We start from the raw sequence: 288,358 nt of genomic DNA, 5'->3' as shown, positions 1-288,358 counted from the left end.
TCTTGGCTTTTGTTCTACTATCGCAGGGATCTGCAAACCTTTTAGTGAAAGAGTCACAAGGGCCAAGACCTACCTAACGCATCTTACCAACATTCTGTAGTTTTGAATTACACGCAAATCTTCGTTTCGGGACTAGCCGGTGAGTGAGATATCCTAGGCGCGGGGGTGGACTCCGCTCCGTTCGCAATTTCGGTTGGTACTTACGGGAAAGTGTCAACGACACTTCACTGAGGCGGAGATAGCCGTTGCGCGAGCTGTGCGTTACGTATTGTTAGACTACTTACGACCATGCTAAATGTATAGTAGTGACATTTTGTGGATAATAGAGAAGTTAAGTGCAGGACGTGGCAAAGTTATAGTAGTACAACGATCTGAAAAGCGAAATACAATTCGACTAATGTGTTTTGCGACTATATTTTCTTAGTGAAAATGCAATGTGTTTAATTATGAGTGTTTAACTTAATTAAAAGTGTCTTAAAGATAAATCCAGAGCATTTTGTTTTCTCAGAACACCTGCTATTAATAACATTAATAGGGATTATTCTGATTTAAAGTTACGTCCCTTTTGTGTGGATTTGTATAAATATGGAAAAGAAACAAAAGGTAGATAGTGAGTGTAGAACATTTAAAGAGCAATGAGAATATTAATATTTCATCATCGAGTCAAGTAATAAGGCAATGTGTATAATTTGCAATGAAACAACATCAGTCCTCAAAGAATACAATATGAAACGTTATTATTAGACTAAAAATTCTCAGAATCAATCAAAATTTACAGGAAGCCTACGGTTAGAAAAATATGCATTTGTTGTTTAAGAAAGTAAATGCTAAACAAGAAGCAGCAACTCGTGCTATTTTCCGCGTGGCTCATCCAAAGCGAAACATGGGAAACCATTTTACTGACGGCGAATTAATTAAGGATTGCCTGATTGCAGCAGCAAAAGAAATGTGTACAGAAAAAGCCAATTAACTTAAAAACATCAGTTTTTTCAGAAAACACTGTGGCTCGAAGAGTAGATGATATGAAGAAAATATATTAACTCAATTGTATGACAAAAATCGAACTTGAAGTGGTTCTTTGTGGCCCTGGATGTCAAAAAATATTTCAGATACTGCTCAGGTGTTACTTTTTATTCGAGGAATAAATAAAAATTAGGAAGAGCTTCTTCACGTTCATAGCATTTACGGTACGACCTTTGGAGAAGGTATTAAGGTTTTTTCAGGCATTAAAAATGTTATTCAGAAAAACAATCTTCAGTGAAAAAACTTGAAGTGTATCAGTACTATGTGTGGGAACAAAAAAAGTATCGCTCTTTTATCAAGAGCCGTAGAAAATGACGGTGGTTCATAACCATCAATCGTATATTGTATCATTCATCAACAGTGTTAGTGCGGAAAATACTTATATATATCAGAAGTTTTAAAGCCAGTCACGTCAGCTGTTAATTATATCAGATCACATGCGCTCAATCATCGTCAATTACGCTAGTTTATTGAAGAAATTGGAGAAAATCACTTACCATACTATACTACAGTGCGCTGGCTTAGGTGCGAAAAGTTCTAACTCGATTTTTTGAGCTTCCAGCAATAATCGAAATTTTTTTGAATGAAAGGAATCGTCCTCCGACTGAGTTACAAAATAATGAGAGGTTACAGAAGTTATCATTTTACACAGATTTAACTAAACATATGAATGACCTTAATTTACGATAACAAGGAGGAAACAAGCTTCTGCCTGATTTATATACTCATATTTTGCTTTCGACAAAAAATTATATATTTTTTTCAATCTCATTTGAACCAAAAAATGTTTCACGCATTTTAATCCATGTCAAACATTCAGTCAGCAAATTGAGACTCCATTTCCGATAGATTTTGTAATTTGGGTGCTTTAAAAATAAATTTTGAGTCTCGTTTTTAATTTGTTTATGTAATTGCAAACGATATCAAGATTTTTAAAATTCTTTTTAATGCCGATATAGAAACCCTCACCGCAGAACTTCAAATGGAAATGATTGATTTGCAGTGTAGCGATATTTTTAAAGAAAAATATTTAAATATTTTCATTACTGCTAGAATTTTATAAGTCTTCAAATCCCACAGTTTGATCTGTTGCATAATTTTTTCGTGGCTTTTTTCCGCTTTTGGCACAACTTATCTGTGACAAAACATTCTCCAAAATGAAATATACAAAAAAATATTTACAGATCTGAATTAACTGATGAGCATTTGAAGTCGCTGTTGATAATTTCCGCTACTAAACCTGATCCACAACTGCAAACAATTGTCAGTGGAATGTTATAGCTACATAAATCTCATTAATCATAATTATAATGTTTAATTTCGTTATTTGAATTACCTGTGTACGTCACTTATTGTAAGTTTTTACGATAAATCTCACATCATTAATTAATTACAGTTAAAATATTCAATTTTGTTATTTATGTCAGTTATTGTTTTTCTTAATCGGCCGTTAAATAAAGACTCTGATTATTATTTAGTTAGTTACACTGTAAATTTTACAATGTAATCAAAATAATCTATGGCGGGCCGGATACCGGGTATGTCTGCGGGCCGTAGTTTGGAGACCCCTGTTCTATCGCAACAGGTCGACTACTATACTTTGCTTTTAAAGTGATCCCACAAGAAAAAATAAGACACCGACAAATCAGGAGATCTAGGAGGCCGTGGAATATCTCAACGAAATTACACATTCAAACAATCGGTGTACAGCACCCATGGAATTCATGCTGTGGGAGATTATGATCCATCTTGTCAAAACCAAACGTTGTCAATAACTTGTAGGAATGTCATAGTTTTTCAGCATGGCGATATGTCGACCTGATGTAACTGTAGTCTGAAGCCCCTTCGTTTTAAAAAAAAAGGGTCTATTATAACATACGATGACGCATCCACCACATCACACAATAATGTTATTGTTGTATTGTTGTACAGTGGGCGCTTCTGTGGCTATATAGGATTCTCTTGGGTCCAAAAATGAAAATTTTGTTTGATAACAGATTCATAAGGTGGAAATGGGCTTCGCCGGGCGTCCACAGTTTATTAACAAAGTCATTTTCCTCGTTTATTTTTGCAACTACTCATTCACCGAATTAATAGTTTATTTTGTACTTGTTTGGTTGAAGTTCGGATGATCTGCACTTTCATAGATGGTAAAGTAAGTCCTGCAATAATATTTTGCGGACACTTGAACTGTGCGACTCTAAAGACACTACATGATAAATTGAACGGTGAGTACTTCTTATGACAAGTTGATGAGTTTCGATATTGCCTGGCGTACGAACAATCCGCTTATCTCCTGAAGATTTCTTTTTTATTGCTGAACTTGTTTCCTTAAAATGATGTACCCATATGTTAATTACATGAGCTGACGGTACACGAACGTAGCGTCCTAATTTAATCTGCCGGCGAAATTCTCGACAGTCATTATTTTTATAAAAAGATTTGATGGCAAAATTACTTGGCGCACCGCTCCAAGTATCCATGTTAACTAAATGGTAAGTTAGCATGAACTGGTTTCTATAAGTTATTCAGTGCTGATACTTGCCCAAGACTACTAATAAAAATTTTTAAATGTCCCGTTTCCCTGAATTACCTGTATATATACGCAAGGATGTTAGTCAAACTTAAGGGCGTGAATCAGGACATTAAAATCAAAACAAAAAAAACTTTATTTAGACAATCACTCTATTTGCTTTATTTCCCCTTTATCTGCCATTTTCTCTTTTTTCAACAGAAATTTATATATTAAGAAAGGAAATTGAGAAATTTTAATGATATTTGTTTCATTTTAATGAAAATTCCTAAATGAAGCCTTTTAAACTTTTTAATCAATATATCATTTTTAATTCAGTTATGTTTTTTGTGACTGATGAAACAATGTCTCATTTTAGCCAGCAAAATATATTTATACAATGAAAAACGAAATATAACCTGCGGAAAAGATGCAAACGTAAAATAAAAAATGGAAATATGAAAAATATTGGTTTTTCACCATGTATTATCAATACTATTTACTACTCTACGATTTTCGTACAGATTCCTGGTGTTGATCGAAATTCCTAAATACAGAATTCTTTCTTAAATAGGGTTAAGATATCAGTATTTTTGATTTGTAATGTTAATCCACGCACAATTACTTCCTGAAGTGTTACTGGTTAGAGTTCTGATGTACAATTAAAAGATAAAAAATATTAGTTTTAAATACTAAGAAAAAATTTGGTTATCACTTTAAAAAAATAAAGCAAAATACAGATTTTAAAATTTAACCAACCAGTTACAGATGTTTATAGTAAGGGTAAAAGTATCGATAGCACAGAAGCGCCTGACCGAACTGGTTGGTCTAATGGTGAACGCGGCTTCTCAAATCAGCTAGCTGATTTTGAAGTCTAGAGTTCCAGCGTTCAAGTCCTAGTAAAGTCAGTTATTTTTACACGGATTTGAATACTAGATCGTGGATACCGGTGTTCTTTGGTGGTTGGGTTTCAATTATCCACACATCTCAGAAATGGTCGACCTGAGACTGTACAAGACTGCACTTCATTTACATTCATACATATCATCCTCATTCATCCTCTGAAGTATTATCTGAAAGGTAATTAACGGAAATAAACAGGAAAAATAAAGAAGCATAGAAGCGCCTTTATTTGTGTATGATGTTCGTTCTTTCAACTTTCTTGGAAAATATTTTGTCGTTATGATAACGTAGTTACGAGAAAGTTTCATTCACAATCTAAAAATATATAGCTGAAATGAAATAGGTTGATCGGTTAAGACCGTTACAAACTACTCTCATATTTAAATAAAAATTATAAACAGCAGATATAAAAAATCATGATGTGACACGTTTCACTCATTCGGTTAGCCAGTATTAATAATATTAGTATCATTCGTTAACGATCGTTTTTTTAATGGAATTTATTATGTTTAAAAATTTAATTGTTTAAAAAAAAATTAGGATTTAACTTTCAATCTTCGGCCAATATACAGATGCCTTTATGATTAATGTTGATAATATAGTACCTTTATCGAATTATAATCTATATTTACTGCATTATAGAACAACTGCTGAAATATGAGATCAATGATATTCCGTAGCTAAATTATTATTTACATTCATCCATTATCGGATGAATGTAAATAATAATTTAATAATAATTAAATAATAATTTAATTTACTGGAAGTAACCTAGGTTACTTCCAGTAAATTAAATCCTTTACTGCTTTTGGATTGTTTTAAAAATATTGTTACTCTGTATGAAAACCAGAATGGGTGTGTGCGTTTAAAGCGGTATCATTTTCATACTTTTCTGAGTTCCCTCAAAACGTTTTTGCAGACTGCATTTTCTTCCATTATGTGTACTTTTTCTAAAGGCTACTCTAAACAGGATATTTTACTTCAATAAAAAATATAGGCATTTAACATTTCTGGCCTAAATTTTATGTCTGTAGTATTGAATTTCATTAAAAATAGCCTCATCAAGTTGTACTGGATACTACTATACCAATCCTAGCCGGTCAGTTAGTAAAAATTATTTCGTTCGCTTTATTTTCCTCATTAAAATGATTTTATAGAAATATGACTAAAACAGCTGTACAAGAAAAAATATATATTACTTTCGGTATCGAAGAGTTTTACGTGTATTTTTCAATACAAAGTCATCCTTTAATAACATTATCCTTAATAAAAGATCCTTTTTTTTCTGACCTCCGAGACCACCATTAGATATTGCTTCAGAGGATAAGATGGATGATTTAATAACAATTTAAGGAAACTATAGTTTAAAGTAATTATTATTTTTAACATGCTCAATTTTATTTTTACAAATAAATGTTGAAAAAGGGTAAAATAATGCGATAACGCAAGTAGTAAAAATAAAAGCAAACTTTTATTTATTAATATTATTTTTTAAATAGTCTGTAACATCGTTCAGAGTAATTTTTATCCACACATATTGTATTTAAAATAATTATTGACGAAATTTAAAAAAATAGAATAAAAACGACATGCTTTCCTTCTTCAAAAAAAAAAATAAATAAATAAAAATCCGAAAAAACGAATTCGTACTAAAAAGTAAAATATAATTTTGCTTTCAAGAAATTTAAAAAAACTATTTATGCATGACTAAAAACAAAACCATTGAGTTTTATACACGACTCTCTTTTATCACTCTAAAATTTTTCATTTTTAATGCGCTGCAAAATACATTTGCCATTAAACTCGTAAACTTACGGCAAATGGTTGTATAACATTCCCGGCTTTGCCCTTGACAGACCTTTATTCCAAATACATTATTGAATTTTTAAATATTAATGCATTTATTATTTTAACTTTTAAATATATGAAATAAATTACAAAATACAAATAGGAAACAGTTTTTAAATTGATTTTAGATAAAAAAAATTAGTAAAACATTTTAGAAATCGGATTCTACAGTGTCCCTAACGATATTTCATTAGTCTATACCGAATGTAGTGATGTTACCTCACGTTAAAGTTAATTACCAGTTGTACGAGTATACTTCCTATATAAGGAAATATTTTTAATTAAAATATCTTTAGATTAAATTTAATAAAATATAAAATCCGTTTAATGATATTAGAAGAGAACTAATAAATGTAAACCGGGTAACATCTTACAAACTCCTTGTCTGTATGGATACAGTTAGGAAATTATGTAGTCTGGCAATTTTAAGCCTGTTTTCATACATAATTTTCGCCTTCTACTTTAATAGTTTAAATCATATCTCAGCTGTTTATTAATCGTTTAAAATAAATCACGTGTCCATATTTTACAAAAAAGTAATATTTACGGTAATATATATACTTTTATTGTACTATAGTTCAATTTTTTACGGCCACTGTATAAAAAGTAAAAAATTAAAAATATCTTAAAACTACCCCACCACTTTTTTACTACTTCCTTGTACGAAGTAAGGAAGTATTGTGATTACGAAAAATTTCGGTTTTCAGATTTCAACGGAAATATCTATTTTGACCATCCCTGAATCCATTTTGACTAGTTTCGGCGTTATTTCTGTACGCCCGTTCGTATATACGTATGTATCTCTCATAACTCAAAAACGATTACCTGTAGAATGTTGAAATTTTAGATTTAGGACTGTTGTCACATCTACTTATGCAGCTCCCCTTTTGATTGCAATCGACTGCAATATTTCCAAAAAGCCCAAAATAAAAAAAAAAATGATTTTGGACAGTTTCTTAACTGCAGTAATAAGAAGTGGAAGAACATCGGTTCGAATCCTACTTCATTTCTTTTTTTTTTCATTTAACTATATTGATTTATTAATAATTATTAACCTCTGATTGTAAATTCTTTTTAACAATAAATAATAATTCAATAATAACAAATATCCGATGTTATCAATGAAATATAATATTTTATGTACTTTTCATTTTATAAAAATGTGTATACGTAATTTAGGCGTACATTGAAGTCATGTGATGTCCAGATCAGCTTTTTTCCAAAATTTAATGCCCATTCATCGAAATATGTTGAGCCATTTTCAAAGAATTTATCTTGAACTAGTCAAGAGGTATTAATCAAAATGCAGGAACAAGATATATACATTTTATAAAGATTGATACATTTTTTAAATTTCAATTGATTTTTTTTTTGCGTTTCTAGACTCAGAGGTTTATGAAACATAGACATTCACAAAAAATCTGATATAATTTTGAATCGATCTCATTCATCATAATTTATAATATATCATTTTGAATTGATATATTACCTTTCATAGCTATAGCTGCTATGCAGCAGCAATCCAGCTACAGCCGTTAAAGTAAAAATGAGCAAATTGATAGCTTTAATTAGACGTAAATTTGCATTGACGAAATAAAATAAACAAATTGGTATTACTTTTTATTCTTTTTTCTGTAGATAAAGTTTACCTATAGATAATGTTTACATTTCCATAAGAAAAAAATTTGACACAGCAGTTGTGTAACATACAGAGTTTCTTGCTAATTAATTTTATAACGTTTTCGTTTAGTTTACGATTTTATTTTTATATGCTTTATTTTATAACGTGGCTAAAGTTCAAGGACTAAATAATTTTGAAATATATTTGATATAAATGTATTTATTTTCTAAAAAGTTAAGTTATAAAATACTTTGAGGTTAGCTTCTATGCATAATTTTAACGTTGCAAATTTTAATGACTACATTATTTGTTTTTTTAAATAAAATTCAATTTATTTTTTTCTTTGAAATTATATATACTTCTGTTCGTATTTAATATTTTCCTTTATTTTTAAATCGGTTTAACTGTCTTTTCCTGAAATTCGTTGTACATATTACTTCTTTATCAGACTCACCTCGTGACTGAGGTATTTCTCATTTCCTCTTAAATGTACATTTTACACGTGTCCTTTCATCCAGCAATTTAAAATATCAAACAGTTTTATAGTTTGGTGTTGTATCAACAGTTTTAATATTTATGAATTTTACTTTAACTGGAACCGTTTTTCTTTGTAAATGTTCTGTTTCTATTTTGATCCTCTCAAACTACACACTCTTCTAGGTTAATTTCTTTTTTATAGCTTAATACCACTTTGGCTACTTTCTATTTATGATTTTGACAGCTTTTTATGAAATATTTTGGACTGAGATGTATTTGAAGTCACATTGCTTTTATAATAATTTATCTGAAGTATTAATACTGCACAAGGCTATTTTATATAATTCAGTATGCTGCAAACATTTTTTTTAGTTACGTAAACTAAAATTTTGACGTATTCCTTAAAGATTTTAATTATTTTCTTTTATCCTTGTTTTTATATATATTTCTTTCATTGTAAAGAATTTTTTTTTCAGTTATTTATTTACAACTTTTGAAATTGTCCAATATATTCTTTATGTATGAAATGATTACCCATTTATATTAGATAGAATGAACTTAAGAAAACTTTTTGAACTTGCCTTAGTCATAATGGAATTCTTAATTATCTTAGAATATTTACAGAGAGGTTACCACTCCTTACCAAAGAAAACATACCCCTATGGAAATTTTAAATTATATTCATTGAAACTACCTTTCACTTTTTATTGCCATTAATTTCAAGAAGAATTTAATTGAAAGGAATTAAAATCAAGTAAAACTAAAAACAATTTTTATTTTTTTTATTTTTTATTTATTCAGTGTCAATGTATTGTAATAATATGATTTTAAAATATTATAGAAGATAAGATTTGAAACAATTTTTTTCATAATACATACTAAAACTGAAAATGAGGACTCCTTCAATTGGCAATTTTTGATGTAATTCACATGCTCAGGATATATTTTAGAAAAGAATTTCAAAGGCAAATAAAATAACATAAAAACAACAACATTCCTGGAAAAAATTCATTAACTTTATGACTTCCTTCTCTTGGCAAAAATTCTTATCAAATTACTTAGCCTAATAAGGATGCATTTTCCGGAAAACATTTGAAGAGATAAAATTCAACTAAAATAAAATTTACCAAAATTGAAAGGAATTGTTCTTTTTAATCAATTGATGTAGTGGTTACCTACTGTTGGCATATTAGATTCTAGATCAGCTGGTTTCGGTTTGAATCCTAGCAAGTTAAAAAATAATTTAAAATAATTTAATTTATCTTTCGCCTTAAAAATACTTTTAGAAGCATGTCTGAGATTATAGTAATAAAATAAACGAACCCTTTATCTCACTAGCGAAATTATTTTGAGATTTACTTTCCTAGGTGTGAATTTTCGCAAAATTTATGAAATAGGAATTAAAGTAACTCTGAAATAACTTAAATCGGAAATGTGACGAATATTATTTTCTAGTATTTCAACCAGTGATTCCAAACTAAAATGTTATTAATTTAAAAATATTTTTAATATTATTTCGTGATAAAATGTATTATTCATTTATTAAATCATTTTGTGAAAATTGTTAACTGATACAACGACAATTTTGTTGTGTTTTAATTTCAAGTAATGTAATCTGTTTTAATGTATTATAATAATGCTGAATAAATTTTTCATTTCTTATGTAGAATTCCAAATTACGAAGTAATTGTTTGCTAAAAGTACTATTATGTTAAGTAAATTTTATCTTCTAAAGTACGAATAAGATTCTGAGATAAACATTTTTTGTTGAAATATTGATTGAAGAACTTAGAACTCGTTTCAGTACGTGACAACGCATACATTCTTCAGCTGAGTATTTTAAATCGTTGACTCAGAAAGTTTTCTATAACTGGGAAAGGTTTTCATTGAATACTATGTGCACCCAACAATTAATTTATGATTCGTTCGTATATTTTACGACTAGACGACAAAACCAATAAATTTTCGAAATATTTTGATAAAGTTGTTTTTGGATTTGGTAGTCAATTTGTAAAAATCTGTACATGGAGTAATCCTAATGTACTATTTTTTTAAGATGTATGGAAAAAGATGTATTTTTAAGATGTATATATATATATATATATATATATATATATATATATATATATTTTAATACGAATTTATTTTCCATTTAATACAAAACTGTAAGTTTTATTAAATAACTATATCAATTCTCGCTGAAATATTGTTTTTAAAAAAATTATTATTGGTTTATTTAGTTTTTCTTCTAGTTTTACTACAACTTTTGGATTACAAATACTCATGCCAAATTTTAATGAAGTTATGTTTATTTTAGATACAATGGGTATTTTTCCTTGCGATAAATATTATTCCTGTTTGGGATTCAAACCCGGAACACCTTCCTGTTGAAAATTAAAAACGGGTAAAGTTTTCCCGTTCAAATCTACATTGAAATCATGTATAATATGACCATCATGCCATTTAAAAAAATCTGATGTGGACAACACATGACTTCCTTATACGCCTATTAAATTGCATATACCATTTTATTTTTAATGTAAAGTACATAAAATTTTAATTCATTAATAACTTTTGATTTTTTTTTCTAATTTTAATTATTCAATTATTAAAAATATTGTCATAAATAATTATTATTGAATTATTATCTATTGTAAAACTTTCTTTCATAATTAGAGGTTAATAATTATTAATAAATTAATATATTTAAATAAAAAAAAAGGTTAAAAAATGGAGATGAAGTCGGATTTAAACCGATGTGCCTTCCCCTTGTAAGATATAAATAGTTTGTTAATTAAAATTTTATTTGGCCTATAACACTGGAACCAACGAAAATAAGTACCACTTATTCTATATCATTGAAAAACTCTCAATGAGGGCTTTTTTGACAATTGTTTGGTCCAGTCGATTGCAATCAAAAGAGAAGGTGCACAATTAGATGTTACAATAGTCTTAAATGCAAAATTTTAACATCCTACGGCTAATTTTTTTTGAGTTATGCGAGATACATATGCACATACGTACGAACGTATAGCCCCCCGCCAAAACTAATAAAATTGGATTCAGAGTGGTAAAACTAGATATTTCCGTTGAAATCTGAAAACCGAGATTTTTGCCGATCACAATACTTCCTTTACTTTTTACAAGGAAGCAAAAGTAAAATTGAATCAATATGGCGGATCCAAGATGGCTGACAATAATTTTAAATACAATTCACAGTAAATTCTTTGATACTGTAATCAACTACATTTATTCTGGTAACGCATTCATACACAGTTTTCTATAAATAAGCCGTTTCCAGATTTTTTGGATATGTAGACTGTCCAAAACGTCTATATATAGACTGAAATATTCGGAATCTGCAGTACTTTACAGGCGTATTCCTCTTATCAAAACAATAAAAAAAGTTGTGTAACGCTTCGTTAGCGAGTTACGGATAGTGAAAGATTTCGCCTGGGTCTCAGCTTTCCCAGTGAAATTAGGTCGTACTGAAATTTTTTTGACGTTAATTGAGAGGAAAAATTAATGATTTTGTATAGTTTTTGAACTCAAAAATCTAATAAAATATGTCGCAAAACTGTATCTCCTTTATTTTTTATGACTTTTTTTTGACTTAAAATCCAAAATTAAGGGTCCAAAAAACAACTTTTTAATGTTTAGTTTAAACATTACTTATTTAGCTATTTCATTTATTACTTATTGAACTTTCTTAAATAAGTAATAAATACAAAAATGTTTTCTACAATATTTGTAGAGGATTTAATTCTTAAAAAACTGACGAACATTGTCTATGAGCACTGAACACAACATTTTCAAATTTTATTGAAAACCATACACAACGAAACAGTAATGAAAACTGAACACTGCAAACGAAAATTTAAATTAAAAAAGCCTATTTCTGTCAAAATAATTTTAACCAAATGTTCATTTAAATATTCCACTGTATTTTTCATTTAAATTATTTTATTTTATATTTCGTAAACTTACAGTGAGTATTACATTAGCTGCTCAAAATATCCACCTCCATTGGCAATGCACATTTCAACGCGATGATTTAAGGACGCCGCTGCCTCCTCTAACATTCGTGGGCTGATTTTTATTTCTTGGGCGGCAACCATGATTTTTTGTAAAAGTTCACGTACATTGTTGAATTTTTGAGCATACACTAATGACTTCATGTGTTCCCATACAAAGAAATCTAACGGGTTCAAATCAGGAGATCTGGCTTGCCACGCTATTGGTCCTCCTCGGCCAATTTACCTATTTAGGAATGTTTAATTAAGATGCTGTGTTACAAGGCGTTTAAATGTTCTGGGGCTCTATCATGTTAAAAATACATAACTCTTAGCCCTACCAGTGGAACATCCTCTGAAAGCTTAGGAAGTTCATTTTGAAGAAAATTTAGATGGATCTCTCCACACAGTCGACGATTAAGGACCTAAATCCGAACAGAATATTTCCAGACATTCATCGAAAACCGACATGGTGACCTTTGAAAAGTTGAAAATGGCCTATGGGGAACGTTGCTTATCAAGAGCACAAGTTTTCCTCTGCCACAAATCAGTTTTGGAAGGCCGAGAACACGTTGAAGATCAACCTTGCTCAGGGAGACCTTCAACTTCAAAATCTGACGAAAACGTTGAGCGTGTGAGGGTTCTTGTGAGATCAGACCGTCGTTAAACCATATGGATGATGAGTGAACAGTTAAATTTAAACACTTTCACCGTACATCCAATTCTGACAGACGATTTGGACATGCGAAATTGGTGCCGAAAAACCTCAAACGGAACAAAATGACAATCGAAGAAACGTGTGCGTTGATCTTCTTAAGAGGATTGACAATGACCAAGAATTCTTAAGTCGTGTGATCACAGGTGATGAATCCTAGATATATGAATCCTGATATTTCAGGTGAACGATCCTAGTATCGTTCTGATGAATGATCCTGAAACAAAGCGGAAAATCGAAGAGTGGCACACTCCCGTCATCTCCTAGACCGAAAAAATGTCGAACGAGCAAATCAAATATCAAAATCATCCTGATTTGCTTTTTTGACAGTAGGGGTATCATGCATAAAGAATTTGTTCCTCCAGGAAAAACTGTCAACCAAGTGTTTTACAAAGGTGTCCTTGAAAGGCTCAGGAAAAGAGTGATTCGCGTGAGACCAGACATTGCAGACAAGTGAATGCTTCATCATGACAACTCCCTGTGTGTCACGGCCATTTTCGTCAGGGAATTTTTGACCTCAAAACGCATTCCTACGGTTCCTCAACCCCCATTCACCTGATTTGAGTCCTTGCGACTTTTTCCTTTTCCCTAAATTGAAACATGTCCTAAAAGGACGTCATTTTGTAACTCTGGAGAACATTCAAAAGACTGTGACCGACCAGTTAAAAGCCCTACCAGTTGAAGCCTTCCAGCGCTGCTACCAGGAGTGGAAACAACGACTCCGCTGGTGTGTAGCTGCCCAAGGGGACTAGTTTAAAGGGGATAGTATTGTTGTTAAAAAATAAAAACTTTAGAAGTACAAAGTCAGTCTCATTACTTTTCTCACACACCTCGTAAATTATATATATATATATATATATATATATGCCTATGAAGAAAATTTGAGACTCGAAAGTCTCCAACAATACTGGATCAATTTCATTGAAATTTAGATAAGTTGTTGTAGTAGTGTACCTGAAGTTGTGCTTGTGGAAATTTTATGAAGATCGGTAGAGCCGTTCTTCAGTTACACTCAATTTAAGGTCGATAACAGACGACATAACCTCAAATTTAAATTATGTAAACTTTATATTTCTGTATTTTTCACACGCGTTTATGCAGCAGGTTTGTTTAAACTTGAGTGAGTTTAAACTTGATTGTGTGTAGGGTCCACTCTTTATTTTGAATTATTTCATCTCATTACAGTGATAATTCAATTTTCTTATAAACAGCCTATATATTTTATCTTCTTTTATATATAAAAACTGTTAAGTTCATTTGTGTACGCTTCAAAAACTCGAAATGTTCTGCACCGATTGAGCTCAAATTCATTTTGCACCTTCAGATTAATACATTTGCAAAAATAAATAAATGAAATCCTATCATGAAATTAATAATCAAAATTCAATTAACAAGATTCTTATTTTATTTTAGTTTTTTTTATCATTTATTAAAGAAAAATTAAAACATCTTAGATACTATTCTAAAAGCTTATACGAAAAGGAAGGAAAAATAAATTCATTAATATTTTTATTTTATTTTAGTAATTACATTCAAACGTAAAATTTCAAGGCAATGTTCCAAAAAAGTTCTTATTCTGAAGCTCTTTACAGCCAAATCGATCGTTTCAGCTAATTACTGAACTATCGAATCCCAAATCTAAAAAAATATGAAATATTTACTGCAATCTGCATCGAATTTACCAACATAAAATGATAGTAAATTAAAACATTATAATTTATAAACAGATTCAGATAAACTAAATAATAGAACTGAGTAAATTTATGGAAATTTGAATAACTTAGAGAAATTTTCCATTATCAAGGGAATCGCGGAAAATTGATGACTGGGAATAGCTCCAGAGGTTTGCAAACACATAATAAATAAAATTAATGCAAGCTAATATTAAATTACATGCAATGTAGGAGTTTAATTCAAATAATAGAACAAATAGAATGTTTTTTAATCAAAATATGAAATTACATCATAAGTTATCTCTATTGGAATTTCGTAAATTAATTTTCAAACCATAAATTGATTTACCTGTTTATTTTTACCTATGTTTTAATGATAAATTTAATGATAACTTCGATTAATTTTTTAGAGTAATTAAACACTAAAGAAGTTATCTTCTTATTATTATTATAAAAATTCTACGTGGAATTTTTACAACAGTAATAGTAAATATAATAATAATAATAAGATATCGGCATCGTGTAGAGCAGAAGGAGTCGACAAAGCAGCTTCAAATAATTGGCTTGTGCAAGGAAAGTTACATTCTGAGACGGAGGAGTTTAAATGAAGCATACAGGATAAAGCAGTAGTAGCTAGAAATTATAAGAGAGTTATTCTTAGAAAAAAATCGACAAATGTAGGCTATGTATGCAACACAATGAAACGATAGACCATATAATCACTGGCTGTCCAATTCTAGCTCCGACGGAGTACACCAGGAGGCACAACAATGTGGTAAAAATTGTATACATAGAACTCTGCAATAGATACAAGATAGATTTTCAAAAAGGACTCTACTATACTTATGAGCCAGCCTCCTTTTTAGAGAACAACGCGAAAATTTTCTGGAACCAGGGAATTATAACAGCAAAACCCATCAACTGTAATAAGCCAGATATAGTAGTAGTTGATAAGATGGAAAAAGTAACTTACCCAATAGACGTAGCCGTCCCATCTAGTAACAACATCAACACTAAACTCAATGAGAAGCTGCAAAAATAAACAGATCTTGCTTTAGAAATTAAAGAAATGTGGAATCAAAAAGAAGTTTATATAATCCCAATAATTATATCTGTGGAGGGAATAATACCATCTACTTTGCCTAACAGTCTTGAAAAACTGAAGATTCAGTGGAAGACACACGCGCTAATGCAAATAATTGACACCTGCCATGTTGCCCGGAGGGCACTTAGTCAACAATAGCAAGCCTAATCTCGTTGGTGTAAATTACTCCGAGTTTGGGGAATGTCACCGGCAAACGATCTGAAAGTGTGGGATAATAATAATAATATAAGGAAACTAATTTTATTCGTACAGTTACTAAACATTTTAATTTTGCTTGGTTAACTTTAACAACCCTCGGATAAATTCAATCGCTATTAAAAAATAACCTCTTTTTTTGGTAAGTTTGCAGTTCAATAATGCTTAGTTTAATATCTAAGCTCTTTTAAAAGCATTTAAAAAACTTCACTTTACTTGATCACAACAATATTTAGTTGATAAAATTTCCAAAAACTAATTCAATACAAAAACCGTGCTAAAAGACATTTACTCACGTACGAATACGTATTACCAGAAAATTCGAGAAACTACTAAAACTTTGAAAGATTAGTGTAGCGTTTTCCAGTAAACATTTACAAGGCTTTCCCTAACAGTAACTAACTGGTTTGCATCAGCTTCGCTAGATGTTACGTCCTACGACATTGAATTGAAAGTGGAAATAATATTATGGAAATTGGGTAATTTTCACGGTGTACCTGTGAGGAAGTCGCGGCTCTCCAGAACGCTAAGACGCACACTTCAGAAACCATTTGCTTATAGTTAAACACCAATGTGTAAAAAATTATATCCACTCGAATATACGAAATTAAAATCCGTTCTTATATCTACATATGTACCGTATTATTCTGTAAAGAATAATTTAAGCATAAAAATTAATTTATTATTCAAATTTATAATACAAATTTCACGTTTATAACATTTACAAGCTTTATAATCTTCAATTAAATGATTTTTGTTAAATAAAAAGAAGATGAGGTAACCTATGTTAAAATAACGAAAAAATGTCCACCAATGTAGATATAGTGGACGAGAGGGTATGTGAATTTCAAAGAGAATAGAATAACTCCACGTTTTAATATATTAATTTACATTTACATTATTTCCACTTTTTCTTGAAACATTTTATGAAAGTTAGGAAGCTGGGAAATCGGCATATATAAAGAGGGTATTTTTTGTTGTTGCTGTTTATATATATATATATATATATAAATGATAGGTTTCTTCTTACTTAAAACTTTTAGTCATCGAATTTTGTTTAAACAAATTATTATAAATTAAACGAATAAAAGTTACTGGACATCGTTTTCATTGATGCAGTTTATTTATCTAGGGTTGTCATAATTTATTAATCTTCTTATGTCTGTGGTACACTATTTAAATCCATACCTATTAACCTTAATTAAGAATTTATTCATACCATTTGTACTGAGTAATATTTTTATTTCTTTTCTATATGTGCACATAAGAATTTATATTTTTTTACCATGATATCTATTTCATTTATTATTTATGTAAAATAATTTTTAAACATTATAATTAATGTAAATCCTAATATTTTTAATTTTCCTTCAGGGTTTTTTACTACCGCTTTAAGTGCTTTTTCAATTTCCTTTTTAGCAGCTTATCTGTAAATGTATTAGATAGAATTAAAATATATTTTTATTGATTCAATTTTTTTTTTTTTTTTTTTTTTTTTTTTTTTTTTTAATAAAGGTCTCTTTTCTCTTATAGTAGTCGTTTCCTATACAGAATATTAATGGCATTATTTTTCATATCTTCCATTTCAACCACTTATTTTTCTAGGCTATGAATATATTTAATTTAATATTCTTTATTTAAATATATATTTTGTCTTAAAGTAAAATTTATAATCTGTAACAGAATTATAGAAACCATAAGTAAATGTGATCGCATACAATCACATGAGAAGAGGCTTCCGTTGAAGTTCCCGAAAAATTACATACTAATAATCCTACACAGGACATTTAATGTAAGTAGTACATATATTAACTTAGACTAGAGAACAGTGCCACAGTAACACAAAACAAAAGCAATCGTAAGAATTCATTAACAGGATAAAAAATGAACTTAAACTATAATTAATAATAAAAGAATAATAACTAAAATTGAATGAAGTACAATAATGATATGATGCATAACAATAATTTGATACAGTTCCACCTCAGATCATATAAAGTCACCAAGATCCATCACGTGGAATCATTTTAGCCATCTAGCACCTTCACAATTGTCTAGAAGATTAATAGCTATCAATTCTCTATTAAGAAGCAGTGAACTAGAAACAATTTTTTGTCTTAACAACCATTTTATACCTCGATAACTGATATATATATTTTTATTTTTTTTACAAATAACTTGTCGATTGTCATTATTTTAATAATACTGGATGAGTAACATCTATTATTTAAAAACCAGAGTATTTTTTGAATAACATTAATTTGATAGATTATTAAATAAAAGTGGGAAACCGATTTTATCACTGTTCAAAAATTGTATACTGCAAAACGCTAATTTAATTTTCTATTGAAAAATTTATTGATGAACTGGTATAACGTGGTTAGATATCACGTTTTACTAAACCAGAAATTTTCAAGTATTTAATATATTAATCAATATTCTACATAATTTTAATATTATTGGTCGAACTGAAATCCACATTTCAAATAAACACAAAAATTATTGTTTCAATGTGTCAACCTACAATGTGGTTGTCTCAATGTGTAACCTATAATAATTTTGGTGTTTGATAATAATTTACTATATTTCTTTACTATTTTCATGTTGTAATTTTCCAGTTTAAATAAAAGTTTGTTGAATTCTTTTTTTTTTTTCTAAAACGGAAAATTAAAGACTAAAAGTTTTCGTGTTATTTTTAAATCATCTACAATTTTTAAAACGAATAATAATAATTGCTAAAATTACTATTTACCTAAAACTAAAAATAGAAAAGTGCTTAACTTAAAAAAAAAGATCTTTGTATGTTTTTCGTAATTTCATTAATCGATCACTGTTTTGGAAAATTAAATCTCCTTTTGTAAGGAAATATTTTATCATTTTTGAAGTACGAAAACAAGATATTTTTTTTAAGTATTCTACTAAGCGTTTGGTCATTTAGTAAATTACTTGCAATAAGTTGTACATTATTTTTAATAATAATTACAGCTATTTGGTCTGGGTGATTAGTGATAAAAATAGTCGTCAAAGATTACTGTTCTATGAAAGATCATCATCAAGTCTATTTTAAGACACGAGAGGTTAAATTGATTTAACGGTAGATATCGGTGATTGTTGGGATTCAGTTTATTTCACTGTCTCAGATCAACTTAATTTAATATTACCCAAAGTCAGTCCTCAACTATAGAACAGGTTAGAGTCAGTAATTTTTAATTTCAAAAGAACAACTTAAGTTCAAGCAGGAGTTGATACGCAAAAACTATATTATATAGAAGAAAAAAAAAAATTGCGATTTGTAGGCACTTTAAAGGCGTTTAAATTTGGCGTTTGGGATCGATGTAGGATGAGATCACAAAAATTGTCCTTTTTAATTCAGAATGGTGGCAATTTTTTCAAAAGTGATGTTAATATTTAATTATAACGTCGGTAAATTGTCATAGTACATAGTTTTTTTTAACAATTTAACAGTCTTTAAGGTGATAGATAATACGTCGTTTATAATATTTCAATTTAAAATACTACCAATCTTTCAAAAGAGGTGGTGGTGATATTTATAAAAAAAAGATACCTTCTTTTAAAACAGTTCGAAGATGTGTTAAAACTAATTTCTTATTAACTTAATTAATTTTCGTGCATGTAAAAAAAAGGAATACTGAAAAACTTTACAAATTTAAGTTTTTGACAGTTTTAAAAACTGAGAAGACTAAACTTTTTCTGAATACTTAGTTGTCACACCGGTTAAAATCTCATTTTATCGTGTGAAAAGTAAAAAATTAAAACTCAGCATTATCCAAAATAATACTAAGTTATCAGTACTAAAAATTTAACACTCCTCTTATTAATCACCAGTCCGCTAATTTTTGACTTTTAATCGCTAAACCATTCTTTTTTATGAATCTAGGCAGTGATGCAGCAAACGTTCCAGTTAACTGCAGTCTGACGATTTAGCTGCACTAGATATTCGAAGTCCCAAAACTCTGTTATTACTCTCATAATCCTTACAGTTATATAACCTTTTGAATTTTTTTGCAAAATTAGCTAAAACTTATTTGAAATCTTAAAACTAATAGCTTTATAAAACATTTCTTACATCAAAACTCATTTAACTATCTCAGAAAAATTAAAAACTATCATTATAATTGCCTCTATTGCATTCTAGGAGGATATTTTTATAAAAAAAATTGACTAATATTAGAAACTTATAAAATATCAGATTGCTCTTTACAATATTAACTGACTTACAGATTTCATAAGAACCTTTTGTTCGTACATAAAAGGGAATATCAAATAAATTTACTTCGAAAATGAGTTGCAAGTGACCAACGAAATATGAATTAGCGATTAGTTTGCGTATTACTTATTCAAACAATTGGCTGACAAGCGGGTATTGTATTCGAATGCGACACGATTTGTACGTTGTGTGTATGGAATACTGTAATCTGTTGGCAAAGGTATGCGTTACAGAAATAAACAAGGAATGACAACCAGTGTATTATGTACATCAGAATATACAATACTCAATGGATAAAATCATGTTATGCCATTTATAAACTGTAATAAGTTATAAATTGAATAACAAATTCTTAACAATTTTTATAAGGGCCTTGAACTTAAATCAATAGTGCTCTTGCACATAATAATATTAAGTAAATGAAAAAAATATTCCTCTTTTTAAAATTTGTAACTTAAAACTAGATGGGCTCACAAAGAAAAGTTAGAAGAAATTAGGCATAAATAAAATAGTTTTACAAAGATTGATTGAATCTAACTGACCCATTTTCATTTTTTCTTCACAATATCGCAATCTCGACATTTGTTTTATTCTGTGTGGAAATAGAAAAAAGTAAAGATGTAAACTATTTATGCTGCTTATAAACTTCTTTCTTTTAAAAATATTCATGTAAGAATTACTTTTTACCTGTTTTCAAGTTGAAAGTAGTAATTTTGAGTTTCAATGAAGATTATTAGTGTATAAAATTATTAATAATTTTAATCATCTACAATATATATATATATATATATATATACGCGCGCGCGCGCGCGCGTGTGTGTGTGCGTGTGTGTAAGCCTAGATAATTATTGGTACATACACTTATATCTTCGATGTTTATTATCGATATCAAGTAACAATTAAGGATCACTGGGAGCAAGATTGTAAATGAGAATGCTTAACCTTGATGTAGTACTAACAGAGTAGGCTAATGTTTACAATTAAAGAGCCGTTTGTATTATGTTGATAACACTAGTTCATTGTTCAACAAGGATAATAGTAAATCTACCCGTTCATGATATTCATGATTAAGTTCAATATGCATACTAAACTGACTGTCATTTGTAAAACGAAATTGAGGAAATTAGTAGTAAAAAGTATTACTAGTCCAGCCACAAAAAATACTAAGATAGTATTTGAAAAAACAAAACAAAATTAAATAAAATAATTTATAATCTATATTAAACTGTAATTTAAATGTAAAAGGATTAACAAAGAAAATTAGTTTCAACCCGTGTTATTCTACTATATGAAAATACGTAATTAACAATTAATCATGATTAAATGGAACCATCTTTGTCTTTCTGCGGATGATATCTAGTTTGACGGTCGTTTTAAAAATGGCGTATTCAGAAGTAATAATTATTAATTTATTAATATATTATTAATTTATTATTATTAATAAGTATTCATAGGTTGTACCCTCTTGGTACAACAGAGGTTGTACCAAGAGGGGTATTTGACTGTAAAAATCCTGTCAAATTCCATTCTGCGCGGATTATGAACAATGTTGGAAAGTGAAGGAGTGATACCTGACTATGAATTCGGCTTTAGAGGTGGTCATTCAACAGTTGAACAAGGCTATAGAATTACTAGTGTGATCGTCAGGTGTTTAGAAGAGAAAAGGGATTGTTCGGCAGCCTTTTCGAACGTAGAATCATTTGACAGAGTTTGATTACCTGGTTTCTTTTTTAATTAAACTCGCGCCTGCCACAACCTTATTATTTAACCCTACGCAGCTGTATAGATGGTCGCTTCTCACGAGTTAACTACAATTAAGAGATGTCTAAGTTGTTCGATAATAACTCAGGAGTTCCACAGTGTTCAGGTACTGGGACCGGTTTTACTCCTAGTCTACACTACCTACCTACCTAATCTTGACAGTGTTACAGTTTCATCATATGTAAATGACACGGTAATCTTGGCGATTGAATTCGGACGATAGCACGATTATAGTCTCGGAGAAATTACAATCCGCACTGGATAGCATCAGTGTTTCTCCATTTACGCGTTTGGCTGCGTAAATAACGTTAAATCCGTAAACGTCCAGCTACGTAACGTTCACGATGAGAAGAAAAGAACGCCCTGAAGTTCATTCAAAGGGTGTTAGAATACCTCATACCAGTAAGGTAAGATACTGGGCTTTATCTTGATCGCCGTTTAACTTAGGGATCATGTAAGGGAGAAAAGGAAGTTGATTGACCTTAAGTTTAAAAAGATGTACTGGATATTGGGTAAGAGATCACAACTTTTTTATCCAAACAGTTTCTGCTTTACAAGGCTTTCTTGAAGCCGGTATGGACATACGGGATTGAACTCTAGGACACAACCAGTAACAGGAATGTGCTCATCATTGAACGGTTCCAGAATAAAATACTACGGAACATAACCTGGAATACTGAGATCCATGATTACATAGGCGTTCCATATGTTTGAACGCCTAGTTTCGAGAGATGTGTTCAGGCTGGAAAAGTATGTTAATCATCTATCTAGCTTTGATTTTACTTGACATCAGTGAGGATTTTAAGAGGCTGAAAGACGTGGGCTTGTTCTGGTTGATGAACTGTTATGATGATCCGGTTTGTTGGAGATAACACTTCTTATAATTATTTTTGTTTTATTTTTGGTTATAAAATTTATTGATACTTACATTTATTATTTATCTATGATTATCTTAAAGTTAATATTTCATTTATTGTTCTATTTGAAGTTAATGTTCTATTTATTTTGTTCTATAATACATTTAACTATACTCAAAGGCACTATCAAATATTATGTTTTTCATATCTATTAATATTTATCCATAGTATTTTAGTATTTATCATATTTATTGTTTTCGTACTCGTTGAGTATTATCATTGGATGATCCTATTTTAAGTAATATTCTGTCATACGACTTACAGTCAAAAGCTGACTTTAAGTAAAGAAATTCAGCAAAAAAACATTCCATCTGCTATGTCAAGAAGAAAAATTGAGAAAAACAATGTAAAATGAAGAAAATACAGGTATATATATATATATATATATATATATATATATATATATATATATATAGATATCAAAAATAATTACGGAATATGATATAAATAATTACGGATTAAGATGATATAAGAAGTCAAACAGAAGAAGAGAAGAAAATAAATCTTTGAACAGAATGAGTGATTATTTTACCAAAAATTGTCAGAGGAGAAAAACAACAACTCTGAACTACCACTCCAAGAATAAGTGGAAGAATTTTTGAAGAACATCCGGTCGAATAGCACATAACATAATAAAAATGCCACCTAGATAAAAGCAGAGGATGAAAAATGGAGAAACATCGAAACAATGAATTACATACAGTAAGATCACACTCAACGATGTGAGGAAAGCAGTTACGCACATTCAGAATTGGAAGTCACCAGGATCGGATAAAGTGTATAACTTTTGGCTAATTCGATGTAGCTTACCCAATATTAGCAGAGGCATATAATATATAATAATATAATAATGATATAATTGAAGATTCAGAGAATATATCTAAATGGTTAACAGAGGGGATAACATTCCTTTTGCCTAAAAGTAATAACACGAAAGATCCATGTCAATATAGACCCATAACATGCCTTCAGACAACATATAAATTGTTGATAGCACTTATTGCCAACAAGATGTACAAGCACCTGGAATCCAACAAAGTCCTCCATTTGGTGCTGAAGGGATGTGCAAAAGCCGCGAGGGGGAGCAAACAGCAATTGCTCCCAATACACTAAAAGAAATCTGTGGATAGACTACAAAAAGGCATTCGAGAGTGTGCCGCACTCATGGCTGACGAAGATCTTAGAAACCTGTCAAGTTGATAAAAAGAAGATTAGATTCTTGAGGCTTGTATTGAGTGCTTGGAGCACGATACTAATTACAACAGTGCAAGAAGAAAAGTACAAACAAAACCCATAAATGTAAGTAGAGAAATATTTCAAGGGAACACCTTAAGCCCGCTCTGGTTCTTTAAGGCTGTCAACCTCTCAAGCATACTAAAGAAGTCAAAGTGTGGTTACAATATAAAATCGCAAGCAGGAGATTACAAACAGGCACACCTATTCTATATGGACGACTTAAAGTTTTATGAAGGTACTGAACTTCAGCTGCAGCAACTGCTCAAACTTGTCGAAATGTTCAGTGAAGACATTAAAATGGAGCTAGGAATAAGTAAATGCAAGATAAACGCCATTGGGAAGGGAAAGTTCCATCAGGCGCAGAATTACGACCTGCAGATCCTAGGTAGCATAGAAGCAATGAAAGAAGAGGACATGTTCAAGTACCTAGGGTGCAATTAAACAATAAAATTGGAGCACAAAGCCATTAAGGAAAAACTTAAGGAAACGTATGAAAACAGGTTGAAATTAATTTAAAAATCGGAACTTAATGGCGGGGGGGGAATAAAGTGAAGGCAGTGAATACATATGCAGTACCATTACTCACGTTTGCATTAGGTGTAATAAAATACAGTTAAACAGAGTTAGACGAGTTGAACAGACTCACTAGAAAAATATTCTACCGAGAAAAGGCCCACCACATCGTCAAAAGAAAAATTCACGCTCCCGAGAAAGGAAGGTGGAAGAGGGTACTCGATATTAAAAATTTATGCTACGGCCAGAACGAAAACTTAAGGGATTACTTCCATAACAAGCAACACCTCTTCTATCAAGCCATCGTAGCGGCAGAGCAAAACTATACGCCATTAAACCTAGCCAACAGGACTAACAACATAGAAGACAAGACAGAGAGCAATGTAGATAAAATTCTAGATTGGGGAAAGAAAGAGCTGCATGGGAGATATAGGCACCGTCTAGACCAGGAAAGAGTCGACAAAGCAGCTTCAAATAATTGACTTGTGCAAGGAAAGTTACATTCCGAGACCGAGGGGTTTATATGTAGCAAACAGGATCAAGTAGTAGCAACAAGAAATTTTAAGAAATTTATTCTTAAAGAAAATATCAACAACAAATGTAGGCTATGTATGCAACACAATGAAACAGTAGACCATATAATCACTGGCTGTCCGATTCTAGCTCCGACGGAGTACACCACGAGGCACAACAACGTGGCAAAAATTGCAGAACTCTAGAACTACTCTAACTCTAGAACTAATTTTTGTAGTTCTAGAAAAATTGTAGAATACATAAAACTCTGCAATAATTCAAGTTAGAGTTTCAAAATAAGCCCTACTCTACTTATTTAGCTATAAAATACAGAGATATTTCAGCTTCAGTGATAAAGATTTAGTATTTATTTTTAAGTTTAAACTTGAATGAGATATATTACTTAGTCGAACTTATTCCAGTTCTTTAATATTCATTTAAAGTACAGGACGGGTAAATTTATTCTTTTATTAAACTAATTGATGAAAATATGTCAAAATATTTCATATGTCAAATTGTCATATTGTTGGCATTGCTAAGTTTAGTTAATTGTTTTTATTACTATAACTATTTATATATTATTATTTATTTACTATTTTAAAGTAATTTTGTGATGAAATTTACAACGTTATAAAAATGTGTTTTAGTTAATAGCTGATATGACACTTAAGCGCCATTATTTTGATTGTTATAATCGAGAACTTATTTTACAGTTTTAAATTTAACTAAAATTTAAAACAGTTTTTAAAAATAAAAACTAAGTTTTTATTTTATAAGATCAGTTCAATGTATAATTTTTATAAAAGCATTAGATAAAACAAATTTCTAATTATTTTTATGAAAATTCCCTGCAGTTTGCATATATATATTGGTTTTCATTTGTAATCTCCCCGCTTCGGGACCCGGATCCGCAATTACGCATAAACTCAGCTCCGAGAGTGGTGCCTTCACCTCAAACTACCTAGGTAGGGCGCTAGGTGGGGCCTAGCGCCCTACCTAGTGACTCGGTTTTTTGTTACATGCCATGCCTCTATTGAGGGAACCCCCAAGGGATTATCCCGCCGGGACTCCGGTCTTGCAATCCCCCCTAATGGTGTCTGCAAGGGAACCCCACCCAATCATTGGTGGTGGGACGCCGGAGCGCCGGAGAGTGGGGCTCTTCCGTACAGACACCACAGCTTCGCTGTACAAACTCCAACAGATTCATGACCGGGCAAATTCGCCTTACATCCACAGCCTCCATGCGCATGTCCATGCCGTTTGCATGTAAGACTCCGAGGCTCCTGCATACAGTCCTTTCGTAAGTGGCCACACTCGCCACAGGTAAAGCAGTGGCCGCTGCGATCTGGTCCAAGACACAATTTGCCCCTGTGGTCTGGCTTCCAGCACCGAAAACATGTCATCAAAGGTGCGCTTCACCACTCGGAAGGACCCACACCCAATTCGAATTCGCTCTTCGGACAGAAGATTGTCCGCCAAGATGGGCGGTACTGCCACAGTGACCACTTCTGTCCCCCCAAATGGAGCACTATCCGCATTTAGAGGGAAGTGAGACAGACTGCCCTGTAATCTGACGAACTTCCTTTAGGAACTCGTTCTTCGTAGTGAGAACGTGCACGTCCTTAACAGCAAAGGGGATTCTCAGGCCGTCTCTTCCCTTTAGAGCCGTAGTGGCGTCCTGTACCTTTCCGGCGATGTCCTTGCTCAGTTGTTCAGCCGCATCACTATTCTCGCACCCGGAGATGTAGGTCCTCGCCTTGCCCCTTTCGTGCGGAGAGGACCTCGATCTCACCCGGCGATACTGCCCCCTTGACAGATTGAAGGAGGTCAGCATAGGTCTTATCTACTGCCCTAACCACCACCGTTGTTGTCTGCGGACCTATGGGTAGTCTCTTGCTTTTTAACGACGATGCCGATTTTATGTACAAAATATTTCTTCCGTGATTGAAGGCTCTTTTCCATGCCACCTGTACGCGTCCCTCCTTCTGGCACCTCTTCTCCTACACATGAGATTATAAGAGATGCAGACTTCTCTAGATCAGAGACTGTCTCCGGCAAGTATAAGGAACTCCTGGAACTTGCTTTTGACTTTTTCTTCCTGTCACCTGCTGGTGGGGAGCCATGGAGCCTTCGCTTTCCTGAAGGTTTCGAAAGACGGTTCCCGCTGTACATGACGTCGCGTCCGACCAGACCGGAAAGTTCTTAACATCCCTGCTTGTCGATGCAATCAGACCGACAACCCCCTGCTGCCTCCCTGAAATGTCATCTTCTCACCCGTCTTCCTCCATTTGCGCAACAACCGACCCGCGCGAAGTTCTTCCATCACCGCTTCCGCTAAGCTATATCTGCCACTACTGTCCGATCGGATGTCTTCCATCTGAACTCTACAAGACTCCTTCCTAATGGATTTTCGCCCCACCACTGGAAAGAAAACCTCTTCGTCTGGTGGAGTAGACACTCCCTTTGACTGATGTGGGTCAGCCATAAGACTAATAAAAATATTGAAATAAAATTAATTAATCCAAAAGAAACTAAGTGAACAAAAAAAAACTAATTTAAATAAATCGAAATAAATCAAAAGTGAACTTCAACTTAGGAACTCCTTGAACTCGAATGTAAATAGTCTATAACAGCTGTGTAACTAGGTAAACAGGGCTTAGTTACCCTAGGTGCCCAAAACCGAAAAATAATATAAAATAATTATTTTACAGAAAATAAAACAATGAAACAAATAAACAAACAGGAAACAAAACACGAACTCAAAACAAAAAGAAACAACTAAATAGTAGTAAAAAAAACCACGGTAAAACAGCGGAAGTACGGAGTATAGAAAAACACAACCGCATCAATCTAGGGCTCAACCTAACCTCTCTGAATATATATATAAGATAAATAGAATAACTACACTTCCGCCAGTATATTACTAACATGTAGTAAAATGCTTATAATAGTATGTGTAATGTGTATAGTATTAAAATTTGTATAATTAACATTGTACGAAACACATGTAAGAATTTCAATTCTCAATATGAGCTATAATCTGTTACATAATATTGATAAATAACTTTTTTCAGTATATTTTTAGACCTTGAAAAGTAAACACTGAAAATATATTGTTCTATTAAATTACAAACATAATAAAATCATTTAAACTTCCTTTTTTGAAAAATCTTGTTTTTTGCTATGTGAAGTAGTGATTGTATCAATTATAAAAGAATTAGTAGCTTTTATATTTCTCTAAGGATGGTTTCTTGAATTTATTAGTTTCTAATTATTTCAGAATCATAAAATATTACAGTCCATAAAAATAATAATTTTCTTTTATAATTAGTGCATTATTACTTTGTTTTTTATTACGGTAATATACACATACTTTCGTTAAAAAAAACTTATGGTTTAAATTAATGACTGCAGATATTTAAAATCGATTAGTATATTAAATGAAAAAAATAATGTGAACAGTTTTTAAAGTAATAAGGTGTTTTATTATCTAGATGTATTTTTCAAATTATAATTACAGAAATTAATGCATAAAAAATATCTTTTAAGTAATTTTTTAGTAGAGATCTTTAAGAAAAAACTTAAAAGTAGAAGAATAAATAAATCAAAAGTGAACTTCTACTGCCCTAACCACCACCGTTGTTGTCTGCAGACCTATGGGTAGTCTCTTGCTTTTTAACGACGATGCACTTAGTAGTCTACTTTAAATTAATAGACAGAAATATGTTGAGAGACCTGCATGTAAGTGCTTTCATAGACACTTTTAACTGTCAACAAAGCTCTTTTGTTTTTTAGAGAGAGAGTCTTCTTACTGATACATTTGACTAAATGAACACGAAATTCTAACTTCTATATAACTTGACTATTCTTTTACAGTTCTTCTGAACTATTTATATTTAATATCTCTTTATTTTAATTCTTTTATTCTATTTCAGAAAAACGTCCAATTATCAGTAGTTAATAGATTTTTCTGTTGACCTATTTTTAGTACTGCTAGTAACTTCATTTTTAAACCAAAATTATTAAGTATATATATATTTATTTAAAACGATTTCAACGTAAGGTTAGCATTTTACGACTTTAATTTTACGGTAATACAAATTAAATACCTAATAAATATCATTCAGCAAATCGTAATGAAAAATTATTGTAATATTTTCATTTTTTACCCGACTAACCCAGGAAGGGTGTCTTTGGGTAATATATTTGTGCCAGTATAACGTTAAAAGGGCTACACATATTTTCATTTAATAATTTTGAAAATAATCCTTAATTTCACAATTGACTCTGAGTGTATCTCGATTAGGAGAAAACAAGGTTATGGAATTTATTTCACGAGGCGTAAAACCAAAATGGGGAACTCTACAGATGCAGTATTTACATATTATTGTGTAGTACTTTTGTGTTATATATTACAGGGTTTCAGAAGACTTTTATGCGTGAAGATGGAAATAAATTAAAACATCATATATGTAATCAAGAGCAGTATTAAATAGGTAATTAAAAAAACAAACGTCTGTGTTTTATGAGCTGTACTTCATTATGAATGGCAGTGAGTATACTATTTAAGAATTTTTTTTAAACGTATTATTTCTACTTACAAAGTTATAATTGAAATTTCTACGAAATAGTATTCCATCAAGACAAATTGAATGGTTTACTACCACGTCATATTTCAAAATGAAAATTATTTACTCCTTCGTCGGATATTATCGATATAATATGGATTTATTCGTAAATTTTTAATCTTTCTATTTGTTTTTGTTTTATATATAGTGAGGCATATTTTTACAAATATTATATCGGTGAACAGTAAAGCGGTCCGTTTGTGGTACATCGATAATTTCAGACTTACAGATTATTGTTTGTATTCTGAATCAAAAGACTTCATTTGCTTTAAAGTATGCTTTTTGTTATAAATAACGATCGATGATGTTCTTCATGCGCAGTTGATTAAAAAAAAAGAAAAATTTAGTATAGTGTAAAAATACACTCTCATTTTCACGTTGTTTTCACTAATCTCTCTTCCATTTGCATTTTTATATTTTTCTTTTAAACTTTCTTTACTTAATAAGTATTGATTATATTCAATTAAATAAATGCACTCGCAAATAAAAATAAACGTAATTTTTTTATTACAAAGAGTTATATATTATTAGTAATCCACATATACATACACAGTGTAAGCATTATTCAGTCAGTTAAAAAATGCTATATTATTAAATAAAATTTTTTATTTATTTGTAATCTCTTACGTAACCTTTTCTCCGGGTATTGACTAATGATGATTGTCTACTAATCAAAGTGGCTAGATAATTTCAGATTTTAAAATTTTAAAAGGTTTGTCAGCACAATCTGGTTCTTTTAATTTCTTTCACTAATTGTTTATCACAGTTAGTTTTCAAAAATGTTTTGCGGTATTTTTACATTTAATGCTTTGCACGTTTTTATTTCAAGTATCAACACACCTGCACGTGTTTTATTTATTAATATAACAATTTGTATTTGTTTACTTTTCTTTATGTACTGGCAGAATGTCTATTAATGGTACGCTTGAATAGAGGAAGCTGGTGGGGATAGTCAAGGACCAACAGGGACTGTATAGAGATATAGACTACATAGCAAGTAAATAATTAATTTCTTTCTGCTTTAAATAAATCATACTTTACTAGTAACTAATATAAGTATCTCACGAAAAAAATTAATACTCTATATGATGAAATTTAAATTGAAAAAAAAATCATATTTTAGAATCAAATTATTTCTGTACATACAAATACAAAGCTTGATTTTCGTTACAGGATATTGGTTCAGTAAAAATTTTTAATAAAAAATCTATTTCTTTTTAAATGCTTTTTAAGGTTGAAAACTTTTAATTTTTTTGGTGATAGATTCATAAATCTCTGTTAATGCGACGTTAAAGAGAACTTAAGAAATATGATTTAGTCCAAACCGGGGAAAAATAAAGTAACTTTCGGAATTATAAGTTTCTTGCTGTGTTAACTGAGAAACAGAGACAAAAGAAATAATAAAGTTGAACCTCATATTTGAGAAAACATTAGAACTATTAAGGTTTTCTTGTTTTGATATAGCCGAAAAAAATCTGACTTATGATAAATACTTTTTTTTAACGATAACTTTCAAACGGTCGAATTTATTTAATTTTTTTTTCTACGGAGGCTACGATAAATCAACATTTGAACATTCACTTATTTACTTTCCTCTTAATGTTTTTCCTTTTTTATCAGTCCACTTCTTCATTTTTGAAGAGAACTGTTGCTTGTGTTCTGTTCCATTTTCAGTACCAATCTTTTTCTACCTCTGAAAAACCTTCAAACGTTTTAACTACATCTTTAAATTTGTTTCTATTGTCAAAAATTTTATTTGTGGATTTTAATTCTTTAAATCCTCTCTTACCTCTTTAAACCAGTTGGAACTCGCTTTTATATTATTAATTTTATCAAATATTTGTCTTGTTAACTTATCTTTGTCAATTCGAAAATTATGTCCATAAAATAGTACTCTTCTTTTCCTAATTACATTTAATATATTTTCATTTAATTTTTTTATTACATTTTATATTTCTTGCTAGAGATTTCTTTCTTGGATCTTATATTGAAATTGTAATTTTTTGGACCGAGTATTTTTTTTGTAATTTGTCTTTCTACTATTTTAAGTTTATCTTTTGAAGTTTTTCTATTGTAACTGAGGGTTTCTGCTGCTTACAGCGCTTAAGGAAGAATTACAGTGAAGTAGTGCTGGAGTTTAACTTTCCAAAATAATTATTTTTAATATAAATATTTTTATTTAAGTGGTTTTTCATATTCATTTTTTTCAATTTTAGTTTAATGGTGTTTTCTTCGCAAAGATTTTCATAAATCCATTCATCAAGATATTTTAAAGGTTTAACTCTGGAGGTTTTATCATAACAAATTTTTTAATTTCTTTAGGGACTTTTAAATGTTTTTCATAACTTTTTTAATGAAAGGAGATTTTCAATTAAGTTTTAGCAAATTGAGTCTGTAATTTTTCTTCTCGTAGTTGTTCCACAGCTTCTTCAACAAATTTTGCAAGTACAGCAATATCATCTGAAAATTTCCAAATAATCTACGGTAACATTTTTGTTCTAGGTTCCAAGTTAAATCCCATTGGTCTTTACCTCTTTTTCCCACTTCCTTATCATTTTCTCTAATGTACAATTAAATAATGATGGTGATAACCCATCTCCCTATCTCACACCTGTTTTGATCTCAAAAGGTTTAGAGATTTCACTCTCGATTTAAAACTTCAGATTTAGTATCGGTAAGTGTATTTATAATAATGTTTCTATCTTTGTTTTTTTATACAAAATTCTTTTTTGTATATTTATTAAAGACGTCTTCTTTTCTATTGAATCATAAGTCTATTTGCAGTCTACAGAAAATAATCACAGAATTTTTATATCTCAGTTTTAAAACTTAGTTGCTTGATAAGCAACTAAGTTCTTGAGGCTGAAGATTTGTTCTGCCATTAACTTCACCTTTTAAAACCTCCTTGGTATTAATCGAATTTTCTACCTAACGATATCAACCTCCCGAGAACGATTGTGAGCAGGATTTTATAGATGACTTCATTTTACTTTATTAAAATATCACAATTTATTCTTTAACTTCGGAAAAATATTTTCTGCAAGAGAATAATACTAATAAAAAAGGTTTTTACAGCAGAACTGAAAAATTGTTGTTCAACGTCCTCAGTCTTAATACTTTTAAATATTTCCTTTCGCGTATGTGCTATTGAAAAAAAATTCTTGGATAAAATGAAATATAATTAAATTAAAAAAATAAAAATAAAAGCTCTGGGCTTTTTTAACCAGCTTCAGCAAAAGGAGGTAGTTCTAAACTGGACCCATTTTTATTTATCATTAATTTTTTTTTTTAATGTATTCAAGTCGTACTTTTCAGCAAATGAAGTAATTTATATGGTCTTTACATTTTGTGTCTCTGTGCTGGTTGCTTTTAAGATTATATTAGTTGAAAATTTATTAAATTAAAAGTTATACTGCCTTTTTAAGCCTTCGAAGATACTTTTAATTTTTTTATCATCAAGGTTAGGTAATTTAGAACTATAGTGATGTATGTATCTTGTTTCATTCTGATGTTCCACATATTTCCAAGCGAAAATTTAAGAAAATTAGTTTGAAAACGGGGTAAACAATAATACATATTCCTGCAATCAGAAAACCGTACCTTTTGTTTAGTAGAAATTTCTTTACACTATTTTTTGCATTTCTATTCTTATGTTTTTATAAGATTCAATCACCACTTAGAAAGGAATGCAAATGTCCCTTATAAGTGATACAAACTATCTCATAGGGAAGGGATTTTTTCATACGGGTACAGTTTTACTTTCCTTACATCATAAGTCTAGAATTATGCTGCAAGAAGGAAAATATTGTAAATCAGTCAAAAAATGTAGTATGAGTTTTCTCAACATTTTATTAAGTTATTAATTTCCCCACGTTTAAATATCCCAAAAAACAGAAAAAGTGGCAGATTAATGTTTGTACTTGTGTTGGCGTGTTTGAAGCTTAATAACTTTTGACTTCATAAACCGATTTTGATGATATTTTGTACAAGATAGATGTTTATGGAGAAATTTTTTGGTAAAATTTTGGGGTCAGTATCTCCAGAAGGTGGAGAAAGTAGTTTTATAGGGTCAATTTTCTCTAACTTTCACAAAAATAGCCCCACTTTATATTAACCTCACTATTTATGTACAATTTTAATTTAGATTTTTAAAAAATGGTGCCCAAAATTTCCTCTTCCCCAAAAATCGAATAAAGTTATCTTTTTATTTATTGCATATTTTTAACCGATTATTTTTGTTTTCTTTGATATAGTAGTGGTACAACTGACCCAAAACAAAAATACTTTGGGGTAGTATTGTGGGAGGGGAGCTGATCAAAATTTAAAAATATAATTTTTTTTAAATTTTAAAACTTTTTCGGTTTTTTAAACTTTTAATACTATTAAAAGTTAGTTTGTGTTTCTAAAAGTTTATTTCATAACATATATCGGTTAGTTTAGTAAATATATAACATACATCGGTTAGTAAATTATCTTTATTTAATACTTCGTACACTGCGGTTTCTTATATTGATGTGAAATCTCTATTATTTGCAGGGTTCTACATTTTATTTACATACTAATGGATATGCTTTACAGCTGCAATGTATATCTTAATTATCCGTGAATAGCCGTGTTTTACATAAAACTTACTGACATCTATCAATGATGACGGACGATAATTAATAATATTAATAAAGAATTGTATTTAAAATACACACATTTAAGTTTATACAAATAAATAATTTAATGTTTTAATTTATTGCAAATTAGAATTTTTACTTTTTCTTAATCAATAGTTTTGGCTGTTTCATTTTTATATTTACATTTTTTTTTTAATTGAAGCAGTTATTGAAATTAAATATTTTATTGCTTATTTACATACATTTAAAAAAAAAATTATAATACTTTTTAATAATTGGTGACATATATATACACAACGTAATGGACGTACTGTTGGAGAAAATAACATAGTGTACAGAAAATATTATTTCTTTAAATTGAAGCCCACTGTTATCTTAAACACAACACACATCAATAAGAAGGGAAATCGAGTTAACTACTTTCCAGATATTTATATCTTTTTACTTTTTTTATTACTAATAGCTAAAGCTATAAGGATTTCTTACTCCATTCAGTGTAATGGAACTGTCAGGTGGTAGGTAAATAACAATGACAACAATGACTTGCTTTGTACAACATTAATTATACAAAAATCATAAAATTTTTATTGTAGTATTTCTTTGTGTCATTTTCTTTGAATTCATCTTAATCGTAAGGCTTTTAGAAGAGTTTCTATATTATTGCAATGAAGTAGTACTGTGAGAATTATTTTCAACACTTAAGAAAAAATTGTTAGTATATCTTTTAGGTATAGTTTAAAAATGGATTGTAGATATAAAAACAGAATAAAGCTGACTAATTCTGACTAAATCCAGAAAAATCCAGATAAATAAGACACTACTTTTATCCTGATCCGCCTGAGGTAACCTCGACATTACTTTAAAGGTATTAGTTTCTTATGTATGAAGTGACCTAATCATTAGACCGTATGATTATATAAATACAATGTCTCTCGTATTTATCAGCTGATGTGAAATCAAAATAACATGTATTATACATCAATCAAAAATAGTTACCGGTTAAAACACGAAGTAGCGAGGTTCTATTATTTTTCCTTTGTTTATAACACTTTTCTGTGTTAATTAACCGCTACTGGGATACTTATTACATCATTTCACCTTGGTGAAAGATAATTTCTGTCACAATCCTCGTTTTTAAACATTTTATAATTACATAATATTTGTCTTACAGATATACTATTTTTTTATAAATAATGAAGTTATGTTTTCTACAAAACTATTATTATCTAAGTTTGATTTTTAATGTTTTTCTTTACATCTACAACTTGTGGTTTAACTTAAATTGACTTTTTCATTTAGAATAAAATATTATTAATATTTATTTGACTAACTTATTTATCTATTTGACTATAAAAATAAATTTAAATTAAAAAAGAAAACAACATTTAACGATTAAAAAGTAGAAAAATGGACGCATTTCAAAAATATGAAATCACAGACACCTAAATTTATTCTGAAAAAAAGTTTAAAATCACATGTAATTGAATAATAAAATTAAAATTCCATCTTAAATTTATTGATAAAGAATAAAGAAGAATGGTTGATTTTTAAAATGTCTGAAATATATCTTATTTAAAGTAATTATCTTTTTTCAATGTTTCACTATAAATGCTTTAACATAAGTTAGGTATTTGTCCACTTCACAGTTACATGAATCATCATTTCTTAACAGTTAACAAAATAAGATTAAAGTGCACGCTTCTCTACAGCCAATAAAATAGTTATTTATAAAAAAAAATATTCCCCTTTAAAAAACAGTTCCACCGTGTTTTTACTGCAGTAATATTTAAGTATGTTATTCAGTGCAGCAAAAAAACAACATCAGTGATGATTTGGTAAAAATAGGTGTTTTTAAGAGTATTTTTACTGATAATCCCAGAGATAAATTTAATTTTACTCCAACACGTTTCATTTTTTTTTACAAACCCAACTTAAAATGTTTGTTAAGCATAATACTGGCCTAAATTTCAAACATTAAGATTATGAGTGTCGATTTCATAGAGGACCTTTGTGTTGTGCTGGCCTTAGTTACCTTATTAATTTTCAAAATTAACAGTATACGTAGAAAAGAGATTTCTGAAAGTAGCATGATTTACTCGTATACGTAGCAACGTGGTCCTCAATATGCGAAATAGCATATCTTTTACGGGGTAAATGTGATTAACAGAATTTAAAAGATTCATTCATTGATGAAACTCGTTGTTATCGTTTTTCAGTATAATCAAATACGACAATGTTGCAATTTCCACAGCTAAATATTTCATATTTGACGAATTGAATCTTATTATGTACCAATAATGAATGACAACCAATTATCACAAAATAAATTTGCGAATCGTACTATTTTCAAGAGATCCTCTTGAAAATACAGATCCTCTAAAAACAGAAATTGTAGAGAAATTTTGTGCACATCAAACTTATGTATTACAAATCTTCTAACAATAGCAGTGATCCAAAGATATATTAAAAATAGGAAATTAAAACGAAAATATAAGATAAATATTATATAGCATTTTTCCTCTCTCTTATGATGATTTAACTTTTTAAACTTCTTCTCAGACGGGTTAAAATTTATTTTCCTTCATTTACGCCCTTAAGCAAGCCGTTCTCTTTAGCATAAAACAATAGTTAGCCTTCATTTTAACATTCCACCTCTCTTGGTACCTCTTTCATGTCTTTGATATCCTGATGGAAACGTTCTCCTTGTTCTTCCCTGACGTCTCCAAGATTCTCAGAAAAAAAATCCATGTGTAAGTGTAGAAAATAAAGCTTCACACTCATGTACCTTAATTTAAGGTACATGATGAAATTAATATCAAGTTCATTAAATTCTGAAAATTATTTTAACCGTGGCTTTGTAGTTCAGATCTTTCTTGTTACCCAAAAAAATGGACACAACTTCTTTAAACCCAAACATTTTTTTCTTATGGATTCATTTTAGTTTCAAACGCAATATAGCCGTACTGTTGACCGAGCAGCATACATCGCAACAAATTGTGCAAGAAGTTTTTTGGGATAGTTTTAACATTTTCATAAAGCTCCTTAAGATGCACCGAATGAACAACGGAAATTGACCCAAAATCATTGCCATTGTATAATAGTACACCTTTTAAACTTCGTTTCGCCGAGTCTATAAACAGTCTCCACTGACTCGGGTCATGATTGACATTAAAAAAATTCATAAATCCATCAATTTTTTAGCAGAAAACCATGAACATTCTTCTTTAAAGATTTTTAATAAAACCTTTCCTGTGCTTCTATACCAAGAGAACGTTACTACGGGAAGTAAAAAATCTTTTTCTTTCGTTCATGATACTAACAATTCAGCGGCATCTTTTGTCAGATTCAAGTCAGGAGTTAAATCATTAAGTTCATCTTGGCTGAACAGTTTAGGTGCTTTACCTTCTTCAAGCTTGTATTCATCCTCATTAGTTTCATTTTCTGAACTGCACTCAATAACCTCTGACAAGCCTTCAAGAGTTGTAGGTGAAATTGGTGTATGACGAGATTCATTATGTGCCACCGGTCTTATGGCAGAAAAAAATATTTGGATATACTCACTTTTTCTTATTTTAATCGTTATGACCTTCAAATGCTAATCGTACAAAAATAACGATCGTGCACGTGATTCTGTTGCTCCCTCCAAATCAATGGAATTGCTAAAGGCATTGATTTTTTCTTAGTACCTTTCTTAGCCTCAGTCCCTCTACACACGTACGGTATAATTTATGCCGCGCCCAGCTTTAATCTTGATCTCCAAGCCTTATACTAAAGTGTGCATAATACACATTTTCACAAAGCTAGTGACTGGACAATTATTTTCCAGTTTACTTGAAGTAACAAGCAAAAGCATACGTTCAAAACGTCCACAGATCATTATGGTTCTGTATGCACTATCCATTTAACCATCAAAAATATGTTTCTTTTATACCTTTATCCACATTTTGTAATATATAATAATGTATATTGGATTTTTAAGCTAAAGGCAGAATTTTCTATGAAGACTGTAACTTCACCTTTTAATTGGAATTTCTAGGACTATATCTAGGAAAAATATTTATTTACTTTACTGTATAACTAATACTATATACTCTGTTTTATAAATTCAATACCACTATATTTTCCATTATTTTGTCAATACACAATTTGTCAATGATCCCTTTTCTACATTCTTCTGTAATGTTGCATCCCAAAATTAACAACATGTAAACAGTGGTTTTATGTGAAATTTATGGCTGTGGCTTCTTTGTCAACCACAGCCATAAATTTCAGGGTGGCAGGGCAATAACCCGATTTAGTGCGAAATAAGTTACCATTTATTTACATCAATAAAATTGTAATGTTTCTCTCTAACATTATTGCAAAGAAAAGAAACCGGGTTTCACGGCATTTACAACTAAAAAGGTCGAGCTGAGTAATAAAATTGATCAGTTGTACTTTATTGTATTAAAAAGTATTTTATACTCGTATTTCAACACGAGAGTTTGGTTCACTAACATCATAAGTTGATTATTTTTTAAAAATTGCACTCAGACATCACACAAATATAAATCTCACTAAAAAAATTAACGTCCGGGTAGTTTTTATAATATTCTCTGATCTATGCCTTGCTTTAGTAATAAATATAAATATACTATCGTGCATTAATCTAAAGAGATTTTTAGGAAATGCACATTTTCCTTGTGGTATGTTCTCAAATCAGTATATTTCATAGAATAAAGATAATTCTTAACACTACCTTTACTTTCATTTTTCATTGTCCATTCAATCAGTAGCGAGAATTGTGTAAAATCCCATTTTCTTATAAAAACTGAATAGTTTCATCTGTGTTGAGAATAAGTGCAGTTAATCTAGTAAATTAATAATTTTAAATAACATGACCGGAATACAAATTACGATTCCAAATAGATTATAGTCGCAAGTTTGACTGTAAACTTTACTACATACGATTTTATTATAAAAATTGAAGATTTTATTTTAATTTTCAGTATTTCATTTTAAATGAAATGCTGGAGTAAAAATTACTTAGACGAGGGCGAGTATAGAAGATAATATAGCTCGAGCTGGTGATTGCGTGATTGAGCAGGCAAGTTCCCTATATAAATAATTAACTGTAAAAATATTCCCTTAAAATTATACGACTCTCAAACTTGTGAATTTTTTTTTAAGTGAACCTTGAAGAAGAACAGTAAAATTATCACTGAATTAACATGATTTTCTTAAAAAATAATAAATTAATAATCTCGATTAAATTAATACAACTATATGTATAATGAATTCGAAAGCCTTGCTTTCTTGAAACATATGCCTCATCTCAATATAATTCAAATAAAGTATGTGGAATTTGTTGAGTGCTTATCCAATGCGACATCCGGTAAGATATACAATGAAATAACAGTTTAGTAATAACAATTTTAGTTTTTTCAGCATATTTTTTAAAAAAAACGGGTAAAGCAAAGGTAATTTTCAAAATTTAGATTTGTTTTAATCGCTTAAATCTTTCTAAAATCAATATGTTAGTAAATATGATCTGAGGAGCTAATTTCTGTTTGTTGATACTCATGACGAGAAGTGTTTTTATTAGTAAATACAGATTTTAGATGAACATTTTACTTGTTCATCTAAAATTACTCCTGCAACCTAAACATTTTTAGGTTGCAGGAGTAATTTTACAATTAACCTTCACTTTTACAATCAACTTTTTGAAATTAATAACTTTGTTTCAAAGTTTTATTCATTAAAATAATAACAGTAATTTAAAATTCACTTAAATATATATTTTTAATACTTACGATTAATATTTCATTTGGTATGTAACGTTTACTTTTCCTCATAATTTATGTGTTTGAATACATAAATCATATTACGGCAAGACAAAAAATAATAACTTTTTCTATTACTATTATAATTATTTTTAATAATTTAACTGCTTCGTATGCTTTTTTAATGTTTGTTAGTTTTAATTTATATGTTTTAAATGAGTAAATTGAAGAGATAAGAAAGTATATTTAAAGATGAAATATTACATTAAAAAAATTATTACTACAGAAAAATTTCCATTTTATACTTTTATCATCATTACTGTTTAGAAAATTATCATCAACTGTAATATCATTTAGCGGTAAAATTAACATTGATTGTTGTAATCATATTAACATAAACAAAAAATTGACTTTGTGATGTTGAATCGAGTTAATTAACTTACCAATCTGACTTATTAAATAAAATACCATCGATTATGATAGATTTTGGATTTACTTGTTTGTTATTTGAAAAATATCTGTAGAAGCATTTACGTTTATACGTTTTTACGAGTATTAATTTAGAAACAAATAAATGGTAACAAAGGATTACCAAAATAATTTGTGGATAGGTAAATGACTTAAGAAAAATTATCCAACTCGTCTATCCAGTCTCCTGTACTAGATATTATGGGTAACAAACTTACTTTCAAGGTTACATTAAAATTCTATAAAGTTGAAATACCATCAGTCGTTTGATACTCATATGAATATAATAACAAAAAGTTGTCCTGGCAAAATGTCATAGACAAGTTAAATTATTAATTCTAAAATAAAAGTATTCTTGTAGTCTAATGAAAGTAGGCAACTGAAGCTGAGATTTTATAATCCAAGAGCTAATGTAATACGGATGAAACCAAAATCTGTTCTGATTTATTACTTTATTTAAGATTTCTTTTAAATAGTAAAAAAAATTTCGATTAAATTAAAAAACAACTGGAAAAATATGATCTTCGCGATGGTTTGTTTTATTGATATACAAAGTATACACAGAGGGGTACGGTATACACAGTTTTTGAACCCAATAATAAACTGTAAAATACGTAACATACTTAAAATAATTTGACAAAATTATGTTAAAAAATGGAGTTTTTCTTTACCCGTATCAAATTTTAATTTTAATCAATTATTATTCGAATGTGTGACCTTAAAAATATATCTCCGTCTCGAGTTATCATAACAAATAAATTATCCGAGTAGTAAGCAGTTTTGTAGAAGTTCTATGAGTTATTTTTTAATTTTTCATACAATTTCTGAAAATTTATATAATGAGTTAAGTAATCAAGTACACACTGCTTAAAATGTAGTCGATTATTACATTATCAATAATTAAAGGCTACCTTTCGGAACAACGTGTATTTTTCTTATCTATATACCTGAAATACTTGTTGTATTGCAAAGAGTATGTTTCGTTCGTTTTTAAATGATATTAAAAAATTGAACAGCACAACAAAACTTAATTAATTGGATGAAAATTAAAATAAAGTACAAAACAAAATTTTCGATAGTAGAAGATTTAGCCAGTTCCACAAACAATCTTACTGTATTAATATCATATGAACTGTTTCCAAGGATGCCAAATGTTACTGACTGATGACAGTTAAAAATGTAAGTTCTTTCACTCTGTCTTCATATTTTCTTTTGTCTTTTTCAGATATTTTATAAATATTGTATTCTAGGTGAAGACGATAAAAAATACTTAATGGAAAACCATAGTAAATTTAGTGTTTAGCAGTGTATTGATAAAAACACAAAGCTTTACGTTAGGAGAACGGTCTTGAAGACAAAATTTATCGTTAAAGAAGGAATAAATCTTAAGGAGGGAATAATGTAAATCGTAGCGATTGAGACTGGAAATATTGGGTGACGACATATTGTATCAGAAATGGTGGTAAGACCACTCGAAGTCTCTATCACGAAGATAACTTCGTGATAGAGACTTCCCGTTCATCATATTGTCATCAACCTCTTGTTAAAGAAAAATAACAGCAATCATATCAAAATAGAAAATTTTATGAATAATTGTTAAACGTCATTCGTTCTTCCTAATAGAAAGGAACCTTACTGCAAGATTTTATCAAGTCGGTAAACGTGTTTGGCCGCCAACTGTTACAAACGAACGAAATTTCAAATTAAAACTACAAAATATTATTTTGAAATTACAAACGAAGACGGATGAAATCCCAAAATATCATGTTAAAATCGATTCACTCAATAAAATATATTACGAGAGATATCTCTAAAATAAAGACCCGTTGTGAAATTTTGCTCCTTAAGGTTGGCAAACCTGTGTCGTTCATGGCCAGGCTAGTAATGTACATACTGCATTGTTGTCTGTAAGTTGTCGCGTTGTAGTATCTTTGATTAAGTGTGAGTTATTACGTTATAAAATGAATAGTAAAATAGATGTTGCCACCGACTGTGAAATACTGTAGTCATAAGTTTTTTAAATCATCAAAACGTTAAGCCAGCTGAAATTCATCAAGAATTGGTTGCTGTGTACGGTGATAATGTAATGAATGAAAGAAACGTCCGAAAGTGATGTGAAAACTTTAGAAATAACGGAATTAATGTGCACGATTAATAGCGTTCGGGAGGCCCTCGATAATCACCGAGGAGTTGTTGAAACGTCGACGATGAAATCAGAATTGTCGCTCAACGATTTCCGACCTGGCCCTTTCCTGATGTTTCAACAGCTGTTATCGGTCGCATTATTCATTACCATTTCGGCTTCAGAAATGTTTCTGCACGTTGGGTGCCGCACGTCTTAACGGAACGTCACAAAAAAAAAACCGAATGGGATCTGCTTTGGAATTTTTGATGCGCTACACAGAAAAAGGTGATGAGTTCCTTAATTCAATTGCTACCGGCGCTGAAACATGGATTTCGTATTTCAAACCAGGGAGAAATGGCAGTCAATTGAATGGGTCATCCTCTATCACCAACCAGACCAAAGGTCAAACCAGAGCCATTTGAACGCAAACTGATGACCACAGTCTTTTGGGATCGGCTTGGCATACTGCTGATTGATTTCATGCCACGTGGAACGACTATATTAAAGAAGCCTACTGCGAAACTTTATGTAAGTTACGGCGCGCTATTCAAAATCGACGACGTGGGCGGCTGACCGACGGCGTCGCCTGCTACACGATAATGCATGTCCACATGTTGCGGGTCCGACACGTTATTTACTGAGAACATTTGGATGGAAAATTTACGATCACCCACCATTTGGTCCGGACTAAGGTCCTTCTGATTACCATTTGTTTGAGAAACTGAAAGAAGTTTTTAGTGATAAGCAATTCACCGGTGACGATAAACTTAAAAATGCTGTTAATTAGTGACTAAATGAACTGACGGCAGAAGAATCCGAAGAGAGTATATTGAAGTTGGTGTATCGCTACGATAAATGCTTTAATTTATGTGACGATTATATATATAGAGAAGTAATATAAGGTAGGTAGTTTAAGTTAAAGAAAAAATATTTATAAAGTTTTCAGAACAGATTTTTTAAAATGAAACGGTCTTTAGTTTAAAGATAACTTTTTGTATAATACTAAGAACTAACATAGTTATTTAAGTGAGTTATGCTGTATTATTATTATTATTATTATTAGAAGTAACAAAAGTTAGGTTTTTTATAATTAATAACGAATTAGTTAAGAATTCGCAACCAATTCATTATTATACAAATTATAATTGATAAACTATTCGTTTATATCTTTTATTATTAAATACTGTTTTATTTAAGTTGGATGATTTATTAAAATAAATTTGTGTAGATAATAGAGCTTTTATTTGCAAGAAGTAATGATAAGAAATAATTAGTTTTTCCATTACGTTTATAGCTATTAAGAATCATTTTTAGATTTTTTTTAAAAAGGCTGATAAGTAAGGAAAAAGAACACAAATTGCTGTTATGATATTGTTCCGTTCCACATCGAGCCGTCCGGTGCTGCGATCTGGTGGGTGCTAGCGCTCACCGGAGAGTTTCGCTCGTACTAGCATTCGGCGCTCGAATCTGATCCAAGGCAGTCTCGTCATATTCTTAGTACGGATGGACTCCATTCTTTGTTCGGATGAACGTTAGCTTTAAAGTTGTATTTAATTTTATATTTATTATTTTTTACGTCAAGTTATACGTTATGTTACAATTCATTTCATTAACTGTCAAGACGACAATTCATTAAACCATTATTCAAGAAGCAACAAAGCGTTGTCTTCATTCATCACCTATGAACATACAGTCCTACCTCTCCCTAAAATCTACCAGACATCATTAACACTGCTAATTTTAATAGTGAAATAGTATCGTTTAAATGAAGTAAAATATTTGAAAAAGCTAGAATTTGAAGATATAATTTGATAAAAAATGATGATTTAATTCTTGTTCTGACCTATTGATAATTTTAAATATAAATTTAAAAGTAAACCTTTTTCTTTAATAAAGTTTTTAATTTATTTTTAGCGGCCACTTTCTTTAAAGATCAGTAAGAAGATAAAGATAGTCTGATAAAGATCAGTTGGAAACCTTGACGGCAAGATAAGAACAAATAATATCAAGAAAAGGGAACAAGAACTTATAATCAACTGTAATAAAAGTGGGTAAAATTCAGGGACTAACTAATTTTATGAAAGAAAGCATTGAAAGAATAAGTTATAGAGTCAGGAGTTAAGAGATAGGAGACAAGATAATTTGGGAATATATAATATCCAATGAAAAAAAGAGAAAATATAGTAGAACCAACAAATGAATTATGGACATTAGGAACAGCTTTCTTGGTACATAAATTATCAGCGAATAGTAGTGGATATTAGATCTAAAAGAGTGAGAACATCACTACAAAAGTTTACAAAACAAAAATAAAAAATTTATGGAAGTAGATCGATTGTCTGGCTAAATGAGGATATTGCAATTCTGTCATAAGCCAACAGATAAAAAAATACTGGTAGAAATAGTACAGGAAATAGATGATAAAATAGGATTACAAATTTCTTCTGAAAGAACAGAAGTTTAATTAAAGATAGAAAAGATAACATTAGCGATAAGATAACTTGGCACTAACCATCAGTGCCAGGATAAGACTTTATCAAATTATGGTTAAAACAGAAGCATTATGTGCAACAGAATGTAAATCACAAAGAAAAACGTTTGCAATGGATATGATGGAAAAGAAAGGAAAATTTTGAGGAAGATTCTAGGGCTAATTTGAGTAAATCGAGAATATAAATTAAGAAGCAATAAAGAGCTACATATGAAAATTGAAAGAACCTCACATTTCTACGAAAGATTCACGCTTCTCACACTTCTATGAATAGAAGGCAAATTTCTACGGTCACATTAAAAGAATGAATAAGAATAGATTAGCGGAGAACTAGAGAATTATTTGGAAAACGGAAAACGACAACAAGCTGGTCTAAAGAAGTTAAGGAACATGGAAAAGGTAAACATTAGAATTTAAGATATAGAAAATAGAAGTGATTATAGAGGTATAATAAAAGGAAAAGGACCCTCGATTGAAGAGGGTTAAATCTAAATTTAAAATGGAGTGAAGGAAGAAAGAAAAAAACATGTAATTAGAATGAGAAAATATTGGGAAAAAAGGGAAACCAAACATCATAACATAAAATTATAATTGCAAATATATGCGTGGTCCTACGAAACTAGAACTAATTCAAGAAAAGAAAATTACATTTTCTTATGAACTCCGGATAATTAAAATTATTTGACTAAATCTTGAAATAAAGTCATCAATAAATATCGCTGATAAACGTACAAAGAAAAACAGTATTAATAATTTCATCGCCAGGATGTATCTTCTGCTCTGTAAAATTACACTGATACAACAAAGCTGACTGAAGGTTTACCGATACGACCTGAAGTAAGATGAGGTTAAAGAAAATATTCATATTTTAACATATGTAAAAAAGAAAATTTGCAAAAAAAGAGTCGTTGTCTTACTAAACTAGGGAAACGCATATGCCAATAAAGGGATGAAATACTAACTACTTGCCTGGTTTATTAAATGAAAAAAAATTCTGCCCGTTGCTTGCTTTTTAAAGGAATTCTTAATAAAATAAAGATTATGGAACTGAGTAATTTTTTGTGCATTACGGTTTTCTACATTTCTCTTTTTTCAAAATTATAGTAACTTAAATTCAAGCTGCTTTTTTATTAGTGATACTAAAAATTTAGGTATGATTAAAATATATAAACGCAGATATAAACTAGGCCAGCGTTTATCACCCTGGGAGGTACGGTAACAAGAAAGTGGGGCTGCAAAATTAGGCTAAAATTTTACATGTTAATAATAATGAAATCATTTTATGATAAAAAACATCATTTATTATAAACATTTTACTTACATTTATAAGTACACATGCAAACAAAATAAATTAATGAGTTAGTGTCATTTGCTTTTCATTTAAAAGTTTCTCCACTTATGTTAGAAACACACAGAAGCAAATTGTTTTGTATAAAAGACAGATTCCTGTATTTTGTTTTTAGCGCAGTCATAGCCAAATAAAAAAACATTTTCAACCTCTTTTCACAGAGGTAAGAAGTGACGAAAGGGAATAATATTTTCTATCCTGTCACTAAGTTTCCACATTCACTTCGTCGAGCAAGCCAAAATGTATCTAAACCTTCAGATGTGAATTGTAGTTGTAACGTTTTATCGGTAGACATTTCGATGAGCTAGTCGTGAATCTCAACTGGTAACTTAGTCGCTTCAACAACGTTTTCACTAAATGGATTTTCACTAAATGATTCGAGAAAATATTATTATTATATTAATCATATTATTATTATTTTTATTTTCCGGGTTATACTCCGCCAACTGAATTATTTTTATATTCGAACATGATGCTCTCACAGCGAATCTTATGCAAGCAGACCAAATTACAAGGCGCACGTACACATCAAGTTGGAACCTGTAAATTGCTTTCTTGTTTCTACACTTTATACGTGCATGTTTACGCCCCTCACTTTCAACCCAGCAAAATACGTAGTTTTAACTAGCTTTCGTTGGGTTGAAGTTAGGAGGTCGCGAAATATTCATTATACATATATATATTTTTTTTTTCTTTCGAGGTCTTGGAGTTAAACAGGTTGAGAATCAGTGATCTAGGCCAACATTTGTGCAAATAAAATTCAAAGAGAATAAATGGAGATAGTTGTAAGATAAGACGGAAAAAAACGAGTAACAGGATTCATAATTATAAATACATATTTTTAAACATAATTTTCTTTATTTAATTATGCCTTTTCAGCTAGTCTCTCTCTCTTTTTTTCTCTCCTATAACTTCCGGTAAGCATGACGACACTCTACGTGGGACAATATATATTGTATAAGTAAAGTTTTTACTCGGTGAAAAAATATATCCACGTAATTGCAATATTTTAATAATCATTAAACACTCGTACTGTATCATTAACACGTTACATGTTAATATCAAAAATATCCACTAATATCCTCGTATTTGGCTTCCATTTCATCAGATCGTAGTAGCAGTAACAGAATTTCCTATTTCATAACGTTACCCTCTACTGAAGTGCTAATCTATATACCCTCTATATTAATTAACAAGCCTAACAGATCAAAGCGACTGTGAAAATACTGTGTGAACACACTGTTGATATTTTAATACGTCCTTGCATAGCACTGGACTTGAGGCTTTCATATAATTCATGACGGGTAGATGGCTGATCCCTGTCTGCATCCCTCCAGTACTTATCAAGATAATTTTCTGTAAAGCAATGGGCTCTTTAACAAACTTTTTAGATATTCATTTAGTATCTGTACAAAAACCTGAAGAAAAATTTAACCTATCGATATAGGCTTATAATTAGCAGCACCATTTAGGTGTCTTTTATAGTTCGGGAAACGCTACTCTTATCAAATAATAAGAAAAATCAAACTTTCAAACTTAAAGTTTTAGTATAAGCAAAAGATAAATGTGACCAAAAGACAGTTAAATCTTACTTGTTTTACTTACAGTACATTGGTCTACTTTCTTCAGATTGGTTTTTCTCAAATTAATATTGGGTATATTGAATTCAGCAAGCATAACTACACGGTGTTTGACAATATTCACTTCCGCTTCCAGTTTATCATGATAAATTTCAGCTAAAAGGGAGGAATCAGGGTTGAAATAGTGATCTCCAATTAAGGGTTTAGACAGCGTTTTAGCTTACTATGGCCTTAACTACATGTACTCTTGAGTTAGTTTGGGATCAAGCCTTCTAAAACTCCACAAGATGAGACCTCTGAAAGAATAGCACCAATTTACACGTACTCTGGCTGATTTGATGACCTTTGTCTCTGTCTTTTTTGCGTGTAGTACAGTAATCTACAAGTATAATCTAAGTACTTGTAGACATACAAGTACGTAGTGTACTTGTACAAAGAATTCAAACAATTACTGCAACGAATTAATCTGAATAAAGACGATCTGAAAATGGAAAAGATCGACTAGAGAGCAGTTATTGAGATTACCAACAATATACTTCAAACTTAGAATCAGATACGATACGAGCAAAAATAATTGGGTATAATCAAACAAAGTAAATTATACCACTTATTTTAAAGGAAGCAAATGGTGTTTGTCAGAATATGATCTATACTCTATAAAACATAAGTAATATCGACAGCAATATTAATATGCAATTACAAAAACTTTGTTATGTTATAATTATAATACCTACATTTTTATTGTATTTTTACTGTTGTAATGGTATTTATATTTTCATCAAAATTATGTTACCTCATATTCTAATCCGTAATACTCGTACGTGTTTCACTTAAAAAAAATCAATTTTTCAGGATATTTTCCTGTTAACGTTTTTTATAGCGTAAAAAATTCATCGTAACTGACTAGAATACATTAATTGACTGCTTCATTGTTGCATAGTTGTAATTATCCTTGAAAACATTTTTATCCTAGAAAAAAAAATCACCTGTACTATTTTTTTTTGCATCATACTGAAACTTCTATTCCACTTATTTCTCTTCAACCAAAAAGAAGTTTACCAAGTATCTGTTTTCTCTCCACGTTGTTTAGCATTTACAGTTCTAACATCTTCCATTTCGAGTCACTTTATTAGCATATGTATAGATAGAACGATTTTTACTATCGTACATTGAGAATCATGTTCACGCTTCGAAGACATCTAACAACACTTATCGGTATGAGAACTGTGATTTGAAAAGTGACATATCAAATTCGCTACGGAAAAAAATTTCTGAAATTATATTTACATTACATCGTCCAACCTGTATTTTTGAACTTATTTTAATCAGTTTCTTAAACTGATCCTCTACATTGAACGACACATGAAAAGGAACAAACGCCTAGTTCTTATGCAGTAGATCTTTTCTAATAGACTAAAATAAAAATTGTAAATTCTTCTCTGTAAGCACTAAAATTGGCGCTGGCTCCAAAGTTCTGACATTACGGAAGTATCATAACGTACGTCTAAGTATCAAGTAAGTTATATAGCACAATAAAACTTTTAGTTCAACTAATCACTGTTGTCGCACTCTAGGATATGATGTCTTTCACCGAGTTAGTCCGTGGAAGCTACACTAAAGAGAAAGCAGATGATTTTCTTATGGAGAAAGGAATACTACATAACGATTGATTTAAGTACCAACGGGCACGAAATGTTTACCAAGCATTTCGGGCACCGAAAATCTTTTTCAGAAAGGCAGACAGGAGGACATGTAAGAGAGAATATAATTGCGAAATAGACTTTTAAAAAGGGACATGGCTGGAGAGCAGTCGACTTCTGCTCGATAAATCTCTTTTTTATATACTCTTGGTCGAAAGAGTAGACATTGACGAAATTTGGCTCTGACAAATTAAATGTGAGTTTGGACAGAAAAAGTTCAATATATTTATAAAATATTGAATTCTTTCAGTCTTTGTCAAAAAACCTTTGAACAAAACTTCCTATTATTTGTAGTACAAATTCTGATAAACTGCGTATTCAAGAGAACTCTACAAAACGACTTGCATATTCTGTGCATTAAAAATATTCTATCTAAAATTTACTGACAAACACGAAGTACATATAAGCATAAACATTAACGTAAAACCTTTTTTTATTCGGATCCTGAACTTAGTAAGAATTCTTAGACGATGGCTGAAAGGTTACTGGTGCAATAACACGAGCTAGTAACTACTATTTAAATAACGTGTATGCATATTTTAGTATGTGATGTATAAAAATGAATGTTAATAAAATGATTAGAGGCGATCTGATACGACAAATCTTTTATTCCCGAACGCCACAATTCCCAAAAACAACTATTAATAATTATAAATCTATAATAATCTTACATTTCAGAGGAATTACTCATACTATTGAAAAATAATGATGAATGTGATATTAACTGGTTAACGAACAAAAACTGCAAGCCATTAATAATTGTATAAAATGTAACAAGTCACCGAATCCTGAAAATTATCCCGTGAACCTATCAAAAGAATTTCTTGCAGGTATGTTTGAAATTACTGCAGATATTTATCGTAGAAAAGATATATCTGTCAGATATATCATTTCTAAGATACCTGTTAAATATATCTAATGATATATTCATTAAATATCTATCAGAAAAAAATAATATGATATGTACGATGGAAAATATCATTCATTATTAAATTTATATATTTAACAAAGGCTGGCAATAATTCTTTAAAAAAACGAGATAAATATCTAAGTCGCATGTACAGAGAAACATTATGTATAATTCTGAAAACGTATAATACAGTATAATTGTATAACAATTACACTTCATTATCAATTCGGTTGTAACATGTTGGTGTGTACAGTGGCGTGGCATGCGGCAACGGTGGCACGTGCTCTCCTAATGTTGTACTATTCACAACAAAGATATTCCATTCTATCTGAGAAACAGTTATTGCAGAATTTGTTTGTTATTTATTTTTTATTTTAATGAAAATTTTATATAGATTTTATTCATTTTATATGACATATATTTAAGTTGTTTATTGATCAAAGAATTAGGTAAAATTTATAATTTTAAAATTTAATTATACTTCATAAAATTTATGTACTATCGTATTTCTAAGAGTTCTTTTCTTTTCTTTTTTTTTATTATTACGGGCCACAGTTTTAATAATAAGTTTATCGAAAGGTTGGAGTAAATTAACGTGAAGTAATTTATTTCGACTTAAAATCTCCCTCTCTTAGGCGGACTCTTTTTGTCCCTTTAAAAAGATTCTTTACAATAGCAACTGCTGTAAGAAAAATTAAGTTTTTTTAGTTTATGGAAATATAAGAGTAGCAATTTGATTTACGCAGTGATGTAGTGTCCGTTTCGTTTAAATTAAACGGTTTTTTCCTGTTATGTGCCCTACACTCAATTTTTTGCATTATTTATGAATTATTTTTTCCACATATTCGCTGAGTTTGGAAATTACGCATCCGAACAGAAGACTAGGGCTTTTCCACTCCGACAATGCGAGTTTACAGTAAAGTAGGGCAACGTTTAGCTCATATAGTCGTGTCACCCATAACAATGCTTTTCGACAACGGTTTTACAGAGTAATGTTACACGGCAACTAACGAAACATTACTTTAACTTCACATAAAAATGTACAATAGTAGAATATTAACAAAATTCAAACATTCACTTACCATTCTTAATTGGTCATCCAAACGCCAACTTGCCGTACGCAGAAAAGTATCCTATAAAATAATTTTAAAAACTATGCTATACACAAGTCACACATTTAATGTATTCTACTCACCTACCTGAAACTAACCTAAAGAACACTTCGAATAACGGAAGATTATTATGCAGACAGTCAACTACTACATAATGCAAAATTTGCGGAAATACATCGTTTTGCCGCAATAAGATAGAATAAATCTATAATGCAGTAAATTTTTATGGTGCAGCCATAAAAACTTCCTCATATAGGAGTCTAATAGTTGTCTGCTTGTACCGTACTCTTTACGGTTTCTCTTTTTGGTCGAAGCCTACACAAATTCAATATTTACGTAAATAATTTTTCCAGTCGTAATACTGTACAGACTTACACTTAATTTATCAACGCAAAATTTTGTCAAAGTATACTCCTTTGACCAAGAGTATGTAAAATAGAGGGGATGTCGACTGCTCTCCAGCCATGTCACCTTTTGCAAGCCTATTTCGCAATTATATTATCTCTTACGGCATCTCCTCATGTCTGCCTTTCTGACAAAGATAACTGCATTTCGTACCCATTGGCATTTAAACCAAACGTTATGCAGTATTCATTTCTCCTTACTGACTGTTTCACGAACTACGAAAGACATCATACCGCTCAAATTGCTTGTGTAGGTAGTTGAAATACTACTGAACGAGATATTAACATCGCGTACAAATAGACAATACCAGATTGCCGTCTTATCTGTAAGCCGTACAGGCCAACTGAGGCAATAGTTTTGCAAAATTATTTATCTACGATATAATTTAATCATTTAATTTGATAAGTTAAACTACATTACATCATAATTCTACACAAATCCGCATAACAGAAAAGATCCAGTTAACAACGAAATTAAAATAATCATCTAACACTGATTTCTAACTCACGCATTCTCATTCAAATTTTTTCGTGTGCTTGCACTTAAAATGTTCATCGAGCTCACTTTTTTCAAGCATATTTTTTGTACTTTCGAAATATTGAAAGACATATTTCGTTTCACGACGTATTTTTTTACGTCAGTCTAAATTTGTTCGACTGGATTTTAATTAGCATGGTATTTTTGTAATCTTAATAAATTCTCCTACTTTCTAATCAACATTCACTAAAAAGCATATACTTTGGTTTATTTTGTTTTATTAACATACAGCTGAGGCTTTAGTAATTTAGCTTATTTAAATTTTACGTAACCAACTTAACATTTTCCTTCGTTCTGTTTGAATCGGAATTTTTCCAGATTGGATTCTGTAATACAATGCTTTACCGATAATAATTTCAGGATTGCAATCAAGGCTGGAACCAGTTTTTCATTTATCCACTTCAAATAATTGCTACTGTTCATTTAATCATAATATTCCCTTCCCTGTAATCTGATCGTCCTTCTATATCATTAGCTTGATTGAGACGAATCCCTTCTCTTCGCCAGCATGAATTAGGTTTCTTTTCCTCTCTGCATTCTTAATATCTTTTGTAACATTTGATCAAGTTCTTCCCATCAATGTAATGACTGCACGTACGATCCATCTGTAAATAGATTAGATCAATTTTGTGTTTTGTTTACTCCTGAACATTATTTTTTCAAGATGGTTCTAACCATTTTCTAAGTCATCTAAGCCTGTTTCCAGCAGTACTCTTCTTGACATTCCCTTCGGCCTCGATAAGGGAACAGTAATCTGGACTTTGGAGTTCGCTATTAACACACTGCACTTAGTTTTATTCTTCATATTTTCTGCATTGACACTCCTGTCCTTTCTTGTGGCTTAGTTTTTTTTACAGTAGGATTGAACCTTTTCTTCCATAAACTTATAACTATGCTTGCTTACTATTTCTCTACTCTTGACTATACAAAACTAAACTTACAAGTTTCGATTTAAAAGTTAGATTTCCATTGGGAAGAAATATTACAACTTTTGACAAAATATCACTTTTTACCTCCCACAAAAACCGAACACAAAAAACCCCATTAAATTCACTCTACCGTTGAAGATAACCAAAAATTGTAGATAATTTAGTGTGTTACTACAACAAGAATGGATTTGTCTAATTTAGTAATCATTTCACTTAAACGGAAAAACTTAACCGGCCTGTCAAAATAAAACTAAGATAGAAATGATTTTAAATAATTCTAAATATTCGGGTTGTTTTTCAAAGATAGTAGTAGTGTTATGATAGATGATAAGTAGTATCAATAGACGTATATTGGTGGTTTTCTACATTTTTTTGATTCGTTGTTTAAAGAAGCGTATTATGAGAACAGGGTTTTTAAAAATCTTATTTGGTATTAAATGAAAAGCGGTTTTAAGATTAGATTTACTGTTATTTATTGAGGAACATATGAAGTAAAGACCTTAGTCAATGCAATACTTTATTGTCAGTACTGAGAAGGCAGTTCAGATAAAATGTAGATTGTTCAGGTCAGCAGCACAGACGCAAGATAAGATGTTGGATAATTATATAAATTGTATTGTTGTATACTTTACCATTCACGCCTTATCTTTGTAGGCTTACAACGTTCTTTATTACCAGTAATGTTTTGCACTATAAGAAATTTTATTTATAAATTGTAAATTCACTTTTAATTAAACGATTTTGGATTATTTTATTTTACTAAATTTCATCTTTGTTTCAATATAATCGTAACGTAATTGTGTAATGACCTAAGAATACAACGTATCTTAATATTATAATGAATAAAAACGAATTATTACAGTCATTAAATAAATAAATTAAAATGTGATAGTATAGTCTATTTGAAAAAACAATCATAAAAGAAATAAGAAAGGTAAATATTGTGGCTTTATGAGCACAGCAAAGCAGTAAAATTGAAAGGTTGGAAATGGAAAGCAATGAAATCAGCAGTCACAGATCAGAAGAACAAAAGCGAGCTCAACGAAAATATAACAAGTCTGATCTTCTACGGGTTAAAAGAAGAATGGTGAGAGAATCTTCTACTAAACTAAAGGATAAGTTATTGAGATAAGTTGTTTGGGTTTAATAAGGGGATTAAAGTAGAAGAAAAGGAAACGGAATTGAAGTATATAAGAAGATTAAGACCAGAGCAGGCTATAAGGGCAATCATCCGGCATCTGTGGCATTTGTATCTTTCATGAAAAAATGGCAGTTTTCAACTACTCAAAAAATCTGATGAAACTGAAATATTTATTACGCATGATTATAACAATAAAGAAGAAGGAAGCGCAAGGAGGTAATGGAACATTAGAAATCGATTGAAGAAGACTGGGTAAGACTTTCGACTAAGGGGACAGGATTTCAAATTAACGGGAAATACATAGATTTCAGAAAACCAATACGTGTAGTTTTAAGGACACGGAAAAGGCTGTAAATGTAGCCAGCGTCGAAAAGAGAAGAAAATCAGGAATCAGAATAATCAGGTAAATACAACAAGCATCACGGGATTTTTCCGTTAGCGAATTGATTCGTCAACTTCAAATGCATTCAATAAAAAATAATTGATCCGCATTAGTCATAAATATTTGTATATTTGTGTGGGTATAATGTATACATTTTATGATAATGATTTTATATGTTTTCTCCATACCTATGATACTATTTTTCTGTTTTAAACAATCATGGAGATGTTAATAATTTTAGTATTTACGAAATTTTAGCATATAGGAAAAATATTGTTCTTTTAATTATTAATAGTTAATAAGTTATTAAAAATTACTTAAGAACAATTTTTTAAACAATAAGTTGCTATCTTTCATTTATAAATTTATTTTATTCTAACATCGTTATGTGTACGCTAATATATAGTAGATATTAATTATTATTTTAGAATATTGAATCCGGTTTGTAATAAACAACTATAAAGAAAAACCAGTCGGACAACTTTTGTAATGAGTTTTATCTGTAGAATTTAGTTCTTATTTATTTTTTTTACTAATGTATAATTTACGTTCAATAAAGATTCTATACTATAATAAGCTCTGATTACTTATCTGTTATTACTCTTTATTCCGCCTAATTACAAGGACTTAATACAAGTGATTAACCACAACTCAGCGTTAAAAATATTTTCCAAACAAGTATTAAATAACTTTACAAAATAATTATTTTTTATATAAGTATATATTAGTCCGCTTTTGGTTTCGGCATCATGAATACCCTTTCTTTTCTATCCTACTTTAGTCTCCAAAATAACACAACGAAGATGCGCGTCTCTACAATGATGCAAGTGGATAGCTTATTCGATAAAAGGTAGGATTACGTGAACTAAGGCGTAACCCTTTAGGGTTCACAATCTTAATAGTATAATTTTGGGTACGGAAAATTTATATCATGTAAATGACTTTTTACTAATAACTACCTCAAAGACAAAACCGGGCAGTCGGATTCCGGGCTTCCCGGGTGTTATGTGAAATTGATGAGTCAGAGTATCACAACAAAACCTCTAGTTTCAAAAACAGAAGAAAATATTTTTTCGGTAATTTCAATATAAACTCTTTAATCCAAGTTCGAAAATTAAAACTACTGAATTAAAAAATGTAAAATTTTGCTGTTAGCGCTACTAGAAACCAAATTTTCGGACGAAGAAGCGTTTGAATTAAATGCATAGTGAATGAATGAAAGAAATCTGAAGGAGAAAGAGGGAAATCATAACAAAAATTAGAATGACATGGGCATGGTCCTCCGCAGGCCTGTTCGAAAAACCCAATAATTATCGTAAACAGATAAATAGTTTTTTTATTAATATTTTTTTGAAATTTTTTGGGGCATCGACTACTTTATTCGTTAGCCCCTTTCCACTTCAAAAAAAGAGTAACTCTCTTTACCTCTTTATATGAACACTAGCGACATAGTCAGGGACTAGTCTTGTCAAAAAGTGCATCTAAAAACAGACTTGTCAATGGTTATTGAAACTCCAAAATAGCACGTTGCTATTTTAAAAACATTTTAACCATTTCTTACGAAATGTTGTCATAAACTGTTTAAAAAAAACACTTCTCTGTCATAAAAAACTTATAAGGCACATTGAAAACACTTTTAAAAACAAGATGACAAGGGTGTAAAAGATCCTTCCGATTTAATAGTATTACTCAAATCACGTTTAATTAAAGATGTTCAAAAATATATAATAATACATTAAAATTACAAACGCGTATCTAAATCACATACGAGTATCGTGCAAACATTGAAAAATGCACTTATCATTGAAAAAAATTCTTCGTAAAAACACAATAAGTGTCTTCTTGTTTTATCCCCTATGTTTCCTCTTGGGCCATCCTTTTTTGGTTTTCTTCCCCATCTTCCTAAAAGCTTCGATGTCGACATCTAAGGTATCTGAGGCCTTGGAGATGGAATCTTCAGATCCTCCGCCGTAGGTTGCAGAGGAACTACTGCTGCCAGCATCGGATGACGCTGGCTCCGTTGGTGTGGTCAGAAGTACATCACAGTCCAGTCTGGATGCACTCCTAGCGATGAATGAGGGCTTGCAATAAAACATCCCTATAACACTGAAATCGCATACGATGAGCTCAGCGTACAACATTATGACTTCACAGACACCTTTATAAATTATCTGCATTGTACGGAAATTCAACCCCCAAATAGGGTGGACTACCCTACAAACACCAACAAAAGCATCTATTGCCTTCCTTGCGACAAACTGTAGGTGCTTCTTGAATTGAAGTTTCTCATCAAGGATTACACCCTGATATTTCTGAGTGGTGACATACATACCTTATTACGACTCGTGGATGACGAGTGGCGGCTAGGAGACCTTTCAGAATAATCATAGTGTCTTTTCTGTGCTAAAGACCATCATATGTTAAGACTCCACTACCTTAGTACCTTGCATGCCTGTGTTGCTCGGCATTTTATCTCATTCCTCGAATTTCCTTCGACCAGCAGCAACCCTTCATCGGCGTAAGCGACAATAGGCTGCCACTGGGCAATCTCAACCGCATCAGAGAGTCGGATTGTCGAATTCGACAATCCAGATGAGGGGAACCTAAAACACTGCCCTGTGGACATGCTTTTGACATGTCTTTCTTACTTCCGAACCGCCGTCGCGAAAAACGACGGTTCGGTTGCTGAAGTAGCTCGAGAGAGTTTCTATCTCATTTTGCGTGCAACTACGTCTCTGCAATTGAAACAACGCGGAGGGCTACCACAGATTATTCAAGGCCCCGGATATATCCAAGAAGACACCAATAACATATTTGCAAACACTAGCCGATGCTATGTCTAGTACCTTGAGAGTTGCGTCCGCTATGCCCTTGTCCGGGCGAATACCATACTGACCGTCCATTAACAAATGATCGGAGGTTAACCTACTATTTATTCGGAGGTACAAGACCTTCTCGAAGACCTTACCTTCTCAGGCAAGAGTGTCAGATGAGGTAAGATGAGCTTACGGTGGGATCCTTGTCACCAACTTTGAAAAGTAACTTCAATACACCACGTTTCTAAAAAACTGGAAAATGTCCAGCGAAGAGCATTCTATTGAAAACGTTAGCAAGGAAACTGATGATTATGGACAATGTGCGAACAAAGAGCTCCATCATGATACAATCATATCTGGGGGCTTTATTCCTAGCTAGACTGCAGATTACCTGACGGACCTCCGCCTCGGTGATCTCAGAAGACTGAATCTCAGAACCAAAACTTGCGATTTCCCTTCAGTTTCGGCGATGATACGAGGTTTCACCAACCTCAGTATAATCTGTAAGTAGATCGTTTATCAGAAGACTAAGAACATGATCCTTATGTATTACAACGCCGTCCTGTGTCGGGAGAGCCTACAGAAGAACGTCTTTTTATTCTTATTCCCGAGAACTCTATAAACCACACCCCATGAATCCTTACTTCCCTGCTCTTTCACAAAAGAGCGCCAGGAATCTCGCTTAGAAGAGTTAATTTTATGAAAGTACTCGGTCCTTGTTCGGCGATAGTCCGCAAGCAAAGCTACATGCCGTTCAGGGTCGCCTTCACGTTGCGCGGCTCTCCTGAGCCGGCCCACAGTCTTCTTCATCGCAGTGAAGTCCCGAGTCCACGAACCAACTAGTCTCTCTCGACCTGTACATCGGGGAGTGAATTGATCAGCTGCTTCAATAACCACCGATGAAAGACCCTCTGCCAGGTCCTATAACGGGAGCTCATCCCAGCGTCCAGTAAACACCCGAAGCGTGACCGCAAGAAGATTAGAAAATTTAGGCTTGTCCGTTTTTCTGTGCAGGAAGCGTCCTTATTTAACAGGAACATTCTCCCTATAGACATCGGGCAGCCCCCTCACTTAGTTAAAAACTATTAGCCGATAATTGCTCGCGTAATCATCAAATTCAGACAAGTTCTGAATTCTACCAGAGATATTCTTGCCAATGGTAACATCAATGTTGGTACCATGGAAGGCTCTCCGTCTATTCACCGTCCCAGCGTAAGTAGCCAACTCGCCCGCTATATTGAAAACTTCGAAATTTACTGCGCAATGAAACCTTCGACCAATTTACCGCCTTCATCCGTGATTCCACTGCGCCAAAGAGCCATTTTGGCGTTCGCATCAACACCTTTCAGAATCGGACAACCTCGTACCAACCTAAGCATCCTATCCCATTTTTCAAAATGCTGTTCAGTGGGATCCATGTACTGGAAGTACAAACTAACAATTATTAGGTCGAAACCATTCACGTCAAGTTTGACAACGACATGATGCGTGTTAGAGGCCTGTTGTACGAAAACGTCATCGACAGACTTCCTGCACAGAATTGCGACTTTCCTGTCAAGTCCAACGAAAACTTTTTTCCATCCTTGGAAACCTGGTAGATCACCCTTGACCATGTATGGGTGCTGTAGAAGTACGACATCGATACTCCGCTGTTCGACAACCTCACCTAACTCTACTTGGACACATAGGCACCCTGGGCTTTTAATTGACCGAATATAACCATCCAGAAAGTTGAAATACATCTCAACTGCTCTTAGATAGCAACCACACTCCCTATTCTTGACGGATTGCCTATGATTCTTGCACAACTTTTACATTTGACACAAGACGGAGTCTCTTTCTTCTGCGGACAGTCGTCATGCTTGTGGTTTTCCTCACCACAGTGCGTGCATACCGACGCATGTATGCAGAATTTGGCCCTATGACCGAACCTGCAGCACTTAAAACATCGTTTCACGTCAAAGTATTCCTTGATGCGGAAGGATGTGAAATCGACATAAATGGGCACGTAGCAGCAAGGGTTCCGATACCCTTACCCATGAGACAATCCCTGCCAAGGGCCAAAGTGACTGACTCACACTGGGCGTCGCAAGACTTCAGCACAGCAAGCTCACAGCAGCTCATCCTCAATCCATCTCCACTACTTGAAAACGAGATGGGCACTCCCCGTCCACACACCGCTCAGCATCGGCAAAAACAGATCAAGGTCGAGTGCCTCCCGCCCCCGCTGAAAACAGCGAAACCGAGAAGCATAACCACAACCAGCTCGGAAAGCTTAGCATCATCAGTCCAGTACTCTGCAGGGAACTCCTGAGCAAAACCATTGCCCCATTGGCCGATTAAGCAAAAATACCAAAGTGCCATGTCGCTGCTCGCCCGGAACATGTGCGTAGATGTTATTATACGGACGTAGGGTTGGATTTGTCTGGGGCATTATTATTATTATTTTTATTTTTTATTTTTTTATTTCGTTATACGGGCATCGACTTCTACAGTCATTAACCCTAGTCACATTCTTTAAGAGAGGTTTATATCACCATCAGATTCGACATATGTAAGGGTGTAAAGGGCCCTTACATTTTATTTAAAGGTATCAAGATACACAAAACATTTAAACATAAACACTGAAAATACTTACGAGATGTAAAGGGTCCCGTTATTAAAATTAAAAAAATACATGAATAAATAGAACACAGAAATATATATATGGAAAAGAAAGGCTTCTCAATACCAACGTTTCCTTTGTTCCCTTGTTTTATTTAAGCACCCCTGGGGCAACCGGAACCACCTTTAAGCAGCACATCAGTCGCCCTAGGATACCGTGGCAGTTGACTTCCCCCTATAAATAGTTTCGTAAGACATAACTCATCGGGGTTCCCCCCGCGTCATAAGAGAAATTTGATCACCTGTTTAGGACGCCTAAGAACCACTCGGCGAGGAGGTTGCCTTTCCCGGTCCTGACCTACTCGGCTTCAGGCATGCCTTACGCATATCCTTGGCCCCATACGCTCAGTCCACCCTTGAGGATCCCTCATGCCATCATCGGAACGCCCCGACTCCCCCACTCTTGCACGTAACGAGCCCGAGCGTCCTAGGCAAGAAGGCTACCTCCCATCCCTGTACGTGCCACGCTTCAAAACGCCTATTATATGCATAGAATTTAGCTACTCCCTCAGAGATTTCTTAACACAGCCTGAATTTACTTCTTTTTTTTTTTTTTTTTTTTTATATTCCACCTACTCCTCTGGAACGGATCTACAATCAAGTTTGACTCGCGCCAGAGGAGTGTTCTTTACTCTAGCTCGCCTCCCCGCCCGCCGGCTGTATGTCCGGCACGCGGCAGGTCAGTTCACCGGTTAGCTCTTTTATTTCGTAGGTGGAAATTCCACCTACGACAAGCCGTCATCAGCGAGCGGTTTCTTCTTGACGAGCTTCCTCATCTTTCTTCTTTATAACTGCGGTTATAAACGACGAGATCACATTAAAGTTATCCTCGTTAAGTAGCATTTTATCCACCACATTCTCCGTAGATAATGGCCCTATACGTCTTACACAGGATTGCCTGCTTTCAGTCCAACGGTTACATTCAAATACTACATGTTCAGGGGAATCATAAGCCCCACAGTAAGGACAGTTGTTGTTATCTACCCTTAGTCTCGCACATAAATAGGACCTGAACGACCCATGCCCTGTAAAAAATTGCGTTATCCAGTAATTTATGTCCCCGAACTTCCTTTCTATCCATGGTCGGATCAAAGGTATCAAACGATGTGTCCATCGTCCCGTGTTGGCTACATCCCAACGATGTTGCCAATTACGCAGCATCTCTTCATATGCTTCTTTAGAAGGTTGTCCACATGCTATACTCACTCGCATCTCCGCCAGTTGTTTAAGCGGAGGAACTCCTGCAATTACGAGTACTGCCTCGGTGGAGACTGAAGAATATGCGCATATCACTCTTAAGCCCATGCGCCGTTGAATTCCTTCAAGGGCTCTTCTGTTCTTGTCGGCACGCAGAGCTCTTTCCCAGACTTGTATACCGTAAAGTAAGATGGAATTAACTACGTGAGCGTAAATCTTACGCTTCGCAGTTCTGGATCCTGTCATATTACCGAGTAATCTGCTAAGATTTTTGACCGTGCATTCAGCTCGTTTACGTATTTCATTCACGTGTGCCGTAAAACTCCTCCTCTTGTCAAGCCAGATCCCTAAATATTTGGCTGAAGTCTGTTGCTGGACAAGATTACCCCCTACTCGAATTAGGATGTCAGATATTCTCCTACAACCTGTCATGACTACGTATTTTGTTTTACCATGCGAACGTTTTAAGCCTTTAGTAGACATCCAGACTTCTGCCATTCGTATCGCTGCGTTTGCCTTCTCCGATACCTCTACTTCAGTTTTTCCAGTAACAACCAAGGCCAGGTCGTCAGCAAAAGCCACTGGGAAAACACCCAGAGGATAACACAGCCCGAGAATTCCGTCATAGACCAGATTCCAAAGGAGTGGCCCCAAGACAGAGCCTTGAGGCACTCCACACGTCACTTTGAAGCGGAAGCAGGATCTACCCTGGTGACAAACAACAAACCTATCCTGCAGGTAATTCTGGATAATTCTTCTTAGGTATCCAGGAATATCCTTATCTCTCAACGCTTGTAGGATCGCATCCCATTTCAGCGAATTAAAAGCATTGCTCACATCAAGCAATATCACAATTGGTATCTTCCTGGTGCGCCAAGTACCCGATGCCGCTTCGTCCACCAGACGCATAACTGTCTTAACAGCACCCACCGTAGAACGCCCCTTACGGAAACCAAATTGTGCGTTAGAAAGGCCACCATGTTCTTCAATCGCATTTTTCAGCCGCAATTCCAACAATCTCTCTAGGAGTTTGCAGATGTTATTAATCATGCATATAGGTCTATATGCTACTTGTAAGTCATCGGTCCCCGGTTTCTTGATAAGGGCCAACCTGGACTCTTTCCATTGCATTGGAATACAACCATCTCTCAGGATCTTATTCATGATATTAAGAAGCTCTGCAGGCATCCTCTCTGCTAATATTCTGATTATCTCGGCTGGAATGCCATCTGGCCCGAGTCCCTTATGTAGCTTCAGTCTTTTCACCGCCATTAATAGCTCACTAGCGTCAAGAAGTTCAAAGCTATTATCCACAATCTCTTCCCGAACAGGATCCGCTTGCTGAGGAAATAATTCCTTAACAACACGACAGATCTTATCGTCTGTTAAGGCAGGTAATCTCTTCCCTAACTTGTTGGTAACAATTTTAAAACCCCTGCCCCATGGATCAGCATCTATATCTTGACATAGTCGCTTCCAGCAACTGTCTTTAGCCCTTTTAATTGATGCATTATATGCATTCCTTGCTTCCACGTATACCTCACGCGCAGCATCCCTTAATCTAGCATTCTGCCTACCCGATCTTTGGTAGGCTCTTCTTGCTTTCCATGATGCCTTCCGTAGTTGTTCCAAATCAGGCGACCACCAGTAAGCATGTTGCTGCCTCCGGGGATAAACTAAGACCCCCGCTTTTCCGCATTCCTCTTGAATTTGTTCCACAAAGTCTTCGGGGGACATATCGCCAGCAAGTCTTAGGATTATTCTGTCCCTAAACCGTAAGCATCCTTTTTTGGAGACGATCAGCCTTCCCGACATTACACGAATTTCCCTGGATCGGGACTCAAATGCTATAAATAGATGGTCCGATAAACTCTCTTTATTAATAATCCTCCAATCAAAGAAGTCGTTAATATCAGTACTCCTTGTAAAGGTTAAATCTATTGCCGAACACGACATTCGTCTACGGAACGTCATATCTTCACCGTTTATACAAGTCAGCCCTAGTGTATTAACATACTCACTCAGGTGACGCCCTCTTAGACTGTTTACAGTTCCCGCAAATTCGGGACTTTTGGCGTTAAAGTCTCCAGCGATTAAGACTTTACGACCTATATGCCTCATAACCTCTCCTGCAAGATTTTCTAGGAATACTACAAAATTATCTATTCCCGCATTTGGAGAATTGTAGCAAGAAAATACTACGATTTCACCGAGGTCGGCCCATATAAAACCGTCACTGCTGCCACTGCTAATTATAGGGATCCCAGACACCGGAAAACCAATAGCTGCTGTCGTTGTCGCCTCCACTAGCCATCCTGTTCCAGAAGTGAGATCATAAGGAGGTTCCGACACAAAAATGATGTCTGAGCGCTCCGTCAAAGCGGTGTCCCACGATAAAGCCAATGACTGTCGGCTCCTATTGCAATTGATTTGTAGAAATCTTATTTTGCAACAGAACACCGACCGGTCCTGTGGCCCTCCTTACCACATAGCATGCACGTTGTCAGGTCTTTACATTGTGCTCTGTGATGACCCGCTTTTCCACACCCGTAGCACAGTTGCGAACGGTCCACACCCTTGCAGGTCGCAGAGACGTGGCCGAAAGACCAACATCTAAAACATCTTTCTTCCGGTTCTCTTATGTACGCTCCACAATGAACCCAGCCGATGCGAACCCGTCTTTCCGTTAATTTTTTTGCGGCCCGGAAGTTCGTGATTAGTTTTTAGTCGGGTGTTTTTAGTTCGTTTGAGTAGTTAGTCGGGTGACGTTTTTAGTTTCACCGTAAGCTTGTCTTATTGACGATAATTTAAAGTCTTCGTCCTCACCGAGTACTCGCGATAACGCAGTGGTTATTTCTTCTTCTGTTGTATCCATGGCTATGCCCTTAACATGTACCACCGTCCGCCTGCTTTCACGTGACCTGAGATCAATTTTAAGATCAGCCGCCTTGGTTTTCAATAACGTTTTCAGTTCGGCAGCTTTCTTTGAACCTTGGACCCGAATATATAAATCATCATTTACACCTTTCTTTAGTGACAAAATATCACCCACTTCTTCTTGTGACACCGAAGACTTGACAGTCCGTAATAAATCCGCGTAGGATCTTCCCTGCGCTTTAACAATAACAGTACCGCTATCAGTTACCGCGGGTGTAGTTCTTAAGACCTGTTTTACTTCTTAACGTCCTTCTCCTGGTCGGACATAAATCTTAATGTTTTCCTCCTGTTGACGAAGCAAGTACAATATAATCTTGCGTAAGCTTGTCCCGAATTTGCCTCCAGGAAGAACGAAAGTCGGTACTGCAGAACTACTTACAACTCTTTTCAAGGCAGCTAATATCGTCTTGAGTAATGGCTCCTCATGCTCCGATGAGTCATAAAATATTGTATATCGCGTAAATTGAATCGTAGAAGCATCACTACACATTATAGTAGAGATATCTTGCTTTATTTCACCTGGTTTCGCTTGGTACCTCCTAGATTCTTGAACGCTTTTATTTTCCACAATGTCATGAAAATGACACGTGTCACCCTGCTGTGGATATTCCTCTAGTTGTACAAGACGCTGCAATAAATCAATAGGCCATTTCCTATGTAGGAGGCGTATCAGATCATCGTCCGATGTTATATCCGCCATAATGTCCACTACTTGACTTTGGTGTGGCAATTCAGTCTGAGTCGGAATCTCATTACATTGCTTCGGATGTGAGAGCTCATAAAGAGCCCTCACCGAGGTTCCTAAGTCTTTAGCTAAGTCAAGAATCTTAAAAGCGCATTCTTTAATTTCTTTCTTAGTATTAGTGCTTCCATGCACTAATTTCACTAAATTTCCAACTTCTTTCATCAACTGATCAAAGTCTGTGCCCTCGATAGAATCACTATTTGTGCTAGCTTCAATCTCCTCTAGTTTACGTTTTTGAGGCTTATCGCCAGGGGCCTCCCTTCTCTTGTCTCTTTGTGGAAGTGGGACTGTCCGTACACTAGGTGTAGTCTGCGGAGACACGCTCTCCAATTGGCTCACAGACTGTTCCTGCTGCGATACTTCCATTCTAACAGGGGAACGAGCCAGTGTTTTTTTAGGTTTAAAACATTTGTCAGCCATCTCACAATTCAGCAAGAGCAGATAAAATTATAAAATGTTAAAAAATCTAACTCTCAACTCAATCCCAATTAACCTGATACCCCACTCACTATAATCGGAGGGGGTCCAATACGGGGGTCAGGGGGTCACTTACTAGAAGCAATTTCAATAAAACTAGGTCTATATATAACAAGATTAAACTTGACTTCTATTCCAGTAACTTATAAATTAAATATTTATATACTAACACACTGCATGTTAATAACACACACACAAATGCAGTTAAATGTAAATAGTTTACTCACTACTATACACAAGTATACTTACTTGTGTATAGTCTTACACGCACAGTCTTAATATAATAAAAAAGCTTAATATTGTATTTAGAGGTCTCTTATCAAGAGATAACGCAAAAAAAAAGAAATAAATTTAACTCTGTTCAAGCCACAGTAGCTTATCACTGTAAGCTATTGTTATTAATAATATAAAGTAATTATAGATAAGATTACTTGTCTATTGTCTTAACTTATTTTCACTAGCCTCAACAGCCAATTTAACATTGGCTCTTATGGAGAAAAACGTTACGACAGTAATTAAAAACGTAATTACAGCACAGTCCGGTCACCAAAATTCACAAAATCTTACACAATTGTCCGTTATCCTTACCTCGAAATGATTCACTACTTGTCCAATAAAAAAGCCGCAAAAAACCAAACCAAAAACGCATAAAACGCAGAGCAAGAAATACACGTCCACTCAGGCTGAGTATCCATACTCGACAGCCTGAATTTACTTACAGACATTTTAGTAGTCCACTGGCGTGTAGATAAGCAACTATTTTTTCTTCATTTCCGTTTTCCAAATCAGCAGAAATATTATTTCTTAGTCAGAACCTCTTTCTGAGGTCCTCATATATGGTACACGTTTCCATTAGATGCTTCACTGTAAGTGGTTTATTACAAACACCGTATGTTGGTCTTTCTTCGCCGGTTACCAAATATGAATTTGTTATTTGCGTGTGACCGATTCTAAGTCTGGTTTACAGCTACTTGTTCTCGGCGAATCAGCTTCACGTCGCTCTTCCATTTATATGGAGAAGTTTTAACTGCGTTTAGTTTGGTGTTCAATCTTCTCCAATTATTACTCCACCTATTTCTTATTGTATTAGTTAGACAATTTTTAACATCTGTTACTCGTACAGGAATCCTATCTAAATTATCACAGACTTGCCTTTCTAATAGCTTCGTCTGCGTTTTCATTTCCTGCAATAATAGCATGCCCTGGAGTCCATACAAATATACATCGCTGTCCTTGTCCATTTAAAAAGTACGAGATGAACAAGATTTGGCGATAAGGACGCTTTAATAATCTTGTTTCGAATTGTATTAAGTGCACTTAACGAATTGTTATCATTATTATAATTATTAATGTTTCATATAATAATATAAATATGATTGTATATTATTGATAAACTCTTTACTTAGTCTAACCAAATTAGTTGTTTCTGCTCGAATGCGTAGTGTACAATGTAAACTGTACCATCTACAGTTTTGTCTTCCAAATTATGTTTTAAAAATTGTATATTAATCAATATTTGAGTTAATTTGGGTATGGTATTATTGCTTAGAGACATGCTGAGGATGTGTTATTTCAATGTAATCCTTTTTATTTTAAAACAAGTAATTAAACTATTTAAAAGCCTATAACAATAGACAAGTACCCTAGATTTTCATTGAATTAATAGACGTCTATCGCCCAGAGGTCTACTGTATCAAAATACTATTATGGATAACTCTTTCTCATCAAACTTTAAAAAAATAAAATATAGAAGTATGAGACTCTTAACACACCTTAATTTACACACGTCCTCATAATAAGTATGGCTGTCGTTCATTTCATACACGTATGTTGTCCCAAAGATTTTCTCAGAATTATCATCGGGCACATTAAATCTCATTTGTATGAAAACGTTATAGGATGACATTCTTAATTTTTGTTTAACTATTGAATTAATTTAAGGTAACATGAAGCAGCGAACTGGAAGTCATAATATTAATGTTTATGAGGATAAGGAGATTTTCTTTTATGTTAATTAATCATACATATGAGTTTTGTTTTGTTTTATTTTTTAATGGAATTCTTCTGTTTTTTTATATTAATTCAGTATATATTATTATACGGAAATCCCTGACAAACTGCTGGGTCAGTTCAGGGGATCCTGTAAGAAGATTTTATTTCATTAATAACTTCTGAAATTTTTTCATTTTTTTTTTTTGAATTATTATAAATCGTAAATTTTTTTTACAATCACAGGTTAACAATTTATAAATCAATATATTTAAATAAAAAAATAAAATAAGAAAAGAGATTCCAACCGATGTGCCTTCGCCTTCAAAGATCCAAATATTTCATTAATTAAACTTTTTTTTGGCTATAACTCAGAAATCAATGAAAATAAGTACCACTTATGATAGATATATCGTTGAAAAGCTTTCAAAGAGGACTGCGGTTAAGAAAAAGTTCAAATTCCAGCTTTATTTGGATTTTGGTACTTTTTGGACACTTCTGGTTCAGTCGATTGCAATCAAAAGGGGAGGTGCATCACTAGATGTTACAGCAGTCCTAAATCCAAAATTTCAACATCCTACATCTAATCGTTTCTGACTTATGCAAGATACATACGTACGTACGTACAGACGTCACGCCAAAACTAGTCAAAATGGATTCAGTGGTGGTCAAAATGGATATTTCCGTTGAAATCTGAAAAACGAAATTTTTCGCGATTACAATAAAATATACATATATATATATATTATTATTATTATGTATGAAATGCCAAATATTACATAAGCCTGTAAGTTAAGTAATATCTTAAATATTAAATTTAATAAATGAATTATTACTCTGTATATGAAATGACTCATTTTGTTTGTGTTTATAAGCTGTGCTTTAGTTAGCTTATTTACAGTACGTTTTGGATTATTCAGTGTTATTTAAATGACATTGTTTGACTCACTCTACCAAAGATCTCTTTTTCTAATGCAATTGCCAAGTTAAGCGCCGATTACCGTATAATTATGATGTTTATTACGCAATGATTCATAGAATTAATAATACTTAATCATCTGTTTAAAAATTACAATTATGCATTGAAAATTTATTTATAACATAAATAAATTGAAAAATAATGTTTAGCAATTAATTATGAAAGTGTTTACATTGTGTAATGGTAACCCTTAAACAATTTTTCATCAATTATTGAAAAATTTAATTTAGCAAATGCTTGAAACGGTCTATTTTTCTATATCAGATTACCAAGCACCCCAAACAACCAGTGGCAGAGCTGAAATATTTCAAATGAAAAGGATGGAATGGCACCATTTCAAAGGCTAATGAAAAAAAAATTGACGTAAAAAAAATCGAACTTCAACCCTATCCAAAACGGCGATTTTCATAGCTGCTTTCAAAAGTGGCCCTATGGTGCATCCAAAGTAGAGGTCTCTGTATGGTAGTTTCATTCAGATTATATTTTATAACACAAACTCACAGAAAATGGTAATATACTAGTATATCTGTGGAAGATATTTTCTCGTCGGAATTTGAATAAATTAAATATTTTTTTTTTAATTTCAGCAATTGTAGATATTTTAAACGGTCACCATTCTAGAAGATATGTTTTAGTATTTAGAAAGTATTTGTTTCAAATTTTTAAAATCACAGTAAAGCGAAAATTTATTTTATATAACATATTAGGTTTTACAATTTTGTTTTAATAATTTATTTTGTTGCAACTGTAGTACAATATTCATTAAACTATTAATATTTAATGTATTTTTTCTAGATATCTATCGGTTAATCACTATTAACAACAGCCTATTTCCTCTCTCCTGTAATTTGAATATCTTTACATTATGTTGCTAACTTTGTAGGATTAATGACTGACAATCATGAAACTTGGACTATATTATTTCATTGGTGTGCGATCAAAAAATCTTATTAATCGTGGATATCAGGCAGAAAAATAATTCGTACTATTAGAGCACTCAACGTAAAAATAGTCATATTAGACGCAGCGCCATAGCACAGAGTGAGATTAGATTTGGCAACACCGCATATAAATGACTTCATAGCGGCTGGAAAGTACGTTCCGCCTCCAGAGCTGATAAGCCGTAGAATGTTTACCGGTTTTCATATCACATCTATAGTTCTTTGTTAACAATTATAGAGATAAATGAAATGAAAGTTAAAAAAATTACTTTCTGTTAAAATGATCTGTAATTATTATTTCATGGACTGTTATTTCTGATTGTAATACTTCCTTCCCTCCTTTATTGGCTCTTCCTGATAACTAAAAAAATAACTAATTTTCTACAGGATTGGTTAGATACATCTCAACCCTGAATTTTTCTTGTATTCCTTTAAATAAAAGTGACGTAATAATAGGTGTAAATAATGCGTACTTTATTATTAGAGTAATTGTAAATCATGTAATACCTTAATTTTATTAAATACTAATTATTACAAAATTGATAAATACTAATCTTTGATCATGTAACAAACAAACAAAACTTTAAAATTAAAAAAATAAAGTAAAATATCTTTCTGAATTAAACATTCCTTACTAGGAGTAGAAAACATTTCAAAATGAAAGGAGGTAGCGATGAAATAGGCCTACTAATTAGCCAGAACTTCTTAAGTTCCTACAAACGATACGCAAGGGAAAACATGTGGTTCACGTCAACTCGCTTAAACCAAAATAATGTTACTCTGTGGATACTAATATAACTGACTTTATAGTAAAGTCTCTTTGAATAGTTTACAACTAGTATAATTTATACCTAGATTTATTACAATACTGATTTTCCATTTGATTCGTTACTATTTTGAAATCTATTTTCGGATTTTTAATCCATTGTATTCTATATTTTTACATCAGCCTTTGTATATTTATTTATAAATTGTAGTTAACTTTTACCTGTTAGTGAATATTTAAATGTACCATTCCGTTAAAAGCAGTTTAGTTAAGAGTGAGAAAATAAGATAATATTCTTCAAAAAGAAATTCCTTTTAATAATAAAACATTTTTAAAAAGAAAAAAATTTTCTGTATATGGATTATTTTTATACGCATACATGTATTTATTTATTTCTGAAGGATTTTCTTATTTTAAATTTCGGTTTGGATAAAATAACCTTTCTTATATCTGTTACACAGCAGAAAATTAGAATAATATTATCATGGAGATTACTTAAAACGCTCTATATATTCTACAATTATTTCTAAAATATAGGCCTAAATTTTTTTGATTAGAATTTCTGTAAAAAAATTCACTTACGAGAAAAATTGTTTACCTACCTTTACTCAAGAAATTTGTTTATTTATCTATTTTCAAAAAAAATTATATGATTAAATCCAGTTATTGCCATTAAAACAATAGGCTTGTTGTTGTCATTTATAATAATTTTAATATAAATGAACTTTCTAGTGGATGAAATACCTGGACTGAGCGGGATTCAAACCCAAAAACCCTCGGAGAAAAGGCAGAGATATTATCAATCCGCCACGAATGTCGGGAGAGTGGAAATTGTAAATATGGTACTTATATTTAACTACAATTTAAAACGTAATTTCTTTACTTATTTGTGATGGAAATTAATCTTTCTTTTTTTTTCAAGAAAAGATACTTATATTTAAAATATACCATTACGCCGAACTCCGTAGCCGAGTTTCTACCTTTTATCTGGTAGGTTCTGAAATGAATTCCACTCTGGCCTGGTATTTTACACACGCTACAAAAATTCATCTCTCATTAGTGGTTAGCCTGTAGTTAACTGAAGAAAGGAAATACATAAATAAATTTACCTAATAATAAACACAAATGCTAATTGTTTATCCAGTGTATTATATCCTGATATTTGTATCAAAATATAATACAGATATGATGTATTATATAATATTGATGAGATATATCAGGATTTACATAATTTATCTTGAATAAACATGATCATAAAATTTACTGTTTTTTTAACTCATCTGTTCCCAGTAGAAACAAATTGCAAATTTTTACAGAATTTTGCACGATCTATTTTTTAATGGTATTAGTAATTAAATGCTTATCAGATCATTAGCCAAAATTATATTGTCTGAAATGTGAACGGTTGAAAAAATGTAAAAGAAAATGATCTTCCCAAAACTGTAATGTCACATTTGTAACGTGTTTAAACATATTTCAACTCGCTAATCGTATTAACCCACTTCAGATACAATTTTGAGTAAGAAATGCAAGTAATAATTTAAAATTTCTCTCGAACTAAAGAATCAAGCAATTTCTTCTGAAAGTTTTACTAGGTTTCAAGTACAGGCCAGGAAGGAATATTTATTAAATGCTAAAGAGCACAGTTAGGAAACTTCTTTCGTAAAGGAAGAGTGTAAGTAAAATTTGGACCTTACACTTGGCAACTAAACATGTTGTCACCCGTGACTAGTTGACACAGTTAATGAGACTGTTCGCACTGCAGTTTATAAGAAATAGTTAAAAAGTATTAGTTGATTGTGTTTACAATGTAATAATTTTAAACAAAAAAATATTCTCGATTGTACTTTTTGTTTTGTTTACATATTTCATATTCGGTTAATTAAAAAAAAGAACAGAACAATACAATTAAATATCTAACTATTTCATGGATGAATAGATTTCATCACCTTGAACGTATACCAATTAAAATGCCTTAAATATTTTAGTTGAAAATACAGCCTACCTAATTTGTTGAAGGCTAAATGTAACCTACATTAGAAATTCTTTCAATGTCATTTTAAATATATTTCATATATTTATCTTATCTTCTTATACATTTATATATTTCGTTTTTATAAAACTTGAGACGAATTTTTCAGGTTATAAAATAAATTATAGTATTTTACCTAAAATAAAATAAGATACTTTATTTTTTATACAAATACTTTATTATAATTCCGAAATCCTTACATCCTCTCTCGTTTTTCTAACTTCAAATCCCCAACTATTCTTCTTATTTTTCTCCTTGTTTTTGGCCATTATCAGTCCCTTATTGTCGTTAGTTTGCAAATTATTTACACTACATTATCAGCCAAAGTCGTGCCAGGTTGGACACAACCCCTACACACACACACATACAAGACTTCAACAAATATATTCGGACATAATTTGCTATTTGGAAATAAAAACGAAACTTTTTCTGCAGTTCAACATTTTCATCATTCAGAACATGAAATAACTTTATTGTTAAAAGATGTCCACTGGATTTTGGAAACCATCATATTTTCAAAATTATTTATAATATTTTTTTCTTGCATTATGAAAATCGGAATTAATACTAAGACAATCTCGGACAGTTCATCTACATTAAAAATTTTAAAAAAATTAACATAAAAATACACTGTTCCAGAGCCTATGGATATTTTAATCCTAATTTTTTTTACATTTTGTATATCACCTATTTGTAATATTCTACTTCTGTATATGCATATTTTTTCTTTTCTATTAAAGGTAATGGATAAAATTTGCGTATTTTTTTTTGGATCGGCGCTTAGAGTATCTTGATACAAATAATCAGTCAGAATATAAGCAATATGGCACTGGAACCTATAATTTACATTCGCTATGGTGATTTTAAAGGTCATTTCTCTTATCGTGTTTCTTTTTTCGTTTTACATTAAGAGCCAAATTACCTACATCGTACTATTTATTTGGAGTTCCAAATTAAATATAATTTTTAATACACATACTCAGTAAGATTATATGCGTAAAATATATTATAGGGCTTTTAGCAGCTTGAACTCGCCTGGAGAGAAAAGGGTTGGGATGGTACGCTACGCATCAGTAAATAATAGAGTAAATATGCGATTCTTGAGTGGTCGAAGAGCGGTCATAATAGGCTGTATTTAAGTTGATGTAGATTGCCAGTTGTGCTGTACTACTATACTTGAATAGGATAAACGTTTTACTGTATTATATGAAATTTGTAATTTATATATAATTTTTTCTATATATATATATACACACTCACATTTTATTTTTTTAGAGGTGATGTAGGTCCGGCTCATTGGTGCTTTTTAACTTTGACCTGACGGTGTGTCGGTGCGACTTTGGAAGTTTGTGCCGATTCCACTTGTCTGTTTATTCTTCAACTTGGTTCTGAGTTTTGGTGGCTTTCTGCGGTATTTTTTGCGGAGCCACACAGCCTTCATTCCTAAGAAAAATGTTCCAGGGTCGCCAGCTGATTTCCGGCTAATTTTTATTATCTATGTTGTGCGGTAGTTACATAAAATCTTGACTACTATGTTATTTGTGTTCCAGATCTTTGATGAACACCAGCGTTATTTTCAGGACGGATGAATGAAAAATATATTTAACTATTTTATCCTCGGTCACCCGTGAGATCTGCACTAAGATAGATCCATGAATATCGCTGCTTTGGGTGTTGCCAAAGCTTTTAATTCTGTCTCATCAGGCAATTCCTCAGGTCTATGTAGTCTTGGTCTCCCGAAGGACTTCATCAGTTACATCTTCAAGTCTATGCCAATTCCCAAATTCAGTTTCAGCTCAATGGCATTCAATCTGCACTTTCTCTTACCGAGGTGTGCGGCAGGGTCATCCCCTGTCATCCCTGCACTTTACATTAGTCGTGGATATTGTCCTTAAATCGTTTTCGTAAGAAGTAGACTTTCACCTATGCGGGCATTACATTAATGTTTTAGCATTTTGGACACCATCCTGTTGTTTTCCACCACCGACAAATGCATGCAGTTGGCGCTCAACGCTGTTGAGGCTGCTAATATGAGGTATGACAACTTTCAATGCAGCTAAGTGCAGTCTGCTGTCCACCAGTGCTACTGCGAAGCACCGTAAGACCAAGGTTGTCATTGACTCTCATTTCAGTTTGTCTTGTGGTTACATTGGACAACTGAAATCCTCAGCTCAATTCAAGTACTTAGGGGTACAGTATTCCGACCTTCTGTCTTTGAGTATTCCGACCTTCTGTCTTTGTTCGAACGTCTGACGTTCTTTGGCAGATGTTGGAGAATATCCTCAGGACCACAATTAAGTCTCTGTAGTGTCTCTTGGTACTGTTTTCTTATATTCTGCCTAGGCTGTTCCATTCTCTCATCTTAGACAGGGTTGCTAGTGGCCAGCTTCGTTCTATAAACCGTCAAGTCTGTAATTCAGTCAGGTCTTGGCTTTTGCTTTCGAAGGATACGGCAACTGAATTTTTTCTTGCATCGACTTGAAATAGTGGCCTTGGACTACCTTGTCTGCAGGTCTCGCTTCCCCTCTAGATGCGCAACCGCCATCTGCGGCTTAGCTTCTCTTTGTCGGCGGCGGCTGATTCCCGGTGAGTGTTTCTAACCTTCGCTGGTTGGAGGGTATACTCTCGTGCAAGGGTCACCTGTTGACCTCAGGGGTACTGTTACGCTCGTTCTGGACGGCTAAACTTCACGTCAGTTTACAGCCGTGAGTTGAGGAAAGCAGTTCAGGTATCTTTCAGCACTACCTGGCTGTGACCTTTGCCTTCGGCGACCCAGGTCGAGACTATTCGATTTACTCGTACTTGGATTAAACGCCCTTCCGATCTGTATCAGAACATCTCGGGGAGTCCGACAATCTTTACTTAACATCCAGTGCAGGGCTGGTTGCCATGTTACCGAGATTGGGGCGCAAGAAATTTAGCTCTGTTTCTGGAATCATGAAGGATTCATCAAGTGCCATGATGCTATTGATTGCGTCATATGCAACGTACCATAATCTAAAGGGTTTAAGGCTGAGAGAGGACGAGATTATGGAATAAACAATGGGCAAGAACTGGACCTCTTTGCTAGTCGGGGGTAACGGCTTACATCATCAATACCAATATAGTTTTTGGTCACCTAGATAACTGTCATCAGGTGAAGATCGCCTGAGAATAGCTCAGACATAAGCTCCTGGATCGGGTTCGTGGTCGATTTGGTATTGCTGAAGTGCCCGGATCTTCGGAATTTTGGCTTTTCCTTCACTTGGATCAATTACTACTCAAGTGCAGCAGGACACGTAAACTAAAAACAAGAAGCTTAAAACAGAAATACATTAAAATCTTACATCGAAAGTAATGCTCAAATATCACAGCGACTGCTAACTGATCGTTAAAAAGCAAGAATAATATTCATCTGAGAAAACATGGCCCACACCAGTAAGATAAAGTAATAACGAAGAACACTCAGTAACGAGATCAAAAACATAAAAAAAAAAAATGAAAATATAATTTAAACGTATAATTCCAGGTACATCCAGACCCTGTAGGGGAAGACGCTGTGGCGATTCCGGTCGCCACACCACCCCCTCCGTTGAGAGCTCTGAGGGGCCGGTAAGGCCGGTAAGGATCGTGAGACCTCACGATCTCCAGAGTGAGGACCTCTAACTGATAACACCTCACAGTCACCAGCCAGGCCTCAGTCGGGATGTCACCGATGCAAATGTCTCGGCAGACATTTACATCAGTAAAAATGATTATCTCAGCCAACGCCTTTGCTTTAGGCTTTTTTCGGACATTCTCACGTTTCTTTTCCTACAATATCACCCTCTAAACTAGCTAACCTAGTCCCCACCCGGGATCCTATTCCGTTTAAATACCTTCAGCCGATCTACGTAATGCAAGGAAACGGAGGAAATCAACTATCGACCACTCTCCACGGAACTTCCACTTAACTCGGAGATCCAGAAAGGAGTTCACTCTCTCTCAAGTTCTCTAACTATTGTGGTACACTCAGCCTCGTACCGGGAATAGACGTGGACATGGTCCATCGTGTCATCAACCCCGCAATCCGGGCATAGGCCTGAATCTGCTAAACGAAACCTAGCCTGTCTCTCACGAAAAGAACAATGCCCGGAAAGAAATTTCGTAATATATCGATTGAGGGAAATCCACCTAAACATGTACAGATCAAAGACAATTGAAAATATACCATCCGTGCAACGGCGCAGGGAAGTCATCTCACCTGGCCGGCCAAGATGTAAAACCCTGGGCTTTAATTTCCCGCCTACGTTCTGAAGTAAGAAGACCATCCTGTTTGAAAATATAAAGTTCCTAGATCAAATTTTCAACGATTTACGGCGGAGGATCTGAAAACTCCATCCCCGAGACCTTTCCTGAGACGTGTGGCTAGTTGAAACCCAACCACCAAAGAACACCGGTATCCACGATCTAGTATTCAAATCCGTATAAAAGTACGGTAAGTGAATCTTAGAACTCTCCACTTCGAAATCAGTTGATTTGCGATGACGAGTTTAACCATTAGACTAACGCGGTGGTTTGGCCTCATATACCTAGGATGTGGCCTTTAGGAACATGGAAAAAGGAAGCAAAAATATAAAAGCATATTCAGAATAACATTAAAATATGGTGTTATGGAAAGACGTAATTCTTGAATGGTATAGTAATAATTATAACACACGAAAAAATTTCATCCAAATTAACTGAAATTACACTTCTAGTTACCATGACAGTTTTTAAATTATCAAAGTCTGACTTTACGTTTAGTTTACATCTGAAGTTTTTTCTCGTTCTCCTCTATAGATTTTTTGCTTAAGTTACGTTTCAAGAATTTCACATTAGCTGCATTCAGACAGGTCAGATTCTGAAGATGTAACGCTCAAAAATGGATCTGTAAGAGTCAGTTTTATTGAAAAAGGCCAACAAATGTTGGCAATAATTGTCTTATTTTAGATTTTTACCCGATTAGAATCAATTTAAATATGTAAAGGATTTTTAAATGATGATATTATGAGCCAAACTTTTTTATTAAAATATTAGTTTTCATTTTTTAAAAAAGAAAAAATATAGCCAGGATATAAATCTTTATCTATTTATTTTGTTACGAAAGAGCGGGCAGCACCAAACAGCTATGGCCATTGAGCGTATAAAAATATGCCATGCCTGACCGCGATTCAAACCTGGGATCCCAGGACGAAACGCTGAGACGCTACCTACTCAGCTACGAAGCTCTCTTGTTTTTATTATTTTTAATTCATTAATTTTTTCTTGGATTAGGATATTGAATTACTTAATACATTTTAATAAGCGTTATTTTTTTTAAATAATTCCAATTTTTTAAGCATATTGTTATAGAATCATTTAAAATTATGTAACTACGTGACCTTTTGAAATTTAATCATTTATGTAAGTATTCCATTCACAAAATAAATATATTTAATATTTAATTAAAAAAACTTTCAAGTCTACAAAAATAAAGTAAAAGAAATTTAATATCAAATTGATTATTATTACTCTTAAATGCGTACGAACTGTAAAACCAGAACTTTCTGAATTACACAATAATGTTGATTTTTATCCTATTACTATTTAGGCCAATTTCTTTTTAGCAAACTATAGTTTATGAGAGGCAGTATATGAAAAAAAAATTAAATCACAAAGAGGATAATTAATATTTATAAATATAGCTTCGATATCAGTCAGGCGAAATAAATTCATTATCTAAATTTCGTAAATTCGGTTCAGACGTCCGCGTGTGATATAAAGTTTACTAAGAAAAAACAAAATAATCGGATACTTGGACCAATAACCATTTCTGTTAATGGTAATGTTAGTTGTTCTGTTAATGTTGGTTGTTTTATGTTAATTGCAAATAATTAACATAAAAAAACACATATATATTAACAGTGTACGTAAGAAAAAAAATATGGGCTTTCATGAACTGCGCATTCATTTAATTCCTATTATAGGAATGTATACGTAACGTATTCTAACTTTTGACTTTATTACAATATTTTAACTCCTGATGATGGTATGAAAAAACCGAAAGATCTCGAGGATTTAACACTTATTTGCTGGTAAGGTGGATACATCACTTACTAATTATTGTTAATTATCTTATTAGCGGAACCATGTTCGAGACATTTATATATATCTTTACTTCAGTTGGAGGGCTCCAAAATGTGTTTTGAGAATGCTTTTCCTAGTTTAATTTTTCATACATGTAAAAAATTTAAAGGAACTTCAACATTTTTTACATTTCGCTTTTGTGAGAAACATTTTTCGAAGCAAGATTTTGTGTACTTTTAATTACTACAAATAAATATTCAAATTTTCAACAGTTTTAACACGAAAACCAAAATTATTACGAGGCTATATTCTCGTAAATCGATTTTACAATATTAAAACAAGAAATTCTCATTCAAAATTGAGCTACTTAAAATTATACTCAAAGTTCTGTCAGCTTAAGAAGATGTAAATAAATAATTGTTATCAATAACTGTCAAATTATTTTCAGGCTAATTGAAAATAGTTTAGACGTGGGTAGGCACATCTATTTTCTAATTAGGGAATAAAAAAATTTACCTCTCAAAAGCAAGCTTATTCTAAAATAGCCCAATATAGACGTAATTATTAAAGAAAAAATGTAATAAAATTGAAAATATATTTTTTTTTATATTTATGACAATTGTACTGTAAGATATAACCAAGGAGCAAATGAAAAAATAAAAGTGCTCATTATTTTACTTTCAATTAAATTAATTTTTTTTCGTAATGTAATATTTGACATCTTACAAAACTGTAATATCTCCATATAAATTTTTGTGTTGTTTATGCTCTTAAAAAAATTTATGCTTGTACATAAACTATTAAGTTTGAAATCTTTTTCTTTAATTTTAATAAAAATATATTATTTTTTTTATTTAACAATTTTGCTTCATTTTTATAAACAAAATTATTTTTAACTTGAAGCTACATCCTTCCTCGTTACTTAATTTTATTTGTTACAACTCTTTATTACATGTGATATTTTTTCATATAAAATCTATTTTTTGTTTTTCATTTAGATGTGCGGGCATCGACTGCCATGATCAATTAGCCCAAATGAAAATTTGTAACATATGATAAATTCCATGCCTGGCCGGGATTCGAACCCAAGATTTCCAGCTAAAAGGCGTAGACGCTACACTCGCCCCACGGAGGCCGGTATAAAATTCCTTTACGTCAGTTTTGTTACTAGTTCTATGTGTAGGAAAAAAGTATAGTTTTGTTGTAAAAAAATTTTGCTTTATTCTTGTTATCTTGCTATGACTTTCGCATTTACATTAATATTAAGTGTTGTTACGTATAAGAATATTCTGTTAATAAAATTAGAATACTGCATTCTTACTGTTGTTTGCATAAAATATTAAAGATACATCACAACAAAGGATTTTAAACCTTTCTCGATAAGGGTGTATTCAAAATGTCAAAGATAGTATTCTTGATTGTAACATGAATCAGAGTAAAGTTAACCTTAGTGTAAATCGTCTTTTACGTAACGTATTTAAATTCAGTGGTAGTGTATGACAATACCTAGAATACAAAGGCGATTTTGTAGCGTAATTTACCTAATTCCATTCCATTAAATAGGTTAGTTGCTCTAGCTGGATTTGGGAAAAGTTGTAGTTTTTTGGATTTCCATAATTTCAGAACGGTAACTTCAGAATACCGAAAATTACAAGAAAATTTACCAAATTACTCTTTCGCAAATAATCTTTCGTTTAAACACAGATAATTAATAGAGTGATTGAATGATTTTTACTGGCATATAAGTTAAAAACGACGGTAATGCTTATGTAATGAATTTCAAAAGACTAAGCAAAACTAATTTTTTAGAGGCAGATGGAAGTTCAGTGTTCCACAGAAAACCAGTAGGTATCCGATTCCTTACATCTATGCTGTTATGGTCTTGTAATGGTTCATAGAACGCAGAACAATTTTTTTCATCATGTTATAGAATGGAGAAAGTGCAAAATTGTCACCAGTAAGAGACCAGTTCTATTACGCCGTAATGGAAGTAAAGTAGCAAGAAGAGATGTTATATACAGAACCACTTCATAAAAGGATTAAAGTGAGAGGGAAGAAAGCTGAAGTGTAGAAGGAACGCGTGGAAAGATTTCCACATTTTTCAAAACTTAGACAAGCAAAAGCTAATTTATTTAGTTTTTAATTTGTTTTGTAATGAATCAGACAAACAGGAAACGTCAGTACAATGCAGATTGTTATATCCGCCTACTAAGTTGTGTCTGCTTTACGATTATACTGCTATACTGCGTTCCAGCACATCAAAGCGATGACGCTCGTTTCTAACTGCCTAAAACACTTTTAAATGTTATAGGGCAATCTATCCTACAAAATTATCTTTTAAAATTATATGTCCACTTACATCATTCTCTGTCAGTGTGTCTCAGCATCAATTTACTGAGGCGTGACTTACTGATCCTCTCGCTAGTACTACGTCTATTTACATTTTCCGCGTAGTCTACTTGTACGTAGTAATTATTCACCATGTAAAAATCACAAAATTAAAACATGTCTTTAAATCTACGTTGAAATTCACTGAAATAGAAAGTACAAGAAAAACGTTCAAGCTTTTCTTGTAGCCATATTATGAAATAATATTTATAATTTTGCTGATAGATATTACTGTTTATTCCTTCATTCATTTTTTACAGCTTGTACCGTATTATGTATAGTTAGCCTTGACCTTTTGTTACTATTTTAGGTGTGTTACTTAAGTATGTAAATAGGTTACGAGTTACAAATATTTTTCTATAAATACAAGTTTATTGATTACCTATAATTAATTTTAGGACACTATTTTTGTTCTACTACGCATCAATGTGGTCTATTAAATATTCATAAGTAGACTACCTTGACCTTAGTCTGCATTCGGTCATTTTTAATGAGTGGAAGACAATTTTTTATCGACTATGATAATGTTTTATTTTGTGTAAACCATCGTTATTTTGAGACTTATTAAAGAAATTATAAAATCAACCTGCATTCAATTAATCCAAGAAATGAAATATATACCCTACTTCAATAATTAAAATGAAAACTGAGCTAATTTATGGCGTAAGATAATAACTGTTTTATTAATACAAATAACTAATCGAGAGGAATCACCCTATCAGCTAGTTATTGATCCTTAGTTACTCATCAGAAGTAGCTTTTAATAACTGACGAGCAGTTCATTACTGATTTCACAGATTCCATATTTAAATCCTGTAAGAGATGATAATGAAATTATAATTTGATAAAAATCCTAATGTTGCGCAATGTATATTGAAATAAGTATATATATATAATCTTTTGTACATGAAAATGATAAATAGGGCGTTCCCGTGCGCGCATCACGTAGAGACTACTGAAATATTTTATTTAATCACTAGGCTGATTTATATCTTAGAGGATTGGTAGTTGTCTCAATTAAGAATTATTACAATATTCATAATGGGAGTTAAGATATTAAAGATATTCATTAAAGAGAACAAATTAATCCTTTTATTTCATTGTATTTCTGTTAACAGTAACAGAAAAAGATCTCTGCGTTCAAATCTATATACTAATCATCTATAAAATAGTTATTATTATCTTTGTAGTTGTAATTGTAATTAGCGTAAATTAGCACATTTAGCGAACTTTTATGAGTTTTGATTGTTTATTTTGGCTGTCGATATTGGATCGTCAAAAGTTAAAAAATGTGCCTTCAAGAGAACTAACTTTTCTTTTTATTCAAATTATGCTAAAAGAATAGAGGATCTCAGTCCTCTGAAACGGTTGAAATGCGTGGTTTTCTGTCAGCTGTTGATCGAAAGCTCTATTCACAGACTCAAGCTGTAGGTTGGTCTACAACAGAAGCTTCTACGTCAAGATCAACATTATTTTAATGTAAAAATATCTTACGGAGTTTTCAGAGGCTAAACAGAAAAAAGAGAATACTAGTATGTCAGTGAATTTGCTCATCTTCAAACTTAATGAACAATATATTCATAAATATATTTAGGTTTTGAACACTTAAACAAATTTTATATACTAAAGCATTTAAATTGTGTGAGCTATATCTAATTTCATAAAAATAACATCCTTTAGATGATCATTTTGGTGGATGGATTGTTATTCTGGTTCATTGTTCATCCATCACTCTTAGCAGCATATTCACAGGTATTCAATTAATCTCTAACTGGACATTACCCCCAATAGAAAGATGTGTCATAAGATCAGATAAGTTGGCCAGCCACATCATATTTCCATATCAATAAAATATATGATTAGGAAAAAGGATACTCCAAGACTATCCTGGACATTCATATATGATTTCGGATGTTGCTTGTAACTCCATCTTGCTACAAAAGTTATATTGGGTAACATACAAGTTCAGAAACTTAAGTGGTGTCGAGTGAACATAATATGCATTAGTATCAGTGACAACACTCACTGGGTTGGTCTAGTGGTGAACGCGTCTTCTCAAATCAGCTGATTTCGAAGTTGGGAATTCCAGCGTTCAAGTCCTAGTAGAGTCAGTTATTTACACGGATTTGAATACTAGGTGGTGAATACCGGTGTTCTTTGGTAGTTGGGTTTCAATTAACCACACATCTCGGGAATGGTCGAACTGAGACTGTACAAGACTACACTAAATTTACGCTCATACATATCATTCTCATTCATCCTCTAAGTATTATCTGAAAGGTAATTACCGGAGGCTAAACAGAAAAAAGAAAGAAAGAAAGTATCAGTGACAACTCTCTCTTTTAACAATATAAGGCCCAATAATTCCTCAGGAGAAATCGTGGAATAAATTAGGAATTATGAAGTGTTCTCACATGTAATACCACTGTTTTGTCTGGAATTCTGTTAACTACTGTTTTGTTCATTAACAAAACCTAAAATTAAAATCAACTTTATCACTCATAAGTTATTTATTAATTCTTAATTTTTAGTAATCGACTTAAATTTAGTCTAAAATAATCAACTGTAAATTATTTTCATAGCCTTATCGATGTAATAGACGAGCAGTGTACATTTTCTGAGGATGAATCTTTATGTATAATGCATCAAGACAGTCAAAGTAACGAAGATTGGCATAGACGTCTTTTAATATGCTCTCTCATTGTCACTACATTCTTTCGTAAATGAACTGTTTTGCAGCCTTTGTTTTGTAATGTGTAATTTTTTTTAATGTAGCAGCTTACAACGTCCAACAACCCTTTCATGCAATTTCTACTTTTAATACATTTGCATGAAATAAGTTCTTGATGAATATTACAATCCCACTCTATCAGAATGGTGATACTAATTGTATTTAAAATTAAATACGAATATAGTAATACGTATTTACAATTAAATGCGTTGTTTTACAATAATTATATTGTACATTATTTCAAACAAGTTGGATAAAATAAGTACAAGATAAACTATTTTTTTTAAATATGGAAAATCTTTGAAGGATTTATGACTATTATGGAATAAAACGTGGACATAAGCAAAATTTTTTTGTTGTATAAAAACATCTTAGTTACTAATTTAGGATGGTATAACTTATTATTATTTTTATAAATTTAGATAATTATAGTTTTCTTATTTTAACTGTTTTCCAACTCAGATAAGTTATCGTTGTTTAGCTTCAGAAGACCTATGTAAACATTAATTTTTATGATTGTATGAACAAAGTTTCTATAAACAATTTGATCATCCTGGAAGTTATTATCTCGTTTGTAAATTGATTGAAAACTTAAAATTACTAAATGAATTTTTACGAAATTATTGCGGATTATTCTTTATACCCAATTAGGAAAAATATTCTTTTGCTGAAAAAATTAGAGGCGAATATAATTCCTCTTAAAAATACTCAGTGTTGGTCGATTTCATATTGAAATTACTTTATCTATTATAGTCTTATTTTCTTTTCACTTAACCAAAAAATTAAATGTTTTGGAATTCATAATTGTTTGTATACATATAGCAATCCCTGAAGTGAGTGGAGAAACATTGGACAAAAAATCCTCTCTATCTTTTCCAGTATAAATTTACATCACAAGATTTGATTAAGATATTTTAATAAAATTTGGTTTAAATATCTAAACTGATATTCTAAGTGAAAAAAAAATAATAATAACAAAACTTAAAAATTTTTTAACGAAATATTTATGTATTTATTTTTCAACAAGTATCCCTGATTTTATAAAAATATCTCAAATCGTTTTCAGTAAAGGAATGTGCGTTGTAAAAATATAAAATGGTCGGCAAATGGAAAACTAAATGCTTCCGGATATAGTTATAAAAAATGATTTTTATTTTGTTGTGAGGAATTTACTCCCGAAGTTTTTCTATGTATTTCAGGACACCTGTGTACTTGACAAAAATATCTTTAAATATAATTGTTACGTAAAGAACGGTTTGAAATGAATACTGAAAATATATATGAATTCTACTTTAGTTTATTTATTATTAAGAAATAATAATAAATGATATAATTCACTTCATCGTATTTCTTAATTAACGAATTTTATAATAAAAAATATTAAATGTAAACCAATGAAAAGTATGATTTTTCGTTTCTTTATTCTTTTCATAGCAGGAAAAGTAAAAATGTTCAGTTTCAAGAAAGGTCATTGATACCGGTATTTTACTATGAATATTATTGAAAAATGAACGGTCGATTTCCTTATCTTTCATAAACCACATTTCTATAAAAAGTAAATTTTTATATTTTATTATTCGTCCCTTTTGTTTCGTTAAACTACATGAAATAATTCACTTTAATATATTTAACGTTTTCGATCTTTTATTTATAACTTTCACAATTCATCATCATTCAAGTAAAGTAAATTACATTTTTTTTGTTTCATGAAAAATCATATGACAAATTTATTAGAAAAATATTCAGTGCTTCGTTCAGATTTTCTTATCACTTTGACTATTTTTGCAACTTATCAAGAATTATACTTGACATACTGTTTCAAAGTACAATAATTAAAATCAGCAATAAAAAACCAATCCCCTTTTATGTATGACAAAGAAATATAAGTTTCTAATAAAACCCGTCTCTTATATAAATATTTAAAAAAATATTGTTAATTAAAATTTATTATTACAATCTAGATTTCTCTAAAAATATTATATTTTTTATTTAAAATTTAAGTATTTAGGATATTTTAGGTATTTTACAAAATAGCTTTTTCTTTTAACTAGAGATTCAATATTAAATATATTACACACTTGCAGTTTAATATCTTTATATTAACAAATACAATATTATTACATACAGATTGTAATATTGGTATTCTATTCAATTGTACGTATATAAAAGAATCGACCATTGAAAAATACCTTGATTTTAGTAAACAATACACCAATTCCTTTCCTTGAAATGTTAATACTGATACCTTTTGTTCTATTGTAAACCTACATACTTAATCTATAGCGACAATTATTCTACACAATTACATTGAGATCGCATTGTAAAAGAATGAAATAATGAACTACTAACCCTGATTTCCTCTTTGATGGTTTGTTACGATTTTTCTTTTTTTCTCAGACAATGATACTCGATTTTAAAAATAAAAGATCGATACTAACAAACAACCAAATTTTTATTTACTTTGGAACATTTATTGAGTAAAATATTTATTTCCACTCGGTTGTAATTTTAAGAATAGAAAAATTCTGCAACCTTCAATATACTTTCCGTTATTCTCGATTTTTTTCTTGGAATGGATTCAAACTTTTAGTGAATGTAACGCGAATTTATTATTATAATTTTCTCTGAAGTATAACTGGTTAAAATTCAAGATAGACAAGTCACTATGTTTTAATCATATGAATTCAGATCTCTTGAATGAAAAAGAGTAGCCCTTTATGTGATGGAGAAAAATATAAAACTTTTTTTTTAGTAATAAAAATTAAAAGAGTTAGTGCTACAAAACAAAAAAGCTGACAAAACAATTTTAGGACTTTCCCGTCACGCAGCTAAAAACTGTTTTTTTTTTGTTGCATGGCTTATACACACATTCATATACAACTTAATTAAAAATATTTATCGTCTTAATTAAATGTAATATTTTTTCGTTTGTATAATTCAATGATTCTAACTAAAGCGCGCGCCCATACCGAATTTAATTCGCGCAGGTATGGCGGTACTACCGGCGACGGTCAGCAATAACTAAACTAATGTAATTTCACTACTTACATTTAAAAAACTTTGCTTGTACGGTCGGTAGACTGGTCTATTTGCAAGGCTTAGCGCAACAGATACCAAGACAACCGGATGATCGACTTTGAGACCCAGCCAGACGGAGTAACATTTTAAATATTTTATTCATTTATTTAATTCTACCGCTCATCTGTGACGTCACAACATGGAGTAGTTTAGAGCATATTTTGGGGTGGGGGTGCGATTTTGTAAATATTGTTATTTTTTAATGGCTAAGGCTACAAATGTGCCTAAGAAAGATATGACCTTAATTTGGCGAAATCTCGAGATACTGAGGGTGATCTTGCTCTACAGCCTCCCCCTTGACCTTTTAAGTTAAAAATTTAATGGCATAATTGCCCCATATACCGAAGTGATCTCATCAAGTTTGGTCGAAATCGGTATAGTAGTTCTGGAGATGTAAGGTGATTCAGAGTGCGGCAATGAACACACAAATGAACATTAACATCCGGAAAATTTAAATCCGGTTGGTTTCCTCAGGTGTCAAAACGTCAAGATCCGGCGAAAACAACGTATGCCCAAATTAAACCGATTACAATACTTTCCCTTCTAGAACAATAGCTGTGTGTGCTATAGCGCTATTTAGACGGGAAAGTAAATATATATAGCCTATAAACATTTTTAGAGATGGGGAAAAAATTTTAAGAAAAATGTTTCTAAAAATATTCATATATGTAGGTTAAGCTTAACAAATTTTCTTAAGTAAAGTTTTCTCTAAATCCAACAGCCAGTTCAACAAAGGCTAAAATAAGGAAAAGAAATTTTTCTGAAACATTTTCTCCATTTTAGGTCCGGGGTCTATAATAAAAAAAAAAAACTGTAGACATTTCTTGACACCTCTATATATAAATTATTATAAACCTTCAAACTTTTTTTTTTTGGAAAATATTTAAACCGAAGGGAGATAAAACAAAAGAATAGAAAACGTAAATTTCAATTTTAAGAGGGAGGTGATTTTTTAAATTATTTATATATATACAAGATAAGCAGCAAATTCACTTTAATAAAACTTTCTCCAAATGCTTCTGAAAAGAATCAAAATTGATCTTTTTGCAATATCCTCCCTCCATCACATTTACGAATTTTGAAAAAAATTATATCAAAAATATTTGTGTTAAATTAGAAAAAAACATTGGTGTGGTTGATACTGAAATTTACATAAATTTACATATATTTGTTTGGTCTATATGAACTAGTTTGACTAAAACGTAAAGATTTTCAAAAAAAACCTAATGCTTCATTTTTTATATGATCACCATATTTTATAATGTAGATATTCTAGCTATATTCACGAGGAAAGTCACTGAACGGATTTGCAAAATAAATAACAATGAATCATTAGGTATAACTTGAAGATGAATTTTCAGAAATAAACAGTTTTAATGTAGATTAAAACTTGTCCTACTTTTCTTGAATTAACAGAAAAATTACACACATTTTTAAATGTTTACCTCTTAAAATACTTTTTTTATTCAATATTAACTTTTTAAATGTAAAATTTGAATCGTTATTTTATTCTTCATTTCTTTCAAAGATAGGATTTCCTCTTTTTGAAAGTAGACTATAAATTCTTTAAATATTATCTTGTTCTTTTAGATTTTTTTGGTTATTTATGGTAAATTTTTTTTTCCTTTTTCATTCATCCTACTATACATATATATATATTATAAAAAAAAAATATATATATATATATATATATATTTTTTTTTTATTATTTCTTGTTTATGTATTGAATTAAAATAGATATATTTCTCCTTTCTATTGGATCTCACGACAAAAAAAGATTAAATAAAGTAATGAATAGAAATATGCAGCTGTAATAAATTACTAGTAAAACCGGAATCAGCACTGCACTAATTTTCTAAAACTGCGTAAATAGTTAAAAGATATAAGGTACAGATTGAATTTTTCCAAGAATAATTTCTGAAATATAGAAAAATAAATATTTTAATTTTACAAATATAATAACAAAAACTAACCTTCTGGAAGTTATTTCAACACATAATATAACCCGAAATAACCCGTGTTGAAATAACATGTTACCCGAAAAATGAAAATTTGAGTCTAGCCCCGCAAAACTTATGAGGTAACACAACCTTCAATACTGGAGGTAGTTCTGAGGTATGAGAAGGCTGGAAAGTAATTAAATAGATAAAATTGAAAAGCTTTTTGATAAAATAAAAGATTATATTTGAAATCAGCATCGTACTCGATGGTAATCCCAGTTCCTCAAATAAGTTTACACCAGAGAAATCAACCGTACCTTTGGGATTTACTTGACCATGCTTAACGTACCACCTTCCCACAAGACAGATAATATCCTAACAACTTGCTATGTTAAGCTCCTATTTTTCAAGTTTCTAGTAAAAATAACGTAACCTCATTTCCAAAATGGATTTCCCCTGTAAATTAGATTTAACATCGTGTTTCATTTTCCCAGGAGTTTGTATGATATAGTTAGTATTAAATCCGTTGCAGATTGAATAAAATTAAAACTATTCACTCCCCAAAAATTTAAATAAGTCTTAAATGTTTTTACTGTAAATAAGATATTCACATCAGCGAATCAATTCCATATTTCTCTATAAAATGCTAACCGTTAAATGTAAGTGGATTTAAAATTCATCACTTTTACTTGAATAACAGTCTCTTTAAAAATTTGTTTGACCTAATTCAATAATATTTGTAGAAAACATATTTTATACAATTTTCAGTAAAAAACCATTGAACTTTGTACAGTGATAATTATAATTTTAAGATCTAGTCTTTTTACATTAAACATGTTTGGTGTAGAATGTTTCACTTTGATAAAAATTTGGCATATTAAATTATGAAAACTTCCCCCGCGGAAATGAATAAACAAAATAATGTTTTCTTTACATACAAAAATTCTTTTTAATAATATCTGTTATAATAACTAGTGAATTTTTTTTAACCTTTTATTCAGTAATGTTGAATTCTACATGGTAAGAAAAAAAAATTATGTTTGTGTATTCCCTGCTGAGTTAAAGTATAACGCTTAGTTTCGCATATAAATGGATGAATTATTTTCTATTACTTTTTTCCAATCTTTCTTGCAGTTATGAAACAGATGTAAAATAAATAAAGTTGTAAGATGCACAAGTAGAGTTGATTTTTTGAGAGAAATGATGTTCACTATACAGCCAATCCCTACGGTGAACAGTATATATGTGTCACTTCTAGGTCTGAATATTAACCGCATGCCGGTGGGCTTGGTACACTGATGTGCATTCTTATGTAAGTGAAGAAGACAAAAAGAAACCACTTCTCACTTTTCAAGAAAAGTGAGAAGTCATTATATTCTCACAAAAAAAAAAACTATTATTTTCGGAAGTGACTTACAACTCAGTTTCTCTTCAAATTATAGTTATGACACTTAACATTTTTAAATTTTTATGTAATAAAATTTAGCATTATTGTTTGTATAGATAACATTTAGTATTAAAAATTACCGAATTTTTCTTTCTTGTTGGTTGAAGAATTTATTTTATGTAGCGAAAGCTATTTTTACAAAATACGATTTCCCTTATAGTAATTAAAAAAATTCCCTCTTTTATCTGTGAGTGAGCATACCTTTTATGAAATAGTCTATATTACTTACATTTTATCCTCAACTAAATTTTAATAATTTTAACGCTTGAATGCAGTTTCAAATATCATACTATAACTAAGTCTACAAATTAAATCCCGTGTACTACAAACGATTCAAGATCGCTTCCGAATAAATTATCAAAATTCTGACAATTTTGTTACAAAAAAACTGTAATTGAATTCCCCATGATTTGATGTAACAGAGTATTCAGTAAAATCTTATTACAATAAAATGGAGAAAAATTAAGTAATAAAAAAATTAAATTAAATAATAAAGTTTGAATCCGTCATCCATCAATATCTTTCATCTGATTTTATTAAACGGATGTAGTAAACAGGATGGCTTAAACATCAATGAAACATCTTTCATCTGGCTCTAATTAACGGCAGATTTTAAATGTGATTCATTTTTTAGCTTTTCCCCGAGGATTTCTGTTAATTTGAGCGGAAAAAATCTAAAAATTGATCCACGATTCTTTCCCAAATCCTTTATATTTAAACATGGTATTCATAAATTACGGTATCCCTTAAATGACTTTTTAGCCATTAAACAAAAAAATCTAATTTAGCAAATCTTCTACCTCAAAACCATTAACTTTTTCGGTGTAAGACCATCAAACCCCAGGCATCCGGGAGAACAACTAAAAAATTTTAAATAGAAAGTTTAGGATCGGGAGACACAATAGTGGTTCATTTATCATCATGCTACCACAGCTGCTATCTGAAAAGATACGATTGTATTCGTAATAAACCATTTTAAAGGGCATTGAAAAACACATATTTAGACTTAAAAAACTTCAGGCTACGATAACTCTAAATGACGCCCATTTAATATTTTTCAGATCAGATTCAAAAGTTGTCCGCAATAAACTCCAAGTAGTGGTCTTATGCTGAAAAAAATACATCGTTTCGAGGTAGGAATATTTGAAAAATTTAATTTTTCTATATTTTACGATCGAAAGGTTATTTATGAGTTACCTAACTTTATGAACACCCGGTATTTCGGTGCTGAATTAGCTGAAATGAGCAACCAATCCGATACAAGAACTTCTCCCACAGATGCTATCATGTTTGAGAAAAAAAATCAGAGTGAAGTGGTTTCCTATTCTATTCTTCATTAAACGGAATACACTGTCACCCATCAGCTTACAACACATAACGGTATTCAAACGTTATTCAGTCCTACAATTGAAACGGTTACCACAGAATTTATCTGTAATTATTTAAAATATTTGGTTCATCAAAATTTGTTGTTATTATCTGTTCAGTCGTTTCCAACCCTCGGCGATTTTATGGACAAGTTTTCTCAATTCATTTCTGTCAGTAACTTCTTCTTTCAGTTGTTTCATGGCCATGCCTGTGACCATGCTTTGATGGTATGAAGCCAAGAAGCCAACGGGTCCATTGGCGACCAGGTCTCCTTTTGCCGCAGACCGTACCAAGCATCATTGATTTTTCTAATAAATTTGACCGCATAACATGCCCAAAGCATGAGAGCTTAAGGCAAAGTATTTGTCCTTCAAGGGATCTGGCTGGTTTGACCCGTTCTAAAACTGCTTTCTTGGAAATTGGCTGCCTTGGTATTCGCAGCACCATAGTTCGATAGCATCAACTCTTCTTCTATCTTTCCTCTTCAGGGTCCAACTTTCACATCCTGAGATTGTTATGGGGAAGATGATGACATGGACTAGCCGGCACTTAGTGCCAAGATTAATGTCTTTATGTTTTCAGATTCGGTTCATGTTTAACACTGCCTTCCAGCCCAATTTTATTTGCCATCTGATTTCTGGACTGCACCCATCATTTCGAGTGATCATGGATCCAAGAAAGATTAAATCATTAATACATTCGATGTCTTCATTATTTACTTCTTAGTTAATTTACTTCAAGATAATTTAATTCTTAGTTAAAAAGCACATATTCATAATTGCAATGATTACGAAAATACAAAGAATAATAGATTCGATAATTCATCCAAGTAATGTCCATCATCTCTGGTGCTGGCCGCTCATGGCCCGCAACACGTTCTTACGATCTTTCAATCGTTTACAGGAATCGTTTAAGTATGCAAATATTTATTAAACATAAAAATATTCACGATAAATTTAATCCTCTTCAAATTGCTGAAATTTTTTAGAAACTGAACTTTCCTTTGCTTGGGTTTACTGTTTTGTTGAGTATCAAATAATGAGTTTTTTAAATATTTTTCCTACTGCTTAGGACTGCACGATGGTGAACGTGTAAAATATTAATGTATAGAAAATTGTACAAGATAACAATATGAATTTATTTCCGATATCTTTCAAATATCATTACAATTAACAAAATAAATGCTTTATTTTATGTAGTAGTACGAAGTCAATTTAAAATTATAGTCCGTATAATATTAAACTAACCTTTTTTTTTATCTAATTATTATGGTTTGAATTTCATTCGTAATTAAAGGATATCTAATCAAATAATTAATCAATTAAACTTTTTTAACAAATTTTAGCTTCAATAAATATTTTTACCCTGCTTCTAAGCCATTATGTTTTTAATTGATAATATTTCCTTGTATAGTAATATCACATTTTCATGTTTTAATATGAATATGAAAATGAGAAGAATTTATCTCATTTTTATATCACAGATTTTCATAGCTATGGAATCTAATCCATTATTCATTAATCATCTATTAATTAAATCATTTATCTTATTTATCATTGTTTAAGTAAAATGAGTTGTTTTTTAGTCATTCAAACTAATTAATATTTCATGGTCATAAAAATTCATTTGGGAATGATATATATTTTTAACCAGTTTCTATTATCTATTCTATTATATAATAAATTAATGCTGCATCATATTATGACTGTTTATGTTTAAATAAAATGATAAGCGCAGTAAACTAAAAATAATAAACAGTAATAGTAAAATAATTATTTTTCAATTACGGTATTGAACTGGTCGTTTGAAGAAAGTGTTTCTTTTCACTTAATCAAGTTATCGCTAATAATATTTGATACCAAAGTTTCAATACAATACAGCGTTACATAACGTATTATCCTAGAATTTTCCATCAAATGTTTATTTATTTTTATTAGATCCATGTTTTTTCTTTAAAATATAAAATAATTAAATATTATAGCATATTTTACTGAATAATTTCATTGTCACATCCTTGAAAAATCAATGATTCTTTTAAATTTAATAGCTATGGAATAAAAAACTTTTATGGTTGAGAACAGTTTCATAAAAAATATATATATGTATACAAATTAAAAATAATAGTATCATAAATGTTTTGCACTTGAAAGAGATCATGATTATTGTTGGTATACTTCTATAAATTGGACTATAAACCACAACTAACCACAGTTAAAGTAATTTAACTGCACTTAAAAAAAAAATGTTAAAAAATATGTTAAAACAAAACAATTTCTTTAAACACAGATTACAGTCTTTAAGTATAATTTAAATTTCTTACAACTTTTGATTATTTATGAATTTTTTATAAATAAATATTTATTATTATGTTTTTTTATTTATTTATAAATATTCATGAATATACATCATAAAAATTTTTGACCGCTGCAGTTGATTTTCAAATAACTTTCCATTTATTCAGAAATAGACATAGTCGACCGATTAAAAAATCGACGTAGGTGTAATTAATTTGAATTTTATTAAAATTTTACACACACACACACACACATATATATATGTATGAATAGGATTATTCACATTGTCTTATAAAAAAATCGATATGATAAAATATATGGTTTATAAATATAAAAGAATAATAAAATGATTAAAAAACTTAAATTTTATTCTGTATTTTCAACTTTAATAGTTTTTTTTAAACCTTGCCTCCTGAAACCAGACTCCCAATTAAGCACGACCACGGTTTCGGGAGGTGCCTTCGCCTCTAGTCGCCAGATGAGGGAAACGTCAGGCCCGGCTATGCCGTTCCCAGCCTCCATCACCCAGCAACCGGGACTCGGTCCTTTGTACTTCGCCTCTAACGGGGACCCCGAAGGAACGGCCCCGCCGGGGCTCAGTCTTTTATCTCAGGGGCTCGAGAATTCCCGCACTTCATTACCACCGCCAACCCGTGCAAGCAGGGCAAACGGCAGTTCCGTACGGAGTGTCCTCACCCCATTGCTTCCCGATATTTCATTTGCAGTACTCCCGACACAAAACCCGTCACAGTTTTGAAGTCCACCAAACTGCGTAACATCGTTCCAATGCTGGTCCCCACCTCAAAATTCCCATTTACGGCAGCACAGTTGTGGCGTTCCTCATCCCACCGCGGGATGAGAGGAACGCCCGGATTCTTAATAACCTCATACCGGTTATTAATAGCCCGGATGGCATAATTTTGTTTGTTTACGAGTCTGTTTACTCCACTTTTATTTTTCATAGAGGAAGAAGGAGAAATTTTTTAAATTTATTTTATGAACACTAATTATTAATGATGTTTTTTTTAATTATTAATATATATTTATTAATATTAGCAAGTTGTTTTTCTTCATATTATGTATTATAAGAAAAAGTAAAACTGTGTTTACAGTCATTTTTTAAATCAAAACGAAATTATACCATTACCTATGTCGGTAGAATTTCATATTAATAGTAAAGAATTTCTTTCGTACAGAAGACACCAGTTATATCAAAAAGCACCCATAAATAAACTAAATCATAAAACTTTTTTTGATAAATATATTATTACTGTTATTATTATCTTCTTTTTTCTCTTTCTCTGTATCTTTTTATAGGATTTAAAAGTTGTTTCTACTTTTATCATACCATTTTCTTAATAAAAAATAAATTTTTAATCAGACTTGGCCTTGATCATTAGTGACTCGAGAACCTTGGATAGTCGTACAACAACCTACCTCTGTGCATTATTTATGATGTAAATTAACATAAATGTTAAACAGAAACTGGTTATCGCTTTGCTACCTTCATACTAGTCATAGAATTGTTCTATCTAATTTACGTAACGCTTTTGAATCGGTATTTACAATTTTCTAACGATTGTCATTTGATTCTGTTTTTTCCCTATGAAATACTTTTTAATGTTTCGCAGAAAAAAAATTTATTCAGTACATATATTTGCAGTTGTTATCTCTTTCGATAATGGGAATGCTTACTACACGTGCTTAAAGAAAATTGATAGAATATTTCGTCATAGAAATGAATATAACAAAAAGAAAATAAAATGTTCGATCCAGTTACGATCAATCTATTTGTTAACAGCAAATTTATTTAATTGAATAAATGAAATAAGTATATATAAATAAATATATGTATATATATATATCTCTGAAAGTAAAAATGTATTGTTATTAACTTTTATTTTGGGAGGGGGGGAAGTTCTACCCAAATTTTTTTAGTTCTCTATTTTTCATCACAAGTAATTCATTATCAGTATAATCCTACAGGAGTCATTCTTTTAAGACGGTTCTTTATTTTTTCTTTTTATTTATCCATTTACTTAATAATTTTTATAATTTATTCTCTGTAAAGAACTGACTGTCCCAAACTCTTTTAAATGTTAAAGCGAAAATATGAAAGAAATTAGTCCAATATCTAGATATTGGACTAATTTCTTTCATATTTTTAAATCTAATGAAATCAGGCTAGCCTGATTTCATTAGTTTATATAACGGTAATTTAATATGATTATTGCATAAAATGCCTATCGATAAAGTGACATAAATTTTAAAAAAGTTCAACTTCCATGTTTTTCCTTTCGATACCTGATTTTCCTTCCCACCCCAAAAAATATATGGGTCAATAGCTAACGGTGCCGTTACGATGTTCCTTGTTGGTAGTGATACAGCGTTTCATCTAACCATTTCATTCTTCTCTTCTGAACTGAGATAAACGAAACTGAAAATTCAATTATGTCATTATTTAGTTTGTTTCTTTATTTCATTCACTTTTCTCTTGAACTTCTAAATTCTAACATTATTAGAGAGTTAAGAATATCACTACTTAAAAAAAAAATAAAAAAATTGTTGCAAAAAAAATTTCGCTTTATATTTTTACTCTATTTTATCAATAAAGTGATGGAAACAATCGTAAGCATTTTCAAGAACAAATAATTATGATGTTTCCCCTCGTTTTACATTGCGAAATAAATATGAAAAAATAAGCAAATCCTTAATGGAGGAAAAATTTAAAGGAAAGAAAAAGAGAGAGAGAATAATAAAATAGTTATTTTCTGTACAAAACCTTTTTTTGGGGGGAGACAACTGAAAACGAGGTATTGAAAAGAACCGAATTCATTATAGTGACGGTCATTCATATTAGTAAATAATAATAATAATATGAAGTACAGTATTAAATAACCTATACAGCTTATCACGCTATCCCAAACTCTCTGTCTAGTACTTTCTTTTTAGCTTTATTTAAGCTTTATTAAGTTATTTAATTTCCGTTATTTAAGCTTTGTACTTATAACTAGGTGGATTCTTAAGTATCAAAATGAACTAATTTTATATTTATTGGCCCGAAGAGTATTCTAATACGAATTAAATTAATATATGTGTTATTCTGTTACGCAGATATTTGAAATTATCATATTTATTTTAAATTAGGATTATCATCTAATGAAGTATCACACGTAAAAAAAAAATACGTTCGAACAACACTATTGTATTTTATCTTGCTTCATAAATTCCTTTAAGTCTCACTTCGACAGAGAGTTTTAATGGAAATTTATTTTTATTTTAAAATTTATTTCCATTTAATTATTACATATGCTAATCACATTCAAAGAATTTTTCTATTTTTGTAATAAAAAGTTTATAACTAAGACTTAAAAATTAAACAATGAAATATATGGAACAATTGTATGAGTAAATACAAATTATTTTAAAAGTATACAATACGAACGTCTATCTTTAGGCTTCCAAACTATAGTAAATATTGATGTTTAAAGGTTAAAACAAAGCCTACTATATTTTTATCATTAAAAATAAATTTAGCTTCTAAATTCCAATACAATGTTTTTTTTTCTTTTTAATCACGAACTTGTTAACTTTTGTAGTCTTACAAAATCAACAAAATATTAAGCGTTATTATTATGACAATATTCTATAGAAGAAAACACATACACACACACACACAACACATACATACATACATTCATACATACACACATACACATACATATATATATATATACACACAAACACGAATACAGATAAAAAATAGGATTGACCTATTTTTCATATTAGACCTAAGTTATATTTTTTCAAAATTATAGAATGAATAGAAGTTATTTTCAGTGGTGGAGTTGAAAAACATTTAATAAAAGAGTTTTTTTCTTAATGGAAGAGTAAAATTAGCTTGAGAAAAAAAAATTGTGTTTGACAGAAATCCAAGTACCGTACTGAATAATAAAACAGCCATTACTGACGTCGAATGTGTAGCCAATTGAGTGACTGTTCTCCGCATATTAGGTGAACAGTGAAATTGCTTTTAATAATTTTTACTGTAGAATTATAGATTCATTGGTTTTTGTTATTTTCTTTAGTTTTTAATATCGAAGAGATTATGAATATGTCCGCTTGTAGCGCTGGAGTAGCGAGTCTTTTAACCCATTTTGGGGTCGACTTGTAAAAGGGTGGGGAGATTCTACAGCCTTGACGTTGGAGGGGGGTGCGGCTGTCAAGCTGGTTGTCAGTGTGGTGCGTTTGGTGTGTTAATGTCAAAGTTGTGTGGTTTGTGTTGATAATTTCGCACTGTTTATTATGGCTGCAAGAGCTGAAAGTCAAGAGGAAAAGAGTGCAGACGATGAAGAAAAACATTCGAGGCGAAATTCACACTCTGAAGCAGAGAATTTACTTTCTGGTGAATCTAGCGCTGTTGTTGTTACTGATAAGCTGAGCAGGCATAATACTCCTAGTATGTATTTTGTTTATTGATTTACCACTTTAAAAATTATTTGTAGATATCATTATTTATTCATAATGAACGCTTTATATTCAGTGTTATAGAAGTAATGTACTTTAATAAAAAAATTGTTTTCAACCCCATCCCAGTTAATGACGTGAGTCTGGAGCATTGATCTTCCCCGGACTTAACACCCAGCTGTGCATGAGAGGTTATGTTGCACGTCTGTGATTAGATGCATGCTTGTTTACATATTATCAGTTTTTTTATACTGTATTTTACTATATTAATATCAATTATCTCCTAATATTTACTTACAGATCAATTTTTTATTTCCAATATTAATTTTCGTCAAAAAATACGATTATTAATTTTTTAGTTACAGTTTTTGTTCGTTTTTTTTTTTTTTATTAACACCGATGGTAAAGTGCTTAATCTTTAATAACCACTTCCCTGTAAACTACCGGTTTTTTGTTTATAAAATGAGGCATTTAGTTTTGTTATCTGAAGATTAAGCATTTTATTTTTAATCTGAAAAAAATTATACTCCTATTTGAATATTACAAAATCGCTATAATCTTAAAATTACTTTACTAATGTGTTCATAATTATTTTCGAAACGTTATTATTATAATTTAAAAGTAGTATTTTTAATGGGCCTCCACAGATAACTCAGTCATAAACGAGTAGAGTTGCATAACATATATCTGAAGCTGTAAGTAAACGGAAATATATTTCCGCTTAATAATTATATTTTAACCTAATGATTATTAGCAAATATTTGTTTCCAATATTCTCTTTCTTTAAATAAAGAATATTTAATGAAAATTGTTTTTAAATACGTTCTGCAAAATTACTGTGAAGTTTTATTTATTTACAATTTTTTTTCAGTACCAATTAATGTAATTGCAATTAAATTTAAATTTGCAAAATAGTATGAATTAATAAAAAAAAAAAAAACATATTTATAATAGATTTAATTTGTTTCCAAAAAAAATTCTTACGTGTTTTTATAATGTGATCACCGTAAAAATAATTCAAATTTGTGTATGAATTGAATTTACAATTTAATGTGTATGAAATATTCCGCCCTTCCCTCCCTCCCTACACGCGCGCGCGCAGAGAGAGAGAGAGAGTGAGAGAGAACATTTCTATTACTTCGTAGACTGTATTTTTTATTCAATATTGGTAATAGATTAGTTTCGGGTTCTGATTACTTTGACGACTTTATGTAATCTTTTTTAAAATGTAATATGTTACAAGTGATCTGTTGTAATGGTTAATAGTAAAAAGATTTGTTATAAGATCCTGCATTGAATCACCAGGGTTAATTAAAAAATTTTATTAAAAAAATAAAAAAGTATATAAATAATGAAAACATTAATAGCCTACCGGATTTTTGATTCCGTATATATGCACCCAGATTAATTATCTCGCGAGTACTAACCGATTTATAAAATTTCTAAATCTCTGAAAGGAAAATGAAAAAAATTAGTAAACAATTTTAATACTGATAGTTGGATGCTGATTATGCGTTAATTTTATAATGCACTTCTTGTTTATTAAAATAAATATTTTTCTTTGAACAAGCAAAGAGCGCTCTATCTGAGACAAATCGATTATCTAAGATTTAAAAAAAAAAATTGTGTGTTCCTCTTGAATTAACTTATAAACGCAAATTAAATGAAAAAAAAATCTGATGTGAAACCACATAACTTCCTTGTACCCCTATTAAATTACATATATAGATTTTTAAAAATACATAAAATTTTATTTCATTAATAACTTCTGATTTTTTTATATATTTTTTTTATTGTAATTATTGAATTATTATTTATTGTAAAACTTTTTTTACAATTAGAGTAATATTACAATAATTATTAATAAATCAATATATTTAAACTAAAAAAGCAAGTTAAAAAAAGGAAATGAAGTCTGATTCGAACTGATGTGCCCTCCCCTTGTAAGATCCAAATATTTCATTAATTAAAATTGTATTTGGCAATAACTCTGGAACCAGTGAAAATAAGTACCACTTATGATATATCGTTGAAAAGCTCTCAATGAGAGATCATTACTGGAGTTAAGAGAAAATCAAAAATCCAAATTTGTTTTGATTTTGGGCTTTATTGGGCACTTTTGGTCCAATCGATTGCAATCAGAAGGGGAGGTGCACAACTAGATGTTACAACAGTCCTAAAACCAAAATTTTAACATTCTACGGCTAATCGTTTTTGTATGTACGTACATACGTACGTACATACAGACGTTACACCGAAACCAGTCAAAATGGATTCAGGGATGGTCAAATTATTCCTTGAACTTCGTACAAGTTAATAAAAATTGTGAATTTTGTTTTGAAATTAAACAGAAATACGTTTATTGTAGAAGAAAATCTTGTCAATCTCAGAGAAGCTATATTAATGTGAATAGGCAGCGTAATTGGTTCTGCGATCCACCTGATTACAGTCAAGCACCTCCTCGTCAAGCACCCACCTTGTGCTTGACGACCATAGAATGGTAACATTAATGAACGTTAGTTGTAACATTATTGAACCAAAAAGCTATCGTCGTCTTGACTTTTAACTATAATGTTCCGGGTTCGAGTTCTAGAGTTATTTTACCGCTACAAATATTTAGTGCCATTTTCATACACAGGCTTTAAGGTTATTTTTAAACATTTTTTTTTTTTTTAATTATTTAAATAAAAGAAGTTTAGCTACTGTATTAAATAACGGCATTAATGGTGTCACTAAATTTATTTTATTCCATTTATTCTCATGATTTCTATTTCTTTCATTTAAAAATAAGTTTCTCTACTTATTTACAGAGAGCCAAGAAGCTATTGAGTCAAGAAATTACCTTTCTTTGAAAGAATAAATTTCTTCACAAAGATTTATATAATATTTTTGTCATATGTGTGTACTGTACCTAAAAATTTAATAAAATTATATGATTTTATCAAATATTTATAAGAAAAAAGAATTAGCATATCATGAAAAAATTTTAAAGACCTAAGCAGCCACATTACATAATCATGCTTCCTCCTCTTCATTAATAACACTATTTCCAATTTCTCTTTCGTTTATCATTTTCATTTAAAACAAAAATGGGTTGAAAAAAAGGAAAACATAACTACAATTTATAAAAATGGTCATTTGCATTTTCATTGTTCGAAAATTATGCTAAAAGAACCCAGATTTGATTTTCTTACTTTGTTTATATTTACTACAAATTATTTTATAAGTTTCTAGTATTTCTTATGGTTATAATGAATATAAAGTAATGAGGTACATAAGTCGCTAGTATGTTTTCAGTGAAATTTGAGATGTTCATTGTACATCCATTACTTTGGTGAACAGAATGAAAGTGTTACATTTGTGGCTAAATATCAGTCGTTTTTGTAGCCTTGCACACCAGTAAGCATCAGTATATTTGGTTCACTAAAAAGGTAGCAGAGAACCACTTTTCTCCTCACTTTTTTTAGTAAAGTTGCTACGGAATCTTTATTATTCTGAAGATGACTGTGTCACTTTCATAATGAGTGATAATTTATAACATAAATCATAACTTTTTGTAATCAATTTATAAATCAATGAAAAATTTAATTAATCAATTTAATTTTTAACAAAATTATTTTATTAAAATAGTGAAATTTAGATTATAAATTTATTTATTCATTTTAATTACTGGTATTTTATTTTATTATACATATTTAAATTTAATTAAAATATTTAATTAATAATCAATGAAAAATTTTATTAACATTTTGTATTTAATATAAACTTTACAGTAACTATAATTTTTTAAAAATTCAACATCTAAGATTCCAGTAAATAAAATGAAATGTAATATTATTAATGTTAATGTCATTAATATTTATATTAAAACTAATTATAGTACTAAAACCTCCTTTGTAAGCTAATTTTGTATGAAACCAAATTTTATTTTTTTCTATAATAGAATATTATAAAAACAGTACAAATTTGACTATAAAAAAGTTTATTTTTTATAGAAAAGAGATTACTTATGTATTTGTGGTTATTATATATTTAAATATAAAGAAAAAAGATTTTTTTCTTTGACAAAAGGTATTTTCAGATTTGTGAAATAATTACTTTCATACTGGCGTATCTCATATATTATTTTATTCATTGAGGTATAGTAATAGAAAGAAGGTCATAAAACATCATATAATTTCATGTATCTTGTATTTGTACAAAAAAAAAATTCCTTTATTACATACTGAAAAAATACACAAGAACACAGATGAGCTGCGCTTGTGGATAATGGATATATTTATCATTTTTATTATCATTTCTCCTTCTTTATTACTGATAATTAATAATTCATTAATCAGTAATTTCATTAATTAATTAAAATATAATTTGATAGTACTTCTTTTAACAAAATTAGATTATTATATATATATATATATATATATATATATTGTTAAACGGAAGGAGGGAATCAGAAAAATAATAAGGAACAAAGAAGTTAGGAAAAAAGAAAGAGTACCACAAGCTTGATTTTCAGCATTATGAAAGGTATAAAAACAGAGAATGGCCCAAAATAGAATAACTTGAAGGTCTGCTACAGATGACCTTCAGAGAATTACTATTAATTGATTCAATATTTGGATAGATAAGACATAGATTATACATACATTTGGATGTAGTGTATGTGGTTGCACATATTCAAATTTGTTCACGTATATATCTGCATGCATACAACGAGTGTATTTATTTGTCATTTATATTTTGTTGTTAAAATGGTGAATGATTCGCATCATTATCAGTTTCAATAAATCTTTCATTTATTGCAATAACAACTGTTTTAAGATGCTACAGTGCCCTGCAACAAATCATATAATAGTAGTTATGATATCAGTAAGAATTAACTTCAACTTCATTGTATGTTTATTTTATCAGTACGCTGTAATTGTGATAGGTTAATAGTGTTCTCAAGTGGAAGCCTGGGGCAGGACAAGAATTAATTATAAACTGAAACTGGATGAAATAAATAACTTTTTTTATATGTATTTATAAAAAGTTTTTATTCTGGATTTTAGATCAGTTAATGAAATTATATTTTCAACATAAGTATAATGTGTATCCTGTAATAAATAATTAGCCATAAACAACAGAATTATTATTAACATTAATAATAAATGATTAACTTGGCAGCATTATCTTAAATCTAATTAATTTTGATGCTGTTCTTAACCTCTAACAGATTTATTATCAGTTTTATCGCTGTGAGCATCTACCCAATTATCTTCTCTTCTTTCCTTTATATTCTATCTTAACTCACTTAGTTTTTTAAATTTCTTCATTAGTCTTTTATATTTACAAATAATCCTTTTTTTAAATTATTTGACATTAAATCTGACTTTTTTTATAGTTTATGAGGGATAATAAACTGAAAAGTTCATAAAATATTTTTTTCTTTATTTATAAAATAGGAAACAAATTTTTCTTTTATGTAATAAAATTTATGACCAAAATCATAATTGTGACCTGTATTCTGTCTGCTGTATGGCTAAAATGATTTTCATATTCAAGCAACTCTCTCTTCTTCATTAAAAACATTTACATTCACCCTTAGTTATGATTTTAACCAGCAACTAATACACTTCCATATATTTTTCCACATCTCCTTTACATCAAATAAAACATCTCAATAATTTCTTTTTAACTTTTTAAGTCTGAGTTCTATCATTATGTGTTATCATTAAGTTTTTTATTTTAATTTTTTTGGCATTAATTTTAAGATCATTAGCCAACACCGAGTCATTTCCAGTACAGTTGGTGACAATCTAAGCACCTACAAAATAAGAAGCAGTGAATATATATATGATATCATATTATTTAACTACCTTTTCACTAAACATAGATTTCGTAGATCACGATTTTACTTGCTCTTATTTTTAAAATGATAATGTTGATGTCTATAGTTGTCACAAAATGATCAAATAGTAAAAGTTGCAGTTTATTATCTTTAACCCGATTAGTATTCATTATTTAATTTGCTTAACTTCTTTTCATTGAATTTTACTCATTGTGTTTACCCTTCTTGTTTTATTTTGATTCCTCAAAAAGAAAAGAAAATATTTATAATTCTACCTTATACATAATAACAAGTGAGATAAAGGTTTGTTTGAATTCAATGTATTCTACATGTTTGTGCTAATTGAACTTTTCCTCAAACGTGGATGCAACAATATTAACATTATGTTTTATGTCGGTCTGTATTTTATCCTTTTATTTGAAATATAACTTCTTTTTATTTCAGTTATTATAATTTTAGTCTAAGGAAGATTATATAATAAAATTGAATAAAAATATTTCTTAATTTTCCTATGATTATTTTTTTCAATTTTATGACATTTGAAGTGTCATATTAATCACGTTCTTTTAAAGAGTAAGATATATTCTTCTATGTCCTTTTACAACCAAGTACAAATATGTTATTTAATTGGTGCTTATACTCAGAATAAACTATGTCTACATCTGGCTGAGCATCAAGGAATTTTCTAGTCATCACAATATGGTGGTATCAACATCTCTCATCATTTCTACCACTACAGTAGTTTATCAGTTTCCATTGCAAGTGCTACATCTTCATCTCTAAAATATACCAAATTTTTAATTTAGACATAATTGTTGAAGTCATTATTTAACATCCATTCCAAATTGATAGGAAACTTTTTCTGACTCATTTCTCAAAACACATACTTAATGAGAATGATCCTGTAAAATCTTAGACAATTCAGTATTATTATATTCCTAGGAAAGAAAAATAATATTTTAATCTTTTATTCATAAAATAAATTTATTATATTACTCAGTTTTCTCGTAAGCAGATATTTCTACTATTGTTTGTGTTGTTTTGGTTTATGACATAAACCTTATTTTATTAAACAAGTTTTCACATGAACCAAAATTATTAAATAGGTTTCATTAGATTCAATTTCTCTAAAAACTATATGACTGAATCTACAAACTGGACAAAATTTGGAGTATCATAATAAAAAAAGCAAAATCTAATTAATTTAAAATTCATCTGTTTAAAATAATTTATTTTTTAAAAAAATGCATCCATTTTCTTTTGTTCACTAACAGGAAATTTATTCATATTATGTTCTTAAGACGTAAGTATTGTTAATAAAAAATTGAGAAGTATTATTGAGGAATTACTACGACTACACGGTTGTAGCTGTTCTAAATTTCAATATACTTTTTTTAGATATGGTATATCTACAATAATGTTTGGTGTTTAGTAATTTTTTGTAACAAAACCAATAAATTGTATTGCATTTAAAAAATGCTTATCCAGTCATTTTTTTGTGATACTATACCATAAACCTATTAAATTTTTAAACATATCTATATATATTTACACATTAAATTTTAGAGGTTTAACTTCAAATTTTGTTCAGTCTCGGCATTATTTTACAAAAAAATGTAAGTTTACTTTTTTATATGTATTGTTCAGTTGATTTTTAAATGTAATTTAAAAAACATTTATGTAAATTTAAAAAAAAAAAAATAGATTAGTCTTTTTAAATAAAATAAGATGTGATTTTTTTTAAACTTTTTGTTACTATTATTATTTCTTTAAAATGCTTTGCTGATGTGTTATGTACTGGTTGTCTGTGATGTAAATTAGTAGATAAGTACTACAATTATCAGTATTTTATTGTTCAAGGACTCTATAATCTCCATTAAATCTCATTATTCATTATTAAACATGCAAATACTGAAATTTTCTTTTTATAAAATGAGTAAAATCATTCGTATCAGTGCAACTACTTTTTTAACTGCAGTTTTAAAAATATGAGTTACAGCTTTTATCTTTTCCTGATATCAACTCAATTACAATAAAAGTACACTGAGTAATCAACCAGTTATAGATTGAAGAAATAAATTTTTATGAAACATTATCATAAGAATTGCTTTATTGTCATTTATTTTCCTCAACTTGTGGTTAGAAGTAAAATCACAATCATGTATTGAATTTATATTTATTTATTTGTTACAGTGTTTTTTAATTTTTATTTATTATTTTTACTGTAAATTATCCTAAAAATTTAACGGATCAAATTTAATATAGTTCATTACATTTCAAAACAAGCTATTCAAGAAACTTATTAAAAACAATAAATTTTATTAGAAAAGAAGATTACAAATAAATAATTTTATTTTCAATTCTATTTATATTTATTTATAAGGATATTTTACAAAAAAAGAAACACACACACACACACACACATGAAAAGAGTTAAAAAAGTTTGGATTCCATTTTCTACTATCAGTTATCAAAAGTTTCTGTCTGTTATATAGTCTTTAAAAGTTTATTTTATTATTGCTTTAACTAAATCATAAAATGGTTTTTCTTAGATCAGATGCATAAAATAAGAAAAAACTACTACTAACTCATTTATTGATATTTACATTCTCAGTTTTTTTAAGTGTGAGTTTTATAATCAACCATCAAGAAGTTAACTCATCAGTATACATATTTATCAATATACACTTATAATTGTGTGTATTTTTTTGTATGTATGTATGAATGTAAGTGTTTCTTGTTTTATGCTTGTTGTTAGTGAATATTATTAGTTACATATTATCATTTACTATGAGAGGATAATGTTTGCTGTGCTATTAGAATTCAAATCAATATGTTTTTTGTTCTAACTCATTGTAGTATTTTACTTTACCAGATATGTTAGTAACCAATATTAATTTCAATTTTTCTTTTTTTAGCACTATTTAGTGTTTTTAATAAATCCCTTTGAATTCTGTCAGTTAAGAATTTTCATGAATCTATGTAATTTACTAATATGTTAATAACTCAAGATAAATAGTTTTTTAAAAATACAGAGTATCTTTTTCATATAATAAAGTTAATATTCACTTTTAATTCTGTTTATAGAAGGATAATTATGTTAAAGCTATGCTTTATCTGTGGTTAATTTTAATTAAAAAGTTAAAACAAAAATATGTGTAGAATAAATAATGTGACAATATAATGGAAAAAATAACACCAAGAAAATAATCTTATTTACTTTTTTTTACTCATTTAATGTTTATTGATTCAATCTCTGGAATGATTCATTGTTTAATTTTAAATTCTACCCAGTAGATGATACGGATATTGGTTACAATCTGTTATGAATTGTAATTTGAAGTTCAAGAAACTAAAAAAGATCTGATAACAAAGTGAATGGATACAGGTGGGCTAAAAGAGACTGATGAATTGTTAAGAATCAGAAAACCATAGAATAAAATTTAGAATTAATTGAAACAGCAATTGCTGAAGAAAGTCAGTTTATAAATTACAGATATGCGTAAATAAAGTGTGAGGAAACTTTAAGTAAATGTTTAAAGAACACTTATAAGAAGGGATGTATTAAACTGATGGATGGGCATAGGAAGAATAAAACTGCAAAATGATCAGTGGCTATATCAACTTTAAAGAATTAGTAGTAAATACAAAACAGCAATGAAAATTGGTTGATTCAGAGATTTAATGAGGTTAAAAAGAAAATAATTAGAAGAAAGGAAGGTTTTGAAAGTAAGAAGATTTTAAGAACTGAAGCCAAGGTGGATTTGTATCAATAGAAGTATTGAAATAAAAAATGGAAGAAAAAATAATTTGATATGGACACTACATGACTTCCTTGTACACCTACTAAATTACATATACACTTTTTTTTTTAGTAAAAATTACATAAAATTTTATTTCATTAATAACTTTGATATTTTTTCATATATATATTTTTATTGTTCTAATTAAATTATTATGTATTGTAATTTTTTTTTACCGAGGTTAATAATCATTAATAAATCAATATATTAAATTTAAAAAAAAGTTAAAAAAAAAACAGAGATGAAGTAGGATTGAACCAATGTGCCTTCCCCTTGTAAGATCCAAATATTTCATTAATTAAACTTTTATTTGGCTATAACTCTGGAACCCATTTTATTTGAGACTCTGGAAAATAAGTACAACTTATGATATATTGTTGAAAAGCTCTCTATAAGGACTTATTACTGCAGTTAAAAAGTCAAAAATCCAATTATTTGGAATTTTTTTGGTGGAAAATAGTAGGGAATGACTGCATTCTTCTCTCATGACTCACTGCTACAATTTCTCTGTCCTATTGCAGCTACACAGCTTACAGCTGTATATGAGCTACATCTTGTGTATTACAGCTTATCTTTGTCCTCTTAATAACTTAATTATTTGAGAAATTGTAATAGCTTCTGATCTAAATTTTAAACCAATTTCTTAAAGCTTTATTTTATTAAACTTTATCAAATACTCTCTCATGATCTAAAAATATTATAATATAATATAATGAAGTTATGCTTTTCTTTAACCTACCTATATTTTTTTTTTATAATTAATCTGATTCCTGAATTATACTCCTTTGAACCAATGAAATTCTGAAACCAAGTTGGTATTGTATTGCTTTTGCATAGAAAGGTTTTGCAACAAATGTGAGCGATTCAAGCAGTTTATCTGCTTCTTCTTTCTTTGATATGGTGAAAATAATACTTTTTTAAATTTGAAAATCTGAGAGTATTGCTCTATCCTTAAAAAATTTGACTTATTAATTTTCACAGCGTATTCAAATCTAATTTTCAGATACAGTATAGTTTTTTGGAAACAGTTTTTTGATACAGATCAAGCATTAAAAGAATTGGAAGAAGAGTTTATGGTCATGAAACAAAGTAAAAAAAAAAATTTATGATGTTTCTTTGCTGGCAACTTAAAAATGAGATTGGAAAGAAATTTATTAAATGTCATTACTTTATAAAAAATTCAATTTGATATACTGTATAAAACAATAAATGAAGTGTTATAGAAAAGACAATTATAATGAGTTAAATATTAAGACAGAATAATATAAGATGTATAGGCTGATTTAAAATTTAAACTTTTGTTAGGGTACATTAAACCAAATTGTGAAAAAAATTATTTTTAAAAACTCATTCAAAATGTTTCCAGTTGTCTCTCCAATCATCATCGGTGACTAGTGATGTTTTCAGACTAACATCAGCAGATGTCATTGATGGTTTTTTTTAAATTATGCATACAAGTATTAAGATTATGGTAAAAAAATGTGTGATCTGAGTGATGTTTGTTATTTTATCATAATGTTATTGTGTTTTTTTATGTTTATAATTATATTTCATAATATTCAAGTGTGTGAAGGTATGATAATGTTTTGTGTTTGTGTCAAATATCAAGGTTGTCTCAGCATCGGTGGTTAGAAAATATCTGTCTTGATATGAAAGATTTTCAAATGTTCATTGTATATTTGTTTGAAGCTATACCATATTGTATCATTATAGTACATTGTGCATTCAGAGTAGTTCACCAATTATTCTCCAGTGACATTGTGTTTGGTGATTGTGTACTGTATGAATTGATTTGTTTCATTTGTTGTTCTGAAGAATATATTACATCCAGATTTTTAAAATAACTATGTGAAGAATTTTGATATTTCTTGATACAAAATTACAAAGGAAAATCAATTTAAAAATTAGTTAGGCACTTTAAACAAGACCACAGTGACATTGTTTGTTCCATTTAATAGACTACTACAGCAGCTGTTCCTTAATAAATCAATAACATTATTTCATGTGTACTTTTAGTAGATTTATTTGTCCTATTGTCCAGAAGTAAAGTTGCACAAAAAGTATTCCCAGTGGTACTGCTACTCCTACATAAATCAATCAGTTGATGCAGGAGTTTTTAAAAAATGTGAACTTATAATTAAGTGAATTAGTTTTAAGGTAATTTGAAAATATCAGATCTAAATATTCTCATAATATCAGATCAATTATTATCAGTTGATTTTCTCAGAGCTGTCTTAGGAAATATTTTTGAAGTACTACTGCAGTCTAATCTTTACATGAAGGAAAAATCCATTCTCAGCTATGTTATAGAATCAATAAATTATTAAATACTCTGAATTTTATTTTGATCAGTGTTTTATTTCCCATTAAAATAAATGATTACTGTTTTATTTTTTACAAAAGACCTGTTGAATGATTGTACTCGTTTCTACATTGTTTTGTGGGAACAATAGTATGACAGTTCTAGCTGAATTAAACTTTTACTTTATTAACGTTTGTGTATTTACTTATATAAATAAAAATTAAACATATTTACAACAAAAATTTATATATCACTTCAAAATCTAATCAATTATAGTAGATTTATTTATTTTCAAGTAGCTTTACAAATAATGCCACAGTATTATATATTGAGCAAGTTTTGTAATTTAAAAATTTATACATTTTCAATTTATTAATAATATATTTTCTGTTACAAAGAATTTGTGGAATAAACTAATTTTGTAATTTGTTAAGTATGTTCTACAACCCCTTAATAACACTGAAACTATTAAATTTGATATCTAAGCTAAGGCCATATAAGATACAGAGTTTTGGAAGAGTTTACCATGTTGCTCTGTGGATTGAATCTCTAATATGTTTCCATAGATGAATTAATTTTCAAAAGATAAAAATTCGGTTATAAAAAACTGCACATGACAATAAAATACATGTGCAATAAAGATTGGTACACAGGAAATATAAATTATTTTCTAGAATGAATTCCTTAATAAAATTATTGTATAACATTTTTTTTAAAATTATTTTAAAAAGATTTTTAATTCAGCAGAATGTCACTTAAAAGACTTTAACTTCTGAGGCCACTTTGATCTCAATAAATTAAAAAAATGTAAAATCAGTAAAGAAAATTTAAAATCCTTGTTCCTAAATCATCAGTTGGATTAGAATAAAATTTACCTTCTCTTTTAAACAAGTAAATTAGAAAATTTCATCCATCATTATAGTATCAGATGTCATCCCATGTGTATTTACGCATGGGATTTGCTAGGGTGCACTACCTGTCTGATAGACAGATAGGTGGGGTCAGTGTGCCTGATGCCATTGTGAAACAAACTACCTAGCAAGTGACTAGGCAGCTTACCAACCTCTGCTTGACAATAAACCCAGTTGTATTGAAGCTTTATCTAAATAAAACCAATCGACTATGACATCTGTCGCTACCTTTTTCTTATCATATACATTTCTGATTGCTGTTCCATGTGATGTTTCACTTATGATATGAATTCAGAAAATTTCTCACGGAACCAGTTAAAATAGAATAATTAATATCTGAAGTTATATATTTTAAAACTTATAAACAATACATTTTAGTTTATATATTAAAATATTACAAGTGCATAGAAGATTTTATTTTCTTTACTAATTTAGTTCAAAAAAAATATTTTAACTATATTTATTCAAATACAGATTTTTTTTTTGTAGAATCATTGTGCCAAAGATTACCATCAGTAGATCTGGATATTATGAATTAAAATTTAGCACGTTACATCAATCCTTTGATGTAATGTGCTAAATACAATATTGTGCTATTGTTACAATATTGTATCAATATTGTGTTAATTCTCTGGGCTTTTTGGCAAGTATGGTAGATAAAATGTGACATAAAAATTATTTTGCAAACCTCTAGCATTCAGATAAATAGTATTTCAACCTCATATTATCTTGACTGTTATTTATATAAAAGTGTTTTTCTACCAACCTTTCCTAAATAAACAGAACCATGACTATTTAATTAAAAAGTAGGAAGAACAGATGGTTATAATTGAAATGATATGAGAAAAATGGCTGACCCAATAAAGTAAAGGAAAAAAAGGCCAGAACTGAAAATGGTGGTTTTTTTGTCATCACTTTCACGTCATAAAAACTGTATCTTATAAATTATTCAGTGTTTATTTATGGTTTTATTAAAATACAGAAACAATTAAACTTATCAGAATACTACTTTCACATTAAAGACTTTTCCTTAATCAAATTAATCTATCTATACACGCTTATATGTATATTAAGTAGGTATGTAAATATAAACTTATGAATTTTTTTTTTTTTTTTTTTTGGTTGATGTATCAATTCATCACATAAGCACGAAGCTTATGGATGGGAATTTGAAAATGAAAATTTTATAACATATGAAAACTGCCAATCCTGAATGGGATTCGAACCCAAGACCTTCAGATAAAAATCTGATGCTTTACCATGCTGCCACAGAGATCGGCATATATTTGAAAACAGTATGAAGCAATTATTGTTTTTTTTTCTTTTTTTTTGTTTGGTTTATATTTTAAAAGATGTACATGAGCATTATCATTGTATAAATTTTAATACTCAATACAAACTTAAATTTTAATACTAAATACAACAGATACTCATGTTTGTATATACAAATTAAGTTTAAGTTATATTGATAATGATTGTTTTATCTGACTTCAGTTTTTGAAGTTTTAATGTTTTTAACTTGATATATCTATTAGCAACTCATCTGATACTTTGATAATACCAAATATTGCCAGTACACAAAGTAAAATTAACAATCAGTATTGCAAAAATTAAAACTTTTACGTGGTATAATAATATTCTGCTATTATGAAACAGAATAAATTCTGCAGTTTAAAAAATTTGTTTTTTTAATAAATAGACCCTCAAATGGATTAAGTGTGAATAAAACTAACAGTTGAGAGACATCTTCTGAAACTTTGTTTAATGTTGATTGTAATTTTCAACTTTTTTACATTAATAGCCTACAGTAATAATAAAACAATACATCATCTGATCATTGCCAATCTATATAACTTGATTTGATTGTGTAGTGAAACATGATAAGAGAAAGTACTCGGATAAGGAGTTTTTTTTTATAATGAATACTATTTATTTCTTCACAAGTAATTAAAACTGAAGATTGAAAATGATCTAAGAAACAACAAATGTCTCAAATACTCGAGTTCTGTTCAGTTAATATATTTAGAAATTTATTTGTTACTATTATTAGTGATAATTTATTATATGGAGGGAATAATAAAAGTTAGATTTTTTAAAAATAATATACACACATGTTAGTTATTTAAACATAGTATTTAGTTTTATTGAATTACCAATAATAATACTACTCACATATATATTTATTTATTCCAATAACTAATAATGATATATACTGCAGTATTATGTGGTGAATATATATGGCAGTGTTTCAAAAATATCGTATTGATGTATATTACATACAATTGAATCGTTTATTTCAGAAACCTGCAATGTTCCATGTGAATATCAATGTACGCAATGGATTTTTGAAATAAACAATTCAGTTAGGTATGCATACGTATATGTTTTACCAGTGTCATTTTATATATATATATATATTTATTAAATTTGTCTTAGTTTACTGGTATCTGCATGATATGTCTGTGTAGTTAACTAGCAGAATATTTAATTTGTTATGACAGTAGTGTAATTTTGTTATGTAGAGAAATACACAATTACCATGAATGTAAGCATGTAAAAAGATAAGTAGTATTAACATATATGTCTAACTACTTGTAAAAAAAATTATAAAATGAAGACATAGTATTATTGTCATTTTTTTTTTTTTATTATTTGAGTAGCAAAGAATTGTATAGTACTTAGACTCATCAGATACATAATTACCTCAAATACCTCTCTAATCTCTAAGTCCAAGAGCCTACTCTCAGTTGAATGAGATCTTTTAGTGCTTAGTGCTTTCCTTTTTTTTATCTTACTCTCATCTGGTAATAATAATAACAATAATAATAAAGTCATCTAGTAATCTTAATGTCATTTGCATTATTGAAAATGTATAGAATTAAATGTAAAAAAATAATCTATAGAAAGACTTCTTCTCTTAGAATTTTTTTTGTGATCTACAGGCCAAAACTTTTTCACAGATAATACAATTCTTGCATAATTAATTACTTCAATATTTCTCATCAGTCAGCTACTTTTAAACACACAGCAATAATACACAATCTGCAAACTCTGAAAGGTACACCTTTCTTTAAAGAAAGAAGTTAACTAATTATTCTTATAGTTTCTATATACAAAATAAATGATATCTTCATTATATTTTTCATAAACAATATTGGTTAAACAAAATGCTATGATTTAGTTTGAATGGCAGTTTAGTTTTAGAGAGCTTTAGCTAAAAAAATCATACTTTAAAGTTGGTAATTTAACATAAATGTAAACCGTTGTTTGCCATTTGTTTGCATAGATTAGATTTATATGATTATGAATAGTCTAAATATGATTATGTATTTTTCATGCTGTAATAGATACATGTTATTATAAATGCAATATAAAATGCTGATTTTTAAATTTTCATAGATAATATAAGTTCTAATCTTCTGTGCATGTTTTTCATATTAGTTAGTGTAGTTTTGCACATGAAAAAACTATGGATATATTATCTATTAGCTAGAAGAATATAAAAAAATGTATTGGGCTTATTATTTTAAGTTTAATTTTAGTTTAAAGAGTTTTTCACTCTATCATAAACATAACTGGCTTTTTGTAGTAGCACTACTGCTACAGTCATTAACCTTTAAAAAATGTCAACAGCCTGATATGAACCTAACATTTTTAACTTCTGAGATCTATGAATGAATCTTGGACAGATTTTCTGGATATTACTCCTTGAGACATTCCAAGCATTGTGGTACCATGTGGTTGTAACAGATGCAGGTCTTTTATTGAGGACTTATTATGCAGTTAAGAAAAAGTCCAAAATCCAAAGAACATTTGGATTTTGGACTTGACTGAAACTAGTCAAAATGAATTCAGGGATGGTCAAAATGGATATTTCCATTGAAATCTGAAAACCAAGATTTTTCACGATCACAATACTTCCTTTACTTCATACAAGCAAGTAAAAAGATGATTATTCCCTACCTACAAATGGTATCTTGTTAAAGTTATGTAAAGATTTGTCTACTCTGTGTCAAGTTATGTCTATTTTACTGCAGCTAAAATATCTTTCTAAGTTAGAGTTGTTAAAATAATGATAAATGTTTATCATAGAAAATAATTTATATGGTAAGGATGCAAAGACAATTATTAAAATTCATTAAATTCATCAAGTATGATTTCATTAGATTGATTAATTATTTTATTTTATTTTGTTTATTCTTAACGAAAATATTGTTTACCATTCTATTTATATTTTAGAATTTTTTATATGGTTAGAACATTGCTTTTAATGACCTTTAATTGTTTTTAAAAGGCTAAACTTTTTCCACTTATATATATGTTTTCAAAATTAGTTCAATTATCAGTTTTGAATATTTTTTATTAACAATAATAATATAAAAATTATATTACAACTTTTAATTTGTATACTTTGAATAAAATAATTATTTCTTTCCAAGTAAGACTTGAATTTTTTATGATAATTTAAGCCATTTCTATTAATGAGAAAATAACTATCCTAATTATTTTATTAACCATTTATATTCCAATTAGTTTGCACCAGTTTTGCGGTTTTTTTTTTGTATTTCACTAAGTTTTATTAATAATAAGTTTTATTTTTAAAAATAGGTGGTGTTTAAATATTTTTAAATGTAGGTTTGTTATTTGACATGATTAAAATTAACTGAAAAACTAATAATTTAACTATAATTATCACTAATTACACAATGTTAAAATATAACACCATTAAAATAACAATAACATTAAAAATATGTAGAATTGTGGAAGCATGATAAAATAAATGTTTTTTGCCAATTGTATTGCTTGCAGAAAGACCCCAAAGTACTATCTAAGTATCATCTATTTTAATAGTAATAGATCATGTGAAAAATAGCATCTGTTGAAACTATATCAACAGGTCCAGCCAGAATCCCCATTCCAATAAATCTTAACACTGAATAACAATCACGAACAAGACAGTTTTTTTATTTAATCTTTTGATAAAATGAACGTTTTAGTTAATTATTTTACTTTCACATTTTCTTTATTTGTTTATTAAATAGAAATTAATGAAAATATTACTGATCCTTTAAATTAATAAATTTAATGACATATACGAGAATATTAAATAAATGTGTAACTTTTTCTTGATAATTAATGTTATCTTAATCAGTATTGCATGTCCAACCCTCTAAATACAAGTAAAAAAAAAATTAATTCTGTAGTACCAAATTTAATGTTTTTTGTATCATTTGGAAATTAATTATTCATATCAGGAAAGTATTTTAATAAAAATAATTGAAGCCTAATTTAAATAAAAAGTAATATAGTTGAAAAGAAAATTAATTTTCAAGGAATATTTTTTCTTTGATGTTCTACAAATAAAATAAAATAGATTGCTTGAAACGTAAGTGCCTTAAAATTAAATATGCTTTACTCTTCTTGATAAAAGTTTTAAAAGGAAAGTTGTAGATCATGTTTAGGAAGTAAATTCATTAAAAAATTTTCATCAAAGTTTAAAGGTATGGCTAAAAAATTGAACAAATTAATTAGTGAAATAATTACTATAAAATTAAAACTAATTTTTTTTTATAACTCATTAATATTGTTTCGTGTAGATTCTCATTTATTCTAGTAATTTAAATGCAGTCAGTGATTATCAGTTACCTGAAATGATTATTATGCGATTTTGTTGATTGTATATACATACAAAAAATTTAAATTACTTATTTCAATTTCTGTTCTTATAAAAATAAGAAATGAATGAGTTAATTGATTAAATTTACTAATTCAAATTATTTTGTAAAAAAATAATTAATAGTAATGTTATAAAAATTATAATAATTATTAGTAATATCTAATAAAGTAGATAATTTTAATAATTTCAACTAATAAATGAAATTTATGACAAAGGAGTTATATAAAAGAATATTATGAATTATTTGTACATTATTTATCAATAATGTTCTATTTGCTTTACTGAAAAAAAAAATTTATTTTTAAAAGAATTTATTAATTTTTTGAATTAAAACGCAAAAATTGGTTATTTAATACATATTTCTTTTAATATTATTTATTTTGTATTATCTTCATTATAAATATTTATATTATGGATTTTTTTAAAGCGCATGATATACCATATTTATTTGTTTCATATTATTATTATTAATATTTGTAGTGACTTCTTTTTTTAACATGTACTATTAACATTTACACGATGAATTATAATTATTAATTTGTAAATATGTAAACATATTTTTAATTTTTTTTTTTCTTTGATCTTGAAGATGGAAGCCCATTGCTGTCGGCTCTTAAACTTATTAAACAAGGTTAGTTAATATGTTGAACATGCAAAAGCTGAGCCATATTTTTTAATTTTTATGGATGAAAAATATTATTGTGCTGCCATATTTGTGTGAAATCAATTAAAAATATGTTAAGATATGTAAAAATATATTCTTTTCACACATATTAATATTCTGGTAGTTAAATGAAGTTAACATGTTATAAAAATAATAATAAGAAAAAAATTATCAAGTCAGTTATTTAACAATTATAAATTCATATAAAAATGTTCGTAAAAGATCTTTTCAGAGCTTTATTGAAGTTCCTACGTCAGTATTACAGAATTTAAAAGTGGTTTATGTGGGTGGGTTCTGCAAAATTTGTACGTTGTGGTCCAGAGGTAAACCTTTGTATGTATCAAATTTCTATCAGGTCGATTTACAAAGGTTGATTTTGTTCATGTACAGTGCTTGTATGCACCTTTGCAAGAAGCAACCCTGGAAAAAATAAATTAAACTGCATTGCATGAAATAAATACTGGATTGGGCCAACACATAAATCTTTTTGTAAAATATTACATGAACTCAACTCATTTGAACAACATGAAATTTTCAACCATAATACTATTGAAGATTTATGTTAATAAAACAAGTTGATTGTTTATTTAATATGCTTACAACCACATTCTAAATGAGTTTCCTTAAATCTTAAACAAGTATTGCTAACAACAAACTTCCCTGCATTAAAATCTCTGAAGGAATGAATCATTGTTCTAAAAAGATCTTCTTGGGGAATAATTTTGTGAATTTAGAAAGTAGTTTGTTCCTATTCCTTTTTTTATATAAAATATTTAAAAAGAATAATTTTTCCATTCCTATGTATGAGTTATAAAAAGTCATCTAATTTATTTGAATATCTTATTTCTTTCTGCTAATAGCCAGTGCAGCAGTTTTTTTTCTGTATAATTATTCTGGGATGAGTGATGAAAATATATATCAGCCCATACTAAAAATCAAATTTAGAACAATTTAATGTTAAATCAGAATACTGGCCTTTAGGTCAAACAAGTAAGCAGATTTAACAGTTTCTAGAAGTTTCAACAAAACAAGTTACCTATTACTTTTCATTATATCTAAACATTATAACACTTTTTATAAGCACATGTTTTTATAAAAAATACTTTTCATAGAAAAATTATCACCATACTGTGATACATTAAAAAAAAGAGATAAAACAGATGTGTTATCCTATCATTTAATATCATGTAACATAAAGCAGTATAATATATTTTTCATTAATAAAAATATAATTTAACATGATGCTGGGATGCGCTTTGAATAGATAGTTTTTTAGTTGCTAATTTGCATTAAGTTCTTTACTTAAAAATAGCAAGCTGTTACAGTTTTTATGATTTCATTATCATTAAACTAAAATAACTAAATTTCTGACATTTGTGTGTGTGCGTGTGCCATGCTTAATTATAAGAACTGCTTCTTCTGTTAGTGTACAAACATAGAATAATTGTTTACTCAGAATTTTAGTTTCTGAAATCAATATATATGAGTAGGTTTGTTTTGAAATGAAGAAGTTTTTATTTCTGTTTGCAAAACTAGAATAATTTTTTCATTCAGCTACAATATTCGCCTTCTTTTTTTAAAATTTGCAAGTAGATTCGCTCTAACTATTAAATTGTTTTACATATGTATACTTTATTAATGATTTTTTTAAGATTTGGGTTCATTTGAATAAAGAAAGCAATAGGATGCACCTTCATTCTTCACACTCTTCATTTTCCTAGTAACATGGCATAAGATACCGATTACTCATCCTACAGTAGTCGTAGCCGGAGAGAATAGCTATATATACCATTTTCAGGGGTTATTGTTGACATATGTCAAGTTCACTGATGATAGCCACTTTACAAAAAGAACAAAGTAACATTCTATCACTTGCAGTAAGCTACATTATCATAAGTGTAAAAACATATTTTTATTACAAATTGAATTGTGACAGTAAAGAATTTGCTTGAAAATTGAAAGATTCAATCTTAACATCTTAAAAATCACATGATATTTGAAGTAATCATTTTTTATGAGTGAACATAATTTCTTTCATCTGTTACCTTCAAGATAGCAGGTTAGTGAAAGTCTAATCTGTAATTGGAAAAAAAATAACTGAGGATGTCATTTAAGAATGCCAATTATTTTTGTCTCATGAAAGAACACTTCATAATATCTCAAAAAAGACAACTATGTCAAAAGAACTTTCATTCAAGATTTTTAATGGCAGAAGAAATACAAAGTTTGTGTCAATTAAAAAAAAAAAAAACATATTTTTATAACATAAAATATAGAACATTACTTTAGTAAATATTATGTTCTCTAGCTGGTGTACTTAATTTTAACAAATTTAAACATTGTTTTTTGACATTTTAATTGCCGTATTTGTGTAGCTATGAATCTTTACAGATATCGAAAATATTTTTATAGAAACTTTAAATGAGAAAATATTAAAATAAATTTTCAAGAACTTCTGTTTTATTGTCTGAACTCTTAATTGAGAAAATAGAAAATAATAATCACATACACAAACACATTGGACTCTTTTATATTTCCTATGCAATATAAACAAAAGTGATTGATTATAATCAATCACTTTTGTAGTTTATGTAGTTTAAAAAACTTTATGTAGTTTTAAATATTCATTCTTAAAGAATAATTTTGATAAAATTTCCTACAAATTCAGAAACTCATTTTGAGGAGAGATCAGATTGAGAAACAGAAGCTTCTGATAGTACTTGTTGAATAATATCAAATAAAGGGATTGAAGTTCCTTTTTGGGGGGAATTCCCTCCATATTGACAGAAATAAGATTGTTTGACAGTTACTCACACAGAATATATTTATAAAAGAACTATGAATACACCAATGTCTATGATTTTTGTAAAGAATTATAAATTTATGATATAAATTAGAACCCCAAAAATTGGAAAAAACATTCTGAACAATCTACTGGGTAGCTGAAAACTAACTTGCACCCTGAATGCAGTTTACGGTATTCTTCATTGTACCTCGAGGCTATTTCAATGAAAGTATATTTCACTCTTTTATTTTTTTAAATTTTTAATTAATGTAATGAAATTTGTGGTCACTATTTTGGTTTAAATAATCAGAATTTAATTTTTTTGTTATCGTTTTTCTCACAAATACCTTTAAAACAAGATATCACATTTAACATTTTTGAGCCGCTCCTGCCTTTGCCTAAACATAAGGCCGAATAATATAAATTGGAGCTTATTGATTTAGCCTCTCTTAGCAGAGAAGACTTCCAAAGAGAGAATTGGGTTACAAAATGTAATAAAAAAATTAAAGGGGAGCATACATCCATAATTCTATCTATCTGAAATAAACACTTTCTTGGCCACCATTTTGGATTGGGCTATCAGAATTTAATTTTAATTGTATCATTTTTCTCGTCTCACTGCGCTTTTAAAATGATGTATCAAATGATTGTTAGTCTCATTCAATGTTTTTGAGTTGTACCCTATCCCTCACCACCCAAAAATAAAAAAAAAGTGGAATATATGTTCATTGAAGTATCCCCTTGGTACAAGGAAGAATGTCGCAAACTGCATCTAGTTATCTCAATTATAAAAAAAAGTTAGAGCGAGGTGTAAGTTACTTTTCAGACATCTGGTATATTTTGAAATGTTAGAATTGGGCTCTGATACCCTTCTATGAAAATCTTTTTTATGACATGTTTGCTCAGTAAGCAAAAATAATTTTAAATATTCTTTGTTAAAATTATTTTTATTATTTCAACAAGAACTTTGCCATCCTTTGGTGAAACTGTATTTTTAATATTTTCATAATTATAATTTCTGAATTTAATCAAAAACTTTCATGGAACAACATAATTTAAAAATAAAAATGGTGTTATTAAGTACCTGAGCATTAAAATTAATAGAATGTTTGATTGTTTGAATGAAGCAAATAATTGTTACGGAAATGAATTACTTCAGTTAAATAGTTGTTTACAGTTTCATAAATATTTTGAATGAAATATTTATTGTTTTAAATATATATATATATATATATATATACATAAAATTCTTTTCATGCTGTTTTATATATATATATTTTTATGAATTGGAAAAACTGGTACCTCCACAAATTAAAATTTTTATATAACATTCCCAAAATACTAAGGATTTTTATAAAAAGAATGTTACATTCTATGAATGCCGTATGAATACTATTTACTTATACATTATATAAATGAAGAAAATAGCGATAATTAATTAATTTTTAAAAAATAATTTGTTAGAACTAATATTTGTATAAATTTATACAAATACCTATATTAGTGTGTAAATTGATACTTCATGTAGTATTTCATTCCTGCATGATATACTACAGTTTATGCAATAATGCAGACACATAGGAGTTATATATGGTTGTTGAAAATACAATTATGGTTGGTTGGTTGTATAAAAAAAATGGTAAAAAACTGTGAGTGGTTGTTGTAATAAAATATATGATATTAATAATGAAAATAATTATATATGTTCTATTAAAGATAAATAAACAATTTTTTTTTTAAATAAAATGAAATGAATGCAAATATGAAGATGATTGTAGCATGGTTATGGGCTCTATGTATATAATCATTTTTTACCGGCGTAAAGGGAACAGTATGTTAATCACAGAGAGAGAATGAACTTAAATTATAATGAACATAGCTTGATTTTTTGAATAAACTCTTGATATATTAAACATATGATTCTTAGGAAAAAGTATGAGGATGATACTTAATAAAATATTAAAAGGACCCATGGTAAAAACCCTTCAGGATTTGTCATGAAAGTGGCTGGGTATTTGGATGAGTACACATAACAGATCTGTAGAATACTTATATAAAGATTATTAAAATCGACATGCAGGGATTATTTGGAATTGATAACAGTTTCTAATTTGTAATTAATAAAATATTTAACTGTATGAAAATCTAAAAACATTTTAAAAGAGTATACTTTCTTAATATCATCAGTGAAGAAATACTGGTACAAGGACAACAATATTCATTATTACCTACCTTTATAAAAAAATCTAAAGGAAGTTTCTATGAAATTTCCTATGGGTTTCAGGAATGTTTTTAAAAACTTACTGAATAATGGTAAAGTGTGCAACATCACAAGGAAACAACTTTGAAGAAAATACAGAATAATATGGGACTTTCCAATGTACACAGCTGTTATAAAATAAATTTATTTTGGAAACACTTTTGAAACCACTTTGTATATGTTTATTTATGTTACAAGGTATAATTTTGTTTCAGTAGCATTATTAGTAAAATATAGATTATATTGAATTAACATCATTGTATATCAGTTACTGTAGTGAAGTCAGTAAAGTTGTATATAAACATATAAAATCTATGTCATGGGATTATTTATTAAATAAACAGCTACTGATAAGCCTGTATAATTTGTTTTTTAGTTTGTTAAAAACTGACATTTTTATCTTAATGGAATTTATGTATCAGTTTATTATTAATTTTTTTTTTTTATTTAATGTTTCTGTTAGTTGGGAGAAATTTATTAATAATGATATTAATATAGTAGTTTTGTTGACTTCTATAAACGTGAAATTATTTATCATTCATTCCTTTTAAGAAAGTAATATTTTTTAACGATCGTAACACAATTGTTACAATATTTTGTTAGAAGGCTGAATAATGAGCTAGAATATCTGGATATTTTTAATGTTATCTAAAAATGTTTATTCAATCATGAATTTCTGGAAAAAAGTTTAGGAAGGCTTCCTATTTTAGGAAAGTTTCTATTTTGACAAAATCTCGTTTAAGTATAAATTTTAGTTTAATTCTCTATTATATAATTCTTTCTTTTTTTTTTCGTAGGGGGAGAAAAAATCTCTGCCAGCTGCCGCCAGGCCTGCGCTCTGACGGCAGTGTGGGGCTCCCACTTGCTAAAACACCTCCCCCTCTAGTCATGTAGGAGCCAGAACCAATCCCTGTGGCATGTACTCATCTTCGGCATGATCATCTGGTCTCTCTTCTATCCAATTCGAGACGACCCTGTGGCATCCCCTGGGGGCGATTGACAAACAGCACTCCAGGGAGCCCCTGCCTCCACCCCCAGAGACTGGCCCCACGGTGATTCATCTTCAGACTCCATGTCTCTGATATTGAACCTAGATATTAAAACATGTTTAACCCGCGCATTACCAAGCAGGGTATTCTAACTATCCCAGGTTGATTTTTTCCCTATTATAATTTTATCTGAAGATATACATAATTGTGGCTCATGACTTTGTCCTAAAATGATTGAAATTGAATTGATGCTTGTGACTGACCCATTTTTTATTTTATTTTTATAGGTTATTATTGACGGAATACATTAGTGGGGTTGTGAGAGTACCCTGCTTGGTATGAAATGTCTTATCTTCTTATTTGTCAAAAATGAAGGTTTTACAAAATATTTCTCTCATTCATCTTAAGTTCATTCTTCAATGTTTGACTTCACAAATGACTTGACTGTAGTTTCCTACGTTCCTATGTTTCCTATGTAGGTGAAGAAAGTGAATACAAACCTGAAATAATACTCCATTACAAAAAACTAAAAGTGATAATGGAGACAAAATGACAATATATTACAGCTGTGTTAGAGGAACCAGGCGGTGGCCACTAAGACTTTTCATTGAGATGGTAGATATTGCAGCACTGAATGCATATATTCTGTACACACAAAGGTTTCCTGAGTGGCAGGAGAATAATCAGAGCCGATGGAAACTCTTCATGACTGAGCTGGCATTTGGACTCAGCAAAGGCAACATGGAGGAATGAGCTAGCAATATCAACGGTCTTTATAAGGATGAACAAGATGCACTGAAAGCATGTGGTATTGAAATTCTGACAGTAATGATCCAATCAATCCCAGAGTTCCAAGTTACCAGCACCGCAGCATTGACAAGATTTCAAGAGGAACAAGATTCTCTTGTATAAAAGTGCAAGAAACCTGTTTGTAATACAAACAGAGAAGAAACTGTTATTGTAAAGTGCATCTTGTGCAAAAAAGTACCTAAATGTACAGTTCAAAACTGTTATTTGTTATGTTGAGGCCAAGTTTACTGCAATGACAGTCAAAATGTATACATTTTAATTTTAAAGGTGTCCAATATAAACCAAGACACTATCACTCGTGCCTCTGTGGCACGAGTGGTAGCATCTCAACCTTTCAATCAGAACTCCCAGGTTTGAATCCCAGTCAGGCAAATCATTCATCTCATCCTCTAAAGCAATACCTAATGGTGGTCTGAGGTTAAAAAAAAAAGTGTCCAATATTGAATTTCTCTTCTGAATGATATAAAGCTTTTGTACTTTGTACCTATATTCAGTTTAAATACTTTTTTTACTAATTTGAAAATTGTATTTCAATACTAAATAAAGCTCTTCATTGAAAATAACAGAATCTAAAAACAAATATTACAGTACATCATAAAATTGTATTGGGGTAGTCAAAATACCTCGCTTGGTAAAATAAAGGTGTTGAAAAGCTTGGCAATGGGAGGGTAAAGAAGTTTTAAACATCCTCATTATTAAAAATTAACAACTATTCTAATTTCCCTTAATTTTAATGTTGGTAGTTTTTGATACCTGTCATACTTCTTGCTTTAAAAAAAAAAAAAGTTATTAGTCTTTACAAATAATTTAAAGGAATTTTTTGTTTTAATCATTATCATTAGTTAGAGCTGGATTATTAGCGAGGTTAATGATATTTAGCTCATGTCATTCTGAGTATTTTCACGTAAACTTTCAACGAAATTGGTTAGAAAAATTGAAGTAAAATAAACTTGTTCCTGCATTCCACTGAGCTTTATGTGTATCAGTCACTTTTCATGAATTCTTTTTGATTTCCATTCTATCTCTTCAGGTGTTTTTCATATGATCTGCGTTCTTTTTTAGACCTATCCATATTTTAAATAAAATTAAAACAAGATAATAAATTTGGTGGCAGGCTTCATAATGGTGAAAAGTATTTGAATTTTTTAAAATCTTTTTGAAGTCAGTTTTATTATTACTATGTTTAAATTTTTTTTATCAAATACTTATTAATTAATTGTAAGTAGAAGAAAAAACTAAACAAGTAAACAATGTACTTGTTATACTTTTAAGGCACGTTTAATACCAATTTATTTTAAGTTATAACCAGCTAATTGCATTCTGATGTTTGTTTAAGAAATATAAAAAATGATAAAAAATCTGTGATAAATCATATTTTCAAAAATTTCTGTTGTAAACTGAATGACTACTACAATAGGTGTTTTAATCATTCGCTGCTGAAATGCCGTTATCTTGCTTCACGTGAGTATATTTTTAAAACTGCCGCGCGCTGATAACAGGCGGTACAGATTTCAAGCTTGAAATTTTTTAATTTCTTCATAGATAGCGTTCGTGTAAATTTGTCATGAAAGCTTTGTCGTTCTCTACCCAGAACGAGGTGTGCACAGATTCATTTTTTTATCGCGCATGGATTCAGATTATAGATTCATTTCATAATCTTAAATAGGATAACCTACAGTTAAAATGATTTTATATGAGTAAAAAATTGACAAATGATCTTCAAACATGACAATGGAGAAAAGTCCATGCCCAATTAATAATTTTTTAACAGATTATTTGAGAAAAGAAAGTGGAAAATTGTAGTTGAAAATAATCGTACTACAGAGAAATTATTAACAAGCTTGTAGCAGATACACAGTATTTTGTGATTCATGATTGTAAATAATAATAATTGAGTTTTGTAGAGAAATAATCTAAATTGCATTTACTATGACGTAAAGTTTGTTTTAAGCAAGCAATTACTGTTGATATGAGAATTAAAAAATTGTCCTCCTCTTTCATGTTGTAACATAATATTTCAGTTTACATTTTCAATATGGCTCCGCCAGGTGCTGGATTTTGAACTGAAATCATCTCAAACTAGGACATCTTTTGACCTCCACCTCCCGATGTCTCTGACCAAGTCGTCCGTCATTCTTTCGAAGTGTTTAGGGGACAGGTAAACAGTACACACCACCAGCCTCGCTAGCTCGACCCACACATAGCACAATCCTTAGCCCGTGCCTTGCACCGCCAAAGTCGCAGAGACCACTAGTACTGCCATATCTGCATTTGCCGCCACAGTCCATTTGGTGGTATCCTCGACTGTCCTCCAGTCAGACTCGCTGACCACAATAATGTCGGTGTCCTACCGAATAGCCACCTCCCAGCATGTATCCATGATCCTGCTGCCCCGATTAGTGTTAAATTATAGAACACGCATCAGCGAGCTGAATTTTCGTCATGGCAGCCATCACCACCACCTCCGACATATGACGTCATCCTGACCGCAACGTTTCCATCACGTTGTCGAAATTCACTTCTCTTATTTGCTACTATACTTCTCTTTATTTTCTTCCAGTGCAACGGCGAAGGCCGTTGCACCGGAAGTACCGCTTAGTACGGGCTGAGCTCCCACACTTCGCTGCGACATGCCCACTCGCTCCACATCTCATCTTCCCTTCGGATTACACGGCAGTTGATCCAGCTCACCGGGATCCTCTTCGCCCCCGTAAACTTTCAGCCACAAAACCAGGAACAAAGACTGTAGCATTCGGGGAACCACCATATGCCGGCCGCAGGAAAGTAACTGTCATCTCATCGGTGTTCCAGCCTGCAAAGCCACCACCAACTGGACTACTTTGCCAGCAGTGGCATCATGCTCCAGATCCTTCACATGATAGTACATCGGGCGTGACTTCCGACCAATTTCTCTCACTGCAATGCCCTTAACCTTCTGGCTGATGATTTGCTTCAGTGATTCGGCTTGCTTCGTCCGCATACAAATTTGAACATCATCATCTGACCCCCTCCTAACTGAGAATACCTCAGCCACTCCCTTGTCTACACCTTCCCTGACGGATTTATAGGTCGGCAAAAGTACGTCCTTCAGCATTGAATTATCACATCTTGACCCACTTTTTCAGGAAAGAGGTCATCCACCACAGTGCCATCTTAAAAACATCCTCAGCCCAATGAGTAGTGAGTATAGAGATCTATTCATCAGTGACCCCCTCATCCAACTTCTTTTTCAGCTCCTCTGCCCATCTACGAGTCTGAGTAGCTACATCAACATCTATCGTAGGTCCAGTGTACACCTAGGTTGTACAGTGTGTGTGGTCATACACTGAAAACCGTGTTAAGCACCATGCTCAACGGGTCTACTTTATAGTTGACCATCTCAGTGACAAGTTCGGCCATATCCTGTTCCAGCTGTTGTAAATCCCGCTTGGTATTTTTATCTACGGAATTGCTAAACCTATCGCTCATGCCTTCCAGCGCTTCTAAAAGAGCCATCAATCCATTCCTCTATCACTTCTCTTCATCACTCGGATTTCCTCATCTCTCTCGCATTTACCAATAGACTCAACGGGTGCCACCTCAGTCACCATCTCATACCTAGTTCCAGCTAAAGGCAACTCCTCCATGTAGGCTAGCAAGCACTGGCTGTCCACCCTACTCTTCTTCTCACCCATCTTAGACAAGAGGGAAGACCACAGCCTCCGCTTGGTCATCGACCCGGCCGACGGTCGGTCCCTCACCCGGAACATCTTGACTTGTCAAGGGGGGCAACACCAGAACCAAACCAGGTCCCACTTCTTAGAAAAAATCACTCCCAATAACAGCAAAATCACCATAGTCATCACTACTGGATATCGAGGAGGTAGCCGACCTACACTGACACCGCATCGAGTTCACTGCGTACTTGTCCTCCTTTCTCTTATTCCGTACGCAAAATGTCTCTGACAATTGACTTGACTCTGCATCCGGAAGCACTGATGTTCTCACACCGTCTGCGGATTGTGCTCCACGGGGTCAATGGACCGCCCGTCCTTTTCTACTGTATTTCTGTCGTATGATGGATCACAATCAAGATAATTAAAAACTCGAATTTGTTCCAAGATCTGCCCTTCCAAGATTATTTTCGAGCATACTGGTCATTTACCTTTAAAAGCTACATCTTTGATTTCGTTGGTGATATTTTCACACCCAATTGCTTATTTCTTTGATTTAGTATATAAATTGCAAGTTGTAACTTAGTCTCACTATCAAAAATAATTACAGTGTCGTCTTTATAACAAAGAATACAAGGTGGTATACAATAAAGAATTTAAGTAAATACCATCACAAAGCCTAATGCCTGTGGCAACTTGATGTTTCCACCTCTTTAAGATTTTATTCACATAAATACTAAAAAGTGTCAGAGACATTGAACAACCTTATAGCACTCCCTTATTGATCTTTAATTTTCCCCTTATTTTATTTCCACTGTAAGAAATCACTGTGGTTGTGTCAGCATACATTCTAGCAATAGCTGCTACAAGATATGTCGCATATCCATTTCTAAGTTTTATATCCCATACCATAGGCCTCTGAACATTATCAAAAGCTTTTTCCCAGTCTACAAGTTTCATAGTTATATTCGTGATTTTTTTTCTACAATTTGAGATAAAACAAAAACTGCATCTATACATGACTGACCTCGGCAAAAACCCATTTGCTTTTCTCCAATCAAATAATTTGTTATTGCTAGCAAGCGTTGATTCAAAATAAAGGGATAACATTTATAAGCAGCATTAAGAAGACTGATCCCTCGGTATAATTTCCTGGCTGTGATTTTATTCCTTTTTTATTTATAGATATTACTTTTGAAGAAGCCCAGGCCTGTGGTATTCAGTGTTTTTTTTTTTCAATACATGGTGTAAAGGTGTAATAACCTCAAATGAAAGAACAAGCCACCATATTTTATAATCTTAGCATTCTCACAATCTAAACATGTTGCTTATTTTTTAGACTCTTAATGGCTTTCTGAAGCTCATCCGTGGCAATATCATCAACATGGCAGTCGGAGCAGTCAACAAATTCAAATCAGGGGAAGCTTTGTCATACTATAGACCCATATAATGCTTTATCCACTCCTCCTTTGACACACAATCTATTCCGCACATGTTCTCTTTATGTTTGTCCCATTGACCTTAAAAATCTATAAGCTAGCTCCTGTCTGCCATACACATCATCCTCAACATTAACAATTAATCTTTCCCAAGAGCTTTGATGAGCCTGCCTACCAACGAGTTTAACATAATTCCTTACTCATTTATAGTTATTCCTATTCTGTTGCGCAGGATAAGTCAACCATTTAATGTAAGCCTTTTGCTTCCTAGAAATAGCATCTTGAATTTCATCATTCCACCCTTGTAAAAGTTTTTCTTTTTGTTTCATTGCTTATAACTTCCAAGAACTTCGTAGGCAGCTTGTTTAAAACACTTCCCTATATTTTCCCATTCTCTATCTATATCTTCTTCAGTAGGAACACTTTCAATGTGGATTTAATTTATCTTGAAACAAATGTTCCACACCTCCATTATGCAATAAAAATACTTTGAAAGTTTTTTGACGACTACTCTTTTTTTATGCGACAGAACCCGATGGATGATACTATCGAGCACACAAATCAATCTTCCCTAATACTGAAAAATGATCTGAATTTAAGTAGAAGCTTGGGAAAAACCCTACATCACAAAAATGTTTCATCAATCTCTGATTGGCAATGATATAATCTATGATCGATCTATTTCCTCTAGCTGACCATATAAACTTATGGACATCTCGCTTTCTCAAGAAGGAATTGATGACTTTGAGTTAAAAACCTCTTTTCAGACAAAACCTCTTAGTTTGTTTCCATTCCGATTAATTGCAGTCTCTCCAAACATTCCAGGTATGGAGCAGTTACCAATTCTGCCATTCAAATCTCCCATCGCAAAAGATCATCATTCACATTAATACCATCAATTACACAACTGCAACTGCACATAAAAATCATCCTTTCTTCTTGTTTCCTATTATCTGTACTGTCTTCTGGAGCATACACACCAAGAATCGAGAAGTAACCTCTATAATGTTTTACTCTCACTGCGATAATTCTATCACTCACAAATTTATAATCTTTAATTCTTGAAGCCCAGTTTCTATCAACATATATGACTACCCCATTGCTAGCTCTCTGGTCCTCCCGAACCCCACTATACAGCATAATGTAGTTACCCACATATTTAGTACCTGATAGCTTCTTTTTAGTCTCTGTAACTGCCACAATTTTTATCTTGGCATCATGAAAGAACTTTCCTATTTCCATCTCTTTATATGACAAATCTCTAACATTCCAATTTGCCACCTTTACTGTGCCCATAATCCATTTAAACTTTTTTAATTTTGACTTTTCCAGTTTACTTTGCCGATTATTCCAATCCTGATCTGAAGCTAATGGATGCTTGCCAGTACTGTAAAGATTCCTCTAGCCGCATTACAGGTGCTGCGTCTGCTGTAGAGGCATTTGTGCTGCTGCTGGATTTGGTCTCTCCAGATCTCCAAAATCTCAGCTTTGATGACTGACTTTTACTATAATGCTGATATGTATGTATGTTTGGTGCCATAATCATTATGGCTGAAGGTGACCTGACACAGTTATAAGTCACTTCTGAAATTTATCTATCGCTTTTGATAATTACAAGCAACCCATTCTAGACTTATTTGGAAAAGTGAGGAATGGTGTTTTGTTGCCTTCTTCATTAACCTAAATGTAAAATAAGTGCCACCACACAAATTATATTGAGTACTAAAAGTTACACTCAGTTCATTAGAGGCTACGCAGTAAACATCATTACTTTCAGAGAAAGTATCTCAGGCTTTTTCCTTTATTGAAAGTGCATTACATGTGACACAGTCATAACATTTATGTCATTAATAATCCATGTATTTTAAATCCTTGTGTACAAGTCAAACTTTGTTTGAAGGTATTGTAGAAAATTAAAGAGAGATTTGTCACATCATATTTGAGTTTGCATTACTGAGACAATTATACTTAAAATCATACTTGTCACTTACTTTAAAAATGTGACAGTTGCAACAAAAATTCCAATTCAATTCAAAAAACACTGTTTACATTCTTGAGAACAGCAGTAAACACGTCTATATTTTATACCAACAGTACTATTCAATTTGAATTTTATTTAATCATTTTGTTTTTTTTTCTTTAATCATACATCTAATATTTTTAATAATGAATTTTAAAACGTATTGGCATATAATACTATACTTTTATTAAATTTGCCAATTTGGTAAAATATACATAAGCTTGTGAAGTAGTGAACTGTGTGGTAATAAGTGTATTATTAATGAAAATCTTGTTCATAATCTGGTGAAAAGTAGAGATATATGAAAATGCCACATTCAAAATGCAAAATCTAATCAAACTAAGCCTCTTGGTTGGAATCAGAGAACTACTACATAGCTGAATGGAAATGCATTAAAATCGACTGGGTAACTACTTACTAGTTATAACATAATAATAGCGTGCTATTAGTCTGTACGCACCGAAACACACTAGAGATAATCCCCAACATTCAGCAAAATTATAGTGGACATTAATGAACTAATTATTATAATTTAAAAAAAAATATTTTAAGTAAAACTGCTAAACAAAATATATACTGTATATAAATATGTCAATTTTTGTTGGTGGTATTTTTTAAAATGTTATTTACAAAGTACATTACAATGTGTATTTTAAAAATTAACCGGGAAAAATCAATACATTTTAATTTTGGCCTGGCAAACAAATTTTTTTTAAGCTAAAGGAAAAACATTGGTTCCAACATCCCTTCTTATATGTTAACGATTACAATTTGTTTCGTATATATAAAAAAGACAAACTGAATGTTACTAATTCTTTATCTAGGTCATGCATCATCAGTTAATTGTTAATGAATGTCTCTCTGAGGTCTTCAGTAATACAAGTATTTCTACAGAGTAGGTGTTAATGTAATAATGTTCTAGATGACCATACAGAATTGAAAATGTATTATTTGAAAATTTCTGTTGGTTTTTAGAAAATTCATTTAATATAATCATTGTCCATAAGAACATAAAATATTTATTAAATAATTTTGATAAAAATAAAAATTGACTGAAAAAATTCACTGTCTAACGTGATGCATTATAAACTGTGTTAAAAATAAATATAAATAATACTAAATTACAATTTTTAAGCCACAAAAAATTAATAAACAAAATTTATCTAAATTATATAACATTCTTGTGTGAAGTATAACACACAGAATATTACACTTCATAATGTTGAATTATATTAAGAAATGGTCCTTTCTTATATATTTGTGGAATATCATCATCCTTGACATTTTATACATACAAATAAATGTGACAGAGTACAAATTGTGATTTTGGTTTATTATCTTCTCCTAAATCCAAAAAAATCCATTCTTTTCTTTTCCTAGCACATTCTCAAATCTTTTCTTTTTTTTTCTTAAACAGCCAAATTTATTCTTATTAACAATATCTTTTCTCCCTAATAGTCGCCTTATATCAGGACTTTAATAACACTACATTTTGGCTTCATTCCATGAAACAGCTTCTGCTACATGCAATTATTTTTTTCTGTATAACTACTCTTCTCTTTCAATTAGTCTTTTTTTTCATAAAATGCAAAGTATTTGACAGTGATTCTGGATTTTGTACTGATTTTATACCTTATAATAAGTTGATACAATTTTCTACTTTCATCTTTTTTACTTTTATACTTTCTTTATACATTCACTTTGGTTTATTCAAATTTTAACTGGCGTCATTCTCTTTTTATTTTGTACATCTTGTTCTGTTTTTTTATTATCATAAAATCTAACTAACTACATTTCATTACAACTAAACAATATTCAGATCTAATTTCTACTCTGATTTTATATTTTTCTTTTATGATTTTTACGAGAGTGTTTAGTTTGTATTTCAAATAAAACTTAAAAATTAATTTTTCTTTCATTTTTTTGAAAGGATATAATTCCTGACTATTTTCTCTTCCTTAGCTTAACCCAAATGTAACTAAACACTTCAATTATTATAGATTTTCATTACCATATTACTTGACTAAATTATCTAATTCTTACTTCTCTCTTTATCTAATAATATTCTGAACAAGTTTGATTTAAACTTGCTGTATTGTTTTTGGTTTGGGTTTTGAATTTGTAATAAATAAATTTATTTTCTCACAATAGCAGAGCAAACTGTCTCCTAACTTTAAATTTAATTTGGTGTTACTATTCTTGTGGTATTTACAGTAACTAATTCTGTGTTCTATAATCTGTGATCTATAATCGCTTGAAGGAAAATTATGCTTTTCTATATATTTTAAAATATTCAGCCTCTTACCCTTATTTTAACTTCTGACCCTCTATAGTAAGATGAGAGAATGTTATCATTCTTATGATCTCCTAGTCAGTACTTTAAGATTAAAGTACTTAAGAAGAATGAAAAATAAATTTCTGTTATAAAAAGAATCAGGATTGATACAAAAGAAAATGTAAATGATAATTAGAATGAGAAATATGCATATCTATATATTTTAATCACTTTATCTTGACTAACTCATTTATTTTTAACTTAATTGTAATTTTTTTATCAATCTTCAAAAAGTAAATAAATACATGCTTAGCTTAAATTTTATCTTCTAAAATAAAAATTTCACTAAGAGAGTCTCTGTAAAGTTGACAGTAAAGATATTGCTATCTTTAATTGGCCAAAATGTATTGTATCATTTAAAAATTTTTTAAACTAGTTCACCCTAAATTATGTTTATACTACAAAGAAAACACTACTTATTGAAGATTTTCAAATTTCATATGATGTCATTGTCTTCAGAGTATCATGACTATGTATGTGATAATACAAAAGAGTCAAGAATTATAATATGTAATTTATTTCATTAATTAAATAACTGAATTTTGATGTAGATGTTTAATTGCTTTATTATCTATTTTATCATGTACTTATATCACAGTAAAAACATATAATGTTTAATAAGTTAATAATTAATAAGTAGAAAGCAAATTGTAGCATATATATATATATATATTGTATGACCTTTCTCTTATCCAAAAAAACCAATTTTTACTTTATTCTGAATGTTCCTCTTCTGGTCTCATTTAAATTTTTTCCAAATAATTTTTAGTGGACTTTTGTTAAAAGTCTGAAGATAAAAATGATATTCAACTTTTTTCATTATTTCTAAAATAATAAAGAGAAAAAGTTAATAATGTTTTTTGATGGATTTTTGTACTGTAATGTTACAAAGTTTGATATTTAAAGTATTTCTTGAATAAATCTAGAAAATTAATTGGTTAAAGGATAAAGATAGCATATATTTTTTCATTCCAGGGAGCCTTTTCTTACACTCAGTAGCAGTTGTATCCTCTCTGTTTTTAATATGGTTAATTTGGTTGATCTTACAATCTTTAGGCTTGTCTTGAGAAATAAGGTGCACAAATTTCTAATTTTTTAAAAAAATACCAAAATCTAACTTAATTCAAACCTGGGTCTTTCCAAATGAAAGCATGAAATGCTTCCATTCTGCTATGGTAGAAGCAGAGGTACTACATAATATACACACTTATCAATGACAGAATTTCATTTAGATTATGTCAGCTGGTTTACATCAATTCTTCGCCCTCCTTTGCTTAAAGGAGTGTTGTTTATTTTATCAAGAAACAGGATCTTGAATCTTTTTCCTTATGAATCGCTTGTTTGCATATAGGTAATGTTTTTTGTGGACTTAACCATATTTTACATAAAAATAAAAAACTGACTAGAAAAATACACTAAAATGTGAAAAATAGTTCTTTTTAAAAAATTCTTTGTTTTGATTTTTTGAAATTGGAACAAATTAATGGTTAGTAAGTTGTTGGTAGTGTTTTTAGTGTTGTGATTTTTAGTTTGTAGCAAATTTTGATCTTTTGTTGAAGTTTTATTTTTTTGTTATTTTACTGAAAAAGAAAAGATCCTACAGTAAACATTGGGAAATGTTTAAAGATCTGTGTATTTGAGAACAAAAATATTAATTATAGAATTATTTGTATTTAAGAGTGTATTTAGAATTATTTGTATTTAAGTGTATATTAAAATGAAGTATAAGTATGTAGTTCTTAGTTGAAGTAATTACCTTGGATAGTTTTCAGCTTTAGTTGCCAGAGCCAGTGTATTTCTAAACTTGGCATTATGTCAGGATTGAATGAGAATATATTCTAACAGAATAATTTATTTTATTGTATTAGTTATTCACAAAATGACCTTAAACTGATGCCTAATTACAATTATCATTAATTTATTTATGACAGTATTTATGATAATCTGAAGGTTCAGAATTAATAGACTTTTCAAAACAATTTATTTTTTATCTAGTTAGAAGCATTGCCAATTTTATAATTGCATAAATATTGTAATGGAGTTTAAGAGTATTGTTTTTACTTATTGAGTGCGTAAGAGAAGTGTTTGAGTACAAACAAATTAAATTGTTTAAACTTATCTAAAGAAACTTCCAGTAGTTTCAATTAATAAACTCAAGACTGTTAAGATTAATGAAAACTGGATTAACCATTCATTACAGAAGTTTAAGATGGACAAGATAAATAAACCTTCTGATTTAAAGAAAGAGACTAATTTTTTTTTTAATAAAACAATTCGGCAATTTTTCTCTTTCTTTTTAATACAACTAGTAGTTGTCTTCAGCACTAAATTCAGCTGCAAACTCAGAAGCAACTTCATTTTTGTTGAGTTTTCAAAAACTGAATAAGTAACAAAGTGGCAGTATGTCATCAATTTTTTTTTGAATACCATTTCACAACATAACTAAAAGTTAATAAAACAGAAATGATTTAGTGAGCACAAATGTTGTGGGAATAACCAAACATCCATAGAACACCATTGGGTGAAAAAGGGATAAAGAATGAGAGAAAAGGTTGGATAGGTAAATGGGAGTTATCTTTTCATAAGGACTGTAAAATAAAACAATTTCTTGTCCATAGACTCTCAGGCAGGATAAAAATAGAACAGTGGTATTATATGAATATCAAACAAAACCACATATGTGGCAATGAAATAATGATATTGTTTTTGAAGAGAAAAAGATATAAATAGACTCTTGCAAAAAGGCTAGGGTTCTTTTAGAAAAATCCTTGGTCATTACCTTAATTATTTGGTGTATGCAAGCAGCAAAGTGAAATTCAAAGTGTTCAGCATGAAAAATCTTGAAAATGTACATCCAACATATGTCCTTAGCCTTTTTATCATCATCAGCTGTTTGAATAGTTGTATTTTTGCTCACTGATTAATTTATCTTAATTTTCATTTTAATATTATGACCTCAATATTTCCTTGAATTATAGCAATTAAGGACAAGGTGGATGAAATACTAAATGAAAAATGTACACCTTTACTAAGAATTGAAGGTAGTAAGGGTTACAATATTTTTGTGATAAATTTTCCGCTTCAGTTTATATTGATGAGAACTGTATTTTACACAACTATCAAAATAACTGTTTTTTTGTTCTTTATTTTTATTTTTTGGCATTTAGAATTCCATCAAATGATATATCTTGGCATAATTTCGTTAATGTATATAATTATTTTTTTTAAATGCTTGTCTTTTAAGCAGATGTTATTATTTTATGCTGAAAATACTTTATTTTTATCTGAAGCAATATAAGAAGATAATTACACTACCAAACCACTATTATTTATTTATTGGTTAACAGATACAAATAAATCAACAGTAATTAACAGTTAAAGTGTGCAATATATATTGCATGTATACAGCGTGATTCAGAAGGAAAGGGGAATAATTTGGGTACTAATTCTAGAGCTTGAAGTAAGGAAAAACGTTCACTGGAACATATGTCCGAAAACATTTTGTTCAAGTCGTTCGGTAGAATGACGCCGGCGAGAGTCCACACCGAAACTTATTTACCTGACCAACTCGCAAATCGACATTTCAAAATCTTTAAAATTGTTTAAAACATAAAAAAGAAAATAATTTTGATAAAATAAGCTACATATCATCGCAGAAGTAGATGCTCTTAATGAATATAGGTTTTTTCGATAAATTTGTGATAATCTTCGGAATTTCACGGTTTTTAATTTGAAAACGAGAAATTTTTGTTGTAACCCTGATTTTTTTCTCCTCACCCGTTTACAAATCGCGCCGCTAGATAGTAGTAATGATAGTACTAGGTAGCGTACAAAAAGTTGATAATGTATACTTGAAATAATAAAATTTAAAAGAAAATGTACAACAGCTTGTTTTAGTAGTAAATACTCTTAAGTAAATCAAAGTACTGAAGATGAAACAATTTTTTTTTATTTCCATCACTTCATTAAAAAAAAATAAAGGTTTAATTTTCAAGAGATTATAATAGTTTATTAATAGTTTATTAAAAATGAATAAATAAATTGGTAACATTTTTCTTCTACAATTAGAATTATTCTGTGGCGCTGGGATCGTGATATTACGAAAAATTATACATATAATGAATATATATTTATATATATAAAATAATGTAAAAGTAAAAATGTTATATATATAACATTACATATACATATACAATGTATACGTATAATGTATACGTATATATATATATATATCTATACAAACATTTACATTATTTATTCATCGCTTTATATTTATTTAGAATTAATATTCAATGTTTTTACCGTTTTAAAAACTGTATTTTTTGATAATTTGTTTCAACAATATTAATACATTTTTTTAATAACGGTGAACCGTTTTCACATTATTATTGTAATTGCTCAAATAAAAACTCAAATACAAATAGATGACTAGATATCGACTAGAAAAACTGACTGATATGAACTAAATCAGTATTCATTTCATTTTTACTGTAGTGAAAAAAAAGATTTTCATTCATGAAGATCGAGTGCTTTATTTGATGAGAATTTTGAAGTTGTTTTTCATAAAAATAAGAAGAATTTTATTATTAATAGATGACTAGTTATTGGCTAGACTTGATATATCGTCCAAAATTTCACAGAATTTAACGATTGAACAGAAAACAAAAAAACAGATGATATCAAAACTCCCAAAACAATAAATTTGTTAAGGTTTCGGCAAGAGTTTGCCGTCAGTTGAAAACATCAGAAATCGAAAATCAAAATTCAACAATTTATTTATTTATAGTTCTTCAAAAAGACATTGTCCGAATCAAAAAAAGTACAGATATGTATGAAAAGCGAAATAATAATTGTTATATATTTTTCCTACTTCATTTTCTCAAACACAAAAATATATACCGTTAAATATTTTCCTGTTCTACTAATATTGTAACTAAATAAAATAACTTTTTTAAGAACTTTAAAAATTTGTAAAAACATATTTTACTTTTGTAAGCGAAATTTACGTTTTGTTTTGCTATTTTGAAATTATACATTTTTTTCTAGAATTGAAATAATTTTTGAAACAAGCAAAAATTACGAACCATTAATATTTTTGCAGCTAATTAATTAATTATTTTCAATGATTAAATCATTTGATACTGGTCATGAATTTAGAACTAGAGAAATATCACTCATATGATTTGCATTGTGAATTATCGTCTTTCAAAAGCAACTCAAGAAGTAGAACACTCAGTTATGGATCATGAGTTATTAGGATTTATGAAGTTGTTTAAAGTATGAAATCGAAGAGTTTTGCATTTTCAATCAACATATTTGAGAAAATTTGACTAATTTTTTATTTAATGGTTTGTGTTATTAAATATATATAAAAGTATATAAAAAAATTGTTTATCTCCAATTATTTCTCAATGATTTCGTATTTGTTTTATATTAAAAAAGTTATTTCATTTAGTTATAATATTAGTAGAGCAGAAAGGAAATATTTAACGGTTTTGTTTGAGAAAGTGAAGTAGGAAAAATATATAACAATTATTATCTCGCCTTTCATACATATCTGTACTTTTTTGACTCGGACAATGTATTTTGAAGAACTATAAATATATAAATTGTTGAATTTTGATTTTCGGTTTTTGATGTTTACAACTGTTGGCAAACTCTTGCCGAAACCTTAACAATTTTATTATTTTGGAAGTTTTGATAGTGTTACGGCAAGCGAAAAATTTCCCCCTGGTTTCAGTTTCCCTGGTGATATGAGCTTACACTGAAATTTTTAAAGCTACATAAGGGGTAGTTTCTTAAGTTTTTTTGACCTAAAAAGTCAAATAAAACAGGTCCCAGATCTGTATCGCCTCTAGTTTTCATGATAACTAACGTAAAACAGAAAAATTCGTTAACGAAAAACACGTTTTTTAAGTTTGAAGTACAATAATTTTGTGAATGACTAATAAATGCGTAAATTGTATTATCAAAACCTGTACAGAATTTTTTTTTAATGCTTTTATTTACAGTCGCATCAACAATTATAGTGATTAGCGACTCAAGTAACACTATCATGTAGTATTATATACAACAAAAAAATAAACAAAAAAGAAAGAGGGACAGTAAGGAATAAACATAGACTGGTAACAACAATAAATACAAAATAAAATACATTGATCATACAAAAATCACTAAATCGTATTCTTCATTCCACTGTAGGAGAGGAACCGCAACAGACGTTTTACACCATCGTTCTGGTTTAATAGAAATTTCATATCCGAACCCAGGTCTAAGTTTTGTCGGGCGGTTCCAAAGATTGGATAATCAAAGAGCAGATGGTACGCGGACCATCTGGCTTTGCAAGCCTCACAGATCTTCTGTGTAGAGCCAAGTAGATGAGCGTGGGTAAGCCTGGTGTATCCAATCCATAGCCGAGTTAAGATGACTTGGTCTCTTCTGTTATTCGGGGAAAGAGGTTTCTCGAGCACATTCTCCCGGATGTTATGTAATGCCGGGGGAGAACTCAGCAGCCAGAAGCTGTTCCACTTAGCCCGCAATTTTACACGGACTGATCTCCTGAAGTCTCTGTAGAGAATTTAAATCTCAAAAAAAAAATTTAATGTACAGTGAAAAAAGTAGAAAGATATTACGAATTTTTAAAAATTAAAAAGAGTTGTTTTTAGTTATATAATTTTATACCTTTGAAAATTAAAATACTTTTAATTTTATTTTTAAAAAACACTAACTATGGTTTATACCGTATTAATTTACAACAGATGTTAGTAAATTCCACCATTTAGATTAATACACTTTTCAACTTGTTTCCTTACATTTTCTATCGCCAACCTGACATCTTTGCGTTTTTCTTGTTGAAGGCAGCAGCATTGAGAATGCAAGCAATCAATTCATCACGTGTATATTTTTTGCCTGTACTTACTTCGGATTTCATCCATCTCTCATAAATACTAATCTAATAGAGTAAGTTCCAGATAGAAATTTTATCTAGGAAGCAAATTTACTGGCTCTCTGTGTCCAATCCATTTACCAATAAATTTTTAATCTGTCTTACGTCTTACGTTGGTCCTCCATAAAATTGATAATACATTTCAATTCGTTTCACCAGTGAGAAATTTTCAAGCACTGTAAGAAATTCATTGTTTAAAAATTTCAGATAATTTCTTCGTGTGACATGTTTTTCTTGTATCAAGGGCTTATTAACTGGTTGTCGATCGTACCATACCAAACTTTCACCGAAAATTGTTATTGGAAATTTGATTCAACTACAGCATGTGGGTTTCCTTCAGACTACCGATGTGAACTCTGCATGTTATTTATACTATTACGGGTACAAGTAGATTCGGCCGAAAATAGTATGAACGGAATTAAGTGGTAATTATTTTTAACTAATTTACAAAACTACACTCGTCTGGCATAGTCACCAAGCTGGAGGTGTTGAACTTTCTGAACGTGATAAGAGCGCAGTCGGTGAGCATATAATATTTTCCATACTTTGTGAAATGTTGAATCTTGTGAAAATTCTTCGCGTGCTCGTTGTAGGACTAAGCTGTACCACCTGAAGAATGTTTTCTCTTTAATCACCATGTGCTGGTTGACCTTCAGATGAAACATTAGCACTGGGAAGTGTACCATTCTCACGAAGATTATTAAAAGTTTTACATAATACTACAGAAACAACTGTTTTTATCTCGTTAATTATTTGATTGATGAATTACAGAAGCTTGCAAAAACGTTTGTATGTGTATATGGAATATGGAATTTTGTAGCGTCGATCTAAATGGTGAAATTTTTCGAACATTTTTTATAAATTAATACGGTATAAACCACAATGAGTATTCTTTTAAAAATAAATTAAAAGAATTTTATTTTTCAAAGTTGTAGATTTATGTTATTCAATTTATTTGTTTTTACAACTTCGTAGTATTTTTCTGTTAAGTTTCGTTTTTAATACGAGGGCGGTCCAGAAAGTAACTTACGTTTGTGCCTAGCGTGGGGATGGGTGGGAATAGAGCCGCCATCTTGGCGTCAAAACGTTTCTACACTCTGTACGCGTAAAGCTGTCGTAGCGTGTGCAATGTGATTTTTCTACGTTAATCGCTGTGAATTATTGAAATGTGGGTTACAATAAAAAAATCCCGCCAGTTGTGAGGTGCGTTCAGTGATTAGGATTTTACTGGTAAAAAACCTCAAACCACTTGAAATTCATCGGCAACTTTGTGAGGTGTACGGAAATGGAATAGTGAGTGATGGTGGAGTGAAGCAGTGGTGCATTCAGTTTAAAAATAGCCGTCCCAATGTTCATGATGAGGACTCCAGTGGTCGGCCTAGCCTTGTGGCTGATGAACTGACGATGAAAATCAACGATAAAATTCGTGAAAATCGCCTCATTACGATTACGGAACTCTCGCTTCATTTCCCCCAAATTTCACGAACTTTACTGCATGAAATTGTATTGGGGAAGCTTGGTTACCACAAGTTTTGTGCAAGATTGCTGCCAAAAATCTAAGGCGACAGATTTCTACAGAGAAGGAATTGAAAAACGTGTGCATCGTTATGATAAGTGACTCAATTTAAATGGCGCCTATGTAGAAAAATAGTTTAAGATTGTCCCTTTCAACGTAAGTTACTTTCTGGATAGCCCTCGTAGTAAAAGTGTTTTTATTTTTATTGTACATTACATAAATTCTGTGCAAGTTTTGATAATAAAATGTGTGCATGTAATAGGTAGTTAACAAAGTTATTGTACTTCAAACCTAACAAAATGTTTTTCGTCACCGAATTTTTCTGTTTTACGGTAGTTATCATAAAATTACAGGTGATACAGTTCTGGGACCAGTTTTATTCGATTTTCCATGTCAAAAAACATCTGAAGTAATACCTTACGGTGGTTCCGGAGGCTAAACAGAAAAAAGAGAGGTCGAAAAACATTAGAAACCATACCTTATACAACGCCTTAAAAATTTATGTATATCTTCATATCACCGGTGGACTGAAATCCAGACGGAATTTTTTGCTAGCCGTAACTCGATAACAAAGTGTTTTCGGACGTATATTCTATGATGGTTTCCTTATTTCCTTTGTTATAAGGTTCTGACCTGAAAAATCGAATATGTATTCGAACATATTTATTATTACTTTTAAACTTATACTTATTGAAGCTTTTATTTAGACTCTTTAATCAGTTCCCAAATTATTTCCCCTCTCTCCGTATCTATAGTAAAAAAAGAAGCATTATAGCAGCAAATAAAAAGCCCTTAAATGAACAAAATAATAAAAAACTTATATTTTATTATTACCTACAGAAAATATCAGAAATAATTAGCAGTTTCTCCATCAGCTGAACAAGGACTTTCACAAGTGGTATCATAAATGTTGGTTTACATTTAGAACGTTGATCAAAGTTTAGTAGTTTCATGTTGTTTCACTGAATAAACAATATATTCGTCTTACAACAAAATGCAACCAATGAAATATCATTTAAATTTAAATAATCTACTAACTTATTATCTCATTTTGATATAAACATCACACAGTTTTATAATAATATTATATTCTAAATAAAGTTGATAATTATATAAAGTAGGCCACATTGTTGAAAAATAGTTTATAAGTTATAAAAAAGACTTTTACCTCATGAATACCTAGTGGAGTGAAAGTGTTTTATATATTTCTTCTATCTTCTTAGTTACCCCTTTATAAAAAAAAAACTAAGATTAATTTTTAAATTTATTAATTCTTTAAAACAATATTGTTCATAAACACCACACCTTCCACAGATAATAGAGTTTATTTTATGAGCTTGTCATTTATCACAGCTAGGTGACTGCAATGTTAATATAATTTTTACTCAGTTTATCAACACCATAAATTCATTTACCACATTAAGATGTAGTTTGCAAACCATAATAATAATTTTTGTAGATTTTTTTATTTCTTTTAAGAAGAGTAATTTTATCTATACATGCTACATTTACAAATTTATAGCTGTTCTAAAAATTTAATACATTTTAAAAAGTACTAGTAGTTTATTATAGCACACATTGTTTGCTATGAACTTGGAATTTCTTAATCTTTTTTCAAAGTACTTCCTTTTAAAGTTACGTATGAATTGTAGTTTAATCATGTTTTGTTTAAATATTCATATGTAAATGGTAATAAATGTAGGTTAAAAGTTAGTAAAATATTAATTTATTGCTAAAGTTTGATCATAAGAATTTTATCTCCATTATTAACTACTTATTGAGAGTTAAATAAATAATATACTTACGAATTTTCTTTTAAGTCTTCATAATAATTTTTTTTTAAATATGTTGATTTTTTCATTATTGCAACCCATTATTAAAATAAATTGTTATGGAAGGGGGCAAGCAGTAGAAGTAAATAGATGAAAAAACAGACATAAATTTTTTCCCAGACTATTCTAACAAGGATGTTTTTTAATGCATGGGAGAATAATATGTTCTCTGTGCACATCATGCACATTACTTTGCAATTGTCTAAATGCAGGATTTACAGCCAGCTGGTCATTGTGATGTAACTTTCCTTTTCTTTACGTATTTTATATAATATGTAATATTAAAATTGACCAATTCCTGGTAATTTTTACAGTAAAAAAACATTAATATAATAATAAATATGAATAGGAACTGAAATTCTTAGTGTAATTATTGCAATCTAAGTGTAAAATTTTCATCGCAATTAAAAATAGAATCTGTTAAGGGTTTGAATCAGGCATGGCATCTTTTCATACACTACCAATTTCCACTGGGTACCATATCTGTTGATACCAACTCTTTAAAAAAAAATTGTTTCTATTTAAAAAAAAAAAAATAGACGTAAATTTACCTGAAATCCACTTATCTTCATACTGGTAAAATAAATGAAGTTTATTTACTGTGGAAACTGAAGATGACACTCCGTTACAATTACATTTTTCTTTGATATGAAAAATACATTTTTCTTTGTTATTTTTGGTCATCTGAATTAGCAATGGGAATAATTAAAAAATAAATAAACTTTTTCAATGATAAATTTAACCAAATTCTATAATATAACATCTTTGATTAATTTCTTCAGAATGTTTTCAGTCATCTTTGTAACCATCTTTAGTAAGTGGTGCTTCTGTTCTCAGAATGGCAACATTATTCTCTCTCTTTTTTTTTTTAAGAAAGTGCTGTTATTTAAAACTTAGTCAGAAATCGTGCTGGGTTAGAATCATGTATTTTCATTGAGTACATTGTTCTTTGAATATTTATTATATTTCATGATAAGTATTATAGCCCTTTTTTGTGTATCAGTAGAATTTTAAGGTTGTTGTCAGTGTGTAATTTTTTTTGAGGAGATGGTTGATGTTTACTCTAAGTTTCTGTGTGTTGGCTCTTAAGTTGTTGCTAAGCTGTTAGAAGTGTTCATTGACTTTGTTTAAAGTCATGTCCAGTTTGGCCAATGTACAATATTATACAATTGGAACAGTTTAATTTATATATTCTAAAAGCATTATGTTTGTTAGATGAATTGTATTCTACCTATAATTTGAACACTGTGTAGTGAAAAACAGTTTAAAATGTTCTATTTCCCTACATACTAGTGTTGAAACGCAGCATGTAACTATCCTACAATCCATTTACATATTCATCACAAGGGTACATGACATGTAATTTGTAGTTAATAGCTAACATTTTCACTCTGGATATTACTAATGACACAATTATACTTATCAGTGGTATTGAAAAATATTTTTATTTACTGGCTCAAAGATTATAATAGAAAAAATAGATCTGTAAATAACAATGACAAGACTCTTTTAAAAAGAGTAATTCTTTTTGACTGATATATGTTTTTGAATTATATAGATAAAAGTTGTTTAAGTATAATAGTATCACTATAAATCCTGCTTGTCATGATACTTGGTATCACTAACACAATACTGATGTCAACCTTATTTAGGGTCACTGACTACTCCAATCAACTCCAAACAGAGACAGTCCCTCTGTGGATTAATCTACCTAAAAATTAAGAGACAATTCCCTATTCCTTTTTCCTTTAATCCTAATTCCTAATTTCCTTTAATCCTAATTTCTTGCTCAAATTTCATGGGAGTTTAGTCAGCTGTCCTGTTGCCATCTAGAGTGCCATGTAGCACCTTTTGGCATTTCTTCATTAGAATATAGTATAAAAGTAGCGCTATGTAATTATAAACTGTCCAAGGATTCTTTTTCCTATTAGATGCCACAGAAAGCCAAAGTAGTTGGTGAAATGTCTATTGGGTAAAGTCAGGACTTCTATTCCAATTCGCTATCAGTCAGTCAGTTAGCTACTATCAATGTTATTAAACTTACTACCAATTGCAGTAACAGAACAAAATTCACTTTACTATTATTCAGAAGAGAACACAAAAGCACATATCAGCCCTTTGATCATGTTTAGGATTGATTATTACAGCTAATTTAGTCATGTTAATGCAGTAAAAATATTCTTGTAAAAAAAAAATAATTTTTTGAACTAAAATATCCATTTTCTCAATTCACAATCACATCGCCTGAGAAAATAATAATAAATTAAGTTAAAATAAATATATGTAAATTTTAATTTAATAGTAATCAATTAACTCAGCAGAATTAACTCAACCCTTTCAATTTTTAGGCAGTTTGAGCATTTGTTATGCAGTAATATCAGTTCCAATTTTTATAAAATTTTACAATAACATTCCTTGATATTAGATTGAACAGTATAAATATATATATATTTTTTTTTTCATAATTCTTCATTTCAAAATGTAGGCTAGTACAACAGTCAGGTAGAGTTAGCCCTCACACACATTGCCCAGCAAGTAACTTGATATATTAATAATCAAGATACTAGATAACCCTAGTTAGAATCAAACTAGGAGTAAAATTCAAAATCGTTATTTTTGGCCTCAAACCAATTATAGTCCAGATTAATAACCCTTCCCCTTCATGAGTTATGTTACATGTGTTAAAAATACATTGTTATGTTTTATGATTAGAAAAATATTTCTTAATTGAGCATTCTACATTTGGCTGGTTTGGCATTTTTCACCCCCTATAAAATTTCCATATTACATTGGTGAACCCAAGCTTTCCATTTACATAGTTAATTAACCTTCTGTTAAGAGAAATTGCTTAGGACTATTATATGATTTCATAAGCTACATTTCTGGTTCCCCATTTTCTAGTTTTCTTTTCAGCCTACCAAAAATTCTTTAAAATTTCTGGCTTGCATGTCTGCTAATGGTGTAAAGAATTTTTTTAATTTTTCTTACTTAGTCTGTTATAGAAATTATTTTATATTTATTAAGATTTGAATTTTCTTTTTGGAGTATTCTTGACCAATCAGTCATTTTATTCATCTTTGTCAGATTAATAATTTATAATTTTTACATAAATCTGTGATTTTACTTATGTTTTTGTATTTTAAATTGTTTCTCTCATTTTTTTTATTTTCAAATGTTTTTATATTGTATTGCAAATAATCATATAGCAAATGTATCAAATGATACATTTTATCAAATGATCATATTGTGTTGTGAATGACAGGACTGAAGATTAAGGAAGTAGGCAAATTTTTCTTACTGAGGATCATGTAAAAAGTGCATGAAAATTCAGTCAACAAAATAAGGTGGTGTGTAAAATATATGTAAAGTACATCCTAGTTGGGTTTGTTGAATTTAGCATTTGCACTTCCAAATTACTACTTAGACCACAAATTACTTACTTTGGACAACATTAATACTTAGTAATGTTGTTCAGAAGACAGAAATTTTTAATTTCTAAGACAATTTCATGAAGAGTTACATTTACAGAGCTGAAAATAGTTGTATCATGGACAACTTAAGATAAACAATACGTAATGTAGTACTTCTTCAAATAAACCTTCTGAAGAAGGACTGCAAGAAAATTATAGAAGGGAAAAAGTACAAAATACTGAGATTTGTTAGATCACAGTAGTAGAAGAAGCAGTTACAAAACTAGTTCAATAAAACAGGTGGAAACAGAATAGACAGTAGCTGTCTATTTGAGGATTATAAATGAAAAGAGATGACAAAAATAGCAATAGAATATACGGCTGAAGGAAGAAGAAAGAGAAAAAAGCCTAAGTTGAGTTATTATTGAGTTGAGTATCAGATTAACAATGGAAAATTTTCGGTTACAAAAGATGCACTCAACAGAAACATGAAGAATAGTAATAAATTAGAATTGATTATTAGAAATTCTTTATGACTCTTAGTTTTATGTTTTGTAGTAATCCTTATTTCAGTAATATTTGCTTCATTGTTTACATTTTTCTTGTGTTAATTGAAGGAAAGTCACAATATTGAGGAAAGTTTTCAATAAAAGAAATTAGAAGTAACTTTTACAACTAATTTATTAGCGTTAATGTATTATTACTCACTGTAAATAATTTATTACCAATAAATATTATTGATGTGAAATTATATTCATTATTTAGAAGAATCAGTGGAAGATATAAAGAAGAGAAACTAGAAAAGAGTGTAGATTATAGACGGTTTAAAAGTAAATGGAATCAATTCTGAACTCCTGGATTTAGCTGGAAATACAGGAGAATGGACATGGATGATGTGCAAGAGACCTTCCTTAGGGCAGATAACCAAATATTAATAAAATATGCTACCCAATTAAACAGCAGAAATTAAGCTAAATATTTTATAGTATATTAATAAATTTAACAGCAGGTGTCATGGAACTTCTTAAGGTTTTTCATAGAGAAATCTTAACCTACTCCTGAGAGTAGGTTAAGATTAACAGTCGCACCTGAGTGTGACTGTTATCTGGAGAGAAAGGAATCTGTTGCTCCCTTTCCTTTATTTTGAATTCCTTTTTTGCAATATGTTATGTGGGTTTTAGTTGAATGCTCAGATAAATACATAATAAGAATTTAGAATGGATTTTAATAAGAATTTTTGTCCCAAAAAATAATACTTTTCTTTGAATAATTAGATGAGAGCAAGTTTGCCTGTAAGCCTGTCCAGGGAGTATGATTTCTATGTAGTCTAGCCTGCCCAACCTAAGGTTGAATTACTTGTTGTGATCAGGTCCCTAACCACACGTTACATTAACATACACTCATACACACTTTAGAGGAAATTGTGTTGGCAAGTAAAATTTTAATAGTGTCTTAAATAAAAATAAAAATAAATAAAGGATAATGCTGCTACAAAACATTGTAAAAATGTGCAATTATTAAAAAAATTCAAAGTTTTTTAAACATGTTAAATCTTTTAGATTTTTTTAAGAATTTTGTTATATTGGGAACATAGACATTAATCAGATTGCTGATAACTGATAATGAAATATTAGGATCACAAATTTACGTGAACATCTGTGTTTTCAATGTAGTAGACAACAAAGTACTCTATTTATTTATCAAGAAAAATCATTTCATTCTTTCAAGGAAAGCATATGAGAATTAGAGCATAATTTTATTTTTTCTCTCACTCACCTTCAGACTGATATTATACTCCTATATCTGTTAAATGAACTTAACTATTAAAATTGTTTAATTATAAAAATTAATGACCAGTTACCAATGACCTAAAAATTAAATTTATATCAATTGGGTTTTCTTAAACAAACCTTCTAAACAATAACATTCTAAAATAAGAAAAAATAAACTTTTCTTTATAGAATTAGATTCTTATTAAAAATTTATTTTGTTCTGATGTAATGAATTCTTATTGAGACTGATCAACATCAGAACAAAATAAAGCTCTATGTTTAAAAAAATATATGGGTTTAATAAAAATATTTGGCTTTACAAAACCTCAGTCCTCCTTGCTTATGAAAATGCAAGACAACCTTTCTAGGCTTCCATTTATTTTTATTAATTTTATAGATAAGAATCTTTTCTTGAATTTGAAAAATAATTACAAACCTTCAATGTTTATCAAAAATATCTTAGTTTTCAAGTTTTGCTACATTTTGGATTTGTGTATTCATGATAGTGAAATAATAGACCAATAGAGTATAATGACCAATAGAAATAAACTAAAGAATACTATTCATTTCACTGTTTATTTCCACATATAAATAATTCTGTTGTGGGGGAGTGGGTAGAAACTATTAAGATGAAAATACAAATTTATAAATTTATATACCTTCATACACCAATTTAGGTGTTGAGGGTTGACTAATGAATATAAAATTCATGAATCACATAATTTCACTAGAGCAGTTCACTTTACTATGAACTATTGGTAAGATAAGAAGGGATAACATAAGAAATGTAGGTATCTGTAACAATTTAAGATTGCTACCTTTAGCAGTAATTGTTGACGAGAGGAGGTTCTGAAGGACAGCTGAAATTAATGAGTGAAGCAAGATGACCAAAATAAATTCTGGAAGCTGGGTTGAGCACACACTATTTATAGAGTTAAAAAGATTTTAACTCATATTGTTTGCATATGATTCACTGATTTGCTGTCATTGCTTAGCAGCCATGAAAGTAAAATTTTTGATTAGTGCTTCTTCCCTTTACATTTTCATTCAAAATGACTGAATGGGTTGAGTGGAGAATCTGCATTAAATTCTGTCAGTAACTTGATGATGTGCAAAGCGAGACAATAAGGAAGATTCACACAGCTTTTGGTGATCACACTATGGTGTTATGCAAAATAAAAAATGGTATAGACATTTCCAAGATTATCAAATGTCTGTTAAAAACTGTAGTCCTCTGGCAGACCTTCTACTAGCAAAAAACCTGATAAACACATTCAGCTAGGTCAACAAGCCATAGTACCTGATAAGAAGACAATTCAGTTATGGTTGTCCAATTTTAGAGCTACCGGTTCAGCTTTAAAGAAGAATCCACCAGGTAGTCCATGAAGCATTCGAATACCCAAAAATATTGAAACAGTGAGACAAGTAGTTACACAATCTCCATGTCACTCAGCTCTTAAATACATTGTTACATTACAAATCTCTGATCGAGAAGAAGAATTTTACTCACTGACTTACAGTTTCATCCTTACAAAATAATGGTCGTGCAACAACTAACTGAATGTGACTTAATTAGCTGTATTGCTTCTTGCTATGCTATTCTGGAAAATGTTCCAGTGAACTCGATTGTGCTGTCAAGTGATGAAGCCCATTTTAATTTATCAAATTGTATTAGCAAACGGAACTTTCGTTACTGGGCAGAAAATAATCCCCTACAACTTCATGAGCATCCTCTGTACTCTAAGCATGTAATAGTTTGGTGTACAGTTGCTGAATTTGGAATAATTGGGCCATATTTTGTTTGAGGAAGAAAGTCACTATTACAGTAACTTCCGAATGTTATGTAACTTCTTGCTATCAAGACTTAATGAACTTAGAAATCAAACCAAAGAATTATGGTTTCAACAAGAGGGGGCCACTGCTCACAGAGCAAGACAATCAATGAATTTCCTCAGAGAACTGTTTCGCGAACGTATTATTTCACAACGAGAAGCCATCCCTTGGCCTGCATGGTCACTCGATCTTGTCGCACATGATTTTTTCTCTGCGGACATCTAGGCTGAAATCTTTGAACAAAAGCCAAGAACCCTAGATCATTTAAAAGCTGCTATCCACCAACAAATCACTGCAAAACCATTGAAAATAACAAGAAAATTAATGTGGAATTTCAAGGAGTGGTTAAAGACCTGTATAGATAATGAAGGTCAGCATATGAATGACATAATTTTTTTTTTTTAATAAAGGTATGCGAAGATAAATTACAAATATTATTCTTTCAGAATACACTTAACTTTAATTTGTAATGTCTATTTTATTCACATTTCAATTTGAGGAGTTATTTCTGCCGGATTCTGTACAATTTAAATAGTGAACTTTGATACAATTCGTTGTTATGTCAGTGATCTCAGTTATAAAAAGGTGGGAATAATTCACAGTTGCTACAACAACAAAATATCATATCTAATATTTCTTTGTGAAAAGATTTCCATCTGCTTCATTATTTGCACTGTTGCATATACTGAGACAACATAAGATAAAGCCTGTCTTTAGAACTTTGTATTAGTACAGATTCTTACAAATTTTAAATTCAAATATAGATTGTTTTAAAGCTTGTCAATATATAAATTTAATATTGTCTAAAAAACTATTAATTTATTGGTGATAATGAAACAAAATTATATGATTATATTTATTTATTTTTTTCATTCTTTACATTCTTCTGGAAGAAAGCGTGTAACAGTCACCAGAACATTAACATCTACTTCCACTATTGAACAATGAAAGTCAAATTCTAAGTTTTGGATATATTTTTAACGTATCTAAATTTTTTAAATAAGTATTGAAATTCATTTAAGTAATCTGGGACTTCTGATCAAGCTTCAACTAGATGACTAAAATAAATAAATTTAAAAGTTTTTGTAATTCACAGTTTTAATTGTTAATTTTAGCAATATTGTTATGTACTGTTTACTATCTATATTTATGCACTATTTATATTTTTATGCACTTATTTTTATTTTAGATGTACTGTTTTATATACAATAAAAAAACATAGATTCATTTAATATTAATTTTTGATTTTTGCTTCTTGCAAATTAGGGATAAACAAAATTTATCCAGTGTCAAAATAAGTGAGATTATGTTCGTAAACAGTTTTTCATGTTTACGCAACTTTTACCAATATTGATTTCAAGGGGCTTCTTGCCACTAATTCTGCTTCAAACATCCTTGAGATCATTACCATTCATGAGTGTAAATTAAAACGCATAATAAATCATATCATAATTCTTTTTTAGTAATTATATTATCTGCATCATATCTACTTTATTAAATTAAATTGCATTGTCATATTATAATCTTATATTGTCATATAAGATTATATGTTTATATAATCTTAAGTCCTACCTTATTCTCATTAATACAGTTCAGCAAGTGATATTCTTTCACTATTCATCCCTAATCAACTTTGTTAGTCATTACTCTTCTCTATCGTAAAGCACAGCATGATCCTGAATGTTACAAAAGTAATGCTGAACACCTCAGTTTCCTTTGTTGCTCTACAAAAATTTTATTTATTTTTAATTAAACTACAAATAAAAAAAGAACAAAAAGAACTGTAATTTGACGTTAGCTTATTATTGTTGTATAAAGAAATAAATAACAAAAAGTTTAATAGCGTAAAAAATTTGTGCTACAATATTTGATAGGACAGAATAAAAAACTTTGGTTAAATCTTATAAGAACAGCGCTACAAAATACACAGTAAAAAATAACTGATTATAGTCCACTTTAATAAACAAAAATAATAAATATATGAAGTATAGTATGAAAAATATGTAAAAATACTAGATAAAAATATCAGTGTAAAACGAAAATAAGACGTTAAAAGTGGAATTTACCTGGAAACTTAAAAAGTATTTCTAAATGTTAAATGATGCAGAAAATTTGTTTTATTTTTTATAAAAATTAATTATTAATTCACCAGTAATGTAATATAATAAATTTTCTTGATTTTATTTTACACAGATTAATAGTGAGAACACCTTTAAAGATGATCGATCATTTTTTAGAAATTATAACTGAATCATAATAAGATCAGTTTCTAGTAAACTAAAATATTATATTGTTAAACGCAATATTAGTTGTGTTATCTGATTTGAGAAGGGGATAGTTATTTTAATTAGTTAAGTTTTTAGTAAAGGTAACAAAGAAACAAATAAAAGTGCATTAGTAAATAAAAATTACAATTTTTTTTTGTTTTTCGCATATATGGGTACCAAACAGTTAACTTACTATTCACTTTTGCATTTTTAAAACTCATTCATTATCTTTCTAAAGGAACTTAAAGAAGTTTATATTATTATATAAAGAGGAAGAGGGTTTTTCTTTGTTCAGTATAAACAAAACCTACTCGATCAATCGCAACCAAATTTTTACCAATGTTTCTTGTCATAACTGAAAGGCTTTTTAGATTTATTTCATCTCAAAAAATCTCAAAAAAAAAAATATATATGTAGTAGTGAAGTTTTGCCAGTTGAAGCACAAACTTTAATGATTGAATTAATGAACTGTGAACTGTAGGTCTCTGTCACTGTGTAACCTGAGTTTGAATGATTTGAATCAATTGAATAAATATTATTACAAAAATAATAGAGAAAAAAAATTTAATAAAATAATATTAAATAAATTTAAAAAAATTCTGTTTAATAGTATTGGGCTTCGTGTGGGGACTGTGTTATGAGACTAGAGCAGTGAGGGGTATGCGAGCACCTTGTGGAAGGCTAGACCCATCATCACCATCAACTGGTAACAAACAGGGTGCCCCTGAGGTGCTGTTTTGGAAGCTGCAATGGGGAGCTCTTATATCTCTGCAAACAATCATTCTATTTTCAAAATTCAAACGGGGTGTATGAAGGCTAACTTTTGCTTGCATCAGGTACACTCTTGATCTAACAGATCATGGTTATTCAGATATGTTGTTATATCTTCGTAACTAACTTTCAAAAATCAAAGGGGTATTTGTATGTGTATATATAAAGTTTGTTTGTTCTCACATCATGCAAGAACCGACTGCTGACTGATTGCTTTCAAATCTGCAGGATACATTTCTGTTATCCTAGGGAAGGTTTTAAGCCATAGACCAAAACCCTAGATCTCTTGAAGGTTAAGAAATTAAAAATATTTATTATTTCTTCATCCCCAAGGAAGATGAACTTATGAAAAAAAGATATTCATTAAAGAAAAAAAGATTAATTTTTTACTTTATTATCATATTTCTGCCACCATGACAAAGAAATAAGTTATGAATTTTTCGTCGTTAAATGTGTTTATACTTCAGTTACCGTAGTTACTATTATTCTGTATTTTATAATATAGTTTCTTCTTCAGTTTTCTATAAAGACTGAATACTTTAATTGATATTTATCAGCATTATTCTCTCAACCATGAGGATAAAACAGGGCGGTGGTCCAGAGGGCGGAGCCCTCTAGGTAGACGGGAATGGTGACTGAAGTGAGCTCTGCAGGTGTCCAGGTACCCCTGGCAACACGGGAATAGCGAGCTCTGCGGCCCTGGGATGGGCTTAGTGGCGTCCCTGAGTTGGCTTCGGAATTCGCCTGGATCCCGAGCGTCCAACTTCTGGCTTGACCGGCCGGTTAGTAATAATTTATTTCAGATGGGTATATACGTCAAAGAAAACTTCACAATTGCATTGATCCGATCTTTTAAAATCAGTACTATTTCAGAATTTTGAGTTTAATCTGCAGAGGTCATTTATCTCAAAAAAATCTAAAAGTTTTTAAAGAAAATTAAACAAAATTAGTAAATTACCTTATTCATAGAAATCGGTAATTAAGAAATTACATAAATTCTAATGCTAATAACAATTTTCGGCAAAATCTAGAAAAAAATGCTTGATTCTCTCTTACATCGATTTCTCATAGGTTAGGAATTAGTACAGATATTTGTAATATTTATTCCCCTTAAAAGCTCGTTCTTCCAATGTTTTACTAACATCAGTTGAATAACAAATCAGAAAGTTTACAGCCATGCAAAATTTTATTTCATATTTGAAATATTTATACGTTTTAGGTGGCACTAATACACTAGTATAAGTGTAGTTTGAAAAATGTTGATTTACATCTTTGTTTAGTGTGTGAGTGAGCGCGCGCACGCACGCGTGAATTGTTTAAACTCAGTAGGTCAGTGCAAGGTCTTTATAGCTTAAAGTAGACAGGAAAATTGCACTTTCAAACCCAGAGTTCTCTGTTTTGTCCGAGTCGTCTTGTTTCAGTCTTATTTTGCGGATGGTGGCCTGAAACGTTCTCGAGCAGAGAACGTTTCTGTGGTTGATTCTCATCAATGTAGTGACTCTGCCTTGTGAAGTAAATCGACTAAAATCTGGTGATTTCTCTGGGCTAGGGTTTAATTGCGCCCGCAACTACTGGTGAGCCCAAACCACGTACATGATAGGAGGGATGGTTTTCGTGTATGTCCGATGAACTTGCTGAATACATAATGGATTTTGGATTTTGTGCCGAAGGATGAACAGTACTAAATCTGATTCTGGAGCCTATATGGTTCTGGTTCTCGGCATGGGAAGAGTAGAAGATTAGCCCATAGCCTAAAGGTTGATGGCGCTGTACTTTCAGTTCTGGCAAGCTAGATATATTAAAACCAAATTTATAACTAGACTATGTTATATATGTTACAACCCACTATTGAACAACATATTTTTACTTAATTACTAAAATATTCTATTTATATTGAAAAACGTTTTGAAATTCAAAACTAAATTTCTTTTGAAAAAATAGATATATATGAAAGTACTAAAATTTTAGAACTTAATTTTCAGAGGTTTTCGGGCCTTTAAGACCTTTATAAATAAATTTAAAAAAAATAATAAAAAAATTGGAATTTTACTAATATTTGTCTCTTTTTTAAGATATGATTTTTTTTAAATTATTTGTTAGGTCTTAACAAAGATATATTCTCTTTTTTTACACATTGCCCGTAATGTATTACATAATGATTTTATATATAAGCTTATTCACTTACGACGATTGATTCTAATTCTCTCGTTAAAACACTTCTTATGAAATAAACGCAATACATATTATTTCATCTTTGGGGAATAAAATTAGGTTTTTTTTTACCACCCCGAGTTCTTGTACTGCTCGAATTTTAGATCTCGTAGACAAGAAGCAGAATAACTTTGCAATAGCAATAATTCCTGTGACCGGAAGAAATTATATGCGTACGTACTAGTGTGTTAGTTTCTATTTTGTTTTATATCTAAGGAAATGTTTTACTTACAAGTATGAAATTATATGATGTATTAGGTAGATTTCATAATAAAGCTACAAATTGTAATGGTACCATGATTCGACTTGCGGAAAATGTCGACATATCTTCGCGTTTCACATACCCGAGACTCCAAAACCACCGTCAGTTCAAAAGTTTATGTATATATATACACACACATATATTACACTTTCTTGTGGACACGATAACTGCCGAATTTTGCAACAACCTCTTTGAAATTGATACATAAAATATGACGACCCAAAATCTCGGTCGAGTTCGTTAATGGGCAAAGTCGGACCACGGGGGTAGAAATGAGTGTGATTTTTCAAAAAATAAACAAAATATAGCTATAATTTTCTTATTAAGTAAAATGTCGAATTCGTTTAAATTTTCTACTATTTTTTTGGATAAGGGCCTAAAACTTTTCTAAAAGATTTTTTTTTATATCACCAGTTATTGACCAAAGGGGTGGGAAAAATGGGATTTTGAAGACAAAAAATATCATACCTCTCTTAATAGGCACATCATCGAATCGGTTTAAAGCGGTTGTTAGTCCTCTAAACATTAGCTAAAACTTTTGTTTGAACAAAATTTTTATGTGACCAACCCTTACCGCAAGGGAAGACCAAAATATTGCTGGAATTGAAAGAAAATGGGTCTTGTCGTATGCTAAACATGTGAAACTTTTTTCACGTTCAACCATTATCGAATTGAGTAAATTTGAAGTTTTTCTTATCTTTAAGGTGGAAATCTTTTTTATCCCCTACTTAGCACCGGTGAAATCTACCTCCGCCTTCCGGCTTGCCAAAAGGGATTTTTTTTTAATATATCATGGGATTACTAAATATATTTCAAATTGTGGAAAATTGAATACTGTGATGATATATTGAAGGAATACTTTTTTTTAAAGTCCGTTCGACTTAAGAAAATGTTACTGATTGTGTATTTTATCTTGTGAACTAAATACTTTGGATTAGATTTGAAAAAAATCAAAATAGCATCTCAATCAGAAAAATTTAAGTTCTATACCTTCTCCAAACTTTTGAATATTTCCACCTTTCGATTTGAAACTGTTATTTTTTCCCCTAAATGAAACTTATTAGAATGGTATGGATGGTTTTTAAACTGTATATCAGAGGAAAAAAGAATTTTATCGTGGATGAAGTACAACGGTTTAGAGGTTTGCTGGCTTTTGTTTAATGCAGCATTAAGTTTTAAGTCAATACCGCTGAACACATTTCTGATATTAAAAATCATTAATTTCATTTTTGTTATTAAAAATATCTCAAATTTGATACCGGATATTTCCTTTTCAACAGTTTTTTCACACAGCTCTTTTTTGGTTATTTTTTTTCCTATTTAGCCTCCGGAACCACTGTAAGGTAATATAACTTCAGAGGATGATATGTTTGTATGAATGTAAATGAAGTGTAGCCTTGTACATTCTCATATCAACCATTCCTGAGATGTGTGGTTATCTGAACCCTACCATCAAAGAACACCGGTATCCACGATCTAGTAGTATTAAATCTAGTAGTAACTGCCTTTTCTAGGATTTGAAGCTTAGAACTCTCAACTTCGAAATCAGCTAATTTACGATGACGAGTTCATCATTAGACCAACCCGGTGGATTTTTTTTTACACAGCTACATTTTTTTTACTGTCCTATCTATAGCTAAAATAAAAATAAAAATAAAAATTGTATTAAAATCTTTTAAGAAAGAAAATAAATTTAACAAATAAAACGTATTTTTTCAGTTCTTTAAATTTCAACTTTTTCAAGTTATCACCAAATTGAGGGTTAGTAAGTTGGTAGTATTTGATGCTGACTTGAAAAAGTCAAAATTTTAAGAAAAATTTAAAAATTATTTTTTTGTATTTAAGATGGTTTTTTAGTTGCTTTTTAATAATTTTTTAAAGTTTATTCTCAAAATATTCACCAATTAAGTCTTTTCAACAATTTTTTAGATATTCTAGGAAAATAATACTTCGAAAAAAAGATTAAAAAAGAAATAATACTTTCGATTCTCCAAACATAATATTTATTATGGTTAATAACACACAGAAGATTTTCAAAGTTTAAAGCTGCTACTATCCGACATAAACAATAACGAAAATTTTATTTCTATTTTAGAGGTTGGTCATTCAAAAAGTTTTAATGATAACAAAGATAAAGATAATATAGAAAAAATAGCAACTTTTCATAAGGAACGACTGATCAAAAAATGTTTATCTAATTGTTGTATTAGAAAGATCATGGAAAACGGTGAAAGACTTCTTATTTTTGAATAGTTTTCTTATAAACAGCGACACGTGCAGACATTTTACTTGAGTAAAAAAATTAAATGACGTATTTTTTATCGAGGAAAAACGTAATAACCTTTTTGTATAATTAATACGATGTAATATTACATTTCTAGCATATTATCAATTGTTAATAAATAACTGTTAACCACATCAGCGAAAATGCACAGTTTGTATGCAAAAAAAGGAAGGTCACTGTGATTTGTTTACTTTTTTAAACTTCGGTAATTCATAAACGGTACACCAGTATAAACTGGTATAATCTAGTTTTACTTGTATTTTGTGATACAAAAATTAAGCTTTGTTTTTTCCTAAATATTTAGTGTGTGACTATATCATTTTCTAATAATAAGTCTACCATATATTATAAAATTCTCATCCCATGACCATTGTATTCATTTCCAAGGAAGTAGGATATATTATGTTAACATTAAATACTTAATACTTAATGTAAAACAAATAATTCCCGCACGTTATGTTAGACCTTGAGCAGAAACGTTTCCTCTGTAGCATTACATGAATTATCAATATTATGATATTATTTTAATATTTTATAATAAAATGCATGAAGTGCATGAATAAACATACAATAAATTAATATTATTACAACAGCTATGCTTAAAAAAATTAAATTGTGTAAATACCAACCAACGAATAATAGTGAAGAAAATAAATCATGAAACGAAGGAATTTCTTGATGTAGTTTGTATATATAGAAAACGAAGTTTTTTATTTTGTCGGTTAGTCGCATCTAAATTAAAAAGAAGAAATCTAGTTTTTATATAATTCTATTCTACCTTAAAAAATTCCTTTGAACATACGGGCCTACGCGCACGCACCACCAGAAATACCAGTTCAAGTAACCAGTTGCATTTATCGGCCACTATAGTTACACTATATATATATATCACTATATATAGTGATCAGTCGCTATAGTGCGCCACTTTGTGATGCATCTAAATCAGGATTAAGCTACACATGATGTAATTTATTAACTTATATTTTACGACGTATTGTAAATTTGTCACTAGTCATGAGTTTCAATTGTTTATTATTTATTTATTTTTTGTTAAGTTTAACAAAATTATATTATATGCAATTATATGTTTTTCCGTATTGCTATTATAATTTAAAATAAATAAATCATAACATTTCTTTGAAGGATTTCATCTTTGATATTTATTAGATCACGAATTTTTGAAAATTAAAAAAGATCTAAATTAGAAAAGAATTAAAATAGATCATGTTATTATAGGTAAATTATAAATGTAAAAACAAATTATAAGATAAAATTAGACGTTTGAAAGTCAATATTAATTATTTAAATACAAACGTATGAAATAATTGTTAAGTTAAATACATTAAATATAAAACGTTACTACAAAATAATTTACAGTTCAGAAGTCGCTGTTGAAAATTATTTGGAGTACATACAAACGTGTTTATGTATACACTGAACGGGAATCAGATAAATTATATATATATATATAAATAAATGTATATATTTTAATTGGTATTATTTAAAAATTCATAAATAGAATAATATTGTTTTCGTCAAAATATTTTAAATAAATTGGTGATAGATTTTCTTAAAATTGTTCCGTAATTTATTAAAACTCAGCTATATATACACTATTGCTTCAAAACTGGATGTGATATGGGGTCCTCAGCTAAACTTCTCAAAAGTCACACACTAGTATAATAAAAACTTTTTTACCAAGCACATACGATTAGCAACATGAATGACATTAACACTATTAGAACAATAGAAAGCAAAGTAAGATATAATAAATAGAAGTAAAAAAAAAAATTATGAACCGTCAAAAAAAAAAGAAAATTATATGTAACAAATTTGAAATAAAAAGTTGAATATATAATATACAATTCTAACATCCGAGTTTACCACAAATTACGAGTTTACTTGACACATTAAGACACTACAGGGAAACTTAGATCTAGAACGTGCAGTCAGTTCAACATTCTGAGTCATCCCCGTTGTCTAGTAGGTTTACTGCCAAGTGATCTGTGTGGTAGTTGAGCCAAAGTTCGTACTTTGACTGAAACGTTGTATCTCCTCCCGCATGGACCGTAATCTTAAATAATTCTACATCTCATTGTCCTCGTAAACTAAGGTGCAGCTGTTATGTATCTTGCTAGCTTATTATGACACTGCTGTAAGATTTCAACATTTATTCTGCTCGCGGTACCCCATAGTTCGATTCCAAAAGTCCAGATAGGTTTTAGAATTGTTGGGTGTATCAGCAGCTTATTAGACAAAGACAATCGAGAACGTCTCCCAAAGAACCTGAACATTTCCTTGAACTTATCTAAAGTTGTCTTTTCTTCTCTCTTATGTAATAAACTTTCCACGTTAGTCGATCTACATAGATCACATTCTCAGTTTGCAGAATTACAACGCGATCAAGGTGGTCTCGTGGCAGTCTCCCCTCCTCATCGTGAATGTCACACGTTTCTATTTTGCTTGGTTAACGCGTACTCACTATGTACTCAACCATTTGTTGATTAAATCTAACTCAATTTGTAGGATATTTGATGCTATAGTTGGGCTGACATCAATAGCGATAACAACTGTGTCATCCGCAAAAGAAGAGAACCTCTTCTACAGTCCGAGGGTTTGCAGTAAATATGGAGTATAATACAGGTCCCAAGACAGAGCTCTGAGGAACGCACGCCTTGATTTTTGAAGAATGTGGAAAACTCCTAGTTATATGTGAAAAAAGTCCTTTTAAGGAGTAGTTTTAAGTAGCCCCATACAAAAATTGAAAAGGTTGAGGAAGCTCATCTTTAATTTGTACAAAAGGCCAAGGCGATAGACCTTGCCAAAGGCCAGTTGGATGTCTAAGAAGGCTGCCGAACAGTATTTTTTCTCTTCAAAACTTCTGCTATCAAGTTTACGTGTCTGTGTGCTTCCTCAATAGTGGAATGCTCAGATCGGAAACCGAACTGATGGTCAGGAATTGCACGGCCATGATCCAACACAGCTTACATCCTCAGAAGGAACAACCTTTCAAACACCTTCGGTAGAATAGGTAACAAACTTATTGGCCTGCATAAAGCCACATCATGTACCGGTTTGCTTGGTTTCGGGATTATGACTATTTTCGAAGACATCCACTCCGTTGGGAAGTATATTGTCCGGAGAATGCCATTAAATAGGTGTGTTACATACACGATGGCTTTGGAAGGTAGCATAAAGAGAAATTTGCTTGTGATTAAATCAAATCCAGGGCTCTTCTATAAGCGTTTTCCCTTCTTGATAAAATGAATAATTTCAGCTAGAGAAAGGAATAAGAAAAACTCATTGGGATCAAGCTATTTAGGAAACCAAGGATTTCTTCCTCACGAGGACCTCGTCTTTCAAGCGGTTGAAAAACATCGCTCAAGTAAGTGGCAAATATTTCAGTTTTCTCCTTAGCCCATGACCCATCAGACGTTTTCAAAGGAGGGTGAGGACCAAGGTCGGCGGAAGCTCCTCGTGTTCCTCCATAAGGAGTAATTGTCTCTACATAAAGGTGATAGGCTTTCAAGGTAACACTTCAATGTCTCATTCTTATAGCTTTGCAATAGCTGTATCAAATTACGAGCAGTCCTGCAGAGTTGTCCTATCCTCGAATTTCTTATAACGTTGTCAACTTCTCCTGAGCCTACTTGTCGTAGTATTAAGGTCTAACATCTCTCTCAAGTGGCCTGTATTCGTGTGACCCTCAATTTAACCTCCGGTGTCCATCGCCAAGCAGCCTCCTGTAGGATTGAGGTGAAGTTTTGCGTCGCGTTATCGATATCATCAGAGGATCTAAACGGAACAGGCACTACCAACTCTTCTCAATTCAGCTACGGTACGAATCCTAGTCTATTCTGTTGTTGTGTAGTACTTGTGACACCGTCTTCTTAATTACTAACATGCAGACAGACATTTTTCGTATGGCTGTATTGGTGATGACAGCGCATTCGCTGCACCAGTCCTGGAGACCGTCTGGACTCCTCAGTGACAACCCCACAATCGACAACATATTTTTAACCCATACACCTCCTTATTGTTATCTTGGCTCAAGATTTACAAAGAAAGTTGATTATGGTTCTTTTGTAATTCACTGTCTCTTATTGACTATGCTACAGACTACATGACAGTGACTCTCAAGTTCTTCTCTGATAATCTCAATTGGAAAAGAGAAATATAGATTCCTTACTACGATACGAAAGGCTCTTCATCCTTCCTGTATGAACGTATGCCCGATCAATTAGTGTTCTTCACGTCAAGTCAGTTTGTATCCTGCCTATTGCCGGCTGGAACAATGCGTAGTTGTTTAGGGCTGAATATTCTTCTAATATTGTTGTCGCATTTATCGACTACTGTTTCGATCAATTCATAACATCACTGATGCCATATAGTACTATAGGTGGTGGGTTAATTGCGTCCTTTCGATCGGTTTCCACGTTGGTTTCCTCTATCGGGAGATCTTGAAAACGATTCGATAAGGGTAATGCATCAGTTGATACATGGGACTGAGATGTATTACGTCCATGCAAATCCGGCACAGTCTGCCATGGTACAGGTGTTACATGCCGGTCTGTATTGTAAATTTCGGTTTTGTTTTCATCAGATACATCAAATACAATATCACCCCTGATAAGTCTGCGTCAAGCTGTTTTCGTGGATCTCTACTAGAAGCGGAAAAGAATCCACTCTTTCTAGACGACGTTTCATCGGAACTACCGGTTACCGACTCATTCTCATCGATGGGCACAGCCGAAGGCTGATTCATACTTGAAGCCCTTACCGGAGGTATTAGGTTAACCCAAAGATAGATTTATCAGTGAAAAAAATAAAATGTCTACTAAATAATAAAAAGTAAATATATAAAATAATACCCTTATAAATACTGTAATCCAACAAATCACATCTTCTAGAATAATATACTGAAACGAAAATGCAAAAAGACTTTAATGGCAAAATGTAAATAAACAATATAAGTATATATTTATATTTTTTCCTGATGTGTACGTTGCAATCTGTTCAATTAGTGAACAATAAGCACCCCCCCCTCTCTCCACGGCCCAATGAGATGAGAATTATTTGTAAATGAGCAAGTAAATATGATTATTTGTAAATATGACATGTAAATGAGCTGTAGTCTTTTACAATCTCAAGCCGACCGTTCCTGAAACGTGGTTAATTGAACCCCAACCACCAAAGTACACCGGTATCTACTGTCTAGTACTCAAATTCGTATAAAACCAACAAACGTTTACTAGGATTTAAACCTCAGATCCTTAGACTACGAAAATTAGCTGTTAAATAACTGATTTGCGATGAAGAATTAACCACTAGACTAGCCCGTTGGACTAGTGACAATGTATATTTGTCAGAGAAAATTGTATTTGGCCACAAAATTTACGGTTTATTTCATCTAAAAAACATAGAAACAGTCGTTAGTAGTTTCTTTTAGTTCTTTTACTTTCCTTGGTTATTTTGCGAATATTCCTTGTAATTACTTTATAGTTTATTTTAGGTTTACTAGATCAAAGTAGGAAAATTATCGTGTAAATAGAAAAAACCGTCTAAATTTATAAATATTAATCCCGTAATTACTTTCATCATAATTAGTTTTTATAATAAATTGTCTGTAATAAATTATAAGCTCATATATAGTTTATAATCTTCGTTAATTTTCGTTACTTCTTTTTAAACTTTCGTAATTTGCCACTAATTTCAGTTGCAATATACTTTTTTACTGATTGTTGTAACTGAAATGAAAAAGGAGATATCGGTGACGAGTACTCTTGCTATAAAATATAAAAACATTGTAAGCCACAGCTGAACCATTAAACTATCTTCTGATTTATCAAATAAAAGGTAAATAAAAAAAATGAATTTATTTTCAACACCAGCTAGGAAAATATTGTTTTCTGTATTTTTATAGAAAATGATTCAAAAATAAATAGTATGAAACTAAAATTAAGAATATTATTTTATAATTAATAAATAAAGTAAAAAAGTAATTATTTAAAACTAAAAAATATTGTAAATCTTTCTTAGATTCGTAAAGCTAAAATAAACCATGAAAATTTCACAAGAAGAAAACAGAATATAATTTTAATTTTCATAAAAAAATCTATTTTAATGTAGCTTACATGTAATAGATTAATTAATAAGGAAAAACCTGTTCCTCCTTATAAAGATGTCTAAGCAAAAATATTCAACCATTTTGCTGTCCTGATGGTACTCTTTTACTTATCTATTTGCTGGTTTTATTATAAATTGAAGAAAAGATTTAAAACAGTCCTAGAATGATTTTATAAACTAACAAAATATTATGAAAAAAATCGTACATATTCAACTACGTACTGAGGTTCATAAAATCTGATTAATAATAGCTTTGAATATTTTGGCAACTTGAACAAAAGGTTGCTTTAAATAGGAAAAAAATACCGTTACTGCTGTGCTAAATGTTTAAATCTTTTTCGCTCTGATAGCTTCTCATTTAACTAAAAATAAAAAGAATTGAAAAGAACTGGACAGGATGAAAAAGTAAAATTTAGATAAATCTTATTTTTAATTGTGGGGCATTTACCCCTTTCTTTTTCCTGTTTAGCCTCCGGTAATTACCTTTCAAATAATACTTCAAAGGATGAATGATGATGATATGTATGGGTGTAAATGAAGTGTAGTCTTGTACAGTCTCAGATCGACCATTCCTGAGATGTGTGGTTAATTGAAACCCAACCACCAAAGAACACCGGTATCCACGATCTAGTATTCAAATCCGTGTAAAAATAACTGACTTTACTAGGACTTGAACGCCGGAACTCTCAGACTTTCAAACCAGCTGATTTAGGAAGACGCGTTCACCATTAGACCAACCCGATGGGTTAACGGGGCATTTACCCCTAACCATCTTATAAAAGTACTTGTTTTGAGTATACCTACGATCAAAATTTAATGATAATTATAAAACTGAATTTGTTAGTTTAGTTTTTAGTTTGGGATATTTTTCAAACATTTTTCATCATATTTCCAGTGATACGGTAAGGAGTAAAAAATGTTCATTTAGCCCAGACCTTTTTTATAGAAATACCACTTCTCAGTATTTCTTAAATTATTGATTCAAATTTGTTAGAATTGTTATTAGATTCAATCCCTGTCGTACACAAACTACTACATGAAATAACGTGACCGTAGATTTAACCATTCTTAAGCTAAAGCATAATGCCGACGTCTGTGGCACGAGTGATAGCCTCTCGGCCTTTCATCTGGAGGTCCCGGGTTTGAATCCCGGTCAGGCATGGCATTTTCGCACGTTACAAAATTTTCATTTCATCTCATCCTCTGAAGAAATATCTAAAAAAAAAGAGTCACAATGCATGGTTTTAGTATTTTTTATCTCAAATGTCTAGAAAAAATAAAAATTTTATTACCGCTAACAGTACATTATATCTATAATAAAAATTATCTTTTCTCTCAATAATATTTTTCTTCGTCTTCTCCGTAAATATTTGTTGACCTTTGGCTTTTTAAGATTAAATTCTTGACAACACCCTAAATCGATCGAGAAAAAAGTCATTAATACAAAATGGATTATCCGTAGTCTGATGAAAAATTCGCGTTCCACATCTATTTCCGTAAACCTCCTTTTTACAAACTCATCAATATTTATTTAAAAATTAATTATATTTAAAAATTTATTTCTCTTCTCTAATATAAAAGAAGATACTTAAAACTTCAATAATTTTTTTCTCTTATGAGTAATTAATTACTCTTGCATTAATTAATTGCATAAATAATTTTATTACCATTACAGTTAGCTGTGGACTTTGTGGACTTTATATATTCATGCTTATCTAATTTTAAGCACTACATCTAAACATTTAAATTGATCGACCATAATCGTTGCTGATTTAGTTGAAGATTACACCACAGATAATGTAGTAACTATATAGTTGACAATTGATTAACAACGTAATTAATTCTTTGTATATTGTTCTACGAATTTATGTCATCATTAACTTCTTGATAACAATAAATTAAATTTATGTCTGCATAAATAATATTAATGTTTTAAATAGAAATTACTTAGATTCAAGTATAATACCTTTAGTAGAATTTTTAATTCTCATAATTTAATATCACTATGCATTATTAGATTCTATTTTCTACGTATTTTTAAAAATAATTTTGTTAAGCACACCTTAACACCCTACTTTTTTTCTGTAAGAGGTAATTATGTGTTAATAAGCATCCCAGACTATCATAAAACATTATGTGATTATTCGAATGGCTGTTTTAAAACGTTGCAACTACGTAGAAACCAATCCAGAAGAACTCTCCTTCATGTTCCATTCTGGACTCTTTGTTTTTGAACTTGGAGTTTTACTATTTTTTGGACGCCTTCTTCATTTAGTGCATGTTAAGTTATTCATACCCAAAAATATATTTACAGACCGTAGACTGTACTGGCTGTCTTAGAGGGCTGGATAGATTAACAAAATTTAAATATGACAGTGCAAAAAAACAAAATAAATTCTCAGAAGGTATATAACAAATCATTGTTAGTGAAATTGTCACTTTAAATTTAAAAAGTAAAAATAAGTTAAATCAGAATTCGTAAGTACTTCGGCTTACTGCTTGGTGAAAATTTAGAGTTACACTTGACAGTTTGCGGGAAATGCAGCCATTTTAACTTATAAATTGTTTTGAGTGGCGTCGTAGTTTGAGCGACTCTCTATAGGCAGTCAAGATATTTATAAATAAATATTTTAAAGTACGGTCTCCTAAGCGGTTGCTGTATGGGCTTACAAACTGGTTAAAAACAGAGTACTTGTCTATTTTTTTCGGAATGTCCAGAACAGAACTTTCTGATTGCCTGCACTGACTGGTCTATTACACTATGATTGTACATATCCATGTACAGTAGGTAGTTAAACATATCTGATTTTGACAAAATTATAAAAAGGGTAGACAGTAAATACAATATACAAATAAACTTGCACAAGAGCCGGTAGTAAACCGTTACCTAAATCAATTTCATAACTATGCATTATCAGCTTTGACGAAAAGGATGCAAGCCCTCACACTGAAATCAGGGAAGAACGAGTCGGACGCCTAGATCAAGGAAAGATACATATATGAATTCGTAAGTGATTTAAAGGAATACTAGTGTGCTTCTACTCTCCGAATAAGAGTTGTATCAAGTCCTGTCCAGTTATAGTGATTTTGTCTGTTATTTTGTGAAGTTTAGCCTATCAGCAGATAAATATTCTTCCTATAGAAGAGTAATATCGTTGAATCTGAAAATAATTCAGTTGAAATAAATAATTAAATAGAGATCGAATATAAATTTTTTTTTGAAAACAAGTATTTTATTTTTTTGTTATTTTTACACTTTTCTTCAGAAGTGCATTCCGTTGACAATTTTTCTAAAGTTTATCTTGAGCGTTTAACTTTCAAAAGTATCAAAAAAAAAATGGTGAGTGTCTAAATTTCACACAAACGTTTAAAGTATTTTGCGTGTCTGTTTATTTGCTTAAATATTCAGCCCGTTGAATCTAAAAAATTTATTCGGAAACAATATATTGTAGAATGGAAGATCCCTACAACTACAATACTGAATCTTAAAATAATCTTGAAATTTGTTAATTCGCTATTAATATAATGCAACTCTGAAAAAAAAAATGCGATTAGTGATGAGATAAGAATGAAATTAGATTTAAATTCAATGACTTTAAATGGACAAATTGATTTTATCTTAAAACGACTAATTTGTGTTTGCAAATTGATAGTTTCGAGCTATTAGTTTTTTTTTTTATAAAAGTATAACAAATGTATATATGTATTATTTATGTTTATTTTTACATTATTATGTTTTTTATATGTAATTTGTGTCACACTTTCGGTAGATTGGACATCGTGTGCAGAGATCCGAGTAATGTTGAACAGTTAATCAGTATTTTACATAAGGTTATAACGATCAATTTCGTAATTATTATGTTGTTTCGAAATGAATAAACTGTTATTGATTGATAAACTGCTTAGTTATTGGAGTAAACGAAGTAGTGAACTTCTGGACTGATGTTGATCTTAATAAGACCGCAAGATTTAACTTTTATTTCTGTATGATTTTTTTATTGAAATAACAAGCGTAATCCTATAAGCTAAATACTGATAAGGGATTAAATGAATAATCGAAGAATAAATTCTTCACCCTTATAAGTCGCGTGTTTGATCCAGTGTTTTGTTATTAATGGCCTTCTGTTTAAGTAATCGCCCTTATATTATGTACTGTTTTTCATTATTTAACGTAAGATTTAATAATTTCAGCTTACTTTATCAATTATTGTAGTCGCTTCACTTTAAGAAATCTTCCGAAAACCAGTTGTTTTATTTTCAGTAGTCAGCAGCCATAAAAATATTACTTATAGCATAACATGCTGGTAGTTTTGACCAAGCGAAGTTACGATTTGTTCTAACACTATCTTTGCAAATATGTATGCAGATAGCCAAATAGTTTTATTATTTTTATGAAAGTTTTCAGTAAGGTTTCTGACTATTAGGTGGAACTATGCATGTGTAACAATTTTTTTCATATAGATTTTCATATTAAAAATTGTGGTTGCTATGATTTTTTAGAAAGGGAATTGGTGGAGAGAAGCAATGGAGGGGAAGTTTCCGTCTCCAGTTCACGCTCCTAAAGATGTCCTTGAACATCACGTGGGTATTCTTTATTATTGATACGACCAGTAATGGGTTGTATCAGTAATACATAGAAAAAGGCTTAGAAGTATGTTAAGAGAACAGTTTTTTGTTAAAAGATATTTTTGTACAAATTATTGATTTATTTACACCCAAAAGACTGAATTACAATTTTTTCAAAATAAATTTAAAATTACAATTGTAATTATCATCTTTTACGATTTTAATTTTCAGTGATACTAATTCAGTATATCAATTGCATGCGCGTACAAAACTGTTATTTCCAACTCTAAATTTTTTATTATGTAAACTTGGTGTAATAGAGTTTAAATTCTAGTACAAAAGATTTATAAATTGATTCTTAAAATAGTAATTAAATTCTTCCAGATTTATTATTCATTTTTACATAAATTTTTATCATAAAAGTTTAATACATATAATATAGACGATTGAAATATAGAGTAAAATAAACTTTTTTTTTGTTTTACGTCGGAAGTCGGAAAATTTGCCTCAACCAAATGCCCAGTAGCGCTTACATACTAGTAGGTGGTAGGGTTCACCGCCTACTGCAGTGGGACCCATTAAAAAACCACTCCCTCACGCAACGTGACGCTGGAATTGCCACCGATGGTATAACGTCAGCACCACGCGCGTCACGGACACATCTCACATTCATACAAATATTTATACCTCTCATTCACACTCTATTTACAAAGATATATATATATATATATATACACACATAACTCCTGACAGTGATGCCGACCCCAGACGGCAAGGCCACGTCCCCCGGGAACCATCGATGACGACAATGCAAGGGCACCCTCGCTATTCACTCCCGAGAGCTGGCGCTTCATCACCGCCCTCACCCGACATCTTCACTGTCCTCCACGTGTTCTTAAATAAACTGTGTTCTTAAAATAAACTGGCAAATCATTTACGTAAATGACACTACAGCTGAAAGTAAGCTTTCAATTTGGGCTATTCAGTGACTCTCACCTTTTATAACTCTACAACCCGAAAAAGTAAAAAAAAGTTATATAATAAATATTCGCAATTCCCCAACCCTAACCCAATGAAACCTAATTAAGACTATTTAGCTCGGTTGATAGCAACAAGTATGAACATCTATATATATAGTGCACAACATGATCAATTCTCTCGTTCCAACTTTATCTATACGTGCTCCTTGTAATTTGGTCTGCTTGCGAACTAATCGCTGTGAGAGCATTTGTTCGAACATGTATATGATAAGTTTGAACTCGTCGTTCTCTCAGCAATATCAAAGAGGCGTAAGGGATTGTAGAATGTCAGTTTAGTTCCGAATGCAAAGCGTGCGTCTGGTGCCTAGTTTCATTTCAAATAATAATAAATGAAGTTTCGGTTTTTTTTAATTGTTTTTTTTTTTTTTTTTTTTTTTTTTTAATTAGATTCTTATGAAAAATGGATAAATTTGTGAAGAAACGAAGTGAGCAATCTACATCCAGTGAATTGATTGGTAAAATATGACAAAATTGTACAATGCAGTTATTTAAATTATGGTTTTATCTCATTGGATGGAAAGCCACCGTGTGTTGTTTGCTTTCAAGTCCTCTCCGTTGAAAGTAACCATCAAAATTAATTCGACACTTGGAAACTAAACATCCGGATCGTAAACGCAAACCCTTGGAATTTTTCGAAATAAAATTACATATTTTGATAAATCAACAAGCTTGTATTTGTAAATCAACCCATATTGATAAAAAGTACAATTGAAGCATTTTATTTCATAGCATTAAGAGTAGCTAAAATGTCCCAACACCATATAGTGGTAGAAAACCTCATACTGCCTGTTGCAGTTGATATGGTCAGTGTTTTAACAGGCGTGGAATAAAGAAAAAAATCCGCTTTCTAACGAACGACACAGTATCAAGGCGAATCGATGACATGGCTGCCGATATTCGCGATCAGAAAATTCAGCAAGTGAGTTCAAGTAAATTTTTTGTATTCAATTTGACGGATCAACAGTGGCAAATATCTCTCAGTTCTTATGTTCTATGAGCTATAAATGCCATAGTAACAGATTAATCAAAGAAATTATATCGTTTTGCAAATCAATACTGGACAAACAACAGGAAAGTGTCTTTTTGATGTTTTTTTATGAAGCTACTGAAAATCAAAATATAGATTGAACAAAATGTATTGCATTATGTAGTGATGATGAAAATGCGATAACAGGAAAGAACAGTGGAATTCTGAAAAAAATTAAAAGATCGTCTTCTACCAAGGGTGGAATGAACGCACTTCTTCCTTCACAGACATACTATTGCCACATAGAATATACCGGAAAATTTCAAAACTTTCTTTGTAAAACTGTAAAAATGGTTAATTTTATTAAAAGTCGACCGATACAGATTGGACTATGTGCCAGACTATGAAATGAAATGGGGGCGAAAAGAAAACAAATCTCTTCTTTTCCATACAGCAGTCAGATGGTTATCGCTGGGGAAAGTGTTAACCAGGTTATTGGAATTGTGAGATGTATTAATAGTACATTTTTCTAGGATAAACAAAGGCCAATCTTAATTTTGGCCAATGAGTTTATGTTGCTGTTGGCTTACTTAGCTGATGTATTTTTGCATTTACACGACTTAAATGTGAATTAAGTCTCCTAGTGTTAGGAGAAGACCAATTTGGTTTCAGGAAAAGTATAGGGACAAGGGAAGCAATTTTAGGCCTCAGATTAATAGTAGAAGGAAGATTAAAGAAAAACAAACCAACATACTTGGCGTTTATAGACCTAGAAAAGGCTTTCGATAACGTAGACTGGAATAAAATGTTCAGCATTTTAAAAAAATTAGGGTTCAAATACAGAGATAGAAGAACAGTTGCTAACATGTACAGGAACCAAACAGCAACAATAACAATTGAAGAACATAAGAAAGAAGCCCTAATAAGAAAGGGAGTCCGACAAGGATGTTCCCTATCGCCGTTACTTTTTAATCTTTACATGGAACTAGCAGTTAATGATGTTAAAGAACAATTTAGATTCGGAGTAACAGTACAAGGTGAAAAGATAAAGATGCTACGATTTGCTGATGATATAGTAATTCTAGCCGAGAGTAAAAAGGATTTAGAAGAAACAATGAACGGCATAGATGAAGTCCTACGCAAAAACTATCGCATGAAAATAAACAAGAACAAAACAAAAGTAATGAAATGTAGTAGAAATAACAAAGATGGACCACTGAATGTGAAAATACGAGGAGAAAAGATTTTGGAGGTAGAAGAATTTTGTTATTTGGGAAGTAAAATTACTAAAGATGGACGAAGCAGGAGCGATATAAAGTGCCGAATAGCACAAGCTAAACGAGCCTTCAGTAAGAAATATAATTTGTTTACATCAAAAATTAATTTAAATGTCAGGAAAAGATTTTTGAAAGTGTATGTTTGGAGTGTCGCTTTATATGGAAGTGAAACTTGGACAATCGGAGTATCTGAGAAGAAAAGATTAGAAGCTTTTGAAATGTGGTGCTATAGGAGAATGTTAAAAATCAGATGGGTGGATAAAGTGACAAATGAAGAGGTATTGCGGCAAATAGATGAAGAAAGTAGCATTTGGAAAAATATAGTTAAAAGAAGAAACAGACTTATAGGCCACATACTAAGGCATCCTGGAATAGTCGCTTTAATATTGGAAGGACAGGTAGAAGGGAAAAATTGTGTAGGCAGGCCACGTTTGGAGTATGTAAAACAAATTGTTGGGGATGTAGGATGTAGAGGGTATACTGAAATGAAACGACTAGCACTAGATAGGGAATCTTGGAGAGCTGCATCAAACCAGTCAAATGACTGAAGACAAAAAAAAAAAAAAAAAAAATGTGAATTTTCAAGGACGTAATAAAAAACTTTTATTAATGACAGACAAAGTTCATGCTATCATTTATAAGCTTGATATCTGGATTATATGTCTTCAAAACCAAAATTCTGATATGTTTCCACTCACTTCCGATTATACTGAGAAAAATTTGGATGAAGAAGACACTTATTCACAGCAGTTTAAATGGCTGAAAATGCATTTGCGTGAGCTAAAAATTCAGTTGACGGAGTATTTCTCGAAAGATAAAAATGATTTCTCGAAGCGATGGGTACTGAATCCGTTTAGTGAAAACGTTGCTGCAGCTGCTAATTTATCAGTTGAAATTCACGACCAGCTTATCGAAATGTCTAACGATAAAATGTTACAACTGTAATTCACATTTGCTTAGATAAGTTTCAGTTTGCTCATCGAAATTTAGTCACTGAAGCATTAAAAATATTAATCCCTTTCGCCAGGTGTTACCTCTGTGAAAAGGTTTTTTCGTCTACGGTTGAGCTTAAAACTAAACATAGGAATCTCTTTTATTACTTGAAAACAATTTGTTTTTGTGTGTTTCTAACATAGATCTATCCATGTATGGAGAAACTTTAAAATGAAAAACAAACGCAGCCATATCATTAATATATTTTCTTTATATGTATACTTTTAAATGTAAGTAAAATGTATATAATAAATGATTTCATTATTGTTTACATGTAAAGTTATAGGTTAATTTTATGACTCCCCCTCTTTCATACCACCGTCACCGCCAGTTTGAGAAACGCTGGCCTATTATATTTATTTTATTGTCCGTACAAAATTTAAAATTACTTAATCTGAAACAGTTCGATAACTAGTAATCCGAATAATTTTTATCGAATAACTTTTATCAATGAGTTTTTCAGCTTTGCTATGTTTTTCTGAATTCATTTCGATTTTAGAAACATTTTTTCTTCTGATCGTTTAAAATCTGTAAAAATTCTAAATAAAAAAACTTCTGGTTTTTTCTTCTGTAGTTTTCAAACTTTTAAACCGCTAAAATGTTTAATTTATGTCTTTTTTAAGATGTAAATATTTATAGATATATTGTTTTGGAGTTTTTACTTGTCTAGTTATATTTAATAAGTTTTCGTTAAAAATTTCTGAAATTTTTTCTCAAAGAATCTTTCAAATCTTTTTTTTTTTTTTTTAATAAGTTATTTAACTTTATAAATTGTTTTTAATCTTCTGTTGATTTACTAAAAATTAAATAGCAATCAATAATTCAGAAATAAGATTTTTAATTACTTTATTAGTAGATTGTTTTCAAATGTAAATCGATTATTAAAGAATTTACTAGTCGCATTGTTTAGGACTGTTTCCTGTAATAATAACTTGCGTTCGTCACAACCGGTTGTCGACGGAATATTTAATTATTTACAGTAAAAAAATTATTTAACTTATTGCGTGTGTAATCACGTTAACATTATTGTTGTTTTTGTTGCGGGGGTCAGTTAAAATTTAGATAATGAATTGTTTGTGGAAAAAGGAATTGTCTGTGGACAATCGAGCGGTATGTACTAGTTATTTTAATTTTACTGTGTGGAGAGTGAAATAAAATTGATAATGAATTGTTTTAAAAATGAACATACCTCTAGCCAGTAGAGCCGTGAGGGTTAATCTTAGTACATACCAACGCACTGGTGTACGAGTCAGTCGTCTGTTGACGGTATTAGTGTTTGTGTCGTCCCGTCTATCGCTTACCTCGTTTCGTAGACGAGTTGAATTATTTAGAATGAAATTTTTTCCGGTGTCTTACATTCTTTTAAGACGACTGTGATATACTTACAATAATACTCGATAACTCGACTATTTTATAAGTTACTCGACTTAATACTATTATTTATGTACGTACCATTATTATATTTTATTGTTTATCTTGGCATAGAACAAACTTAATTTAGTGCTTATCCCTACTAGTTAAAAGGACAGGAATTTTTTACATTGTGTTTAAAAAGGGTAATTTAATCCGCTGTTTAATAAATTTAACTTATTTTCATTATGTCTGAAAATAATGGATTTCGTCTAGAGGCCAACGATATCGTTATTGAAGGTATGTTCTTCCTCGAACAAAATTTTAAAACAAAATTTTAAAACAAAATTTGTTTTAAATTAAAATTTATTGAATGTTTAGTTTAAAAAAACAAACTGTATTAGGTTTAAAGTTATTATTTTTAATTACTTATTTAATTAACATGAAAAAATTAACTTATCAATAATTATTTACCTTTTTGTTTGCTATTCCGATGTTATTCTTAATTTCCATATGCATAAGAAAGTTCCTGAGGATATTAACCGGATATTTTATTAGTACATTACTAATATTAAGTCATATTAAAAGTAGGCCATTGTCATTTTCATTGGATCCAAAGATACACGTATACCCTTAATAATTTCCCTCGTATGAATAATTTTTTAAAATTTCAGTGGAATTGTAAAAGCTCATCATGACTTGCTGTTCATATCGTATAAAAATTTCTTGTTTTGCACTGTTTATTCCAATCGTTCTTATATTAGAGTTGCTTTCTGTCAAAGTAACGATGTTTATTTTCATTCCATTTGGACAACAGAGTATAGGTGTTAATGTTGACATTCAACAGTATTCGATTCAAGAAAGAAAAAATTTCAGTCCTCAGTTAAGCCTGACATGGAATGATTGTTATTTTTGAGAACGGTTGATTTTTCCTTTTTTTTGTTTTAGTGTGATTTGCGTCTTATGTCGGATTGAGTACAAAGACAAGATTATGGCACTCATAAATAGAACAAACATTTAATTTCTATTAATATCTTGTATTATTTAAAAAATGATTCTGGTTAGGATTAAAAAAAAAATCATACAACTGCATCAACAATAAAAAAATAACTAATTAAAATTGTTTATGACTTAATGTGTTCCCAATATGTTAAAATGAATTTTCCTTACAAAGTAGTAAGTTTATAATGAAATGCGAAAATTAAGCTGACGCATAGATAATCGGCCGACAAGAATATATATATATATATATATATATAAAAACGTATTTTATACGTTATATATAACAATGTATTTGTATAACGAGTACAAAAATTATAAAACAGGTATAACAATTACTAAAGTTGTATCACATTAAAATTATGTAAAATTAAGTCCAGTTACTGTAATATAATTTGGTTATCGATCTGGTATAGTTTTATACCGAAATATTACGGAGATAATTTTGTTTACCTTATATCGTAGGTGTAAGTATACCAGAAATATAAGCATGTAATTATATCTTTAATTGTATTTGAGTCCGAGTTGTGTAACATAACATTAAGAATAGCTTTTATAATAATTGATCTATAGAATTCTACACTTTTGCAGTAATGGACCAAGTCGTATTGAAGTAATACTAAGAAAAACCTACTTAAAGAATTTATTGTCAAAATATATATTTTTACTTTCCTGATATCATAGCTGTAGAACTATGATGCAAGTAGGAAAGTATGGTAATCAGTTAGAATATGGAGTATGAGATTTTTTTTGCATTTCTCGACGTTTCATAACCAGGAAACCCAAAAAAGAAAAAACGGAAGGTAATGTTTGTACGTACGTACATGCGTTGGTGTGTTTGAACCTTAATTATTTTTGACTGAATAAACCTATTTTGATGAGATTCTGTACAGATTCGTGTATATTGCGCAATTAATTGGTAAAATTTTGAGGTCAATATTTTCAGGTGTTGGTAGGAGAGTCACTTTTCTTAAAATTTTGCAAACATAAACTCGATTTATAATAAAGCCAATACAATCGTGCATACTTAAATTATTTGTTTTTAATTTGTTCCAAAATTCCCGCTTCCTAAAAAATCAAAAAAGTCTATCTTTTTCTTTATTGCATATTTTTTTAATGTCCTAGGCATAGAGGAAGTTCAAGTTACCCAAAAAAAACAACAATAATTTCCAGGCAATATTGAGGATGGGGAAGCCCATCAAAGTTTATAAATAACGATTTTTTAAATTTTTTAAAACTTTCTTGGTTTATATTTAAGCTTTTAATATAAATTAAAAATTAAATAAACTTTTAATAATAATATTAAAATAAAATCTCATAATTGGCGTCACCACCAAAAGAAAAACGTAGATAACCTTTTATTGGTTGTACATTTTTTAGTAGAATTTTGTTTAGTTTCTTCAATTTATCATAGTAAACGTAGAAAAATCAAAATATTTTCTTGGAGATTGATTTTTGAGATGAGGAAGCAGAAAAAACTTAAAAATGCCTATTTATTTAATTTATTTTTTATTTATTTAATCATATAATGATTATTTTACAGTAAAATTTCATCACAAATTACCCCCACCCAAAAAAAAGAAATCTTAAGTAACCTTTTTCATGCGTAATTAATTTTTCACTGTCACTCTCTGTAAAAAATAATGTTGCGTGGGTTGTATGTTTCTTTGTTTGATGTACGTGCTCACATATTTACTTCCTTGTACGAAGTAAATGAAGTATTGTGATCGCGAAAAATTTCGGTATTCAGATTTCAACGGAACTATCCATTTTCACCATCCCTAAATCCATTTTTACCAGTTTCGGCGTGACGTCTGTGCGTATGTATATTGCTTAACTCAAAAACGATTAGCCGTAGGATGTTGAAATGTTGGATTTAGGACTGTTGCAACATCTAGTTGTGCACCTCCTTTTTTGATTGCAATCGACTGGCCCAGAAGTGTCCAAAAATCCAAAACATTTGGATTTTGGACTTTTTCTTAACTGTAGTAATGAGCTCTCATTGAGAGCTTTTCAACGATATATAAGTGGTATTTATTTTCATTGATTCCAAAGTTATAGCCAAATAAAATTTTAATTAATGAAATATTTGGATCACACAAGATGAAGGCTAATCGGTTCAAATCCGACTTCATCTCCTTTTTTTAATTAAAATATATTGATTTATTAATAATTATTAACCTTTTATTGTAAAAAAAATTACAATAAATAATAATTCAATAGTAACAATAAAAAAAATTATGAAAAAATATCAGAAGTTATTAATGAAATAAAGTTTTATGTACTTTTCATTTAAAAAAAAAAAATGTGCATATATAATTTAATAGGAACTCATGTGATGTCCTCATATTATTATTTTAGCTGCTATGGCACAGCGGACCCGTGATGCGCTGAACAGCTGGACAACCGCGAGCAGCACACGAATGATTCATTCGTTCGAACAATTTATACTTCTTAATACGAATGATTTATCTAAAATAATATTTATTTTTTGGGGATAAAAAATGAAACATTGGGATTAGAGTTGTGTTAAAAACAGGTAAAATATTCAGGATTTTGAAGCTTTCTTTGTAAAAGTTTTTGTTGTTAGTACGCTAAATTCGTGAAAGTTATTTAGTTAAAATTGGCAAAAACCTTTATCAAGATCATGTGTAATGAAAAAAATAACTACAATTTTCGGGGCGGGCCATAGGACCGCCTTTTTTTCTGGTTTAAGAATATATAACCAATACCAGGAAAGTATTACAACTTCGTTGTCAGATTTTTTTAATATTTATATAATTTCAGTATTGCTCAAGATTTCATTCACTTTTTTTCTGTTCATAAATATCACCAGTGAAAATTACACAAAATACCTAAAATATTTCAATTATTGAAATAAAAATGTTGTTTAAGTTTAGAATTTTATTACGTTTTTGCTTTTCAAAACAGAAAACAACGTTTATTTTAAAATGTTTTTTTTTTTAAAAAGAAATATTAGAATAATTATACGGTAACATTATTTCGGTAAAGAAACTATTATTTACTAGGTTAACTAGTTTTGGAAGCCATGATAGAAACTGCTCCTGATACGCTGCGAATTACGGATTATTTCATTAATCCAAGATAATGGACATATATATATATATATATATATATATATATATAAGTATTCAATTTTGTATTTTTTTAACGCTATAGAAATGTTATTTTAACTGTATAATAATGTTAAATTTAGCAACATCTTATTTTCATTCCATAATTTATAATTTAATAATTTAATTAATATTAAATAATTTAAATATTTAAATATTAAATATTTAAATTTAAATAATTTAAATATTAAATAATTTAATATTAATTAATAATTAATTTAATAATTTAATTAATTAATTTATAATTTAATAGTTACTCTATCACGATATTTGGCATGCCGATAATAATTAAAATGCCCAATTAAAGTGAGAAAGTACTGGTAAAATTATTGAAATTTCAACGTCAAAAATTAAACAAAATAACGTAAAAAATGGAAATAAAAAAAATAATTGTAATTTTTAATTTTCGTAATTCTAATCTTTTTCGTTTGTTGACGATTAAATGCATTAACTAGATCAGCTGAGTTATAATTACTTTCCTGTTGATTTCTCTTTTTTCTGTAAATGCTCTTGACGGTAATATCTTTTAGGTTAAAAGTTATCAATGGCTTAACTATTTATTGATTAATTATGTTCATTTTCTAAGGTTTTAGATTTCTAAGGTCATTGTCTAAGGTCTTTTCTATATGATAATTATGGTATCATTAAACGTTTCCAAGATCACAATGCCTTAGAATTGAATATAAACTCTTTTATAATATAGCAGTCTGTCTTATCCACTCGTAATTATAACACAATGTCGTTAATTAAACCACAATGACCAAAATATTAGTAGTGGTTGGGAATTCGTTTCCAATTATAAAATAAAAAAGCGCTGTAGCTATGCTGTGGTGCTGCTGAAGGACTGGCGTTCAGATACGGTTACTGGACAACAGACTTTAAAGGAGGAGGTTCTCAATTAGATCTCCTCAATTAAGATGGACCCGTATGTATTTTTTATGTATGTTTAAGCCTTGCTAGTCACCAATAGACCGATTTCGATGACTCTTATTTGCGTGTAGCGGAAAGTTGCTTTGATGATTCTACTTAAAGTTTTTTTTCACCCTAAAATATTTTTTCGTTTTCAAATTTATTTTAGCACGTAGCAGCTATTAAATACGTATACTGCAAATTCACTAAACACTGGCTTTGTTAAGTGATGACGGAATGCTTGTTTCTTTAGTATCTTTATAACATATAAGTCTCTTTGATATTTATTTTACTTATATAAAAATCAATGCTTATATAAACAAAAGCTTATTCTCGCAAAGAAAAAAAAAGAAGAAAACAATACTATTGAATTCACATAACAGAACGCTTATTGAAGAAATAATGTAACGTACTCGTATTGTATTAAATTTAATTTAAAATAAAACTTTAAATTTAGAGTTTATTTTTTTTCAATAGTTTACCTTTCTTTACGTGGGTGAGCTATTTTATGTAGTTTCTGTTTTTTCTCTATATTTATAAGAAAAAACACAATCATCTCATGCGATCATCTATCTTTATTTTTATTAAACTTTAGTTACGTTATACGGCGTTGCCAAGGTTATAAATTACAAAGTTTTCATATAAAATAAAATAAATATTAATTATTTCCACAATAATTGTGAAAGACCTTCGCGATTAATATACTTATTAAAACTCTTCGATAATATATTGTGTTTATTATGTATTATTTTTACTACTTATTGTGTAAATAAGTTGATATTCTTTTACAATACTTTAAGTTAGAAACAATTCTAAAATTTATTTTGCCAAAGAAAATGTAGAAAACCAATTTAAAAAAGGATATCGTTTGGTTCCGAAAACTAAATAACATTATTTAGTATTCGTGTTTTTATTATGAGTATTTTTTGCCAGCCTCTTTGGCGCGAGAGGTAGCGTCTCGGCTTTTCATCCGAAGGTCCCGGGTTCGAATCTCGGTCAGGCATGGCATTTTTCACACGCTACAAAAATTATCCTTTATCTCATACTCTGAAGCCAATACCTAACGGTTGTCCCGGAGGTTAAAAAAAAACAAATCATTATTAATTCTTTTGTTTTACATACATACATATATACCGAGTGATCATTTAAAAAGTTATCATATTTATAATTCAACAGCTATCAGTTCCGTCGCATTTTTGTTTTCAGGCATGTACACCAATCTCCAGGGAACTTTTTGAAATTATTTCAAAGGGGTGGAATCCACCCTCTCCGCTATACCTACCATAACTCAAAAATCTTAAATAGCAATGGTAAAATTTAATTACATTCATTGACAACCCGAAAAAATAATGAATTTTTGTGAAAATAAAATTAAAATCCGCCAACCTTTCGTTCGGTAGATGCGAAAAACCATTTAGGGTAGTACTTTTTTTTAATTTCAGTCGAACAAAAATAACTATAAAATTAGGTAATATTACTTCTTAAACCATTTGAAACAATCATAATCTGTGGACTAAAACTGTGAAAATTATTTTTTTAAATTACCAACACAAAATTTCGCCGTTAAATATTTTCTAAATTTTCAAGGTTTGAAAATTTATTTTTTCAAATAACACGATGTAGTTTGTGATACATAATTGAAAGGTCCTTTGAATTACCAGTAATTTGGTACAAATAAAATAAAAATTTATTCATTTGTATTGAAGTTATGATTAAAAATGTGTTTTTTAGGTTATGTTGGGATACAGTATTACTGCCCAAAGCATTAGGTCTGAAATCGTCCGTTCTTGTTAAAAATGTGAATTTTACGTTTCTCCAGCATTGAGAAAAAGTACCAGTAAACACAGCATTATAACATCAGTTAAACATACGAAAAATCAATAATAAGGTACCTACTTCTTTGCTGGCAACATGTTGAAAAATTGATTACCTTGTTATAACAGGTTATATAATTTTCCGCCAATTATTGAGATCTTAGTTTGTATGGTAAATTTTTGCCAGTTATTTTCTTTCATATTGTATTTAATTAGCGGCAAGAAGCATTTATTATATTTATTTATCATCATGTTTAATTTAAATTGTGTTCTGCAGTTAAAATTGGCATTTGGTTTATGTTGTTGTTCTACCATTTGGCCTTTCATTTTTTGTATTTAGTAAATTTGTCTCGCTAAAAAAAAATTCTTCGTGTTCTAAAAAAAATTCAAATTTTTCTGACTTCTTTTATTCGACTTATCTTACCCCGTTTTATTTAGGATTAAATTTTCTACAAGTATTTTAAAGGTTTTACGTGTTTATTACCAATTTAACAAAGTTGTTCTACAGGGTTTTTTACTCCAATTTATTGGTTTTTCATCTCAACTGTCTCAAAAACTACTGCAGATACGGTTCTGAAACCTATTTTACTCGGTTTTTCAGGTCAAAAAGCATAAGAAAGCACTAACTCTACTCCTTAATTAACGTCCTAGAAATTTCAGTACTACCTCATTTCACCGGGGTAGATAAAATCTGAGTGAAATCTTCCACTAACTTAACTTGTAAACGTAGCATTATAGGACATATGTTGAAATGAACTTTTTCCATTATTTTTTCGAGTACAGTAGGTTTTGAAAGTCCTGGGAGAACTTCGTGAGACACTCTGTATTGTATCGAGAGTGTTTATAAAAACTGTTTCAAGAATTCAGAAGATGATTCCCCACTTCCAAATAAAGAAAAAGCCTTTTATATATGTCCGGAAACGCTTAGTTTACCAGCTATCCGCCATTTTGTATTTTAATAATTTTATTAATGTTATCAAATAAATAGATTATAATAATTTCATAGCATTGAAAATATTACAATAAAATAAAATGTAATTGAAACTCTTATGAAAATATTATAGTAATAAATAATATTGACATTGAAAAATAATTTCCTTTAAAACAGATGTAAGTTTTTCCTTAAAAAATCATTGTAAGTGTAAATAAAACTACGGTTTATCTTTTGCTAATAAGTGTATATAATGATCTGTGCTGAACGAATTATTTTTTACCATTATCTTATTCACCATGACAAGTAATGTGAATCATATTTATACTAAATTAGAAATGACTGATATGCATTTAATGTACGGCCTCGCACTTGCAACACCCTTGAGGCGAAACGGCTGTATCAGGAACATTTTCCCAATCTACTTACTTTTTCACACAATGTTTTCATCCATTCTTTGACGGCTCAGACACACAGGAAGCTTAAAACCGGAAAATCGTGGTAAATCAGGAGGACCGCGTTCAATATGTACACCCGAATTCGAGGGGGTGTGTTAAATATCTAACGATCGCGAAACGAGTACTAGAGAGCTGGCCTAGGAGTTTAATGTTAGTAATTCAATAGTTTGGAAGATTTGCTTGAGCAAAAATTCCATACCTATCACTATTTTACTTCGAAATTATACTCAACGTGTTTGTCTATGCCAGTGGCTAACCCAAAAATGTACTAATCCGAATTTTTTTAATGACATCCTCTTTACCGATGAAGCCAAATTTATATGATCTTCTTAACACCCAAAACTCGCACATGTGAACAACTGAAAACCCTCATGCCATTTCAGAGAACCGCCAGTAATAACAGTTTTCTGTAAACGTATGGATTGGTGTTCTGGGTAACCACTTATTTATCTGTTTTTTTTACTAAAACGCTCAGTGGTGAAAGATATTTACATTTCTTGACCTGTGATCTTCCACTTTTACTCGAAAATTTGTTACTAAACACAAGCAACAAATTGTGATTCATGCTGGATGGGGCTCCAGTTTATTACAGATTACAAGTTTGAAATCACCTAAACGAGGTATATCCAAACAAATGGATTGATGGAGGAGGCCCGTAGTATGGCCTGCATGGTCTCTCGAACTCAATCCTCTTAACTTTACCTTATGGAACCATTTAAAGACACTTCTATACGACATCCCCATTGATATCATAAAAGAATTGCGCACAAGAATTGCAAATGGGATTGAGAGGATTTATCAGACAGCTGGCATCTTTGAGAGAGTCCTGCAGCCAATAAAAAATCGCCTGCATGCATGTGTTTTGACTGAGAGCCGCCATATTGAACAACTAGTGTAGTTTCTTTTATTAAGCTTTTATTATTTAAAATGATAATTTATTGTTGTTAAATCAATTTTGATTGTAAAAAAGAACAGTTTGTTTAATAACTAGTGTCTGTTAACGAAAAACGTATAATACAAATTATTTTTAACATTAATATTATTTATTATTATATTATTTTCATGATTTCAGTAATATTTTATTTTATTGTAATGTAAATATTATTAAATTATTATAATTTATTACATGAAGACATTAGTCATAACAACGATTAGTATTAAATTAGTCTTTACAAATAAAATTTATATGTTTCTAAATAAAATGTTTTTATTATGTTTACAAATTGTATAATCTTATAATCTGTATAGCTTATGTAATCTGTGCGTTTTAGACATATTTTCGAGTCCCTATTGAAATGGAAAACATTAATGAAAATAATATTTTTAATGGCCGGTTTTTGGCTATTGATAATTACTACTCGAACCTAGACGAATTTTCGCAAGATTACTCCTGTTTATCGAAACTGAGTATACTTCATTTAAATATTAGGACTATTCGCGGTCATTGGGATGAATTCTTGATTCACCTAGGTAATACTAACGTAGATTTGATAGTTCTCACAGAAATAAACATTACGGATAATGAAATAAGTTTAATTAATTTTTATCAGATTAATGGCTATGACTCCTATCACTGTGTCCGGAATATTAGGTCTGGTGGTGGTATTTTAATTCTTTGTCGTAGCACAATCAGTGCTGAAAGAATAATGTTGGATTTGACTGTCTCAAGTTGTGAACTATTATGCATTCAGGTTTCAGTGAAATTGGGCGTTAAGACCGATGATTTTACGATAATATGCTATGATTTAAATGATATAATGATAATATTTAAATGATAATATGCTTAGATTTAAATGTTCATGAATTTTTACATGATCTTGAAAATATTCTTCATAATTGTAATAATAATAATGCGGTCTTAATCGGAGATATGAACATTGATCTTACTAAGGAAAATACTGTAGTTAGTTACTATCAAACCTTATTACATACAACGGGATTCATGTGTTGCATATCTGATATAAAGAGGGAGGAAATAAGAGATGGGGTAATTGTTAGATCTTGTATAGATCACATTTTTATTAGAGGCTTTCCTGATTACGTTTTTTCTGGAGTAATTGAAACTAAAATTTCTGATCACTATGTGGTAATAGCAGATCTGTTGTACAAGAATTCATCCCAACGATCGATGGATGACAGTCTTGGTTCATTTTACTTAGATAATGCCTTAATTAGATATAAGTTAGATAGCATAAATTATGACACCTTAGGTAATAAGATGGATAATAATCCATCTGCATATGAGAAATTCGTTGAAATAATTAATTCTGTGTATAACAGTTCTTTAGTTCGCAGAAATACTGATAGGGTTAAAATTCAAAATAGAAAAAAACCATGGATGACAGATGACATTCTAAATAAAATAAAGTATAGAGACAAACTGTTCAAAAAATGGAAAAAAGCACCAGCTAACCTGGAAATTCGAAAAGATTACATATTATATAGAAATAAAATTAATATTGAAACACGAAAAGCGAAGGAGAAGTATTTTAATGATAAATTTAAAAATTTTCAAAAGAATGATATTAAAGGTAACTGGAAACTACTTAACTCTTTGATGGGGTTACCCTCTAAGCGTAACTTAGACGATACTATAATTAAATATGTAAGCGGTACATCTAATAACGCGGGTAAGGTCGCTGCAGACATTATCGGTAAACACTTTGTAACTTCAGTAGATGATATTAAACATAATTGTATACATACGTTCTTGAAATTCACGGGTGGCAATTGCATGCAGCTTGTGTCTTTTCATTTGCCTTTAAGTTCTCCTAAACAAATAGAAAATATAATTTCATCTATGAATGATAAAAAATCGCCAGGTGTAGATGGCATACGGATCAAAGATTTGAAATATGTCGTTAATAAAGTCAGCCCTTTAATTTCAATTATAGTAAACAATATAATTAAATCAAGGAGGGTTCCTGATGTACTGAAGATGTCTATTGTTAGACCTATCTATAAAGCTGGTTCTTTTAAAGATTTAAATAATTATCGGCCAATTTCTATACTGTCATGTATCGAAAAAGTTTTTGAACGGTATGTCTCTATGCATGTTACTAAATACCTTGATGATAACAAATTAATCAGTGAAACTCAATATGGTTTCAGAAAGGGGATTGGGACTAATGATGCTATAATTGATTTATCTGATTTTGTCAATATTAACTTAAATAAATGTAACCATGTAATCTTACTTTTTTTAGATTTTCGTAAAGCTTTTGATACGTTAGACCATCATAAACTTCTAGATGCCCTAAATAAGCTAGGGTTTAATGGCCCTTTTAATAATATGCTACAAAACTATTTAAGTAACAGAAAACTTATTGTTAAAATTAAAGATAAATATAGTGATAGATACGAAACGGATAGTGGCATGCCTCAAGGGTCTATCTTGGGCCCAACACTTTTTAATCTGTACGTTAATGATATGTCTAGCGCGATCTCTAATTCATGTCTGTTGCAATACGCTGATGATAGTGTTTTAGCATTTGGACATAAGTGATTGGAAGAAGCAGAGTTTTTAATGCAAGAAGATTTTAATAATCTATTAAAGTGGCTTCATGACAAAGGCCTAATTATTAACGCTAAAACAACTGCTGTTTTACATGTAAGATCTCCTTATCTTCAATCCCAAAGACCAATAAAAATTATTTGTCATACATGTGACTGTATAAAAAATTACCACATAAATTGTAATTGTGAACATCTCCAGAATGCTGACAAATACAAATATTTGGGTATACATTTTGACTCTTTTTTTAGATGGGATCACCATATAAAACACATATGTAAAAATTTAAGAGTGGTTGCTATGAAATTCCACCACATCTCACCCCTATTACCAATTCACTGTAAACGCTTACTCTATTCATCCTTGTTTGAATCTGTTATTCGATACGGCTTGACAGCATGGGGATCAGCCGCAGATTATCTCATAAATAAAATTAATTTAATACAAAATAGGGTCCTCAAAGATATTGCTCTTTATGATTCTGATAACAATTATGACACTAATTTAAATAATCTTACAAGGTTTATGTCAGTTAGAGGTCTATTTAAATTCTTAATTAATTTTAAGAACTTTTACAACAGTGAATACAGGGTAAATGTAGAAAGTGGATACAATTTGAGAGCAATGAGCTTTATCACAGATAGATATAATAATACTTACGGTAAGCGATTAAAGAAGTACGTTGTTCCTGCATTACTTAATTCTTTACCGAATCACCTCAATAATGTAAAAATGAAAAAAAATGATTTAAAAAAACTTCTCATTGAGTGGGCATTAATTATAACGTAATAGGTACTAACAGGATTCATGTTGGATTTATACTGGCAGTCCAGACAATTATAACATGATTATAGTTATTATTTTAATGTTGATAATTATTGTAAATCAATAAATAATGTATTATTGAATGGTTAAAGCTTAGTTATTTATTTTCTTTATGTAATTGTTGCAACAAGATATTAATTGTGTAATTCGTTGTTGTAATTAAGTATAGTTTTGTTTCTTGAATATAATTTTAGTTATTAATAAAGTTATTCCAGTTGAGATTGTGTCCAATTATTTCATTTTCTTCAGGAGGAAATGAAAACTGGGTTTTTAATCTAATGACCCACTTCAAGAAACTTTGCCAAACTTTGTTAGTTAAGAATGGATCTGAATAAATAAGGTGTCATTTTCTTTGTTATACAACGCTTAATTTTTTTTTATAACATATTTAAATAAAACAGTGGTTGCATAGATATTAACAATTAAATAGTTCATATGGCCACCACTTTGAAATGGATTGAAAGATCAAGTTCATATTTTTAAACAAATAAACCTCTAGTATTCATCACTATACCAAATTTCAGCTCGATATGAATAACCATTTTTGAGAAATAAAGTTTTATATTAAAAATACAAAATGTCCGATATCCAGTAAACTGAGCATTTCTGACTTATGTTGTAGTTTTTTTCTTTATTTCGATATGGAGGACCATCTTCTGAATTTTTGAAACTTTTTTCATAAACATCCTATATATACGTATATGCCCACTGGGCTGGTCTATTGATTAACTCGTCCTCACAAATCAGTTGTTTAAGAGCTGATTTTTGAAGTTTAATGTTCAAATCCTGGTAAAAATTAGTTGCTTTTATATGTATTTGAATATACTAGACAGTGGATACCAATATATATTGGTGGTTGGGGTTCAATTAACCATACGTCTCAGGAATGTAGAAAAGCCATGTGGTTTTCAGACAGCATATTAATATTTTAGAGTACCTTCAATTCTTTATTCTTTTTATTCAATTTTTCCGAATTTAAATTTTAAAGTCCGGTGGATTTAATGATACTTTTTTGAATGGATGCTCTTTCTGATGGTAATCTACGAGATGGATTTGTGTGTGGAAATTTGTAACATACAAAAAATGAATTTTTGATTGAGATTGGAAACCGGGATGAACAATGGTAACACTTCTGTTCCTCAAGAAGATTGGATTTATAAAATGCTCTCTTTTATTAATTTATGTTACTTCAATTTTCTGCTTTACTAAATGTTTTTCCTCTTTCCATATATTATTTACCTATATTTAATCTCCGTCTTTCAACAAATGGATCTCTACTGATGATTTTTTTTTTAATTTCATTCAGAAAGTTCCCCTGTGTTCTTGTACATAGAATATCTACTACATACAGTACAATACATAGAATATGGGTATGAGAATTTTATTTTTTTTTAGAAGTCCATAAATATTTTGGGAAACCTTTTTCAATAAACTATTTTTTTTAATTTCTCTTTGAGGGAAAATTTAAACAAAAAAATGTTATTCAGGACTAATTTTTTTTCTCATAACTTTACAAGGAAGTTGTGTTCAAAAGTTACATTTTTTACTTACATCCTGCAACACTTGAACAGCATCTCTTTTCAAGACATGGGTATCAAGGAATTTTTCTTAATGACATGAGTAATGCGTATTACATAATGGTTTGAATGAACTAAAATGGTATATATATATATATATATATATATTATATTATATATATATATATAAGTTTATCTACATTTTTTTTATCTATTTGAAACAATAAAAAAAAAATTATTTATAATAGAATTAAATTGACTTCGAAATCATAAAAGAAAATTAAAAATTTAATACTTTTTCAGTTCTTTAAGTTTTGACATGATCTAGGCACCAAATCATCTTCAAAAAATTAATTAATTACTGATTTGCTCTTGACTTTAAAAAGTTGAAATTTATAACTCTGATAGAGCACTGCATCATTAATATTATTCTTATTATTTTAAGTAGTAATAATTTTTTATAAAGTCTATTTTATTTTATTTTAAGTAAGAGTAGGTCTTCAAAACGCTTTTGGTATGAAAACAAGCCCTTCACAGGAAAGGCAAAAGCGGAAAACATATCTTAATAAAAAAAAAGAAGAAAATGAATGCTGATAAATTATATAGAGTTTACTACGTAGTGTGAGCTAAAGCTTGTGTAGTTTATAATATGTAGCCAGCCTCTGTGGCGTGAGTGGTAGCATCTTGGCCTTTCATCCAGAGGTCCCGGATTCAAATCCTGGTCAGGAATGGCATTTTCACATGCTGCATTGTCATTCATCTCATCCTCTGAAGCAATACCTAACAGTGGTTTCGGAAGTTAAAGAAAAAAAAGTTTATAATATGTGGGGTTAAATTGGCATATTTTATTACAAAGATAAGCGTATTAAAGTTTAGTTTAGCTATATTCAAGAATAAATGGAGAAATATTCAAGTGATTTTAATAGCTCTTTAATCTGGCATCATTTTTAATTGGTACAAAATATTTATTTAGATTACCATGTATGTAATTGTCATAAAATGTTATTTTACCGTAGTTATTTTCTTATGAAGAATTATACTAATGTAAAATGATTGTTTAGTGATATAATAAATCTAATTGTAATGAAAGACTTACTTGATCATCAAAACTTGAAAACATTAGAAAATGTGAAATTCAGAATATTAATAAACTGATGTTACTGTAATAATAAACTGATGTTACTAAAAAGAATGTGAACTACTTTAACAATTTTTACTAGTTCGTAATGTTTACCCGATTATGTTTGCTGGTGAAAAATCATCTGATGAAGGATTGATTCTCAGCAGAAATACAATATCTTCAAGTAGTAGTCTTACTTTGATGAAATAGCTGTATGTATATAATTATTATGAGCACATTTTAAATAATTTGGGTGATTTGTAGTCATCACTTTCAAAGACTATTGTAAAAAAAAAAATGATCTGAACTACCAGTAAGTTTAATAGAATTAAAAAATCCAAATACAAGAGTACTTAAAAATGAAGCATTTTAACATTATAGAAATTCAATTTCCTGAATATGTTTTTTTTTTACATTATAATCATTGTTTGATAGTTTTTTGCCTTAGAGGCTGAATCACTAAGACCATCAGCCAAAAAATAGCAGCAATCTATTAACTTAATGAAAGATTACAAACTAAAATTAAAAAAAAAGTTAAAATATTCTTATACCCTTCAATCTAATATCCATGAATCACAAAATTATCAGAAGAATTTTTCTGCAGTATATATTCAGATAATATACATTTTTATTGTAGTCTGCCTGAGTATTGTATTACTGAAACTGAGATAGTTTTTGTGTCAAGATAAGTGTATTAGTATGCGATAATTATATTAGTATGCGCTTGTGGTTCTTTTTATACTATTATTAGTGACTAATTTTTTTTTAGACCACTAATTTTATTATCAAGTGTAATTGTGTTTATAAAAATGTAAACCCTACTTTTCGTGGTCATTTCTTCCTAAATTTGATCAATGTTGTAACTATATTTTATTCAGTTATTTGTAATTATCTAAGTTTCATTTTTTTTTTTTAAATTATGCAATACAATAAATTTCTTGTTAAGGCTTCAATAAGAATTCTACCGTGGGATCTATCCGTTGAAAAGACTTAAGAACAGAACACAAGAATAGCAGGAGATTTATGCATCTCCCTACTAATCACAGAGAAAAAAGTCCCTTGCTGCTTTGTCGTTCTTTTTTTTATTGGGTGGGTAATTATTTATTTGGTGGTTATATTATAATTTGCTTTATTTATGGACAGAATTGTGCATTGCATTCTGATCCTTTAGACCAGACTGAAAGATTTATGAGGCTGACCTTTGGGAGACCACATATGTGCTTCGTTCTCCTGGCATGAATCCCCTTCAGCTCATCCAGTGAAGTTCGTTTCATGCTAAAGCCTTCTGGCCTAGCAGGAATGTGCCTTTTGGGACCACTACTTATTGGAGGATGCAATGTACTCCCCTCACTGGAGGGAGTCAGATGTGTGGTAGTGACAATTCTAAGAGTTAGGAAAGGAGAAAGGTTGGTTGGTGAAACTAAGTTGGGAAGTTTTCTTCACTTGGACTGTCTTCATCATCACACCTCGGCTGGATTCAGGCTGAGCCAGAAAAAGACTTGTAGCAGAAGTCATTTAGTCACACAAAAAGTAATATAGTTTTTTTTTTCATTTTTAACTGTTATCTGAAGGAGATAACTTACTGTGATCTATAATGAAGTTTTGTATACACAATGAATAACTAATAAATAGTAATGAATAATTTATTTACCAAATTAGTAAAACATCCACTAAACTTAATGATTTAACAATCATTGATTATTTGATAATATTGATTTCACACTCTTGGAGTACATCTTAAACCAATTACAAAAAAAATTTTATAAATTATATAACAAAATAACTGGAGTTTATTTACAGTATGATTCACAGTTTTTTCTGTTTGAAAACTGTACTGCTGTAAGAAGCTCCTATACTTCTTGGTAGTTTATAAAATTTTAATTATAATTGGTTGATAATGTACTGCAACAATGCCCAAGTGCTACGAACATTATAAGATGGATTGATTTTACTGATTTGGCGAATCCAAAAATAAATTGTTTATTAATTATATTTAAGTTGTTGATAATATGGTAATAACAATAAAGTTTGTTTAACTTTGACTGATCTGTTTGGTCAAAAACACTAATTTTTTTGTCTAGAAAAATAAAAATGTTACAATGTTAATCATAAACTAAATTTTACTCATTTTACTTATAATAATTACACAAACTAGCAATATGATCTTAAAAATAATGAATATTCTCCATATCCTACACAGCCTCACACAAAATTAAGTTTACTTAGCAGGAATTTTTAACTCAATGATTTTTAACATTTAAGGTAACTAATGTTATTTTGTACATATCCAATATCAATAAATGTAATATATTATTGGTACAGAGTAATTACAGTATATGCTGTGCATTTGCTTGTGTTCCTTATATAAGGATGGAATATGAATAGACTGAGCTTTTAGTTGATGTTACGTACTGTTGATTTCCATATTCAAATTTAACCAGAAGAATTTACACAGGTATAGCCCATCATCCCTGTGCCTTTTCTTATATCTTAGAAAAATGATGTAATCATATTAAAAATCATATTGATTAATATTTTAGTATTAAAAATATCTTTTAAATAGCATTCCTAAAATTATTTTATAAAGCCATTTTTTTATTTATTATTTATTTTAATTTTATTTTTTATTTATTACCATTATATTTATTTTATTATTTAACATTTTATTTATTATTTTACATTGGCCAGTAAGTTGACGGTTCCCATAGTTCCTCAAATCAAGCGATTAAAACTTATTTTAAAACTAACTTCTATCATTATTCTTTCATTTCTGGAACTGTATTAAGCATGCTTTAGCCTTGGCAATTCAACTTTACTTTGTATTTTTATAGTTTTTAGGATTCAGTCTTTGACATTTGTAGCAGAACTGTATGGCTCTAAGTGATCTTGAGTAAATCTTGCTAAGTACTTCATAAATTATTACTGCGGTTTTAAATAAATAAGATTAATTATTTAAAAAAATAATAGTATCATCTAGAAAAAAGCAAAATAATTTTCTTTAAATATACTTTGTTGAAATTTAAAAATGATTTCACAAGCAGGGGCAGCAGGCTCAAAGTAAAATTCAGCCTTTGTATTTGGGAACTTAGTCATCTAATGGGTCCATCTTCTTTGAGTTATGATGTTAATACTCACTTTTGTTTTTACTTATAAGTTTTAAAATTAGATGATTCACATAAATGGAGGAAAGTAAAATACTATACAGAAAACTTAAGGTTTTTTTTTACTTAAAATAATGGTTTTTATATTTTACTTAAAATGTCCGTGCTGAATGTTGGTCATTACATAAGAATTTTTTGTTGTGTGTTTCAAAGAAGCTATTCATAAAAAATATTGTTATTTTAATTACCCACTTACAAACCATTAATAAATCTATGCAAAGATCATATGTTTCTCTTACATAAGCTTTATTTGAAATGTAGATGACTTAGGCTCTGTGAATTATTCAAAAACTGTAATACATTTCTTCAGATTTGAAGCATTTCCTTCTTTGAAATATCAGGCAATAAATTTTTTTTTTTTTAATGAATTATTAATTAAATTTATAATTACATTATGAACTTTTCAGCACTTTTATTTAAGAATATTTACTATTTTTTCAAGTATATTTATTTTCAATTTAATTTATTTTTTTAGTCATTCTTATTTTCTGGCATTTTTTTAAAGAAATGCCAATTTTCATTTGCTTTTTTACTCTTCAGTGCCCTAAAATCAGAACATGATGTTTAAGTCTGTGTTCCTTTTAATGGACCAGTTAATCACAGGTATTATTGGTAATGATGCTTTAATAGTTATAATGACATTATAGTGATTGACTAAAACTATTTTTCATTAGCCGGAAATCCTATTTAATTTTAAAGATATCATTGACAAATGTTTTTAATTATTTAAATATTAACTTTGACCTTATTTTTTTATAAATTTTGATAAAGAAAATTGTTTTTTAAAAGTTGACTAGAATAACAAAGAATGAACTTTAAAAATATTTAGGGAAAAAAGGTTTTCAGGGAATTCTATCAAGCCCATTTTTAAAGTAAGATATCACATGAATTTGGCCATCAGTTTTTGTTGTGTTTATCAATCCGTAATTACCAACAAGTTCATAGAGTTTAATTTCAAAAAGTACATTATTGCTTCCATACCCATGATAAAACTGAAATCGTTACAAAATAGGATAATTATGTGATTTTAAATCTATAATTAGAAATTGGAAAAGCGCTCCATATAAAAAATATTTTTTTTTTGTCAGAAAGTGGTAAAGTGTAATTATTTTTCAATATTTGCTTGTTACTTGATTAATTCATCTTTTATTACTCACTGGGGCTTGTCCCAGGAATATTCATTACAATGTAATACTGAGTGCCAACTTACCTGCAAGTCACAAATACTTATGGGGTGTAATTATATCCTGTATTTTTATCTTTAAATAACATATAATCAAACTAACTTATAGATAAAATCAATGTGTATATTTAGCTTGATTCAAGGAGATACATAATTTTATTTAGTCTTTTTTGACTGGTTGGTCCAACAAATTTTATTTAAATCTGATTGAGGGGAATTTTTATTCCATGCTTTGATCATTTATTTTGTCCAGGTAGTGCAACTATGTAGGATTTATATGCTGGTGTAAGGATAATATTCACATTTACTAAATCAAACTAATTTCTGTTAATAGTTTGTTCATTTAACCTAACTATTGGCTGTGGGATCTGTCAGGACACACATGACAGAAAAGTTTTCCCTACAGCCACTGATCACTAAAAGTCTAATATCTATAATTAAAATAGATTTAGATATTTTTTCTTAAATAATTATAAATTCATTGTTGTTTTTTTATTTTATTATTTATATTTACAATGTAATTTTCCCTACCCTACTAAACGGCATTTGTATGTGTGTCTGGTGGTCAGGTGTATACCTGTTTTATTATTTTATGTTGATATACCATATATATATATATATATAGGTTTTGGGAAAATTTAGTACTTTTTAACCGGATCCGAATTTACGGACGAAAATCGCAAATATCTCGAAAACGGGCAATCCTAGAGCTCTGAAATTTTTTTTCGACTATACCCCGTTCTCTCATAGTGGTACTCATTAGATAATAATATTTTCCAGTGCCCCCGGGGCGTCGTTCGGAAATTGGGGAGGGGGTGCGATTGATACCACCATAGTATCTCGGCAACCGCTCGTCCGATTTTCACGATTCAAACGGCGTATGTATCAGTAGGTCAAGCGTTAACTGTTTAACACATCGGATACACTATTTATCGACCGGATTTTGGTTATTCGGAAATTAAATCGTATAGCCCTATGTTTTGATAGCACTCACTCCCTGTAAAACGTACCGATCCGATCTTTCGCTAAATACGCTCAAACCTGTGCGCTCGCGCAGCTGTAAAGTATAAACTTATGAAGACTAAAAAATATAAAATAAAAGATATATAAAAAACTTTTTGAAAACCAATCTTATGTTAAATGCACTAAATAGTAGAAAATAAAAAAAAACGTAAAAAAAATTTAAAACACCACTCTTAAATTAAACGCACTGAAATGTAAAAAATAATTTTACAACGACATCTCAAAATGGATTTGACAACAAGCTTTGATGTGATATGAAGATATTGTGAAAGTTATAGATTCAAATAAAAATTTGATGTTTTTGCCAATTTTTTCTTATGCGTGATGAATGGCCTAAAAAATTGGGTGCAAAAAACATATATATATATACACGCCTGTATACAAAATTTTGTGGAATGAAAATCTCCAAAATTACTTAATCAATTAGATATGCTGTACTAGTTATCTGAAGTTGTGCGTATAAAAATTGGGTACTTACATATTAACGCCACCGCAGCTACAGCTTTATTTAAAAGCCAAGTAGTCAATCGGATTTCGGTGGAAAATGGGCCGATATAGAGTTTAACATAGATTCAAAACAGTCTCTTTATTAATTTTAATAAATGGTTATTTATATTTATTTATTTTATAAATATAATTTAACCATACTTCACCTACGCTCGCTAACCTTGACTAATTAACAGGAGTGTTTTGATTATTTAAATAATTGCAATAATTACTGAATTTATTAATTTATTAATAAATACTCAAAAAATTACGGTGTTAGTTAGTCAAGGTTAGCGAGCGTAGGTTAAGTTTGGTTAAATTATATTTATAAAATAAATAAATATAAATAACCATTTATTATAATTAATAAAGAGACTGTTCATTTTCCACCGAAATCCGATTGACTACTTTGTTTTTAAATAAAGCTGTAGCTGCGGTGGCGTTAATACGTAAGTACCAAAAATTGTATGGAGATTGGTTGTCACTCTTCAGTCACCCTCAATAAAGTGGACAATAGAGAACCTCAGTTTGAGGTTTGTGTATTTTCAAATGCGCGATGTAGTGAGTTATGCAACAAGTCACAGTGGTGAGAATTTCAACTTGATGCTTCTGTATAGGGTCAACTCGTTATTTTCCATTATTTCATCAAATTATGATAATAATAATTTAATTCTTTTTATAAACAGAAAATATATTTTAATAATAAATTAAAAAAATTAAATGTCTTTTAGTTCTCATTTAATTTATGTTTTGTATATTTCTTACACAAAATAGTGATACAAAAATATTATTAAAGATATAATTAAAATATTATAATAGTAAGAAAAATCGTTGCCCAGAACTACGCAGAATTTTTTTTTATTAAGAAATTAATATTTTGCATGTAAAAATATTTCAAGCCTTACCAAGATTTGAACCCAAAATCATCAGAATGAAAGAAAAATTATTTTTTACATGAGATTACTTTAAGTTTTGTAATTTAATATTAGAAACTTAATACCTTTAAGAAATAGCTCTTATTTTTACCATCTGTAAATGTATTGTCTGTTTCCTTGTTTGTTTTTTTTCCCGTATTTTATTCATGATATGGGTGACTGATAATTTTAAAATGTCAATCAAAATAACATTAAGTACATAAGAAAGGATTTAAGTTTTGGAACTATGTTAAAGGAATTTGTAAATGTGATTGTTTTTCTAATGCAGAAATCTGAAGTTAAAATCTCAGGTATTCAATTCATGTTTACTTCATCTCATTTGCAACATTTACCTTTTAGCTTATCTGCAAGATAGTAAGACATCAGCCCCTTATCATGTAATGTTTATAATGTAAAAATAAATTGTAATATATTAACTTGTAGCACTTTACATGTAAATCGATGAGTTGCACATGTGCACCCAAATGTGTCAGAATATATTACAATGTTGCAATATGTATTTTTAAATTAATCTAATTTATTAATTCAACCTCAAGCAAATGACTAGATAAATATTTTGAAAGGAAGATAATGTATTATGTGTACAAATATTCATTCACATATGTAAAAATATTTTGTGAAGGTGAAAAATATTTAGTTTACATGTACATCCTTCACAATTCATCATGCATGATGTCCTGAGGGGGGGGGGGTTGAAGGATGGTTAAATGTTTACAAAGGATAAGCTATAAAAACTATATACTTTTTTTCATGGAAGTAATTTAAAACATGAATTCCGTTAATATATGATAGTTAGTGAGCAGTTGTCAGGAAATAACATTAATTCACTCATGTAATTGCTGTTGTGAGTACAATTATTTTAACTGTACGTTTGTAATTCATATTGTGTTGCATTTTTTTATTTTAGCATATATATTGTGTTTTTTTGGTACCTTCAGATAACAGATGAGTAAACATCAAAAAAATATTTTTTAAAGATTTGAAATTATTTTTCAGTTATGTCCAAAATTTTTATCAACCAGTGTTGTAAGAAGTAATTTTTTAAACAAAGTTAACAATTATAAAAACTCCCTCAACTCGTAAATTATAGTTTCATTAACAAAAAAGGTTATCTAGGTGGAGCTGTTATAATATTGTTACAAAGAGATATAAATAGATGTAACATACATGAAATTAAAACCTACGGTGTTTTAGGTTATTTTATTAGGTACTTATTCAAACAGTAATAAATATGATTGACATTATAAAAAACTACACTTTTTACGTTTTTTTTTTAATGTTTGGAGTTTTGGAGATTATAACTTCTACAAAACAAGTTTGTAAAATTTATAATTAATGTACGAGTATATTAAAATGTGAAAAATTATTTTTAATCTCATTAAATTTCATAGCCTTATGGCAGTATTAGGTCTCTTAATAAAATGATATCTAGTTATTATACAGAAGTTATTTTTTAACAATAGTAAGCAGTTTTACCATAAAGATTAAAAAAATATTACCGTTTATAAAACTGCAGGAGTAGTTGACAAGAAACAGTGAAATTGGTAATTTAAATTTATTTTAAAACCTTCAGATAACAACTTGTACATTTTTATCAGCACAAGATATAATCATTTCTATGATGAAAGTATTGTGTGAAACTGTTTTTTACATGCAAAAATCACATTTCTTGATGTGGCCAAGGCCATAAATAAAAACAAAATTTTTTTTTAATCTATAGTAAATTATATCAATTAAATTTATGTGAGCTCCAGTGTATTATGATCAAGTTTTTCTTGTATATCAATAATACATAGCCACTGTAAAACAATAATTTTACATATAATTTTTTAAGGCTTGCTTTTTTATGGCCAAAGTAATTACTGAAGTGACTTGAAATTTGATGAGGGTAGCCTTCATATTTTAGAAGACACAAGTGACTTGAAAGAATGTTTTCCCAAGTTTTTCTATAAATTTAAACAATGTGACTTTAACTTGTGAAGGTTTTTCATTAATTACACTGTTCCTGTTTGTAAAAAAAATTAAAAACATATTTATTAAATGTTTAGAATAAATTTATATGAAACATTGTTTGCATTTTATTAAGTACCTTTATCATCGTTTCATGGTTAATTAAGCTAATACTTTTTAATTGTTGTACAAGCTTGATAATAATGTATAGTTTTCGGTAAAGTTATGTAAATTAAAATTGGTATTTTTATGTTTTAAAATATATTTATATCTTTAAAAAAAGATATCACTAAATTTGTTTCTGGGAAAGAGAGCACTGGTTCTCTTACGATCAAGTTATTTCATAGATTATCTCTTGGAGAACCATATTAAAAAACAAAATGATTTGAAATAAGGTTAAAATGCCAATACTCAGTCACGTTTAAACTGGGTTTTGTAGTTTATAAAACTTTAATTATGCTGATAGTATCGTTCATTAGTTGTTAACTATGTAGTGTTGGCCTTTATTGACTAACAACATGATTACCTTATCAAAAGGTGCTTTTAAAAAATACAAATACAAAACCAAAAAATTATTTAAAAATATTAAGTGATAAAAAAAGTCGGTACTCATATGAAAAGGAGCTGGTTAAATCTGTTGCTGATAATGAGAAAAACAAAGCAATTTAAGTAAATAATTTATTGTTCTATTATTATTAAAAATAATTCATCATATTCAAGAAGAAAGAAGTAATATTAAAAATGTATTAATTAAAATAACATTTACAATTATCACATGATTTCTTCTACAGTTAAAAAAACTTGATGAACATTTTCTGAATTAATTTATATTTACTTCTGAATCAATATATTTTATTATTAGTTTTTGTAAACATTTTTTTAGAAAAGTATCCAGAGTAACAAAATATTATAAAAATTAACTCAGAGAGGATCACAACCCACCCCTCCTGAAAAAAATAACTCCAATGGTTTCACTACCCTTAGAACGTCTTCATGAATAGTGTGTTAAAAACAAAAAAATGGAAAATTATTTTAACATTATTTATGTGGCATTTAATCACTATTTTTTCAATTACTGAAAATATCTAATGTAGATCACCAAAGTTAAACAATATTTTTCTTGGATAATGTTCATTATATTTATGAAAATAAAACATACATAAATTTTTGTTTTCTTTTATGCACGATTTGCTTAGTGTTAACTTTTAGAAATGGGTTATACAATAACATGATTTTTACTTAATGTACAATAAATTTTACATAATCTTGTATTTAAATATTTTTTTATGTTTCATTTATCTTTAATTAATTTCTAAGACATAATTTGTAATTGTCATAATTAGATAATTAAAATAACTTTATGTTTTTTTTTTAAATCTATCCTACATTTAAATATTCATTTAATTAGAACCTATCTTCTTTTTAATTATTGTGAGGTAAATGAAACTGATGTCCTACTTAACAATAAAAGTACATGTCAAGGTTTCAATTATAAAGTAGTATTATCAGCAGTTCAATTGAATTACTCAACTGATCTCATTTCCTGATAATCTTAACAAGGAGGCAGATAGTTAATCTAAATAATGACTTGTAGCATGATTAATTTTTCCTCTATTCTAATTTAGAGACTATTCTTTACCAAATGTGTATTTGGCTAGCAGCACATATTTTTCAACATAAAATAATTAGCATTTTTGTTTTTTTTTCAACTAATTTTGTATTTTGGAAGTTCAGAAGTTTAGAATACTAAAAATTCTGAATTTACTTTAGGATGAATACAGGATTTTCATGAAGGAAAATGCAGATATCAGATTCCCTTTGCTTGCTCTGCAGCACTCATAAAAATACTTGAAATATTTTTAATTACTGATAAAATTTAATTTTTAAGACTTCCAATTACCCACTATTATTGTAATCCAAAATAATATAAAAAATTTTTAACTACTGTAGTATGCTGCGTAGATTGCGGTTTTCTAATGATATGGTAATATAAAATCAATTATAGACCAATGAATTAAAATCAGTAGTTATTAATATTGTTACATTATACAAACAAATGAACATGAGGCACATTCTCAATATTTGTTATTGGTACGCACATTAAGTAACAATAAACTGATCATGGCCAACTTTTGAAACAGAATGTTAAGAATTACTGTCTATCAATCAGAAGTTTCTGAGTTTGAATACTGATCGGATATGGCATTACTCATATGATACAAAATTTATATCATATCTTTCATAAGTATCTGTAATTCAGGATTACGTGTAGTAGTTGGGTGATGAAATCAAATGTGTTTATAAGCAAATTGTAATCTGATTACATTTCTTTGCCTTAATACTTTAAAAAATTTTTTATGGCTTTCCTAGGCCATGAGACCTCAAGACTATTTTGAGAATTCTCAAGAAACTTTAAAGACAAAAAAATTATTTGAACCATATTTCTGTAATGCATTAATTTTATTGTATTGAGTTGTAATCTGTATAATAAATAATATTACTTGAATGTAATAACTAAATATATTTTTAAATTCATCAGAGATTCAAACATTTTCAAAAGAAAAACAATATTGATTCCATATTAATTCCTCTAATCAAAAGCATAGATTATAAATAAACCATGTTTATTGTATTCTGCATATTTATTACATTCTGTAATATAAATAACTTATTTTTAACAATTAAAGGAAGAAGAGATAATTTATTATTACAGGCTAAAATATTAACTCAATAATATATTATTGATGTTGCATGCAATGTAGTATATTGGACATCCTGTCTGTTTGTCTGTCTGTCTGACTATATTGCTCCTGTAATGTATACTAATATACCTCTTTACTTTGTTCTGTCACATGTCATTCCAAGTTATTTTATCATTCATGTCAGTATTAGTTTGTATACTTAACTATGTACTCAAAAAACTATGTAATGCCGTATAATATGAATCTAAGTATTTCAGACTGTTCAGATATATTTTCAGGTTTGGTTTAATTAAGCAAATAAATGTTATCTGTCATGTTTTTAACTATGTTTAACTATAGTAATTATATAATATTTTCATTTATTTTGTCACAAAAAATTTAATGGCATTTAATCAATATCAGAACATGATTGATTAATGGTATTGGTTTTATACTTGTATTTAACATTCAGTAGAAAGTACAAATTTAATCATTTTTAAACATTTACTTAGCAATTTTGAGAATCATGTTCTGTTTTAGAACATTTAAGGTATAGAAGAGGTAAATATCAATAAAATTTGTTACCCTGACAAGCCAGTTTGTTTGTACTGCAAACAAACATTTTCTATATTTATGAAAAATATTGATCCATCAAACATAAATTGTATTTATAAGTGCTGGCTCATTGTCTTAATGAATTACAATTATAATTTTTATTTTTGATAGATCCAGTTAAAGATTTTTAATTTTCACGTTTACTCATCATATAAGTAGATCATTCTTAATCTGTATTTAAATAAATAAATATAATTGAATTATTTTATTATTGTATTTTAAAAACTGTAAAGTTAAAATTTAATTTCTGCAACTTTCCATTTTGGTAATGATTAATTCACCCTTTTTCTGTTAGGAGTGCAGATATTTTTAAAATCCCTGCTTCTTTTTATTAATCTCATGCCACAGTACAAGTTAAATTCACTTCAAAACTCAAGTTTTCAACTTCTTGCTTAACTGTAATCAGTTTGTATATTTTTGCTACTAAATTAAAAATATTTTTAGCAGTGTGCTGTCTTTGTTGTTGAATGATAAACAATAAAGTTTTAATATAATGTAATTAAAATGATAAAGGTATATTTTATTCACATTTTTTTATTTGCATAATAGAGTGTGATCAGAAAAGTAGTGGTTTTATCATAAAAGTGCATAAGAAAATATGTAACAATAGATATTAACTCTGTAGTGTTCACAGTCATATTTGGATTACAAACTTGTTCTTGTGAACAGATACATTTCACTTTGGTATTGATCATTTTCAATAATCTACAATATTTGCTTTAAAAAAGCTGTGTTAATTTGCAAAAGAAGAGTAGGTACTGGTTTGTTCTTAATGTTGTTGGAGGAAGAGGAGTTTTGTGATTGTGTTGTGGAGACAAAAGGGTGTAAGGGTTTGTACACTAGCTTGGTAAGTAGTGGTTGTTAAGAATATTGTTAAACTGTAGATGAAGATGTTTATATTTATGTGCTATAAACAAGTTCTTAAGATTTATGTTTGCCTGTGTATGTGTGATTTGTTTTTTATTAACTGTCTTACATAATTGAACAATTTATTATGCTCAACACAAGAGTTTAATGTTTTAATAAAAATTAACTATAAAATTTCAATTTTATTATTAAGTGTCAGGTTATTCATTTTTTTCTGTTAGGATATGTGATAAATAAATAACAGCAGCAACTAGTAACATATATTTTACATTAGTAACATTAAAAACACAAGATCAATCAATAAATAAAATAAAAATTTAAAACCTTAAATTTAAGTTGACCTAAGCAACATATCTTTTCAAAAGCCGTGTTTAACACAGAATAGTAATGTTCTCTTTGCATATAGTATAAGAACAGTAATAATTTCTAAACTGAAAACTACTTGTTGATTTTTACTTCCTTGTACAAAGAAAAGGAAGTACTGTGATTTTGAAAAATTTCAGTTTCCAGATTTCAACAGAAATATACATTTTGACTACTCTCGACGTAACATCTGTACGCACAAGTGTATCTCGCATAACTCAAAAATGATAAGCCACAGAATGTTGAAATTTTTGAATTAGGACTGCTGTAATGTCTAGTTGTGCAACTCCCTTTTTGATTGCAAAAATCAAAAAGTGTTTGCTTCAACTGAAGCAAAGTGTCCAAAAAAAAACCAAAATCAAAAAAAAATTAGGATTTTGGACTTTTTCTTAACTGCAGCGATAAGCCCTCATGGAGAGATTTTAAATGATATATCATAAGTAGTAATTATTTTTATTGGTTCCAGGGTTGTAGCCAAATAAAATTCTAATAATTGAAATATTTGGATCTTAGGGGAAGGCACATCACCTTGAATCAGTCATCTCCTTTTTTTAACTTTTTTTTCAATTTAAATTTATTGATTTCTTAATAATTATTAACTTCTCATTATAAAGAAATTTTTGCAAATTATAATAATTCAATAACAAATAAAAATTAAAAAATATCAGAAGTTTTTAATTAAATAAAATTTTATCTACTTTTCATTAAAAAAAATGTGCAAATGTAATTTAATAGGTATACAAGGAAGTCACGAATTTTTTTTTTAATGGTATGTTTTATATATATATATATATATATATATATATAAGTTGAATTAAAAATTCTCTGTTGAGGTATGTTGTGTATGCGCGCATGCGTATCACATGCATTTTTGAATATTTCTTGATATTTTTGAATTTTTTTTGAATATTTCTTTCACTTCATGAGTTAGACCTTACTAATTTTGGGTTGAGAAAAACGAATATGACAAAGGAAAAATTTGTATTAGCTCTAGTTTCTGTGATATACAATAAGGTGGAAGTACTTTATTTTAACGGATTAAGAGAAAACTACACATTTTAATTGCATATACCAACAAGTCCATTTGACTTTTTTTTAACGACAGTTAGATTCTAAGAGTTCTTAATTAATAGAACACCTGGCAGTTGGTTGGGTCTGAAGAGAATCATGTGGTGGCTTATTAGATTGATGTCTCCTTCATTGTTGTTTTTTTCATTAGATCGTTGTGTTTTGGCTTTTCTCTTGTAAGTGAGATCCGGAGAATCCCTACACACAGACCAGCAGTAATCTGTAAGCATTGCTTCATTCCAGCATCCCTGATATCTTTGTTTCATTACAGAAATGGATGGAATCCATATATTTCAGATGGAATTTTTCTCCGTGTTCATCACTGACATTTCTACAACTAGGAGTGAAAAGTACAGGTGTGAGTGGAGAAAATGGATTTTAAGGGACATGTTGCATCCATCTGAGTTGGTATTTTTGCAGAAGTTCTGTCATTGATTGACTGTAGTTTTCATCTTTTTTGTTGCCTAAAAATCCATGAAAGACTCCCTTTAAGGCTTCCCAAGCTTCCTTTTCTTTTCCCTCCAAAATTCGGTCAAATGCAGGATCCTTTACAAGTTGTCAAATTTGTGGCTCAATAGAAATACCTTAACTATTGCATCACTTAATGAAGGAAATTTGTCTCTTACTTAAAGGCATGTCCTTCTTGGTTCATACTTTTGACAAAATGTGTTATCAAACCCAACTTTATATGAAGGGGGTGGAAGAACATCTTTTGGTTCCACGAGAGGCTCGGCAATGAAATTTTTCTTGCTGGAGTTAAGATTTCTTGCATGCCAGTCTGCTTGAATATAATGTGATTTCCTATCACATTACGTATATGTGGGACTGTAGGGCTGTTCCACATACATAAAAAGCAGCAGTATTTAGTTTACCCTAGTTGCATTCTTAAGAGTACAACAATGACCATTAGATCGCCACAGATTTTCCACTTGCATTCAGCGTATTTGAGTTTAGAAGGATTGCCAAGTTTGCATAAGCCTTCTTCATGTGAACTGCATGACCAACAGGAATAGAAGGAAGACGGTTGCCATTGTGAAGTAATACAGAATTCAAATTAAGCTTGGAGGAGTCTATGAATAGCCTCCAATCAGTTGGATCATGATTAAAATTCAAACATTTCATCAATCCATTAGCATTGCAGCAAACAACAAGATTTTTTCTTCTCAAAAAAAGAAAGCAGATTCCTGTGATGATTTCTCTACTGTGAAACCCTGACATCACATTGGAAAAATTCCATTCCTGTAGTCTTGACCCTAGAAGTTCTGCCTTCTCCTTCAACAAATCAAGGTCTCGAATGAAATCACTTTCACTTGACTCAGTCTGTGTAGTTTATCATCTTTTTCATCAAAATCAGACTCATGAGATGTGGAAGGCTTGATGGGTTCTTCTTCCACACTGTCTTCATTTTCTACTTCAAGCTCATAATTTTGGGGTGGAGATGGAACTGGTAAACTCTCTGAATGTGAAATAGGTCGAATAGCAGATGGAAGATTAGGGTATTAAACTGTTCCTCTTTTCTTCATTGACAATCCTGCCTTTATAGGTGCAGTCAAACAGAAATAGCAGTTATCTGTATAGTTTGTAGGCTCCCGCCAAACCATAGGTACAGCAAAAGTCATAGATCATTTTTTTTTTCAGCCATCCTCGTAGTATAACTGAACAAGAATTGCAACATATATGTGGAACCCATGACTTATCCTGGTCCCCTACCTTCATACCAAAATAATGCTGATAAGCAGTCTTCACAAGAAGCATCAGATTGCGTTTCTGTGACGAAAATATTATTTCACCACAAATGTAACAAAAATTATTCACTGAATTTACACATTTTCTTGGCATTTTGATGTAACAAATTTTTCACTTCAAAAGCACTCAAAAACCAGAAATTTTGCACTAATTACAACACAAACAATATTAAACTCACAGTCACAGCAACAGTAATAATGTTTATAACCTAAAAACAGCTGGAGAACATTGAGTTTTGTCATTTAACAGGTGTGACAACTCCAAAAACAAAATTACCCCCAAACTAAAAATGTAGATCAGGTAAAAAATGATATGCCACTGTATCTCCAAAGCAAGAGCTAATTGATCATTTTTATGGCGATTTTTGAATTCAGCAGATGGAAATAAGAATTAATAAGATTAATAAGAATAAGCTATTTTTGAGCCCCAAACATTTTCATTGTTGGGTAGTGTAATTGTCTCAACACCGCACCAGTTTCCCGAAACTGCATTACTTTGTTACCTTCTGTAACTAAAAAATAGTTATTACTCATTCCTTTACACATTAAAAGTACATTACTTTCAAGTGGCTTATTTTCTGAAACTTTTTATTTATTGTTTTAATAGTATTAATCAAGAGAATAAATAAATTTACAGAAGAAAATAATTTTTATTTGTCTTATAATTGTCTTCTTTTTATCTAATCTACACTATTCTGCACTATTGTATTTTTAATTATATTTAATCTTGATCGTGTAGTATCTGTACAATATTGGTCATAGTTTATGTGAGTTAAGATCAATCTAGTAGTTTTAATATCTTTTAGTATCGTTCTGCATGTGTACAGAATAATGTAATGTATCTTGATATTCAAGTAACACACATAAACTTGTTTTAAGAAATGATAAATTTTACTGGTATGATCAAATTGTTTTTTTACAACAAAATCTAACTGTACTGTTTTGCTCTGAAGCATGTTAATAAAACAATTATCATTAGTAAATATTAATTACGCTAACATACATTCCTGTCTGTAGTATAATATCATCTCTTGAGGCTCCTTCAGAGAATTAGAAATAGTTTTCAGGATAAAAAAATGAGATGTCTGAACATTATTTAGCCAGTGTACACACACATCAATACACCCAATACAGTGTGCATCAATACACTCTTTAAACATTACAATGTTATATGTTGGTGTAATTGTGGTAGTTTAGTTAAAAATAACTATTTTTGGTAAAGAAATTATAAAAATTATTATTTATTTTTTAATAAAGTAATTTTATAAAAATAACATTTATTTTTAGCATGTACATATTGTAAGTACTTTTTTATAAATCACAAAATTTGTCCTAATTCAGCTTAAATTTAAACAACACAGTTATTTTGTTTATTTTAGTAATTAGCATTTATTAAATTTTGGACATGCTATTCACATATTTCACTGAGGAGAATGAAATAAATAAAATTATGAAAAAAAGTAATAGACATTCCCAAAAATTGAATCCAAGAGAGTTAATCTAGAGGTCAACATGCTAACAATCATCAACTAATGATCAGCCAGATAATTTTGAAAGTAGTAGTATTAATCTATCAGTAGCCTAACACTATTATGTTCAGTGATTTCCTGATGATTTTATAAAATATTAGAAAAAGGGATTTAATTTTCAGAAATTAATTTTATTTTATTTTCAGTTAATGATAACGATTTCAAGATGCCATGATCATGATGGCCTGGAATTTGCAACCATGATAAATGATTATCAATCATATTTATCTATTAATAAATATATACATATATATATCAAACACATGACTTCATGTTGAATTATTTGTTAAATAAAATTGCTGCAGTGGAAATATTTTGAGTTCTGGTTTTTGAGGACCTATGAAAAAAAAATGTTCTATTCAGGTTCAACTTCTGGATTAACTGTGTTACGATTAGTTTTGTGTTCTATTATATATATATATATATATATATCTATTCTCCCTAATACTTTTATTTCCTTAAGAAGAATATTTTCTTGTACTACTGCCTATTATTTATTTGTTTTTTTTTAACTGTGCAGTCATGTTGAATAATTGTCAAAAATAATGATATCAGAAAATTGAATTTGTTTCATAAATCACCCATGGTGTGTTAATTAATTAATTAATCTGTTATTTAATCTTACATTCAAATTAATAAATAGGATGATAAAATTTATATAAATGTAAAATAAAGATAATGAAATTTTAATGATAGATCTACTGTAAAAAAAAACATTATTTAAGATATTTTTTCTTTTTTTAAAGAATGATTTATTTATCACAAAAAATGCACATGGAATTAATTTTTTGTGGACTGTCATTGTTGGGATATTGGAACAAGGAAAATTTAAGACTGTATTCTATTACATATTACAAAGAAAAAATAATAATGTAATCATCTTGAATTCAATCATTTTAAGTCGTGTTATCCCCCAAACCATACTGATGTATTGTCTGCTATCTCATCATTCTTTTCTTGTTGGAAAAGTCCCCTCTTTCTTGTGGTATGGTAGCCTCTTTTGATCCATCCATTTCATATGGCCTAACTATATCAGTTTCTTAGTAATAATACCCTCTGTTAATAATTCCTTTACACCCAAAATCTCTCTAATCCCCTGACTCCAAACTCAACATTATCTGACAACATTTTTGTCAATACATCATCTCCACCACTGATAACCTCTGTTGTAATGTATTTAAAGAACAGACCTCCAGTCCATGTGTGAACCCATTCTCAATTAATATTTTAAGTATGCCGTGTTTTGTATCCCTGGATATTTGGTCATTCCATAACACTGAATGCAACTTTTTTATTATAACTTTGCCATTCTTCACTTTATTCTTAATATTGATCTCATCCCTACCATCAGATGTTAATGTCACTCTCAAATTCATAAATTCAGTCAAATATTTTATATTCCCAATTGATGTTTTCAAATCTTATTCTTTTCCCCTGACTACCATATACTGACTGCATCTTCACATTCGTTTCTAAACCCCATTTCTCATATACCGCAGACAAACTCTCAATCATGTAATTTATCCTATGCATCCTCAGCCATGAAAACCTGGTGATTAGCAAATAGCAAGTTGTGAATATATTTACCATTCACTAGTACTCCCATGCATTTACATTTACCTGTCCATTTAAAGGTAGCTTTCAGCTGATACGTTTTGAATAATGTTGGTGATATGCAATAATCCTGCCTTAAGCTCTTAGTGACATTGAAACTTTCGTACAGTCTTTTTCCAACCTTAACCCTGGTAGAGGTTCTTTTTTTTCTGTTTAGCCTCTGGAACCACTGTCAGGAATACTTCAGAGAATGAATGAGGATGATATGTATGAATGCAAATAAAGTGTAGTCTTGTGCAGTATCAGGTCGACCATTTCTGAGATGTGTGATTAATTGAAATCCAACCACCACCAAAGAACACTGGTATCCTTGGTCTAGTATTCAAATCCGTATAAAAGTAACTGCCTTTACTGGGATTTGAAACTTAGAACTCTCGACTTTGAAAATCAGCTGATTTGCAAAGATGTGTTCACCACTAGACCAACCCGGTAGGTTGAAAGGGTAGAGGTTCCTAGCACCATTTATATACACATCTTTCACTTCATAATCCTCTACTGCTGCCCAAAGATATATCAACATATGCCTTGCTAAGATCAAAGAACACAACGTGAAGCTCTCTACTGTAGGCTAATGTCTTTTCATTAAGCTGTTTTACACAAAAAACATAATCGATATAGGAGTGACCTGACCAAAACCCACTCTGTTATTCTAAATCCAGCATTTGGTCCTCAATGTTCTATTTCAATACAGTATCCATCTTAGCTTGTCACATTGATCTTGCAGCACTTGTACCCACTGAGCTTGTAACATTTTTAGTTTCTGCAATCCATTTTAACCCTTTTTTAAAATTTAAGTTATGTCTCCCATTTTCCATTCTCATGGAATGTCATCCCCTTTAAGACACTAAGTAAATAAGCTTACCAGGACTTCTTAACTTCTTAAATGCATTGGTGCATTCTTAACAAGTTCAATGGGAATACCTCCTGGACCAGGTTATCTGTTGTTTTCATACTTTTCAAGGCATTTTTAACATCCTCCACTAAAATTCTAATATTGCTTGTATCCACCACTCTTTATAAGTAATTTATTTCTTTAAATTTATCTCTCTTCTACCAATAAACCCTTGTTATATTCCTCCCTAATTCATTTAATTCAGTCTGATTAAGATAGATTAATTATTAGTGACAGAGTAAATAATTCAGACAGTAAAGATTTTCAAACATAAAAGAATCACAGTGTTATATATACCAGTAAATGGTAGAGAAAAATACTGCTGGTACTGGAATTGATATGAACACGTCACTAGAGTGTGACATATTTTATTACACTGAATTGTTGCAATGTTATCAATTTAGTTACACCAATATGTTATTTTGTGAGCATGTGCGTGCGCGCGCGCGCGTGTGTATGTTACAAATCTGATAATTTTGTTACAATCAAAATTTGAGTAATGTGGAATATCAGTTGCTTGATTTTAATTAATTTCTTAATATTCTTAATCATAAATGAAAAATCATCTATTTTTTCCTTCCGGCATGGCTTTGGTTTTTCAAATTATATGTTTGCATAACTTCTATCTCCTGGCAATTCAAGATGTACTGTCTAACACTGAAAAATGACATAATGGGAAACAGAAGACTATGGTAAAGATAATTTTAAGTAAATATTCTAATAATTTTCCATAATTTAAATATAAAAAAATAATTATATTATGAAATAATCGCAGTCTTGGTTTATTATTCAATATTTCATGAAAAAATTGTAAGATTTATGATTTATTTAAATTATTCCAACTGATTACCTATGTAATTAATATTACTAATAATTTTGAAAAAAAATGATTTTATTTGTTACAGAAGATGAAAAGAATGGAAAGAATCTTCACACCAACAAAAGTAATGAGATGGCCACAATTGAAATTGCTGATAAAGAACATGATTCTCAACAAGAGTAAGAAATAATTGTATAAGATTATTTATAAATAACCTCCAGACAAGTAATAAAATTAAAAAAAATTACTACATGCAAAAGTTAACGTATATTTATATTACTTCTCAATATAGTTTCTGGCCAAATTCAAATTCTTGTTATTCCATGACAGTACCTTGACTATTCCCTCTTCATAGAACAGTACCACCACAGTATCCATCCATTCGTTGACACCATCCATGAGTTGATCATTGATTTTAAAGTGTCGAGTAGCCAGCCAACTAATTCTTCAGTTTTGCAAACAGATGAAAATCAGATATTGCCAAATCAGGGCTGAACGGGGAAATAAAAATCAGCAACTTGTTTAGTAGACCCTTAGTGCTAGCTTGGTGTGAGGATGTGCAAAATTTATTTCCCTTCTTTAGAATCCCTCGTCATTTATTCTTTATAAGCTGAAGAAAAGGCATTGATACTCCGATTCTTTCATTTTATGGGTATCTGTAAGTTGTTTTGGTACCTATTGTAAACAGTACTTATGAAAACCTAATCTGTCTGTAAGAATGAACATTGAAATGTGAACAAATTTTCACTAATTTCAGTAATTGTGAAATGCCATATTTAACATGAATGACATGTCCAATTTTTTCAAGTTCATCATTTACAATGTAATGTCACCTTCTTCCTTCCTCATTGAGCAAATTATTTCACCTCCTCTGAATTTCCTCTACCATTCTCTCACAGAATCATCACTCATTTCATTGTTACCGTAAACTAGGCACAGCTGGCAGTGAACTCGGCTGCAGATGTTCCTTCTACTTGTAGAAATCGAATGATGCTACATACCTTGCAACTGGCAGAAGTTGTGTCTTCTTTCATCACAAGCTAATCAAATGGTACAGAACAAAATGGCAATTGGATGTATTTGTGTTACAATAAAAGCTTAGCTGATTTCTGCTATCTAAGGGATACATTGTTAAGGAAACTTCTTTGTTTGTAACACCCGAACAGAGGTTAATTTATAAATAGCTTACATAGTTTATTGAAAAATATAGTCCATTAACTGCAAGTTTTAATTGTATGTTATTCATGTGAAATTTAATAAGAAATCTTTGAATTCATTACAATTATTTATTTTTTCTTTAACTAATTACAAATATCATCTTGGGGCACTATTCCACACTTTTACAAAATTAAAGTGTGAGAAAATTTACATTATTCAAATACATTATATTAGATTTTTTATTCAAATATATATTTTTTTAATTTAACATGTATTTAAACATCATGGCAATAGTACCTTTATTTCTAATACATTGGTTTAGTTTATTAATAAATGTTTTTCTTTAGCTTTTCAATTCTTTTAAATTATTAATTAAATTTTTAAAGTTGGTGTATTGTTAGTACTATATGCTTTACATGTCATAAGCTTTGGTGTAATGTTTTTGTTAAGTTTACTAAACAACATTTTTCTGCAATTGATCTGATATATTTTAGAGCTGTAACTACTTATTTTCATTTGAATTATCAGTTGTCAGATCTGTGAACCACATTTACAAAAATTGTGTTGACTGTAAAGATAGTATAATGTAGTTTGATATTACATCTTATAAATGTCAATAACTTTAATATAACTATTTTACCACAATATCTTCCATTAGTTTTATTCATTATCAGTGCTGAAATTTAATCATTATTTGATCATTTTTTTATAGGTGTGTAGCCTTCAGATTAGGTATGGCCCAGTGAAAGAATTTTACATCTTATACATAAGGAAAATGCTTTTTATGTGCTTAAAATATAAGAATCTATATATTCAAATAACTCGTATTTTGTGTATAATACAAGTGATGTCATTATGAGACAAAAATCATACAAATAATAATTTCTTCATTGTCCAAATCAGTTTTAATTTATCATCTTCACTTTTATATCATTTGAGAGATATTTTATCTGAGTAATAAAATTTTTTAGTATTTATATTTTTGAATATTTTCAGTGTTTATTACTTAATATTTATAGAACAGCAAGAAAAAATGTGATACTTTAAAATACTGAAAATCTAGTAACTGAATTTCAAAAAAATAAAATTTTTTTCCAAAGACCTTTTTTACTTAGTCAAGGGCTCTTCAATGAATTTGACTTTGTATGTATGTGTTCTCTTTTCTGTGAGATAATTAGCAAAATTTAATTGTTTTTGTACGTAGTTTCTGTTTTTGTTCCTTAAAACTGTGGGTAAACATACATGAAAGAATGTGCATATTTTCAGCTTATTGTGTTGCTTTCAAAACTATAAACAAGATATGTAAGACCATACAGAAAATAAACAAAGCACATGCAGTGATTCTATTTATGGATTAACTGGACATACATTTACTCACAGGCATAAGAAAACATATAGTACTACATATGATTACAGAATTACATTGTCATAGAAGTACTCCTATGTAAAGTATTTGTACAATGATATTTACAATAAAATGCAAATCTTACAAATTTGCATTTTATGGATGAATATGAATTTTAAATCTTAATAAATATGACCAAAAATAAAATATTTAACAAATACAATGTAGATCAAAATGAGTTATTCTACTGCATAGTTAAAGGATTTCTTAACCATTTTAAAATGGGTATCATTGGCAAATGTGCTACTAAATTCATCTCAGAGGAAGAAACTGAAGCTCCAAAAGCTGAATTATGTGGATACCATTTCTCAGATATCTCTATCATCAGTTGTGGGGAGAAAGGTTTGGACCATGTTTGGATTGGGACAATCTCTGTTGCCGATTGGACTGAAATGTAACGACATCCTCATCACCGCACCAATTGAAAACATTTGGAAACTCATTTAAATCAGTTTCCCTTACACCATCATACTGTCCTGAATTTATTAGGTTTAAGTTGCAGGTAGAAAATATCCCATTTGTTAAAAGAGACTCACGAAATGAAGTTAACATTCCCTTTTCTTTTGATGAGCCAAGGTATGCCTTGAATAATTCCTGTGACACTTCCCCTGATAATGATAATATCAAGCTCAGTATGTTATCTCATCTCCCAGATATTGCATTATGTCATCTTTTGTCTATATATAATAAAATATTCTCTGATCAAGTTTTTTCCAGTTTCTTGGTTGGAATCACTGGTAATTCCCATACTGAAACCTAGTAAAAATTAACTATGCCCTTCAAATTATCATCCTATTTCCTTGATCAGTATCTTCTGCAAGAAGATGGAATGAATAGTAAACTGTCGTCTAGTGTGGTACCTTGCGAGAAATGCCCTAATTGCACCCGAACAGTGCGGTTTTCACCAAGGTAGATCATCTACCATGTAGTAGTCTTAGAATTTGTCATTTAAAACCCCTTCCTATATCAACCCCTCGTGCTGTATTTTCTGATTTGTATAAGGTGTACAATACAGCTTGGAGGAGAGGAATCTTAAACACACTACATGAATGGGGTACACAAGGGAATCTTCTTGCATTTATTAGTAGTTTTGTAAACAGTTGGTTCTTTCGAGTTTGAGTCGGTATCCAAAAGTTTTACACTAGAAAACAGAATACCACAGGGAAGTGTCCTAAGTGTTACCTTGTTTGCCATTGCCATAAATTCTATGACAAACTGTGTGCAGAAATCTGTTATGTGTTCATTATATGTAGACGATTTTTCAATTTAAGTTCATTGTAGAACTTTAGCTACCACCAAGAGGCTGCTCCAAAACACAATAACCTGTTTAGAGTTGTGTAAAAAAGACTGAATTTATATTTTCTGCGGAGAAAACAAAATGAATTTGTTTTTCATGCTTGAGGGAACATGTTCACCCTCAACTGTATTACATGGTGAACCAGTTAAACAATGCTTGCAGGTTAAATTTTTAGGATTGTGGTTTGACCAACAACTAACGTGAAGTACACATTTAAAAGAACTGAGGATAAAATGTCTAAAGATGTTAGACATGCTGAGAAATCTTTTAATACGCATTGAGGAGCTGATCGATATGCATGTTGTACTTCTACCGAGCTCTGGTTCATTTCCGCTTAGATCATGGCTGCGTGGCTTATTCGTTCTCATGGGCCACCACTCTAAAGAGCCTCGATGTTGTCCATCAATCCTTATCTATCTATCCTTCTTGCTACAGATGCGTTTCATTCAAGCCCAATGAAAATTCTACAAATGGACAGTGATGAGCCATCTCTTTGGAATAGACAAAACCAAATGATCTACTTCTATGTGGCTTGCATTAAAGTGTAACCAAATCATCCTAGCTTTGATGCAGTGTTCCCTAACCCACTGCTTAATTTGTATCAGGAACAGCCGATCTACTGCTCTGCTAGGCATAGAGCTCAGCACCTTTTCTTAGATTTAAATATTCAATTATCTCCAGTTCTTATTGTTACTCAATGTTATTTTTCCTCCTTAACAACCTTCTCCCGTAAATTATTGTTTCAGTCTTTGTAGATATCGTAAAAACTGCACAATTCCGGTTATCTTGCAAGAAATATTTTATAATGTTATAAGTAGCATGAATCCTGAAGCTATAGTTTATATGGATGGCTCTAAACACAATAATTCTGTTGGTTCTGCTTTTCCAGTTGGCAATAGAACACTCATGATTGGCCTGCCCAGCAATGTTGTGCTTTTGTCACAGAGTTGTGTGCTATTAATGAGGCCTTAAATATAATTAGGCTAACATATCAACACGTACTTGTCTGTTCAGATTCCATGTGTGCTTAGTAGACGATTTGTGACATGTAGTCCAGATACCCTTTTCTTTCTTTTTCTTGTTTTAGCCTCTGGTAACTACCGTTCAGATAATACTTCAGAGGATGTGTGGTTAAGTGAAACCCAACCACCAAAGAACAATGGTATCCACGATCTATTATTCAAATCTATGTAAAAATAACTGTCTCTACTAAGACTTAAATGCTGGAACTCTCGACTTCCAAATCAGCTGATTTGGGTGGACACATTCACCACTAGACCAACCCGGTAGGTTAATCCAGATACCCTGTTATCTGTGAATGTCACTATCATTTCTGAAATGACACAGGGTACACAAGTGTGAGACTCTGCTGAATCCCCAGCCATTCTGGAATTTCAAGCAATGTGTGAGCTGTTCTTGCGACAAAAGAGGTTTGTTTGCAGCCATCTTTCACTAATCGCATTGTTTCTAATGATCTTGTCTGTTTTCTCCCTAGTCTATTATTTCCCTAGTAATCGCAGAGCCTGGACAAATATGGCTTGCTGCTGTGTCTTTTGTTTGTTGGGTGGGTCATTATTTATTTAGTGGTGATTACAAAATTTTTATGTTTTATTTATGGATGGATTTGATATTTGCGTTCCAGTTCTTCAGACCAATGCGAAATAATTGACTGGGACTGATTGTGGGAGACTAGGCACATGTGAACTTCATACTCCTGGCGTGATTCCCCTTCAGTCCATCACCTGAAGTTCTTTCAGTGCTAGCGCCTCTCGGCCTAACAGAAATACACCTTCTGGGAGCCCTAGCATTTGAAGGAAGCAATGCGCTTTTCTGGAGGAAGTCATATTTTTTGGCTGGGGCCATAATTGTAAGAATTTGGTAAAGAGGATGGTGGGTGATAGGTGAGGTGAAGTTGAAGTTTTTAGACTTCCTTCAATCAGGCTGTCTTTGCTGCTGCGTCTCTGCTGGGTTCCATCGTGCCAGAATCCTCTTCGTGTAGGCGGGTGGATTTTCAATCTTCTTTCTTCTGTAGCTGCCTTTCAGTAAACCAGCTGTAAACAATTTACAAACCGTAAATCTTGAATAGTCTCATAGCCTGGAAAAAACAGCACAGGGGAAAGGGCAGGCCCCTTCTCTATTCTGTTGGGCGGCTGCTGGGCTTTTCTTCCACAATCTTTGCTGTTCACCAGCTGTCTTCTTCTCTTGGATTAAGAAATTGGATGATTAGGTCTCTTACAATTTTGTATGAAAAAATTTCACATCTATGAGTGTTGGGAGGGAAAATTGATTGAATCATTTTATTTGATCAAGTGAAGATTTCTTTTGATAAAAATTTAATTTTAAAATCATTCAGGGTTTGGGGGGACCATGTGGCCGCTTCGTTTAGTTAGGAGCACTGTTTCATCTTGGAGCTCCTCATGCGGGAATAACCACTGAGAGGAGGTTATTGTTTGCCGTCTGCAAATAGGACACACTAAACTTACTCATGGATACCTGATGAATCAAACCGATGCACCCACCTGTTTCCGCTGTGACTGCGAACTAATGGTACACCATATCTTTGTGGATCATGTCTGTTATGTGGCATTGCATAGGAGGTTTAAACTAGGTGCTAACATACGAAATATCTTAGGCAACACATCAATGTTATCAAATGTCTTATCTTAATTAATGCAATGCAACTAGAATCAAATTTCTGATTACTCATATAATGTTTTTCATCTACTTGTGCTATTTGGTGTATGTGAGAAGGTAATTTTGTTGTTTCAAGTTAGATTTTTAATATTGTATTTCATACTATGTTTTTATTAGGCCTTTAGCATTCAACATAGATATTTTACATCTATGCTGTGTTTTTATATTTTAATTAATTTTTAATTGTGAGTTTTTAATATTTAATTGTTTACTTAATTAATAATGTGTTCTGGAGCTGATAACGACACTTCATTGTCTGCCCATAAAAAGAATCCAAAAGATATTTTTTTTTATTCTTAATGTGTACATTGCAATCTTTCAACTAGTGAACAATAAATAATCCCCCCATAGCCCAATGAGATGATGATATGTGAATGAGATATAGTCTTGTACAGAATAAGGCTGACCATTCCTGAGATATGTGGTTAATTGAACCTTAATTACCAAAGTAAACCAGTATCCACTGTAATATTCAAATTCATATAAAAGTAATTAACCCTTCCTATGATTTGAACCTACAACCTTCAACTTCAAAAATAATGTTTTAACAACAGGTGATTTTGTGATGACAAGTTTACCACTAGATGAGCCAAGTGAGCTAAGAAATATTTGAAAGAAAAAATTAGTGTAAAAGTTACGCCTTTAAAAAAATATTTCATTTGAGTAAAATCTTATTTCATAATACAACTGTCATGATAAAATGTCTAGGAAAAAACAAATTAAGTCTGGGGACATTAATATTTGGAACAAATTATGCAATCTCAAGAAGTTATACTTTTACAATTATGATATTCCTAACCAGAAACAAAACACAAGAATTTCTAAATCGAATGAATTTGTTTAGATTTGTTACTTTATGTTTCTGTGAATGTTGTATTCTTTTTTAGTTAAATGTTTAAAATATATTCACTAAAAGTTAAGATGATGGTAACAGTAATTTTTTATTTTCTAAAGTAAAGAACATAGAACACAGCGATAGATGCAAAGTAGAAGTAGTGGTCAATGTTATACTCAGAAGACCTCATTTAGATGAAGCTTTCTTATGTACATTATGAAAGAGAATCATTATTTCATTAAATTGTTGTGCTATTGAGTGCATATACACTGAAATAAACAACACCCTTGGATTTTGCAAGCACTTTTGCAAGTATGGAAATAAATGGACACAATTCTTATCTACTGCACTTTTAATCATACTTATCTATCATTCAAAAAAATTGCCAGCAATAACATCAGCTGGAACTCAGTGTAAAACAGCAAGGCTAGTATCACTGAGGTTGGTTATGAAAGTAATTAAAAATATTATGACTTAATTATAAAAAAAAAAAACAAAAAAAAAACATTAAGTTTAAATTTGATATTAAGTTTAAGTTTGCTATTAAAAATGAATACTTTTATTAAATCTTTAATCTCTAATAGCCATGAATAACAAAAACCACTGATAATTTGTCATTGCAGAAAGTATATAAATGAAGAATAGTGTTCTTTTCTAGAATTCATAAGCTTGCTTTGCATATCCACTCTGTATGAGAAAATAGATGTGTAAAAAAGGAAATTAGGTACTGTTTAATGAAAGTAATAAATTAGTTTTAAAATTTTCTAATATACAAAATAATATTATAATAAATATACAAAAAAAATATTATTTATTAATATACAAAATAATATTAACAAAAGCGTAGAATAATACTACTCATTCATTGATTTGAGTGATAAATGAGGTAAAAATTTCTAGAAAAATATAAAATATGAAAGTTTTAATAACTAACTACTCTGAACTTTTTAAAAGAACTGTTTTTAGAACTTTCAAATTTTTGTAAGACAATACATCAAGAATATAACAATTCTAACTTAAAAATATGATTCACTTCTTCAATAAGAGAGATCTTAGATTGCTTTTAGAGATCTTTTTAGAGATTCTTTTTGAGGGTACTGTTAATGGCATTTCTTTAGGTTTTTTTCAGGCAGGAAATTAGGCCTGTCTACCTGATGGCTACTTCGACCATTAGGTTCATTGTGCTTTGTGCTAAGAAAGAAAATCCCTGGATATGTGCCCAGGAATTCCCCTCTCAGATAATAGGAAGGATGACTGGTTCTGTCATCAAGGTTCTAGTGTCCTTAGCATTGTGTAAAAGATCACAAAGATCTCCATGTGGAAACATGTGTACTAATAGGGCCAGACCTATACCCAAAGAACCAATAATGGGGAAGAAGTGATCAAGAATAAGGAAAGGTGTGAGTGATGAAAAAAACAACTACTAATCAGTTCTTGATCTATTCATCAAGGATCATAGTTAACTGTCTTAGCCAGGACTCAATAGTAGATTGTTAGAATACCATGTAGGGGGATAAAAGTCTACTTTTGAAAGTGGTCAAATAATTTATAAGTTGCATATATGTATTTTATATAAATTTTTCAACACCAATTTGACTAACAATTTTACTTGCTATGAAATTCATACCTTGATCAGCTGATTAGTAAAATTAAAAATCTAGCTTGGTATTAATGGACGTCAACTTCATTAATAGATAACACTCATGGTACTGAACTACAAGTAAATTGTGTAATATGTCTTGTGACAAAAATATATTGCAAACTTGTTTTACCAATTGTCCCACAAAAATTGCTACGATGTTGTTTTCAGTATCGTAAACAAAAATACACAAGATTATGCCACTTAGTAAGAAAAATATTTTAATGTACAGGAGTACATAAATTAAATTACAGAGACCGCAACAAATATCTTGTTTAGCAGATCAAATGGCTAGTCAACATAGGATTAAAGAACGCAGCAAGAATGCACTCAGATCAGGATTTGCTGATAATTTTATAAAAAAGGACACACATTCAAGCATATAGTATCAATTATAACCTACCAATTTTACATATAATACACAAAAAAGACCTAATTTTCTTCTTTTAACTTCATAAAAAATGGGAGTCCTCAATTGCATAAGTTAAAATTCTTTTTATTTCTGAGTATTACTCATTACCAAATGCCTTCTGGAGGTATTTTAATAAGAGTTACCTTCATATTAGGTTTCTTCCTGATAAAATAAATGGAAACTATCAAATGTTTCTTGAAAAAAAAAATATGTGGTTTACATAAAAAGTTTGACAATATTTTTTATTAGTTCATCTTCATTACTACATTTTAACTAAAAATAAAATTAAAAATAATATAAATTTAAAAATATAATAAATTAATATTTTTAAATAGGGAGAAAATTATACTTTTTAATCTTACATAGATATTTGAATATTTGAAGTTGGGCACCAAATTAAGGATCAGTAAATTATTTATTTTTTGTTTTAGATCTGATGCTTATTTCAAAAAGTCAAAATTAAAAAAAGTATTTTGTTTTTATTCCTAAAAGGGAAACATCTAAAATAAAAATAATAAAATGTATTATTATTTTTAAATAAATGGTTTATTTATTTAAAAATAATAAACCATTAATTATTTTTAAGTTTATATGTATATTTCCATTATGAATACAAACATTGTTTGACCTTTTTTGATGTGATTTTATATGTATTTGATAAAAAAGAAATTTAGAAATATAGCAAAGTTTCAAAGCTAAGTAATGTAATAAATACTAGTGATTTTACAAGTTGTTTTTCTGTCACTATCGTATGTTGCCAAAGATTTTAAAATATTTGTGGTGTTAAAGATTGTTTACTTCTCAAGTAACTGATCATTTACTTACTCATTATTTAGTCATTTACTTACTCTATATTTAGTATTGTTTTATAATTAATTTTTAAAAATTTTTTGTAGTCATAATCAATAATTCTATGAAATTAATATAATGTACCTGTAGCAAATGTAAAAGTTGAAATGAAGACACATTTCCTTATGCTATTTTGTAAAAATTAGTACGCAAGGGTCGTTCAATAAAATTTGAGAGTAATAGCAACAGCGGAAAGATATTTAATAGAATAAACTGAAATTATCTGGTGGTCAAGTTGGCCAACCTGGCACAAATATCAATTTTCCTAAAGAATTTTCATTATTATAACCTCTTTTGTTTATTTCATCATGTTGGCTTTGTTTGAAACCAGTACCAGTAAAAGAACTGCATGCTCCGATCAGATTTTTATTTTTTTAAGGTATAAAACTGGCTGAAATCACTCTTGGATGTCGATACAGTATGATAAAAAGTGTATTAATTGCCCAAATCTTTACAGGTGGGTTGAATACATTAAATTGGACAGAACAAGTGTCACTGATTTTCATTGTAGCAGAAGGCTGGTGGAAGTTTTGACTGATTCTTTGCGTAGTTGCATTAATGATCTTATTCACAAGGACAGATGCATAAAAATTTGGGAAAAACCTGAAATATCTAGTGTGAATATCGATACATACCATTCCATTATTCATGATATGTTGAATTACCACAAAGCGAATTAAGGTGACAGTTGACACAAAATCACAAAAACACCCGAATTCAACTTTTATGGAACTAAAACTACGGTTTTAAGCGGAAGGTAATGTTTTTGAGATTGTGTAATATGTTGTGATAAAACTTCGAAATGTCAATGAAACCTTTGGAATGGAATCGAAATATAAGAGCATCATCTGAGTTCACCTGCAAGGAAAAATTCAAAACTTATTCTTCAGCTGATAAAATTATGCTTACAGTGTTTTGGGATTATAAAACCTCAATTTATTGCTATTATTTGGAAGAACAACATGCAATCAGTAGGTAGTACTATTCTGACTTGCTAGAAAATAAAGTTAAACCTGTAATAAGAAGGAAACATCCTGATTGTCTTTCAAAAGAAGAGATTCTTTTGCATAATAACTCCCTCCATACCACTCAAAATACAAGGTAAGCTATTCAAAAGTTTGGTTGGGAAGTGCTGCCACATCACCTTAAAATCTCAATCTCATACCATCAAATTTTTGTTTGTTTAATCTATTTATGGAGTTTTCACTTACATACACAGTTCAGTAACAATGAGCAGATCAACAAATCAAGAATAGCCCAAACATCAATTGGAACAATTTTACTTCTGAAATAAGAAAGCTCATAGAAAAATGGGACAAGCGCTTAAATGTAGCCAGAGATAATGTTGAAAAATATCTTTCGATATATTGTCATTGTATAAATAATAGTATTTCTACAGACATTTGTCTCTTTAATTACATTGATGTACAAAATAAAACTTTTTTAATGATTTTCAAATTGTAATAACATTCTCTTCATTATGTTTTGTGTAGATTACAGATCTTTAAATAGGGTCTTTTTATCATTCTCACTTTAATAGAAATGGCACATTAAAGGTATATAAAAATTAATATAACTAATTTTATGAGATGTCACATACGTACCAGTACATTAAAACTTCTTAGCTACCTCCTTTCTTTAGGTTAGGTGGGAAGAAATCCAGATGTATGCAGGAAATAGACTTTTAGTGACATTTTATATTCCATGGTTCAGTATAAATTTATCTTTATCCTGGTAATTTTGTGATTTATGGACCAGAAAAGTTTGTCAAGTGTCTTCAAATCATGTCCCAGCAGTGAGTTTTCATTGATCGACACAGATTTCATCTCTGACCAGTTCCTTTATTTGTGGGCCATCAAAAATCTCTTCTGTAATTTTTTCTTCATTTACTTTTCATTACCTTATGTACAAGAATGTTTGACTGTCCTTCCTCTTAGCTTTTACATATGTTTTTATTAATTTCAATTTGATATGAAGTGGCAGTAAAAATATTTTTTCTGGTTTCATTAGAGATCATGAATAATGATTTTTTTTTTTAACAAGAGTTAAGTTCTCATGTTTCTTCCATGTTTTACTACCTAATGCTAATCCCTAGCTCAGCAGTCCCATTCACAAATAAAGCAGAAGTATTTTGTGTACCCTAACTGCAACCTAACAAAAGAGCTATTAGAGTCAAATCTCCACAAACATTCTGAGTATGCTTTTCATAATTTACTTTTTCAATAGCAGTTTTCATAAAATCATATTTTTCTTTTATATTAATTCCATAATAGATTGTTACAGAAGAATATTGATAATTACTGTGAATGAAAATTATTTAAGCCATATGTGGAGGAACCAGTGAAAAGGTGCACACCTCAGGTTTATGGACTTACCCTAATTCTTACATAAGCTTATCAGTATTAGTACAGTAAACTAAGTAGTTTTTCTTCAACAAGTATTAAGAAAAATTTTTCTGTTCACTTCGATAGCCCAGAATTTTTTATTTTTTAAAGTAAATTCCAATCTTGAACCTAAAGGTTCAGCTTTTTAAGTTTAAATCACTTACAAAGTCATTTAGATATAAGATGTGGCTCACTGGACTGTAATTCAAAAAGTCTGAATCATGATTGTCTTCTTCCATAATGTCCGCTCTTCATCACTGCTTTCATGAAACAACTTTTCAGGAACCTTGGGAACTGGAATGAATTCACTGTGAGGTACAGGTCTGAGTGCAGATGGCAATGAAGGATAGAATACAGTGTGTAACCTCTTAGAAATTCTAGACAATGTATTTAAACAGAAATAACAATCAGTTAAGTGATCTTTTGGTTCACACCTAACTATAGGGACACCAAAATGCTTTTTTAACTAAAAATGTAGTTTTTTCTTATGTGATTTTGTACTGAACACACCACACATTTAAAAAAACTGTCCAAATCATTTACACACTTACAAGATTTCACTATTCACTCACTTACTACAACACATCACATTGATTAAGGACATTATACTATTAAAAGCAGTAAACTGACAAAGCCAACAAGCTGTGTTGTTCTCAATTGTACCGACATGATGCATCTTATTCATGCACGGTTAAATAGGGAGGTAGGTATGATGTTATGATGTATAATATTTGTGTTATGACTTAAGTTATTGTTTCACAGTTAACAAGTGAGTTAGATATATACTGAGCACTTAAATATAAAGTAATCATATACAGTAGAAAATGTATGTGAATAATTGTGCATAATATATCAACAATTTTCAAAATTTAAATTTTGGAATTTTTAAAAAAGATAGAATGATGGAAAAATTCTGACCAGATTGTATTCAGCATTCGGGCATTCAGCATTAATTCTGTTGTACAACAAATTGGTTTCATGTATCACATAAAAGAATCAAAAATTATGTATATCAGTGTTATTGAATGACTCTCATAGATGTTAAAAATTATTTTTAGAAGGTGACCTCAAAATTTACCTCTAGTTTTAACAATGGGAAATAAAAATCGGTTTTTTAAAATACATATAAAAATAATAATTGGGAATAATCAGTTTATTTTAATTACTGAACAGAAATTAATTCAGCTATTGGTTTATAATAAAGCATAAGGAAAAAGGCTGCTTGACATAAATTAAATTAATTTAATAACATGGATATATTACAGGTTTAAGAAAATATTACTTACATAAACAATTATTAAAATATACACCTAGGAACTATTTATATATATATATGCTGGATATAGTTTACATATGACACATTAGTACTTGTTTATTTGTAACAAAAATTAATTTAAAGAACATTATTTGATGTTTATGAAGCACTTATAGTCAGATCTGGATAAGAAAATCCCAACATTAGAAACTATATAGTTTTCTTATTTTCTTTCATAAAAAAATAATATGCCCTAAGGATTTAATAAATGCATCATTAAAACTTAATTAAATCAAATCTAATATGTAGTTTTTAACATCGTTTTCATAGTTAGATCTTTTAATTGTTTTTTTTCTTAATCTCGATTATAAGGTAGAACATTTTTTTTTAACTGAGTTCCTTTTTAAATAGAAACCCTTGAACACTCTCTCAGCCACCTTAATCCTAGAATGAATTTATCTGGAAAATTAAAAAAATTACTTTGTTACTAATAATCTCTTAATTGTTTTATTAGGCTGTTTCTAAAAGACAATGAGAAATCATTTAACTCTTCAACTTCCTAGGTAAACCTGGCTACTTGTAAGAATGACTGTCCCCTTCAGAAGTGACTCATGTTAGGTTGCCTTTAACTATTATGGTTACAGTGGTTAACTTACATAATGTATAATAACTGATTGAAAACTTAGATCAAAATTTATTTATGATTCTAATTGATAATTGTGATCCTTAATATAATATTACTACACTAATTACACAAGATGTTAATATATTTGTAAAATTTAATAATAGTATGTTTTATCTTTCAATTCAAGAAAAGGAGAAAAATAATGAGTATACCTTGTTGATTTTGTAACTCTTATTTTTTAGGCTTAATTTCACTAACATTCTTACTAATTTAATTTTAGATTTTGTAGTAATAAATGTAATTAAATTATTCATTATGAATTGTTTCAGGGATACCTGGTCGGTTAAAATTGTTGGCAGACAATGTGGTTGCAACAATAGCATTATCATCGAATGGATAGGATTTTTGATATTAATATCATTATCATGGGCACTTCTATACACATTGTTTCACAATGAAATTACACCTCAGGGTGACCTGTTTAAAATTATTGCTCTCATCTTGCTTGCATATCTAGCTGGTCATCTTGTTGGTCTTATGCATTTGCCACCGTTACTTGGAATGCTAGTTACTGGTATTGCATTACGAACAATTGGTTTCTACCATGTTTCTGGCGTATATGAACATATAGTCGTCCATCTCAGGTAATCAGATAAAATTATTTTTCTTTACAATATACTTTGGATTGTTATCAAATGCTATTCCATTTCTTTTTATCCTCAATGATTCATAAGAGGTTTGTTTAAATCGATTATAGTCATTTAGTACTTATAATACTTATTCAGGGTTTTTTTAAGCAAGTTTTCTAATATATTTTATTATCAAATTTAGTAACTGTGAATACCATAAGATATGACCTTGTAACTATTTCTGTAAGATTTTCCTGACTACTTTTCTTTAGAAATTGTATTAACCTGCCTAAAATTCATTAATAATAACCTATTTCACATCTTTAACTTTCTGATTTTCTTATAGCCCATGGGTGTTACTGAAGAACACTACAATTAAATGTCTGTTTATATAATTTTGTAGTGTTTCATTTAATCCCCCCAGAAGATTTTCTCAATGCACACAATACAAAAAATTATCTAAACAAATGTTACTAGGACTGGAGAGGTACACCTTTCAGTGACCTTATATTTGACCTTTACCTTTACCAGTATTTCAAGGTTAATACCTTTTTTCAAATGGGATGACTTAGTTTTCACCCCCACAATGAAAGAAGCAGAAAATTTGACACCGGAATATGTGGTCACACGTACAACCCATTGGTCAAAAATAGGTCAATCCATTTAAAAAAAAATGTGTTAACCTTGAAATAATGTTCAAAGTCAAATCCAAGGTCACCATGAGATGTCCCCCCTCCAATCTGGGTAACTTTTGTTTAAGTTATTTTTTATATTCTGTGTAGTTTACGAGAAAATTACCTGGGGGAATTAAAATTAAACACTATATTTTTTCATTTTTTTCACACATACTAGTGGAGAAATGAAGCCTACAGTTATAATAATTTATATTTTTATTTAAGTCAATGAAAAATAAATATTTTCTAGGGATCTCTAGCTTAAATGATAAAAAAACTATAGTTCAGTACTTTAAAAAAAATTTCTAAAACTAATTTAAAGAAATAATGTGATGACCATGTTTGATTAATATATTCAATAAGGATTCTTATACTCGTCTAAGGATTTATGTATAATTATCATTTTACAGGTTTCAGCGGTTGGTACAAAATTCAGTAAAAAAAAGAACTTAGTTGTTTAATATAATAACATGTAATCTAATAATTATTTATGTACTCATATTAACAGAAATACCATATTGCTCAACAAACCGCAAGTAAATTGTTATTTTCCATCCAGTTTTAAATTAAAATAAATATATTTATATATATTACATTTTACCATTTTTTCTTATATTTTTTTGGATGTGTATCAGTTAAATGATCACCATAGCTTACACAATTAGTATGAAGTTTTCTGATTAAAAGTACCTTTTTTTATTTACTTAACTGTTTTAAAATATTATATCTGAGTAATAAAACATCTCACATGTAAATAAATTACACATTTGTCTGATATGACAGAGAAAAGAGTGAATTAAAATTTAACTGATAATACACTTTCATTGAATATCAGTTAAATTATAATCAAGACTGAAGGTGACTTAAATATCATAGGTATCTCTTAAAGAGAATAATTTTGTATTTAGTTGTGCATTGATTTCAACTAGATGCTCAGGAACCCTTTAGGCTCCTCACATCTGGCAATTTTGATTTTACATGTTACTCTTTGTGTACATCAATATCACGCTCTTTGGATTCACAAAAATATGAAAAAATAGTTTGAAAAATCAACATTTCATTAAGCATAATATTTAACATTTATAGAGGTGATATAGAAATATACATATTTTAGTTGTATAAAATGATTTCTTATTTTTACAATAGTTACAAATATTTCTTTTTTACAACTCAAAGGAAGTACATGTTTGGCTGGTGAAGCCACTTGGAAACACTGTGTTTTTCTTTTTTTTATATAAATCTAATTAATTCTACTTTATGTATTTTCATATTATCAGTAAAATGGAGATTATTATTATTTTTTCATCTCGAGGTCCTGGGTTCGAATTCCGATCAGGCGTGGCATTTTCACACATTATAAAAATTTTCATTCAACTCAACCTCTGAAGTAATACCTAACAGTGGTCCTGGAGGTTAAAAAAAATTGTAATTAGTTTTACAGCTGTGTTAATTGTTCTCAGTACTCTACAGAAAAGATTAATTTCTTCTATATTTTCAAAAAATTAATTTAATCAAGATACTTTTTTAAAAGAACCCTTAGAGCCTCAAGGTAACGATATATCGTACATAAGTGCATGTGCCAAAAGTCTCACCTCTACGATATATCGATATGTAGTTTAATGTTCATATATTTCTTTATGTTACCGCTAGATCGCTCATATAGTTTCTTTTTTCTTAAAGCTTACAATTCTTAGATATCGATAGTGTAGGTTGTTTTCATTTTACGATACGTATATTAGAGAATAATCGATTTCAAAATTCCGATAATCTCTGATGTAAACAGAAGTGTTTTCCGTGCATTCATGGTTATGTTTTGGTTACTCCGTGCGTTTATAAGGGATTTTTTATAGATATTATAATATTATTCTATGAAATTAGAGTTTTAATTATAGTGTTAGTTGTAGTTTTAGTTACCGCGATCCGTAAAATATTCAGATTTATTCGTTAGTTCGGTGTTTTTTTTCTGCAATATCCGGGCCTAGTAGACGTCTTACCGATGCAGAAATTAATAACTTTTTTGTTGATGATACTGATAGCGATTTCGAATTATCTAGTGACAGTGGGGCTGAAGAAGATGATGAATTAATCACAAGTGATAATGATTGGGATTCAGAAGAAGATGAGGCCTACAGAAACATCATTGAACCGGAAGATAATGTCCCTCTTCCACATCAATTTTTGGAACTCCCCGGCCCAAAACATATGCCTAATTCAGGTTCCACACCTATAATTTATTTTTATTTATTATTTAAACTTAATTTATTTGAACTGATGGTGAAAGAAACTAATAGATCAGCCAATCAATATTTAAATGCAAATAGAGATAGGCTGTCTGAACCATACCGAAAATGGAAAAATATTACCATTTCTGAAATGAAAGGTTTTATAGCTTGCATACTGAATATGGGGATAATTAGAAAACCTACTCTTAAGAGTTACTGGAGTACAGTATCATCACAGGCAACCCCTTGGTTTAGTAAAATGTTTTCAGCGCACCATTTTAGAATTATTTTGAAATTTTTTCATTTAGTTGACAGTGCAAGTTGTCCCCTGCCTGGCCATGCTGATTATGACCCCTGCATGAGGTATCAACCAAATACAGTTTTTCGGCATCATTATACTCCTCATGAACAAATCAGTATACATGAGAGCTTAGTTGGTACTAAGAGTCACACTTTATTGTTACAATTCTTGCCAAATAAACATCACCACCGTTGGGGGATAAAATTTTGGATGCTATGCGACTCTGTTACTAATTACTGTTTAGCTTTCTTTACCTACAAAGTCAAGAAGATAAGCAAGAAATTGCTACATTAGGTTTAGGTTATTGTGTAGTTAAAAAATTATTAGTTATGTGTAACTATCTGAATAAAGGTTACCACCTGATAACTTTTTTTGTGGATAACTTTTTATGTCAGTACCATTACTAAAATATTTGTTTATTGCTGGTTCATATATCACAGGTACCATCCATAAAAATAGAAAATTTTTACCTCAGCAATTTAAAAAAATGTTTTCTGTTGGTGAAAAGCTGTATTTTCATTCTGGTCCGGTACTTGCTTGTGCATATAGGGAAAAGAAATCTCAAAAAGCTCCTGTTTTACTTCTTTCAAGTAAATGTATGGCAAGAAATGTTGAAGTAAATGTCCCTCTCAGGCAAGAAATTGGATCAAAGCCGGCTATAATACATGAGTATAATAAGTGCATGGGAGGGATAGATACGTCAGACATGATGTTGTATTCATACTTGGATGAAAGGAAAACCATGCGTTATTGGAAGAAGGTGACCTTTAATGTAATGGGGAGAATGCTTTTGAATTCATATATTTTGTATCACCAGCATAACAAGGGATAAAAAATTAAATCAAGACTTCAGTTCAACATAGAAGTTATTGAAGCACTAGCAGACGACTGGTTAAAAACAAAAGCCATTCTCAAAGATCCACAAGGGCCACCTGGGTTGAGAAAATTACCTGATAAAAAGGAAGCAAGGTGCTGCGTTTGTACACAAGAAAAAAGACATAGACGATCAAGAACAGTTTGTATCTGCTGTAGTAAAGGCTTACACGGAGAATGGCTTTCAAAGCATAAATGTTAAAAAAAATGTGGTAACACAAAAATTTCAATAACTCTGTAAATAATATGACTTTTTAAGTGAATTTTTTTTTATTTTGTTCACAAATAATTTTAGTTTTTAGAAACAGTGATAGATTAGATATAAATAGCAAGGATTTTTTTTTCAAATAAAGAACAAACAGTATTTTTTTTTTTTAAATGAAAAAAGTTGAATTTTATTTTTTTTTAAATTAATCAAAGGTGTAACACCATTTTGGATCACAGTACCACAATCTACATAGTTTACTGAGTAAGTACAATTTTTTCATAATTTTATTGTGTATATTGTTGATTCTGTGGCATTTCTACCAAACGTCTCCTTTTTTTTGAAAAACGTGCTTGAGGCTTTTAACTAATACTTACAAAATAGGCTTGAGGTCGAAAGGGTTAAAATTTAATTTAAATTTAAATCATAAATTTAATAAAAAATGTTATATTAATTAATAGAGGAGATTAAGAAAACATTTTTTTAAGTTTTTTTTTTAATTTATGACTATGTAACAAACTACCCTGATCTGACAAAAGAAAATACCTATGTTTCTACTGTAAAATAAATCTGATGTGGACACCACATTACTTCCTTGTATGCCTATTACATTACATATAAACATTTTTAAAAGTACATAAAATGTTATTTCACTAATAACTTCTAATTTTTTAATTTTTTTTTAATTGTTATTACTGAATTATTATTTATTGTAACATTTTTTACAATCAGAGGTTAATAATAAAGCAATATATTTAAATAAAAAAAAAAAGGTTAAAATATGAAAAACGAAAAAAAGGAAGAAAATGCTGCAAACAAAGAAAGAATAAAAAGATCAAGAGAGGATTATGTATATAAAGAGAGAAAATTTGAAAACTAAAGAACGTGTATACAAATTAACACCAGATGAATTTTTACATCAAACAAAGAGCGATTAAATGATTGGCAACAAAAAACAAATAAATGATGATCAACTCCAACTTACGGAGAATATTGTCCAACAATACCAGAGGAGTAATGAACTAAAAGATAAGAATTTTTGGCAATTCATCAAATACTGGGCATGTATGCCTTAGTGCAGTGGTTTCCAAACTTTTCCGAGTTGCGGCGCCTTTTTTCAATTAAAGGTTTTCCATGGCATTCCTAAGTAAAAAAGTATGACTACTCGTAAGTAAGAGATAAAAATTAATAAAACTCATGTATCTTTATTATTTTTCTACTTTATTAACATTAAATTAATAATTATAAATGTCTTGGTTCAATTAATTATGAAACTTTTACAATATTTCGTGGCGCCCCCTGTAAAGAGACTGTGGCTCCCTGGGGCACCGCAGTGTACAGTTTGGGAAGCACTCCTTAGTGTATATGTTGTTCTTATGAGGGTCTATTTTTCAGTCACTCTGTAGTTAACTTTAATGTAGGAAAAAAAAATTAAAAAGAAATTCAGTATAATTAAATAAAATTAAACAGAAATTAAACTAGAAAATTCAAAAAAGTACTATTCTAAATTATAACTTTCAATAAATATTAAATAATCAGATGTTTCACCAAATCTATTGCATATAAACATATGTAATAATGCCTATTAAATGACATATACACAATTTTAAAAGTACAAAAAATTTTATTTCACTAATAACTTCTGATTTTATATACACACACACACAGACACACACACACACGAGTATATGTATTTATATATATTATATTTATCGTATATTTATTTACTTTCTTGTTATTATTGAATTATTGTAATTTTTTTTTACAATCAGAGGTTAATAATTATTATTAAATCAATATATTTAAATTAAAAAAAGGAGATGAAGTCTGATTTGAACTGATGTGACGTCCCTTGTAAGATCCAATTATTTCATTAATTAAAATTTTATTTGGCTATAACTCTGGAACCACAGAAAGTAAGTACCACTGTTGAAATGCTCTCAGTGAGGGATTATTACTACAGTTAAGAAAAATTCCAAAATCCAAACCTTTTTGGATTTTGAAAATAATAAGCCCTCATTCAAAAAGGTTTGGATTTTATGCTTTTTTTGGATATTTTTGTTTCAGTCGATTGCAATCAAAAGGGGAGGTGCACAACTAAATGTTACAGCAATCCTAAATCCAGAATTTCAACTTATTATGGCTAATTGTTTTTGAGTTATGTGAGATACATACGTACATCCATACATAGGTTACAGACATCATGCTGAAACTAGTCTAAATGGATTCAGAGATGGTCAAAATGGATATTTTCGTTGAAATCTGAAAACCGAAATTTTTTATGATCACTATATTTTCTTTACTACATACAAGGAAGTAAAAATCATTTCATATAACTAAGATATGTGTATTTCTTCTGCATCCCTTCTATTAATGGAAATAAAATGTTATTCATGATGAAACATATTGATTTCTCATAGTACTTTTTCATATTTTCATGAATCCAAAGGGCTATTTTTGTTACCCAAAACCAATCACAACTCCAAAACAAGAGTTATCAGTCAGTTTCATTTAGAAAAAAGAAATAAATGAAAAAACCAATCCAATAAAAACAGAACACATTCGTTCATGTTAGGGAATAACTAACAAAACAAAATTAATTAACAAATGAAGAAGACAAAGAATTAAAAACCAAAACAATGAACAAAAAAAATAAAACCTAATTGCCTCAAAGTAGAAAAACCAATAATTTTCTTTAAATTATGTTCTCCACAAGCAGCAAACCTGGACAAAGTTGTAATAATTAAAGAAACAACTATTAAATAATAAGATATTAATGAAGATAATAATAATCTAATTACCTGAATTATCTAAAATAACCTTCTGATCTAAATTAGTTGAATTACCTAAATTATCTTTTTAAAATGTGTTTAACCTTTTTGTTGAATACATTTATTTTATTCATCGTTTAAAACAGCTATACATTTTAAAGTAGTCAAAGTCACCAGAAGTCAGATAAGGCCCAAAGGGCCTTATTTCATGTGGTAATCCTTTAATATCCTTTTTAATACATTTTTAATATTTAAAAATTATTTGAATTCTTTGAAAAGTTACATTAGAGTAAATGTTCTTTCGCTCTTTATTTCTGGAATGTTAAATTTTGATTTTGGTCAGAACTACTCAAAACTGGAATCTATAATTAAGTTATTTGAAGTTTAAATTCATTGTGTATAAATAAATTTTCTTGATTTTTAAATCTATTTTACACTAATAATATTTTATTTTTGTATTGTCAAGTAGTATTTATTTTTCTATAATCATTTTAAATAAATTAATAAATAGTGTGTTTTGTATTTATATAATTTTTTTTTTTTTTTTTAATTTTGTTATATAATTTATTGTGGTTCCAGAGAATTTGCACTTAGTGTCATTCTAATCAAAGCTGGACTGGGATTAGATGCTGGTGCTTTACTGAAATTAAGCTTCGTTGTAATTAGGCTTTCACTACTGCCATGCATAACAGAAGCTGTAGCTGCTGCTGTCATCTCGCATTACATAATAGGTTATCCATGGTTGTGGGGTCTACTTTTAGGGTCAGTTTACATTATACCTATTATTAACGTACTGTACTTCTCTAGTTATATCATAGATTTTAGAAAAATGAATAATTCTATTTCGTTTCATAATATATATATATATATATATATATATATATATATATATATATACATAGAAGAAAATGTACATTATATTTTATGTAAAATATATAAATGTTATTGAACTTCAGTCTAGATAAAATGATTCATTTGTTATTCATTAGCAAGTAAACATTGAGTAAAACTGCTAAAGCCGTCTACAGTAGTAAACAAAAGGAATATTTTTATGAATATTAAAAACTACCAAACTACCATCTATGGTATGTAACCTAAAAGATTGTAGGTGAGTTGATATAAAACACAAATCACTTGTCAAAAAAAGTTATTATCTTTTTGAAGAATAACAATATACTAAGCCAGGCTTATTAGGGAAATTGAATGGTGGATTTCTGTTGCATCTTCTTCAAGTCAAACATACTGTTGTCTATTGACATAAGCCTTCCAAAATGCAGATGTTATTCTGCCCTTATAAACGCACTCTCCCATTAGTTTTTCTCAGAGACTGACTAAAGTGATTATTAATACCCAGATAAAAATGTGTAAAGTTAAATAATGTATATTTTATAATAAAACATTTGTTGAATACAAACAGCATGTTAAGATTGAAAAAATATATTAATACATACTTATGTTTATATATGTTCTAGGTGAATAGAAAAATCAGGCTTATCACAATGCACCCATCTAACTGGAAAATGAAATGTAATATATTTGCATTATTGCTTATAATTATAAATTTAAATATAATTAACCAAACTTAACGTACACTTGCTAATCTTGATTAGCAAGTGAAGTTAATGAGGGAAGCAATCATAGGTTAAGTTTGGTTAGATTATATTTATAATTTCCAATTAGCGGGCGCATTGTAATAAGCCTGATTTTTTAATTCACCTCTAACATATATTTTTAAAAGATTATTAATCCAAGTCTTTTCTTTGAATTTATTTATTATTTTTAGATAAATACATTTTAGTGACCCTTATCTTATTAAAAAAAAACAGTCACTACATTTAATAAATTATCCATAATTAGAATACAGATCTATTCGTAATTGGTAATTTTTGTAAGATTAACATCATTGTGTAACTAATAAGCTCTCAGACTTCTTCTCATTCTGAATCTATCTCATTTTTATGATATATTTTTTCTAAAATTTAGAGCTCGAGTTTAACAAGACTTTAAAGATGTTTGTGAATAAAATATTAAGAGCGTTTGTTACCAAACTTCATATAAACATTCTTGTTATTATTATTTTAATAATTAATAGAATTATTAATTATATGTTATTAGAAATAGTCAATATATTTAGTGTTAACAATGAGAACACTTGAAAATGTTCATATTTTCATTAATATAATTTATATCAATTCTTCAAGAAACAATGTTTTTTTTGTTTTTTTTAAAAATATTTATGTCAGTATTAGCTTAGTGCCAAAATGAAGCAAGACATTTGTGGCGGTTAATAATATGTACTTTGTAATAAATATCTGATTTAATTTGAAGATTAAAAATTTAAATAAAAACGTTAATCTATTCACATCATAATATTATTATTATATGTGATTTATAATTATATCCACTAAGTTAAGAGTTATAGTTTAAATAATTATTTCTTCCTTACCACAAAGATCTGTTAGTTAGCATAATAGCAGCATTCTGTCTGCATCATTTAATTAACTGTTTTAACAAAATATTTACAATTGTTCATCATGAAGTACTTAATCCATACTGCTGATTAAAAGTGATGAAATTTATTCATACATATTAACAACACAGTTTATATGCAAACTAATGAACATGATTAATTTTAAATTAAAAGAACCTTAAATTAGTAGATGTCTATATTCAGAGTAAGATAAAAATTTATATCTTGATACAGCTTTAGCATGCTCCAAATTGTCTTATGTAAATGTTAGAATAAAGTTCAACATTGGTATTAGCAAGACAACAACACATCACCTGTAATGTCTCACTATGTTAATGTCTCACCAGCAGAAATCTGGTAATTTTTTTTACAAGAATTTCCTAATGTTTGCTGAAATGTATCCTAAACGAAAATAAGCTATTTTATATGAACAGAAAAAATAATATTGATCTAAGATAAAAGAAGATACAGAAATTAAAGATAGACATCATCACTACATGGAGCTAGACCATTTGCCTGACATTTCTATTATAACTTTAAGTATTGTTGATATGGTATTCATTTAAATATTTTCTTAAACATTGTAATTAATCTTTCATTTGATTACTTAACTGAATTAAAAAATATATACTCGTATATTTACACTGTGCAGATTTATGTTGAGTGCTGTGTCACCAGCTGTAGTAGTTCCAGTTCTTCTGAACCTCAAAGAGCGTGGGTATGGCGAAGCAAAAGGAATCTCAACACTTGTCATTGCTGCCTCCAGTATTGATGACATTGCTGCTATTTCAATATTTGGTGTTTGTTTAGGCATGCTATTTTCAGAAGGTATGTTATTTGTTTCCATTATTCAGTGTGCATTCAGAGATAATTAATGTTGACGTAGTCATAGTTGACATAACACAGACAACTTTGAAAGAAATCAAGACTATAATTGTTTCTTTCTTTAAATCATAATTCAATATGAATAATTTCAATAATTTGCTTACAAATTATGAGGGCATTATTATTCCAAAATTATATATAAGCATTAAATTTATAGGTAGGCTAGCTACTTATTCAATGATATAAGGCTTTAATTGTACCATTAATTTAGGAGAAAGGTGGTGTATTATTTAGTGTTTATTTTACGGTACTGTTTTTTAATTGCTATTTATTCACTTTATTTTAGTTTGAAATATTGATATAGGATTGGATTTTAATTCAGTTGTGCTGCTTTGTTAATATATTCTGTGATTTTAGCATTGTCTTAAATACAATTATTGTGGATTTTACTTCATTTCAGGTTTGAGTTAAGTCTAATCACACAAGTGAATTTTTAATTTGTATTCTGTAAAATAGTATGTATGTTTCTCTGTTGAGTTAGCATTTGCCTCTATCATACATATCATACATGATTGTGATTATCAGAAAAACGTTTTCAAAAATTTCAGAAAAATGTATGGTGTTATTGAAGTGATTAGTGATTCACCACTAATCCAACCACTGAATAGTGATAATTTTCCATTCAACACAAGGTTGTTGGTTTGAATCTCACTCAGATTTAGCATTTTCATGAATTTATTTTATTATATTATTTACTTGTATGTGGTATATTTTAATTGTAAACTGAATGATTATAACTGAACAAGTTATAGGTAAATTATTTTTTTTGTTCAGTGACGGTACTTGACAAGATCTTTTTATTGAAAAAATGTATAAATAGTCAAAATTATATAATCTTTTTTATAAATAATTAAATATCATTCTCATATATATGTATATATATATTTATTTATACTTTTCATTAAATGCTGCTATTACTTAGTTCATTTAATTATTAATTTGAAGATTACTTGATATACGAAAATTAACATCTACTGCAAATAAATAATTTCTTTTTTAATTATTAAAATGATGACATTTAATTACTATTAAGCATGTGTTTAAGCCTATGAACCTTTAAAATGTATTTAAAACTTGTTTCACATTTTAATTTTCTACATAAAACTAAATTATTAAAGGGTGTATCCATTTTTATAATAATTATTATTGTAAAATTTAATCTGTTCATATTTCTCTATTAATTATTTTTTTGGTAATACTAAAACAAAAATAAATTCTAATATGGATTCATTTTTGATCCTTTATCAACTCTTTTCTACAATTTCATATCTATCTCTATAGAAAAATTATATTTTTTATCAGTGCAGTGTGTAATTATTAGAACTTTACATATATTGGTTTTAAAAAGCATTTTTATGTTGTTTGTACCTTATACATAATGGAAATTTTCTTTTGTGCACCCCCACACACATGTAAAATCCACAGTCTAGACTCTGTATTTAATACATCCACTATTATTATTAACTATTTTGATTAGTTTTGTCATAACATTTTCATTATTATTGCATGCAACGTGTGTATCTTCAAAATATTGACTATCTTATGTGTTTTCAAAAAACCAAGATTTTGAAATTTAAAGTTCACCAGATTTTCCCGTTATTTTGATTCTTTTAAATTTATTTAAATTGTAATTACTAAAGTTGTTCTGAAAATTCTCCAATTTTTTTAATATACTTTTAAACATTTTTGTCTTATGTATGTTTTTATCTTTGAAAGAGTTATTTTTAATTTAATTTTCTATAACGATATCTTGAAAAATATCTGAGAGTCATTTTTATGGCTGTTATGATTTATTGTTTCACTGGAATAACTTTGTTCACAGTTATTTCTTTCATATAAATTTTGAATTCTGATTTATTATCTTTCTTTCTGTATGGTCATTTTTCTGTAATGGGCAAAATAAAATACTGACTTTTAACTTTTTAATATAGAAGTAATTGGAGAGATCCAATCTTATATTAGTTTTTCAATGAATTAAGTTTTTTTTTAATAATTTCCTATTTTACCTTTCAGTTTACTTAAGTACTATATATGTATTTATTCTAATAAATTATGCTTAACTTCCATAATTTTGAAGTTTTTTTAAATATGTGCAGTATTGCACATTGTATATGTATATGTAAATCATAAATTACTTTTATTTGTTTGTAGGTGATATTATTCACCAGCTGGCTCATGGACCAATAGAAATGGTAATTGGGTTTAGCAGTGGAATTGCATGGGGACTTTTAATAGCATATTTTCCTCATAGGGATGATGTAAGTTCTACATGAAATACTTATTCGTTTTATAATATGCTTTTAAAAAGCTGAGTTTCAATGAATAGATTTTTTTTGTAAACTATTGTATGAATCAAATTTTTAATTTTAAATAAAATTTATATCTGATGAGATTTTAAGAGTGAAATTAATAAAAGCAAGTATATCTCAAATAATATGTTCTGAAGTATAAAAATGTCATACTACCATTAAAAAAAAATATATATTTATTTAATTGATTGAGTTCAACAGGCAAATTATATACTACATGTGTACTGTCTTTGCCTCATAATTTACATCAGGTTACCCTTTCATACTCAAAGATTAAAGTAGTTTTATTAGATATAAAAGTGGATAGTTATTTTAGATTATATCAAATTTATGTATTATATATATATGTAAAATGTACAGAGTGTCCGAGATAAAGATATGCAAAAGTCTAAATATAAGCCATTGCTTATATTTAGAAAATCAGATGTCATAATCTCTTAAAGGTAGGCTCAATCGACAGGAAATATCCCTAAGAATTTGTTCTGTATACTCCCAAGGTCAGCAGAGTATGCATCTGTAGGCAAGCTGACTCACAGTGCTATTATTCTAGCCAGTAATAGTCAAGATGTGGACTACACAATAGAAGATTCAGTACGTGCTTTAGTTAGCAGAGTTTAAATCAGTTACATGTGTTCAACAGTTTGTATGAACTGAATCGAATATCGATTCTCCTACATTCAAGTCTATTCATCAGTGGGGTACTACTTTAAGAGAGACTGGAAGCTTGGTTTCACAAACTGGAAATTATCCAAAAATTTCAGTTAGTAACAAGACAATGGATTGTGTATGCGAAGCATTCACTGCCAGTCCTGGTAAATCAATTAGGTGTGCTAGTTACAAACTTCAGATTTCTTGTTCCACTGTTAATGACATTGTTAATAAGCACTATGTTTGCAATCATACAAGTTACAACTCCTTCATCACACTAAACCAAAAGACCACTGCCTACAATATCTATTTGGTGTAGAAGTAACACATCATGTTAAAAACAATCCTAATTATCTTGACACATTGTTATTTAGTGATGAAGCAACCTTTCACATGTGCAGGAAAGTTAACAGAAACAATTGTCAAATTTGGATTACTGAAAACCCCCATAGAATAAGTGAAAATGAAAGGGTCACCCAAAAAGTGATGTCTGGTTAGGGGACTGCATAAAAATGGTGTCATCGGTCCGTTCTTTTTTTCATGGAGCCCAGAGTGACAGGATTCGTGTACCTCAACATGCTTGAAAACTTTGTTCCACAGATTCCTACTGACTTCAATTTCCAATAAAGTGGTGTTCCACCACACTTTCATAGAAACTTTATCATATTCTTGAACAACACTTCCCGCGGATGTTTGATCAGATGAGAATATCCAACTGCATGGCACCTAGATCTCCAGATATTTGGACTGGAGATTTATTATAAGCACAACTGAGGGTAAATAGTCAATAGTCTCAGGAATAGAAGAGGAATTCATTTCCAATGACAATGAGAATGGATAAACATGGGGAATTAACCCTGAGAACAAATCCTATAGACTTGACTACAGTGAGATGGCAACCCCACTATCAAGAAAACTCAGCACACCGCTCCTAACTCAGTCTGGGGAAATCTTATTACTAGCAAACATTTATTGGCCTCAGAACAGGTCAGGACTAATTAGATTAAAAATTGGAATGTTAAATTTAAGAATAAATGGATATCATAAAGAATACAAATTGCTACTTGGAACATGAGGGGTATGGTGTATAAGGAGTTAGAATTGGTTATGATGTTGCAGGAAAACAATATAAAAAAAGATAAAACAGAAACAAAAAAGAAGTTGAAAGGGAGCTGCTACAGAGGCAATTATGTGATTTGCAATCTAGTTGTGTACTGGGGTTAACCAGACCTAACGAGCTAGTAATACTTTAATCTTTAAAAGTGTTACTTTTTTAATCAATATATGTTGGGAAGCAAAAATTTGAGATTACAAGTTGGTGAATGATAGGATCCTTCTGTCAGATCAATGAACTAATGATTGATGAGTTACAGGAGGTAATTAAAAACATTAAGAATCACTAATCGCCAGGTCCAGATGGAGTTAATGCAGAATTGATAAAAATGGAGGATTACTGTTGCATATGAGGTTGTTGCATTTGTATAATGTTTGTTGAAAAAGTCACAAAATTCCCAGGGCTTGGGGAAAGTCCAGAGTAATTTTGTTATTTAAAAAAGGGATCACGTGCTGATCCTTTTTTAAATAAATTAGTGTTGGGTAATGAATATCCCAAATATCTTGAATTTATGTTGCTGGTTTATATTCCGAAATGACTATTATGACTGATGCGGGAGATGAGAAGGTAATTAGGAGCTGAGAATAAACAAGGGTCTTCAACAAGGTTGCCCAATGTTACCAACATTATTTAATATATATATATATATCTGGATGAGCTAATGTCTATTTGGGAAGGTAGAGTTGACTCCAGTATGCATCTTGGACAAGGAGTTTCTCTTAACTTTTTGCATTTGCTGATGATACAGTGATTGTGAGGAAAGTGATGATAAGCTGCATGTGGCAGTTCAACTGCTGTATCTCCTCAGTAAAGAATTAAACATGAAAATTTTTACAGCAGAAATCTAAAGTTATGACTTCTTACAGAAAATGGCCTTACATTCCAAGATAATCATCAATGGAGAAATTCTGGAACAGGTGGAAAACTTCAAATTGCTGGGATGTATCCTTCAATCATAAACAAGATATAAGTGGAAAATTGGTTAAATTTAGTGTGGTGTGTGGATTGATACTTGTACTCTGAAAGGTCATACCAGGAAGGATACGCAAATTAAATTCTATAAAAAATGGCTATTCCTTTATTTACATATCATAGTGAAGTGTGGACCAATAGAAAAAAAAAATGGATGATTCCTGTATACAAGCGGCAAAGATGAGGTTCCTGCAGGTGTGAAGGATTGTATAAGAAAGGACTGTATTAGGAATGAAGTCATTCGCGAAGAGAATAAGATACATATAATCAACAAAACAATCAGATCATATCAAGAAAGATGGATGAGTCACCTGTTTGAATGTCTCAACTTGTCACTACATGCGTGGTCTATAAACTGGATGGAATAAGAGATATAGGTAGACCAAGAAGTTGATGAATGCCAAAACAGGCTAATCAAGGCTAAACTGTGAAGGATCAGGATGAAGAGGAGGAGGAGGAGGAGAAGGAGAAAAAGAAAAAGAAGATTACTGAAAGTTGTATATACCAAAGAAAAGTTCAAGATTTGAACAATTTAAAACAGAGAATTGTTTAAGCTGTTGAATAATAATGCTGCAGATGCTCCTCCTAAACACCTAGCAAAAGTTAGATTTTCGTCTAGATGTCTGCCAAGCTACAAAAAGCATACACATTGAACTTGACTCACCTTCATTAAAACTTTGTGAGTTGTGTTTATTAAAAAAAAAAAATTAAATTTTATTAACTTGTTCTCTTTATGTAACTTGTTACTTTTTCTGTTTTGTTGTTTTTCATACCTACTGTTATAAGAGAGATTTAGAATGAGATGCTAAGGCTCAATATCCATGTTAGACCACACTTCAGTTAGTATCATCTTAAAGTTGTTGTGAGCAAACACAAAAATGGTAAAAGGTACTTTACTAAAAACTACTTTAGTAACAAAGATAGAATGGAAATGTCTGTTATACGAATAAATTAAGTGATGATAATATGTTTAACATTTGTTCATAAAATTAATCAATTCAGTATCGTATGGTTGGTGTATATTAATATAATTTAAAAAAGAAGAATTTTTCTTGTAGTTTCATACTAATCTCATGGTATTTTATTTTTTTATAGGACCATGTTACACTAAAACGTAGTGTGCTGGTTGGAGGAGGAGGATTAACAGCTGTATTAGGTAGTCAACTAGTTGGTTATTCTGGTGCTGGTCCCCTTACATGCATCACAGCATCATTCACTGCCAGCCTTTGCTGGAAATTACAAGGATGGTCCAGCAATCATGTCAGTTGAATATTTTTATTTAATAATTAAATATTAGCATTAAAATCATAAATTATTTTAGCATTATTTTTTTTTATAATTACTTGAAACATATTTTTAGCTGTTTTACTTTAAATCATCCAACTTTTCTTCATTCTTCTGTAAAAATTAAAGTAAAAATTCAAATGATATATCTGCTACTATGAAGAATCACTATGATACATAGTACACATAGCTGAAATCCATTTTTATGGGGTATAAAATTTAAATTATACTGATAAACAACATTTTTGTTTCTTATCATGTGATTCTTGAAACCCAGGATAATGCTGTTTATTAATGCTGAAAACGAATTTAAATCAGAATTTTTCATCACCTTTGTTTTTGAAAAATTCTAAAATATAAATTTTGAAAATTGTTGATATACAATGCATGATTACATATTTTTCATTTTATATGATTATATTTATGTGCTCAGTATATATATATTTACCTCTACTAATCAGTGGTTAACTGTGAAACAATAACTTAAATCATAACACAAACAACACATATCATGACATCATATCTCTTTATTTAACTCTACATGAACAAGATTCATCATGTCAGTATAATTCAAAACAACACAAGTTTAATGGTATTAAATACCAAATTCTTGTGTAAGAAATGTGTGGAAATTTTGGCTTTGTTAACCTACTGCTATTAATAATATAATCTCTACAGTCATCTGGTAACTGAATTAAGTGAATGAACAATGAAGTCTCATAAGTATGTAAATGATGACAGTTTTTGTTATGTGTGTAATGTGTTCACTATAAAATCACATTTGAGATCAAAACAGAACTGTGCCAAGACGATGGACTCTCACTGCTTCTATTCAAATGCACTTTGGAAATTGGTAATGAGGGAACGGCTCAAAAAATACCCCCAAAAAATAAAAATAGGCCAAAAAAAAAAATACTGCCTTGGTTTCACAAACAACTTGGCACTGCTAGCAAATGATATCGATGAAGTTAAAACACAGATATTAGAACTTCAAAACATTGCGAATAAAATTGGCCTCAAAATATCATTTGAAAAGACAGAATTATGCCACAAAAACCAACATAGTTAAATTGTAAAAATAAATTATATAAATTGTAAATAAAATTGTAATAAAGTCAAAATAGAAACCCAATTTAAATACCTCAGAGAAATAATAACAAACAACCTAAACAAAAAAACCTCCTTTAATCCAAACAAGTAGAAACAAACTAGCTAAAGCATAAAAATTAGCCTGGTACACTTACAGTAAAAAATGTTTATCCATAAACACAAAAATAAGATTGTATAACACAGTTATAAAACCAGAAGCCACATATGCAGCAGAACACTCTTCCACCTGAATAAACAATCAAAGACTGATAGGACTCCAGAAAATTGAAAGAAGAATTGGAAGAACCTGTGTTAATAAAAATTACCAGAAAGATGAACTGTAAATCTTGCCCAACAAAGCCACGTATGAAGAGTTAGAACCCATTATTGATTCCATCCATAAAAGAAAACTAGAAATTTTTGGACACATTATAAGGATGCAAGATCCAAGTCTTCTGAAACAGTTGATACAGTACAATCTCAACTCAAAAAACACTAAGACAGGATACAGATGGATTAGAGAAGTAAGCGAGGATCTGAAGGAAATTAGCCTTACGCTAGAAAACATCACAGATTTATTCATGGCTAAAATAAGTAAATTCTCAATTACAACATTACTAATCTAATCATTTTAAATAGTTCCACAAGCTTATTTATTTAAAAAATCTAACTGCATTAAAATGTTTAATTTTACATGTTATTTTCAAATAATTAATTATGTAAACTCCTACTGTTTAATTGATTAATTTTCAATGTCATGCCACTGACTTAATACTTGTTTATTACAACATAGTAGTAGTTAATACAATGATTTGTGCAATGGCTCTGACATAACAAATCAATCAGTATTTTCTAATGAGATATATAGTATATTATATATATATGTATATATATATATATAAAATAGATAAATCAAATATTTTGTATTTCAGAATCCAGTAGCTGATGTATTTTCTTATGTCTGGTTAATACTTCAACCAATGTTATTTGGGCTTATTGGAGCTGAAATAGATCTGACCCAATTACGTATGGATACTGTAGGTTATGGATTAGCAGTAATCTTTGGTGCTCTTGTTGTAAGTGAAATATTTATATTTTTTATTTACTTAAAAAAGACTATTCTTTTATTTAATTTTTTAGTAAAATTTAATGGTTTAATAATGGTAACCTCTGGCTATGAATCTTACTAGTGCTGCTTGTTTGTTGGTGTTTAGTGAACATAGAACGATTCTTTAGTTAAAATTCTAATGCTATCTGATGCTACCACTCTAATGCTGGCTGATGTGTTCATATATTGAATGTAGATTTTAACATTAAACTTTATGTGATATTACTGATAACAAACATGAAATAATATTGGTGAACTGAGAGAGAACAAAAATTTGAAGGAGAATAATTAAAATCTTCTGTGTTACCAGTTCTAGCATCTCTTGTTGTTCTCATGAACTTATCTTTAATATCAGTCAGTCAATCTTTGTGTACAAAACCTACCTCTCCATGAAGTCTTCTAACTCGAATTCTTTATGCCAGACAAATAGCTTTTGTTTTATTGAATTTTTTCATTTATTTTATTGTTAATGAACTCTAAAAACACTAAAATAATACTATTTTATTCTTAATAACAGAAAATATATTTTATGTAATTACTACCAAATTTTACTTAGTATTTTAAAATTATCTTTGTGTACAAAAACCTACCTCTCCATGAAGTCTTCTAACTCGAATTCTTTATGCCAGACAAATAGCTTTTGTTTTATTGAATTTTTTCATTTATTTTATTGTTAATGAACTCTAAAAACACTAAAATAATACTTTTTTATTCTTAATAACAGAAAATATATTTTATGTAATTACTACCAAATTTTACTTAGTATTTAAAAATTATCTTTGTGTACAAAAACCTACCTCTCCATGAAGTCTTCTAACTCGAATTCTTTATGCCAGACAAATAGCTTTTGTTTTATTGAATTTTTTCATTTATTTTATTGTTAATGAACTCTAAAAACACTAAAATAATACTTTTTTATTCTTAATAACAGAAAATATATTTTATGTAATTACTACCAAATTTTACTTAGTATTTAAAAATTAATGCAACTCATTTTATGCAGTATAATGTAGATTTCATGGAAATAAAACTTTTAGAGAACCTGGACAAAGTCCCTTGTGCTGGATGATTCTAATCGGGCGTGTTTTTTAAAAGGTTTATTTTAAATGACGGGTCTAATTTTTCAAGTTTTGTTTTATTTAATATTTAGTATTTTTAAGGACGGATTTAATTGCATTCCAATCCGTTGTTAAACCAGCGTTATCGAACCCATTTATGGGCCGACCGCAGAAGGCTAGGCTTATGCAACCTGTCCTCCCGACGTAATTCCCCTTCAGACCGTCCACTGAAGTCCTTTCGGTGCTAACGCTTCATAGGCTAGCAGGAATACGCCACAACGGGGCACTAACTATATGGAGGGAGCAATTGCTCCCCTTTTCCGGAGGGGTCGCAATTGCTGATTTGTGTTAATTTTTTTTTGTAAGTTTTAAAAGGAAGGGTTGTGTAGAAGCTCTTCATCCACTTCTGTTATGGCTGCCTTTCAGGACGCATCTCTGCTGGGCTCTGTTCCGGACTCCAGTCCGTGATATTGGGACGAGTAGAGGTTCTTCCTTCTTCTTCGGGTGACCTCTTCATTCTTCTTTGGCCTGCACTTTCCAAGAATTGGCAGTAATCGAAGTTACATACCGTTAACCTTAGTATTCCCGTGGCCCCGAAGGGCTGAACGGGGGAAAGTGCAGGTTTCTTCTTTCTTCCATGCTGGGCAGGTGACTGCTGGGCTCGTTCCCTCATTCTTCTTTCTTGAAAGGAAAGGGAATAGGGAACTTACAAATTGGTGGTACCTATTCGTGATCGCGGTTTTGGGGCGGCGATTGCCTTTTCAGAAGTAAACAGTAATTCTTTACTCTACATAATATTAATCTCCAGACACACGTGTGTCCGGGAAGGGGTTGGGGGGACCGCGTGAGGCCGCAGTGAAGAAACCATTTGTTTATTGTGTTGGCTGTGGGTATCTGCAACAAAAGAAACAGAACACAAAAAAAAAAAAAAAACATTTGAATATTTTTATTTTAGGATGACACGATGAAAGGAAGGAAGGCCGTTTCCCAAGACGGCACGACGAGTCGTTCCACACCCACGTCTCTCCCGTTTTTGAAACAAGAGAAACAAAACACGCAGAAAAAAAACCGCGTTTTTGTTGTAACCACGACTTACCGCGTTTTGTTGTCCTGAGACCGTATGGCTCGCAGACTTGACTTTCACTCGTAAACCATTCACTCGCGACCCCGGAAACGTTTCTGACGCGTTTTTCCGTTTGTGGCTCATGCGATATGGAGGCCCCTAAGCCTGGTTTGTCGATTCTCGGCTCCCGCACTGCACCATCATGGTGGTTCGTCCAGTACGGCGTGAGGCCGCTTCCTTACAACTGTCGGGGTTGGGTCCCCTCGGCAGATGTCCCGAAGATGACTGTGTTCGGACACAGCCGCTCTCCCGAACAATCTGCGCGCCTGCGCCACCCCCACCTCGGACACGGATTGCAATCTCGCATCGGATCGGAGAGTGGCGTTCCTGACGAACCACGGAGCTCCAAATATCGTCCGCAATGTTTTGGCCTCGATCTTATTTTGAAGCGAGGAGCTCAACACTGCCCCCCATGCCGGGTAAGCATATGTCAGAATCGGCAGTACGTACAGCCGAAAATGAGTAACTTAGTTGCCAGTGGGTACGGGCTGGCACTGCTCAGTACTGGGTATAGTGAGGCTCTGGCGGCCTTAGCCCTCCGGGTCGCATAATTTACATGTTCGCCGAAGGTAAGCCGCCTGTCCAAGACTACCCCCAGGTACTTAACCGTTTTCTCAAAAGGGATTTTCTCCCCTGAGAGATTTCCAGCTGTCTGGCCGGTTTGCGTGTCTTGTATGTGAACATCACGGCCACCGATTTTTCACCGTTGACCCTTATTCTCCACATATCGAGCCACGGTTCCACTAAGTCCAGTTGCCTTTGGAGCCTCCGGACCGCGTAATCCACATTTGCGGATTCGTAGAAATATGCCGTGTTGTCCGCATAAAGGGCCGTTTTAACCCCTTCCGACAACGGCATATCGTTCACGTACAAAGTGTACAGGAACGGAGAAAGCACTGCTCCTTGGAGAACCCCAGCGGCTATTTCTCTGGTAGAGCAAATCGTTTCCCCTACGCGCACGACAAAACGTCGGTCTAGCAAATATGACCGCATCAGTCTGACATAGCGGTGCGGAATCGCCGAGTGCGCTAATTTATAAAGCAGCCCGCTATGCCAAACTTTGTCAAAGGCCTTGGCCACATCACAAAACGGCTGCAGTCACCGCTTTTCTGTTCAGGCCTCCGACAAGGTCATCTATTATTTTTACCAGTTGGAGGGTCGTTGAGTGACCCTCCCTGAACCCAAATTGCTCCGGCCGCACTTCTCCCTTCGAGTATCGCCTCAGTTTTTCGAGGAAGATTCTCTCGAACAACTTAGACAAAACCGGTAACAGGGAAATTGGCCTACAATTCCGTGGGAAAAGTAAACTTTTCCTCGGTTTGGGTAAACATACGACTTTGGCCGTTTTCCAACAATTCGGGAAATATCTAACGTACAAAATGGACGTGAATATCACCGAGAAATATCCAACGTACAAAATGGACGTGAATATCACCGAAATTGTTGTAATCACGGAGGCCGGTATGCACGGGCGCTGATCCCGTCGACACCCGGGGCCTTGTGGCCTTAATGGCTGCGGAAACTTCCGCTTCAGTGACTTGGTCAATCTCTAGAGGGGCGTCCTCCACCTGTGAGAAATAATCTACAAGAAAGGACTCCACCTCGGTTGTGTGCTCGTCGTTCGGGGCGGGAGGGGGGTTTGGAGTAAATTGCTCCTCCAAGGCGTCGGCGAAAACCTCGGCCCTCTCCGCCTCCGAATATGCAAAAAAACCTCGCTGCCCCAGAACCGGATTTCGAGGCTTCTTCCCTTCTCGCAGTCTCCTGTTCAACCTGAACACCGAGGAGATGTCGTCAGAACATCGAGGCGAGGTATTCGTTCCACGAATCCTCTCGGTGGCTTGTCAGCAGTTGTTTCACCCTGTCCGTTTGATTATAAAAAGCCCGTTTATCAGCGGGGGACAGGGTGATTCGATACCTCCTCCTCAGTCGTCGTTTCTCCGCTATGGCGTCGGAGATGTGAGGAGGGAGGTCGTTTCGAACAACTGCTCGAGTTTTGGCCGATGAACTGCCTGCCAGGGCCTCGGTCATTGACGACGAGACTCGCCCGACAGTGTCGTCGATTTCCTCCGGGGTGTTCAGGAGCTCAGGATTTACCGGCCTGTACTCCCGTTGGAGGGTCTCGTAGAACCTTTTCCAGTTGACTGACCTTCGGGGTATAGGTGGGGGATCTCGGCCGCCCCCTGCCTGTACTAGTTCCAACAAGACAGGGGAATGGTCCGAGCTGAGGTCTTCTATCGTTTTAATAATGAACGGGAAGGTAACCCCCTTCATGACTGCGGTATCCAGCACGTCAGGCCTAAATCTGCCTGAATGATGAACGTGCGTGAGCACCTCAGGGCCTACGACGACCAAGCGGCGGGCTCTCGCCCTTTCGTACAGCAATCTGCCATTCGGGTTTGTCAGATTGCTGTTCCATGACACGTGTTTGGCATTGAGGTCGCCCATGAGTATCATGGGCCCATCCCAATTTTCCAGCACGGCATCCAGATCTGCGCCGGTTACCGCATCGTTCGGCTTGTTATAAGCCGAAACCAGCCGATACACCGTGCCTAGATGCTCCACATGCACACACGTTTGTTCCATCACGTTTGTATGAAGAACAACGCGCGTATGCATGTGGCGTCTATGGACTAAAATCGCGGTTCCACCGGCGGTGGGGTATCCGGGTCGTACTGGCCTATCCGTCCTATATGTGAAATAGTTCCGAAGGGTCAGTTGCTTGTTTGGGTTCAAGCGCATCTCAGACAACAGTATCACGTCTACCAGTAGATCCTCGGCCAGACGGCATAGTTCCTCCGTCCGGCCTACTACTGAGTTGGCGTTCCTCTGCAAGAGTCTGAGGGTGGGCCTAACCATACCTAGACAGTATAGCCATGAGGCACTCTATTAAGGACTGAATACAGTCCTTCAGAGATTTTGCCTGGAGCAGGCGTGGCAAAACCATCATAATATCTGGCAGGACATCCCTCACTGTCATTTGTGACAGGAAGTCCATGCCGGTACTCTCCATCGGGGTGGCTGGTTTCGGTTTGCCGCTGGAGGCTCCTTACGGTGCGGCCGCCCTTTTGGTGGGGCGCGGGGCCTCAGGGGCCGCGGTGTTCTTAACAGCCTGCTTGGCCTTCCCAGCCGGAACAGGCTTTGCCTTCCCCGCAGCCTTTTGTTTTACCACCTTTTTGGTGGTAGCCGCCGGTTTTGGCTTGGCGGGTGTTGGGGAGGGTACCTCCTCTTTTTTCACTACCGCCTTAGCCACAGGTGCCGGCACCTCCGGTTTGGGGACTGCTTTTCCCCCACCGGCAACGCGGGCCCAGCTGCGGCCGTCAACAGTCGCGGGCTTTTTAATTCCCTTGACTTTGTTCATCTGCTCCTTATAATAGGGGCCGCCCCTGTAATTAGCCGGATGCGGCCCCTTACAATTTACACATGGGGCTGGTTCCTCACGTGTTTTGACGCATGTGGCAGTGTCGTGGTTTCCACCACACTTCACACATTGCTGGGCCCTCTGGCAGTAATTAGAAGAGTGCTCAAATTTCTGGCATCTGTGGCACTGGGCCGGCCCCCCTCGTGACACAAAGGCAGTCACTGCGATCTTGCAGTAAAAAATACTGCTAAGGTCATAAATAGTACGGGCCATAGGGGTCCTCTTAAGGGCCACTAGGCAGGTCGGGGTTTCCCGACCGTCCCTGGTGAGGAGCTTCTTCGTCGAAGTCACCTCAAATCCAAGGGAGGTCAGTTCCTCCCTTACTTCCTCTGGGGTAGCCCCATAGGGGATCCCCCGTATAACTACTTTCAGCTCCCTGTCCTTCGGGAGCTGAAAAGAGTGAAAAGCGACTCCCTTTGAGTGCAGAAAACTCTGCACCGCCCGGTAGTCGGCCTCGCTGCCCAGCTGCAGCCTTATTGATAGCCCGGTGCTTTTAGCAACCAGGCGCCCCCAATCCTCGATTTTATGTCGCGCGCTAATGCTGGCCACTCCTTCGGGCAGTCCAGCATTATCGGCGGGATTTTCTCCCGCCTGACGGTAGCAGGCTGTGATGGGCCACCATCATCAGCCTCCGGAGTGGCGGCTGCTGCAGCCCGCTACGGGCTCCGTCTCCATAGGAGGCACGGAGTCCCGACGTTTCTGGCGCTTCCTAGCGCCAGCCCCGCTTTCCTCTCCACTGTCGGACAATTCCGGAGTGAACAGGGTGGAGGCGGTCTTATTTTTCCTTCCATGAAGGAAAAATAAAACAGAGATTAAAAATTAAAATTAAAACTTAAATTAGCACTGCTTATAAACTACACTTCCTGTAACAAAATACACAGAAAATAAAATTGGAAAGTTAATCTTTCCTTTTATACAGAATAATTTAAAATTAAATTATTCTATATAACTTCACAATAGACCTATACAAAATTTGTATAGGCTATTAAAAATGTATTATTAACGACTTAGCAAAGTTCAATTTACATAATACAAGAATTAGTAAAAATCAAAATCTATTGTAATCTTATCTGTATGAAAACAATGGCCTGCTATACAGGCAGGTGCGGCCCGGCGGGTGTCCTAACAGCACTCCTCTACATGGTCAGCCAGGTAGCCATTTGATCCAGTTATAAAGTACTGCAGAAACTGGTCCTAGTAGCACTGCACAGAGACACACTATAAATCACAACCTTCCACTACAAAAGCCAAGGATGGAATCTCCGTGGTGATCAGTTGTATACTTGCTATATTTATATATCGGTATACCATGTATATATCGATATATTTTTTTTTTTGTCTTCAGTCATTTGACTGGTTTGATGCAGCTCTCCAAGATTCCCTACCTAGTGCTAGTCGTTTCATTTCAGTATACCCTCTACATCCTACATCCCTAACAATTTGTTTTACATATTCCAAACATGGCCTGCCTACACAATTTTTCCCTTCTACCTGTCCTTCCAATATTAAAGCGACTATTCCAGGATGCCTTAAGGCCTATAAGTCTGTCTCTTCTTTTAACTATATTTTTCCAAATGCTTCTTACTTCATCTATTTGCCGCAATACCTCTTCATTTGTCACTTTATCCACTCATCTGATTTTTAACATTCTCCTATAGCACCACATTTCAAAAGCTTCTAATCTTTTCTTCTCAGATACTCCGATCGTCCAAGTTTCACTTCCATATAAAGCGACACTCCAAACATACACTTTCAAAAATCTTTTCCTGACATTTAAATTAATTTTTGATGTAAACAAATCATATTTCTTACTGAAGGCTCGTTTAGCTTGTGCTATTCGACATTTTATATCGCTCCTGCTTCGTCCATCTTTAGTAATTTTACTTCCCAAATAACAAAATTCTTCTACCTCCATAATCTTTTCTCCTCCTATTTTCACATTCAGTGGTCCATCTTTGTTATTTCTACTACATTTCATTACTTTTGTTTTGTTCTTGTTTATTTTCATGCGATAGTTCTTGCGTAGGACTTCATCTATGCCGTTCATTGTTTCTTCTAAATCCTTTTTACTCTCGGCTAGAATTACTATATCATCAGCAAATCGTAGCATCTTTATCTTTTCACCTTGTACTGTTACTCCGAATCTAAATTGTTCTTTCACATCATTAACTGCTAGTTCCATGTAAAGATTAAAAAGTAACGGAGATAGCGAACATCCTTGTCGGACTCCCTTTCTTATTAGGGCTTCTTTTTTATGTTCTTCAATTGTTATTGTTGCTGTTTGGTTCCTGTACATGTTAGCAATTGTTCTTCTATCTCTGTATTTGAACCCTAATTTTTTTAAAACGCTGAACATTATATTCCAATCTACGTTATCGAAAGCCTTTTCTAGGTCTATAAACGCCAAGTATGTTGGTTTGTTTTTCTTTAATCTTCCTTCTACTATTAATCTGAGGCCTAAAATTGCTTCCCTTGTCCCTATACTTTTCCTGAAACCAAATTGGTCTTCTCCTAACACTTCTTCCACTCTCCTCTCAATTCTTCTGTATAAAATTCTAGTTAAGGTTTTTGATGCATGACTAGTTAAACTAATTGTTCTGTATTCTTCACATTTATCTGCCCCTGCTTTCTTTGGTATCATAACTATAACACTTTTTTTGAAGTCTGATGGAAATTCCCCATTTTCATAAATATTACACACCAGTTTGTATAATCTATCAATCGCTTCCTCACCTGCACTGCGCAGTAATTCTACAGGTATTCCGTCTATTCCAGGAGCCTTTCTGCCATTTAAATCTTTTAATGCTCTCTTAAATTCAGATCTCAGTATTGTTTCTCCCATTTCATCCTCCTCAACTTCCTCTTCTTCCTCTATAACACCATTTTCTAATTCATTTCCTCCGTATAACTCTTCAATATATTCCACCCATCTATCGACTTTACCTTTCGTATTATATATTGGTGTACCATCTTTGTTTAACACATTACTAGATTTTAATTTATGTACCCCAAAATTTTCCTTAACTTTCCTGTATGCTCTGTCTATTTTACCAATGTTCATTTCTCTTTCCACTTCTGAACACTTTTTTTTAATCCACTTTTCTTTCGCCAGTTTGCACTTCCTATTTATAGCATTTCTTAATTGCCGATAGTTCCTTTTACTTTCTTCATCATTAGCATTCTTATATTTTCTACGTTCATCCATCAGCTGCAATATATCGTCTGAAACCCAAGGTTTTCTACCAGTTCTCTTTATTCCGCCTAAGTTTGCTTCTGCTGATTTAAGAATTTCCTTTTTAACATTCTCCCATTCTTCTTCTACATTTTCTACCTTATCTTTTTTTCTCAGACCTCTTGCGATGTCCTCCTCAAAAATCTTCTTTACCCCCTCTTCCTCAAGCTTCTCTAAATTCCACCGATTCATCTGACAACTTTTCTTCAGGTTTTTAAACCCCAATCTACATTTCATTATCACCAAATTATGGTCGCTATCAATGTCTGCTCCAGGGTAAGTTTTGCAGTCAACGAGTTGATTTCTAAATCTTTGCTTAACCATGATATAATCTATCTGATACCTTGCAGTATCGCCTGGCTTTTTCCAAGTGTATATTCTTCTATTATGATTTTTAAATTGGGTGTTGGCAATTACTAAATTATACTTCGTGCAAAACTCTATAAGTCGGTCCCCTCTTTCATTCCTTTTGCCCAGCCCGTATTCACCCACTATATTTCCTTCCTTGCCTTTTCCAATGCTTGCATTCCAATCTCCAACTATTATTAAATTTTCATCTCCTTTTACGTGTTTAATTGCTTCATCAATCTCTTCGTATACACACTCTACCTCATCATCATCATGGGCGCTTGTAGGCATATAGACGTTAACAATCGTTGTCGGTTTAGGTTTTGATTTTATCCTTATTAAAATGATTCTATCGCTATGCATTTTGAAATACTCTACTCTCTTCCCTATCTTCTTGTTCATTATGAAGCCTACTCCCGCCTGCCCATTATTAGAAGCTGAGTTAATTATTCTAAAATCACCTGACCAAAAGTTTGCCTTCCTCTTCCCACCGAACCTCACTAATTCCTACTACATCTACATTTATCCTATCCATTTCTTTTTTTAAATTTTCTTACCTACCAACCTTTTTTAAGCTTCTAACATTCCACGCTCCGACTCGTAGAATGTTATTTTTTAATTTTTTGATGACCCCTTCCTTAGTAGTCCCCACCCGGAGATCCGAACGGGGGACTAGTTTACCTCCGGAATATTTTACCAAGGAAGGCGCCTCCATCATTGCTATATGAAAATGCAGAGAGCCACATTTTCTTGGAAAAAAAGGAGCTGTAGTTTTCCATTGCTTTCAGCTGCGCAGTACTCAGAGGACTGAGTGATGTTGATATGGCCGTTTAAGTCATTGTGACTCACGCCCCTAACAACTACTGAAAGAGCTGCTGCCCTCTTTCAGGAATCATTCCTTAGTCTGGCTCTCAACAGATACCTCTCCGATATGGTTGCACCTTCGGTCCAGCTACTCTGTATCCCTGAGCACTCAAGCCCCCTCACCAACGGCAAGGTCTCATGATTCATAGAGGAGGATATATATGCGAAATATATATTGAAGGTTTGGGAAAATTTAGTACTTCTTAACCTCCGAATTAACGGACGAAAATCGGAAATATTTCGAAAACGACCAATTTTGGCGCTCTGAAAATTTTTTCGATCCTCTTGAAAATACCCTGTCCGCTCCTACTGGTACTCATTAAATGATAATATTTTCCAGTGCCCCCGGGGCGTCGTTCGGAAATTGGGGAGGGGGTGCGATGGATGCCGCCATAATATCTCGGCAACCGCTCGTCCGATTTTCGTGATTCAAACGGCGTATTTATCAGCAGGTTGAGCGTTAACTGTTTAACGCCTCAGGTACACTCTTGATTGACCGGATCTTGGTTATCAGGAAATTAAATCGTTTAGCCTTATGTTTTGATTGAACTCACCCACCGTAAACGTACCGATCCGATCTTTCACTAAATACGCTCAAACCTGTGCGTTAGCGCAGCTGTAAAGAATAAACTTATGAAGACTAAAAAGTAGAAAATAAAAATATCTAAAAAAAATTTCAAACCCACTCCTAAATTAAACGCACTAAAATGAAAAAAATAATTTTAGGACGGTATCTCAGAATAGATCGGACAACAAGCTTTGATGGTGATACATAAGATTAAGTGCAAGTCATACCTTCAAATTAAAAATTTGATGTTTTTGCCAGTTTTTTCTTATGCGTGATGAATGGCCTAAAGAGTGAGGTGCAAACATCCATAAGAAAAAATTGGCAAAAACATCAAATTTTTAATTTGAACCTTTGCCTTTCACATAATCTTACATACACAGTAGGTCTGAAAAGTTCCCGAACTAAATTTGTATAGTCGATACAAGTAGCGTCATCTCTCGGACAACCAAGGAACTATGTATTACGATGTCTGACGAATCTGTGTACAAAACTTCATCACGTTTCGTCACTCCAGTCTCGTGTTATATTTGGCCGTGAACGTGATGTTCATGTGACCTTGTGCGAGCTCGCGATATGGAACAGAGGAGCGAGATAAAAGTTTGTGTTCGACTTCAAAAATCTTTATTTGAAACTTATTCTGTGATGCAGCATGCATTCGGAGATAAAACCGCCTCTCGTACTACAACATACACGTGGTGGTAGCGGTTTAAAGACACTAAAGATTCGTTGGATGACGAACGAAATGGAAGGCCGTCAACAGCTGTTCAGGACGAAAACGTTGCGGAAGTGTGCACACTCCTGCTCGAACAACCTCATCTTATCTTTCGGGTCATAGCAGAAGAACTAAACATCAGTAAAGACGCGGTACGTACAATTCTAACAGAAAAAACTAACAGCCGAAAGGTGTGCTCTCGTTTCGTTCCACACTTCCTGATCAACAAACAAAACAGATACGTCTTTCTTGCGCTCAAGACTTCGTTGAAACTGCTGGTAGCGACCCGAATTTTTTGCAAACAATTGTAACTGGGATGAAAGCTGCTGCTTTATGAATGATCCGCAAACAAAGCGACAATCCGCTGCTTGGTTGAGTCCTAGAGCACAAAGACCAGCAAAGTCAGCCAGCAAAAATCAAGAGTGAAAACGATGTTAAATGCATTCTTCGACTCAAAGAGCCTGATTCAACATGAATTTGTCCCAACTTGTCAACCCGTGAATTCTAAATTCTATTTGGAAGTAACGAAACGCCTGATGCGTCGCATTCGTCGAATCCTGCCCAAGTACAGTGATCCGTGCAGTTGGACTCTCTTGCACGACAATGCCTCGGCACACATGGCAACAGTTTTACCACATTATTATGCTGAAAATCAAATAACCGTCTTATCCCACTCGACTTGGTATATGATATTCACCCGACTTGGCTCTAGCAGACTATTTTCTATTCCCGAAACTCAAGTTGAAGATAAAAGGCCGCTTTTCAGCAAGGGACATTCTCAGCAATCCAAAGGGCTTGCACCGAGCAGTTGAAGGCGATCCCACAAAGTGGTTTCTCCAGAGAGAGACGGGTTCCACCGGCGCTGCAACGAGTCTATAACTAGAGAAGGGTTCTACGTATGTAAAGAGCTGACGTGAGTAAATTCGTTTATCATTAAATCTGTACTTTTATTTAATTTAGTTCAGGTACTTTTCAGACATACTGTGTATGACCATCAAAGTTTATTGTCAAATCCATTCTGAGATACCGTCCTAAAATTATTTTTTACCTTTTAGTGCGTTTAATTTAACAATGGTGTTTTAAATTTTTTTACATATTTTTTAATTTATTTATGCGATTGCCTTTTCCATGAAATAATTAATTATAACCATAATGTAGGCAGCGGAATGTGTATCGATCACCAGCAAAGAATCCCGATTCGTTAGTATCAATTTCTAGAGTTAAATTTCTAATTTAACTTTCGTTATCAAGTTTCATCATTCAAAAAGAATATATTTTTACACAAGAGGTAATCAGTTTTGTACACCTAATGATCCTGTTTCGAGACGCCGACCGGAGGGCCTAGCTGCGAAGGCATGCAGTAGGCACCCCCTGCAGCTAGTTATTATATAAATTAATAATTGAAGGACGTATTATTTCATTCCATTCTGAGAAGAAAAATGTGATTGAAACAATTAAATTAAAAGGTACAATATAAAAGACCTACATAATTATTTATGTTTCATTTTCTTTTAAAAGAGACAATAAAATATGAAATGTCTGGGCAAAACAGTGAACTGTTTTCCCCAGTTTTTGTCTGTTTTCCTAACACAGTCAAAGTTGTAATAATCAAAAGGATGTTATGAAAATTAACATTAGATTACCTGGTGCTGAAATCAGTTATAAACACATAACACTTAATCACTTTGGAAGATCAAGAATATCAAGCAGTACAGAGTGTTATTTTCCTATGGAGAACTTCTTATTGTTAGCAGTTAATAGTTGATAGCATAGCTACACGACAGTGCAATTTAGAATTAGCAAAGTTATGTTTCTTACTTTTTGATATTATCATGTCAGCATGCTTTATAAATAAAACAACAAAAAGTAATTTTTTCAACTTCATTTTCTCTAAGTTATTAAAGATTTCATGAAATTAATTTTTTTCATTTGTAGAGGGATATAGTTTTCACAACAATATTTTGTAAAATGAAATTCTACTAATAAAAATGATTTATTATTATATTATTACATATATATATATATATATATATTGTGATTATGTACCATATATGACCATATATGTATATTATGTATCATATATATATACATCATATATATATATATGTATATATTGTATATATATATATATGTATACAATATATACATATTATATATATTCGTTGTAATTTTTATATTTTTATTGCTTGATATACAAGACTGTGTAAAGCAAAGAAAACCTCACCTTTATATGCTAAATTGATCATGAATACCTGTTAATTCGGCAGTTGGCATATCAGGTTTAAGATGAGTATATTTTTATTCTCTTAATGTAGAAATAATATAAATAATTTTCTTACTTACTGATAATACTTTGATTGCAGCCATTGTTAATTTGTAATTTTTGTTATTAAGGATATTTGATTTTATTTTATACTTTTAGTTTTATCTAATACTTCTTTTCTTATTTTTCTAGATACGAATTGCTACATGTTTTTTAGTACTATATGGTAGCAAACTCAATTTAAAAGAAATGATATTTGTCAATTTGGCTTGGCTTCCAAAAGCAACTGTTCAGGTACTATTTACTTTTATTAATGTTATACCAATTGTCTTAAAATATTTTATATACTATTTCAGAGGTCCTGTACAAGATCATTTTACTCTAGTTAAACTACTGCTACTGTCTTAAGCTCTGACTAAGCTATTTTCTTCTAATAATCTTGGTCTAGACTCTAAACGTTTGCATGTGAGTGGATTTCCAAGTGTTTATTCATCATTATTTCTGATGTTATACTGGATTTTCAAAGATATTTCTGCCTGTTTGTGTACACCTTTCATTAAAGAACGAAAAGAATTCATATAAACATTGGTCAGAAAATGCTATCAGGAAAAGATCAAGTTGCAGCTAGTAAAAGGTTTTATCCAGATTTATGTTCTGAAGTACTATATTTACTACATTAAATCTCTATGGATGCAAATTATTTAGCAAAAGAGTGGTTTAATATGCAGTCTTAATGAAAAATTGACGAAAAGGAATCCTGGAATTGTATCACTAGTAGTTTCCAAAAAAATTTTTTTAAAATCAAAAAAAATTATATCGAAAAGTATGCTTTTCTAAATTTATGGTTATGTGTAAATTAACTTTCTTAAATTATCTATAACCAAGTAAAACCATTAAGACAAGATTTGTAGAGATTTTAATTTTGAGAAAATGGATGTAATTAAATACAATGGACCAAGTACTGTTTTTGTTAAATCCATTTTTGAAATCAACTCCAACAAAAACATTCTGTAAATACTGTGCTACAAATTGGGAGTTAAAAGGCTGATTTATTGTCCTCAAACTAAATTCATAACAAAACAGAATTATTATTTGAATTAACTAATATACTATTTAATTAACTTACGTGATAGGACATAAGTTATTCAAAATGTTCACTCCATTTTTAGTATGTCCAGGTACTACATAATAAATCATCATATTTTTCTTGTTATTTTACACAAAGTAATTTTGATGTGGACACTACATGACTTCCTTGTATGCTTATTAAATTACATATACACATTTTTTTAAATGAAAATTACATACAATTTTATTTTATTAATAACTTCTGATAGTTTTTTCATTTTTTTATTGTTATTGAATAATTATTAATTAATAATAAATCAATATATTTGAATTAAAAAAAAAAAAAGTTAAAAACAAAGGAGATGAAGTCTGATTCGAACCGATGTGCCTTCCCCTTCTAAGATCCAAATAGTTTATTAATTAAAATTGTGTTTGACTATAACTTTGGAACCAATGAAAATAAGTACCCCTTATTGTATATCGTTGAAAAGCTCTCAATGAGAACTTATTACTGCAGTTAAGAAAAACTTAAAAATTCAGATTATTTTTATTTTTGGACACTTTTGGATCAGTCAATTGCAATAAAAAGGGGAGGTGCACAACTAGATGTTACAACAGTCGTAAATTCACAATTTCAACATCCTACGTCTAATTGTTTTTTTGAGTTTTGTAAGATATGTAGTACGTACATACAGACGTCACGCCAAAACTAGTCAAAATGGATTCGGGGATGGTAAAAATGGATATTTCCGTTGAAATCTGAAAACCCAAATTTTTCACTATCACAATACTTACTTTACTTCGTACAAGGAAGTAAAAATGAAAAGTAATCCAGTAAGGCTTAGTAAAGAGCTGCCTCTAGGGTCGGGTAACTGGGGCAACCGCCCCGAGCCTCGCACTTAAGAGGAAGCAGCATAATAATGCTTTATAATTAAAACGTAATAACTTGTATTTCAATGTAAAACTTAAATTGTAAGGTGCAATGAAAAAAAAAAATCTCATGAATCTTGATTTCTTGATACAACTTTGTTACTAAATGATTTTGTGATCTACAAGAAGATTAACTGTTTAATGTATAAATTCAAATATATATATATATATATATATATATTTTTTTATAAAAGAATTAAAGATAATCATAAAATCATAATGACTTAAAAAATAGTTTTTATAATATAAATTGTAACTTTGCAATATGTAACCTACCAATAAAACTAGTCAGGTTGTTATAGTTAGCATAGCATAGGATATTTATACAACTATTAGCGAGAAGAGGTACGTCCTATAGCCTCCTGGTATTTTTGATTTTTTGTGCGAGTTATTTTTGAGTTTATTTTGAGTGTTGATGATATATTTTGAAGTGCTTTATAGATGTGTGAGTTTGGAACGCGAAATACTTAGTGGAAAAATAGTTATAGAGCGTTTTATAAAACAGTGTGATGGGCGTGTGGTGAACCACATTAAATATTCTTAAAAACAATTAATTAGTTTAATAAATACATTTATTTAGAAATATAGTGAAACGAGAAGGGTTAATATTGTGTTATATATTAAAAATAGAAAATATAGTTTCTATTTTTTCTAGGATTTAGAACATTAGCAATGAGTATGAGTAGAGAAAATAGAAATTATTTAAAAAGAAATCATGCCGAAAATAAAAGAGGATTTAGAAAGTTGTCAAAAAGATAGACTTTTAAAATAATTTATAACTGATAACAAAGAAAACAATCTGGCTATAGCTAGCACTAGGGTACAAAATAAAGAAGAGTTACATACAAAGAATTACCTTCATTATTGACTGAAGATGGAGCTATAAATGATGAAGAAGGTCAAGAAGATTTTTTCTTAGCGCAAACAAGGAAACTAAAGAATTATCAGTCATATTGGAAGACGATCCTGGAACATAGCCATCACACCCTTCTGAGAAAATCATATTATTATTAATTAATAAAAAAACATTGTTCAAGTAACAAATTACGATTTTCCCATAGATGAACTAGGTAGAAAATTTAATGTATCTTATTATACAAAAGTACATTTCAATGGGGAAAAATATTGCAAAAACTGGCTTCTCTATTCAAAACTAAAAGATAAGCTATTTTGTTTTTACAGCTATTTATGTCCTAACCAATTGTCAAGATCATCTTTAACATTAGTAAATGAAGGTGTTTCTGACTGGAAGCACCTTGGAAATCGCTTAAATGAACATGAATTATCGTTGCCATACAGAATATCAGTTAAAGATTTTATGAATCTAAAAAACAGGTTGTAAAACTAACAAAAAATTGATGATTTTAATCAGACAATTAAATTCAGATGCAGAACATTGGTGTGAAGTTCTTAGAAGGATTACATTTTGTATACAATATTTAGCTAAATATAACGATGCACTTCGTGAAACGAATCTGTCAATTTTTACAAAAAATAATGGTAAATTTTTAGGTTTAATTAAATTAATTTTAAAGTTCAATGCAAGAATGGCAGAACATATAAGACGTATCAACGGTAAAGAAACAAACGATTATTATTTAGGTTTTTTCACAAGGGGGTAGCAAAGACTATGAAGGAAGGCAATCAGATACCAACATATTTTCGCGGAGCGCTAATCAACAGCGGATCATTGTGATAGGAAAAGGTTAAAAAAAATGAAAATTTCAATCCAGCTATCAGATCTCATCAAGCAATGCAGTTGGTATATGGGTGGGATTGATTCACTGGACTATTGAATAATGGATTGATTCAGCAACTGTTGAATAACAATGAAAGGAAAAAATGATGGTGGCCTTTGTTTTCATATTTTCTTGATGTAGCTTTAGTAAATTCGTGGAAGCTTTATCAATGCATCCACAAAGAACAAGTCGAACAACTCAAATTTTGACGACTTTTGGTTATTGCATTATTATCATCAAAGGGAAATAACATGAGAGAAATCGCTATTCCACAAATGCAGAGACTTGGATAATTGACAGTGTTTTTAACTGCAACAACTCAGCAACACTCAATAAACATCTTGCTGAGGAAAATGTAAATAATAGAAAAATCTGCTACAGACAGTTTAAAAGTACCATGGTATTTTCATGTAATAAGTGTGAAGTTGAACTTCACCCAAGATGTTTTATTGATTACCGTAAAAAATAAACTTGATATATTCATTGTAAAATGTAAACATTTCATTTATATTGTATCATAATCTCTCTTCTGTTTAGTTTTTATTTTGATTTTTTTAAATATAAAAAAGTGGTAAGCTAAATCAGTTTATGTTAATTTAGACACTCTTTCTTGTTGAAGTTGTGTTTTTGCGGCATTTCATAAATCGATAAACATACCTGAGAGTCAAAAGGTTTGAGCGCCCGCCTCATCGCGGTGAAAAGAGTTGCAATGACTCCTATTTGCAAGTCCTTGTTACTAGCAAAGGGGCCTTTACACTTAGCCCTGCTCATGCTCTTTTAGAACAGGAGCTGTAACTGTGTGTTGATCTTTAATTTAACACATTTGATCCAGTAGCAGTGAAGTGGTGCAAAGAGTGACAGGAGAATACAGAAGGTCTCCAGCTGCCCGTGGCTCGCTGCGGGTAGTCGTCACGCTTGTGGGCTTGTGCCCAATATCTGTAATATAAGGAATACAGTGAACATTTTGTTCATATACTGTTAGGTCAGGGCATCTCCAACCATGACAGATGTTAGTGAGGTAGGTAAGAAGCCTAGCCGGGGGCTGGAGCTTTTTCCTTCAACCTTCTCGAACACTGATACTGACAACTATAGTTCAGAAGTAGATATAAAAATGACCACCCGGGAGGGTATGAACCCACTTATTGAAGAGTTTTTGCAAGTCGGGGGCAGGCCTGGCAGTTCTGCTCCATTGGCCCGTGATGTTTTGGCGAAATTGGGTGCTTTGTCTTCTTATTTAGCTAACCCAAAATGTACTTGTGCAGCTACCAAGAAAAGATTATTGCCTCGGCTCGAATTCTTCCGAGCGGCTTTCACAACTCTCGTCGAGGGTTTCGAAAATCTTGCCTCGAAGCCTAAAGAAATAATCGTAGCTTAGAAACTGGCCACGGCCCCGATGCAACCACCTAGGTATGCTGAGATGGTCAGGGGTAGACATGAAACCAGCCAGTCCTCAAAGAAACCTGAGGTTGGATTTGTTAATAGGGCGGAGGGCTCGACTGAATCTAGCAATCAGCTGAAAAAATACCTCCAGGTTGCTTTTCAGAGTGACCAGAAAGGTCTTAAAATCAGGAACATTAAAGAGACCGGTAAAGGATTAGTTGTGGTAGCAGATGACACAGAGATCATTCAGGCAAATAGAGATTCCACGGCGGTTAAGCGATTGAATGTGAAAATAGACCCGAAGAGAACACGTAGGCCCCGTATTATAGTCTATGATATTGATCGTAACCTGACCGACGAAGATTTTTCCGTCGGTCAGACGGAAAAATCGTGATAGTGTCTTTATACGGAAGGTTTCTGACGTGCATCATGTTGTGGTCAGACTTGCCATTTGCAGACAGAACCTTACAGTTGTTAGTTCATATTTCCAATATATCAGTGGGGTATTCCAGTGAGGAACACCTAGCGAGATGGGATAGGATCCTTTGCATTGTGGATAATGGTCCAATCCTAATTGGTGCCGATGTTAATGCGACGTCGCTTTTCTGGCACTGTGGGATCACTGATCATGGCGGTGGCCTAATAGACAGTTTCATCGCGCATCACAATTTTGAGGTCTTTAATGTTGCAAACAAGTTGGCCACTTACGTCGGTACGGTTAACGGAAGAACGGCCTTTTCAGCTACAAATATTCACGTCAACCCGTGGTGTAGTAATTGATAAGGACCGTGTCCTTAATATTTTGCTGAATGATTTGCTCCCGGATGACTCTATGGTGGGTGAGGTTTCATACCACCGGCGTGTTAGGCGGGAAGTTGCGATTTTCGAGACCGACATACAATCTTCTGAGATCACTGAGGCGGAAGTGCGCAAGTGCGCCAGGTGATCTGTAACATGACACGGCACAAGGCCCCCGGATATTATTGTATCACAGTGGAGCTTCTCATCCGAGCGCTTCCAGTAGTCCTTGGTTCTCTAACTAGAATATATAACAGGTTGCTCTTCGACGACCACTTTCCGGCGTGTTGGAAACATGGAGACTTGGTGTCGTTGTTCAGAGGTGGCGACAAAAATCCTACTGTTAGTTCTTCTTACCGTCCACTAACGCTCTTGCCCATGATTGGCAAGGTTTTTGAGAAGTTCCTATATTTGCGTATTAATGTTAGATTGGCCATTGATCATTTGCTAATTGACAACGAGTACGGATTCTGACCGTGCAAGAGCACTAAGGATGCCATACTAATGGTGATGGATGTAGCTTCCTCTAGTCCATGAAAATATGTATTAGGACTCTCTGCCCTGTTTCAGATGCAGAAGCGTAAGTGTACACGAAATGAACTAGAAGTGCTCTCAAGTTATTTCAGCCATCGGACCGTTTCCCTGCGTGATGGCGGCTCGGAGGTTCGTAAGACCTTAACTAAAGGATGCCCTCTGGGCAGTTTTTTGAGTCCCCTTCTTTGAATCATATAATTTGATTCGATGTTGCGTTTAAGGTTGCCATGTGGTTGTCTCTTATAATGACGACGCGCTGCTACTGATTGAAAGGGATTCGCGTAACGAGGTAGAGTTCCGAGCTGGAGATACTCCGACTGTAGAGTCTCCAACAGAAGATGATTTTCAGCCCACATAAAACCACAGTGATGTTACTTAAAGGCCGATTGGCTGCTTCTCGACGAATCCGGGTTCGGATGGCTGGTCTTTCCATTCGGTACGTTAGGGCTCAAAAATACCTGGGTGTTATCCTTGATGAGAATTTTCGGTTCAAGGAACATCTACAGGATGTAGCAAAAAAGGCCGCTGATGCTTTTTATGAAATCCGTAGAGTCATTCATTCCGATTGGCGGTCGAATTACTGTACCATGCGTACCCTTTACAAAGGTGTCAGCGAAGCTATTCTGTATGCTGCGCCTGTCTGGGCTCACCGCATGGCTTTTAGGTATTGCGCGAACATTTTTCTGCGGGCCCAGCGACTTCTCTTGCTGGCTGTTATAGGCGATTACAGAACAGTCTTGCGGGAGGCAGTCTGTGTTGTAGCCGGAGTCAAACCAACAGATATCTTGGCTAATGAGCGTAAGGAATGCTACATTTCCAAGGTAAATAACCTATTGACGTCAGAACGAAAGCAGGAGATTGAAGATCTGAGCCTTGCGTCTTGGCAGGTCAGGTGGGCTACACGCATGGTATATTTCCAGCAGTGTCTAATTTAGGTGCGATTAGATGGAACTCCCCCATTCGGTATATCACACAGTTTCCTTGCGAGTTTGGCTAGGTTTCGTTTGGTGGATTCGAGTCAATGCCCGGATTGCGGGACTGAAGTAGACCACGTCCTCTATGTATGTTCCCGATACGAGGTCGAACGTTCACGAGCTGTAAGGAAACTTGAGAGAATACATTCCTTTCTGGATCTCCGTATTAACTGGATGACCCGCGAGGAATGGTCTATAGTGGGTGGTTTTCTTCGCGATCTTGCGGTGTTTATGTCTGCAGAGAGTTTAATCGAGGTACTCGATCGGGGTAGAATGTCGGGTGGCTAGGGTTCGGTTTAGCCATTGGATTGGTTGGAGGTAGGCGCATTGGCATCGTGCCACGGTTATATTGGTATTGTTTGTGATTCGATTTTGGGGCTCCCGTTGGTGGGAGTGGCCTTGCCACCGGGGTGTGTAAACCCGTGCGACCGGGGGCGTGGCTTCCCTACGTCGGTGGCGGTCGTGATCGCGACTTGGCAATGCCACAGGAGACATCATGATGGGACCGGGTGGTGGTGCAGTTTGTCCCCGGCTCCTGCGCGGACCCTAATGAGGTCGCGTTCCTCTTGTTAGGTGACCTAAACTGGTCGACTTAATTGGGTGTAGGTTTGAATTTCTACGTTGCGTAAAACATAATTTTGATTGGTATGAGTGTAGATAGCACTGATTTAACTTTAAACTCGTTCGTTCTCTGAGGCATTCAAAGTTACGAATTGTGTTGTCAAATCTTTACTAGGCGCAGTGTTCGCGCTTCCGTGGTTCGGTCAGTTAGTTTGAGGGAATCATGTTAGATTAGATGTGAAGATGTCCGTTTGAGGCCTACGTGAAGGCAAAATTTGATTTGTATTCTACTGATGCAAATATCTGCCGCGGCATTTACATCGTTGGCATCCTGACCGAGACTTGACTGATGACTGTGAGATGTAATCAGTTAAAGGGTCTAAAGACGACCTCTGGTAAAGCCCCGCAGGGCTTTGAACGGACGAGGTGGGTGGTGACCGGTAACGTCACAAGGTGGGTGTCTCCTCCATGGGGTTGGGATGAGGATCAAAAATTATAAATATGATTCAGAAGCATCTATAAACCTAAGAAATCATTTTACAACCAGTGCATCAGAGCATGCTAAAATACGGGTTAGTGCACAACTAATTCAAAAATCTACAAACTATAATAGCAGCTAATGTAAAAGTGAGAATGACAGCATCAGTTTTTGAATATAGCTGCAACAGCAATTGAAAAGGTTGTGATATGAATTTTGGAAACGTTATACTTAAAAATTTTTATTCAATTTGTCTTTTGTAAAGTAGTTTTTATTGAACATCATGGACAAAACGTAGCAAATTCATTTTATAATCTGTGCCATTTCATTCATCTATGTCAAGACTTTACTCAATTATTTTTATTTTTACGTAACATTTTTTAAATATTCTGCCTTACTCATAACTATATTTATTTTTTTGTTCAACAGGCTGCATTAGCCCCAGAAGCATTAAACTTAGTTCGTTCACAAGAGGTACCAACAGAAGATGATCTTCTTCGTGGTTCTCAAGTGTTGACTATTGCTGTTTTGTCAATATTGGTGACTGCTCCATTGGGCTCAATTGGTATTACTATTGGTGGTCCATTAATGCTATCCAATCAACCACCAACACCTGAAAGAACTGACAAGGTCATCACTCAACAACTATAGAATCTGTGATAAACATACTAACAGCTAGTTACTAGCTTTAAAACATATAATTTATTACATCGTTGACTTATTAAAAAAAAAAAAAAAAAAAAAAAAAAAAAGAAAAAAAATGTTAGAAAATGTTACATTATGTATGTTGATATATAATTATATATTTGATGAAAAAGTAATTGTTTAAGCAATATTTGAAATATTGTAAATTTTATCATATTTAAATTTTCTTGGAAAGTTTTATTTTAAATTTATTTATTTTTTGCAAAATAACTTGTTATAGTGTATGTATTGTTTACGATTGAAACATTGAAGTAATTATCATTACTGATGTGTAATTGTCCCTTAAACTTAAAAAGTAAGTGTATTTTAGATAAATACACAACATAGTGTGTTATGTTGACATAGGACACAACATATTCTCAGGAGTTAGGGTAAATATAATTAGTTAATCTTTTTTGAATTTTTAACTTAATCTTAATTTCACATTTATTTTTTAAACTTTTTTCCAGTTTGAAGTAACCAAATTTTATTTGAGATGTGTAACTTATTCTGCACATACTATTTTTTCTTTATTCTAAATTTATCAGAATATATTTTTAAATCTCAAAAATTTTCGGTACTTACATTTATTTTTTAACTGTTCTTTTTATTTTGTAATATTTTAGTTAGTTTTTTTGTTTAAATTAATTAGTAGTAGCTTAAATTTTTCATTTGAGAAATGTTATTTAACATTAGCTTATAACAAGAAATTAGACATAATTCCTTTAGCAGTATTTGTATATTTTTTAGTCTTCTTGTATTTCTTTATGAAGTAAAAATCAATATCAGTTTTTTATTGTTTTAACATTTACGTGCAAGGATTAGTTAGATTGCATTAAAAACTATAAATGATTTTGTTGTCCTTGATATCGGAGATAAAATTGCACAGAATAAATTATCTTTAAGGTGAACCAGCGAATTAAACACTAATTTGTTTTCATCTTAAAAATAATTATGTGCAGTTTTAGGTTTGTTACTTTTATTATATTAATTGCTATCATTCTCATTTTATCATTTTTTTTTTTTTTTTTTACAATGGTAACATTGTAACATATTTTATTGCTTTCAGTGAAAGTAATCATCATTTGTGTTCATTAGTACTTACGTACTCATTTAACAATTTAACACAAGGGGATGTAATGTTTTTATGTTTGTAGAGTGAGGCTTGCTTTTTTATAACCAAAGTTTTTTGCTGGTATGATATTTTGTAAAATGATATTTTCTTTATCAGTAATAATTTATAATTTCATAACAATTCATATTTTAAGTTATATAAAATATTTTGATTTATAACCTACATATTTTTGATGAACCAATTAATTGTTGTTAAGATTTTACTTTTTCTTTTTGTTTTATAAATAAATTTAATTTCTGTTAGATTAACAAAATGCATTTCATAATTGTTATAGTATTTTGTAGTGATACTAATTATAGTTGTAGAGTATTTATAATTAATCAAAATTTTTGTCAATTTATTATCTTATTATAACTGATAAGATCAGATTATTATAATATTTAACTACTATAAATTTATTTTTTCAGTTTTTTGAGGTAATGAACTACTTTTACTCAAAAATTTCATGGTAAGCGTAGATTTAGAGTTTTCGAGCTATTTTTAAAATAAAATACTGAATATATTAAAAAAATATATATTCTATTTACTTTGGCAGAATTGAATTTTAAAAAAATTGACATTATAATTTTAGGAAAATTGAAACCATATCAACTTGACAAATTTTTCGGTAGTATTTTTTTAAATTGCTTTTTGTTCCAGTTCATTTCACGACTGCATAAATAAAATATTTTACAATTTTTAATTCTATTAATTCACTATTTTGTTATTATTATTTTGACAAGTTTGGTGCACTATTTTGCCACCAAATGACTCAAACATTTGTTTGCTTGAATATGCTTACCAACCTTCGTTGAATTCTGCCATAATTTTTTCCCAGTTTGTTTTAAACCCCTTCATCTTCATTTTTATTTACTTTGCATATTTTCAATATTCTCCTATTTCATAAAATTTTAAAATTTTCAATTCTTTGGGTTTCTAACTTTTCTATTCTTTAAAAAACTTCAGTTTATTAAAATATCTTTAAGAAATTTTTCCATTTCCTATACTGAAATTTAATACATGCAGATGTATTTTCTGCATGAATGCTCCCATTGCTCGTGCTATATGCATTTGATATCTTCATAACTTTGTTTATCTTTATAATTTCAATATTAGTCCCAAAAAAAAAAATTGCAACTTTACTCACATCAATATTAAATTATCTATTACCTTCATTTTTTACTTTTCAGTACTGATGTTTTACTCTGTTTCCAAATTAAAATTTTCCTCTCTCAATGAATTAACAATGCTTTCTTACAAATTATTCATAATTTCTGCCAAAAAAGCAATATCAACCATAAAATTTAACATTTTTTGTTCCTGGATTGTTGCACTTCCCGCACATTTTTATTTTAGTTCCTTTTTGCTTCTTATACTCATGAAAAAAAAAACAGTAGGCAAAGGCTCATCCTTAACTTACTTCTGAAATGCAGCTTGCCTTTGTTAATTTTCTATTCTTTTCGCAGTTTACTATTTCTTCTGTAAGTTATAGATAACAATTTTTTGCTATGCATCAACCTTGTTTTCCTTAAAATGCCAAACGTTGTCTTTCTATACAGATTCAATAGCTTTGGTTAACCATGCACAATAACATAGCCACTCTTCATTCCACATTTAATTTAAAACTAAGGTTAGTATGTTTTATTATAGATATGTTGTTCTTAAATCTAATTGGATATGATCTCTAAAACGTTTTTAACCTTTGTTCTCTCCTTTTATAAATTATCTTCGTAAAATATAATTGGAACAGATGGGCTAATGAACTTACATTAGTCCTTACATTTTTTTCTGTTTTTCTTTTTTGTTATAAATATAATAATCCTTTTATTGATGTTAGATGACATTACTCTTGTCTTGTAAATTTTGCATACTAATTTATACAACTGTTCAGGCCTACTTCAAACAAATAACACAATAATTTTACTCGTACATTACTTTTTACCTACTTTTTAGAGCTCTATTAAATCCCAGTATAATTGATGCACATTCTCCTACGAAATCATTAATTTCTCTTTCCTCCTCTAACATCTAAACAGCAAATTTTTTCTCTTTGTAGTAATTTTCTTATATCCTATTTGCCATCTAGTCCTTTATATTCCTGTCATTTGCTAGCCTTTTCCTTCATTTTCCTTCATTATTTAGACCTCTAATATTAATAAAAATGTTAGTTTCTTTTCTTACATACCACATCTAGCTTTTCTGTTTATTTTTTCTTCTTCACTTAACTTCTAATATCCGTCTACTTTACATTGAAGCCTGAGGTAAACAGATGCTAAGCGAGGCAATATGAACTGAGTGTAGACAAGATTGAGCGATTGCTACTGTACGCCTGATTTAGTTTCTATTGTAATAATTATAATAATAATAATAATACAGAAATAGTTGCCAATTTTTTGGTATATTCTAAAACATTTTATGTTTATTAAATTAAGGAAAGGTTATAAATTGTTAAATATTCTAAAGTTATCTTGGATGGAACTTTTGTTTTACAGTTACAACAGTAATTATTATACTCAGTTAATAATTGTACAAAATAATAATGGTTTAATGAAATGGTAAACGTAAATAAGTTTTTATATAATTTGTTACGTGCTTTACACAAACCCTGAATACTGTTATTTACATGCATAAAATAAATTAAAAAATATTTTATAATTTATTACTACTTTTGTTGGTTTTTTCTCATTTGAATGTGAATGTGATTCAACAGTGAATCATTTGATAAATAATCAACATCTCATCTTCATTTTTACTATTATTAGGTACCGGGGAGTCATTTTCTAAATTAATAATGAGTTTATCCACTTTGATATCAACAAAAAATCTGTCTTCCTCATTTTTTCTTCTTCTTGCAGCACATGTTTAACACAATTCCACCATTTATCTACCGTTACCTCAACAATACCGTTTTTAAGTAAAATCTTTACCTCCACTAATTTATAAGTTTTGTAATTCCGAGCTACAAATCCTTTTACTTGACTCCACACTACTTCTGTTGGATTCAGTAATACCATATGTCCATTTGAGCCATATCATCAATTACATACTTGTTAAATTTTTGCTTTTTTTTAATTCCTTCCAAAAATTCAGCCTTTAAAATATAGAATGAAATGGGATTTGTTGTTCTCTCAGCCACATTACTACATCCACTTTTAGTCATGATGTATTCAGGTTTTATCTAATTATTATCTATATTTTTGTGGTAATCACCCATTTTATTGGATTTGAAAACTAATATTGCATCATTAACAAACCCATCTTCATTCCTTCCCTACATGACCTACAATCAACTGTTTTCCTTTGTTATGATTATATACCAGTACTTAAAACTGACAGAAAAGCCTGATTAGAAGTCTTAATGATAGTGTCACCACCAAACTTTATTGACAGAATGACCTTCGTTCACCCATGTTTCACCCAGATAAAAAATATTTTTCCCCGTTTTTCTAAACTCTCTAATTTTGTCAAATATTTCTTTCACTAAATCTTTATGCCATCTCTTTCAATGATAAAACTGTTTCTAATCTTTCCTACAAATTTGAAACCCATCGATAAAAAAAGTTTATGTAAACTAGCCTGACTAATGTTCGGTAAATCCGGATCACTTTTGACAGCTGAAAGTACCTTATGTGGGTAATTCATTTTTAAAAAAGAAATTGTGGAATTTGGATCTGACAGCATTTTTATTGATATTGTTAAACTGGCCTAAAACTGTTTTGAACATTTTCTTTTCTTTTTTGGTGTGTATACTACCTCATATTTTTTTTTATTTTCAGCTTGTGATCTTTCAGTACTTGAAATGGATACACCTGTGAAATCAGATGTAAGCACTTGCACTAGTTTAATTCTAATGTAGGTCATTTTTCACAAAATTTATTGAAAACATTAAGAATCATCTTTTTCCCACTTCCCAACATTTTAACTTTTCTATATTTAATTACACAGAAAGGATTCTTAAATTTCACGACACATAAAACACTTACCAACAAAACTTAATTTCTAGCACTGTAATAAATCAAGTAAGTCATAAATTTTAGTATGTTACTTATTTAAACCAAATTAATGATAAAAACAACCTCACTCAAAGTAACTTCTGTCATGAGCAGTTAATAACACCACAGTTAAATAACAAGGAAGTATGACAAGACCAAGTAATTGTTTTTAAAATAGTGTCGAAAATATAATTACTGTCATAAAATTATAAATAGCTATGAAACATTGCTATTGTTTATAGAATATTATACATGGTATATACTGAATTGTAATTTAAATACTTGCACTAACACAAGAAACGTTTGTTTACTTTATGTATCAAGTAGTAAATAATATGAATTATTATAAAATTAGGTAACTGAAATTAGTGTAGATGTTTTCAATAATAGTGCACTGTTTACATTGTTGTAGACCTAGCATATTTATAATTACATAATAATAATGTGATAATTATAGATTAATAACAGGCATAAATAATAATTAATGTTCTTATCATGTAGTAGCTATTTTTAAAAGTAATGTGTCATTTTGTCATCCAGTGGATTGCATCAACTTGTTGAAGGTTGTCATATGTATGTGTCTTGTGTATTTACATGCACCACATGCATGCACATTGTTTACTTCAGGCTTCAACGCAAAGTAGACAGAAAATATTTAAGTCTTTTTTGTTGCTTTGATTTATCTATAAAATGCATTCCTTGGAGTTTCTTTGTTTTCTTTTAAGTTTTTAATACTTACTATTATGAAAATAATTTTATCTTTTTATTTATATATTATTTTGTCATCTCTGACATCCTAAATACTAGAATTATTTTTAAACAAATAAATCATGAGGTGGAAATCTTTCTAGATCTCTTCAGGTTTGAAAGAAATATTTTATAACAAACATTTGCTGTCCTTATTGTCCTGAGTTAACTACGTTGTAAAAACTAAAATGAATGCGTATTACATTTAGAACTTCAGAAAGCATTTGTTAACCCAGAGAAGATTAAAATTTTAAGGAAAATAAGACTGAAATATAAAGAAAGGGGTTATTATAATTTGTATAAAAAGATCAAATTGCTGTGATAATAATAAAAGCCAAGAATAGCAAGTTTCAATATAGAAAGGAGTAAGGCAATCATGTAGTTTGTAACTTGGTTCTTTACTCATATATACAGAATCTATGAGACGTCTTTATACATTTACACAAATGTACATTGTGTATCACAATGTCATGACATATAATGGATTCCTTTCCAACTCAGTCACATAATAAGGAATGCCCTTAGCCCAGAAAACTTACCTGGTTCATAAACTATGATAAATTACATAGTCATCAGAAAATTACACTCTAGCGCAGGAGCCTCGTATTGAAAACATGACAAGTTGCAACACCCTCTGACATGTTTCCATCTAATAATTTAGTCACATAAGTGTTCTAAATAGTTTCATATTCTTGTCTTTTTTTTTTAATGTGATCATGTATTGTTGACTGCAGCATATTAACCCCTTGTCTTCCGCTGGTCATATATTAACCACTGGTAATCAATTAAATTACTCAATTAAATTAATCAATTAAATTTAAATTCAAATTTCTCATGAACCATTTAACATAGAAAAAAGATTTTTATATGGATTTAATCACAACGCCTTGAATTATGAGAAAATGCAATAACCATAACAGCCGAATATAGTGTAGATATTTCACAAGGAATCAAACACACAGTACTTTCTTTTCACTGACGTCATAGTATTTTGGTATTTATTTTATTTATTTGATTCTTACATACATTAGCGGTTTGTTATCTTTTATATAATTGCTATGCAAACATAAATTCAACAGAATAACAAGTGAATGTGGCTTTTATGAAAGGAAGCAATAATTTTAAATTTTTTTTTTTAAAACCATACTTGTTCTTTATTCAAAATATTTTTATACATGTATCAAAAGCAAAACATTTTTATGTAAATATATATCAAAGTTAGATTTTATACTGGTTCAATGACACAAATGTACGCACGTATACTCCTTTAGCTTTACCGAAATCTCAATTTTTTTTTAGTTACAATTTTCTGAAATGTAGAGTTTTTTTTTTAATTTATATAATCAGTTTTTATCAGATATAAATAAATTTTACGTCAAATTAGCCAAAAACGTCTATAGTTTATATAAATATAAAAAAAAACATAGGTCACTGATCATTAAAATAAAATAAAACTCAAAAACTGAAAAAAAAATCATAATTTTTTTATACCATATTTGTGCACGCGCAACACAATCAAATATTAACAAAAATTAATTTTTGTTGAACAATATAAATTAATAACACATTGTTAACATACCCTCATTTTTTCAGATTTTTTGGTTGAAAAACAATTCAGAAATAGCAAGATAAACAAACGCTTACCTAAATCAAGATTCACGCGCGAAATAAAGCTGGAGGTTAAGGGTTAAGTTCAATCTTTCATTTATGAATAGATTTAACTGGAGACTCCTCAGCTGAATCGGTGATGGCAACATATATGTTTGTATCTGTGTCTTTTTTCATCCATTGTGAGGCCTGTCTTTTAAGATAGCCAGAACCAAATGCCCATTCTTCCCAATCAAAATTTTACAAAATACTTTACAAAATTTAGCAACATTTATTAAAACCTTTATGAAATTTAGCAACAATTGTTAAAACCTTTACTAAATTTAGTAAAGACTTTGTTAAAAAGTTTTTTAAAATGCATTCATTATATGCGATAGTTTATCCAATTTGTGCACCCAAACAATGTCAGAAACCGCTCCTCAACACTATAACTGCATCTCCTTGGCTTCTCTGCATCAACCATGGCTTTGGAACTTAAACAAGAGTGCAAGTGAGTGACGTACAATAAAGATGATAGGAAGTTCAAGTGTAAAGGTTTATATAAGAAAACTAATCTTACAGAGAATGTTGAAAATCAGGCAGGTTGATAGTTTTAAATAAAGGATTTAAGTAAAATAAAAATTGAATCTGTTAGAAATTCGTACTAAAGGAAGAAAAAGGTCATATTATGTTAATACAAGTGGAGAAGGTAAAAAATAAAGAAAGTCAAAAATTCTGTGAGATGAAATTTACATGAAGCTTAAAATAATTAAAAACACATTGCCCAACATTTACATAAAAAAATTGGTTTGTTCATATCAGAAAAGAATGAGGCAGTGTATAAACCAGTCTAGTTACTGGCATAAAAAAACCAAACAAATTATATTATTAACTTTACCTGCCGTTATAGCTACTCTGTTTTAATTGTTTTTTTAAAGTATTACTTACTTAATTTTATTGTACTTAAATACTAATAATTTTCAATCAAGGGGTACTTATTTTCAATCAATTATTAGTTATACTGAGAATTTATCAATCATATTTTCTATTGGATGTGATCCTAATTTTTTTAATATTGAATTTAAAATCTTTTAATTTATATTCTTTGTTCACCTTACAATTTAACTGAAATTTGATTGTGATAAAATGTGAACAAGATACGTGGTTTTAAAGTTTCTTTATTTTTTATTTTTATTATGGACTTAATATTGTTTGCTCTTGTTCACCAACCAGCACTACAGAAAATATAGTTTTTGTGATATAAATTTGATTCATTTTCATAAATTCTTTGCTCACATTACGAAATTAAGTAAAAAAAATTCTTCAGAATGTATGACCCATTAAATTAAACTACTTACGTTTACTGAGAATTCTTTTTTCAAGTCATTAATGATGATATTAATTTTAAGCTATTTTCAGTTCTTATATGTTCCTGATTATACTTAAACCTCAGCATAATCGACATCCTACATCCTCTATAAAGGTTTTTATGTATTTCAATTTTTATCTTTTTTGTTAGTTTTTACTGTATATGAATCCTTTAGTATCTAATTAACTAATCTATGGCCGACCAGCCGAATTTATCTCTATAAGTTTCTTCAACAATTTCTCTGTTTTATACTTATTTAATTACTAATACTATACTCTATAACTTACTTACTATACTTACCTACTATACTTACCTACTATACATTATTACTTACTATATTACTTACTTATTACTTACTTATTACTTACTTATATTATATTAAACCACTAATTTTCAAACTTTTCTGTAACACCACAATTCAAAGGGTTTTGTTCTTTTACTCCGTTTTACTACTATAATCTGCTATGCGACTCACAAGTATTTATAAGAATAACTATTCTGCTGAATGTTTATTTTCCATCTCTTTGATTCCAGCACACTAAAAAAAAACCTTCTCAAAAATTTTTTTGTGAATTTTCATGAAGAAAGTTCATGAAAGCTCTTTTCACTTGTGCTAGACTTTTTTTAATTTTTGTATTAGTTCATCCATCCTTCATACTGAGAATGAATAAAAGTGTCTATAAGTCAAATTATTTACAATGATGAGCTGATTATTCCTGAAAATGACAATAATGATCATCATATAACATGTCTGTTAAAGAAAAGTAACTGTGATATAAACCATTGTATTTTTGATTCCTTTTATAAATACATAATAAATAATTATGGGATATAATTATTATATTAACATTTTTATTAGAAGAAAAATCAATTTTTTATTGTTTTTTAACATAAAATCATAAAAGTTTTTTTATGATTAAGGTTAATATCACAATCATAAACTTTTTTTCTTAAATTATAAGAGAACCTATTTTTGATTATAACAATTTATTTGAAAAATAATTTTATAACTAAAAAAAATTCTCTTCATATTAGTTCAAGCTATTGTTTTTCTTCAAATTAGTATAACAGGACTGTTATTTTATATTTTATTCTAAAACAAAAATCCTTGAATCTACGTTGTTACTTATAATTTTATGATATTCCATAAAATGTAGTTCATAACAGAACTCTTCTTAAGTAACTGGTTTGATAACAATTAAACATTCATTGTAATAAAATATTTTTTTCTGAACTCAATAATATTAATTGTGTTTATGTAATGTGTTGTGCTAATGGTTATTAAAAAATGAATGATATTAAATAGATTTTTTTTCTGTGAAGTTCAAATTAATAATTATTGTGAATTAACTTAATTTTATCATTCTTGATTCTGATATAACAACAAATTTACCAATTTAACATAAAAAAAGTTAATAAAAACTGCCATAATCAGAGGCTGGTAAAAATTTTGTTTATTTACAATTATAAATACACATTGAATATTGGCTAATTAATAATACTTTATATTTCACTTTATAAAGTGAGATCAAAGTTAACATAATGAGACTTGTCAGCAGGTAAAAACTTAAAAGTGAGGTTTCCTGTTACAGGTTTGCATAAAATGTTTATTGAGTTATTTTACAGTATAATTTTCAAAATTATAAATATTTCCTACACAGTTATTATTAATTTAGTAAAATTATCAGTACTGGTAAATTTTTGTATTATTTGTATATCTTATAGCTCTAATTATTTAGTGTACAGTTGTAATAATTTTTATTGTTTTGGAATGAGGAAATTAACAACATGAATTAATTATTTTATAATTTCAATAATATTGTTATACTACTATAAGTGCATATAAACGTTGTTTATTCTAATTTGATGTTTTGTTTTTTATTTTTATTTTTTTTAAATTCATGATTATTAATTTTATAATTAAATAAAACACTGATTTTATTTAAAAAAATAGTGTGTGGACGTGATTACAAGTAATAAATTAAATAAAAGTACTTTCACTTGCTTAAAAATTTAATTTTTTTATAATATTTATTTCATTTTCAAATTTACACTTCAGTAAAAATCTAAAACTGACCATTTTTACTCAAAATAAAACAGATGAACTAATTGTGTAAGTAAAGCAATTTGTATGTAAACTGAAATAAGTATGTTTTGATTTAGGCTTGCCGTAATTCAAGAAAAGTATTTTATATAAAATATTGATATATAACTATATTTATAATTTAAACTTTATTCAGTAATCCAAATATGTTGATTAATCACTAAAATGAAAGGATTAACTTTGACCCATGTTGTATAAAAAGATGCCATATAAGTGATGTGGCTTATAATCAGAATCTATTATATTTTAATTTACACATTTAATAGTTGTAAGATTCATAGCAAGACTTCTGATAATATCAAAAAATTTAAATTAATGAAACTTCTTACTGTAGTAGCTTATTTTGTTTTTGATGAGCAAACATGCTTTGTTCAATATAAAAAACTTTTATTTTCCATCTTCTAATTTCATTTTATTACATTAAACATTTGAGTAAAATATATGCTATAACAGTAAATATTTTTATTAGTTTAACTTTTTTAATGTTGTTCAAGTAAGGACGTATCATTGCAGAATTAATTTGTATTTATCTGGACATAATTGAATGGAAAATATTACTGCATCTGGTGAGTTTAAATTGTTATAATCCTACATGTTTTCTGTGTTGCACTTGTAAATATGCACTTCTGTAAATTATCAGACATGCTTATGTATATATTTGCAGTAGGTCATATCTGTGTGTACGCCTGCATATATATATATATATATATATATATATGTGTGTGTGTGTTTTGGGTTTTTATGAAAGCAATTTTTTAAATAGTTCTTTTTTTGTTTATTGATTTGTTGATCAAAGAAGTATTTTCCATTATATAGCATTTTTCAGAAATTCTTTTCTTGACAAAACTATTCTCTGAAAAATTGAACAGCAAAATAATTAGTGGCCATGATTCAAAATAGCAGTTACAACTAACAGAAAAATTTAAAGTATATTATTTTTTCATTAGTGGTTATCTAAAAGAAATAACTTTTTCTAACAAGACTTATATATCTTAAATTTTTTCAAAATCAAAGTACCTTAAAAAAAATATGTAACAATAATATTTTAGATAAAAACCAAAGTTAATTTTATTAAAAAGAAAAATTATTTTTTAATATTTTATTCTACACAAAAATTTATAAGTGTAACTTGTTTGTTTTACACTTTCTCTAATTCTATTTTTCAATAAAAATTTTTGGATCAGTATATATCAACTGCAGGTGTTATACCAAAATAGCTGTAGCTCTATGTTTGTCTTGCATCAAGGTTTTGCATTTGCTTACTTAAAAAAAAGTTCCAAAGCAAAGACAAAAACAGTATCTATTAGAAAGAATATACTGCCACATGTGTAAGTTGAAACAGTGGAATTTATAGGAAATTTTCAAATGTAAACGTAACAAAATTTTAACAAATGTGTGGGATCTGTTTTCAGCAGTGCATTACTCATTCCTAGTAAATGACTGTTGTTAGTCTTGTAATTTCTTCTGAGTCAATGCCCTGCTAACTGTTATGCAAAGCTGTAACAGAACACCCTTATCCTTTATTTTGTGCAAAGTCTGCACATATGATTTTAAAATAATTTTATTTTATGTTGGTGATAGAACTGAAATAATCTAGTTATTTATTCCTTTACATAAATTTTTTACTGCTTTTTTGCCACTTATTCTTTCCTTGTCACAAACATTTTCTGATAAATTATTTTTATTATTGCCAATTAGTTTTTTTATTAGAAATTATTATTATTAGTTGTTTTATTTTAAAATTATTATTTTATTTCTGATGTCTGTGGCAGAGTGGTAATGTCTCTCTCTCTCTCTCTCTCTGCCTTTCATTTAGAGTCCTGGTCAGGCATGGTATTTTTCACACTTTCAAAGTCCATCCTCTATTAATAATTGGGCATCAGGATGATGTCCAATAACAATAGGGTGTTGTATATACATAGATTATGATTATTGCTTTAATTATAGTAATGAAAATTAAAGGAAAACAAATTTTAATCTTATCTTAATGATTTAATATTTTGCTTGAAGAAAAAGGCATTGCAGTATATAAAATGAATTTGTTACTTATTTAGTTTTTGTGTCCAGACAACTTCCTTCCAGATGTTAGTGATATTTATTTCAATGCTACTAGCTAAAACAAGATCATTCCTAGTGCAAATATGTCCTGTATTTTACAGTACGGCATCATGTGTTGAAAATTTGAATTTCTTTATATACACGTAGGAGGTTGCCATCCTGGGATAGCAGTTGCTGCTTTGCTTTATTAGTTTTGCATCTTGAAATCTCAGCACCTGGGGGTATACAGATACAAAACTAATCTTGTAAAATATTGCGAGCTTAGTTCAGTGATCTTCATACTGGATGTATGAGAAGATGCTCTGGGGCACAAACTTAACTCTCTAGTGGTATAATAGAAGAATAAACCTCAGCAGTAAATTTTTAGGTTGTTTAGCTTTTGGATTGGCTTTTAATGATACTGTTCTAGCTATGAAGCTAAACTGGTACCAGAGCCTGAGTATCCAATGACTACAGAGAGGGTGGCTAAAGTCCATCATTTATCTTTTAATTTCTACAACCACTTTTCTAAGCAACCACTAGCATTTCTAGCAACCACTTTCTTCCTGATATCTGTTGGTGCTCAACCAGCAAGGGAATGGGTGTAATGTAACAAGGTGTGCTTGAAGCGTCTAGTACAAGGTGTTTGGTTCAGCAGCACTCACTCACTCTATGTTGGCATTTGTGCAACATGATGGGGGAGTATACTTAACTACAGCAAAACTCTAACCCAAAGTTGATGCTCTGATTGTTTACAGTTGTGATCCCCATGATCTCTCAGTAAACTTCAAGAAGGTTATTTCTTGTTGTTGCCTTATTTTTGGGGTTGAGGTAATGTTGCTTGTAATGAAAAATTGGTCCAGTATGATACCAATAGCTCAGATTTGAGCAATGTTCTAGCTGCTAACCAAGTCACAAGATGTTCAAACATCTTCTTGTATCTAATCATTATACAAATGAAAGGTTTTGCTCTGAATTAGGTCTAATTTAGTTGCCTTCATATCAGTTTAAATATCAGATTATCATATTTTCCAAAGATTTTGTGAGCTTTGGTCTCATCTAGTAAAAACTTTCTCTGTGCTGCTATTCTAATGTGATTTGCATAGGCAGACTGCCTTTTATCTAGCGTATTCACTTATCGTTTATATAAATATTAAACAACATTGGAACCTGTTCAATAACATGGGATAATCAGTTCTTCTGCATATGCCATCTGTTTTTCTTCACCAGGAAGTTGTCATAGAATCATTGGTTTTGAAGAAGAGCTCCAAGATTCTTTTTCTATTTCTTAGTCATATTTTAAATTAAAATATTTATATATACTTTATTTAATCAGGAAGTGTGTTAGTGATTTTTTTTAAATAGTTGAAGAAGAACGTTATACTTCTTAGGGCATAACTGAAACAATGATTTGAAGATTTTGATAAAATTTTAGTATTGATATGTAGCACTGCAGGGGAGAAGGTTCCTGTAGTTATATATCCAGGTTTTACAGGAACAAGCCAAATAATATCATCAGGAAAAACATCAGATCTGGACTGTTATATCTCTACTTCAATTTTTTAACTTGGCATTTGTGAAATTAATTAACTAAATGGAATTTGATAACACTTGGAAAACAATATTCTTTTTTTTATTCATCAAAGCTTTAATTTTGAAAATTTATTTAACTGATGAATAATTCCTCTGCTCACAACAACAAAACTTTTATTTCTCTGACATGATTGCACCACACCACACACCATGGACAAGATGAGTGTCTATTCCTGTAGTAAGCTGTGTACCAAACTTAACATTACTTCTTTTCTAGAATTAATGAATTGAATTATTAATGGGATCTGGTAACTTATCTTAACTAACTTATCTTATTATCTTTATTGTATTTTCTCTATGTTAATTAATATAACTATGTATACTCTTAGTAAAATCAGTATTTTTTAATAAACAATAGACAGAAGTAGTTTATTTCTTGCATTATCAATCTCCCTAGATTATTACAATTTTTTTGCATGCAGAGCACCTGAGACACAAGAGATATTAATCAGAGTTATTTCTTTGAGATTAGTGAAGTTCATTGCACAGTCTGACTATTTAATGAACAGAGCAAAGATGTCAATGGATTCTTTCTGACTTTGTTTGCTAATCTGCAATAGAAAATTTAGTTCAGCCAAGAAGATAATGGGAAACCACCTCACTTTAAGGTGGATACGGGATGAGAAGCTTGTATATATGTCCACAGGCATGCATGTTGAGGAAAATATTTGTAGAATTACTTGTATCTCACATCAGATTACAATTCTTGTTTATAATATTTGTTAATATCGTACCAAAGAATAATGAAAAATAAATAATAATTATTAGGTTAATGTATAGTTATTTAAACGCCTTTTAAGAATAAAAAGTAAGAATAAAAGAATAAAGAATTAAAAAATTTAATTTAATTTAATAATATAAAGTAAGAATAAAAATATTATATTTTTGTTTATTTTTCTGCTAAGATCTTCTCTGAATAAATAAAAAAATCTTAAATATAGTACAACTAGACAGTTTTTTTGCATTTAACATGATTTTACATGTATATTTTTCAGTTGCATGCATCTTTTGTAATGTTTTATGCCATATTCATAAATCAGAATCACTCATTGAAAATCATTTTTTCTTACTAAAGGACCTTCTCCCACTCATACCATATTATTTTGTTTTTTCCAGAATTATTATTTGAATTATTATATTATATGATTTTAATATTATTATTTTTGATATTCTTTTTTAATGAGATAGTTCATCATTCAGTTCATGATCACCTTCAATTTTTTGTTAGAGTTTACTTGTAGTTACAAAGTATATTTATGAATGATAGGTTCTTCACTTTTTTTCATATGTCATTCCACATACTCACTCAAATACATATTGTGCATAACATTGATATATATATATATATATATATATATATATATATGTGTAAATAATACCTTAATGGATTAACAGTATATTATTTTATGATAATGTTTATATTTATGAAACATGGATAAGAGTATGATTAATCATATTTGAATATTTTCTGTTGCAATAATTATAATAATATTTAATTGGTTTTCTTAAATAGGAATAGTAAACTATTTTTACTAATTCAACCTAGACTGTTAGACTAAAGACAAACACTATTTCTTAAGCGATTGAAATAGGTTTCATTCTTATCAGGTAAATTTATACTTGCACATTAATAATTATATAAATGTAATACAGATGTGTATACATATTATCTAATTTTTCATGTAAAATAAATATCATAAATATTTATATATTCTTAAGGCCAAGAAAATTAATTATTATTTCATAATGATTTTTATAAAGTATTATTTTATAAAAAAAAAATATTAGATTCCAGTATTATTATTTTTAAATTTATTATTTCTACTTAATTTTTTTTTGTTCTTTATCTCCTTTTAAATAATTCTACTTAAAATGTTCTACTTTGTGGAATTTAATATTTATTGGATAAGTAATTTTTAACAAAGTATTTTTCTTTCAATTTATTTATATATCTTTTGTCAGTTTTTGGTATTATTGAACAAAGTAAAATAAAGTTAGTAAATTAACTTTATTTAATACTTTAAGGACAAACAAAATTAAAAATGACCCTTACAGCTTCAAATAAATTTTTGCATCTCTCTTGTGCTTACTTACCAAAGGATGAATTTCAATTTTATTAACTCTACTATTCACCCATCCAGTTATAACTAATTTTATTAAATATTTCTATGTATGAATAAATGTCTGTTAGACATTTATCTAACAGAATCTGATCTAATTCATCAGTGTCGATTAAAAAATAACAATAATTCTTTGATTTTGGTATCCATGACATAGTGTTAAAAAATATAGAACAATATTTTATTGAGCTTGAGTATTCATTATTTTAAGGTGTAAACTTTATAAAAGCTTCTTTTAAGTTGTAGCTGTCCCTACAAATCAAACATTTTCAGACGCTCTGAACTTTGAAAAAGTTTCTAAACGATCATTGCTTCCTTGATGCTTGTTTTAGAAAAAAAGCTAAATTAGACTTTTTCATAAAGTTTTTATAAATTTAGCCTTTATATGAAGTCTACTATAGTTGATTTAAAGATTATTTTTTAAATAATAAAACTCTTGCACACCTACATAACTGATTATTAGTATTAAAATTCAGTATTTGGATAACTTTCTTCTGATAATATTAAAGAAATGAGTTTCCTTGATAGAGATATATTGTATTTATAAATAATCAAATTGGTATTTTTAATAAATGAACCTACAGTTGTGTTTATGTCTTGTTGAATAAATCATTCTAAAAATCATCTCTGATTGTGAAATTAAATATCATGCCCATTGGGATATAAATTTATGAATTATTTTTGTTGATATATTTGGTATTTAACTGATATGAAATGAAAACCCTGAGAAGAGAAAAAATAGTTTTCCACTGCATCAACAAAAAACTTATACCATTTGCCCGTAAAAATTTAATTTAATATGAAGAATGTTATTTAATGTTTGAAAAACCCCATATAAATACATTTATTTATTCATTCATGCTTATAGTAAAATATTTTATAAATTTTTTTCTAGAAATTGTATGCATACTAACTGAAAGGGATGTAATCCATTTTAAATTTTTTTACTTTTTTTTAAGTCATTCAATTTGGTTAAGGGGCACATTATTTTGAAAATGCTTTTAGTTTAAATCTTTCGGTAATTTTCTGTATTATTACAGTAATTTGGAAATTTGATGCATGTAACTTACAGCTACTGTACAAATTTTTAAGATAGTTTATATCTTATAACACAGAAATACACTGTTACTATTTTAGTAGTACTAATAATAGTAATATTAATACTTTACTATTTTCCCATTGTAACGGGTATGTTGTTAGCTGAAGAGAAAAAATATTTGTTTATAACAACTGGTCAGATAATTATATATTCAGGGAAGATAATTTGTTAAAGACTAACATATCTACTGCTGGTATAATTTTTATTAGTAATTAGAAGTTAATTAATTGTCATGCATAAGTGATGACCATCGCAACAGGAACTAAAGCATTAAGTTGGCACTTTCAGAAATATATGTCCCATGTACACACTTCAAATGAATGTATTTTCTTCACTATCCAACCCCACACCTGAAGTAAAATTTATATTTCCTACTATCTTACTCCTTTCCTACAGGCCAGGACCAACTTAGTTTAAGTTGAGACATAGCTATGTGTTTACTACACATTTACTTATTGTTTGTGGTTGTGATATGTATGCTAACTTTATAACTTTTGATTATTTATGGAATAACAATTTATTGCATGTTTTAGAATTTTGTTGCATGTTCTTTTTTTTTATTAACCATTCACTTAAAAGAAATTTTGATTTTATTTAATTATGTTTATTTTTTTATTTTTATTTACTTGTCAATATCTTTTGTCACAGATCAAAGAGAAACATGACAGAATGACTCTACTGAATGAAGATGAAAAATACCAATGTTACAGTACATTTAATAATGCTTTTTGATTTCATTATCCTTTTTACATTTATAAAAATAATTGTAAAACTAAGTCCTGCAAATAACTACATTTTTAACAATGTTGTAAATGAAATTGATAAGTCTCAATAGAATAAATTATATTACTGCATCTTATTATGCAGCATAGATTTTTTTTTAAATAAAATTTTTAAATGCTATGAAAGTTACAATAAATTTCATTGTTATATTTTTATCAATTTTAATTTGATTTCTGTAGTTTATTTTATGAAATTACTTAATAAATATGTTTATTTATTATTTTTTTTATAATTTTATAAAAATAATAGTAACAAAATATATAGAATGACAACTGTTAATTGTTTAAGCATGCTGTTTTTTTTTTTTATTTAAAAAAAAATTGTCACAAAAATTTGTTTTATCTTCACTAAATAATTACGATTTTATTGAACTGTAGCATGGACATTCTGTTAATTACTCATTTAAATTAAAAAATTAATTACTTATATTATTTTATTTCCCAATGAATCTCCACTGTATATAAAAACATCATTTTCTGTGAACTTTAGAAATTAATTAAAAAATGGTGCAAAAATGTTTGTTTAAGAAAAATAAGTGTTAAGATTATTTATATTATTTTTCCTGAGATTTTTCCCATGAATTGTAAAAAATTATATAAAGATAACATTTCAATTTAATTAGCATTTTTATTTCTTTGCTCTGTGTAAGACAGAAAAATTTCTTATTATGTAATTGCAAAAAAATAGTTCAAAGCAATAAAAACATAAAAAAAGATCGCTTGTCATAATCAATTATTAAAATTATTTATAAGACTACTTCATATATGAAGTATTACATGGGTTTTTTTAGTAAATACGGTTAATAATTCTAAGAGCTAAATTTGATTAATTTATGAATGCATTATAAACATTCTGTATCCTTTCCTTTTTCGTTCTGAATTGTGAAACGCATTCAAACTGCTAATGCACATTAATCCAAACACTATTGTTATTTAGTAAAATGTAATTTTAATAATTAGAAAAATGTTATACCTGTATAGTTTGTAAGTATCCGATAGCTAACGTCTGCTTCATTAACTTTTATTAGTTCATGTATACAAATTGCCACCGATTCAACAAACATACTACAAATTTTTTTCAATTTCATCTGTGTTACTGATTTAATGAGATCAGTTTTTGTAACACAATTCATTTTTGCATTCTTTTTTTGATGATTCCGTACAGATGAAGTTACTTGGTCACTGGGAAACTGGATGCATTGTTCT

General features: G+C 30.4%; 1 protein-coding gene across 3 annotated transcripts; it reads left to right on the top strand.

Moving 5' to 3' along the window:
* Positions 1–98,462: 98,462 nt before the first annotated feature.
* LOC142318819 (sodium/hydrogen exchanger 9B2-like) lies at positions 98,463–287,213 on the top strand. Of its 3 annotated transcripts, XM_075355328.1 has the most exons (12): positions 98,463–98,707; positions 117,828–117,869; positions 211,855–211,948; positions 226,652–226,966; positions 234,577–234,759; positions 237,120–237,295; positions 239,504–239,610; positions 243,491–243,655; positions 245,701–245,844; positions 259,655–259,756; positions 268,354–268,554; positions 287,019–287,213. In XM_075355328.1, the coding sequence occupies exons 1-12, from the start codon at positions 98,554–98,556 to the stop codon at positions 287,100–287,102; spliced, it is 1,767 nt and encodes a 588-aa protein (XP_075211443.1). In that variant the 5' UTR covers positions 98,463–98,553; the 3' UTR covers positions 287,103–287,213. The 3 variants fall into 3 exon arrangements, with proteins under 3 accessions (XP_075211443.1, XP_075211444.1, XP_075211445.1); XM_075355329.1 differs by lacking the exon at positions 117,828–117,869 and having other exon boundaries at positions 287,019–287,211; XM_075355330.1 differs by lacking the exons at positions 98,463–98,707; positions 117,828–117,869 and adding an exon at positions 175,520–175,916.
* Positions 287,214–288,358: the final 1,145 nt, after the last annotated feature.

The sequence above is a fragment of the Lycorma delicatula genome, chromosome 2, assembly GCF_047948215.1.
Source record: "Lycorma delicatula isolate Av1 chromosome 2, ASM4794821v1, whole genome shotgun sequence".
In the NCBI taxonomy this organism is placed as follows: Eukaryota; Metazoa; Arthropoda; class Insecta; order Hemiptera; family Fulgoridae; genus Lycorma; species Lycorma delicatula.
The sequence above is the reverse complement of the archived record's forward strand: the minus strand, read 5'-3'. Positions and strand labels throughout refer to the sequence as shown.

Excerpts from the sequence above, each read along its gene's own strand:
- LOC142318819 (XM_075355328.1), top strand. The coding sequence starts at position 98,554 with ATGGCTGCAAGAGCTGAAAGTCAAGAGGAAAAGAGTGCAGACGATGAA. Across the intron at positions 98,708-117,827 it reads GAGCAGGCATAATACTCCTA|ATGGAAGCCCATTGCTGTCG; the intron begins GTATGTATTTTG and ends TTGATCTTGAAG. Across the intron at positions 268,555-287,018 it reads CACCTGAAAGAACTGACAAG|ATCAAAGAGAAACATGACAG; the intron begins GTCATCACTCAA and ends CTTTTGTCACAG.